We start from the raw sequence: 217,525 nt of genomic DNA, 5'->3' as shown, positions 1-217,525 counted from the left end.
AAATAAACCTGGAAATGCTTCATCAAGTGATCCTTAAATGTAACGTGTTGTTATTTGCGGCCCACGTGTAGCCTCGCAGGTAGCAGGTGCTGAAAAGGACTTGCTGATTTGGGGAGAGAGGTATTATTTTTTCCTGTGGCTGTAGGCATCGAAGTTTTGCAGAAGGGTTCCGCAGGCCGCGGAGGGGCGGGGCTCAGGCCAGAAGCCCTCCCGCTCCGGCCTTTCCCCGGAGGCGCCAGCCGGGCAAGGAGGAGGGGCGGGGAACCTGGGGGGGAGTAACTGTCAAACCTCCTCGCTTGGCGCCATTATTTAAATGGTACGTGCCCGTCTCGCAGCTGTACGTGCCCGGGGCGGGGCTGCGAGCCCCCGGAGCGGGGCGGAGGCCGGGGGCGGGCCGGGGAGGTGGAGGGGCGAGAGGGGACGGGCCGGGGCGGGGCCATGCTGGCTAGAGGGGCGGGTCTAGCGGCGGTCCCCGGCGATGTTCACTGCGCTTGCGCTGACAGACGCAAGATGGCGGACAGTGCGGAACTAAAGGTAAAGCGCAGCTCGAATTCACTTCTAATATTCGTCCACGGAGACTGTGCCGCTGGTACCAGGGGGGATGCGTCCGACCCTGGGGGGCCGCTCGGGCCTGACTCCAACCGGGCCTGGAGTTGTAGAGAGGAGCGGCGCGCCGGGCCCCAGCCGAGGGGGCCCGGTAGCGGCGGGCCGCGGGCCCCGGGTGCCTCGGGGGCGCTGACGGGTCGTCCCCAGCGTGTTATTGTTGTGGGCGCCTCTGGCGAGGGTGGCGGGGGAAGAGATCGGGAGTCGGGAGGTGGGGGCCGCGGCTGTCCCCGGGGCTCGGCTTCCTCACCTTCCAGGCAGCCTCCCTGCCCCCCGTGGGGAGCGGGGGCAGGGGCAGGGTGTTCATGTTGGGGGGATTGGGAAAGCTCCCCGCCGCCGCTTCCTCTTCCTCCTTTGCAGTCCCGGGCTCCTGTCAGGCACTCTCTTCAGACCCCCGGGAACTTGGCTCCTGCCGCCCCGCCCCTCCGGGGCTCCCTGCCGCCCCCGCCCCGGACTCGGTTCTCCCCGGCTGCCCGCCTGTCAGGAGGCGCCCGGGGTGCCCCGTTTGTGGGCAGCGCGATCCTGGGGCGTTGGGGTGGGGATGTGGGGGAGAAGCTCCAGTAAAGTTTAGTGAACCCCGGGCTGGCGTTGGGGTTCGACTGGGGGGTGACGGGGGAGTCTGTCTGGGCGGGACGGTACTCTCTCTCTGATTCTGGGCAACCGGGGGGAGAGACCCCTTCGAAGGGTGTGTATTTGGAAGCAGTGGGTGGTGGGAAGCAGCTACTCTCCCTTTTTCGTCTCTTCCTTTTGGCTGGTCGGGGGTCTCTGCACACACCATGATGGCGATGCTATAGCTGATGGAGGTGAATGGTTAGTGTTTATATCCCCCCGTTGCCTTTTGTTTGTAGGGACATCTTGCTGGCCATGTTGATTTGAACGAAATTCTCCCCTCATCCTACTTCAACCCCCAATAAATAGAACGTTCCTTCGTTTCTCTCAACTGTACCAATTACTCTCGCCTCGCGAAATTGGATGAAAGGGTGCCCCCTTTTCCCCGCTTTTTCTCCCACCCCAGTCTTTACCTGATGATGGCTTCTTTACCGAAGCAGATATGCCACTACACAAGCAGTTGGGGGAGGGGGGGTGGAACCCTTATGATTGGATTGTGACAAATGGGGCTCCGCTTGAATAATTTTGGTTCAGTAGCAAGCAGTTTTTAACTAACGCGTATTATTTCGAGGCTCTGAACGCGATATTCCCTTCTCTGTGGCTTCCTGTGTGTGAACCGAGTAGCTGGTTATCTTGACCCAGGGAACTGACATCTCTGTCAGAGTGGAGATTGGGATATATAGTTGTAAATCTTTGGGGAGAGTCGTCTTTTTATAATTAATGAAAATTATTTAAAGAATTATCTCGGTTATAATGAAACGACAACTCCTAGAACAAGCAAACGCCAGATTTGTTTCTGGAGAGTTTTTCAGTGGAAACCTTCGCTGAGAGATCGTTTTTCCCAATAATTTTTCAATGTTAACATTCCAAAATTTGTATATTTAGGCTCTGCCTTTGAGTGTCATTCTTTTTTAATTTACTTCTAATTGCAAATTAAGGGAGAGCAGATTTAGAATGGATGGTTTCGTTTTTTCCAGTTTCAAACTATTGACTGAAATGAAAAAGCCCCAGGAATTTGAATATTTGGAGGTAATTAACTCTTGAAATAAAAAAGTGTGCAACTTTAAGATACATGTTTTCTGTAGTTTTAAAATGTAGTCACTATGTTGCTGTGATCTTTGCCTTCTAATATTTATTTTGCTAGGAATCCTTTTGAATGATAGCTAATCAGTTCTGTTTTACGTGGACTACAGAGTAAAGCTGAAAAGCTTGTGCTGGCTATGTTGTCACTCTTGATGCTGTCCAAAGAAACTGGTATGGAAAGCACATGCTGGGAGATTTCCTCCTTTGTTCTTTCTCATTTTAAGAAAGTGCCTTTGGGGATAGATCAGATCCCTGGTGTGAGTCTTGTTAGGTAAAGTTTCTCTTCACAAAAATGAGCCTGCATCAGATGAACTCTAAACACTTGGGGGGAAACTTTATTTTTCTAAAATTGGTTTCCTGTTTTGCTCTCTCCAAAATCTACTTGAGTTTTTCCAAAGGAGTTTTTTTCTAATATTATGTTCTGTTGTACAGTTTTTTCCTCCAGATTATAATAACTGCTCTTGACATACTGATCTGTCATTGTGTGTGCCCAGTACTTTGAGGAGCTGTGATAAATTGCTTAGTTGGTAATAGCTGTGTTAAACATTATGTTTATATTTGATTGTGGTTACATTTGCTCTTTTTTTTTTTTTTGAAGGGGAGGAGATGATCTTAGGAACACCTACCATAGTTATTTAAGAATGTGTATATGTAATTTTCTGTGCAGTAAGCTTTGGAAGATACTCCTTTTGAAATTATATTTTCTGAGTGGTATTTTGTTTCTTTGTTTTTTGTGGTTTTTGGAGGTAAGTAGCACTTATTCCTAATAAGGAATGAAAGGTCAGAGTAAGAATTAAGAAAAACTCAGATTTTTCACAGTTTTAGGTGAAAACAACAGTATTCCAATGGATTTCCAACTGTGAGGCTTTGAGTAAATAGTGACTTTTGTTATCTTAATTTACAACCCACATTTCATTTTGCTGTGGATTGTATTCATAATTTTTTTCCTCGTGACCCATTTTAGTGAGTCCTTTTAAATGTATAACAGATCTGCAAGATCAGATGGGAAAAATGGATAGATCTGTACCCCCTGTAGAAATTGTGCAAGCTGCAACACTTAAAGATATTGCCAATAAAAATTAGATTGTGAGTCATACATATCAAAAAGTTCTCTGTACTTATTTGTTTATGAAAGGTTTAATTTTTCATTAGGGGAATACCCATAAATGACATTTGTAAGAATGTAGAGAGCATTTTATTGTCTTTAGGAACTTAAAAGCAGGAGGGTGTGATGGCCAGGTGATTTTGGAAGTTAATCTGACAGCTTCATGTAGCTCCTCTTAAAGTACTTTAAAAAAAAAATTACAAATGTTTTTTGCATTAAAAGTCAAATTGCGTTATATTGCCGTTTTTAACTCACCGGAGGAACAGTGGGAAGGAAGAAGTTCATTATCATTTTAGTGGAGTAAATAATGGAATTCAAGGGGAAGAGAAATCATACTTTAAAAACCATACCTTTAAAAGTAGTATCTGTATAAGCGTGTCAGTAAATTCTGTTGTCATATTCTGCCTCTCTGTTTTCAAGAACTAGTCACTTAATTTTGATCTTTGTGGTGTAATTTGTCTGCTTTTATTTCAGATAGAAGCAAGTATATCTGACAGTTTATTCATGGATTTGAATTGAATCTCCATAACTTGCTTTTCTCAAGTGCCACATTTAGATGGCTTTTTAAAGTCACCATTTTTATGAACAATATTTAAAAATTTGTAAAACACTTTAATATTTGAGTATTTCATATAATTGTTTTGAAATATCTCCTTTTCCTCCTCCATTTTCTCCTGGATGATTGTATTGTCTCTCTTCAAAGGGTCTCTTGTAATCCCTGTTGATTGCAGTAGTGCTTAGTGGTGAGTCCATAGCTGATTAACCTTGGGTTTCTCCTGGTGAACTCCATCAACATGCTGCTCCAGGGTTCTTGCTGAGGCTTTTGAGTTCAGTGTAATTAGCACCCTTTCTTGCTTGTAACTAGGGATAAGAAAAGAAAATGTCTTAGAGTTGTAGTAGGGACGGGAAGAATTATCTAAATTTCTGGAAAACTGCAGTGTTTATGATGAGACGTAGCCTTTAAAAACAAACAAAACCCCTGGTTCATTACTTCATAGAATTGATTGTAGTGTGTTCTGTAGAAGTATTCTGCTCTGGCATTAAGGACCTTTTTTTTTTTTTATGTTTGAATAATATCTTATATGGTACTTTGCAGTTCATAATGTATCACATTATCTCATTTGATTTTTCCATCAGTTCTTTAAGGTAGGAAAGGCAGGTAATATCTCCCTTTTACCAATAAAGTAAGCCCAGAAAAGGTAAGTGACTAGCCCAAGGTCATACAAATAAAAGTGGCAGGGACTTGAGCCTAGGTCTTGTGAGTTCAAAATCCTGTACTGTAGGCTGCATTAAAGGTGCCATGTCAGTCCTGGAGCCCTCTAGGGTGCCTCGCTCACAAAGAATTCTAGTTATGTTGTTGCTAATACTTTCCCTCTTGCTCTATGCCAGGGTATTTTTGGATATTCCTTGGGCTTTTTGCAAGGAAGATTTTTGAGTTTGTTAGTTGGAAACATAGACATTAATTCTTGCAAATATCATTTCACTTGAGAAAGTTTCAGCGAATACTGAAAAGTAAGCACAAAAATAAACAGCACCTGTAATCCCAGCACTTAGAAATATCATGGTTAACATCTGGGTATCCATTTAGACTTTCTGTCTGTGAGTAAATGCATATGTATATACATCACAAAAGAGATTGTACTACTCTTTATTTGTAATCTGCTATTTTCATGGCTATCTTTCCAGGTTAGTAAATATAGGTCTATATGATCATTTGAAAGGTAACGTATTTTATTCAGCTAGTCCCCTATCACTGGGCAATCAGATTACTTCCACTTTTTTTTTTCTTTTTTGCTATTTTAAACAGTCTTGACAAACAGCCTGGTAGTAAAGTTTGCAATTTAAAAAAAAATTTTATTTTATTTATTTATTTTTGGCTGTGTTGGGTCTTCGTTGCTGCAAGTGGGCTTTCTCTAGTTGTGGCGAGCAGGGGCTGCTACTCTTCGTTTCGGTGCGCGGGCTTCTCATTGCGGCGGCTTCTCTTGTTGCAGAGCACGGGCTCTAGGCTCACGGGGTTCAGTAGTTATGGCTTGAGGCCTCTATAGCGCAGGCTCAGTAGTTGTGCCGCATGGACTTAGTTGCTCCGCGGCATGTGGGATCTTCCCAGACCAGGGCTCAAACCTGAGTCCCCTGCATTGGCAGGCGGATTCTTAACCACTGTGCCACCAGGGAAGCCCCTGCAAATGTTTTATTCTAACTAAGTATATTCTACAGACTTTTTTTTTTTGTGCTTCAGGGAACAGTGCAAATAGGATTTTGATTAGATTAAGGGTTGAGTGAAAAGTAATTTTTGATTTGTTCGTTGTTTATACCTTTATTATATCTGTTCCTATAAATCTGTCAGTAAACATTATATAAATGATCTGAATCAGAACATTTGATAAAGTATGAAATAGATTACGAAAATAGAAATAGATTATGAGAATTTTTGCTTTACCCTTATTTTTAATCTCAAAGCAAAGTGTTGCTATAGTATAAGATTGGTAGGTAACATTGTTTTGGAGAGGCTGTTAGAGAAAGGAGGTTACACAGGCAATGAAAACATTTTTCTATCTTAAGAACCTTTATGGGTTAAATCAATTAATAAATGCATGTGTGAATTGAATTAAGAATATTATTTGTGCAACATCTGAAAAAGTACTGCACTGTAGGAGGAACAGCTGATGAAATTAAGGGTATGAAATTGATCATACTTTAAATTTGATATGTTAAATTTGGTCCTCACCTAAATCTTTAGCATTTATATAACAAATTGTATCATTAGGATTTTTCAGAAATAGGTGATAGAGATATTTAAAAATACTTAGTTGTCCTTTACTATCAATTTCAGAAATAGTACTAATTGTTATGCATTTTTTTTTTGCTATTCTTACTGCAAAATGTTTGAGTGCTACTTCCTCTTCCATGTTAAAAATTGTGCAACTCCCATTGCTTTTGATTCCCTCTACTCTTGGTTTCGTGGTAGCACGTGAATAAAAACTCCCTAAGCCCCTACTCCCCTCAGAATTTTCTGGTAAACGTTCATTCTTAGCCATGAACTTCTAAAATTCATCAAAATGAAGAAATCACCTTTTTTCCTTTTCTACTTCACATTAGATCAAGCAAACAAAACAAACATAAACCCTTTGAATATTAACTGTAACTTTGAAATATCAATAACTTTCACAGGACTGTTAATATATGTTCCTATTTTTAAAAGCTCCATCTCTTTCTTACCTTTCCTGCTATTCTTTTTTGCTTTCAGTTTCCCCCCTTTGGTTGCCAGGTCAGTTTTCCCCAAACACTCCTTTCATCCTGTCACTCCACTGGCTTTCCATTGAAAACAGGATAAAGTCTTAGCTCTCAGTTTGGTATTCAAGATTTTCTATAGTCTGACTCTAATACATTTCATGTGTCTGTTTTGTCTCCTCCACTGAATAGCAAAAGTTTTTAACTTAAAGCCAGAGCTGTTAGTTTGCTTTTTTGTTGTTGACTAGTGTTCTGCTTTGTACACCACTCCATTTTCCCTCATCCCTACCCTGTGGAGACAGTAGGTGCCTAAGATATATTCGTGAAATGAATTACATTCAAGATTTGTTTCTGTTAGTGAGGGGGCAGATGCACATGTTTATATGACAAGTCTAAATTGTGAATGTTCCGCGATAGGGTCATATCTTCATACTTTTTCTTGTGGCTGCTGCGTAGATGAACTTGAATAACATTAAATCCAGATAATTTATGAAAGACTGTTTTAGGTTTACCTTTTACATTTCTTTAAGTTATATAGATAATAAATGAATACATTTCTCATTGTAATGTTATAGCAGTAAGTAGAATAAAATTTTAAAGGCCTTCATTTTCACCCCACCCACTCCTTACCCCTTGCAACCTCTTTGGTACCTATTCTATTTTTTGAGAAGGAGAGAGCATAAGTTTTATTGAGGTATAATTCACATACCATGCATTTCATCCATTTAAGTGCATAATTAAATGGTATTTTAATATATTCACAAAGTTGTGTAACCATCACCGCAACCAGTTTCAGAATATTTTTCTTACCCACCCCCCCGCCCCCGCCAAAGAAATCTTGCACCCTTCAGCTATCACCCCATTGCCACAACACACCCCACCCTCAGGCAACCGCTATCTACTTTTTGTCCCTATAGATTTGCCTGTATTGAATATTTCGTGTAAATGGAATCCTATAATATGTAGTCTTTTGTGTCTGACCTACTCATTTTTCTTTGGACATTTAATTATGTATGTCTGTATAACATTTGTAATTTATTGTATGTGTGTATGTCTAGATTCAGAACAAATTAGGAACATACATGGAACTCAGTATGTAAATATTTATTAAATGAATGTACATGTATTACTATACATAATCATACTATATACAATATCCTTTGACTTTTTTCACTTAACGATATACTATATTGAAGCTCTTTCCATGACATGTCCCAAAATGAGATGGTCTCTTTCTTTTTTACAGTGCAAATATTTCATATGTATGTTTGTAGAAGTTTACCTCTTGAATTTATCAATGTATATGTCTAAAAGTTCTTAACTTGTTTTGATGGTTTTGCTATATTGTTTTTATAAAAAAAATAGTTGCCACATTTAATGTAACTCCTATAATATTAATATTGGAATTTCACTTAAAAATAGGAATGAAAACTGTAACAGATAAGGGTTGTTTGGCTTGAGGAGAAATGAATGTAGGCTCTTTATGGGGTGCTGGCAGTACACAGCCAAAGCAATTCATTTTGTATTTGGGTTTCTGAATGTGAGCAAGCCTGTTTTTAGCTTCATGGCATAGTGCTTAAAATAGAATTTAAACATGCTATCTTGTGCATTATGGTGAATTTTAAGACTTTTTCTTGTAGCCATGTAGGTCTAATCTTAAGATCTGAAAGATTTCAGGGTAAATATTTTTCTCATATATTAAAATCATCAGTCTGGTCTATGGGCTTCTGTGAGTTACCCAAGAAAGAGAACGTAGAGGCACCTAGCTCAGAGTCTAGCTTATAGTAGGTATTTGGTAAGTATTTGTTATTTATTCAGGAAGTATCATATTCTGTCGTTCATTATATGTTTGAGTTCCGACTGTATGTGAAATGCCTGATTATCAGTTGGTTTGAGCATATCACCATATAAATGTGTGTATTTATTTAAACACTCTTGTTATAGTGGGATATGTACTAAAAATATTTGTTTCTTAATCATCCAAGTAATGCACCACTTATTACAGTGGTTCTCAAAGTGTGTTTCCCAGACCTCTGGTAGTTCTTCAGACTCTTTCTGGGGATCCTGCAGGTCAAAACTATTTTCTCAATAGAAGTAAGACATTATTTGCTATACTGACATTTGCAAAATCAGTGGTGGGTAAAATTACATGAATTAAGGCAGTAACACTAAACTGTACTAGTTTACGACATCATGCACTTGGAATTAAGATGATGAAGCAATAAAACTTATTAATTTCATTATGTCTCAATTCTTGAATACGTTTTAAAATATATTTTGTGTGATGAAAAGTCCTGTAAACCACTTTTACTGAACACCAAATCTGATGATGGTTAATTCAAGAAAAAGAACTTGTGCAGTTATTTGAGTTGGCATGCTGAACTAGCTACTTTTTTAATGGGATACCATTTTTATTTGAAAGAATGGCTGACGAAGTATGGTTATAAAGACTTGGGTATTCGGCAGACGTTTTCTCAAAACTAAACCAAGTGAGCCTGTCACAGCAAGACAAACTGACAATATTTGTTGCTAATGATAAAATTTCAGCTTTCAAGTGAAAATAGAATTTTGGGAGACTTGTGTTTGCCACTTTGAGCTTGACAGTTTCCCAATACTTGACTTTTTTTTTTTTTTTTTTTTCGATAAGATCAGTGGTGGTGGTTTTTTTTTTAAAATTTAATTTATTTTTTGGCTGTGTTGGGTTTTCATTGCTGCACACAGGCTTTCTCTAGTTGCAGTGAGCAGGGGCTACTCTTCGTTGTGGTGCGCAGGCTTCTCATTGCAGTGGATTCTCTTGTTGTGGAGCACGGGCTCTATGTGTGCGGGCTTCAGTAGTTGTGGTGCACGGGCTCTAGAGTGCAGGCTCAGTAGTTGTGGCGCATGCGCTTAGTTGCTCCGCGGCATGTGGGATCTTCTGGACCAGGGATCAAACCCGTGTCCCCTGCACTGGCAGGCGGATTCCTAACCACTGCACCACCAGGGAAGTCTCCAGGGTGGTATTAATGAATGTTATATATTGAAGTTGTAAAGTGAAAAGGTCAACATTTGGAAGAACTGCATAACTCACTGAAGCAATACTTTCTAAATAATCAATGCATGGTATTGCAAAATGGTAAAAAGATCCATTGGAAATGTAAGACAGACCAATGGACTTGAGTATATCAGAGTAGGAAATGTTCATTGATATGGTTTCAGATTCCATATTGGAACAGCCTTTAAGAAACTGCCACTTGTTGAGTTTTGGTAGAGGACCAAAGAATATCCACAGTTATCTGAGAAAGCTATTGAAATACTCCATCTTTTTCCACTACGTATCTGCATAAGGCTGAATTTTCTTCATGTACTTCAATCAAAACAACCTAATGCAGATTGAATGTGAAAGTGGGTATGAAAATGAGGCTGTCTTTTTTAAACCAGGCATTAAAGAGATGTGCAAAAATGTAAAATAGTGACTATTTTTACAATTTTTTTTGTCTTGGAATAGTCTTTTTAATTTAATATTTTGATTTATGTTAAGTAATTTATTATTTTTTTAAATGACAAATCTTTAAAAATTTTGTTTTCTTTTTTCTTTAAAAGTTTTAAATTATAGTAATATATACATAACTTAAAATTTACCATCTTACCCACTTTTATTTTAAAAAATTAATTTATTTTTGGCTGCGTTGGGTCCTCGTTGCTCCACGGGCTTTCTCTGGTTGCAGCGAGCAGGGGCTACTCTTTGTTGTGGTGTGCAGGCTTCTCATTGCGGTGGCTTCTCTTGTTGCGGAGCACGGGCTCTAGGCATGCGGGCTTCAGTAGTTGTGGCATGCAGGCTCAGTAGTTGTGGCTCGCGGGCTCTAGAGCGCAGCCTCAGTAGTGGTGGTGCACGGGCTTAGTTGCTCCGCGGCACGTGGGATCTTCCCAGACCAGGGCTCAAACCCATTTCCCTTGCATTGGCAGACAGATTCTTAACCACTGTGCCACCAGGGAAGTCCCTGTGTTTAGTTTCAGAGTATTAGGGTGACCATATATAATTTATCAACCAAAGTGGGACACTTTTAAGAGTGGAAGGGGATGCTTTTAATAATGTTGCTAGAACAACAGATGTAAAATGGAAAACTTGAAGATCTTGTAATTTTTTCTAAAATACTTTTTTTGTGAAGTGCTAAGAAATGAGATGACAGAGATTAAAAAATGATAATAATAAAGAAGAGTTTTGTGGCCAAGTAAATTTGCAAAATGTTGGATGCAAAGTTAACATACTTCTTCTGCTGGACTTCTTAGGACCTTTAATGTGTGAATGTTGTTTGAGAAGGGAGGGCATGATGGGGAATTATAGACTCTTGAATTTCCTGGACCGGTTTTTTTTTTTTTTTTTTTTTGTCCTTATTTGAATTTGTTACGATATTGCTTCTGGTTGTTTGTTTTGGTTTTTTGTCCCCAAGAAATGTGGGATCTTAGCTCTCTGACCAGAGATCAAACCCTCACCCTGTGCATTGGAAGGCAAAGTCTTAACCACAGGACCACCAGGGAAGTCCCTCCTGGACCAGTTTTACCCCAGCACCCTATTACTCTGAATATCTATTAACCGTATGAACGTAGTTTGGAAAATGGTGACTTGGGGTATCCTGTCATTTAAATTGGAGCTTTTTAATGTGAAGCCCAATCAGATTGCTTCTCAGTTATAAGTTTTATTTGGGATTTTGTTTTGTCATATCTGGGCAGCTAACTTTATTACAATGAGTAAAATTTGAAGTTTAAAAAATATACCTCATAAACTAGTCACTATATGCAGATGACATACTATATATAGAAAACCCTGAAAACTCCACACAGAAACTACTAGAACTGAAAAATGAATTCAGCAAGGTAGCAGGATACAAGATTAACATACAGAAATCAGTTGCATTTCTTTAACAAATATCAGAAAGGGAATGTAAAAAACAATACCTTTTTAAAAATTGTATTTATTTTTTTAATATTTATTTGGTTGGAGTATAGTTGACTAACAACATTGTGTTTCAGGTGTACAGCAAAGTGATTCAGATATACATATACATGAATCTATTATTTTTCAAATTGTTTTCCCATTTAGGTTATTACAGAATATTGAGCAGAGTTCCCTGTGCTATACAGTAGGTCCCTGTTCGTTATCTATTTTAAATATAGCAATGTGTACATGTCAATCCCAAACTGCCAGTCTATCTCTCCCCCTCCACCCCTCCCACTGGTAACCATAAGTTCTCTAAGCCTATGAGTCTGTTTCTGTTTTGTAAATAAGTTCATTTGTATCTTTTTTAAAGATTCCCCATATAAGTGATATCATATATGTCTTTCTCTGTTTGACTTACTTAGTATGATAATCTCCAGGTCCATCCATGTTGCTGCAAATGGCATTATTTCATGCTTTTTAATGGCCGAGTAATATTCCACTGTATATATGTACCACATCTTCTTTATCCATTCATCTGTCAATGGACATTTAGATTGCTTTCACATCTTGGCTATTGTAAATAGTGCTGCAATGAACATTAGGGTTCATGTATCCTTTTGAACCACGTTTTTCTCTGGCTATATGCCCAGGGAGTGGGATTGCTGGATCACATGGTAGCTCTATTTTTAGTCTCCTAAGCAACCTCCATGCTGTTCTCCATAGTGGCTGTACCAATTTACATTCCCACCTATAGTGTAGGAGGGTTCCCTTTTCTCCACACTCTTGCCAGCATTTATTGTTTGTAGACTTTTTGATGATGGCCATTCTGACTTGTGTGAGGTGATATCTCATTGTAGTTTTGATTTGCATCTCTAATACTAAGCGATGTTGAGCATCTTTTCCTGTGCCTCTTGTTCATCTGTATGTCTTCTTTGGAGAAATGTCTATTTAAGTTTTCTGCCCATTTTTTGAATGGGTTGTTTAAAAAAACAATACCTTTTAAAATCACACCAAAAAAAAAAAATACTTAGGAATACACCTGACCAAGGAGGTGAAAGACTTATGTGATGAGAACTATAGAACGTTAACAAAGAAAATTGAAGATGAGTCAAAGAAATGGAAAGATATCCCATGCTCTTGGACTGGACGAATTAATATTGTTAAAATGACCATACTACCCAAAGCAATACACCGATTTATTGTGATCCCTATCAAATTATCAATGGTATTTTTTGTAGAAGTAGAACAAATAATCCTAAAATTTATATGGAACCATAAAAGACCCAGAATTGCAAAAGCAATCCTGAGGAAAAAGAATAAAGCAGGAGGCATAATCATCCCAGACTTCAGACAATACTACAAGGGTTTAATTTCCAAAATATACAAACAGCTCATACAACTCAATAACAACAACACAATCAAAAAATGGGCAGAAGACTTAAATAGACATTTCTCAAAAGAAGACATACAGATGGCCAATAGGCACCTGAAAAAGATGCTCAACATTGCTAATTATTAGAGAAATGCAAATCAGAACTACAGTGAGGTACCACCTCACACTGGTCAGAATGGCCATCATTAAAAAGTCTGCAAATAACAAATGCTGGAGAGGGTGTGGAGAAAAGGGAACCCTCCTACACAGTATGGCGGTTCCTCAAAAAACTAAAAATAGAGTTGCCATATGATCCAGCAATCCCACTCCTGGGTGTATTTCTGGACAAAACTATAATTCAAAAAGATGCATGGATGAATGGATAAAGATGGATAAATGGATAAAGAAGATGTGGTACATACATACAATGGAATATTACTCAGCCACAAAAAAATGAAATAATGCCATTTGTAGCAACTTGGATGGACCTAAAGATTATCATACTAAGTGAAGTAAGTCAGAAAGAGAAAGACATACTATATGATGCCACTTATATGTGGAATCTAAAATGTGACACAAATGAACCTATCTACAAAGGAGAAACAGACTCACAGACATAGAGAACAGACTTGTGGTTGCCAACGGGGAAGGAGAGGTGGGAGAGGAATTGACTGCGAGTTTGGGGTTAGTAGATGCAAACTATTACATATAGAATGGATGGACAACAAGGTCCTACTGTGTAGCACAGGGAACTATATTCAATATCCTGTAATAAACAATAATGGAAAAGAATTTTTTTAAATAAAATAAAATTAAAAACAGAACATTTGTGGGAATTTCCTGGAGGTCCAGTGGTTAGGACTCAGCGCTTTCACTGCAAGGGCCTGGGTTCAATCCCTGCTTGGGGAACTAAGATCCTGCAAGCCTTGTAGTGCGGCCAAAAAAAAAAAAAATTGTATATATCTTTTTCTAAGCTTGTTTTTCTCTGAAAGCTATAAATCAAGCATATGATAACCTTGTTTTTCTTGTGCACCCTGGACAGTGTTTATTGAATAATTACCTTAAGATTGGAGAATCTTGGGGAAAAATAATCATCTGAATCCTAAGTAGTTGAACGATCTTATTTGTAACCTTAAACTTTGTTATCTGGAGGGGAATTTCTTATCATGTGCCACTGGGCTCTATAGTCTTGACCCTGTTATATCCCAAGTTTTAAGGATGACCTGTATGAATATTTAAGAAGCAAAACTCTCAGATTTTGTAGGTGTCAGAAAACTGGGAAGAATGTTAGATGACAAAATCAAGAGGAATTAATTCCTTGATAATTAATTCCTTGATAATTAATTCATCATCATCATCATCATCTCCTGTGCACTTACTAGATGTCATCTACCATACTTAGCATAGGTGATATGGAGAAAAGTGTCCTTGAAAGTCTCAAAGTCTAGGGGAGGACATAGACTAGAAAATCAGCTGTTTACAACACTGTGTGATAAATGCTACAGCAGAGAGTGCAGGGTGCAGTTCTTCAACAGGGTTTTGAAAGGCTGGAATAATGAACTTGGAAAAAACAAAGTTTAACAGCGCTGTATATAAAGTTCTATTTTTAAATTTTAAAAATTGTATTAGAGGATGAGGAGGTTTAACCTAGTAGCATTTCATGTGAAAACAATTGAATAAAGGTTTTAGTTAACCTCAAGCTTAATGTGAGCGACAATGTGATGTGGACGTGACTCCCTGTCCCTGCTGAAAGAAAAGCATAACGTACAACATCCTTCCACTTGCCTAAATAAAACAGGCCAGTCAGTCTAAAATGCCTTATTAGGTTGCACTGGTAGAAATAGCTCTGTTCATAATAAGAGAGATAGTACTAAGAGTAGTCAGACTATCATCTGGATTATTTCTTTCACTCTGAGTACGATGGCCAGGGTGGGAAGGGGTCTATACCAACAGGATGAAATTTTAGAACCATTGGGTAGAAGTTTAAGGAAAATTTCAATTCATAGAGCTTTTCAGTAATGTAGGCTGTTTTAAGATTAGATTGTGAACTCATATAAGTGTTTCAGCAGAGGCTGGGAGACCATCAATTAAGGAGGTTACAGTAGAACTTCATATATTAGATGGAGAGTTGGACAAGATGATTGCTAAAGTTCTATTTTAAACTGACAACATTGTAAGTCAAGTATACGTCAAGAAAAATAAAGTCCTATTTTATGTTAAGATCCTATGATTCTACAGTTTTTAAAAACATCATTTCAAGGCTTCCCTGGTGGTGCAGTGGTTGGGAATCTCCCTGCCAATGCAGGGAACACAGGTTCGATCCCTGGTCTGGGAGGATCCCACATGCCGTGGAGCAACTAAGCCTGTGTGCCACAACTACTGAGCCTGTATGCCACAACTACTGAGCCCGTGCGCCTAGAGCCCATGCTGCGCAATGAGAGGCCGCCACGGTGAGAGGCCAGCGCACCGCAATGAAGAGTAGCCCCCACTCTCTGCAACTAGAGAAAAAAAAAAAAAAAACCCATGTGCAGCAACGAAGACCCAACGCAGCCAAAAATAAAAAATTAAAAAAACAAAAACTAAAAAAAGAAAAACATCATTTCATGGACTTCCTTGGTGGTCTGGTGGTTAAGACTCCGTGCTTCCATTGCAGGGGGTCCAGGTTCGATCCCTGGTCAGGGGAGTTCCGTATGGCGCATGGTGCGGCAAAAAAAAAAAAAAATCATTTCAAATTCCCTAATGATGTCTGTAATTGTCAGTACTCTGCAGCATTGTGTGGACTTTGGCATCTGACTTTTGAGTCTGAGCTCCGCTATTTACTAGCTCTAACTTTGATTGAATAGGTTACACTTGTTACTCTGAAATAGTTCTCTTGATACTTTCCCTCTAAGGTTCTTACTTAATCACTTTTCTGGGACCCAGATTGAAGGCTGTGATTTAAAGATTTTGTATAGTTACAGAATGCATTTTTTCTCACTTTTTGTTTTGTTAATATTTATCTATTCTTTTACACTTCTTAACTTTCTCTCAGATAGAGTATAATGTATCTTTCATTGCATCTTGTCTGAAACTTAAATTAGATGATATCTCCAGTTGTAAATGCAACATTTTGTTTGGTTTTGGTTGGAGGAGTTTGTGAAAAAATATTCATTCTTTTATAATTTGATAGACTTAAAATTTCTTAAAGCTTTATTTATTTTATTTTTTTATACATTTATTTATATATTTAAAATTTTTTGGCTGCGTTGGGTCTTCATTGCTGTGCGCAGGCTTTCTCTAGTTGTGGCGAGTGGGGGCTACACTTCGTTGTGGTGCGTGGGCTTCTCATTGTGGTGGCTTCTCTTGTTGAGGAGCACGGGCTCTAGGTGCGTGGGCTTTCAGTAGTTGTGGCTCATGGGCTCTAGAGCGCAGGCTCAGTAGTTGTGGTACACGGACTTAGTTGCTCCACGGCCTGTGGGATCTTCCCGGACCAGGGCTCGAACCCATGTCCCCTGCACTGGCAGGTGGATTCTTAACCGCTGTGCCAGCAGGGAAGTCCATAAAGCTTTATTATTTTTAAATTTTAGATTTTATTTGAAAAGTGAACGATTGTTCTCATGATCATGTATAGCACTGCTTTTTAAAAGGCACCTTATCTAGATTATTGAACGTTCTTGCAGATTTTCTTTGCAGTATTTCTTGGTCCTCTCTCCTCTATTTCCACTGTCACAGTTTCTTCTTACATGTAGATAAATAATTCTTGCTTGTTGCTATCTCTTTTAGCTAGAAGTCTTATTTCTTAGTCTCTTTCATCCATCCTATAGGTGGCTACTTGAATAACCTTAAACTATTTTTATCACTTGTTTACTGTCCCCAAATAAGCATTTATTCCACTGCTTGTTCACTCTGTAGAGTCTAATTTCTCTCACTGTCGTTTAGTGCCCCCATCCCAGTGTAACACATACTCTGTCCTGGCTAAGATTTGTGATAAGACACTTGTATTGGTTAGTGGTTATAAATTTGAGCTCTGGAGTCAGGTCAGGTTTGAGCCCTGTCTCCATCACTTATTTACTTATTTACTGTTTAGCATCAGTTCTCTTAACCATAAAATGGGAATAATATTGGTCTGTCTCTTGTGTCCATGTGAGGGTTAAGTAAGATACTCATGCTACTATAATTAATATGTAATTGGCATATTATAAGCATTTAATACATATTAGGTTTATCATTATTTTTACTGTATCAACTCATGTATGACACTTATATTTTTGATTGAGAACATTGCTCATGGAGAGATTTCACTGACCATACAGATTGTATTTCCTTAACCTGTGGAAGAGTAGAACGAAAAGAAAGATTTCACTTAATAGTTATAGCATTATAGAATTTTGAAATTGAGGAATCTTTGAGAAGCTCTAGTCAATCTGTCATTTTTTAAAGAGAGAAAATAGACCCTGAAAGATTGTGATTCAGTAAATTAGTGGCCGAGTTAGTATTAGAATCCAAATTCTATATATACTAGTACCATATTATGTTGTATTTGTACCTAGCACATTTGAGAATTGAATTAATATGATCATGAGTCTCTGTTTCTGAAGAATAGCTTATCTCTATGTGTTCATTGTTTGTTCCTATATTCCCTTTCTACAACTCATTTAGGGCTCATTCATGGATCCAAAAAGCGTTTATTGAACATCTGTGTGCAGAGCAGCTTTTTACTTAAAGTTATATTTGTCCTACCTCTGCATAAGAAGTTTGGCAATGTGTTAGAATTTTAAACTCTTAATTTTTAAATTAAAGTAAACTTTTTTTATTGTAAAAAATATTTAATCCAAATTTTAAACTGTTTTGATTTGGGTTTGTTATTTTTAGTATTCGAGTTATCATCTAGAAGGAGCTTTTGAAGGACATATCCGTGGGTTTCATGAAATGTGGTAGTACATAAATGGGGATGATATTTAAATTATCTATCAAAAATCAAAGCCATGATATGCCATTTCAACAGAGTGTTAGGTTTATACTTTGCTTGAAGGAGAATGGAATCTTCATGTTTTGTCATTATGTGGGAGCTAAATGCAACCCATGTGATGGAAGATACCAGAAGGGGAGAAAGATAATCAGCTAGAGGAGTAGGCACTACAGGTCATTTTTCAGTCATCTTATATTGAGAAATAAATAAAAGATGAGAAATCAGGTGGAACAAGATTATGGAGAAGTATGTAACCAGCCTGACTTGCTGCTTTAGTAGAAACTGTCTAACTAGGTTTTCTGGTTGAACTGGACATTGTTGACAAATTGCTAATCTAACAGCTGTTTATTAACTATTTCAAGTGGAGAGGATTAGAAGTGATCCTAAAGTCAGTTCCATTGAATGAAGAATCTGACTTTGAAAATAATGAATAAAATATTTTTGTAGTACCGTACAATCTTTATGCAGTTAGAGTATTTTTGATGATTGCTTTTGTGGATAGAAAGTAAAAGTATAAATGAAATATTATGACATTGTTAAATGCCTATTTTGACTGTCTTTAGAATTCATTTTGGTTTACAGTTGTTTACAAATTGATACCAGATAAAGATTCATAATATAGAGTCTGCTTTATGATTCATCCCCTAAAATACTGAAGTGGGATGTGTGAACGAGAGTAATTAGGTGGTTCAACAGGAAGTACCTAATTCTTATTCACAATTTAGGTATGACCTTTAATAACGTAGGGTCATAGCTAATGAGACAGTAACATTGGCCCTTTTTATTTAATCTCAAAAAGCTGTCTACAATACTTATTAATATTGCTTGACTATTTCTTGTATTTCTTTTTCTCAGAATATAGTCCCTGCCTCTGTAGTTGGAATGGTGTTCTTATACAGGCACACACACATAACTGTGTGTGTGTGTGTGTGTGTGTGTGTGTAAAATGTTACATATCTGAGAAGGAGATTAAGTTGAAATGTGTTCTTATATAATGGTGAGGACCTTCCCCTCCTTCCTCCCCATTCCCCTACTCTGCCCTGAGAACACTGGAAGTCAACCTTATACTGCCAAAGCAGGAGGTTGGAGGATTCCTCTGTGTCAAAAGTGATCAGATAAAAGGAAAAAATGGAATCCTCATGATAGCCAAGTTCCTGCCTTATCATCCTAGAGTGCAGTACTCCGGTCTGCTCACTCACACAGTTCATCTGATCATCTTTTTCGTGTCTTACTCTTAGATATAAATGTACAGCCAAAGGTTCCCTCTTACTTGAGGAAAACGTCAAGCATGAAAGGCAGAGACCAGAGAGAATAGCAAGAAAGAACTCAGATTACAGAGACAGTGCAGGCAGGTGAAGAAAGCAACAACATCAAACATCCTATTTATTTATATTCTCAAGAGAAAAGAAGATGCTGTAGTAAAAAATAAAATAAAATTAAAAAAAAGAGAGAAGATACTACACTACATTCATGTAAAATAAGAACAAGATGTAGAGGGAAAAGAAAAGAAAAAGAAAAATGCAGCAAACAGAAAAGAGCTCATAGGAATTAAAAAATTTTTTTTTAAATTTATTTATTTATTTTATTTTTTTTGGCTGTGTTGGGTCTTCGTTTCTATGTGAGGGCTTTCTCTAGTTGTGGCAAGTGGGGGCCACTCTTCATCGCGGTGTGCGGGCCTCTCACTGTCGCGGCCCCTCTTGTTGCGGGGCACAGGCTCCAGACGTGCAGGCTCAGCAGTTGTGGCTCACGGGCCTAGTTGCTCTGCGGCATGTGGGATCTTCCCAGACCAGGGCTCGAACCCGTGTCCCCTGCATTGGCAGGCAGCTTCTCAACCACTGCGCCACCAGGGAAGCCCTGGAATTAAAATTTTAATAGAAGAGTTAGAAGATGAAGTTGAGGAAATCTCCCAGAAAATAGAGCTAAAGACAAGAGATGTAAATGCAAGAGGAAAAAGAAAACAGAGCAAAAGAGAATTAGACAGTCTAGCAAGGCCAGTATCTAAATAATAGGCATGCAAGAAAGAGAACAGAAAAAAGTCAAAGGAAGATTACTGCAAGAAAACTTCCCAGGGACTTCCCTGGTGGCACAGTGGTTAAGAATCCACCTGCCAATGCAGGGGACACAGGTTCGATCCCTCGTCCGGGAAGATCCCACATGCCGCAGAGCAGCTAAGCACATGTGCCACAACTACTGAGGCTGTGCTCTAGAGCCCGCGAGCCACAACTACTGAGCCCGTGTGCCACAACTACTGAAGCCCACATGCCTAGAGCCCGTTCTCCGCAACAAGAGAAGCCACAGCAGTGAGAAGCCCACACACTGCCACGAAGAGTAGCCCCTGCTTGCCGCAACTAGAGAAAGCCCGCATGCAGCAATGAAGACCCAACATAGGCAAAAATAAATTTATTTAAAAAAAAAAAAAGAAAACTTCCCAGAACTGAAGGACATATATCTATAAATGTAAAAGACTTAGCAATTATCAGTTCATACAATAAAAAAAAAAAAAAACCTACTCCAAGATACAATATTGTAAAATTTCAGAACACATACAGAGAAGCTTCTGGAAGCTTCCTGAGGAGGATATATAGGTGACTGTGAAAGACTGTGGATCAGAATGGTGCCAGGCTTCTTAAGAGAAGATGATGAGGAAAGGCCTTCAAAATTCTGATGGAACATACTTTCCTGTCTGGAATTCTATACTGAGCCAAACTCAGTTACTAAGTATGAGTAAATGAAGATATTTTTAGACAATGCAAGGGATTTTTTAAAAAGTGTACTTCCCATGCCCCCTTCTCGGGAAGCTACTGGAGGAAATACCCCACTAAAAGGAGAAAATCAAGAAAGGAAGAAGTGAGATCAAGGAAACAGGGGGTCCAACACGAAGAGTGATAAGGGAATTCCCAGGATAAGTTAAAGGGAAATTCCATGACCATAGTTTTGTACCAGGTCTAGAGAGCAAGCAGTCTAAATTAGAACTTGATGGAGGATTGTATGAAGTATATTTTTAAGAAAGAAATTAAAGGACTTCTCTGGTGGCGCAGTGGTTAGGAATCTACCTGCCAATGCAGGGGACATGGGTTCGATCCCTGGTGTGCGAAGATCTCACATGCTGTGGAGCAACTAAGCCCGTGTGCCACAACTACTGAGCCTGTGCTCTAGAGCCCGTGAGCCACAACTACTGAGCCTGTGTGCCACAACTACTGAAGCCCATGCGCCTAGAGCCCATGCTCCGCAACAAGAGAAGCCACTGCAATAAGAAGTCCCACGCACCTCAACCAAGAGTAGCCCCTGCTCGCCGCAACTAGAGAAAGGCCACGCGCAGCAACGAAGACCCAATGCAGCCAAAAATAAAATTAACAAAAAAGAAATTAAAACAGAGATTTACCTGATATATTTGAATACATTGAGAGGAAAGTTAACACTAGCAATTTAAAGATGAATTAACCGTAGTTACACAGAAAATTAAGCAAATGCAAAAATGGTGCAGTTATTAACTAGAAGGAAAACAAGGTCATACAAAAAAAGAAACAGTAATCATGATGTACTTTTGGCTTGTCTGTGAATATTATTTATGGCCATAGTAATAATATAAACTCTAACAATTGATTCAACCAAAAATGATGATGGGAAGTTGTAACAGATCTAAAACATTATCTTTTAATAGGAAGTCAATTTTTTTCCTAAAGGGAAAAAATTTTAAATAACTAATAGACCTACTATATAGTAGAAATAGGGAAAAAAACGCCTGAAGAAATAGCTAAAAAGACTTGAAAGTAGTTGCCTTAGGGATGTGAAAAATGGGGACAGGGCAAGTGACATCTGTTTTTCTTGTACAACTGTTCGACTTTTAAAACGGTGTGCAGGTCTTTCTGATTAAAAAGATTCATTTTAAAAAGATGCTCCTCACAGAATGCTTTCTGTACAGAATATACACATTTCTCAGGCATTCTATCATTTGGGGTTGTAGAGTCAGCAGAATGCTATCCAAGGAGGTAATGATTTCTAGTAATAGCAGTGGTTGATGTTATCCTTAGTTATAAATATTCATTTTGTTGTAGTGCTAACAAATGGAGATTTTAAACACACGAAAGATTAAAATACATTGCATTTCAACATTTCACATTTAAGTGTTTAGTTTTCCTCTGTGTTGTCAACACTTTACATTGTGAATTGACTGCTCCATGCTTCTTTGAAGCTTTTTGGTTGAGAGATACTTCAGATGGTTGCGTTTCCTGCCCTCTTTTATTTGGTTTTTTAAACAGTGCATGCTTATTACAGTCCTTAAGATTATGCAGCAGCTGCTCCAATAATAGCAATAGATAGCACCTCATCTTTCACTGTACCTGATTACAAGGTGCAATGGTTAATTTGAATCCAGATGTTTTCTTTTATCTTAACCACCAATTTTTTTTAAAGCTAAAATGTTGAAGCTTGAAGTTGAGATTGAATGTTAAATAAATTGATCTTCTAGAAGTTTTTCTCTTTCCTAATTAAAAGGCATGTGGTTTGTTTTCGCTAAAAGACACTAACATAGTGTAAAGGTACAACATTTGGAGTAGAAGTAGTTTTGTAACATTCAACAAATTTCTTAACCTTCCTAGGCCTCAGTTTTCCCATCTGTAAATTGAGGACAATACCTACCTTATAATTGTGATGATTAATTATGCGTCCTGTGAAAATGAAAACAAAAATTATGCCTATGTCATTAACTTTTTTCTTTTGATCATCAAGCATGAGATTTTATTTTATGCGAGTTGTCAATGTATTCTTCCATAGAAATAGAACAATAATACATCTGTGCTGCATTTAAATAAATCCTTATACACATAGAGTTAGGACAAAAGCTGTCATAAGTTTATGGTAACCGCTGAGTTTCGGTTTTTGTGTTTGACTTAAGAGAATGGAGCTGAATTGAAATGGAAAGACATTCTTCTCTTTCTAAAAATTTATCGTGTTTTCTCTGTAAAACAAAATACATTTGGCCAATGCCAACTTAAATTTAGTTTTAACCTATAATCTTTGAAGCATAATTCATGTTATTTCTCTAAGAGCAGAAGCTTATTAATACAGTGCTTTTCTGTTGAAATCTCTGTTCCTTTTAAAATAAGTAAAAAAAAATCTTTAAAACTATTTTGTACTCTTAGGACAGTTTGGATAGTAGGGAGAAATTGATATCCTGCTGACATTATAGTAATTATTTAATCTCTGATAACAATCTAAAGAGAGAAACGTTATAGGATTTGGGCTAGAATTTGTTTTTTAAGGGCTACATTATATCTTTGAACATAAGAGCTTGGGAGTTCATTTGGATTTATATTATAGTTATATGTATAACTTATCACTGTAGAATCCACCCCCACCCTTCCTTCTGGTGTGATTTTCTTATTTTGTTCATCATTCATTCATTGTCCTGTCATTATTGTTGGGCCCTAGTGTTAGATGCTGAAGGTAACATGACCTTGTACCATAGAGCAGGGGTCCCCAACCACCTGGTCCATGGCCTGATAGGAACTTGGCTACACAGCAGGAGGTGAGCGGTGGGAGAGCAAGCAAAGCTTCATCTGTATTTACAGCTGCTCCCCATCATTACCACCTGAGCTCCACCTCTTGTCAGATCAGCGGTGACATTAGATTCTCATAGGAGCGTGAACCCTACTGTGAACTGCGCATGTGAGGGATCTAGGTCGCATGCTCCTTATGAGAATCTAATGCCCGATGATCTGAGGTGCAGCTGAGGTGGCGAGGCTAGTGCTGGGGAGCAGCTGCAAATACAGATTATCATGAGCAGAGAGGTTTGACTGCACAGAGACCATAATCAATCAATGTGCTTGAATCATCCCGAAACCATCATCCTCCCCTCCCTGACCCATGGAAAAATTGTCTTCCACGAAACTGGTCCCTGGTGTCAAAAAGGTTGGGGACTGTTGCCATAGAGGACCTCAGTCTGGTCATGGAATCATTTGTAAAAAAAAGAAAATTATAATACAGCAAGATAAGTGCTAAAATAAAGATATGAAAAATGGCCAGTAAGAGTAGTGAAAAGAGAGTCATTTAGTTCTGCCAGGCCTAAAGGGCAAGGCTGACAAAATCTGGGCTTTGAGGAAACAAAGCATTCTCCAGGCCAAGGAAGGTAGGGCAAGGGCTCATATTTCTTTGATTAACCCGCTATATTGCATTTAAAGCTCTTTATGCACTTGTTTTTCTCACTGTTTTATTTTTCTTAATTGTTTTGTAATCTGCAGATAACTTCTAGATGATTGGCTTGAGATGAATGTTATCCCAGGGAGTGGTGGTAAATTAGGGAAGGCAGCTTAGCTTTTGTGGTATTTGGAATGAGGTGAGGGGAGAAAACAGTTGTGCAAATAGAGAGTAAATGGTAACCTTACATGTGTCTTTCATCCTGACACCTCCCTGTCAGTGGTGGTAAAGTCAGAATTCTTCTGTTAATAGCTGTATGATCTTGTCTTCCCTTTGGATTTCATTTTCCTCAACTTTAAAATGAGAGAATTGGTGTGGGTATTTCCTGTTGGTAGTCTCTTAGTAGTTGGGGAAAAAGGAGAAATAAGTTTGGGAACGCAGAGTTAAAGTTAAATAGATTTCTTTACTACAGCCTTATGCATTATGGCATGTGGATTGAATTCCTGGACTTTTGCCGCGTGGCTTGTGGGATCTTAGTTCCCCGATGAGGGATCGAGCCTAGGCCCTCGGCAGTGAAAGCACAGAGTCCGAACCATTGGACTGCCAGGAAATTCCCAATTCCTGGACTTTTTAGCCTGGCTTTGCCAATAGAGTGTCAATAATATGTTTCCAGTGTCATCCTTTTCCTAATGGTTTAGTGGAAAGATCATGCATGGGCTTTAGAATTACACATAACTGGGTTTGAATCCTCATTGATACTTAGTAGCTATGTGGCCTCAGGTAAGTTGTTTAACCTTTCCTAACTAGTTTCTTCACATGTAAAGCAGGAAGGGTAACACCTTGTGGAGTTGTAAAGATTTAATGACAACCCATATGAAAATATCAAATGTATCTGGTATATAATGGGTCAAAAAAGGTATAGTTTAAGCCCTATAAATCCCAAAGTCAGTATAGAATGTAATATAATGTTATTTGTATCCTGCCTACATCTGGTGCTTGAGGTGGACTGTTTATATGTTTCACATATACTTATATAATTTTCCCCTAAGAAAACAAATGTTCTTGAGGGCTCATTATCTTTTGCCATCCACACAGCACTCAGTACTCTCCTGGAGACTTAGTAAGTGCTTGATAAATACCTGAAAATTTCATTATAACAATGGAATGAGGTGAGATGTGGTTCTACTTGGTGTATACTTATTTTACATCTTTCATAACCCTAGGTAGAAGTTAGTGAATTTATGAATATTAATTTTAAATTTCTTTGGTTATATCAAATGATTAGATTTTAAGTTTGAAATAACTGGAATTGACTGTAAATAAATTGGCCTTTGTAAACAAACCATAAGGATAAAGTGTTAAAGTATCGTTTAATGTTGTAAATTATATTATTGGAATACTAATGTTTTACATTTTGTTTTGTCTCTAAGCAAATGGTTATGAGCCTTAGAGTTTCTGAACTCCAAGTACTGTTGGGCTACGCTGGGAGAAACAAGCACGGACGAAAACACGAACTTCTCACAAAAGCCCTGCATTTGCTAAAGGCTGGCTGCAGTCCTGCTGTACAAATGAAAATTAAAGAACTCTATAGGCGGAGGTTCCCCCAGAAAATCATGACGCCTGCGGACTTGTCCATCCCCAACGTACATTCAAGTCCTATGCCAGCAACTTTGTCTCCATCTACCATTCCACAACTCACTTATGATGGTCACCCTGCATCATCACCGTTACTCCCTGTTTCTCTTCTGGGACCTAAACATGAACTGGAACTCCCACATCTTACATCAGCTCTTCATCCAGTCCATCCGGATATAAAACTTCAAAAATTACCATTTTATGATTTACTGGATGAACTGATAAAACCCACCAGTCTAGGTAAGATTATTCTGTAATGATTATTTGGTTACTTTTGGAGGATACATTTTCATTTTTGAGTTTGAATTTGACCCAGATTATTATTCATAATAAAATTTATATTTGGTGGTAGGATCTAGATGGTAAAAAGGATCTTTCAATTTTAGACAAATTCAAATATATAAAAGCTGTCTTTTAGACAGAAAAAAAGCATATTCACGTCTTCCGTGATGGTTGCTGACACAGTAAATGTTAAAAACTTTCCAAGAATATAAACGTTTTTAAAGTGTAATATTTTAGATTGTTGATTACTATTTTATAATAACCCTTACAAAATTAAAATTAAAACCCAGTAATTACTATCAGTCTCTGAATTCAGTTTTTAATTTTCAAGGGTTGATGACATCTAAATCAAATGACTATTTTTGATTATTTAAATGAGTAAATGGTTTAAATTTTTATAAAGGAGAGTTGAGCTTTGATGTGTAGTATTTTAATTTCAGTTGACTTTTTCAAGTGGATATGTGTACCTTTCATTTGCACACATGATTATGGTTATATAATCACTTGAAATTTCATGTACTATGTTTTCCCATCATTTGATAAATGCCTAGTCTATTAATAGAATTCGATGTATTAATCAACTTGAAATTTTAATTGCTATAATGCTACCTTACTTTATTTAAGGTAGAAGAAAATTGACCCTGTTGGGATCTCTGCTACCTTTGATGTAATATATTTAAAATATCAGACTTCCAGATGCTGGTTTGTTGTTATAAATCAGTGGTTGGCAAACTATGGCTGGCAAGGGAAATTCAGCCTGCAGCCTGTTTTGGTGAATCTGAGCTAAGAATTTTTTTTTTTTTTAATATTCCTAAAGAGTTGTAAAATAAAACAAAAACAGAAGAATATGCAACAGAGACCATGTATGTCTGCAAAACCTAAAATATTTACTGTCTGGCTTTTACAGAAAAAGTTTGCCAACCCCTGTTACAAATCAGTAAACATTTCAGTTTGGGGGATTGGTGAGTGTTGAATTTTGAGAACATTTACAGAAATTCTTTGAACTGGGAAATGTTTGTTTTAAATTATTTTTAGCAGAATAACTGAATAAATTAAGATTATAGGAGTCATTTTCAAACAACATGAATTTTTTCACATGACTTTATTTTTTAAATAGCCATTAATAAGAAAACACTTGCTGAGAACCTACTGTAAGCTTTTAAAACTTATACATGCTCATTATAAAAAATGAAAGTGCCAAAGTCCCTTCCTTGTTAGCAGTTCAGTATATATGCATATATAAGCAAGTTATGTTTCTTGTTTTTAAGAAGGAATCATATTGTATCAATACATAGTGTTCTGTGACTTGCCCCTACCCCCTTTTTTGCCTTACTAATATATTACAGACATTTCTCCTTGTCTGTCTTTCCCATTTTTAATTGAAGGCTATACATACACACACATATATATAGTGTCTTTGTGTACATGTGTGAGCATGTGTGTGTGTATATATATATATATATATATATATATATATATATATATGAGCTAATTTCTTATTAAAGACTGTATTATTTTATGTTCTAAATAAGTCCTCTATTAAAAGACGTATTTTCTAGTTTTTCGCTGCCAAAAACATGCTATAGTGAACGTCATCTGAAATTTGAAAGGAAAAGAATGTTGGTGGCTTTTATTTGATTTGATTCCCAGCTCTCAAATTTTCTTTGGGTCTTAACAATTAACATATCTTGTTTTCAGTTTCACTAATATAAATTTCAAGTACCAGTGTGAATAGGTGATGTTTACGTACGTATCTAAATTTTGTTATGAAAAGTAGAAATGCAAAGTGGACATACATTCTGGTTTTATTGGATAATATTTTAAATATTAATAAATAAAAATAGAGCATTTAAAATTATTTTTATTTTACTGAGGTACTTTGCTTAAATATATATGTTATGTGTTCATTTCTAGTTGTCTACACTGTCTTTTTATGCCTTTGCAGTTTAACTTAATATATCATAATTTATATCTTATTGTTTTAATACTTCAGGGTACTTTATCCTTATGAACTTTTTAGTGTGTAATAATAGTGGGCAAACATCTGGTTTTTCCCTAAAAAGATATGAGAAGCAGGTAGTTCATAAGAAATTGTGTTGTTAAAGCTGCAGATAGTTTTTGTTATCTTTCTATAGTATTTTCTCCCTAATGACTGTTTTTAAAGAATAGTCAATAAATTTTAAATAATTTTTCTGTCTTTACTCTTCATCTGAAAATTTATAGAATGCTTCAATGGGGTATTTTTGTGTAACAGTTTAAGAACAATGTCATAAAGTTTTGCCCATTCTTGATAACCATTAAGTAAACCTTTGCATTTACAAAATTGACTGGTTGAAGTACTAAAATATTTCCCATGATATTTATTTAATTGGACTTTCTTTGTATTGTCAAGCCTCATTATTTGCACATGCTAGTGGATGAATGCCTGCTATCTCAGTAAATCCAAAATCACTACTCACAACAGTTTCACAGCCATTTATAGACATGCACAGAGCTGCAAAGAATTTGAGTTGCCTCATGTGTGCTTTCCCACCTGTGGTTGAACTAGGTGGCTCTTGCTTTCATATTGTAAACAAATGTCCTCTTTGCATTCTACTTAATGCCACATTTTTTGCATTTCTGTGCTTTTTGTTGGTGATTGCATTGTTTAAAATGGCCCCCAAGCATAGTGCTGAAGTTTTGTCTAGTGTTCCTGTATGCACAAAGGCTGTGATGTGCATTATGGAGAAAATACATGTATTAGATCAGTTTTGTTCAGCCTTGAGTTACAGTGCTGTTGGCAATGAGCTTAGTGTGAATGAATCATCAATATATATCAAATAAGGTGTCTTTAAACAGAAGCACACATAAAACAAGGTTAGGTATTGATCAGTTGATGAAAATGTTGTGCTCAGAGGCTTGCAGGAATCTAACCCTGTATTTCTCCTAGGAGCAATGGTTCAGTATTCACTGACTCATTGTTTGTGGCAACTTTATAGAGCACCAGTTTTCATGAATAAATCCATTGTTTGTGATATAAACACAAAATGAATAGGTGGTATGGAATTGCTTGGTGGTATGTAAATAGATTTCTAATTTCTCATTGTTATCATAGAATTAAAATAAAAGCAAACATTTTGGTTATGCATAAAAAGATCACCAGAAAGTAATTTGTGGAAGCTTATTGATTCAGTAACTATTCAGGGGATGGAAATACTCAGAGAATTTGAAAAAAGATTCTGAGTAATCTGCAAGAGTTTAGGATGAACATATTTTAAGGCCCTGTCAAGTAAAAAAAAAAAAAAAATTGAAAAAAGGAATCTATAAGATTTTTAACATTGTTAAAAGACTATCTCTGTACTTCATTAAATGAAATGACTACTTCATCATGGAATTCAGTTTTCTAAGGGATTACTTTCGCCAGTAGATTGTTTGTTTTAAGTCTAGGAAAACAATATTCTCTGAAAAATTAAATGGCTTGAAGCATTTTCTTTCTTAGTATACATATTGAATACATTTAAAATCATTACAAACTCTTAAGAGTTTAGTTTTGACCTGTACTTAGCTGGTTCATCACATTTAATCACTTGAGTCCAGAATGTGATGGGTAAATTTAATTTTTCATTTTTTCCCCTTCCATTTTATCTGTAAGCACTAGATTTAAACAGAGTTTAAGGTGTTCTGGTGTAAGCTGAATGTTTGTATGCATGGTTCATGTTTCTAACTAAAATCAATAGTTTTGGTATTCCCCCATTTTATTAGATAATTCTTATCCATTTTTATAATCATCTTGTTATTATTTCTTTAACAATAAGTAATTTTAAGGTCTTTATCCATTTTGGAACACATATTAAAGAGAATTCTTTTCATTAATTGGGAGATGAAGTAAAGGTGGTTGTAAAGTAAAATGCTTGATTTACTGTGTATTTTTGTCTGTCAGTATTAAAATCCCGTTTGTTCTATGAGGTCCATTTCAAATGCTTTTAAAAACCTTTTCCATTAATCTTTCTAAGATGTCCCCCTCACATCTGTCTGTTCTTCCCCAATCCAAATCAATTTCACTTTCCTGCATGCTCTTAATAACATTTTGTTGTTGTTAGTTCCTCAAAATCAGCTCTGCTGCATTCATCTGTATATTCCCATAATATACAGAGCTATGAACCTCTTATGTGGAACCACAGTAAACAATTATTAGCTCTACAATTTATTTAAATACAATGAAGTCTGTTTTAATGTTTTTTGCAAAGTATTTGGATGCTACATACTGAAGAATCTGAAACACTGAGACATTATAATTGGTCATATGGATGTCATTCTTCAGTTTGTCATGAAACAAGTCACTTATTTCTTTGTCTTTCTCTTTTTTTAAGTCTTTTTTAAAATTAATTTTTATTGGAGTATAGTTGATTTAAAATGTTGTGTTAGTTTCTGCTTTACAGCAAAGTGAATCATTTGTACATATATCCACTCTTTTTTAGATCATTTTCCCGTATAGGTCATTACAGAGTATTGAGTAGAGTTTCCTGTGCTATACAGTAGGTTCTTATCTATTTTATATATAGTAATGTGTATATGTCAATCCCAGTCTCCCAATTTATCCCTCCCTCCCTCTTTTTTTACGTCTTGGAAGGTGGTTTCTATTTAAGTTTCAATGTTTGTCAAACAATCTTTTCCGTTAAACACCACAAATATCTCTGCTCTGGGTTACATATTTGATTTTCCTGAGTTCTGTTTTAAGTAGTTATAATTTAATTTGATGTGGGACGGTGTATTGGTATTTCCTAGGGATGTCCAACAACCTAGGTGTATAGGGTTTATAGTTTCAGTATTTTAGAAAGCTAGGTCAGTCTGTTGCCTTTTTAAAGTAGAACATTTGTATATAGAAAATTATAATTATTTTAGGCTTGGGAAGATGTATGAATAATTTATAGAAAAGATTTGAATTAATATATATATGTTTTATATTATGCACTTGGTTTTTTGCCTTAGGAAACAAGGCAGCAGATGCTTCAGCACTCCTAAATAGTTAAAACGATCCATCTTGTTTTGTGCAGTGCGAGTAAGGTTTCTGCTACATCTTAATAACATTGGTTACCAGTGTTTTCTGCCAAGGGCTCGACTGGCATTGGATTAGATTTCACAGTTTCTTTCTCTTCTCATTTTTTATAATTGAGTTTGCCTTCCTCCACATGCCTAATAGCCACTGCCTAAAGATCAGGTGATGCAAATTCAAGGACACAGACTCTGATAAGTATTGGGAAGGGCATTCAGAGGTTTTATGATTTACTCTACTCTGCTTTTAGAAAATTTGCCTTCTAACAATTCAACACAAGCTGTGCTCTTCTGTACTTGAATTTTAGGAAATCAAAAGCACTAATTTTTTCTGTAGGCAGGTTTCTTCCCTAGGAACTTTTCTTCCTAATTTGGCAGCACTGGTTTCTTTTCTTTTCTTTTTTAAGAGATGTAGAGAGAATTTATTTATTTATTTTAAACTTTGGCTAATTTGACTAATTTATTGCTTGTGCGTTTTAATTACATTTGTTGTTGTATACAACAGTATCACCATAAACTAGTGTCCATTAAGTATTATAAATTGCTATTTTATTTATCTTTATTTTTATTTTTTAAATTTTTATTCAAATATAGTTGATTTACAATGTTGTGTTAGTTTCAGGTACATAGTAAAGTGATTCAGTTATACACACATATATATAAATATATATATTCTTTTTTTATATTCTCTTCAATTATATGTTATTACAAGATACTGAGTATAGTTCCCTGTGCTATACAGTAGGTCTTTGTTAGTTATCTATTTTATGTATAGTAGTGTGTATATTTTAACCCCAAACTCCTAATTTATCCCTCTCCCCTCCTCCCCTTGGCAACCATTAGTTTGTTTTCTGTGTTTGAGAGTCCATTTCTGTTTTGTAGATAAGTTCATTTGTATCCTTTTTTTTAGATTCCTCATATAAGTGATATCATATGATATTTGTCTTCCTCTGTCTGGCTTACTTCACTTAATATGATAATCTCTAGGTCCATCCATGTTGTTGCAAATGGCATTATTTCATTCTTTTTTATAGCTGAGTAATATTCCATTGTGTATATGTACCACATCTTCTTTATCCATTCATCTCTTGATGGACAGTTAGGTTGCTAGCCATTCTTGGCTATTGTAAACAGTGCTGCAATGAACATTGGGGTGCATTTGTCTTTTCGAATTATGGTTTTCTCCAGATATATGCCCAGGAGTGGGATTGCTGGATAATATGGTAGCTCTATTATTAGTTTTTTAAGGAACCTCCTTGCTGTTCTCCATAGCGGCTATATCAATTTACATTCCCACCAACAGTGTAGGAAGGTTCCTTTTTCTCCACACCCTCTCCAGCATTTATTATTTGTAGATTTTTTTGATGATGGCCATTCTGACCAATGTGAGGTGATACCTCATTGTAGTTTTGATGTGCATTTCTCTAATAATTAGCGATATTGAGCAACTTTTCATATGCCTCTTGGCCATCTGTTTGTCTTTTTTGGAGAAATGTCTTAGGTCTTCTGCCCAGTTTTTGATTGGGTTGTTTGGTTTTTTTTTTTTGCTGTTGAGCTGTATGAGCTGTTTGTATATTTCGGAGATTAATCCCTTGTCAGTCGCATCGTTTGCAGATATCTTCTCCCATTCTGTAGATTGCCTTTTTTTAAAAATTCATTTATTTTATTTTTGGCTGCGTTGGGTCTTCATTGCTGCATGTGGGGTTTCTCTAGTTGCGGTGAGTGGGGGCTACTCTTCGTCGCATTGCACAGGCTTCTCAGTGGGATGGCTTCTCTTGTTGTGGAGCACAGGCTCCAGGTGCACAGGCTTCAGTAGTTGTGGCTTGTGGGTTCTAGAGTGCAGGCTCAGTAGTTGTGCACGGGCTTTGTTGCTCCGTGGCATGTGGGATTCCCCTGGACCAGGGCTCGAACCTGTGTCCCCTGCATTGGCAGGTGGATTCTCAACCACTGTGCCACCAGGGAAGCCTGTCTTTTTGTTTTGTTTATGGTTTCCTTCGCTGTGCAAAAGCTGGTAAGTTTGATTAGGTCCCATTTGTTTATTTTTGTTTTTATTTCCATTACTCTAGGAAATGGATCCAAAAAGATATTGCTGTAATTTATGTCAGAGAGTGTTCTGCCTATGTTTTCCTCTAGGGGTTTTATAGTATCAGGTCTTACATTTAGGTCTTTAATCCATTTTGAGTTTATTTTTGTGTATGGTGTTAGAGAATGTTGTAATTTCATTCTTTTACATGTAGCTGTCCAGTGTTTCCAGTACCACTTATTGAAGAGACTGTCTTTTCTGCATTGTATATTCTTGCCTCCTTTGTTGTGGATTAATTGACTGTGTGTGTGGATTTATTTCTGGGCTTTCTGTTCTGTTCCATTGATCTGTATTTCTGTTTCTGTGCCAGTACCATACTGTTTTGATTACTGCAGCTTTGTAGTATGGTGTGACATCAGGGAGCCTGATTCCTCCAGCTTCGTTTTTCTTTCTCAGGATGGCTTTTGCTATTCGGTTCTTTGTGTTTCCATACAAATTATAAAATTTTTTGTTCTAGTTATGTGAAAAATGCAATTGGTAATTTGATAGGAATTACATTGAATCTGTAGATTGCCTTGGGTAGTAATAGTCATTTTGACAGTATTGGTTCTTCCAGTCCAAGAACATGGTATATCTTTCCATTTGTGTCATTTTTGATGTCTTTCATCAGCATCTTATAGTTTTCGGAGTACAGGTCTTTTGCCTCCATAGGTAGGTTTATTACTAAGTATTTTATTCTTTTGATGCAATGGTAAATGGGATTGTTTCCTTAATTTCTCTTTCTGACCTTTCGTTCTTAGTGTATAGAAATGCAACAGATTTCTGTGTATTGATTTTGTAGCCTGCAGCTTCACCACATTCATTGATGAGCTCTAGTAGTTTTCTGGTAGCATCTTTAGGATTTTCTATGTATAGTATCATGTCATCTGTAAACAGTGATAGTTTTACTTCTTCTTTTCCACTTTGGATTCTTTTTATTTCTTTTTTTTCTTTGATTGCTGGGCTAGGACTTCCAAAATTATGTTGAATAAAAGTGGTGAGAGTGAACATCCTTGTCTTGTTCCTGATCTTAGAGGAAATGTTTTCAGCTTTTCCCCATTGAGTATGATGTTAGCTGTGGGTTTGTCATATATGGCCTTTAGTATGTTGAGGTATGTTCCCTCTGTGCCCAGTTTCTGGAGTGTGTTTATCATAAATGGATGTTGAATTTTATCAAAAGCTTTTTCTGCATCTATTGAGATGATCATATGGTTTTTATACTTCAGTTTGTTAATGTGGTGTATCACACTGATTGATTTGCAGATATTGAAAAATCCTTGCATCCCTGGGATAAATCCCACTTGATCATGGTGTATAATCCTTTTAATGTATTGCTGGATTCGTTTGCTAGTATTTTGTTGAGACTTTTTGCATCTGTGTCCATCAGTGATACTGGCCTGTAATTTTCTTTTTTTGTGGTATCTTTGTATGATTTTGGTATCAGGGTGATGGTGGCCTTATAGAATGAATTTGGAAGTGCTCCTTCCTCTGCAATTTTTTTTTGGAGAGCAGCACTGATTTCTGACTTTCAAAACAAAATCTAAAATTTACTTCTAAATCTACATCCCCTTGTAGATAATCTGTCTTTTTATCTGGTGAATTTAATTTAATATTTTTATTATAGTTTGTATAAGTGGCCCAGAAGCCTGAAGCCATCTATTGTGTTTTTTTTTTTTATTTTTTTAAAATTTTTTTGGGGGGTTAAAGTAGAAAAGTATAGCTTTATTACTTTGCCAGGCAAAGGGGGACACAGCAGACTCCTGTCTCGAAAAACTATATGTCCCAACCCAGTAGGATTTGATAAGGAGTTTTATAGCAGTGCTTCCCAAGGGTGGGGTTGCTGACAAGATTAGGGTGTGTGCAGGGCCTGCACTCCTCTAATCTGGTCTCAGGTAGTCTTCTTTTTTTTTTTTTTCACACGCACACACGTATTTTATTTTTACAAGAGATAAATAGACTGACACCAAGCATTGTACATGGATGACCACAGCAAAAGCAACAATGATTGCAATTACCAAACATGAAACACACTCATACTATGTCATAATATTGACCTTCAGTCCAGTAATCCTCCACTGTAACAGCTCCTTTACTTTGCAGTGAAAATTGATTTGTATATTCTTTGCCTCTGAGTCCTTGTGCGATTTTTTTTTTTTAATTCAAACAGAAAGTCACAAAAATTATACTCATCCTCATCAGTTCACTCAGTCCCATGTAATTAATCTTTTTTTTCATCTTGATCTTTTGTTAGCACTTTTATGAGTTCATCAGTTTTTCATTAGAGTTCTGAAAATGCTTATTCATTCAGTTCAGCAGTACAGTCAGTTACCAGAAACCTGTACTTGTCAGAGTCTTTTCCATGAATTCCTTGAAGATGAAACCCTTTTATAGGAACATAGTTGCAAAAGCATCAGAGTACACCCAGAACTGTCTGTGAATGACAAAAGACTTAAAAATGACCACGGTTAAAGATTTGATGAAAGTTCATAATAATGCAGTTGACAAGAAAATTAGTTATTTCTGAGATATACATTTTAAAGTAATAACTAGGATTATGACTTATAACATTATACCAGAACATATAAGATTTTTAGAAATTTCATGTAATGTCTGAAACATTTATATTAACGTACTTCCATACAAATAACCCAATGAAAGTTTAGTATTAGTTGTTTTGTTTGTTTTTTTATACTGCAGGTTCTTATTATTCATCAATTTTATACACATCAATGTATACATGTCAATCCCAATCGCCCAATTCAGCACACCACCATCCCCACCCCACCGCAGTTTTCCCCCCTTGGTGTCCATATGTCTGTTCTCTACATCTGTGTCTCAACTTCTGCCCTGCAAACCAGCTCATCTGTACCATTTTTCTAGATTCCACATACATGCGTTAATATACGATATTTGTTTTTCTCTTTCTGACTTACTTCACTCTGTATGACAGTCTCTAGATCCATCCACTTCTCAACAAATGACTCCATTTTGTTCCTTTTTATGGCTGAGTAATATTCCATTGTATATATGTACCACAACTTCTTTATCCATTCGTCTGTTGATGGGCATTTAGGTTGCTTCCATGACCTGGCTATTGTAAATAGTGCTGCAATGAACATTGGGGTGCATGTGTCTTTTTGAATTACGGTTTTCTCTGGGTATATGCCCAGTAGTGGGATTGCTGGGTCATATGGTAATTCTATTTTTAGTTTTTAAAGGAAACTCCATATTGTTCTCCATAATGGCTGTATCAATTTACATTCCCACCAACAGTGCAAGAGGGTTCCCTTTTCTCCACACCCTCTCCAGCATTTGTTGTTTGTAGATTTTCTGATGATGCCCATTCTAACTGGTGTGAGGTGATACCTCATTGTAGTTTTGATTTGCATTTCTCTAATAATTAGTGATGTTGAGCATCTTTTCATGTGCTTTGTGGCCGTCTGTATGTCTTCTTTGGAGAAATGTCTATTTAGATCTGCCCATTTTTGGATTGGGGTGTTTGTTTCTTTAATATTGAGCTGAATGAGCTGTTTATATATTTTGGAGATTAATCCTTTGTCCGTTGATTCGTTTGCAAATATTTTCTCCCATTCTGAGTGTTGTCTTTTCATCTTGTTTATGGTTTCCTTTGCTGTGCAAAAGCTTTGAAGTTTCATTAGGTCCCACTTGTTTATTTTTGTTTTTATTTCCATTACTCTAGGAGGTGGATCAAAAAAGATCTTGCTGTGATTTATGTCAAAGAGTGTTCTTCCTATGTTTTCCTCTAAGAGTTTTATAGTGTCCAGTCTTATATTTAGGTCTCTAATCCATTTTGAGTTTATTTTTGTGTATGGTGTTAGGGAGTATTCTAATTTCATTCTTTTACATGTAGCTGTCCAGTTTTCCCAGCACCACTTATTGAAGAGACTGTCTTTTCTCCATTGTATATCTTTGCCTCCTTTGTCATAGATTAGTTGACCATAGGTGCGTGGGTTTATCTCTGGGCTTTCTATCTTCTTCCATTGATCTGTGTTTCTGTTTTTGTGCCAGTACCATATTGTCTTGATTACTGTAGCTTTGTAGTATAGTCTGAAGTCAGGGAGTCTGATTCCTCCAGCTCCATTTTTTTCCCTCAAGACTGCTTTGGCTATTCGGGGTCTTTTGTTTCCCCATACAAATTTTAAGATGATTTGTTCTAGCTCCGTAAAAAATGCAATTGGTAATTTGAAAGGGATTGCATTGAATCTGTAGATTGCTTTGGGTAGTATAGTCACTTTCACAATGTTGATTCTTCCAATCCAAGAACATGGTATATCTCTCCATCTGTTGGTATCATCTTTAATTTCTTTCATCAGTGTCTTATAGTTTTCTGCATACAGGTCTTTTGTCTCCCTAGGTAGGTTTATTCCTAGGTATTTTATTCTTTTTGTTGCAATGGTAAATGGGAGTGTTTCCATAATTTCTCTTTCAGATTTTTCATCATTAGTGTATAGGAATGCAAGAGATTTCTGTGCATTAACTTTGTATCCTGCAACTTTACCATATTCATTAATTAGCTCTAGCAGTTTTCTGGTGGCAGTTTTAGGATTCTCTATGTATAGTATCATGTCATCTGCAAACAGTGACAGTTTTACTTCTTTTCCAACTTGTATTCCTTTTATTTCTTTTTCTTCTCTGATTGCCGTGGCTAGGACTTGCAGAACTATGTTGAATAATAGTGGTGAGAGTGGACATCCTTGTCTCATTCCTGATCTTAGAGGAAATGCTTTCAGTTTTTCACCGTTGAGAATGATGTTTGCTGTGGGTTTGTCATACATGGCCTTTATTATGTTGAGGTAGGTTCCCTCTATGCCCAGTTTCTGGAGAGTTTTTATCATAAATGGGTGTTGAATTTTGTCAAAAGCTTTTTCTGCATCTATTGAAATGATCATATGGTTTTTATTCTTCAATTTGTTAATATGGTGTATCACATTGATTGATTTGCATATATTGAAGAATCCTTGCATCCCTGGGATAAATCCCAGTTGATCGTGGCGCATGATTCTTTTAATGTGTTGTTGGATTCTGTTTGCTAGTATTTTGTTGAGGATTTTTGTATCTATATTCATCAGTGATATTGGTCTGTAATTTTCTTTTTTTGTAGTGTCTTTGTCTGGTTTTGGTATCAGGGTGATGGTGGCCTCATAGAATGAGTTTGGGAGTGTTCCTTCCTCTGCAATTTTTTGGAAGAGTTTGAGAAGGATAGGTGTTAGCTCTTCTCTAAATGTTTGATAGAATTCACCTGTGAAGCCATCTGGTCCTGGGCTTTTGTTTGTTGGGAGATTTTTAATCACAGTTTCAATTTCATTACTTGAGATCGGTCTGTTCATATTTTCTGTTTCTTCCTGGTTCAGTCTTGGAAGGTTATACCTTTCTAAGAATTTGTCCATTTCTTCCAGGTTGTCCATTTTATTGGCATAAAGTTGCTTGTAGTAGTCTCTTAGGATGCTTTGTATTTCTGCGGTGTCTGTTGTAACTTCTCCGTTTTCATTTCTGATTTTATTGATTTGAGTCCTCTCCCTCTTTTTCTTGATGAGTATGACTAATGGCTTATCAATTTTGTTTATCTTCTCAAAGAACCAGCTTTTAGTTTTATTGATCTTTGCTATTGTTTTCTTTGTTTCTATTTCATTTATTTCTGCTCTGATCTTTATGATTTCTTTCCTTCTGCTAACTTTGGGTTTTGTTTGTTCTTCTTTCTCTAGTTTCTTTAGGTGTAAGGTTAGATTGTTTACTTGAGATTTTTCTTGTTTCTTTAGGTAGGCTTGTATAGCTATAAACTTTCCTCTTAGAACTGCTTTTGCTGCATCCCATAGGTTTTGGGTCGTCGTGTTTTCATTGTCATTTTTCACTAGGTATTTTTTGATTTCTTCTTTGATTTCTTCAGTGATCTCTTGGTTATTTAGTAACGTATTGTTTAGCCTCCATGTGTTTGTGTTTTTTACGTTTTTTCCCCTGTAATTCATTTCTAATCTCATAGCGTTGTGGTCAGAAAAGATGCTTGATATGATTTCAATTTTCTTAAATTTACTGAGGCTTGATTTGTGACCCAAGATGTGATCTATCCTGGAGAATGTTCCGTGCGCACTTGAGAAGAATGTGTAATCTGCTGTTTTTGGATGGACTGTCCTATAAATATCAATTAAATCTATCTGGTCTATTGTGTCATTTAAAGCTTCTGTTTCCTTATTTATTTTCATTTTGGATGATCTGTCCATTGGTGTAAGTGAGGTCTTAAAGTCCCCCTATTATTGTGTTACTGTCAATTTCATCTTTTATAGCTGTTAGCAGTTGCCTTGTGTATTGAGGTGCTCCTATGTTGGGTGCATATATATTTATAATTGTTATATCTTCTTGGATTGATCCCTTGATCATTATGTAGTGTCCTTCCATGTCTCTTGTAACATTCTTTATTTTAAAGTCTCTTTTATCTGATATGAGTGTAGCTACTCCAGCTTTCTTTTGATTTCCATTTGCATGGAATATCTTTTTCCGTCCCCTCACTTCCAGTCTGTATGTGTCCCTAGGTCTGAAGTGGGTCTCTTGTAGACAGCATATATATGGGTCTTGTTTTTGTATCCATTCAGCAAGCCTGTGTCTTTTGGTTGGAGCATTTAATCCATTCACATTTAAGGTAATTATCGATATGTATGTTCCTATGACCATTTTCTTAATTGTTTTGGGTTTGTTTTTGTAGGTCCTTTTCTTCTCTTGTGTTTCCCACTTAGATAAGTTCCTTTAGCATTTGTTGTAGAGCTGGTTTGGTGGTGCTGAATTCTCTTAGCTTTTGCTTGTCTGTAAAGCTTTTGATTTCTCCATCAAATCTAAATGAGATCCTTGCCGGGTAGAGTAATCTTGGTTGTAGGTTCTTCCCTTTCATCACTTTAAGTATATCATGCCACTCCCTTCTGGCTTGTAGAGTTTCTGCTGAGAAATCAGCTGTTAACCTTATGGGAGTTCCCTTGTATGTTATTTGTCATTTTTCCCTTGTTGCTTTCAATAATTTTTCTTTGTCTTTAATTTTTGCCACTTTGATTACTATGTGTCTTGGCGTGTTTCTCCTTGGGTTTATCCTGTATGGGACTCTCTGCGCTTCCTGGACTTGAGTGGCTATTTCCTTTCCCATGTTAGGGAAATTTTCGACTATAATCTCTTCAAATATTTTCTCTGGTCCTTTCTCTCTCTCTTCTCCTTCTGGGACCCCTATAATGCGAATGTTGTTGCGTTTAATGTTGTCCCAGAGGTCTCTTAGGCTGTCTTCATTTCTTTTCATTCTTTTTTCTTTATTCTGTTCTGCAGCAGTGAATTCTACCATTCTGTCTTCCAAGTCACTTATCCGTTCTTCTGCCTCAGTTATTCTGCTATTGATTCCTTCTAGTGTAGTTTTCATTTCAGTGATTGTATTGTTCCTCTCTGTTTGTTTGTTCTTTAATTCTCCTAGGTCTTTGTTAATCATTTCTTGCATCTTCTCAATCTTTGCCTCCATTCTTATTCCGAGGTCCTGGATCATCTTCACTATCATTCTGAATTCTTTTTCTGGAAGGTTGCCTATCTCCACTTCATTTAGTTGTTTTTCTGGGGTTTTTTCTTGTTCCTTCATCTGGTATATAGCCCTCTGCCTTTTCATCTTGTCTGTCTTTATGTAAATGTGGTTTTTGTTCCACAGGCTGCAGGATTGTAGTTTTTCTTGCTTCTGCTGTCTGCCCTCTGATGGTTGAGGCTATCTAAGAGGCTTGATGGGAGGCTCTGGTGGTGGGTAGAGCTGACTGTTGCTGTGGCGGTCTGAGCTCCGTAAAACTTTAAGCCACTTGACTGTTGATAGGTGGGTCTGGGTTCCCTCCCTGTTGGTTGTTTTGCCCGAGGCAACCCAACACTGGAGCCTACCTGGGCTCTTTGGTGGGGCTAATGGCAGACTCTGGGAGGGCTCACGCCAAGGAGTACTTCCCAGAACCTCCGCTGCCAGTGTCCTTGTCCCCACGGTGAAACAGAGCCAGCCCCTGCCTCTGCAGGAGACCCTCCAACACTAGCAGGTAGGTCTGGTTCAGTCTCCCCCAGGGTCACTGCTCCTTCCCCCGGGTCCCGATGCGCACACTATTCCGTGTGCGCCCTCCAAGAGTGGGGTCTCTGTTTCCCCCAGTCCTGTCGAAGTCCTGTAATCAATTCCCACTAGGCTTCAAAGTCTGATTCTCTATGAATTCCTTTTCCCGTTGCCGGACCCCCAGGTTGGGAAGCCTGACGTGGGGCTCAGAACCTTCACTCCAGTGGGTGGACTTCTGTGGTATAAGTGTTCGCCAGTCTGTGAGTCACCCACCCAGCAGTTATGGGATTTGATTTTACTCTGATTGCGCCCCTCCTGCTGTCTCACTGTGGCTTCTCCTCTGTCCTTGGACATGGGGTATTCTCCTTGGTGAAGTCCAGTGTCTTCTTGTCGATGATTGTCCAGCAGCCGTTGTGATTCTGGTGCTCTCGCAGGCGGGAGTGAGAGCACGTCCTTCTACTCCGCCATCTTGGTTAATCGCCCTGTTGTGTTTTTAATAAATGAATCTTTGTGTTCTTGATTGTTATCTTGGGAACTAGAATGATGGACTTTGTTGTTGTTGGGAAGGAATCTTGATGATCAGAATCAGTAAAGAATCCTTGTGTATAATTGTAAATATGACATTAAAAATTTTACTTGTGAGATTAATGAGCCAGCCATTTAGGTTCAGAAGCAAGCAAGTATAGTTTTACAGAGAAATCCAACATATAAGACTTTATTGGGATGAAATTTAAAGATCAAACATGTAGTATATATAGTGCTTGAAATGTAGCATTTCAGAATTTGCCAATGAATCCTACACCACTTTGGTTCAGTCTTCCCAGCACAAGTTGAGTTACCATACAAGCTGCAGACCAGCCAGCTGGAGGACTTGGTTGTGGTAATGGTGGTACAGGTAGGATGGCACAACAAAGGGAGAACCCATTTTTGGCATTCTGTTTCTTTGCTTTTTTTAAAACAGAAGTTTTGTTGTTAGACATCTGGGTGATTGGAAGGTAATTTTAAGCCATTCCCTTTTCTCTCTCTCTTTTTTTTTTTTTGTGGCTGCCTTGTGGCATATGGGACCTTAGTTCCCTGACCAGGGATCGAACCCGTGCCCCCTGCAGTAGAATTGCAGAGTCCTAACCACTGGACTGTCATTCCCTTTCTTGAGCCTTACTATTTCGGTGTTGACAGTGCTTGCAGATGACCCCAATGGTTTTGAGTGGCAATTAGTCATTCTAGTTTTTTGGCACTACTCTTGCTAAACTTATTAACACTAAAATGTAAGTAAGCCTTAGATATGCCAAAGATGGGGATTTTGCAGTTTAAAAGAAGCTGGATGTTGAATGTATTGTTAGAATTAAATCACTTTAAGGTAGGTAAAAATAAAAAGGCTGAGTTATTTTAACAAAACAAATTCAATTTATCACCTCTACATGTTCTCTGCAGTTCTTAGAATTCTGTTTCATTGTTTATTTTGGTGCTGTAGTTTTGAATATTTTATTTCTACTCTTAAATTTTATTAATTTTAAAATTATTTTATTACATAAGATATGAATTAGAGGGGAAAATCACTTATCTGTAAGTACTCGTGGCATTTTGTGTTTCTTTTCACCACCTTTCCATGTAAAGTTTAAATGTAAAATTAGCAGTTTCAAAAGGAAATGATGGAGTTGATTACATATAAAGGTCAAACCCCTATGCATCAGTTTTTTTGTTTTTTTTTTTTTAAAGCCCAAGTGTCAAAGTAAATACCGAATAAAAATATTTGAATCAAATATAAGGCTGAAGGAGAGAACTCACAAATCAATATGGGGTAGGATACTAAGACTCTATTAGACAGTGTATGAAAATGTAAATTATTAAAGGGGAAGTGCAGCTAGGAAACATGAAAAGATACTGAATTTCACTAGTTCTTAACCAAAATTCAAAATAAGTCAATAATGAGGTTTTAAATCTTATCTATAGCTTACATTAAAATATATATGAATTTCTATACAGTATCCATGAGATGTGTTAAAATGTTGTGTTCATTGCTGGTAGCAATATAAACTATAATACAGCTCTTTGAGAGTACATTTTGGCAATATGCAGCAAGAGCTTAAAAATACTTTTTGATCTATTAGTTCCACCATTGGGAACTCAAAGCCTAAGTATATTCATTGCAACATTATTTCCAGTGTAAAAATTAGAAATAACTTAAATATCCAATTATAGAATAACATTTAATTAAACTGATATATTTACTATAGAGAATATTTTAAGGATCAGTTAAAATTATTATAAAGTCTTTAATACATGAGGAGAGAAATTAGATAGGTAACTAAATTAGAAATTAGATTAGGTAACTAAAAATTATTACCTACTCTGACAAGCATTAAGCTAGGAGTTTTATATCTGTTACCTCGTTTAAGCCTCCAAACAGCTTTGGAAGGTTAGACCAATAGCCTAAATTTTATGAAAGTGGTAGTAGCTGAGATCTGAAGAAGGTAATTCACAGAGATGAGGGGAAGGTGTCAGGATTTGAAAATAAGTAAGTTTGCTTCCAAAGCCAATGCTCCTGTATAACATAATATATTAAAAATAAATGAAAGTATTTTAAAAATTGTTCTTTAAAACAATTTTGCAATTTTATAACATCTTTTGCTCTCATTTTTATATAGTGAAGTCTTCTTGATTTTTTTTTTTTTCCCAGTAGAATTCATTGGATCTACAGGTGGGATCACTGTGTTGAAATTTACTGTATGGAGAACTACTCCATACAGTAAATTCATACAGTGAATTCATAAAGTAAATTCTTTTGTATTTCATACATACATTGAAAGAGGGTTTGACATTTTAATTTTACATGATAATTTTTACCAGTACATACTGTAAATGGAGTTTTATTTCAATAGATCAGTTTGGACCTGTGTGAAATTCACAGTACATGTGAGGAATTCTGATTTAGCACCTCTAGATCTTAGTTACTAGAATTTTTTTTTTAATAAATTTATTTACTTATTGGCCGCGTTGGGTCTTCCTTGCAGTGCGTGGGCTTTCTCTAGTTGCGGCGAGCAGGCTTCTCATTGCGGTGACTTCTCTTGTTGCGAAGCATGGCTTTAGGCACGCGGGCTTCAGTAGTTGTGGCTCGCGGGCTCTAGAGTGCAGGCTCAGTAGTTGTGGTGCATGGGCTTAGTTGCTCCGCAGCATGTGGGATCTTCCCGGACCAGGGCTTGAACCCGTGTCCCCTGCATTGGCAGGTGGATTCTTAACCACTGCACCACCAGGGAAGTTCTAGAATTTTTTTTTAAGGTGTTAAAATTATAGACCCTTCATAACTCAATACCTAAGTATCTTAAAGAGGAATTAAGTTTTTTTCAACCCAATGTAGATTTCAGGTGTTTGCTAAATTCATTCTGTTGAAATGACAAGTATGTGTAGTTAATCTCAAAATCTCCCTGATTTCCTGATATTTGTGGGGAGCAAAACCTTGTTTGCCTTAAAGAAAATAATTTATGGTATTTTATAAGATATAAAGAGACCTTAAAAATAAGATGAAGATTCTAAGACTCCTCAAAAACAATAGGGAAAAAATTATAAGTAAAAAGTTTAAAATTCTTCTAAAATTACATAAATAGAAGAGAAATATAAAATGAAGTTATAGAGGATTATTTTATTGGTTATTTTTTCTTTAGTTCTTTTTTTTTGTTCATTTTTATCCTTTCCATATGCATTAAGCCACTGTAAAACGTTCCAAAAGAACAAAGATCATAATAAAACATGTTTTCATTTTTATGTAAATACCCATGGTCATGAAAGTACAGTCTTCTCCATCCATTCCTCCCAATGTTTTAGACAACATAGATACAAAAATATAATATTTTTGATTTTTAAAAAATTTATTCATTTAACTAATATTTATTAAGTTCCTTTTTGTGCCAAGCATCATTCTGGTTTCTGAGAAAAAATAAGACATGGTTATTCAAGGAGTTCATGATCTAGTAGAGGAGTCAAACATATATAGTTCATCTTAGAAAACACAAGGGAAAGTAAACTAAAAGGCATAACCTAAGGATAAAAATTAAAGAGATTATATTTACCAGGGAGCATGAATTTAACATTTTTGTCTTGTGGAGTAGTTGAGTCAGAATTACTGAGGATGCTTATAAAAAATAGAGATTTTTTCCACACTCCAGATCTTCTGAATTGTATTTAACATCATAGTACATTATAAAAACTTTCTCACATAGATCATGTTTTCTTTGAACTCCTACAGAATGTATCATAGTATAGTCGTAAACTTAAGTTTTCTCCTTTCCATGAATGTATGGGTTGTTTCTATATTTTGCTCCTCTTCCAGCAAACATCCTTATATATGAGTATATATTTTTGTAATTATGTGAGTATTTTTTAAAATGTAAAATAATTTTGCTAGGTCAAAGGATATGCATACTTCTAATTTGCTATCAAATTTCATCCCCCACCCCCCAAAAAAGTTTACACTCCGACCAACAACATTGTTATGAAAGTGCCTGTTATCCACAGTTTTATCAATACTTTAAATAATTTTTATAAACTGATAAAATGAAAACCATCTTGTTTTAATTTATATATTTTGCTTACTGCTGAAGCCAAACATTTTAATGATTATTAACCATATGTCATCCATGAATTGCTTGTTTATATTCTTTGCTCATTTTTCTAGTCTCTATATTTCTTTTTTTATTGGTTTGTACCTTGTATGTATTGCATACTAGCCAGCCCTCTATTATATGTTGTAAATATTTTATCTTGGTCTGTTACAGATCTTATTATGTAATTTCTAATATCTTTCATTACACAGAAGTTGAAAACAGTTAAGCTGTCAACTCTGTTATTACTCTTATGGTGTTTGGATTTTCAAGTAACAGCTTCACCCTGTTAAAGCATACAATTCAATGGTTTTTAGGATATTCATGGAGTTGTGTACCCATCACTACTATTTAATTAAAAAAATTTCATCACCCCCAAAAGAAACACCATACTGATTAGCAGTCACTCCCATTTGCCCCTCCTCCCAGCCCCTGAAAACCATTAATTGTCTTTCTGTCTCTATGGATTTGCCTATTCTGGCTATTTCATATTAATGGAATCATATAATATATGGCCTTTTTGTGACTGGCTTTCACTTGCATAATGTTTTTAAGGTTCACCCATGTTACAGCATGCATCAGTACTTCATTCTTTTGCAGGTTGGTATATAATTATTTTTAGTGGGATATGTCTAATTTCCTTAAAAATGTTTTTAAATTGTAAAAATATTTCTCTTTTAACCATTTTTAAGTGTACATTTCAGTAGTGTTAAGTATATTCATATTGTGCAACAGACCTCTAGAACTTTTTTATCTTAAAGACGCAGACATAGAGAATGGGCTTGAGGACACAAGGAGGGGGAAGGGTAAGCTGGGACGAAGTGAGAGAGTGGCACGGACATATATACACTACCAAGTGTAAAATAGATAGCTAGTGGGAAGCAGCTGCATAGCACAGGGAGATCAGCTTGGTGCTTTGTGATCGCCTAGAGGGGTGGGATAGGGAGGGTGGGAGGGAGATGCCAGAGGGAGGAGATATGGGGATATATGTATATGTATAGCTGATTCACTTTGTTATAAAGCAGAAACTAACACACCATTGTAAAGCAATTATACTCCAATAAAGATGTTAAAAAAAAACAAAAAAACAAAAACCTGAAACTCTGTACCCAAAAAACAACTCCCCATTTCTCCTTCCCCCCAGCCCCTGGTAACCACCATTGCACTTTCATATCTAAGAATTTAACTACTTAAGTACTTCATATAAGTGGAATTATACAGTACTTATCTTTTTGTGACTGGCTTATTTCCTTTAACACAGTGCCCTTAAGTTTCATCTGTATTGTAGTGTGTGACAGAATTTCCTTCCTTTTTAAGGCTAATTAATATTCTGTTGTATGCATGTACCACATTTGGTTAACCATTCACCTGGATGGACATTTAGGTTGCTTCCACCTCTCGATTGTTGTGAATAATGCTGCTATGAACATGATTGTGCAAATAGCTGAGATCCTGTTTTCAGTTCATTTGGATTTATGTCCAAAAGTGAGAGTGTTGGATCATATGGTAGTTCTATTTTTAATTTTTTGAGGAACCACCATACATGGTACAGCCATGTTTTCCATAATGGCTATGCCATTTAACATTCCCACTAACAGTGTACAGGGGGTTCCAGATTCTCCACATTCTCTCCAACACTTATTTTCTGTTTTTGTTTTTTTTTAATGGTGGGTATCCTAATGGTTTTGAAGTAATATCTTGTTGTGCTTTTGATTTGCATTTCTCTGATGATTCATAATGTTGAGCATCTATTCATGTATTTGTTGTCCATTTGTATATCTTTGGAGAAATCTCTATTCAGGTCCTTTGCCCGTTTTTTTAATTGGGTTATTTGTTTTTCTGTTGTTGAGTTGTAGGTGTTTTTAATTTATTCTGAATATTAAACCCTGATCAGGACTTCCCTGGTGGCTCAGTGGTTAAGAATCCGCCTGCCAATGCAGGGGACATGGGTTCGAGCCCTGGTCCGGGAAAATTCCACATGCTGTGGAGCAACTAAGCCCGTGCACCACAACTACTGAGCCTGCGTGCCACAACTACTGAAGCCCCCACTCCTAGAGCCCATGCTCCACAACAAGAGAAGCCACTGCAATGAGAAGCCCGCACACCGCAACAAAGCGTAGCCCCCGCTTGCTGCAACTAGAGAAAGCCCGTGCGCAGGAACGAAGACCCAACACAGCCAAAAATAAATTAATTAAAACAAACAAACAAAAAGAACACCGATCAGATATGATTTCTAAATATTTTCTGCCATTTCACAGATTGCCTTTTCACTCTGTTGTTTCCATTTATGTGAATACGTTTTTTTTTTTCTAACATCTTTATTGGAGTATAATTGCTTTACAATGGTGTGTTTATGTGAATACGTTTTTAAGTTTGATGTACCCTCAAGTGTCTGTTTTTGCTTTTGTTGCCTGTGCTTTTGGTGTCATATCTAAGAAATCATTACCAAATGCAGTATCATGAAGTGTCTCCCCTATATTTTTTTCTAGAAATTTTACAGTTCCAGGTCTTTAATTCATTTTGAATTCATTTTTGTGTATGCTGTAAAGGAATGGTCCAACCTTGTTATTTTGTGTATGGATATACAGATTCTCTAACACAATTTGTTGAAGAGACTATTCTTTCCCCATTGTGTAGTCTTAGCACCCTTGCAAAGATCATTTGACCCTATGTACAAGGGTTTATTTCTGGGCTCTTTTCTGTTCCCTTGATCTATGTATCTTTATGTCGGTACCACATTGTTTTTTGTTTGTTTGTTTGTTTTTTGTACCATATTGTTTTGATTACAATAGCTTTGTTATGTGTTTTGATACCAGGAAATATGAGACCTCTGACTTTTTTTTTTTCAAGATTGTTTGGCTGCTCGGAGTCCCTTTCAATTCCAGATGAATTTTAAGATGATTTTTTTCGATTTCTGCAGAAAATGCTATTGGGATTTTGATATGGATTATATTGAATCTGCAGATCACTTTGGGTAATATGGACTTTTTTTTTAACAATATTAAGTCTTCCCATCCATGAGCACAGGAAGTGTTTCCATTTATTTGTGTTAGTTTCTTTCAGCAATGCTTTGTAATTTTCAGCATGTTAAGTCTTTTGCCTCTTTAGTTAAGTTTATTCCTAAGTATTTCATCCTTTTTGATGCTATAATAGAAAATCGGATTATTTTCTTAATTTCCTTTTCAGATTGATCATTGTTTGTGTATAGAAATGCAACTGATTTTTTGAGTGTTAATCTTGTGTTCTGCAACATTCCTGAATTTGTTTACTAGTTTTTTGTGGAATCTTTAAGGTTTTCTACATATATGTCATGTCGTCTGTGAACAGCGATAATTTTACTTCATTTTATTTCTTTTTCTTACCTAAGTGCTCTGGCTAGGACTTATAGTATGATGTGTTGAATAGAAAGTTACTTTGTTCCTGATCTCAGAGGAAAAGCTTTCAATCTTTTACCATTCAGTATGATATTAGCTGTGGGTTTTTCGTATATAGTCTTAATTATGTTGAGATAATTTCCTTCTAGTTTTAGTTTATTGAGTATTTTTATCATGAAAGGGTATTGAATTTTGTCAGGTGCATTTTCTGCATCAAATGAGATGGTCACGTGTTTTGATTTTTTTCCGTTCTTTTAATGTGGTATTTTACATTGATTAATTGTCATATTTTAACCCTAGCATTTCACGATAAACCCCACTAGGTCATGGTGTATAATCCTTTTCATGTGCTATTGAATTTGAAGAGTGGACATTCTTAATCTTGCTCTTTAGAGGGAAAGCATCTAGTCTTTTACCATTGAGTATGATGTTAGCTGTGGATTTTTTTTCATAGATATTCTTTTTGTTGAATTTTTAAAAATCATGGAAGTCTGTTGGAATTTGTTTAAATGCTTTTTCTCTGTTGAGATGTCTCTGGTTTTTGTTCTTTATTTATTATATTGATTGCTTTTCCTATATTAAACAGTGTGACTTACGGATTTTGTCTGATTTTTGATGACCTATCCTGTGTCTAGATGAGTAAATTGCAAGCGCCTACATTTTCTATTTGACATTTGTGGGGTTTTTTGCATCAGTTCTTGATTTTATTTTTATTTATATGAGAGTAAGGCTCTTATTTTCTCCAAAACTTTTTTTGAATGAATATTCTTCCAGACCTTATTCTGTTCTCCTGATCTGTTTATATATTCTGCACTAACATGTGATTATTATATTTAATTTTTATTGTAATTAAAATGCATTTTAATACATTTTTACTTAATACAAAAGTCAAAAGTTACAAGAGTTTATAGTGAAAAGGAAGTCCCTCTCCTACTTTTATTTCAACCAGAGGTGTTGTTTTCAGTTCCTTTTATGTAGTTCCAGAAAGTTCTCATTCTCATATTTGCCTCATTCTTTTTTTTACCATCTACTTAGTATGTAGTTGATTGGAGTGTGCTTTATTAAATATTCTCCTGTTGATTGACATTTAGATAGTTTCCTGCTATTAAAACTGAATTACAGAGATTGTCCTGTGATATATATCCCTATGCACATGTCTAAATATATCCAATGTTTTTATAAGATAAATTCCTAGAAGTAGAACGTGTGTTTAAAATTTTGATAGATGTTGCCAAATTTCCCTCCAGAGAAGGTTTGTGCAAATTCGTAATCCTAGCAGCTATGCTGAGAGTGTTTTTTTCCCTATGCCTCAGCAATGCTGTGTTATTAAACTTTTTGATCATTTCAAATTATTAGGTGAATATTTGTAACTCATTATAGTTTTTACTTGCACTTCTCTTAAGAGTGATGGTGAAGTTTGTTTGAGATGGTTGTATTTCTTTTTCTTTGAATTGTTTTGTTTGTGAACTTTGCCCATTTAAAAATTGGTTTATAGGACTTTTTTCTCTGTAGAATTAAGGAATTTAGCACTTTCATGATATAAATTGCAGCTGTTTTTTCTAGTGTGATATCTTTTGACTTTATTTATGATTGGTGTTGGAAATTTGCATTCCATTCCTTTTCATTGCTAAGTAGTATTTCATGGTATGCATGTGTCACAGTTTCTCTACCTTTTCACCTGTTGAAGGGTGTTTTAGTTTTTTCCAGTTTTTGTTTATCACAAATAATGTTGTTATAAGCACTCATGTGCAGGGGTTTTGTTTCTTTTTTTCTTTTTCATGTACAGGTTTTTGTATGGACATAAGTTTCCTTTTTTTCTGAATACATGCCCAATAGTGAGATTTCTGAGTCATAAGTGTAAGTGTGTGTTCAGTTTTTTGAGAAAATACCAAACGGTTTTCCAGAGTGTCTATGCCATTTTACATTTCTACTGGCAGTGTATGAGAGACCCAGTTTTTCTGCATCCTTGCAAGCATATTTGTTATTGTCACTTTTTATTTTAGATGTTTAAATAGGTATGTAGTGATATCTCCTTGTGTTCTAGTTTGCATTTCCCTAATGGCTAATGATGTTGGACATCTTTCCATGTGTGTTTTTGCGGTCTCTGTAGCCTCCCTGCTGAAATATCTGTGGATGTCTTTCACATTTTTAAATTGCAATGTTTGTTTTTATAGTGTTGAATTTTAAGAGTTGCCGTATATATTCTAGATACTAGTCCTTAGATACATGATTTGGAAATATTTTCTTCCAGGGTATAGCTTGTGTTTCTTTTTTAAAAAACATCTGATTTTTGAAATAATTATGGATTCATAGGGAGTTGCGAAGAAGTCTTCAGTAAGGATCATCCCATATACCCCTCCCCCAGCCTCCCCATTGTTAGCATTTTTTCTAACTATAGTGCAATATCATAACCAGAAAATTAACATTGGTACAATTCACAGGGCTTATTCAATTTATATCAGTTACTTATGCACTCTTTGTGTGTGTATACCTCTCTGCAATTTTATCACATGGTAGCTTCATGTAACCACCACCACAATCAAGATATTTACTAACTCCACAAGACCACCCCTTGCTACCCTTTCATAGCCTCACTTACCCTCCTGCCCTGTTCCTAGTCTCTGACAACCACTAATCAGTTCTCTATCTCTAAATTATTTCAGCAATGTTATATTAAAAAAAAAAATCATGCCTTGTATCCTCTGAAGATTGGCTTTTTTCACTCAGCATAATTTCTTTGAGGTTTATCCAAGTTGTTGTGTTTATCAGTAGTTCTTTTTTATTGCTGGGATGTATTCCATTGTATGATATACTGTTTAGCCATTTTATGCACTGAAGGACATTTAGATAGTTTTCAGTGTTTGACTGTTATGCATACAGTTGCTATGACCATTCATATACAAGTTTCTGTGTGGAAATAAGTTTTCCTTTCTCTGAGATAAATGCCCAAGCGTTCAATTGCTGAGCCATATGGTAAGTTCATTTTTAGTTTTAAAAGGAACTGCAAAATTATTTTCTACAATAACTATACCATTTTGCATTTCTGCTGGCCATGTATAAGTGATCCAATTTCTCTGCATCCTTGCCAGCATTTGGTATTATTATTATTTTTTATTTTAGCCATTCTGATAGATGTGCAGTGATATCTCATGGTTTTAATTTGCATTGCCTTAATGACTAATAATATTGAGCATCATTTTATTTGCTTATTTGGCATCTGAATATCTTCTTAGGTGAATTTCCTCTTCATAACTTTTGTCCATTTTCTAATTGGAGTATTTGGGTTTTTGTTTTTGTTATTTGTTTTGTTTTTTACTATTGAGCTTTCAGAGTTCTTTATGTATGCTAGATACTAGTCCTTTGTTGGGTATGTGGTTTGCAAATATTTTCTCCAATTTTGTAGATTTTTTTTTTAATTCTCTTAATGGGGTCTTCCACAAAGCAAAATTAAATATTTTTTTCTTTTATAGATTGTGCTTTTGATGTCAAGTCTAAGAACTCTTTGCCCAACCCTAGATCTGAAAGATTTTCTGCTATGTTTTTTTCTAAAAGGTTTATATTTTTATGTTTTACATTTAAATCTATGACCCATTTGTTGTTACCTTTTATATAAGGTGAGGTTTAGGTTCAGGTTCATTTATAGGTGTCTGACTACTGCAGTACCATTTGTTTAAAAAGGCTATCCTTCCTTCATTGAATTGCTTTTTCACCTTTGTCAAAAATTAGTTGTCCTTATTTGTATGGGTCTATTTCTGGGTCCTTTGTTCTGTTCCACTGATCTGTAGTCTGTCTCCCACTTATATCACAAGATGTTGGTTACTAACTATATAATGTCATAAAATTGGGTAGAGTAATTTCTCTAACTTTATTCTTTTGTTTAAAAACTATTTTAGGTATTCTAGTTTCTTTGCCTTTCCATACAAATTTTAACATTATCTTGTCTATCTCTACAAAAAAAACCTACTGAGATTTTGATAGGAATTGAATTAAACCTCCAAATCAATTTAGGAATAATTAATAGTTTTTCTAGCTCGGTGCTTTGTGACCACCTAGAGGGGTGGGATAGGGAGGGTGGGAGGGAGACGCAAGAGGAAAGAGATATGGGGATATATGTATATGTATAGCTGATTCACTTTGTTATAAAGCAGAAACTAACACACCACTGTAAAGCAATTATACTCCAATAAAAATGTTAAAAAAAAAGTTTTTCTATGTTGAGTCTTCCAATATATGAACATGGTATGTCTTTCCATTTATTTTTTCTTTTATTTTGTTCATCAGCATTTTGTAGTTTTCAGTGTGCAAGTCTTGCACATGTTTATTAGAGCTATACATAAGTATTTCACTCTCTTGAGTGATTACAGATGTTATTGTATTTAAAATTTTGATTTTCATGTGTTTGTTGTTAGTATGTACAGGGTACAGTTGATTTTTTTTGTTGTTGATTTTGTATCTTGTGACCTTGATGAACTCATTTCTTAGTTCTAGGAAGGCTTTAGTAAATTTTTTGGAATTTTCTACATAGATTACAATGTCATCTGGAAATAGGGACAGTTTTATTTCTTCTTTTACCATTTTCTATGCCATTATCTTATTTTTAACTGGTTGGGATTCCAACAGAGTGTTGAATACTGATGGTGAGAATTACCATCCTTTGTTTTTAATCTTAGGGTGAAAGTCTCAAGATAAACTGATTTTTATTTCCACCTGCTTTCAGACTTTTCCTCATAAAATTACCTTGTTTTGTGTTATTATTCTTTTTTAAGCTTCCTTATTGTTAGCATTTGCCTGGTAAAAGCTGTGTTCTTTGTTTTTTTCAACCTCTTGTGGCATTTTATTTTAGGATGTTCTCTGTGTTTTAAATAACAGCTTTATTGATATATAATTTACATACTATAAAATTTACTCTTTTAAAGTGTACAGTTCATTGGTTTTGGTATATTCATAGAGTCGTGCAGCCATCACCACTGTCAATGTTAGAACATTTTCATCACCCCGAAAAGAGACCCTGTACTCATTATCAGTCACTTTCCAGTCCCAGCTCCCCAGCCCCTGGAACTACTAATGCAGTTTCTGTCTTTATGGATTTGCCTATTTTGGATAATGTTTTCAAGGTTTATTCATGTTATAGCGTGTATCAGTACTTCATTCCTTTTTATGGCAAAATAATACTCCATTGTATGGGTATACCACATTTTTAAAGTCCATTCATCAGTTGATGAACATTTGGGTTTCCACTTTTTCGGTATTATGAATAATGCTTATGAATATTCATATACGTGTTTTTGTATGGATATGTATTTTCAGTTCTCTTGGTTATATACCTTGGAGCAGAATTGCTGGGTCTTATGGTGACTCTGTTTAAACTTTGAAGAACTGCCAGAGTGTTTTCCAAAGCAGTTGTACCATTTTACATTCTCACCAGTGATACGTGAGGGTTCCTGTTTCTCCACATCCTTGCTAGCACTTGTTATTCTCTTTTTGATTATAGAGAACCTAGTGGGTATGAAGTGGTATCTCACTGTGGCAGTTTTTGCTCTTATACATAGCAAGCATCTAGCTGGCTTTTAAAAAAACTCAATCTAAAAATGTAACATATTCTCATTTTTATATTGTCACTGTTATATTTGGTCTTTGTTCTGCCATCTTTGTTTCCTTAAGTAGTTACTAGTTAAAGTTTACCAAGCACGTTTAAACCTAAATTTTCTTACCAACATTGTTAATTTTTCAGTGTAATCAATGTGTCTTGCCTCTCCTTCCCCCTCGTTAATTTATTCATTGATTTATTTTATCAGAAATATGTTGATGGCTATTTCCTCAAAGTTTATATTAACAATTAAAGCTTACATGAGAGTCGTTGACAGAAGAAGCATTTTCCCTCATTGCATGATAAGAGTAGAAATCTTAATAGATTCAATAATTATGGTTATGAAAGAATTGTTGTCAAATGGAGAAACAGACATTCACTTTAGTGGTTTATTTCATATTATTTTGAGAGGTCTCTATAGAATCCAAAAGCTAACAAGCAGTCTTTCAAATCAAAGTAGGTAGAGTGGGGATTAGAAAATCTGATGAATACATTGTGAATTTAGTTAAAACTCAGCCAAAAGAGTGGAGTTATGACAATATTTAACATGTTAAATTGCAATTTTATCCATTAAGCAGATTAGGAAATTCATATTTTCATGTTCACCAAAGATGTGAATTGTTAACTTCCTTTTTAATAGAAATAATACATTATTCTTTAACAGATAGCCTTGATACTGTAACTTGTATTTCTACTTAAGGCTGAAATTTCTTTAGAATTCATCCCATGGTTACTTTTATTTATTTATTTTTATTTTTAAAAAATTTTTAAAATTATTTTTGGCTGTGTTGGGTCTTTGTTGCTGCGCGTGGGCTTTCTCTAGTTGTGGCAAGCAGGGGCTACTCTTCGTTGCGGTGCACGGGCTTCTTGTGCGGTGGCTTCTCTTGTTGTGGAGCACAGGCTCTAGGCGTGTGGGCTTCAGTAGTTGTGACATGTGGGCTCAGTAGTTGTGGCTCATGGGCTCTAGAGCACGGGCTCAGTAGTTGTGGCTCATGGGCTCTAGAGCACAGGCTCAGTAGTTGTGGCACACGAGCTTAGTTGCTCCACAGCATGTGGGATCTTCCCGGACCAGGGATCAAACCCGTGTCCCCTGCATTGGCAAGTGGATTCTTAACCACTGTGCCACAAGGGAAGTCCCCCATGGTTACTTTTAGATAAAGTAAATAAGGTCATATGTGTGTATTTATTGTTTATGTGTTTGTGTATAACTTGCTTATGCTTGTGTAGATTTTGGTGTGCTTTTGAGTCAGTTTAAAGCCAAAATTGTATTCATATATGTGATGATTTTTTTCATGTTAATTCTCACCTTCCCACCGTAAGATCTGGATTTGCTAAATCAGAAGACTGGAGAATGACATTTAACTTAGTGTGACTAGAATTAAAATGCTGGAGCTTTTACTACCTAATGAGTAATCTATATCAGTCTTTCTGTCTGCAGCTTACTTCTTTGCTCCCCAATCTAGCATTTCACCTCTACTTTTACCCCCATTATGCTTTTAAAGTAACTTCTGAAATGTGTTTGAACTTTTACAAAATGAAATTATAGTTCTTAATGATAGTAGTTTGTTATATCTCTTATTGTCCTACATATATTAGATTTTCTATTAATATATAAAATTAGAGGATAGACACTTAATTTTTTTTTTTGATACCTAAGAAACCACCTCACACAGTTAAACATTTTGCCCTTTAAAAAAATGATAATTACCAGTCTAATTCAGTTCTTCAACTGAAGGTCATTGCAAAGTATACTTTTTCTGCTATATGGCAAACTACAGTTTAGATACTGATTCAATTAAAGGTGATACTTATTTTTCCGTATGATTTTTTTTAAATACTCTAGTTTGCATATACATACATTTGCATACAAGAATATCTGTGTAAGAGACAGAGTGCATTCATTTGCACTCAGAGTTCAAAAGAATAGGAGAAAGAAATGAGAATGTGTACATTAGAGATATTAAAGTATTTGCACCCCCCCTTTCCCCCCATCAAGGCTAAAAATGATGGTTAAACACCTGTTTCTGTGCCCATGAGGAAAATAACCTTTGCTTCTAGGCCTTCTAGATTTTCTGAATGGAGCGTTTTGTGGTACAAGAAGGTGAACTTGAGGAGCAGGAAGAAACTATTCTCTTACTCGTGTGCAAAACTGGCCCAGGCCAAATTTCAGTGGAAAGTTGTCTTTGGCATCTTCCCATTTGTCTTTCTTCATGCTTCTCCCACCTCCTCCTGCCTTCTTCTTAGGTGTCTAGTGTCTTTAGCTCCTTACTGTGGCATTTTTTCCAGGCCTGCAGATGTACCTCTTAACCTCCACAAAACCCCTCCATTGTCTTTCTAATGTTGTCTGTGAAATAAGAAAACAATCTGATCTGTAGAGTGAAGGGAGTTGGTTCTAAAAGTCAGTGTATTAACCTGACTACTGAGAATTCCTGAAATTATCTTGTCAGTTATAATAGTGTACCATATTTAAATAGATATACAGCACAGTAAGCTTTCCTCCAGCATTGGGTCAGATTGCTGTTTCATTGGTTGAACACAGAGGAAGTTGGCTTATCTTTAGGGTCGTTGTATGAAAAATTATTAATGGATCTTTAAAAAACTAGAATCATAATGAGCATGGTGAGGTGCTCTTGTTAGGAGAGGTACATACATCTTGCTTGAGGATTCTTCTGGGTCAACTCCATTAAATTAACCTTGATACTCATGATATTTCTACTTTTGAACCTATAGGTTCTCTGCTTAGGGATGGGAGTCCAGGATTGTAGTAGCTATTTGTACATGTTTGCTTATTTGTAATTTAGGTATTTGTCAGGAATTATCCATTGACTTACAGCTGGTTTCCCTCTGATCACTGTTCACAGCAAATATGCTTGGGTATGGGCTCACTTGCCGCCACCTTCACCTCATGAGTCCTCTTAATCCTTATCAGAAGGAAATTCCATTTCTTCCTGCGGGAAAGTAAACATAATAGTTTGTAAGATTCAGTTCTCTTAAGCAGTATATTTCAAGAGTATAAATCAGTATTTACCCAAATGCCTGGAATTTCTAGTTCGTCTGTCGTAAATATAAAATTAGTTATGGGTAAATGTTATTAAATGCCTAATATTTACACTAGATAATTATAGTCTTTGGAGCCTTTTCTGAGTTCATGAATTTAGGTTGCTACTCAAATTTTAATATTTTACCCTTCTACTTAAGAAAGGATAGGGTAGAATGAATTTGAAAATGGCTGTTAAACTATATCTAAATGCAGTTATACAGCTAATAGTAATGTCTGATGACAAAATGGCCAACATTTATAAACAAGAAAAAAAGTCCATGATAAACATTTAATGCTTATACTTACTGGAGAAAATACACATTTAAGAAAAAACTAAGTGCACAGTCATGTGTTTCAGTTTGTACTACCAGGTGGTTACTGAAACATTATTTAAAGTAATTTCCCTTTCTAGTGAAGAGTAGTAGTGTAGCTAGAAACTTCTAGCTACTTTTATACAAGAACTCTTTTTTAATATAAATACAAGAAACTCTTCTACAAGAAAACTACTAGAAAATCAACTGTGAAGAGCTGTTAGAACTAATTGAGTTCAGCATGAGAGCTAATTAAGGTTATTGTGGGGGAAAAAATCAGTATTCTTTTTACTACAAATGATAGAAAAATCCACCTATAACTGGGCATAAATGTAAAAACTAATCCATTAGTGTATATAACCAAAGAATAAGAGGCTCAATGACATCACTTGATCCTTTTCTTATCCTTCTGCTCTTCTCCTGTGAACCTCTACCCCCATTGCTTTGCTCCTTATTGTGGCAAAATTCCATGAACAAGTCTTCTGTAGTCTCTGTCTCCAGTTCCTCACTTTCCATTCTCCTGTAAGTTCACTCCAGTCATGCTTTTGTTCCAGTCACTTCACTGAAACTTCCTTTGTCAGGAAGATCTTTGATGCCAAAGCCCATGGTCCCTTCTCAGTCCCCAGCTCACTTGATCTGTTAGCAGCATTTGACACAGTTAATCAGGTTCTCCTACTTGCAGCACTTTGTCACTGGACAAAGTATTGCAGGACACAACTCTCTCTCTCTTGGTTTTCCTTATATCTTGCTGGTCATTTCCTCTTACACTTCTTTTCTAAATAATTTTTTTTTATTTTAGTATAGTTGATTTACAGTGTTGTGTTAGTTTCCTCTGTACAGCAAAGTGAATCAGCCATACATACACATATATTCACTCTCTTCTAGACTCCATTCCCATATAGGTCATTACAGAGCACTGAATAGAGTTCCCTGTGCTGTACAGTAGGTTCTTATTAGTTATCTTTTATAGATAGTAGTGTGTATATGTCAGTCCCAATCTCCCAGTTTATCCCCCACCACTTTCCTCTTGGTAACCATTAGTTTGTTTTCTACATCTGTGACTCTGTTTGTTTTGTAAATAGGTTCATTTGTACCATTTTTTTTAGATTCCACATATAAGCGATATCATATTTGTCTTTCTCTGTCTGACTTACTTCACTTAGTATGATAACCTCTAGGTCCATCCATGTTGTTGCAAATGGCATTATTTCATTCTTTTTTATGGCTGAGTAGTATTCCACTGTATATATGTATCACATCTTCTTTATCCATTCATCTGTCAGTGGACATTTAGGTTGCTTCCATGTCTTGGCTACTGTAAATAATGCTGCAATGAACATTGGGGTGCATGTATCTTTTCAAAGTATGGTTTCCTGTGGATATATGCCCAGGAGTGGGATTGCTGGATCATATGGTAGTTCTATTTTTAGTTTTTTAAGGAACCTCCATGCTGTTCTCCATAGTGGCTGTACCAGTTTACATTCCCACGAACACTGTAGGAGGGTTCCCTTTTCTCCACATCCTCTCCAGCATTTATTCTTTGTAGATGTTTTGATGATGGCTATGCTAACCGGTGTGAGATGATACCTCATTGTAGTTTTGATTTGCATTTCTCTAGTAATTAGTGATTTTGAACATCTTTTCTTGTGCCCCTTGGCCATCTGTGTGTCTTCTACACTTCTTTTCTTGTTTCTCTTCTTCTCCCAGACCTCTTTGCTGTCCTTACTTCTTTGGTGATTTTATCTAGTCTCAAGGCTTTAAAATAGTAACTGAACATTAATGACATTTATAACATTTATATGACAAAATAACATTTATTTGACAAAATAACATTTATATCTTAGCCAAGTCCTCTCTGAGTTCCAGAGTCTCATCCAACTGCCCATATAAAATCACTATTCAGATGTCTATCCCAAACTTAATATGTCCAGCAGTGAATTTTTGTTCTTTCTTTTAAAACAAATTCTACCCCTAGTTGTCGTCTTGGTTAAGGGCATCTTCCATCTGCCTAGTTGCTCAGGCTAAAATCTTTAGAGTCATCCTGGATTCTTCTCTTTTATTATGCCCCAGTCAATTAGTTAAGAAATTATTTTGACTCTATCTTTAAAATATATCCCGAATCTGACCGCTTCTCATAACCTTCACTGCCACTACCCTGATCTGAGCCACCATCATCTCTTATCTGGATTATTACATTGGTTTCTTTTTTTTTTTTAAAACAACAACAACAAAAACTTTTGTGCTGCAAACAGTTCCATCTAAAATGTAAAAAGGCTATCCACAGAATTGGAGAAAGTATTTTCAAATCATATATGGGATAAGGAAACTTCTACCCAGAATACATAAAGAACCCTCATAATTCAATAATCAAACTCAATAACGAAAAAGAGAAATAGCCCAGTCTTAAAAATGGATAATAGGAAGATTTCACATTAAAAACGTAGATATTGGGCTTTTCTTAGAAAATCAAAAGATCTGGCCATATTACATTGATTTCTGCTGCTACATTTCCCTCCTTTACAATATTCTCAATTTAGCAGCCAGAGTGATTCCATTAAGTGACTCTTTTAATCACGTTACTTTTTTGTTTAAAACTCTCTGTTGGCTTCTCATGTGACTCAGAGTAAAATCCAAAATCCTATGATCTAGCCCTCTCTTCATTACCCGTCCAGTATTATTATTTACTAGTATTCTCTTTAACTTGGCTCTAACCACTGTGGCTTTCTTGCTGTTCCTCAGATACACTGTATGCTCTTATCTTGGGGCCTTGGCATGGGTGTTTTCTTTACCTGGAATGCTCTTCCCAGTATATTCACATGGCTATCTCCTTCACCTCCTTCAAGCCAAAATACTATTTTTTTTTAATAAGACGTACCCAGACTACCCTATTTAAAATTCCACCTCATTCTTTCTAATCCCTATTACCCTGTGCTATTTTTTCTGTAATGTTTATCACTTTCTAACATACTTTATTTATTATGATATCATTTATTATCTTTCTTTTCTTGTTAGAATATAAGTCCCATAAGGGCAGAGGTTTTGGTTTCTTCGTCATTGATTATCCCAAGCACCTAGAATAATGTCTTATACGTATTAGGTGCTGTTGGTCTTATTTTTTTTAGCCATTATGTAGTTCCCAGCAGGTCCTGGAATACTTCCAGATTCAAATCTAGCCCCAAAGAGAAAAAGTCTTTGTCCCAGTATCCCCAGGAAAAGGTCCTGAGGTTCACTATGATTGAACTACTTTAAATGCCATGTCCCGCCCTTGACCAATCAACCCTGCAGGGGAATGGGGTGCCCTTTTCAGCCTAGACTTTGGTCATATGCTCCATTCTGAGACTGGAAGTAAAGTCACAAATAAAAATGTCTGTTGTGGGAATAGAAGCTGCTGAATACAAGAAATGTCTACTAGCTTGTATACCACTGTTTTACAAAATGTGATCCTTGGATACTGGTTCCATGGGATGTCAGTAGGTATTTGACCATGTCCCATTAATTTTGGAAACTTAAGTTTAAAAAAGCTTGTTACTGCAGAATTTCTCAGGGTTTTAAATATAATAATGTACTCTATGAATCTCTAAGTGGGATATGTTTTATGCAACAAGTTCCCAAATTCTTTGAACATGGAAGCCTTTTCCCTTTAGAACATCTCATGGTATATTCTCATGGCCCACATAATGAGAAATATTGTTATGTTTGCTAAGAACTAGTTAGAAAATTGAAGAAAAATCTCATGCAACAGCAACAAAAGAAAAAATACAAAGGAATACTCTTCAAATTTACAGGATTTATTAGAAGAAAAAATGTTTGATTCCACAAAGACTTGAATATTTAGAAAGACACAGTCCTTTGAAAGATGTCTGTTCTCAATAAATTTAGTGTAGTTGTAATTAGAAATCCAATTTAATAGAGAGGGAGGTAAAGGGAAGAGAAAGAGAGCTTTATCAAATGACTTCCAAAGTTCCTTTGTGTTGTAGGTTTTTTTTTTTTTTTTAATTTTATTTTTTTTAAATTTTTATTGATTGATTGATTTTTGGCTGCACTGGGTCTTCGTTGCTGTGTGCAGGCTTTCTCCAGTTGCAGCCAGCAGGGGCCACACTTCGTTGCGGTGTGTGGGGTTCTTATTGCTGTGTCTTCTCTTGTTGCGGAGCACGGGTTCTAGGTGTGTGGACTTCAGTAGTTGCAGCACGTGGGCTCAGTAGTTGTGGCTCACGGGCTCTAGAGCGCAGGCTCAGTAGTTGTGGCACACAGGCCCAGCTGCTCCGCGGCATGCGGGATCCTCCCGGACCAGGGATCGAACCCATGTCCCCTGCATTGGCAGACAGACTCTCAACCACTGCACCACCAGGGAAGTCCCGTTATAGGTTTTTTTGATTGCAAGAAAGGGTAATACCTCAGGCCACCTAAGAAAGGTTTATTTTAAGGTTGTATAAGAATTAGAAAGTTATGATTATGTACTTTCTCTGTCTGGTTATATATATTCTCTCCCTCTCTGGCACCTCTATATCTTTCTAAGCATTTAGTTTGTTTGCCTCTGACTACAGAGAGCTCTTGGAGACCCTTTATGTTCCATACTCCAAATCCTGGAAGAAGCTAGTTTGAATTGATTTTAGTAAATATGTTGCTAATGGATGGATCCCTTCAGGCATAGTCATTTTATGGGTTACCCAGTGGATAGGCCACCCCTGGGAAAATTATGCTACTTGTTGCTATCAATGGCTGTCCAGTACAGAAAACAGCCTATAGCTGCTTTCCTGGTAGAAGGTGTGGGCTGGGAAGGTTCAACTAGGAGGGAAAGTTGGATGTGGTAGGTAGCATGACTAAAATAGCCAGTATAATTTAGAAGAAAAAATAAGAATAGAGGAATTCTGAAAAAGAGATGTATGGCATACCACATGTAAAATATACTGTCTATATGTATGACAAAGGTATAATATTGAAACTGTGGCACTGATGCCTGAATAAGCAGTTAGTGAAGTAGAAATATAATTTTAAAATAACGAAAGTGAAATTTCTAATTAGTGGCATGAATTAGACATTAAATTGTTCAGGAGTATCTAATTAACCATTAAAAAGTTAAATTCCTACCTTGCAACTTGTCAGAATTATATCAAAATATGGTTTAAAGATTTAAATGCTTGAAAATGAAACTATAGTGATGTCAGAGGGAAGTATAGGTTGCATTTAAATAGATGCATAAATAATGTATTACACTGCATAAAAATATTTAAATAATACTGGAGTTAGGAAGGAATTTTTCTTCAGGAAAAACATGAATTGTGAGGACTCAAAATTTTTTTATTACATTATATGGCAAAATAAATAAACCAAGGGAAAATATTTACAATATACGACCATATTACAAATCTTTAATATATGAAAGGCTGTTAGAAATAATTTGTGTGTGCACAGGAGTGCTTAATCTTACCCAGCCATCAGACAGTGTTACCCTGGTTCATACACTCTTTCCACTTCGCTGAATGACTATTTCATCTTATTCTGTCACAACACACTTTTTCTCACACACAGCTATTTTTCCACTCTCTTTGTTGATGACTGTGCTTGTTATTTCTTCTTCACCAGGAAAATGGAACCAGTCAAAAGTTAACTTCTTTTTTTTTTTTTAATTTTATTTTATTTTTGGCTGCGTTGGGTCTTCGTTGCTGTGTGCGGGCTTTCTCTAGTTGTGGTGAGCGGGGGCTACTCTTCGTTGCCGTGCGCGGGCTTCTCACTACGGTGGCTTCTCTTGTCGCGGAGCATGGGCCCTAGGCACGTGGGCTTCAGTAGTTGCAGCACGTGGGCTTCAGTAGTTGCAGCACGTGGGCTCAGTAGTTGTGGTGCACGGGCTTAGTTTCTCCACGGCATGTGGGATCTTCCCGCAGCAGGGATCAAACCCATGTCCCCTGCATTGGCAGGTGCCACCAGGGAAGTCCCCAAAAGTTAACTTCTAAAAGTTCCCACCCCATAAGTACTTTATCCACACCTACCTACGTCTCTGACCATATGCTATATATGTTTTTTCCGTGACTCCGGATGAATTCTTTGGTCTCTGGACTAAGGCCAATCCTTACACTTGTGTGTTAGATCCCATTCACTTGCTTATTCAAAGACATTGCTTATTAATTCTTCCTTCTCTCTCGTACGTCATCAGTTTTTTGCCTGTGTACTAGATCATTCCATTAATATACAATTTTGTGCTAACTTTCCCATCGTAAAAAACAAACTACTTTTCTCCTAATTTCCCTCCAGCTATACCCCTATTTTCTTTTCCTTCACCACAAAATTCCTTGCCAGGAGTGTTTCGATTCACTGTCTCTGATTTCTTTCCTGCCTTTTCTCTCATGAATCCTTTCCAAGTAGGTTTTCACTTAACCCATGCCAAAGAAACTTCTGTTATATAGGTCATCAGTGACCATTATGTCACTAAAAGCAAGTCATTGCTCAGTTTTGAAACATCAACAGAAAAAATTAAAATATGACTGGTACGATTAGAGTGGCTCACAACATAAAGCCAATAAGGGTATGAAAAGTAGTTAACTTATAGAGTAGCCAAAGAAATGCAAATTTAAGACAATAAGATGTTTTTCATCTAGTGCCCAGTGTTGGCAAGGAACTCTCATATACCACTTCCTTATGCAGATGAACAGCATTTCTGGAAGCAGTTTGGCAACTTGTACAAAAGCTTTAAAAATGTGTATATCTTTTGACCCACGCATTCCTTTTCTAAGAGTATGTCCTAAGGAAATAAAGATCACACAAATACAAACACACACCCCCAGGGGGAGAAGAAAGGATTCATCAAGGCATAGTTTATAAAAGGAAAATATTGAAAACAACCTAAATATCCAACAATAGGTGATTGGTTAAATTATGGCATATTTATATAATAGAATACCATGTAGCCACTTAAAATGATGACAGAGATAGGTTATTGACATGGAAAGATTTTTATTACACATTTTGAAGTGAGAAAAGTATTCAGAACAATTTTTGTAGGAAACATTGTGTATATTACACTCATGGATGTACGTATACACAGTGTGTATATATGGGAAAATACCTGGAAAAATGGATACCAAAATGTTTTTTAGCTGCTATAAGTGGCAGAATTTTAGGGTGTTTCTAACTTGGATTGGTTGTATTGCCAATGTCAGAAAAAGAAGAAAATCAAAAATGTTTACAAAAGAAAGAAAACTAACTTTCCAATTATAGTCTTGTTCCTTTTTCTATCTTTGCATTTAAACATTGATCATCAGACTTTGTTCATAGCTGGCTGGCTTGGTTTGACCCAGTCTTGTTTCTTAACCCCACTGGACTTAAAATAGCCTGATAGCCTGCCAGCTGTGAAAGAATAGATAGGCCAGATATAATATTTACCATACTGTTAGCTCTAAAGTTACTCAGGAGTCTGTATAGGCTCATAACGATTTAAGTCCTTCAGGAGACCAGCTGACTAACTCAGTAAACTATCTGAGAAATTATAAAGACACAAAATAAATAGGACAGGTAGAGTTAAATTCCAGAGGAGAAAGATGATGAAAAGCATAGTAAGCTTACTGAAAAGGAATTTATTAGGAACCTACAATTAGGGTGTGATAAAATGATATCAGAGGGTTTTATAGAGCTAGAGTCCAACAGAATTGCATGTTACAATGTTCTTTCCTGCTTCATGGAGAAATTCAAGTGTGGCTTTTGTTGTACCCCCAAAGAACTTTTGCCTTTAGCCAGGCAAATATTGTGGAATATTTGCCACCATGAGAATTCTTAAAATCTAGCAGTAGAACATCATAGCTGTGTGTTTAACGTGTATGTGTGATATTACATTGGTTTCTATTTAAGATATGTGAAACAAATTATTATAAAAGCAATACATACTCAATGTGAAAAAACTTTTAAGTTACAAAGAAACCGGTTTTTGCTGCTGCTTTGGATCTTTCAATGCGTATATACATCTATACACACATATATAAATAAATTTACTTAGGCTGTACATTTCAAGTTTATATCTTGCCTTTTTTGCCTTAATATTTCATGAGTGTGTTCTCAGGTCATTATATTTTGTTTGCTTAAAATACTTCCCATATTAAAGATAGATAGTCAAAAGCAGTGTAAGTTCGTTGATGATTCGGTATATGCCTTTTATTGGGGGAAACAAATTTTCTGCAACCTTCTTTTTTAATGGTAGTTAGCAGCCTAATGATGAAATTATGTAATTTCAGGTATATTTTAAAAAATTACCTTATTGTCCAGGTTTTTGTTTGTTTTTTTTGAATAAACCAAAATGTTCAATAAAGATTTTAAGACTGACATTTGTAGATAGGTACTTTAGTTTCACTTTCCCCAAGACAGCAAGAAATATTCTATAACAGAAAGATGACTATTTTTAACTTTTCTTTCTGCTGGTGAGGTGGAATAACAAATATTTTTAGAGCAGTTGAAAGTACAACCACTTAGATTAGCTTAGTGTTTCTATCATCAGAATCTCAATAACTTTGTTTATGTTATGTATCTAGGTTTTGCCTTCCAATATGTTTAGTTTATGTAAATTGCAACATGATTCCTCTTTCTCTTTTTAGTCTAGTTCATCTCTCTATGGAACAATGTTTAAAAAAAATAATGAAATTTCTAAAGCCTTAACTTTTTCTCTGCACATTTTATGTTTTGAATGATAATTATATTCTGGTTATTATGGGCAATGGTTTTCTTTATTACAGATGAAACATTGGTAATTAATACTTATGGGGGGAGGGCGGGTTGTTGAAAATCTTCTCCTATAAGTACAGTGAGCCCTTAATATTCACAGAGATATCCTCCACGACCTTTATAGGTATTCTTAATTACGAACTCCACTAGAACATTTCATCCTTTCTCTGAATTGGAGTATGGAAAAGGTGGAAATCTGAATGACTGTTTTTACCCTCAACGAGAGCTACTGACAAGTATGCAATTTAGGCCACATTGAGAGGCTGAGTTATTACCCGGGACACTCATCCTACATCGTCAAAACAGCTAATATTCAAAGTCCTATCTTAGCAAAATTTCAAATTGCATTATAGAACTTTGGAGACCTTCAAGATTGGCTGTAGTGATTCGAAACAGAACGGTAATTAATTCACAAATCTGAGATATTAATTTCCTATTGCAGATATGAAAACAAAGTTCTCATATTTAAGTATTAAAATCAATAACCATTCATACCTGAATCTGTTGCAATCTGACGTTTGCTCCACATTCCACTGAAACAGGTCCAGCCAAGATCACCTGTGTCTTGCTAGTTATTAAGTCTAGTTCTCAATTCTTATCCTGACTTCTGAGCATGTACCACTGCCGCTTTGAAATTCTCTCTTCCCTTGATGTCAAGGACGCCATTTCCTCCTGTTTTTCTTTCTGAATTTCTGGCTGTTTCTTCTTTGACTTGAGCCTTAAATGTGGTACAAGGGTTCTGTTCTGCTGTTCATTCCCCCTCACCACCTGCCGGTTTTTTTGTGTGTGGGTGTGTGTGTGCACCATTTTGCTTTAGTTACTACTTTTTTAAACAACTTTATCAAAATATCCTTGATATACCATAAACTTCACATACTTGAAATGTACAATTTAATACATTTTGACTATGTGAAATCACCATCATTATAAAAATAATGAACATATCCATCACTCCCCAAAGTTTCCTCATCCCATTAGTAATTCCTCCCAGCTGCCCCTTCCATTCCCAACCAGCCCCTAGATATGATGTGTTTTCTGTCACTATAGATCAGTTTGCATTTTCTAAAATTTTATATAATGGTATCATGGAATATATAATCTTTTATTTTTTTGGGGGGGTAGGGGGGTGAGGCTGACTTCTCTTACTCAACATTATATTCTAACGTTTACCCATGTTGTTGTATCGGTAGTTTGTTGCTTTTTATTGCTGAGTGGTATTTATTATATGGATATAACACTATTTATTCATTCACCCACTGATAGACATTTGAGTTTCCAGTTTTGGCTGTTGAGAACAAATCTGCTATGAAAATTTGGGTTCAAATCTTTGTATAATTATATGCTTATATTTTTCTTGGGTAAATTACTTAGGAATGGAGTAAGCGGGTCAGATGATAGATACAGGTTTAACTTTGTAAGCAGCTGCCAAACTTTTTTAAACCATTAGGCCATTTTACATTCTCTTCTGTAGCATATGAACTTTGCAGTTGCTCTCCATCCTTGTCAACACTTGGTGTTGTCATTTTAAGGATTTTAGACATTCTAATAGGTGTGTATCTCATTGTAGTTTTAATTTGCATTTCCCACAGACTAAGGATGTTGAACATCTTTTAATGTGCTTTTTTGTCATCCATATATTTATCTTCTTTGGTGAGGTGTCTGTTCAGATCTTTTGCACATTCAAATTTTGTTATGTTGTTTGCTTTCTTGTTAGTGACTTGTAACGGTTCTTTATAGATTCTGGCTACAAGTCCTTTAATGGATATGTGAGTTGTAAATATTTTCTCCCAGTCTGTGGCTTCTGTTTTCATTTTTTTTTTTTTAACAGTGTCTTTCCAAGAGCATAAGTTCTTAATTTTGATGAAGTCCAATTCATCAATTAAAAAAAAGATCATGCTTTGGGACTGTACCTAAAGAAATCTTTACTCCCAGTCCATCCCTGGAATAGATATTTGTTTATCTATTCTTCTCGTGATGGACACTTGAGTTTCTTTTACCTTTTGGCTATTGTGAATAAAGCTGTTATGGACATTGGCATTCAGGTATCTGTTTGAGTCCCTGCTTTCATTTCTTTGCATTAGTATATACCTAGGAGTGGAATTGCTGAGTCTTAATGATAATTCTATGTTTTACTCTTGGGGGAACTGCCAAATTGTTTTCCACAGCATCTGTACCATTTTAGTATTCCTATCATCAGTGTATGAGGGGTTCCAGTTTCTCCATATCCTCACCAACTCTTGTGATTTTGTTTTGTTTTTAATTGTAGCCATCCAAGTCAGTTTGAAGTGGTTCTGGTTTTGTGTACAGTAATTCCCCTACATACAAACCTTCAAGTTGCAAACATTCAGAGATGCAAATGCACATTTTCATGTCCAGTCATGTAAGATCACGTGTCTGGCGTACATTGTCACGTGCATGCATTCTCTACAAGTGGTTGTGCTTTTGTGTACTTTACTATACAGCAGTGGTCCCCGACTTTTTTGGCACCAGGGACTGGTTTCGTGGAAGACAATTTTTCCATGGACCGGGGTTGGGGGGGCATGGTTTCGGGATGATTCAAGCGTTGTGCACTTTATTTCTATTATTATTACATTGTAATATACAATGAAATAATTGTACAACTCACCATAATGCTGATAGCAGGCGAAGCTCAGGCGGTAATGTGAGTGATGGGAAGTGGCTGTAAATACAGATGAAGCTTTGCTCGCTCGCCTGCCGCTCACTTCCTGCTGTGCAGCCCAGTTCCTAACAGGCCACAGACTAGTACTGGTCTGGGGGTTGGGGACCCCGGCTGTACAGTACTGTATAGAGTACCGTAGTACAGTATCTTTAGTTCAAGCCCAGGATGTCTGGAAGCAAGCGTAAAAGTAGCGGTGGTGTAGCTGGTGCTGCTAAGAAGTGCCAAGTGATAACGATGGAAACAGAAGTGAAAATAATTGAGAGAGTGGAACAAGGCAAAAAGATGGTAGATATCGCTCATTCTTATAACATGAATCGTTCAACCGTTGGCATGATTCTAAAGAACAAGGACAAGATCATTCAACGTATAAAGTCTGCTGTGCTGATGAAGTGGACAATATCAATAATATCAAAGAAGCATGGAAAAGTGATAGAGGAGATGGAGAAACTTCTCAGTGTATGGATGCAGTATCAGCATCAAGTCCCACTCAGTTTAATGCTGATTCAAGAGAAAGCTAAAAGCCTTTATGAAGACTTGAAGAAACACGGTGAAGAATCAGATTGCGCATCTTTTAATGCCAGCCTTGGCTGGTTTCATCAGTTCAAGGCTAGAGCCAACCTTCACAATGTAAAAGTAAGTGTCAAGGCAGCAAGTGCAGATACAGTAGCTGCCTGGGAATTTCCTGAAACGCTTCGAGAAATTATTGATGAAGGCGAGTATTTACCTGAGCAGGTTTTTAATGTGGGTGAGACAGGACTGTACTGGAAGAGGATGCCAGACCAAAGTTACATCAGTAAGGAGGAAAAGTTGATGCCAGGCTATAAAGCAGCAAAGGATAAGCTAACTCTGTTGTTTGGTGGCAATGCTTCTGGTGATATGAAGCTGAAGCCTCTCTTAGCTTATCATTGAGAGAACGCAAGAGCCCTTAAAGACATAGCCAAGGGCTCTCTTCCTGTTGTGTGGAAGAGTAACCCCAAAGCCTGGGTTACACAGGCCATTTTCCAGGACTGGTTTTTCCACCACTTTATCCCAGAGGTAGAGAAATATTGCTTGGAGAAGGACATCCCATTCCAACATTCTTTTGCTGCTTGACAGTGCTCCGGGCCACCCGCCATTCATAGATGACTTTCATCCCAACATCAAAGTAGTACATCTGCCACCGAATACTACGTCGCTCGTCCAACCTATGGACCAGGGAGTTATAGCGACTTTCAAGATATATTATTTACATCACACTTTTCGTCAGGCAGTAAAGGTGAGTGACAAATCAGGAACAACCTTGCGACAATTTTGGAAGGACTATAACATCTACAAGGCCGTAAAAAACATTGACTTTGCTTGCCATGAGGTTACAGCCATCACCATGAATGGGGTTTGGAAGAACCTTTGCCCACAGTTTGTTCACAATTTTTGTGGATTCGAGGTGGATGAGGAGTCCAAAGAGGTCTTCAGCAACTTAGTGACCCTCAGTGAGAAGCTGGAGCTAGATCTGCAAGGGGACTATAGTGACTTTCCTTTACTACTTTTGCAAAGTCTGTATTCCTTGTGTGTGGTCTGTGAAGTTTCTCTTCCATTGTCTCTTCAGTCGGCCTGTGATCTGACAGAGATTTATCCAAACATCCAATCACCCCTCACCCTGCCCCCCCAAAAGTGTGTACATCTCTTTAAATCTTGTGATAGATGACAGGCTACAGTCCCTACAGCTACAGTGGGGCTGAGGAATAGGGGATAATTGCTAGATCACTCACAGCTCTCTCAACAGATTCAGCAGTCTCTTTCTTCATCAAGCATTCCCCTGGTTGCTGTGTGTCTGATCAGGTTCAGAGTTCTGAAATCATTGATTCTGATATTTTCCCCCCCAGCTTAATGGTTGTTTGGAAGGAGGAACTAACTCCTGGAGCTTTCTATTCTACCATTTTCTCTGATGTCACCTATGATCTACTTTGTGTTAATTTTTGCATATGGTGTACTATATGACTCAAAGCACTTTTCCCCCACTGCATATGGGTATCCAGTTGTTCTGGCACCATTCATTGAAAAGACTGTTCTTTTTCAACTAAATTGCCTTTGCACCTTTGTCAAAAATCAATTGTTCATATATATGTGGGTATGTTTCAAGATTTTCTATTCTGCTCCATAGATCTATTTTTTTAATCTAGACACCAGCATCACACTGTCTTAATTACTGTAGCTTTATAATAAGTTTCAAAATCAAGTGGTATTAGCCCTCTAGCTTTGTTCTTCTTTTTCAAAGTTGTTTTAGCTCTTCTAGGTCCTTTACATTTCCACATGAAGTTTAGAAGCACCTTATCAATTTCTTCAAAAAAAACACAAACTAGCTAGGATTTTTATTGGATTACATTGAATCTGTAGATCAGTTTGGAAACAACTGATATCTTAACTGCATTGAGTCATCTGATCCATGAACACTATCTAGCTCTTCATTTATTTGGGTCCTTAATTTCTCTGAGCAATATTTGGCATTTTTCAATGCACAGGTCTAGCTCCTCTTCTGTCAGTTTTATGCCTAAGTATTTCATTTTGAGGGGATGCTACTATAAATGTGTTGTTAAAATTTCAATTTCTTATTGTTTACTGCTATTTTATAGAAATAGCACAGATTTTTGTATATAATTGTTACCTTATTAAACTCACTTATTCTAATACCTTTTGGTAGATTCTATCAGATTTTCTACATAGATCATCATGTTGTCTGTGAATAGATGGTTTTAGTTATTTTTCAATCCTGATGTTTTTTCTTTCTTTTTCTTGCCTTATTGAACTGGCAAGAATCTCCAGTACATTGTTGAATAGAAATGATGAGTGGATGTCACTGTCTTGTTTCTAATTCTTTAGTCTCTCATCTTTAATTGTAATTTTTGTTGTTGTTTTTTGTTTTTATTGATTGATTGATTGATTGATTGATTGATTTCGGCACGTGGGATCTTCGTTGCAGCGTGTGGAACCCTTCGTTGTGGCGAGCGGGCTTCTCTAGTTTTGGTTCCAGAGTGCGTGGGCTCAGTGGTTGTGGAACATAGGCTTAGCGGCATGTGGGATCCTAGTTCTCTGACCAAGGATCAAACCCACATCTCCCGCATTGGAAGGCAGATTCTTAACCACTGGACCACCAGGGAAGTCCCTAAGTGTAATGTTGGCTGTAAATTTTTCATAGAAATCCTTTATTGGGTTGAGGAAGTTCACTTCTATTCCTGGTTTGCTGAGAGTTCTTTTAAAAATCAGGAATGGATGTTAAATTTTTGTCACATGCTTTTTCTGCATCTATTGAAATGACAGCATGTTTCTTCTTTAGTTTGTTAATCTAGTGACTTGAATGTTGAAACAACCATGCATTCTTGGGATAAATCTCTCTTGGTTATGATGTATTATCCTTTTTTTTATATGGTTGGATTTGATTTGTGAAAGTTCTGTTAAGAATGTTTGTATTTATGTTCATGAGAGGTAACAGTGGTGATTTTCTTTTAATGTCTTTGTCTTGTTTTGGTACTGGAGTAATACTCTCATAAAATGAGTTGCAAAATACTCTCTTTTTAATTTGGGGGCAAGTGTTTGTTTAGAATTTGTATTACTCTTTGCTTAAATGTTTGATAGAATTCTTCAGTTTTTTTAAACAATTTATGTAGAATTGGTACTATTTCTTTCTTAAATATTTGGTAGAATTCCACAGAGAAAACATCTGGGCCTAGACTTTTCTTTCAGGAAAGATATTTAACTACAAATTCAAACTTTAAACTAGATATGAGCTATTCAGGTTATCTATTTGGTAGTTTTTGTTTTTCAAGAAATTTGTTTTTTCTAAGTTGTCAATTTTTGGCCGAAAGGTGTTCATGATATTCGCCTATATACTTTTATTGTCTATAGAATCTGTAGTGATGTTACCTCTTATTCCTTATTCTTATTTTTCTTTTCTTCTTTTCCTTAGTAGTCTTGCTAGAGGTTTATCAGTTTTATTGATCTTCAAAAAGAAACTAGCTTCTGGTGTTGTTGATTTTTCTCTATTTTTTTGGTTATAGAGTATTCCATTATATGAATGTTTAGTCAGTCATTCTCCTATTGTTGATATTTTGCATAAGAATAATCTTAATGGGAACTGTGTGACTAATTTATATGATGAAAATGACAAAACCTTAAGAATATGAATAAATGGACACAGATACAGTACTCCAGGATGGGAAGATTAAAGATGTAAAGATATATAAAGATGTCAGCTCTCAAAATAATTTATGGGTTTATTGTAATTCTACTCAAAATACCATTGAGCTTTGAGAATCATGGCAAAAGGATTCAGAAGTTTATCTAGATGATAAAACTTTGAGTTGATGTTAAAGTTCTGAAAAAAGAAGAATGGATGGAGAGAAACCTGATAGAAGATATTAAAACATAATGAAACTATAACAATTAAAAAATAGAGTGCCAGCACCAGGATAAAAAAGACCAATGAGAAAATAGCCTGGAAATGGAACATGTTGGATATAAGGATTTAATATATGATAAAGGAAGCACACATATCCATAGAGAAGAAGGATTATTTAACAAATGGTGTTAGTATAACTAAGCAATTTGGAGAAACAAAAATTTAGATTTTTAAAAAATATCACATACTAAAATAAGTTCCAGATGGATTGATAATTACATAGAAACAACAAGCCAAAGAACTGAATTGTGTACTGATTGAACCTAAGAAGGGGAACAACACAAATTTACAAGGAGGTGGTTGACAGATTAGACTACATAAAACTTAACTTTTGTATCATCCCAAAATGTAGCCAAAATGAAAAAACATAACAGACTGGGGGAAATATTTGCAGCAGATTTCCAAAGGGTTAATATTTTTTATATATGAAACTTATGCAGGTGTAAAAATGGGCATAGGACAAGATTAGGCAATTAACTAAATAAGAAGTTAAAAACAAGAAAAAAATTCTTAATACAAATTAAACTACTAAGGAGTTGCCCAGATCCACCCATTAAATTAGCAGCAACTCCCGTGCAGGCCAGAGTAGGATGCATTTAGTAGATGCACAAATTGCTAATGGTCTTATAGTGTTACAAGCATTTGCAAACCACTCTTGTGATATGTCAAGATGCATTTTAAAAAATCTCCATACTTTTTGACCCAGAAAACCCACATCTGGGAATTGATCCAAAGAAAATAATAGCTACCCGCCCCCCGCCCCTGTTCCAAAAAACAAACGTATAAGCCCTGTATACAGTCATTTCAAATAATGAAAAATTAGAGAAACCTAAATGGTTTATCAAGGGAGCAATTAAAATTTTCATACACCCCACAGATAGAATACAATGCAATAATTAAAATATGGTAATAGAGATTGTAATTGAAAATGTGATAAGAGTAGTTTTTTTAAAGCGAGCTTTTAAATTGTATGTGTAATTTGATTGGAAAGAAATATGTAAAAATGACAAGCAGTTATGATGAGGGTATAGTGGGTAATTCTTTTCCTGTTTTCTTTTTCTTTTTTTTTTTTTTTAAAGAGCTCCTGACTTAGTTATTTTATTTTATTTTATTTTTGGCTGTGTTGGGTCTTCGTTTCTATGCAAGGGCTTTCTCTAGTCGTGGCAAGCAGGGGCCACTCTTCATCGCGGTGCGCGGGCCTTTCACTGTTGCGGCCTCTCTTGTTGCGGAGCACAGGCTCCAGACGCGCAGGCTCAGTAGTTGTGGCTCACGGGCCTAGTCGCTCCGCGGCATGTGGGATCTTCCCAGACCAGGGCTCGAACCCGTGTCCCCTGCATTGGCAGGCAGATTCTCAACCACTGCGCCACCAGGGAAGCCCTCTTTTCGTGTTTTCTATGATTCAGTATAATGCTAGGCTGCATTAATAGAAGTACAGCACACTTAGATCAGGGGAGCTAATAAACCTATGTTTTGAGAAGAGCATGGGCTTTGGAAATGTGTAGATCTGACTTCCAGTTCGGGTTCTACTTACCTAGTATGAGGCCTTGACAGTTGCATAACTACTTTGAACCTCAATTTCTAAATCTGAAAAAAGAGTAGATTTCTTTATGATTGTTGTATGGATTAACAGTAGTAGATGGTAGTTGTTGATAAAAATATTGTTCTTGTCATATCACATCTGAATAATAAGTCAGCTTACAAGCAATCATAAATTTCAATGGCAAACAACTAAGATTTATTTTTCACTTACGTTACTTATTAGCTGTGGATTGGTTGTGGCTGTGCTCTATGTTCTCTCCACTCTAGAATCAAGGCAGACTGGAAAGAAAGATGTTGAAACCCAAGGATAGTTCTTAAAGGTCTGCTCCACAGTGGTACACTTCTACTCATATTTCATTGACCAAGGCATCGGTGGCACTGGGTCATATTCCTCCTGTGGGGATGGGCCAGTACAGAGGGGCAGCAAATATTTTGGAGAAATAGTATGCTATGACAGAGTGTGTTCAATTCTGGCTGTCACTTTAAAAGTGTGATAGACTGGGATATGTCCAGAGGAGAAAGATCAGAATGGTGAGTAATTCTGAAGTCTTGCCTGAAGTACAGTGGCAAGAGTCGATGGAGAGAGAGGGGGCACATTAATGCTGTCTAAAATATTTGAAGAATGGCTATGACTGGATATGCTATATGACATCAGTGGGTGGGAGTTAAAGCATTATATATTTTGATTCAGTGTAAGGGCATAAGGAGGAAGGGAGACAGAAAAGGAAATTGGTGCTTGTTTTAAATACCTTACCTCATTTAAATTTAAAATAATCCTATGAGGGTTTTTGTGTTTGTGTATGTTTATGTTTAAATATTGAAGAAAACAGATTCAGAGTGGATAAGTACCTAAGGTCACATGGCAAATAAGTGGTAAAACCAGTTTGGAATCCAGGTGTATGTGATCTCATCTCTTTCCACTAAACTTTGCTACTCTGTTGGGCTGCAAGCTTTCTTACAATTACACTGTTTATCACCAGTCATCTTCTGCTTGACAAGGTGATAGCTTCTCTTCCCCCATCTCTAAAAGGGTTCAAACAAAGTATAAATGGAAGAATTGAAGGGAAGGTTGAACTCTATCTAGATCAATGGTCTGCAAGCTCATTTGATTATTTGTCCCTTTCAGCAAAATAATTTAGCATACACCATGTATATGTTATATACGTTAAACAATTATATTGATATTGTATATGCTATAAAACACACCAAAAATAGGAGTTAAAAAGTTAAGATTTGACATAAACTTTTAGATATTTTTGTGAATTAGATTTTATGGAAAATCTCAACTTTAGAAATTCTGTTTTACAGGTAGATATTTTTTCCTTTAACCCTGTGGATTGTCTTGTGTACCCACTGAGATGCATACCCCCAACATCAGAGGTCATTGTTTTGGATGATTTGTAAGACTCATTTTTCAGTATGAAGATTCCATGATTCTGTTTGGCCTGAACTTTTCTGAAAGGGATAATGATAGCTTAATTAACCTTTAGGAAAGTTTTTAAATAGTCTTACCTAAGACCAAAACTATAAATTCACTGGCATTCATAGCAAAATTAAACCTGAAAATCAAATAGTGTGAAAGATGCTTTTCCAGGTAAACAGTAGTAACCCCATGAGCATTTATATATAAGAGGATGTAAAAAGGGGTTACTATTAAGTAATAAACCTGATTTCTATGTGTGGCTCAAGAAACAGCCTTGTTATTTTAGTCATATCTTCTCTATCTAAATCTGCGTGTGTGTGTGTCCAAAACTTACTCTACTCATGTATTCTAAAATGAATCTGAAATTTTGCCCAGAGAATAATATTAATTTTGGTACTTGGGAAATTATTTTATCAATAGCACTGTTTTAGAATGGAGCCAGAAATCTAAATCAGGATAAGCCTACTGGACTAAAATCTTTATAGAGACATATCCTCTAAGAAGCAAAAGAAGTTACTTTCATTGCCTGACAGAGGAAACTTTGCTTTTCTACATTCTGGTCCTTGGTTATCTGCCTTTTGCCACGTTGATATTTCATGATTAAGATAACTTTCTGGTTAGTAACTGTTTCTTGGGGATAGAGGTTTTAAGAAAAAACCTTCCCAGATCACAGAAAGCAGAAAAGCAAATGTAGACTTTAAAAGATACTCCTATATTGACATGAAATTGTAGATCAACAGTGTTCTTTTGCATTTCTTTCTCATAGTGATACATTTGTAAGGCTTTTTGACATTTGTGTTTGGTGGTAATTTTGGAGGAAGTGTTGCTTGCAGGCAAATCATCCGAAACAATGATCTCCGATGTTGGGGGTATGCATCTCAGTGGGTACACGAGACAATCCATAGGGATAAAGGAAAAAATATCTACCTGTAAAATAGAAGTTTCTAAAGTTGAGATTTTCCATAAAATCTAATTCTATTTTTGGTGTGTTTTATAGCATATACAATATCAATATAATAGTTTAACATACATAACATATACATGGTATTTGCTAAATTATTTTGCTGAAAGGTACAAATAATCAAATGAGCTTGCAGACCATTGATCTAGATAGAGTTCAACCTTCCTTTCACTTCCTCCATTTATACTTTGTTTGAACCCTTTTAGAGATGGCTTCAGCTCCTTTTTCTGCACCAGTTTAAGTGGCCCACAGGCCAGGAGTTCCTTGGTAATAACTTTCAGTGATCCATTTGTTCTAGAAAATTATCCTGGAAAAAGACAGTTTAAATAATTAAGTTTGGTATTTCTTATTTTCAGTCTTTTGTTCGTTCAACAAACAGTCATTCAGTGCTTCTTTGTGCCAAGCACTGAGGAAATATTAGTGAACAAGAGGGGTATTGACCACTGATTTTAAAAATAGATATAACGTGTATTAAAAGCCAATAGAAATATTGTTGCTCACGGCAGCGCCCTGTAGGAATCCCTGGTCTTCACTGACCTGTGCCTTCCTGCCTGTTCTCTTGCTCTTTTCTCTCTCCCCACCTCCACTTCCCCCCCTTCCTTCTCTCTATTCTCTTCCTTCCCTTCTTGTAACTCCTTTCCTCCTTTGAGATAGTGACCACAGGCCCATTTTGACATCAATTCATCTAAGCATAGGAGAAACTATATATGATATTTATTGTATAAAACTTGGCATGGTATAGTTAGATGGGAGATGATAAAATTCTTAATTTGCCTTCAAGTCCAACTGTCATCTCACCTGTGCAGATCTCAAGGTGTATGTATATGTTTGTTACTTAACTCAGAAGCCATGTATCTTTAAATGGGTTTATATTATTTTAAATAAAATTAATATCAGCATGTTTTTATACAAGTGTGCTTTTTAGATGCAGACATCTATATGATTAGATATTTGGCACATATCTTATTTTTCAGTGTCTTAACTGAGTTGTTACCTAAACTCTAGAATCCGTCCTAGTTAATTAAAGGTGTGTGAATGGCTGGGTTTTTTTGTTTTGTTTTGTTTTGTTTGCTGATGTGTTCTATATTGATGAATTTGAAGGTAATTAAAAATATAATTCTTTTCTTCTTTAGCATCAGACAACAGTCAGCGCTTTCGAGAAACCTGTTTTGCATTTGCATTGACACCACAACAAGTGCAGCAAATCAGTAGTTCCATGTAAGTTGTCTTCGAGTGTAACTTGCAGCTTGACCTTTGAGTCCAGTTTTGTCTATAATAAGTGACTTTTTAAAACAGGGTATTGGATGAGTATTATTGTCATGCAAATATTAGTATTGAAAATATTATTATAGTGTTAGTTACCCTAATAACTGTTAATATTTCTGATAAATTTGAAATACTTTCTGGAGTAACAGTGTCTTTGAATCAGCTTTCCTCTGTATATCTTTAAAATAATTGTAGTTCTTACTCTGTCTTTTCTAGGGATATTTCTGGGACCAAATGTGACTTCACAGTGCAGGTCCAGTTAAGGTACAGTGTTGACTACAGTATATATCCAAAGTTTAAAAGTTAATATTTCTTAAAGATTTAAAAAATCTGCCTAATTTTCAGTAAGTATATTGAAAGTATTGGGTTTAGATGTTTGGGTGAGGGAAAACCTTTTCCTGTCATGATACATCCTAATTACTATCAAAGTTAGATTTTAATGTAGCAAGTGATGTGCCATATATTTAACCATATTTCTCTATTTTGGTTGCCCTTGGTTGGTTGAGAAGCTCCAGCTAATGATATGTTTAAATATGGTGGTCAGCTCTTTAGAAGTACCAAGTTTTATGAAAGCAAAGACCTTATCTGCATGAGTGGCAAACTACTGTAGATAAAGAACTAATACTTAGGTTAAGTCTACAGTGTCTCATGGACTAACAAGAACCAAAATAGTCTAATTTGTTTTGTCCTGTATTTTTAAACCATTAATTTAAATACTCTCTAATTTAGATTCCATGTGAGACATCTCTTGATAGATTTGTAAAGACGAAATTTTACAATTTGGAAAACGAAAATTTTCCAACATGCTACTGCCCATATTCAGTTTCTTTTCTTAGCCCATTTCTTCTAAGAATATCTAAGACATCTTTTATGTTAATATGTCTCTCTCTTGTTGCTTACATAAACCATCTTATGCTGTTCTTTTTACTCAGTGACTATCCTTGTGTAAACCTAAGTGTCCCACAATGTTCTTGTTGCAATAGGGATAGAAGAGGAAATTCAAGACAGTTGTTTTCCTCAACAAGCTGTTTTCCCTATAAAATGGGAAGGATAAGTCAAACAGATAGCCCAGTCTCAATAATCAGATACTAAGTTGTATGTACAGATTATAAATACACTAGGAGATCAGAAAAGAGATGAAAGTACCAGCTCAGTGCTTCATGGAATAATGTGAAAAACTCTGATCTAGGTTCAAAAATAGTGTGATGAAAACTGAGAAAGCAGAGGAGAGGTTGAGTTCTTGGTTTTGGAAGGCACTGACAAAGGTGTTTCTGTGTAAAAGGTACTTTTTCCTCTGTCAGGGGCAGACTATGATAATGACTGAATAAATTAAAGGACTAAAATATGGTGCCTTCATAATTAATTATATATTGCTGTAACATTTTTTACTTCCCTGCCTCAGTAGTTTACATTTTGTTCATACTGATATGTGACTTTGTCCTTTAAAACAGTGGTTTTCAGACTGTTGCTTGGAGCCACTGTTTGGGGGCTACCCTTTGGCTACCATTCCACCTTCTCTCCCCCAACCCCCCCAATTCCCCCACCTGACACACACATATACACACACTCTGAACCAAAGTAATGTGGCTTTGATCTGTTCTACATGTTTGACTTCTGGGTTAGTTTTCATTTGAGGAGAGTATCCTAAGACTAAAATAAAGTTTGAAAACCATAGCTCTAAAGCAAAATATCTAGTTACTATCCTTAGTATTAACGTACGCATGCATTGTTTAAAGCAGTAAAGAGGTATGGTTCACATTCCAAAGGAAGGTTTTCTTTCTAAGATCAATTCAGAGATTCTAAGGGAATCTTGACGGTTAAAAATGGCTTAGCCATCAAATTTATCTCCAGAATTTGATGAATAAAGAACCATTTTGTATTATATTTGGTAATTGTTAGGTGGTTCTTTGTATTTTACTAAATTGTTTTCATCCCCACCCTCCTCACCCACTACAGCAATCCCAGTGTTGTTAAGTTGGGAGCGTATACCTTCCACTATCCTAATTGTAAGTCTTTATCTAAAACATGAAAACAATTTGGTCAGAATTAGGATCAATATTTTCTCTATTAGATTCCTAATCTGTTTTCATTTATCTGTTTCCCCTCCCCACCCCCATGAACTCCTATATAGAAACTTTCTGCTCTTGTTCCCCATTTTTAAAATCTTTTTTTCTCTTTGGTTTGTAAGGGTGATTTAGATTTTCACTTTTTACTTAATTGAATAGGAGTCAACTTGTCATATAAATTATTGCTTTTCTGTAGCTTCAGGCAGCCAGGTTCACGTTTCTAATTTATCTCTGCATTGGAGTAATTGATTTAAAACTTTATGGCATCCTCTTACTGTTGCAAAGTAAAGAACTCGCCTGTAATAGAAGCTTCTGCTGGGGTTAGAGATGATCTTTTGGGCTTTGACATCTGTTTGCTAAGTATATTTTGAGAAAATCTTTGTAGATTAGTAATTCTCAAGCTTTATATGGATCTCTAACCCCTTTGAGAATCTAATGGAAGCTATAGATTGTCCCTGCTTAAAGATGACCATGTATTTATATGTCGTAAAATTTTACATAGAAAATTGTCCCATTTTGTGAACACTCCCTCGCACAGATTGCATGGCCGGCAGATCAAGATGTTGAGAGAAGATGTTTGTGCATGATGAATATTTCACAGAATTCAGAGATAGCGTTCTTCTTAACATGTAACTCAAAGGTGCTGTGAACACTCTGTAAAGTGGAATGAGCCTCAGCTCTATATTGGGAATAAGGAAGTATAATAATCAAGAATAGTTGTCTTAAATGGCAAATTAATAATTTATTTCTTGATCTATGTAAGAATGGAGTGAGAATGAACAAATTATGTAGTTGTCGTTGGTTTTCCCAAAAGATAACGCGTTTAATTTAGAAATAAATGTTTTCATGAGTTTCTAAAATAGTATTCTAAACACATGTGGGTATAATACAATTAATGTTATTATTCAGCATCTTCAGTTTTCAGGGAATAATGGAGTACCTGGGCTTAGTGGACAGAACTTGATCCCAGGGATGGACTTCTAGCATTTTCAGTATAGTCTGCTGAGAACAGACAAAAAAATGTTTCACAGACAAATAAATTTGGGAACTACTATATATTTATATTTCCCTCTTAAAAAGTTAGAGTTATTGTTAGCCTAGCTCTGAGAAGTTCTATATGGAGGAAACTTAATTTAATTTTTTGATTCAAAATTTCTTAAATTTATTCAACCACAGAGCACTTCCCCACCTCCTCCCCCCAAAAACATGCTTGAACAAATGACTGGAAATATTATGAAGACAACTACAGGTTGGTAGTTGTGACCACTGAAACTCTACATTGACAGAATTATTTATTTTGAACCTATTTCAGTACATTTATTCATGTATTTATTCAGGTTTAGTAGTTTTTTGCTGTTGTTATTAAGTTTGACCATCTTTTAGATTAACTATGGAACAAAAATATTAATGTGGTGTCATCCTTTAATAAAGGTAATTAAACTTGTCATTTATTGTTTAGGTTTTGTTTATCAGAAACCAGTTGTCCACAAGAAGATCACTTCCCACCCAATCTTTGTGTGAAAGTGAATACAAAACCTTGCAGCCTTCCAGTAAGTCCCAAAAGCTATTTTTTAAAAAGTGCATTGCCAGCATAGCTAGCAAATAAGTCATCACAGCTGTTGTTAATCATATTTTTTCATTAAGAAAACATCTTTATTTTGGATATATATTCATGTGACTGAGTGAAACACTTGCACCAACTATGTACAATTAACAGCTGTGACATTAGCTATGGAGACATAGTCTAGGAGTTGGGTGTGGTAGCTTTCGTGTTTTACTGAATTTTGGGAAGACGAGATTGTTTCAACAAAACCTCAGATGTATTCGTGTAAGTCTGGAAGCTTGTGGTACAATAGAGATTTGAAGAATGCTGTGCCTTTAACAGAGGAGTGGGGGCTGTTATTGTTCACCTTTAAAATAGTCCTTATATACTTATCCAAGCTCTTTATGAATTCAACCTGATTCTTAAAGTTTAGAGATTTTTAAGTTCTGCCACCAGTATTTTTCTCAGGCTTACTATGAGACTGTATGGTTGTTTAGAGAAACATACAGGAAACTCTTACAAATGTTTGCTTCTCTACTTTTAAATGAAAATTCTCATATTTTCTCATATGTAGTTTGTAGGGTTTTTTTTTAAGGAATGGAAGTTGAAATGATTGTGGAAGTAATAAGTAGAAATAAATTATATTTCATCCTTAGGGTTATCTTCCACCTACTAAAAATGGTGTGGAACCAAAGCGACCCAGCCGACCAATTAATATCACCTCACTTGTCCGATTGTCCACAACTGTACCAAACACCATTGTTGTTTCATGGACTGCAGAAATTGGAAGAGTAAGTAAATTTTTGTTTCTACCAGATTTTTGTATTATAAGGAATGGTTAATCTCCATGGCTACCTGAGCTTGTATGTAAATAAAATGAGTTGCAAAAGGATTTATTTTTGTCTCACAATGAATTTTCAACATGTTCCCATTTAAAAAATGTTTTAAACAGTGTTTTATAACCTGATAACTTTCACTGAGTAGTTTTCATAAACATCTTCCTATGTCATTTCATGTTCATCTGCATGATTTTAAATGGCTACATCATATTCCAGTATGATGTTCCCTGCTGTTGAACATTTATTTGGTTGATTCATTACTATTTCAAAGAACATTTTGAAGACCATCCTAGTAGCTCTAACTTTGCATACATACATGGTAATTTCCTTAGAGTAAATTCCCAGAAGTGGAATTGCTGAGTCAAAGAGCATCAGAATTTAAAGAAATTTTGTGTACATTGGCAGATTACCTTACCAAAAGATGTTGTACAAATTTATTCTCTAACTTTGTGTTTATTCACGTGCCTGTCGACGGATAACATTGAGTTTTATTTTCTTTAAGATCTCTACTAATTTTAATAGGTAAATAGTGGTACCACATTGTTTTAATTAGTACTCCTCTTATTGAGGTTGGACATATTTTATGTTTGTGATTATTCACATTTAAAAATCATATCAATATCTATTTCTCTATTGCTGTTTTTATTGTTTCTGAGTTCTTTATATATTGATTTAACCCTCTTTTACATGTGGCAAATGTTTGTTTCTAGTTTATTGCCCTTTATTTTTATTTAATGTGTAGAAGATTTAAATTATTACGGAGCCAAATCTTAACCAGTTTTGTTTTTCTTTTTTTTAATTTATTTTTTATTGAGTATAGTTGAATTACAGTGTTGTGTTAATTACTGCGGTACATAAAAGTGACTCAGTTATATACATATATATATATATACACACACACACATACATATATACACACACATTCTTTTTCATATTCTTTTCCATTATGGTTTATCACAGGATATTGAATATAGTTCCCTGTACGATACAGTAGGACCTTGTTCTTTATTCATCCTATATATACCACTTTGCATTTGCTAATTCCAAACTCCCACTCCTACCCTCTTCCATTGCCCTCCCCCTTGGCAACCACCAGTCTATTCTCTACGTACCTGATTCTGTTTCTGTTTCATAGATAGGTTCATTTGTGTCATATATTAGATTCTACCTATAAGTGATGTCATATGGCATTGGTCTTTCTCTTTCTTACTTCACTTAGTATGATAATCTCTAGTTGCACAGTTTTGTTTCTTTATAGTCTTTCCAGTCAGCCTCCATCAAGTTTAGTCTGTCTGCCCTTCCCAATCTTACATAAATATTTGTTTATATTTTTTTCTTGACTTTTGAGGTTTCTAGTTTTACCTTTAAATATTTAATCCATTGTGAATTTATGTGTAGTGTGAAATAAAAATTTAATTTTTTAAATAGCCAGTTCTAATACCATTAACTAAACAAATGCTAATTCTGAAGTCACCATTATTATATATTTGCTTTTATTTATCCTGTGTGTGTTCTGAACTTTTCTGTATGGTTTCTTAGCCTAGCATTCTTACCTCTTACTATTGCTGAAGCGTTAGTGAGAGAAATAGTATATTACTCTAGAGTGGTGGCACTGGGGATGGAGATAAATAGGTGGATCTGTAGGAATAAGTGATAGATTAGAAATAGGGGCTAAGAGAAAGGGAGAGGTCAAGGATGACTCCTTGGTTTCTGGCTTGAGTGACAAGGTAAATGAAAATATTACTGAGATAGAGGAAACACTGAAAAAGGACTGAATTTAGGTGCGTTTTGTTTTGCTTTGCTTTGCTTTGAAGGAAGGAGTATTGGAGGACTACATGGAGACAATCATGAGTTCAGTTTTGAAGCTTTTGAGTTTGAGATGCCTTTGAGACATGCTGAAGAGGCAGTTGGGCATATAGGCTCAGAGGACAAGTTTGGGCTAGAGAAAAAAATGAGTCATCTACATATTGGTGGTTACTAGAGCCATAAAAGCAGGCTGACATTGTTTAGGGGAAATGTAACAAGTAAAAAGAAGAGAGCGTTGAACACTTACCATTCTTGAAGAACTATAACTTTTAATACTGGATAGAAGAGAATGAACCTGCAGAGGACATGGGGAAATAGTACTAGAGATGTGGGGCAGAACCGGGGGTGGGTATGAGAAACCAAGGGAAGAGTTTCAAAAAAGAAGGACAGGGACTTCCCTGGTGGCGCAGTGGTTAAGAATTTACCTGCCAATGCAGGGAACACGGGTTTGAGCCCTGGTCCAGGAAGATCCCACATGCCATGGGGCAACTGGGCCCGTGCGCCACAACTACAGAGCCTGTGCTCTAGAGCCTGCGAGCCACAACTGCTGAGGCCCGTGTGCCTAGAGCCCGTGCCCCACAACAAGAGAAGCCACCGCAATGAGAAGCCCGTGTACCGCAATGAAGAGTAGCCCCCACTCAGCTAGAGAAAGCCTGCGTGTAGCAACGAAGACCCAATGCAGCCAAAAATAATAAGTAAATAAAATAAAATAAAATTTATTAAAAAAAAAAAAGGAGATGGTAAGCAGTATTGAACAGATGTTGAGAAGTCAAGCATGTTGAAATCTAAAAAAATACTTTTTGGATTAGAAACATAAAGTTGACTTTAGCATGAGCTGTTTTGGTGGATGGTGGGAGGAGAAGCCCGATTGTGACCAGGCAGAGGTAAGGCAGTGGAGATAGTGAGTTATAGAAGGGTAGCTTTGGAAATAGATACAGCTGAGCTGGAGGGAAAATTGAGATGAGAGTTATTTGTTTGCTTTAATGAGAGAGTGTTAAACAGGTATAAAGGATGATGGCAGGTATCTTCTTGGGAGGAAGAGATTAAATATACACGAGAAAAATAATCAATAGTGAATTTCATTAAGTAACTCATTGTAGCTAGGAGGGACAACTTCTTTATTTAGTGGAATAAAAGGATTGGATGCATGTATATGATTGGTACTGGAGAGATGGTAAGTTCTGATCTGATGAATTCTCTTAAGTCTGTGAGATAGGAAGTGAGAGAGGTCTGCTGAGAGTGAGAGAAGAAATCGGGGCCTTGAGGAGAGTGAAAATGTTGAAAAAGTAATTGCATGGAGTAAGACATATTCCCCTGCATTATTCCCCCAAATCTTTCTGGGAATAAATGAGCTTGCTTTAAAATGTGTATATTAACTTAGAGAGGATTAACTTATTTACAGTATTTAATGTCCTTATTTCAGGAACTGTATGTTTCTCCATTTATTCAAATCCTCTTTCATGTTCCTCAGTAATTTAATAGGTTTCTTCTTAGAAGTATTCCATATTTTTATTGATTTTTGTGTTGTTTATTATTATTACTGCTCTTGTAAATAGATCTTTTTTCTGTTGTATTTTCTAAAAAATGTACTTATTGTTGATTTATTTAAAAGCTAGTTATTGTTGAATATTTACTTAGTACATAAATTCACACATTGGTTCTGATAGCTTTTTAGTAGGTTTCTTGGTATTTCCAAATAGGCAGTTTTGAGTCTGAGATGTATCATTATATGAATAATGATAATCCTAATACTTATGCCATAATTTCTTATTCTTGTTCTCTTGTGCTGTCTAGAACCTTCAGAACAATGTTAAGTAATGTGAGTGCTAGTGGACATACTTGACTTGTTCCTTATGTTAATGAGAATACTAGTGTCACAACATTATTATAATGGCTATTAAGTTTTGATAGAACTTAATTATAGCAATAATATAATCCTATGGTCCTCTTTTTTACTGTATATCTTTGAGAGAAATGGACTTTTAATTTTATCAAAATCCTTTTTTGACATCCATCAAGGTTATATATTTTTTCTTTACCTAATCAATATGTCACTATTAGGTTTTTAAAATCCTTTTAAATGTTTTTTTCTAGTGTACCTTGGGCTCCCTGTTTTTGTCCCCCTTTTTGAAGAGGGTATTGCAGATGTTTTGGGTTTTGTCTGTGTGTGAAAAGTGTATAAACACCAGGGTGTTTACAGTGAACTATGAAAGAAGTCAAACTGGGGGAGAGGAGGGAAATGTAGTTGCTGATATATAGCACTAGAGGAGAGGGGGAAATATTCTTCCATGGGAAGCCTTCCACACCTCAGAAAGAAAACAGTAATCTTCAGTGATTTGAAGGTCTCCCAGGTTAAGATTTGCGTAGACCATGATCTACAAGTTGGAGACCTTCTTTTTGAAATAAAACATTGAAAGAAAATTATTCTTTTCTAAAGCCCAAAAGATAACTGATTAGATTGGTTTTTGATCCTAGTTTTATTCAGCTTGTGAAGATACTCTGAATAGTTCATGTAGGATCTCTTACTGTTTTGGGGATTAATTTCTGTATTATTAGTTGCCATTGAGAAATGTTAGCATTATGTCTTGAAAGGAAATAAATGGAAGAGCTAATGCTATGGTGGTAATCGTCTTACAATATATTATAACTCTATGCAGTCAACATGTACACCTTAAACTTACACAATATTATATGTCAATTATAGCTCAATTTAAAAAATTGTAATATAAGAGAAAAAGAAGAGCTAGTACAGTGCTTGAAGGAAATAAGTGAACTATGTTGTAACTTCCTATCCTACCTCAGAGTAATCACTGCATCTAGCATTTATTAAACTGTCATTGTTTGTAGAGAAGTTATTTAGATACTGGTGTAAAGGGCACTTAATGAGTAGATCATATCTTAATAGTGAAGAAAATGTCCTATAAACTTGATAGACAATTTTGAAGACTTTGAAAAAGCATTTGACAAAAACATGAGTGTAATGCAATATATTTCAGTAGTTGGAGTTAAGTAGTACTTTGAAGGGTTAGCAGGAACAATATATCATCTACCTAGGAGAGATATTATACCACTGTGAAGTTTTGGCGGGGGTTGCTGCTGAATCTCTTTCATGTGATATAAAATTTAATTCCATATTATCGGTACAAGTGGTGTTTGTTAATACCTGACCTTCTTTTTACTTCCTTTTTTTTTATTTCTTATCTGGTTACGTGTTTCAACTAGAGTGAACATACCTTTTCACTGAACTTGTAGTTTCTACTTGACCTCTCCTTAAAAATTTATATAAAGCCTTAGGGTGATTACTAGTTCTGAAGATTCAGGCTGTAAGTATATATAATTATTTCACAGTGTTAATTAGCATTTCTCCAGTTTCTATCATACTTGAACCATTAATCAAATAATAAAGGTGAATAAGGATTTTTTTTCTAAAAGGAACTTTTTAGTTTTATATTAGATTGGTATGTTGTATGTCTAAAATTTGGGTAAGTTTTAAGGTTATTTGTTCCTCATTAATAAATTATGGGATTTATTAATGAAAGTAAATTAGCTTTTAAAAAATGTTTAATTTTTATTTTATATTGGAGTATAGTTGATTTACAATGTTAGTTTCAGGTGTACAGCAAAGTGATTCAAGTTATACATGTACATATATCCATTCTTTTTAAGCTTATTTTCCCATTTAGGTTATTACAGAGTATTGAGCAGAGTTCCCTGTGCTATACAGTAGGTCCTTGTTGATTATCTATTTTATATATAGTAGTGTGCATATGTTAATCCCAGACTCCTAATTTATCCCTCCCAAATTAGCTTTTTTGATACTTCATTTTTTTCCTGGAAAATGTGTAGCATGTGAACATGGATAGGTTTCTGAACTCTAAATGAAAATTTGACCTTCCAGAGGGTATTGTACATATATTCTCTTCTTGCCAAAAGAGGGGGATGCATTTTCCAAAGTGCGAAAGTAACTGAAAGTTGGAATGTACATTGGAAGGTTAGGAGGGTCAAAGCAAATGGTATGTGAAATCAAGAACTATAGAGAACTACACTGGCCTTGGCCATTAGTCCATTGTCCTGACATCCCTACACTTTCCTCTTGATTTCTAGTGCCACCTTTGTCACCAAGCAGGTGCATGATCATGAGCAGATTACATATATTTTTTAAAATTTAAAATTAAAAGCATTTTTGTGTGCCTACATTTCATCAATCCTTTACTTAGAAAGATAGTTGCCCTACCTATCTCTTACAGGCCTTCTTTGAGGTTTAAATGAAGTGGAGAGTATATATTAAGAGTGCGTGTAAAACTGTATGTAGCTAATAAATAGAAGATGGCAATAATTATTTTTCCTTTTGCTTCTTTCCAAATCTCTTGACCTTCCTCTTGATTCCAACACCAAGTGGAAAGTGGACCTTCTCATTTAAATCTCTCTCTTACCCTTCATAAGCCTCAGCCCTCTTTTCTTCCTCTTATCCAGTCATGTACCCTTTACTTTGCCTTGGCTTGTTGATAAACTATTTTCTTTGTCCCCCTTCTCCTAGTACCATCTCTGTGTAGTCCCTCTGCTGGTAATGGATATTCATCTGTTCTTTTGCCAAACCATCAGCTTCTCTTTGAAAATATTTAATATTCCCTCTGCTTGTTGTGATAATAGCCCAAGTAGGGTCTTTTCAAAACTAGTTAAAGGCATAGAGAGAAATTAAATGGTATAAATTAGGATGCCAGTCTGATTTTTTAAATAGCTACTGTTACCTGCTAAATATGTTTTATGATGACTTTGACATCTTACTGGCCTTGGTTTATATTTATTTTTAACAATGTTCTTTACATAAGTGCCTAAATTGATTAACTTCAAGCATCGGTAGTCAGGTAATACAGAAGCATGACAGACCTGGCATTATCTCTTGAAAGTTGCAAAATTAGAACAAGTTCTTTTACTTTTCTACACTTCACTTTCCTCATCCATAAAAATAGGATTACCTCAGCAGCTTTTTGGTTAAGATTAAATGAATTACCATTCATGAAAACACCTAAGATAGTGCTTGGCACACAGTAGGTGTTTTAAACAGGTGTTAATTTTCTTTCCCTATCATTGTGGGATTAAAATAGATGTACCTATTTACTTACGTATGTTGTTTGCTTTCTACTTCTTTTTTTTTTTTTTTTTCCAGAACTATTCCATGGCAGTATATCTTGTAAAACAGTTGTCCTCAACAGTTCTTCTTCAGAGGTTACGAGCAAAGGGAATAAGGAATCCGGATCATTCTAGAGCTTTAAGTACGTATGATAACCTTATTTTATTTATGCAGCTGAACTATTTTGGTAAAGGTTAGAATAGTGTTTTCTCAACTCAAGAAATTTTAGGGTTTATTTTTTTAACTAGAGCTTGTCACAGTGGATTAAAACACTGAAAACTTTGTTTTGTGTAGTTTTAGGGACTTCCCTGGCAGTCCAGCGGTTAAGACTCTGCGCTTCCACTGTGGGGGGCACGGGTTCGATCCCTCATCAGGGAACTAAGAGGCCACACATTGTGTGGCGGGGCCAAAAAAAAAAAAAAAGAGTAGTTTTAATATCTTTGTCATGACGTATATTTTATAATTTATATTTTACTGATCTTAAAATTAACTTTGTAAAGTCAGTACATGAACACAGAAGAATATTTTACCAAAGCTTCGTAAAAATAAATAAATGTTCAGGAATTCTAGGAGATGGAAAGGAAATCTTGGCATATATTTTACAAGAATTATTTTATATTTAAGGTTTATCCAGGAAAAATGTCCAAGAACATGTGATGACAACATCCCTGCATTAACAAAGTAAAAAGAGAGTCAGTGGGGTGGTAGATATAATAATGAAGTAGGTTCTGCTTTTAACCAGTTATGTGACCTTGGAAAGTCAGTCTACTCGTAGTCTGAATCTCTTATTCTTCATCTGTAACAAGAAGTTTATACCACATGATATCTAAAGCTCCTTCAAAATCTAGGTTCTTAGGTAGGAATAGCTAGATGGTTCCTTTTGTCCAGTTGAACTTGAGAGGTAGTAAGGTGCACATTGACTCTTCTGGCCTCAGTGTTTGAGGGTTAAGGCCAGAGGTTGGTGGCCTTTCCAAAGAGGTGAACTAAGTTCTTCCTTTATTCTCTTCTTTGTGAGAGATAGATGGCTTGGGGGATGGGGATGGGCACTTGGAGAACAAAGCTTTTACAGATGGGGGTTCGGTAGCTACCCTTTAAGGATTCTTGATGTGAGTTGATTAATGAAACCCACTATCAGATTTGTAGTTAGGAACATTCTGGTAGAAAGAAACTAAGGTAGTAAGACCACCTTTCCTTTTGCTTCCCTTTGCGAATAGCTTTTATCTCTTTTTCTAACCTGTTTCTATGCCAGATTAAAAGATCCCATTACCTCTGAATATCAGTATACCCTCAAGAGTTCATTGAAGGATTTTTCTGTATTAAAAGCGTCCTTTTAAAATTGCAAATATTCTGAGTCAAGAGGAGCACACTAGTGGCTAATGCCTCTGTAGGCATTCCTTGATAGACAGTGGAGAGCTAGAGGTCTGGTTTGAGGTCTAGGGGAGTGGAAGCACCTTTTGGCAAGGACAAGGAGATGAGTGGGGGATCCTGAAAGAAGAGGAGGGACAGACACCTGCTTTGAAGGAGCACACAAGAGAAGAATTTTTCTTTTTTCACATTCCATTCTTGGTCATTCTCCTGAGAATCTTCATATTTGCCACATAGTGTTAGAATTTCATTTAGTCAGAAAGTATTATGGAATTGTGTGAGCCTGTGTAGAAAAGGTCATACCAAGAAATAAAGCTGAAAGCTGATGAAGCTGTTATGTTGCATAACAATAATAAGGCAAGCTGTCTTTGCTCAAGCTGTAAACTCTTCTCCGCTTGCAGCCGTGGCACCATCTGGAGGGAGAGTGGGAAGGTGAGCCTAGAGTTTTTTTATTTACTAGAACAAACCACTGTTAGCCACTGTTAAGCAGCAAAAGCTACTTAATTCAAAAGCTGTTTATTTCATCTCTAATACATCCTGGAGGTGGAGAGTAGTTGCAGATTGGGTTGGATTTTTGTGGCACTTTGTATCTTATCTTATTGGCTTGGGGAACCAACAAAACTTTAATTTGGATCCTACCAATAAAACATTTGTCATAATTGACTAAAGAACAGATTGTTTGCCTTTATGCTATCTCTAAAGAAATAACTTACCCAACAAATTAATTATGTAATTAAAAGATTGTGTGAAACAACTTGACAGAAGAAAATGTTGGTGGGTTTCTCAGATATTTTTGTAGAATTAAATTACCTACAAATGTGTTCATTGTAAGTCATTCTTAATCTTATCAATGAATTCTACTGGCAAAATTTTATTAGTCAAATCAGACGTTATTCTTGAAATAAAGTCAGAGGTATTTAGACTTTTCACAGAGAAATCCACGCTGATTCGTTTGATTTAGTAGATTTTTGTATTGCGGTTTCCGTCTTTGTGTAGAGTTGTCCCCTCACCACTATCACAAAACAGTCCTTTACTAATTCTTGGTCAAGTTCCTGTCTCCTCTTCTTTTTCCCTTTAGCAATCACTTTAAACCTTGGCCATACTTAAACAATATTCCCCCTCTTTCAACACTGTCAGTGCAAGAAAATTGGTGCTATAAGATGTGACTTCTCTAAATTGCCCATTTCTTCCTTAATGTCACATAACTACTTTTCAACTTATCTTCAGTTGTACCCATCTTTATTTATTCTCTTCAGTCTCAGGAGGAAATGTCCCGTTTCCTGCCCAAAGTTAATTTTTTTATTCATTTATTCTTCTCATTGAAGAAATTGTATTAAGAGTCTACTGTGTTCCAGGCACAGGAGACTGTAGCACTAAACAAAACACATACTGTCTCTGCATCCATCAGAAGTTTGCAGTCCAGTGGGAAAGACAGAATTAAATGATTGTACAGGCCATTAGTGAATTACAGTTGTGACATGTGTCTTAAAGAAGAAAGACGGGGAACTCTGGAGGTAACAGCAGGAGAACATAGTCCTCTCTGGTGCTGTGATGTTTAAGACAAGATTATAAGGATGAGGAGGAGTTAAGCCCCAAGATGGGAGGAGAATATGCCAAGAGACAAGGCCAGTAGAGTTGGAGTGGAGAGAACAAAGGAGGAAAGTGGCCAGAGAGATAGCCATGGGGTGAGTTCATATAGATGATACGAAGACAGATGATAAAAAACCCTTAAAGGATTTTTAAGCAGAGTGGTACGATCAGATATGGGCAATAAAATGTTCACTTAGAAGACTGAATTGAAGGGGAGCTAGGCTGATGTAGTGAGGCCAGTTAGGAACCTGTTGTGCAGATAAGAGATGATGATGTCTTGAACTAAAGTAATGATGATGGAAATAGAAGTTGATGGTTTGAGAGGTGTTAAAGGGGAGAAGTGGTGACTACGTGTGGGGAGTGAAGAAAAAGAAGTGAAGGAGGAGTTCTAGGTTCCTTACTTACTAGGCACCAGCTTACATGGTAGTACCATTTACTGAAATGGGAAACAGTGTTGAAAAGATCCGGTTGCAGGCGCAAGATCAGAGTGCACTCTTGGACTTTTGGTATTTGAGATGTCTATGAGACATACAGATGGAGATGCTCAGAAACAGTATTACGAGGCCTCTCTGCTCACTTATCTGCTCTCTGTCCTGTATTTTCAGTTCCTTCCTCCGCTCTATAGGCTCTTTCTGTCAACCTTCACTGTCGAGTCTTTTTCATCCTTTAGAAAATACAAAAGCAAGCTACTCTCTAGATAGAGATCTGTGTTCCTCCTGTTCTCATCCTAGTTTCTTCAAAGAGTCATCTACACTTTCCTTTCTACCTCCTCACTGCAACCCATTGTGAACATTTAACTCCCATCATTCCACTGAAACTGCTCTTGCAGGTGTCACAAGTGACAATCTGATTACCAGATTTAAAGTTTTATCTTTTCAGTTTATGTCTTAGATATTTTTGCTGCATTTCATACCAACAGCTTTCTCCTTGAAATTCTCATCTCTATTTCTTCTCAATCACTTGCCTTCAATGGATTCTCTTAAGGGTAGTATCCTAAATGTTTGTTTTCCCTGGGTTTTTGTCCTTGTTCTCTACAAGGACATACATACTTTCCCTAGAGATAATCACATTTACTCTTGTGGTTTAAATTAGCACCAACTCCCAAATACATATTTTCATTCCAGACCTTCCCCTGAATTTCAAATGTAGATACACATAGCTAACTGTCTTCACTGAAATATACCACTGGTTCCTCAGATTCAAGTAGTGAAAACTGAACTCACCAAGTTCTATCAGACATAAACCCTAAATATTTCTCAACTCTGTCGAGCTCTCTCTCTCCCTACCATCACTGACCTCATTTAAGCTCTCATATCCTGCCTTTATTTTAAAAACCTATTCTTGAATTATATATTCCTCTCCTTTCTTGGCCCCCCTTTTTATATCTCTCTTCTGGTAGCAATCTAAGTGATTAATACAGATCTAATCTTACCATTTCTTTGCAATCCATGGCTTCCTAACACCAATGGGATAAAAACTCCAACTTTTGTTAGCATGACTTAAACATATAGCTTTCCATGGTGTGGCACCTGCTTATTACTTTCCAGTGTCATCTGTATTCATTCTTCTTCTCATTCTTTTTACTCCAAAAATAATGAATTCTTTTCTTTTCTTCAGTGCTTTGCCCATATTGTTCTCTGTGCCTCACACTTCCCTGTTACCTACTTTGCCTAAATTCTAGTTATCCTTCATGTTTCACTTTTTCCAGGAGGCATCTCAGAACCCCCAGAGTTGATGCATTGACTTTCAGCTAGTTTCCATTACAGCACATTAGAGAAGTATCTTTGCTCTCTACTAGACTATGAGTTCCTTTGGGCAGGAACTTAATCTTATCTTTCTGTGAATTCCTAGTGCTTAGCTCAGGGCCTGGCACATAGTAGATCCTCAGACTTTTGTTAAGTAAACTGATGAAAAGAGATCTTGAGTAAAAGATCACATCTCTGTGCCTCTGTTTTCTTGCTTATAAAATGAAGTATTGGACTTAATATGTTCAATTGTTTCCAGCCTTAAAATTCTAAAAAGGATAGAAATTTTTTTGAAAACCTGGAACAGCACTAATAGAACACTCTGTGGTGATGGAAATGTTCTATATCTGCACTATCCCGTGTGATAGCCACTAGTACTATGTGTCTGTTGAGTACTTGAAATGTGGTAGTGCAACTGAGGAACTGAATTTTAAATTTAATTAAATTTAAATATAGCCACATGTGACTAGTGGCTAACTCTCATAGCACATGACAACAGGGATTTTCAAAGATTAATTTTAAGTGTGGCTAGCTGTATTGTAGGTCATATAGTGAAATACTGTTACGGCTGCAGCTCACAGTGACACAAGAAAACCTGAACTCCTGAAAGACTTACCTGGTGTTGGTTGATGCAGCAGGATGAATATTGATGTCTTATTTTTATTTTTCACTTTCTTATGAAATTTAACATAGTGATTCCACCCCCCACCTTTCTTCTTTTTTTAATTTTGGTTGTGTTTATTCAAGTATAGTTTACAAGCAGTAAAAATTCACCTGTTTAAGTGTACAGTTTGATGAGTTTGACAGGTGTATGCAATCATGAACTAAATGCCACAATCAAAATATGTAACATTCTTCACCCCAGAAAGTTCCCCTGTGGCCCTTTGCATTCTGCCTCATCTCCTTCTCCCAGTTCTTATAACCATTGATGTGATTTCTGTCTCAGTGGTTTTCTCTTTTCCAGAACTTGAAATCCCACAGCATGTAGCCTTTTGTTTCTGGCTTCTTTCACATAGTATAATGCTTTTAGGTTCATTCATGTAGTTTGCTCTTCTTTATTATTGAGTAGTGTTCCATTTATCTGTACTGTAATTTGGTTATCCATTTATCAGTTGATGGACGTTTAGATTGCCTCCAGTTTTTCGTTGTCATGAATAAAGCTGCTAAAACATTTGCAGTTTGCATATGAATATCAGTTTTGTGGACATACGTTTTCATTTCTCTTGGGTAAATACTCAGGACTAGGATTGCTGGGTCACACGATAAATGTATAGAAAAGAGGTTGGCAGTTTCTTATAAAGTGCATATTCCATTTTTGCATTCCCACCAACAAGATTTGAGATTTAGAGTTTTTTCCCCATTCTCTCTAGCAGTTGATATTGTCAGGCTGCTTTGATTTTAGCTATTCTGGTCACTGTGTAGGTGATATGTCATTGTGGTTTTAATATGAACTTTTCTAATGACTAATGATGTTAAGCATCTTTTCATGTGCTTATTTGCCATCCTTATAGCTTCTTTGATGAAATGTCTATTCAACTTTTCCCTCCATTTCTTCTATAGTTTGTGCTTTTTGCATACTATGAAATCTTTGTCCAGCCCAAGGTCACAAACATTTTACTTCTACAAGTTTTATTGTTTTATTCTTAGATTTAGGTCTACAATTTATTTTAAATGAATTTTTGTGTATGATGCAAAGTAAGCTTTAGAGGTTCATTTTCTCCCCATACAGATACCCAGTTCCATAACATTTGTCAAAAATACTAATTTTTCCTCCATTTAATTACCTTGACACCTTTGTCAAAAACCAATTGAGGGCTTCCCTGGTGGCGCAGTGGTTGAGGGTCTGCCTGCCAATGCAGGGGACATGGGTTCGAGCCCTGGTCTGGGAAGATCCCACATGCCACGGAGCAACTAGGCCCGTGAGCCACAATTGCTGAGCCTGCGCGTCTGGAGCTTGTGCTCCGCAACAAGAGAGGCCGCGATAGTGAGAGGCCCGCGCACCGCGATGAGGAGTGGCCCCCACTTGCCGCAACTGGAGAGGGCCCTCGCACAGAAGCAGGGACCCAGCACGGCCATAAATAAATAAATAAATAAAATAAATAAACCCAAAGTTAAAAACAAAAACCAAAACCTGTCATCTTTTAAAAAAAAAAACAAAAAACCAATTGACCATAGATGTATGAATTTATTTCTGGACTCCATTATCTTCCATTGACCTACTTATCTATCCTTATACCAATAACACAGTCTTCATTACTAAAGCTTGATAGTAATTCTTGAAATCAGGTAGTCCTCCAACTTTATTTTTCTTTTTCAGAATTGTTTTGACTAAATACAGTATATTAAAAGGTAATACATAGGGATCAAATAGAGTTTGTTCCAGGAATATTAGGTTCATACAACATTCAAAAATCTATCAATATAATACACCTTCTCATCTCAGCAAACTAAAAAAGAAAAAATCATGTGATCATTTCCATAGATTCAGAAAAAGCAGTTGGTCAAATTCAATATCCATTCATGATAAAACTCAGCAAAATAGAGAGAAGGGGGCTGCTTCAATGTAATAAAGGGTATTTACAAAAAGCCTTTAGCTAACATCATATTTAATGGTAAAAAACTTCATCCCTAAGACTGAGAATAAGGCAAGAATATCTTTCTTAATGCCTCTATTCAACATTGCTCTTAAGATCCTAGTCAGCACAATAAGGCAAGAAAAAAGAAGCATACAGATTAGAAATGAACAATAATTATTGTCTTTATTTGAAGATGACTTCATTGTATAGAAAACATCCCAAAAAATCTACAAAAAAGCTACTAAAGCCAATGTGTGAATTTAGCACGGTTGCAGAATACACGGTCAGTTTATAAAAATTGTATTTCTACTAGCTGTAAACAACTGGAAATTGAAATTCAAATAATAAGAATTTAAAAAATATGAAATACTTAGGAATATGTTACACAAAATATGTGCACGATTTGTATGCTGAAAAATATAAAACATTGGTGAGAGTAATTAAAATAAGACCTGAATAATGAAGAGGTACATCATGTTAATGGATCAGAACACTCAGTATTGTTATTGGAGAAATGTCAGTTCTCTCCAAGTTGATCTGTAGGTTAAATTCAATCAAGATCCTAAAGTATTAAAAAGTATCTTTACAGGAAAGAATTGATTGAGTCTATAATGGCAAAGGTGAAAAGCGAAGCTTTTTTTTTTTTAATAGAAATTTGATAAGCTAATTCTAAAATAATTTCAGAAAATTCTTTGACCTCTGAGAGAAAATAAACATACAAGTCACATTTTATTTTAAGTTGCGATAACTAATGTTTAGTATAATGTTAGGTTATTTTAAAGCATTTTATTTGTATTAACTCATTTAATCCTTAAAACAATGCCATGAGGTACTGTTATTATTCCCATTTACAAGATGAGGAAACTGAGGCACGGAAAAGTTAAATGACTAAGGCTGAATTACAGCCTAGGCTGGCTTTAGATCCTGTGCTCTGAACCACTACCTCAGGTTACCTTTCCTTTTTCATTTTTTTTTCAAAGTACTAACACTGAACTTTGTTTTGCATAAGGCTGATATTATCTATCATATTGCTTCATTTAACTCGAAGTTTAAATAGATTAAAGTCAGTTACTGTTCCCATTGCTGTGTGCATGGTGGGTGTTAGGGAGTGGTTGGTGAAGACATGCAGAATGGTTAGTAGTCACATTAGAATTCTATTTACATGTTTGTTTCGTATGGCAATTGTTTGTCACCTTTAAAAAGATACTGTTCGTTAAATGTATCTTTATAAGAAAGGTTGGAGTAAGATTGGGTCTATAATGGCAAAAGCATACTTTTCATAATTTACATATAATATTAATTAGCATAAATGATATGATAACTATATTTTCCAAACTAAAACTCACGGATTGTGTGCCTTTTTAGATGTGATAGACAGCCTATGAGTTATATAGACTGTAAAATTTTTGAATTTCCAGGCCATAAAATGACTTTTTAGTCTGTCATCAGAATCACATCTGGAGCTTTTTAAGAACTACTTATTAGTGTCCCTCTTCCCCATTTTGGTTCAGTGGGCAGTATAAGTTAGAAAGCTCTATAGGTAGTTCTGATGTGCATCTTAGTTGAGATCCACTAGTTTATGGAGGCAGTTGAATAGAATATCTAAGATTTGGACCATCTCAAAAAATTTCAGACTCTGTGATCATCAAATTTAATAAAGGCAGAATTCTTAATTCTGTTTTTTTGAATGCAGGGATTTTTTTTTCAATTTTTTTTTTTTAGTTCTTTTATTTATTTTTAATTTATTTATTTTATTTATTTTTGGCTGTGTTGGGTCTTCGTTGCTGCGCACGGGCTTTCTCTAGTTGCGGCGTGCGGGGACTACTCTTTGTTGTGGTGCGCGCCCTTCTCATTGCGGTGGCTTCTCTTGTTGTGAAGCACGGGCTCCAGGCGCGTGGGCTTCAGTAGTTGTGGCACACGGGCTCAGTAGTTGTGGCTCGCAGGCTCTAGAGCGCAGGCTCAGTAGTTGTGGCGCACGGGCTTAGTTGCTCTGCGGCATGTGGGATCTTCCCGGACCACGGCTTGAACCCGTGTCCCCTGCATTGGTAGGCAGATTCTTAACCACTGTGCCACTAGGGAAGCCCAGAATTCTTAGTTCTTATAAATAGTTACCAGTTCAACAGACATCTGGAATTATTCTTCCTTATCCAAGTACTTTTCCCCTTTCCATTTTCTTGTATCTTTCTTTCCTTCCTCCCTCCCTCCCTCCCTCTCTCCCTTCCTTCCTGTCACCTTCAATTGTGCCTCAGCTCTGAAATTCTATGATTGACTCCACAACTACTCCACTTGTGCCCCCTTACACATATAGACTTTAAAGTTATTGTGGAACAGCTTCTAAAATTATTGAAATATTACATTTAGGCATTTCCAGTCTCACTTCTGTGCTGAAGTTTAATTAAAGTTCTGAGGTTTTCAGAAGTAACAGATGTCTCAGGTTTTCAGATGAGAAGTATAAAGGTCCTTGTTATGTTAGACTGACTGAGAGTAACAGAACAGCTTTAAAAGTAAAATTACCAGTGCCTCCTCTCTTAAGAACCATAGGAAATTTGAACTGAGAAGATGTAGAGATTATCTAGTGTAGGTTGTTATCTTCCAAGAAGTAAAATTAAGCTCAGAGAGGAGGACTGACTTGCCCAAGGTAGCATAATTAATTAGGTTATGGATAAATAAATATAAAACTCAAATAATCATATGGTAAAAAAATCAATTGAACTTTTTTCTTTTTATAATTTGAAATTAGAATTAATGTGTTTACAATAAATGTTTGCATTATGTGAGCATTGTAAAAACTTATACATGTTAGTTTTATAGTTGTTTTTTATTAGTTTCTTTTAAAATAATATTGTCATAGTTTAAAAGAAAGAAAATCTTTATCCAGTATCTTAGAGTTATAAAAGGACGATGGTCTGCCATCAGCTGAATATATTAACCTGCTATATAAATTTCCTTTGTGTTAGTGCAATGCAGTTTTTGTTTTGTGGGTGAGAAATAGGAGACTTACAGGAAATGTAATCAGTCTATAGATATACAATTGTTTTCCTTCCTTTGCTTATTGTAGAGATTATGAACCTTATAATTGTTTTTATCTTTTCTTTCAATTGATTGGAAAATAATTGAGCAGATTATTTTTTTGTTCTTTTTTTTTTAAGTTCCTCATTCTTTTTCTTATGTTGCATCAGTGATGTATCTTTAATAAACTTCTTCTGTTTGTTTGTTTTCTCTTTGATGAATGTCAGTTAAAGAGAAATTGACTGCGGATCCAGACAGTGAAATAGCTACAACCAGCCTGAGGGTTTCTCTACTATGTCCAGTAAGTGTTAACTAATATTTGCTCTCCAGGAGGCTTAATATACATTTTCTTTGGTTATTAAGTATTTCCAGTCTTTAACAAGTTCTGTTAAATTGAAACATGCCCACTTGTTTGTTAGAGTTTATGAAAAGTAAAAGACATCATGTAGTCTTAGGATTTGAAATCTAAACAAATTTATGTCTATAAAAATTTTCTACTCTTAGTAAGTTATATTTAAATATTGCTTGTGGTTATTAAATGACTTTCTCTCAGACTTAAGTGTAAAATCTCCACATAATGCATTTTATTGTCTTAGTATATTTATTAAAATTTCATTTTTTAAAATAGTATACTTTTGAATAAAAATCTGGCCATGATTATTCACACATTCAATTTAACCATTTTGCCAACAATGACTATAACAATTAAAAACTATTCTGTTTAGCCTGAAAAGTTGAATTGGTTATGCATATAAAAATCAACTAGAAATATTTTTAAACCAGAAAATGAGATCAATTTCAGTCATTTCTACAAAATAAATATAAGGCTCAAGACATACCAAAGGATTAAACTGGTAGTGAAAAAGTTTCCAAAAATGTGTTAAGGTTTATTTCTTAACTAGTTTGATGTCAGGTCCACCAATAGTAGGAATGGTAGTTGAATGATGCTTTCATACAAAAATATGTGAAAAACTGAGAGTAAATTACTTTGATATTTTGATTGCCTTTTGTTCTGTAATTAATCAAATTAATCATATTTAAATTGGGGGAGAAAGTATGGAAAATAAGAGGACTCAGCTCTTTCCTGATTTGCCAGGATTGTTCAGGCAAGCCTGATATTGAAAGCTTTTAATATTGAAATCCTACTAATCTGAGATGAAGTTATTTATTCTTAAACAAAAAATTTAAATAAAAATTAAGTGTTATTTGTCTTATATCTTAGTCTTCTATAATTTATAAAACCTCAAACAATATGAAAAAGTCATTAGCTCATGAATTAGTTTATAATAGAGTACTTTGCATAGCTCTTTTAAAAAAAAACTTTTTTGTTTTATAATTGCTAAGAGAACTCCTGTTCACTATTAAACATCTATAAAGTACAGAAAAAAATACAGTGAAGTTAATAAAAACCACCAAATGTATAATTTTGTATATATCCTTCTATCTTTTTATTCCTTACTATAGCCAGTCATTTTTATAGGGAAAGTATTTTGACTCCAGGCTTTTTATATTATTACTTTAAATTTTTAAATTCTTTCCCAAATATATAATGCAGTCATTGACAGAACTAAAGGGAGAAATAGACAGCAACATAATAATAGTAGTAGACTTCCATACCCCACATTTGGTTATGGATAGAACAGCCAGACAGACGGTCAATAAGGAAGCAAAGGACTTAAACAACACTGTATGCCAATTGGACCTAACAGATATATACAGAATACTGCACCCAACAAAGCAGAATACACATTCTTCTCAGAACACACAGAACATTCTCCAAGACAGAGCACATGTTAGGCTACAAAACAAGTCTTAATTTAAGATTAAAATCATTATAAAGTATCTTCTCTGATCACAATGTGATGAAACTAGAAATCAGTAACAGGAGGAAAACAGGAAAATCCACAAACATGTGGAAATTAAACAATACATTCTTAAACAACCAATGAGTCAAAGAAGAAATCACAAGGGAATTTAGAAAATATCTGAAGACAAATGAAAATAAAAACACAATATACCAAAACTTACAGGATGCAGCAGAAGAGGGAAGTTTATAGGAGTAAATGCTTACATTAAAAAAGAAGAAAGATCTCAGATCAACAACCTAATCTTATACCTCAAGAAACTAAAAAAAGAAAAACAAACTAAACCCAAAGTCAGCAGAAGGAAGGAAATAAAGATTAGAGCAGAGATAAATGAAATAGAAAATAGAAAAACAGTCCAAAAAAATCACGAGACCAGGGATTCCCTGGTGGCACAGTGGTTGAGAGTCTGCCTGCTACTGCAGGGGACACGGGTTTGAGCCCTGGTCTGGGAAGATCCCACATGCCGTGGAGCAACTAGGCCCGTGAGCCACAACTACTGAGCCTGCGCGTCTGGAGCTTGTGCTCCGCAACAAGAGAGGCCACGATAGTGAGAGGCCCGCGCACCGCGATGAAGAGTGGCCCCTGCTTGCCGCAACTAGAGAGAGCCCTAGCACAGAAACGAAGACCCAACATAGCAATCAATCAATCAATCAATCAATAAAATCTTTAAAAAAAAAAATCACAAGACCAAGAGTTGGTTTTTTGAAAAGATCAACAAAGTTGACAAATCCTTAGCTAGACTAAGAAAAAAAGAGGGAAGACTCAAATAGCTAAAATTAGAAATGAAAGAGGAGACATTATAACTGATGTCACAGAAATTAAAAAGATTATAAGACACTACTGTGCCAACAAATTGGATAACGTAGACGTGGATAAATCCTTAGAAACACATAACCTACCAAGACTGAATCATGGAGAAATAAGAAATCTGAACAGACTTATAACTAGTGAGGAGATTGAAGTGGCAATGAAAAATGTCCCAACAAAGAAAAGCCTAGGACCCTATGGCTTCACTGGAGAATCCTACCAAACATTTAAAGAAGAATTAACACCAATCCTTTTCAAACTCTTACAAAGAATTGAAGAAAGAATATTCCTAAACTCATTCTGTAAGGCTAGCATTACTGATCCCAAAACTACACAAGGACACAATAAGACAAGACAAAATGAAACAAAAAAACCCCAGAAAACTGCATACCAGTATTCCTGATGAATATTGATGCAAAAACCCTAAACAAAATACTAGCAAACTGAATTCACCAGCACGTTAGAATGATCATACACCAGACCAAGTGGGATTCATAGCTGGAATGTAAGGCTGGTTCAGCATACAAAAGTAAATCATTGTAATATACCACATTAACAAAATGAAGGACAAAAACCACATAATCATCTCAATCGATGCAGAAAAAACTTGACAAAAACATTTGACAAAATTCAACACCATTTCATGATAAAAACACTCAGCAAACTAGGAATAAAAGAAAGCTTCCTCAACATAATAAAAGCCATATATGAAAAGCCCACAGTGAACATCATACTCAATGTGGAAAGACTTGAAAGCTCTTCCTGTAAGGTCAAGAACAAGGCAAGGATGCCCACTGTCACCACTGCTGTTCAGCATAGTACTGGAAGTTCTAGGCAGAGCAATTAGACAAGGAGGAAAAAAAGATTGGAGAGGAAGAAGTAAAATAATCTCTGTTTGCAGATGACATGATCTTTTACGTAGAAAACACTAAAGATTCCACCAAAAAACCCAAAATATACCTGTTCGAACTGAATTCAACAAAGTTGCAGGATACAAAATCAACAGTCAAAAATTAGTTGCATTTCTATACACTAACAGTGACCAAACTGAGAAGGAAACTATGAAAACAGTCCCATTTACTATAGCATCAAAAAGGATAAAATATTTAGGAATAAGCTCAACCAAGGAGATTGAAAAATATAAAACATGACAAAAAAGAATTCAGAGAAGATAGAAATAAATGGAGAGATATCCCATAATTACAGATTGGAAGACTTAATATTGTTAAAATGCGCATACTACTCAAAGTGATCTGCAGATTCAGTGTAGTTCCTATCAAATCCCAATGGCATTTTTTGCAGAAATAAAAAAAAAAAAATCCTTAAATTTCTGTGGAATGTTAAGGGGCTCTTGAGTAGCCAAAACAATCTTAACGAGAACAAAGTTCGAGCCCTCACACTCCCTGATTTCAAAACATCCTACAAAGCAGTAGTAATTAAGATGGTGTGGTACTGACAGAAAGGTAGATAATATAGACCAATGGAACAAAATAGAGAGCCCAGAAACAATATGGTCAAATGCCTTTCTACAGGAGTGCCAAGACTACATAATGGGAAAAAGATGGTCTCTTTAAACAAATGGCATTGGGAAAACTGAATATTCACATGCAAAATAATGAACTTGGACCCTTACTTTACACCGTATATAAAAATTAACTCAAAATGGATTAAAGATCAAAACCATAAGACCTTAAACTGTTACGCTCCTAGAAGAAACATGGGGGAAAGGCTTCAGTTGAATCTGGCAGTGACTTCTTGGATATGACACCAAAAGCAGAGGCGACAAAAGCAAGGACAGACCAATGGGAATACACCCATTGGTCTTAAAAACTTAAACTTAAAAACTTAAAACCTTTTCTTGCCAAAGGAAACAGTTAACAGAGTGAAAAGACAGCCTAGGGAATGGGAGAAAATAATTGAGAATTTTATACCTGGTAAGGGGTTAATATCCAGAATATATAAGGAACTTCTACACCCCAACAACAACAACAAAACAAACAACCTGATTAAACATAGGCAAAGGACTTGAATAGACATTTCTCCAAAGAAGGTATACAGATGGCTGACAAGCACATGAAAAGATGTTCAACATCACTAATCATTAAGGAAATGCGTATCAGAATCACATGAGACATCACTTCACACCCATCAGGATGGCGCCTAGCAAAAAAATCAGAAGATGACAAGTTTCAGTGAGGATGCCACAGACACTGGAACCCTTGTGGACTGTTGGTGGGAATGTAAAATGCTGCAGCCATTATGGAAAAACAGTATGGAGGTTCCTCAAAAAGTTAAAAATAGAATTAACATATGATCTGTCGATTCTTCTGGGTATGTATCTAAAAGAATTCAAAGCAAGATCTTGAAGAAATAATTTGCATACCCACGTTCGTCACATTATTCACAATAGCCAAAGGGTGGAAGCAACCCAAATGTCCATCAAGAGATGAACAAATATGGTATATATACATACAATAGAATATAATGTATGGAACATGAAAAAAGAAGGAAATCCTGTCATATGCCATGTGGATAAACCTTGAGAACATTACAATAAGCAAAATAAGCCAGTCACAAAAGCATAAATACCGTATGATTCCACTCATGAAGTATATAAAGTAGTCAAAACCATGGAAGCAGAAAGTAGAAAGATGGATCCAAGGGCTGGGGAGGGCAAATTAGTGGGTGTAGAGTTTCAGTGTTGCTAGATGAAAACGTTCTAGAGATCTGTTGTACAACAGTGTGAATATACTTAGCATTACTGAATTGTACACTTTAAGATGGTTAAGGTGGTAGGTTTAATGTTAATGTTTAGTGTTTTTACCACAATAAAAAATATTGGCCAGGGGAACATGGGGTGGATTCTTAAGTAATCAGATGTTATAACAGACTATGGTGTAAAGGAATGTGGTATTTTTTAACATTTAGAAAAATGGTTCACAGACCAGCTAAGTGGAGGGTGGGAAGAAGACAAAGTTTTTTTTAAAGGTATATACCTATCATACCCTCTTTCCTCCAAACACCTATTTATCTACCCTCCCCCTTGACATGATTCCTTGCCGCCCCATTCCATTATAAAACACCAGTTCAGAGAACATGAGAAATTTAGGAACGTGCATAAGCTTCATTTTCCATTCAAATCACTGGAAGGAGTCTTGTTTTTCTGCAGTCTCATTTTAAACGTGTTTACAGTTGTGCTAATATATATGATGTTTATATTATTTAACATTTATATGAAGCATTTATTCATATAAATAAGGACTACAATATAAATCTTGATGTTCTTATTTGTATAACTAGTTTTGAATTTCATAGTTCAGGTGATCTTTATATTATTAGAAAATGTTAATCATGTTTTGCTTGTTGCACCTCTTAATTTACTCGGCGAGCTTTAAATTTTTCTTTCCATATCCCCCTGCTCCTCCCTTTTTAGTTTCAGCAGTTACAGCAGTTCATTTTAAATTGACTTATGCTTTCAAAATTCAGATTATAGGAAAAACAACTATATATATAACCCATAATTATAATACTTTTATGGATTTCTATTTGGCCAAAGGGACAATCCCTTTACAATTATTCTGGAACAGTAAGGCAATATATTTTAGGTATGTTTTTACTCTAAAAAGTAAAACTTCGTAATGGCAACTCATCTATATATCAAATTTATAGAATAATAAAAGAGATTTGTTCCCTTTGAAATATGTAAATATGATGTCTGACTGTGCATTTGAATTACCCTTGTTGTGATATACACAGCTCAAAATAAATGAGTTTCTGTTTTTTGTGTGCTGTTTAGCTAAAGGCAATGAAAATAATTAAAGATGTTTTTGCTCTTTGGGAATTTTTCAGTTCTAATTTATTAAAAATAGAGCTGGAAGAATGTTTGTGAACCTGCTTTGTGAGATACTCCCTAGACCTGTAAACTCGAATGCAAATCACTTGGAGTTGGTAGAAGAAAAAAAAATAAACTCCTTGGAAATTTATTCATGAAATACTTATCATAATGATGATGATGAAGAAGTTATAAAATTCTCAATATCACACTACTTTCTTTTTATAAGGAAAAAGTACATCTATTATTGATGTTTTGGGGGTCCTTTGGTATAAGCTGGTTTGAACTTATATCTAAGTAGGGTATTTTCTCTTGAAGTATCATCAGTTACTATTATGTTATAGTAAGGTTAATGGCATTAGAAAGCTTATTTGGGAGTTGTTTTCAAAGTGTTTATTTGCAAATGATGCAAATATCCACCCCATCCTATAAAGGGAAAAGGGGAATTTGTAATTACCAGATGAAGATGTTCAAAGCTCAGCTTCTTTTCTGAAGTTAGAGAATTCAGTGTCCATTCATAGATAAGTATTTAGAATTTAGTGATTGTTTTTAAAAATCAGGAGTATGAGGGTCATATAACAATTACTTTGTAATTCTTTGAAGCAAGACATTTGTGTGATGGCTAATAAACTGCATTTGAAATTGAACTTCTCCTTTCGTATACCTATTTGTAAACGTCCTTCCTGTGGCATTCATGTAGCAGTGTTCCTTAAAAATTCTGTAGGTAAACTTGTCAGTGTGGCTGATCATATAAGGGCTTGAGAGTTGCTCTCCCAACGAAAAGATGAACTGACAGCAACTACAGGGCTAAAGTTATGTGAGGTGATGGTCTTTGGAGAATAACTGCTTTTCATAGTATAAGTTCTACAGCCTATGGCTTGGATTCTGAAACAATCGTTGTTTCTTATCTTCTTATCCATTGTCTTCATAAACTATCAGAAGTAGCCTACTAGTTCTGCAGTTACATGAACCTTGTCTACAATGACTGTATTTATCTAGGATTTCTCTACTTAGTATTAAGGCAGTAGCAAATATACCTACTCAGTAGGAATTTGCACTTCACAGATAAGTTAAGGTGTGACTTAAGACATAAAAATGTAATTTAGCACCACCACCTATATCGTTATTTGGAAGATGTTTCTAGACTAACGCAGCATGTCTTGGCTAATGGTAAATAGATGATATTTCTGTTATAAGAGCTAGTTTGTTCTTTTTGTGTGTGTGCCTTTTTCATCAGGTACTTAGGTAAATCAAATCATAAAACCTGAATAGAAGTGTAGAAAGGGAGTAATGGAGTTGTTTAATACTGTGTGAGCATAGAAGAGAAGACTGACTGGGCTGAGGTTTGAGTGGGTCTCCTACTAGCTTGCAGAGTGATTTGAAGCAGATATGTTTCTGTACTTTAATTAATAATGGGGGACATATATTGAGTACTTGCTCTGTGTCAGGCCCTGTGCAGTAAATATAATTTAGACCCTACAGTCATATGGTATAGATGCTATTTTTATCCCCATTTTCTAAAACTAAGGCTCAGAGAGACTAAATAACTTCCAGGATTCATACCCTCAATGAATGGTGCCTCCTAGAACTACCCAGCATGCATAGCTGAAGCCTGATCAGTACACAGGACCATCTTCTTGCTGTATGTGTAGCAGGTACCTTTCCCAGTGCCAAGGATAAGGAGATGAGCCCAATGTGTTTCTAGTAGGAGGAGAAACACATAAATAAATAGTGTAATCATATGCAGTGTAGAGTTGGGAGCACAGAGAAGGGAGCTGTCAGTTTTCTCTGCATCCCTCCTGTCCATACTTCTGATACTGTAAACTGGCATTACTCCCTTCTCAAGTTGATGACACATTCTGGGTCCTTTTTTATTCTTCATCACTACATCCTGTTGAAATAAGGAGGAAACCATGTTACTTCAGAGATAGAAAAAGAGCCCAGCAAGGTTAAGTGCCTTTCCTAGAGGCACAGTAAATCACTGGTGTGAGAACAATAATTTAGGGCCCCAAATGACAGTTAATTTCCTTGGTAGACTAGGAAATTGCACATTTCCGTGAAATTCTCGTAAGCCAAGAATCTTTTCCTCTTTTTTTCCTCATTTAACTCATATCCTTTCCAAGGCCTTATGTTTTTCAAGCTCACAAACATGTGGAAAATCTTTTCCTGATATTTAGCAAAAAATATGGTTACTGAAAGTAGGTGACTTCTATACTATACGGCCATTGTGACCTACGGGGACCCCACAGTGGTTATCCAGCTGTACTGTACGAAGTGTCTTCCATGCAAGGAGGTCATGATATGGTAGCTCCCTGGGCAGATCTCTGGACAGCTTCTCTACTTTGGTCCAAAGCTGGCAGTTCAGGGACCAGATGAAGCAGATTTCATTGTTCGTAGGACAGACTCAACCTATGTCAGCATAAGCACTATTTGCAGGGCAAGAAGAGCAAGTCTCATAACATGCTAGAGGTCCGGAGGTGTTTGCTGAATTGCCTGTGATGGTGCCCAGTGAGGGAAGAGAGTGCACACACCTGGGTTTCTTCTCAGAGCTGCTGTTTGGCAATTATGCCAAGCATTGTGGGAAATGCTTATTCTGTTCTGACCTCTGAATTACAATCAACCTGATATCTTAATGAGAGTAAGTATCTGTATCTTGAGCATTTAATAAGGCATTCCTTTTTCCTTTCCCAATACCTAGTAAAGTGGTTCTTAACTTTTTTGGATTAGGGACTACTCTAAGAATTTGGTGAAAGCACTTTCTCCGGAAAAATGCACACACTTACAAGATTTTGCATGTAATTTCAAGGGGTTCATAGTTCTTCCCCCTAGAAGTGGATCTGTAAGCTGTGGATTGAGGGTAAATAACCTCTGCTGTAACTTTCCATAGTCTCTCTATTTTAATATCCAAAGAAATATTGTAATTTTTAGCCGGTAGATGTTTCACAGAAAATGTGTTAGAAGTAAACAGAATACGCTTTAAATTGGAATACATATACTTTGTGTTTCAGGAAAAATGTTGTATAACAGTTGTCTAATATTTACTTTTGTCTCCCTTTTTCAAAGCTTGGTAAAATGCGTTTGACAATTCCATGTCGGGCCCTTACATGTTCTCATCTGCAGTGTTTTGATGCAACTCTTTATATTCAGATGAATGAGAAAAAACCAACTTGGGTTTGTCCTGTCTGTGATAAGAAGGCTCCGTATGAACACCTTATTATTGATGGGTATGTCAATTTAAAGTTTTTCCTTGTACTTCAAAGTAACCATCTATTATTGGTTTTGTTTTCCATCATGTTTGGGATTAAAATTCTATAGGTAGTGTTTTCTGAGCTATGTATTTTTAGGATTTTCATGACTGTAGAAGTCAGTAGTTTTCTAAGTAATTAATATTGTGAACATTTTCCTTTTTAACTTTATGTCCCCTTGTTTTGAAAATGTGTGCCTTACTGTCAGTGCCTCCTGACATTTACCATTTTAAAGCACCAGTGGTTCTAAGTAGGGTGTACTTACACCTTTTCCTAACATGAATCCATCTATCCCTAGACATGCAGACCATTTTGGAGAGAGAATGAAAGAATTGTGAAACTCTGGTTAACCTAACTGACCAGAAATTGGTCTGTTTTTGGAGATTTCCTGGTGCTTCAGTTGTGGGCCAGCATCCCTACTCCCTACCATACGGGCTCCTCAAACTGATCAACACACTGAATAGCAGCTCTTTGTTTTTCTGTTTTCTCTAAAATACTTGTCTTTGTCTTTCTTCTCCACCTATAGCATCACAACAGTCGATTTTTTTTTAACACTCTGGTGTTTTATCTGTCCTTCCAAACATCTTCGAATATCCCTTTCCGTTTTCTCCTATTCTCTAGCCTCCTTTTTTTCCTTTTTGCCGCTGAACAAAGATAAATTGTGAAAAGAAGGATCTTCTTGAGATTTCCTGTACTCTTTAGAAAAATGCTTAATGCAACTTACCTATAATATTTGAGAAAACATAGAAGCCTGAAGGTATAACATAAGGAATGGAATACATTTAGCAATAGAAGTGTAATCCAGAGCTTGAAAGATGTCAGACCAGTCATATGGGGAGAAGTAAACATGTAACTTAAATGTTTTATGTTTGATTTTTCAGAGATGTCAGTGATCACTAATAAATCAGAATTGAATAATACTTTACCAACTCTGTATATTATGTAACTTTAGATGCCTGCATCAATTGGGATTATTCTTTCTTACTATAAAAGCCACACATACACACACACCCCTAAAGAAAAATTGGAAACATACGAAAATAAAAAGCTGTTATGTTATTTTCTGATTTTTTTCCCCATATTTGTGATTATACAGTATTAGTATTTTTTATCCTTTGGTTTCATTTAATATTACAACCTGAGAATTTGATCATTAATTTTACACGTTTTTGAAAATCTCATTTTTTAATATCCACATGGTAATTATCAAGGAGCTTTAACTTTCAATACATATTTTTGCATGTATTTCTTCAGTTATCAAATAAGATGTGCTTATTGTAGGCAATTTGGATTATGTTGAAAAGTATAAAGAAAAAGAATAAATATCCACAATGTCACCACTGAGAGATAAGCACTATTTATATACCACTCACACACAGAATTTTATTTTTAAAATATAGAGTTTTCTTTTCTTGGCCTCTTCACACTTTCTGTGAACATATATTTCCCCCCATATTATTAAAAAAATCTTTGGAAACCTCATTTTTCATGGTTACATAATATTTTCTTGCATACAGGTACCATAATTTAAGTAACTATTCTCCTATTTAGCCCTAGATTTTGAGAACAAATACACCTTGTCGGTTACACTTTCTCATTTATACTTGTACAAAACATAGAAGGTCTGAATGTTTTTTGAATAGTAATAATTCTAATTGGTCTTACTTTAGAATGTGATATTCAAGGGACAAATTGTTTTTTATAGCTTGTTCATGGAAATCCTAAAGTACTGTACAGATTGTGATGAAATACAGTTTAAGGAGGATGGCTCTTGGGCACCTATGAGATCAAAAAAGGAAGTACAGGAAGTTTCTACCTCTTACAATGGAGTTGATGGTGAGTGTTAGTTTTCCAAAAGGGTGGGGCAGTCTCCCTGTTGTTGTGAAGCCTTGGTTTTCAATATTAAAACACATAAAATTTTTAAGAATACTCAGCAGTTTATGGATAGCTCAATAACTTATTAAATTATTGATTAAATGTTCAGAAGTAGTGAAACTCTAAATTCACTTTCTGCCAGCTTTTAAAATTTTGTGGTATAAGATTTCAGAATAACATAATCTAATAAGTTATTTGTAAAGTCATGCTTTTGAAATGGTATCCTTTTAAATCTTTTACAGACTTGGTACAGGTTAGTGAATGTTCTTTTTTCATTTACATTTTTTTCCTGGCTTTTTTAGTACGTTTTTGCTGGAAGGAAACTATGACTTTTTAAAAATGTTACTATAACGTCTCTCTGTATATCAGGTATTGTACAGGTAAACATGTGTAATATATAGTGTTTGCCCTCAGACTACTTTTATTCTGAGGTGGACATATATTTTGATTGTTTGCCCTAATTCAGAATTGTTTTTCAAAACAATCCTTTAACAACCGATAATAAATAATAGTTTTAAGCTTAGGGGAACAGAGCCACTGTTGCTTTTGTATTCTTGGACCCTAGCAATATACTGTAACTGATAAAGTCTAAACTACAACTGATAATCTAATCCATAGGCTGAGAAAAAGAGATGTTACAGGTCTTTTTTGCCTTGTGTTTCAATCATTCCCACACAGGATGCTTGAGCTCCACATTAGAGCATCAAGTGGCTTCTCATCACCAGTCCTCAAATAAAAGTAAGAAAGTAGAGGTGATTGACCTAACCATAGACAGTTCATCCGATGAAGAGGAGGAAGAGCCATCTGCCAAGAGAACCTGCCCTTCTCTCTCTCCCACATCACCACTAAGTAATAAAGGGTAAGTGCTGAGATCTTAAAAAAAAAAAAAACTCATTGTGAAAGTTAATTTTGCAAATAGGGTTAAAAGATCTGCTAAATAAAATGATTGTAAAACTTAGTAATGATTGTAAAACTTAACTTAGTGATCAGAGAATAGGTTGAATTTTTCTCAGGTGTGTTTCTTAAGGGGTTGGGATAATGCATTAAAGGGGTCACTTGGATATGATCTTCATCATACCAAAAGATGATTCTAGTACAGTGGTTCTCAAACTTGGGTATACATCAGTATCACCTGAAGGACTTACTAAAACACATTGCTTCCCTAGCCCCCATGTCTGATTCAGGAATAGGAACTGAGAAAATGTGTATTTCTAATAAGTTCCCAGGTGATCCTAATGCTGGTCGTAGGATTTAAAATACTTACTCAAACTGGAAAATGTGTGCTGTAAAATTAACCCTAAGTTGAGTGTTTCAAGCAGAAAGCAGAGGAAGTCCAGTTGAATGCTTTAAACCTGCCTCAGAATGTGTAAGACTGGCAATGAAAGAAGTGTAGGACTTAAGTTGCAGTACACAATGCTTTATGTTTTGCAGACTCATTTCCCATACTTCCCATTAGTCTCATATCGGTAATAATGTACCTTGGTTATGCTTCATGTCACTTCATGAAACACTGTTACCTACTTTATGTAAAACACGCTGTGCTAAACATGGGTGATAATAAAGTAAGTAAGTACAGTCCCAACCTTAAAGAGTTTGACATTTTGTAGAGGATGGTAAAACAAGTAGCTGACTCTAGCTGTACTCTTAAACAGACTGTTAGTCTTATGAGACACTTCGGGGATCCTCAGCAAAAGACTTCATGTTTTGCTGAGGCACAGCTGTAGCACACCAAAGGTAAATCTAGAAATCCATGTGTGACCCCTTTTAGGTATAGATCAGGAGAGTTATGTGGCCTTATGTAATTGAATAGAAGCTATTCAGAAAATCTTCCAGCAAACTGTAGTGCCTGAAGGAAGAATGTAAGTGAGGAAGGGAAAGTCTGCAGAAGGCATTGTTACAGATTTCAAGGTTAAAGAGGGAAAGTAAACACCAGACCAAGAGCAGGCACTTCTGTGCTTGGAGTCAAATTATTTTCAGGCTTGATACTGTTTGATGAGATAAAAAGATCTTCTATTTGAGTATATTTGTAGTTACTTGAAAAATGAAGTTGCAACAGTAAAAGAGCACAATTGTGATAAATGTGGCTCCTCTCTCATTAGAGGACTTTGGCTATTTCAGGAATCTTTATAGTACAACCAGACATATGACGCAGGTTGATATTTTCACTCTAGAGTAGCTTATTTTATCATAGAGACAAATAAAAGACATTAAAAGCAGTATCATTATTCTAAACAAAATGAATATTTAAACACTAATTCTGCTTTACATCCTGCTTTATGAACATTCACCTCTGAGGAAAGCCTACGTTGATGGCTGTTATCCAACAAACCTGACCGTATATTATACCAGCTTCTTTCTTAAATCTGAGTTGTGGGGGGGGGGGGCAGGGAGGGAAGAAGAGTCAAATTAGCAAAAGCTGGTGTAGTTAGAGCAAATATCTGTAGAATTTTGACTCTAAGATATTTTATGTTTTATATATATTTTTAAATGGTATATTTAACATAGCATGACCAAAACATATCATCATTTTATTACTTTAAATGCCATAAAACAGCACCTTAAAATATATTTCATCAATCTGGGTATATAAATACTTCATGCATTAAATGCATCATTATATATATGTTAGTTCTGCTCTTTAGTATATTGATAGTAGTCATACATATGTAAACACTTTTCCTGAAAGGAAACTTTCTGAGTGTTTAGAAATCTAATTTTTCTTCTTTGAATATTTGCTTTGCTGTTTCTCCAGAAATAGTTTGTTTATTATGTTTGGGAAATTACATTAGATGCATTAACTACTTCCTGAGCTTCCCAGTGACTAATTGAACCCAGATAGAGTATTTGCTAACGCCAGACCTTTCTCTCTTGATTTTCAGATAAAAACAAGCAACCTGAAAGTTTATAACATTTTTAGAAGAATAACACCATATTCAGTACCAGTGACCATTTTTCAGTAATGACTAGCCAATAAATAGAAACCTAAACCCAGCATATTGTATTTGTTATTGTGCAGTGTGAAGGTGGAAATGCATTTTAGAATATTATCATAAAATTGAAAGAGAAGGAGCCAGCCAGGAATCAGAAAGAGGCAAAGATTAGTAAATGTAAAACATTTTGCTGTCTTCAGCTGCTGAGTGTTCATCCAGAAATTACCTTTGCTGTTTGGTATACCAAGATGTTTTCAAAGACTAGCATTTCAACTCCTTTTGTCTCTCTTGTAATCCCTTAGGTATTGTCAGAGGAGATAGCTAATGGAAAATGGTACTTTCTATAGATGTAAGAGGTTTAGTTAAGTTTCCATTAGACAAAACATTTTTATGAGGTGGATGAGAGTATATTTTATGCTTCATATCCCATTCATAAAAATATGGTAGAAGGTCATAACTAGAACTCTATTCCTGGAAATCCATCCTTGGCATCTTTTGAAATATTCTTTACCATTGAAATTGCATCTCCATACCCTGAGGACTTTACGTGAAGTTTTAAAAGCAAAAGACAGCCTGTTTCTACCTTCTTTTCTCTTTATTTTCTATAACTTATATGTCTATTAGCCTCTGTATGGTTGGGATAGCATATGGCCCTTATGTTTTCACTCAGGACTATTAGAATTCTTTCTCTTTTCGAAATCATTTTAATTCTTCCTTTTCTTTTTCCTTTATTTCTCCCTCTCTTTTGCTTTTCCTTGATTTTTGGTAAAGAAAAAAAGATTTAACTACTCAGCTACTTAAACATTTCACTCTGTTCTTCCAGAATCCCTGTCTTTGTTCTTTTTTTCTTTTTCCATTTATACTATTTATACTATTCTCCCTTTAAAAACGCTGTACCACCTGTTCATTATGGAGCATCTTTACTCCTTGTCTTGCTGCCTTCGTTCATTCAGAAGGCCTTTTATGTAAATAGCGTGCTAATGACTGTGCCGGGCATTGAATATACCAAGATAAACAGTACCTAGTTTTTATTCTCATAAATCTTACAAGTCTGAGGGCCACTGTTAACTCCTCACTGCTCAGACTGCTGCATTCCCCTAGTCTTGTTATATGTGTTTTCTTTGCAAGGATTTACCTAAACTTTTTACTAGCCAGCACTCTAGTGCTTATTTTTTAAAGGTTTCAGAATTTTGTCTGCTGTAGATACTTTTCACTCATATTCCATTGAAGTGGCTCAGCCGTGCCTTCCCCCTGCATTCTGAAAGTGTAGATGACGTTGTTCCAAAGACAACATGTGATTTATGAATGTTGGATGCCATTGCGTCCATCTCTTTTTCCCTGTAGCCTCTGAAAGATGCTATTAAGTATACAAATTATTTCCTAATAATTATGGTAGTCTAAATTATATATTGCTTTACTTGTCTTTTGTTTTTATTTCCAGCACAAAAACTAGGACTCATTGTGAGATGCAACCCTTTTTAAAAGTTCAACTGACTCATGAAAATTTTGCAAACCTTTTCTTCTTCTAGCATATTAAGTCTTCCACATCAAGCATCTCCAGTGTCCCGCACCCCAAGCCTCCCTGCTGTAGACACAAGCTATATTAACACATCCCTCATCCAAGACTACAGACATCCTTTCCACATGACACCCATGCCTTATGACTTGCAAGGTGAGTCACCCATTCTTCTGTGTCATCACATAGCATTGTGAATGCCTTTTATCTGTATAGTCTTCTTCTGGGCAAGTCTAAGAAAGGTCGAAAGATTAGGAAAAGAGGAGGTTGGATCTAGGAAACTGAGAGAAATATACACTGTGGTCATAAATAAATACAGACTCAGTTCCTTGTTAGTACCTTCATCAGTAGCCAGTGTTTTACTACCAGTGGTAAAAACAGTTCAATGATCTTTAGGTTTTGTGCGCTTCAAAGTAGTCTGCAGATTGTTTTTGAATGACTTCCAATATGTTGCTTTAAATTTTGATATTTATGACAATTATTTTTTGTTCCCTGAATCCAGTTATAATGCATCAGGCATTGTGGGTAGCTATGTCATATTGTATTTTAGATAATGCAGAACTGAAACATTGGAAAGCTTTAATTTTTATTCCGGTGAACTTGATTCTTCTTTTTGAAAGTAATTTGAAATGTCAGTATACTCATTTCTACGATGTATTTTGAGTTCATAATAATCATTTACATTATCAAAAAGAATTACTAGTTGTTCTCATTATCTTTGTAATTTAATAATTTGTATATTAGCCATATAATCTAAGAACATTTTTTAAATTACAAAAAGCCATATATGCTCATTGTAGAAAATATAATACAAAAGCACAAAGTGCCCTCCACCCATTTCCTACAGTAAAATTCAGGGTCACTGGCAAGGATCTTGGGAGCTCAGATAGTTGAGTGGATTCCTAGTGATTGTTATGAAAATCCTATGTCAGCTCTGTCCAATAGAACTTTCTGCAATTAGGGAGATGTAATCTGACCAGTACAGTAGCCACTAGCCACATGTGGTTATGGAGCATTTAAAATGTGGCTAGTATGACTAAAGAACTGAATTTTTCATTTTATTTAACGTTAGTAAATTTAAATAGCCACATCAGGTGGTTAGCAGCTACTCTGTTAGACAGTGTACGCCCGTTTCTCACTGCCTGTTAGCCCACTGCCAAACTCACTATCAAGAACCACAGTACTGGGACTTCCCTGGCGGTCTAGTGGTTAAGACTTCACGCTTCCAGTGCAGGGGATGCAGGTTCGATCCCCAGTTGGGGACCTAAGATCCCACATGCCTTGCGGCATGGCCAAAACAAACAAACAAAAAACACAGTACTATACATTTTGCAGGATCCTCATGTTATAATCTGCTCTAGTGTAGACAGTGGATGGATCCCCAAAGTGTTGGTGTTGTTGTCATATTTTTATCTACACCTGCTTGTTGTACTTTTCTCCAAGTTTAGATACCATAATGAGGCATTTTATTCATGTTGGTTTACTTGCTCTTCGTCGCATTACACATTGGGCAATATGGACAAGAATGTGACTTGGAAGGGGCTGGCTTACAATGACTTGCTGGCAGCCAGGGATGAGAGCTGGTCCTTCTGTAATAGCCTCCACGCCAGCAGTCAGACACCCCCTCAGATCTCTTCCCCTCTCATGTCACTCAGGAGTCTCTGAGTTACAATCTGGAACAGATAGTGGGAAGTGAAGGAATTTGAGAAAGAAAATCTGTCTTATAACTTGCTTAATGTAAAAACGTCCTTATCCACAAAATGAGACCAGAGTAATTACATACCTCATGAGGTGCTTGTGAGGAGTAAATTCGAGTAGATTGAAAGGTGACTTTAGGGGAGTCGATGAGAGCATCTGGTGAAAAGTGCTCTGTCAATATAAGGGATCAGTGTTGGACTTAACAGGGCAGCAGTGGCCCAAGTCCCACAAATGGAGTCACCGGGAGTGCAAATCATTGCTAAAGCTTGAACTCTAGGCTTTGTAATCTAGAGATGGGAGAAATGTAAAACCTTCAGCTCAACTCTTCATGTTTAAATAAAATTCTAAATGAATTTAGAATTAGCTTTTTAAGATATTGTATTTGTTTTTGTAGTATTGGGACATTTGGAAGGCTTTTTCTTTCTTTCTTTTTTTTTTTTAAACTAAAATAATTTTTTCTCCCACAGGATTAGATTTCTTTCCTTTCTTATCAGGAGACAATCAGGTATGTTATATGAAAAAAATACTGTTATTTTAATTCTAAGTTAAAATACTTAAAAGTATAATATGTAGCCAAGAGAAAGAAAATAAATTTCCTTAGGAAATTCAGAGTAAGTTATACCCATTACTGTTAAGGTTTTAAAAATTTAAATAAAAGTACCTTTGTTTCAGCTGGGCCTGAATATATGGTAACTACAGTGTCTATTTGTTGGTTCCCAGTACTGTTTTATAAAAAACAGGGCAGTGAGTCATACTGACTGATAAATTTCTTGGCCATATATCTCCTGAAGAGAAAGAAAGTGGACTCTCCTGTTTCCTGCTGCTTCTGAGTATATGCCTCTTTGGAAATAGCATTATGAAAATTGCTTGCAATACAAATTAAAACCAAAAAATAATATTTTTATTCCCTCCCACAACCCCCCCCAGTCTCAACTACAAAAATGTCTCTTAAGATCAGTGATGTGCCAATAAAAATTAAAATTTAAAAAAAAGGTCAATGATGTGATCATTACATAAGACCATTTGATTTTGCAAAATGTTTTACTAAATATTTCAGAAACACCAGGTACTCAGAATATATTAAATTTAGGACTTTGTTCTGCTGAGAAGAAAGTTTATTAATTTATAAGTATAATTAACTTCATTTTCTGTCTTTTGTTTCCCCTCCCTAGCATTATAACACCTCCCTGCTTGCCGCTGCAGCAGCAGCGGTTTCAGATGATCAAGACCTCTTACACTCGTCTCGGTTTTTTCCATATACCTCCTCACAGATGTTTCTCGATCAGTTAAGTGCAGGAGGCAGTACTTCTCTGCCAACCACCAATGGAAGCAGCAGTGGCAGTAACAGCAGCCTCGTATCCTCCAACAGCCTAAGGGAGAGCCATAGCCACGCCGTCGCAAATAGGAGCAGCGCGGACACAGCATCCATCTTCGGCATCATCCCAGACATCATTTCACTGGACTGATTCCCTTGCCCCTGCTGCTCCCATCCCTACCCCAGATTAAATGAACTTGGTAGAAAGAAGAGAACTTTGTGCTATGTTTTACCTTATTCTGTTTAGAAAAGTACACAAGCGTGTTTTTTTTCCTTTTTTTTAGGGAAAAAATTAAAAGAAATGTACAGAGAACAAAACTATATTTTCAGTTTTACTTTTGTATATAAATCTAAGACTGCCTGTCTGAAAAAACACTTGTAAAAAACAAAAAAAAGGAAAGAAAAGAAAAAAAAAAGAAAAAAAACAAGTACCCACAAACCACCTTCAGTTCATTCTTTCTGGATTCTGAAGATTTTTTTTCCATCATTTGTCCTATTTGGTTTTATTTTACTTCAATGGCATTATTTTATTTGCAATAACAGAAAAGGAATTGCATGTATGAAGTTTTAAATTGTGGGCTTTTCTTTGTTGTGGGGAGGGGCTGGGGGGGATAGTTTTAATTTCCATTTTCTAAAAATGACAGACTTGGATTCTGTTTGTGTGTGTGCATATTTTATCCAGCCTTAAGTTATAAATCTCATCTGTCCCTCTGCATTCCCTATGTATTTTCAGGACATAGCTTGTGGGTGTGTGTGTGTGTCTGTGTGTATTTTTCTGTCGTTACTGTTCCTTCTCCCGAGTTTGCATTCAGTTGATAAATCAGTTGCCTGCTTCTTTCAAAGTGCTTTGAAGGTCTTGAACTCTCATATGAGCATCTTTATCGACTATCCCAATTGCATGTTCTCCATCACATATTGTCTCTTATTTGCTAGATACCCCCTGAGAATATGTTTCAGAGATTGGAGTAGAGCTATCTGGGTAAGGAGTAGGCTTAGCCGACCTGTGAGTAATACACTTTAGTCTAGTTCTTTATTTTAAATTTGGATTGCCAGTATTATGTATTTAAACCAAGTCTGTGAACACCTGCCTTTTTGGCCACAGGGTAACAAGTTTTCATGTAAGATCTTCATACCAAGGTAGGAAGTAAAAATAGCTTAGAAAAGCCCTGTTGGATGTCTTGTGCAGCTGACAGAGGTAAGGCTACATCACCTCAAAAAAGAAAGACAGACAGTCAATTATCCTTAAAAGTAAATTCTCTTTGGAAAATACAATGCCCCACACATGTCAGTCCGTAGAAATCTATCATCTGATAAACAGTTGAAATTCAAAATGGGCTTGATCCTTAGTCATTTTCACTCTCTGGTTCTGAGTGTACTTATTTTTTTAGCCTAGTTATCTTGTTTGTTTTATATTTTTCTTCACCTTTTAAAGACAAGCATGACATAGGAAAGTTAAATCTTTTTAAGAATTCATGGATCAGTCTGATCTACTCTTATTAATAATGGAAATGTAAATATATTGAAAACTGTTTTTCAGGAAATGAGTGAGGGTTGGAGGGAAGGAAAAAGTGGTTCTACTTGTGTTCCAAAATCCTCGTCAGAGAAGGTCCGTTTTTCAGGTAATATCTGAAGGTGTTGAAAATATTGTTTATCTGATTGAAAGGTTTAGCAGGTTTAACAGAAAAGATAAGGAAGGGGCATAACGATTACCAATTTTCCAGACTGGATTTTTATATCACAACTGTTAATGTTCTCAGAGTTGTTCTCAGAGTTGATGAAGGACCACCTTTGTGTATAAAATTGTCATTTTAAACCTGGCGGTGGTAACAAATTGACCTACTTTAATCCAGTTAGAGTTCAAGATGTCTGTATCTTCAGTTGTCTGTTGAAATTAATGGTTCACATGACTGTGTGGCATTTTAAAATACCTGTTTTTACAGGATCTCTCTGCCACCAAATTGTTGACTTGAAGTTTGAAAAACAAGTTGGTATTGATATGTATATGTGTGTGTGTATATATGTATTTATAGACAAGTGTGTGTGAGTGACAACTGAGTTATATAGTCTTCCCTACGCATGTGTATTCCACACATTCATGGCTGAGTTATAGTCACTAAACAATTTGCAATTAAAAAAAATTCATTGTCAGTTAAAACAGGAAATAGTTAAGTTTTTAAATGAATCTGGTGTTATGTGAGTACACACTTTAGAACTCTCATTGCCATGTTAACTTAGGCTAATATCTAATAGTATTATAATTTGTGTCTAAATTCAGATTGGGATAGAAATTACTTAAATTGTAGGGAGTTGCTTCTTATTTCACATTGTAATAGGAAACGTTTCTGTTAATTCAGCTAAGATAAAATGAATAGTTTTGTTTTTCTTTGTTGTTGTTAGTGGTCTCAGAATTCTGATCAATAACTTTGTGTATGATGCTGAATAACAAACTCTTTGAATGATCCAGTTGAAAAACCGTCCCTCTACTTTCTTCAGCCCAGTTTTGGAAAGGGTTATTTTCCCTCAGGGTCCTGCGTTATACCAACCGAAGGGAAGAACAGGTAACAGGGAGAAATAAATGTCTGTCTAGTAGCTTTGGTCGTGTCTACACGGGCGAAACTAACCATTCAGTTTGTCTTTTTTAGTTCATTCCACTCTTAAGGAGTTTGTTCCCTTCAGTTGTTAACTTTCTAAAATGTTGCAGTAGTAGTAGCTATTACTCTGTTGGTCTCATGGCCGCTATTAGTCAATCAGACTTTTTATGGTCCATAGTAATTATTAGTGGAGTCATGCACTGCATCTTTATCTTCTAAGTGTTTTTTTTTTTTAAGCACAGTTATTTCTTTTTTCCCCAGCCCACCGTCACTCCCCCACCCAAGCTAATATTGACATGCTGTCTGTGGATAAATAATGATTCTCAGAATCTTTAGTCAAGTTACCACCATCCCCCTTGCCTTGGTCACTCATAATAGGTGAGCATATGTTTGTGTGTCTGTACAGTACTGTGGGTGGGTGTGTGTGTGTATGTGCACACACACACATCTTTAGTATAATAGCTGTTTGACTAGCAGGGTTGAAGTGGCTTTTAATTATTTTGTGGGCATTATTGAACACATGTTTTTAAAAGTATCTGGACCTTAACCATGCCACGCTTGGTTGACTAATTTATTTTGAGCATTAAAAATTTTCTACTTCTATTAATGTAGACATTATCACAATTCTCTAGTATTACTGACTTAGAAAAGATACACTTAAGCTTCTGAGAAATGTGATTTCTTGGCAGATTTTCCTTTGAGTCAAATGTCTGAAACTGAATGAAAATACATCCCAATTTTAAATTACTAATTGTGGAAAGAACATTGTTTTTAAACAGCTCCAATTTTAAACACATAAAAACACTTCAAGATCTTTAGGACTTTAAAGCATATTTGAAATTATTTTAGTAAGAGTTTTGTTTTATCAATACATGTTGAATTCTGTTTTTTAATTAAAAGAAAACACAAAGCTTAGATTTCAGAAAGAGGGAGGGAGAATAGCTGGTGGTCCCAGAGTGTGCTGCTGTTAATTGTTTAATTAACAAAGGGGAAAAATGTATATAAACAGATATAAAAGTTACCATAAATTCCATGAACTTAAATCTGTGATTCATTGCCTTAAAACTTTCTCTCTTAGAATTTCCATACCGCATGCCAAACCAGTAAAATGGCTTTTAAAAATGTATAGTAGACCAATGTCAGTTTGTATAAAAGTACCAAGTGAAAATATTTATTACATGCATTGGAAAAAAAAATTGTTTACCTATTGAATGTTACCTGTTTATGTAGAGCTCTTTAGATGTAATAAAAGAAAAGCCTTCAGTTAATTTGTCTTCTGTAAAATACACTGCTGCGTATACAAGGGGACAATCCCTATGAGAAAAAGTGACAATGCTTTGTGCTTCCAGAGCCCCTTTGATACAGAGATTTCAAAGCATGACAGGTAACTCATTCTCTTGCAACATGCTTTGAGGTAAGTAATGAATATACAGCTATCATTCCCCTTTCTTACTGAAATATGGCTAGCTTTGTAATGAACCACAGCATCTGTTTAGTTTTAAATCTGTTTAATCTGCAATTTGATTGTTAAGAGCACTGTGGCCTTTTTTTGCAAACAATAGTTGGTGCTAGGTAAACCAACAGGAATTTCAGGAATGAGCACGAAACCCAGACATGGGGTAGTGTCAGAGCCTTTCCTGGGGTAGACGTTTAAATCAGAGCACATCCCAGGATCTTGGAATCCTACCCACTGAACACCCTTAATGAGGAACACCAAGTCAGTGGACACGAGCCCCAGGTTCTCAAGGCCATTACACACCACTTGTGTGTTTTTGGCAAGGTCTACTTCAGATTCCTGTTTGTTAGGCAAATGAGATTCATAAAACTTGCTTTGAAACCATACGGGTACCATTCAGTGGCATATAAAGACAAAGCTTTGAGGGAACGTACCCTCGTTTATTGTTATAGCCCAGAACTTCCTTTTCCTGTCCCATCTAAATCACAGGTATCTACTGTCTAATCCTTGGTATTCCAGAGTGGCTGTGCAGGACTAACTTCCTCATGTCCATGATGAGTTAAAAAGAAATGTGGCGCACTAGGACCCTTGAGCCTTGCCTGAAAGTGACATATAGCAGTTCTGCATGGGGTGCCAACATCGAACCAGCCCTCAGATGGATTTACCATGAAGGTAATGAAGTTTAAGCACCAGGGCCCCTCACTTGCTCTGGTCTCTTCCAGGGTCCCAGGAGCAGCCCTAGTAATTCTATATTTCTACTGTAATATTTTTGAAGAAGGCTGCCGAATCGTATAACCCTCAGACCCCACAAAACCCCCTGTACCGTGTGAGCCTAAGATCCCCAGCCTGACGATCACAAGGTCACCTACTTGGTGTTTTGGGGCCCATATACTGCCTGCCCCCACAGAAGCCTCCTCTACAGCTCCTAGGAATTCCTACTCACTCCATTGGCAGTTACACTGTTGGGGAAATGAAAGCGGCTCTCCTTTCTCAGGACCTCCATTTGGTCTGAGGCCGTGCAGCATCTTGAGATAGCTGCACTAAGACTCTGTTTTGTCCCCTGAAGTTTCCCTTGTTCCTGGCCCTTAGATTTGTGTTCTGTGTAAACCTCCCCAGAGACGCACCTCCTTCTTAATTTGGTTTTCTTTTGCTTTAGCCACTAAGGCACAATTAGAAAAAGCCACAGCCCAGAGAGCCCAGTTTTGATACATATAAGGATGAAAATCTCTCTCTGGACTTAGAGTTCTGCCCTGCCCCCGCCTCAGCATGCTGGTGTGTGACTCCAGCCCGTTTTAGGGCTGTGCTGGCGCTAGCAATGGATCCACAACTTTGATGAGTGCACAGGCAGCACCAGCCTGGCACCTCCTGGCTACGTAACTAACTTAAAAAGCCACTTGAGCTGGAAAAGCTCCCGGCAGGACCAGTACCCCTACTATTGTTTTCCAGGGCTCTCGCTGGGTCATGGCTGTGGCCTGTTCCATCCCCTTATTACTTTCCATTAGTCCCGAGGAAATGGCTTGAAGCCATTATCAATTTGGCCCACTTGAGCAGACCATCCTAGTCCCATGAACCTCTCTGATAATGGGTCAGGGAGGAGCTCAAAATTCTGACAGAAGCATCATAACAGGTCTGCTCAAGCTCTGCAAGGCCTCAGTGAATGCAGCTCGTCACATCTGGTTTCCTTTGGTTTGGGGTGTAGTCAGATCACTCTTCCCAGGGTTTAGCTGATGCTGCCTTGTTTTTGTTTTTTTTTTTTTAATTTATTTTTCTTTTCTTTATTTTTTCTTTATTTATTTTTGGCTACGTTGGGTCTTCGTTGCTGAACACGAGATTTCTCTAGTTGCGGTGAGCGGGGGCTACTCTTCGTTGCGGTGCGCAGGCTTCTCATTGCGGTGGCTTCTCTTGTTGTGGAGCACAGGCTCTAGGTGTGCAGGCTCAGTAGTTGTGGCTGATGGGCTGTAGAGCGCAGGCTCAGTAGTTGTGGCATGCGGGCTCTAGAGCGAAGGCTCAGTAGTTGTGGCGCACAGGCTTAGTTGCTCCGCGGCATGTGGGATCTTCCGGGACCAGGGCTCGAACCCGCGTCCCCTGCATTGGCAGGCAGATCCTTAACCACTGCGCCACCAGGGAAGCCCTGCTGCCTTGTTTTAAACCTGCTTTTTATCCTGTTTATGAATGAATATCCTGAACTACATTAGTATGCACTGGGAATGAGAATTTGTATGTGACCCTGTGGTGCTGCAAGAACTGTTGCCATAGTTTGAGCCCTCTGCTTGTCGCTGTTTCGCAGCTAGCTTTATCTTTGAAATGCGGAAGATGATTCTAGCACCCAAATACAGAATATTAGTCTTTCAGTAAATTTACCTTTTTAGGAGAAGCACGACCATGGCAACCCAGGATTACACAGTGCTCTACAATTTGCAAAGGCCTTTTGAAGCCCATTCTCAACAGGCTCCATGAGGTAAGAAGTAGGAATCCAACCTCAGTGAGGATCCTAAGGCTTTGAGGGGTGAAATGATTTGCCCAAAATCACCTGACTCGGAAGTGGCAGAGTCAGGGCTGGAACCCTGGCCCAACCATAGGCTCGTTCCATGATGTAAAGAGCTAGACTCATGGTAGTTAGTTATTAAAATCAGTAAAAATCTTTTATTAAAGACATGCTAATACTGTAGCTGAAATAGTTTCGTTTCCTTGCTAAGTTAGTTACCCTCTGCTGTGGTCAGGTATGTCATCTTGCTGTGTTTGCCATCTCCCGCAAGTGAAAGGAACACTTTTCTTTTTAAAAATTCATCAGTCTGAGTTTTCCAGCCCAGGGGAGGCTCTCTTGCCTTCTCCTCATTCAGTAGTCCTGCACAGGAATGGTGATCTTGTGGATAAATTCGTCATACTTCACTTTGCCATTAGGTTCAATATCTGCTTCCCTGAAAAGATCATCCACTGCAATAAATCACATTAATTTTTCAGTTTGGCTTTAGTGTTACGTTATAGGACATCCAGTTGGGGGTTGGGACTCCCTGGAGGTCTTCCCTGAGCGTCTAATTGACTGTTCCCGTAGATGAGGAAATAAACCAGTGGAGGGAACAGGACAACCCACCCCCTCCCCCTTGGAGACCATGTATCCAATTTTGAGTTCATCAGGCTTTCTGCAGGGGCCAGGGTAGGGGTGTACTGGTAAGGATTCAATCACTGAAACCACCTTGTGCTTTTTTTTTCTCCCCTTCAGAAAATGTCTGACCCCTGTGCCAGTATTTCCAGAAAGCTTGGGCATGACTTTTACCTTCTACAGCCCACCCTCTCAGCCCCCTGCACAACAGACACCCTCTGCAGCTCCATCCTGGGCCCCCCAGCCCAGTCTTTGGCCTGCCCCTGACCTGCCAGTCTGCCTTCCAACTTGACACCCCCCCACCCCAAGGGGGCTCGGTGACAAGTGGTAACTGCCACCATCACCTCTTTTAAAAAGTGTGCGTTTCGGGGGTGGGGTAGTGTAAGAGAAAATATATTCAACTGTGTCTAAGCTCAAAGCCTACAAAAAACTGCCATTGTTCTCTAATGTTGCTCAAAAAAGAAAAAACAAAAACAAAAACCCTACATTTACGGGTTCTGGATCCCTGGGACAAAATACTAGCTTGTCCCAGGAGTTGACAGCAAGAGCCATTTCAGCTTACAATTTTCCACAGTGGCTTCTCAGGACCATCCTCACCCTCTTACAAAGCTATCTCACTGCTCTGTGTTAACTTCCCCGGCCCCAGGCGTCCCCAACATAATCCTGGGTAGTTGTTAGAAAATATCCTGTGACTTCCTGCTTAACCATCCTCCTCCAAAAATGTAATTACTGTGCTCTGTGCTTAAGCTGATAGTAGTTCTGAGTATTTTCAGAATGTTGAGACTGTAATTTATCTTATTTCATAGAGATGCGTCTACCCATCAACCACTTGGTTAAAACCGTCCCAATGGACAGGTCTAACACCAACCACTGCAGCCTCCAACTGTCCAGAAGAGGGGCAGCTGGAGTCTGATGATGCCTTCTGGGTAGAACAGCGGTTCCCTGTGAACCCACAAAGAACCAGGTCGCAAAGGAGGCCTCCCTCCCAGCCATCTCAGCAGCTCCAAGGATGCTTCTGTAGTAAAACTGAAGCTTTTCTTTCAATCACTGAGGGTAAAGGAGTCTTACTTCTAGTACCATCTTTCCTTCTCCCACAGCCAGAGGAAGGGACATCATTCTCTGTCTGGAAGACATTGTCAGTTTCTTTGAAATGTTTCTTTACTGGTTAAACAAATGAGAGATAATGTTTGAGTTTGGGGGCCATGGTATTGCTTTAGACAGAGATCATTAACCGTAAGAATTAAGGCCCCTGCTGGCCCTCTGCTAACACTCCACTTGGTACATAAAAGGCCAAGCAGTGTCCTCAGAGCCGGGGAGGGAAGGAGAGCCCGTGTTTCCCTGTTCACATTAAAACAGCCACAATGAAAGACGAGATCGTGATAGCTGCTGGCCTGAAAAAGCGGGGGAAGCTCCATCTGCCTTCTGTAGAGCTATTTTTACATGCTTTGCGCTGTGCCTTTGTGACTGCAGATAAAAATCTCAGCAGACTGCTTTATAGAATGTTAGCTCTTGGAGGGACCTGAGGGATTGTCTATTGTAACCTCATTTCCCAACGAGGAAAGTGAGGAGGGTGAGAGAGGTTAAGAAACTCACCTGAGTTCCCCCAGAATGAGGGGGAGCCAGGATTCAAGTCTGTTTGTTGTGATTTAACCAAAGGCTAAAGGCCCATCACTATTGAAGCCTTTTTCCTCCTGCCTTAATCATAGGCAGTGGCCCAGCGGCTTAACTAGAAATCCCAGCCTCTGGGGTTGGTGGGTGTGGACTCTGGCGGTGACCTGGCATGGCTGCCGTGGCTGGACCGAGGGGCCCGCCAGGCAGGCTGGGAGAACACCTGCAAAGGGCCCGACATTGGGGTCACCCTTACCATCGACATTGGGCTTTCCTAGAAGACCCAAGCCTCTCATCCTCTCTGAGGTGAGAAGGTAGGAGTCAAAAACCACCACGGACACCCCTTCTGGAAAAGCTCTTAGAGCTGGCTGAGTCGTGAGGAAAGGGAGCAAAGTAACATCTCAATTTAGAAACTTGGCAGCAGTAGCAGCTTCAGAAGACAGACAGCTGTGGTGAGAGAAAAGAGCCTGAGAGGGGCTGGGGGGCGGGGGTCCGAGTGTCTAATAGACCTGCATGTAGCTCCCAGCTCTGTTACTCACAAGCCACTCACTGCACCTGTTTAATCAGTATGAGGGGGGCACTAGTGCTCCCAGAGATGTCATAATCACTAAATGAAGGCCCACAGTGAAAGTTTAGAACACAGTGCGATGCCCAAGTAGATCATAACTGGGTTTCCCCAAGCTGTCCCTTCGCCCTGGCTAACTTCTCCTGCCACCCAAAGGGTCCCTAGTTCTTTTCTGGGATCCAATCCAGAGTTCACCAAGCTCAACATCTAGTCACAACCTTCTGGGGCATCCATCAAATGCAGTGCCTACATAACCCAGGTGGCATGGATTGGGCTTTGGTGTCCTTCCCCTCACCCCTTAATCACCTCCTGCTGTTGGGAAAGAGGGACCCAGGCCATTACCTTCTTTGTGGGTGAGCTTCTCTCCCAGTTTCATGAGTTTTGACCGCAGTTCAGACGCCATGATGTAGCCTTTCTTCTCCTTGTCCGCCATCAACATGGCCAAAAGAATTTCCTTCTCTGGGTCCTCTTGTTTTATTTGCATGTGCATAATGGTCAGGAAAGTAGAGAAATCCAGCTCTCCATTTCTGTCTAGGAGCCCCCCGAACACAGCAGAGTGAGCAGGGAGGGAAAGGCTTCTCTGGAGGAAGGCAGCTGGCTTCCTGCCTTCATGGCCAGCTCAAGGGCCACCTAACTCAGGAAGCACCGTGCTGGAGGCAGTGGTCATGAGGAGGAGGATGCAGCCTGTCCTGCTGCGTTCCCACCATGGATGTGCCTCATTTAATCCTCCCAACAGCCTCTTAGTGACGGGTTATCATCGCATTTTGCCCACTAAGGAGACAGAAGCTCAGAGCGTAGAGTCACCTCAGAGCAGTGGCAGGACCAGGATGAAGCACTGCCTCCTCTACTCCCTTCTGGATGCTTCTCTCCTATCCTGAACCGGAGGGAAGTGCACCAACATGTCTGTCTCCCCTTTTGGCAGCCACTGTAACACATCTACAAAGATGGACAGATGAGCCGCACCTGGGGCCTCAAGCCTCTGTCCCACCCAGGCTGTTCACCTCACTGCAGCCTCCACCCCAGTCCCCCCAGCCCACACCCCTCCTCCAGGCATGCCTGGGGACCTCCGCCCAGGCCCTGGCTGGGCTACAACTGCAGGAAGTCAGAACTGCCCCTGACCACAGCTTCCTGTTTGCAGGAGACAGAAACCAGAGGAAACCACCACCCCTTCGGAGATGGAAGCAGTGGATCTCAGTGGCTGAGCGCCCCATCACCGGGCTTGAGGCCTTCAGAGGCCCAACCCCCAGGCCCAGGCTGTCCTCAGGACGGGCTCCCAGTGCTACTTCAGGCACCCTCGGATGGGACCTCAGGATAATGCTAGCAGATGGTGGGAACCCATCTGAGAGATGAGGAAACTGAGGTCCAGATGGGCTCTTGATCAAGTGTTCTTTCCAGGCCACCCTTCTCTTTCCTTCCTGAGTGTCCAGCCACCAATGCAAACAGCCATCCTGGCCTCTGACATCCCTCCCTCTTTTTCTTTAAAAAATAAAAACCCACCACGAGCAACAACAACAGAACTTGTTTTTGGTTATGAAAAGTCCCGTATGTTTCCATTGTCATAAACAGAGGAAACAAGGAATGAAAATCACCCATAATCGCATCACCAGAGAACCACTTGGAGATCAGAATTGGGTTCCAAGCCTGATTCCACCATTGGCGTAAGCACTTGGGGAAGTTACCTAATGGGCTCTGAATCTTGATCTTTGTCTGTAAAACCCAGATTAGGATAGTGCCTCCTTCACTGGATTGTTGAACTAATAAGCACATGACAAATAGTAAAGGGACATCGTTCTAGCAAAACAACGTTGGGATCACTTAGCACCGTCTGGACTGCAGGTGTGTGATAACCTTGTTGGAATGCCTAGATCCTTGGTCCTCTGGGATGGGGGTGTCACCGGTTGCTGGGAGGATTCAAGGAAGCCCGAGTGATACACAGCACACCTGGCCAGGTGCCTCCACAGCACCCAGCCGGTGAGCTCCAGCTACAACCTACCCCTCAAACTTCTGAGCTGTTTACAGCCCGATCATCTGCACCTGCCTGCCGGGCCCTCCCCAGGACCACAGCTGTGGGGCTCAGAGCCCACCCTCAGCCCAGACGACTCCTTCCCTGGCAACTGGCCCAGCCCAGTCCACTCACCTATCCTTTGAGTCTGCAGGTGCCGCTGCACCTCCCCCGGCGTCGGGCTGGCCCCCAGGCACCTCATCACCATCAGGAGGTCAGTGGCTTTAATCTTCCCCCGCTGCTGCTTGTCGTACAGGGAGAAGCATTCCTTGTACTCTGCCAAAGCCCAGAAGGGAGAATCAGGAGCTCTCTTTCACCCTCCACCCCGCTTCTCCGTCCTCTCCCCCTCTTTCTGCCCCTCCCCTTCCTTTTGCCTGCTCCCCTCTCCTCTTCCCCTCCTAGAGTGGCCAGACAGCAAAGAAAAGTCCAGGGCTGCCAGGGTAAACCGAATTTCAGATATTCTAAAAAATGTATTCATTGTTCAAGTCGATCCCAAGTTTTGCGTGGGATATACTTATAAAGGTATTTGTTATTTATCTGAAATTTACATTTAACTAGGTGTCCTGTTTCATCTGCCAAACCCTCTCCCCTCCCCCTCCTGACTTCCCTTCTGCCTCCTCCCTCTCAGCCTCCCCGCTCCCTTCCTCAGTCGACTAAAACCAGGCGAAAGCGCTCTCACCCCCCAGGGCCAGCCCAGGGAGACCAGGAGCCCGCCGCAGGGCACCAGACGCCCAGGGGACCTTGGCAAAGACAGCTTATGTGGGAGACAGGGACAATAATGCCTCAGGGCTACTGGTCCTCCTTTTTGGGAAGGACCAGAAATCCCCTCTGGGCAGGCCTGGCAGAGAGGCTCTCACATGTGATGACAATAATCACAACTGTGGGCACCTCTGAGTCTACTGCTCCAGCCGCCGGCCTCCAGACTGCTGAACTCTCAAGCTGCTCTCTGACACAGGTCCTGGCCCCCTTCAAGAGGCGCTGCCAGGAAGTCCTCCCAGGCTCTGCTGAGATCCTGCTTGCTGCTCTCCCCAAACCCTCTCCCCTGCTGGGGGCGAAGTATCCTCCAGATCCACAGCCCCCCAGGCCCAGCAGAACCGACCCCCACCTGCATCCCCCAGACCCCCAGCCCTGGAGGCACAGTGAGGCCAGCCGTGAGCTTGGGAAGGTCAGGGGCCCCTCACAGAGGTTCTGACCACAGCCCGGGGGTAGGGCTCTCATCAGAATTGGTCAAGACTCCCCTCTCGCCCAGTCCCTGGGGCCCATGGGGTAGAGCTCCTGCTTGAGCCCTGCTTGGGAACATGCAGGGCCCTGTGCTGTCCTCAGCACCCTGCTCTCCCGCTTCCCACACCCAGCTGGTTCCTCAGAGGCCTAGACCAGTGGCTCCTGAGCTGATGATAACAAAACCAGCAACCGCCGCTCCCACTACTAGCACTTGCCCCCCAGGCCCTTGTGTAATCCTCACTGTGACCCTGTGGGGTGGTACCTTTGTTGTTCCCATGGTGCAGATGGGGCAAGGAAGGCTGGAGCAGCAGAGGACTCGCAGTGGGCAGCCTGCTCTGCCCCTGAGGCCACACTGGATCTCCACTCCCGGGCAGAAGCCACCAGAGGGCAGCAGAGCGGCAGAGACGGCAAAAGGAAGCCCGGGCCTAGGGCCCTTTCATGGTCCCTCCTTAAGGCCTCTCCTGGCAGCAGAGGATTTCAGGGAGGCTGCTAATCAAAGGCAGGCCAGGCAGTGGGGTTTAGAGACAATTAGCTGCTTTTGTGCCTGTGGAGAGGTTGAATGGGAACCTTCCACCCTTTCAGAACTTTCCAGAGCCTGAGCTTCGGAGGGGCAGACCAGCAACAGGACCTGGTGGCAGGGGCTGGAGTGGCCCAGGGGAAGCAGGGCCAGAGCCTGGCCTAACCCCACTTTTGGTTCCTGCAAAACCTAATTCCCTCCAAGAAGGCCCAGTGCCAGTGGGGATGGGGGCAGAGAGAGAGGGCCACCATGTGTGCAGGGCCTAAACTCAGCTCTCCCCCTCCCCCTCCTGGGAACTGCTCTTGGCCACCTCACCTTGTCTTCTGTCTGGTTTGCCTCTGCACAAGGGGTGGGCGCGCTGCCTTCCTGAGACTTCATTCTATGACAGTTGACCATCTTCCAACAGTGGCCAGGTGGGGACATCACATTCTTGGGGCCTGGAATCCACCAGGCTCTACAGGGGGGCACATTGCCCCCCGCCCCCTGCACCACGGGGGCCCATGGTCCCTGATACCAGCAGGGCTAAGGTCAAATGGAGGCCCATCTCCTCAGTTACATAAAATGTGTTCTGTCTTCCTGCCTTTTAGATACTTGGGAGTCTGGCTCTGAACTTGGAGTCTTGTGCTGGAACAACAGGGCTCTTCTCCTTCCACCCCCTGCCCCGCCCCCCGAGACCTCCACACCTCCTTCCTCTCCCTGCCTGGCTCTCCTTCTGATAGGCCAGCCGGCCATCCAACATCCTGTTTATTTTACTACTTTCCTTTGTTGTCCCCCCCATCCCTGCAAGGTGAACCCTGTGAGCACAGGTATTTAGGGCTATTACATGCACTGCTATATTTTTTTATGCCTAGAACTGGGCTGGCACAAAGAAAGGACTCATAACTGTTGAATGAAAGAACAAATTGGGTTAAATAAATTGAATTAAAAATCCCCTTTAGGTTTTCCCTTTGAAAATACAAATACCCCAAGGCAAGAAAGAATCCTCCCCAGGGCCTAGGATGACACCAGTTGTATGCTCGGAATGTAACAACTGGCTCTGATGATATATGTACATAGTTTAAGTTTTATAGACTTAAGGATGTGCAGCACACAATTTACAAATCATAAAATATACTCTTGATTATAAATTCCATCTAGCCAATTGATTATCACAGTGAGTTTTGACAGCTCTTGTAGCCATTGCCAACCTACAGTTTTGATTTAACCATAAGTGAGGTAGGCTGCATGCCAATGAATGCCACTCTTTTCCCAATGACTATACTATCATTACCTCTGATAAGTGATCTACTATTAAACTATTTCTCGCCTTTGTACAAATTATATTCATTCAACTGAAATCTCTTTCAAATCTTCAGCACTATTGACTGCAAGAGATTTTTTTATATATATATATATATATAAATTTATTTTGGGCTGCATTGGGTCTTTGTTGCTGCACGCGGGCTTTCTCTAGTTGCGGCGAGCGGGGGCTACTGTTTGTTGCGGTGCACAGGCCTCTCATTAAGGTGGCTTCTCTTGTTATGGAGCACGGGCTCTGGGCGCGCGGGCTCAGTAGCTGTGGCTCACAGGCTCTAGAGCGCAGGCTCAGTAGTTGTGGCGCACGGGCTTAGTTGCTCCGCGGCATGTGGGATCTTCCCGGACCAGGGTCCGAACCCATGTCCCTTGCATTGGCAGGCAGATTCTTAACCACTGCGCCACCAGGGAAGCCCCAAGAGATATCTTTTAAAAATGTTTATACAGATGGAGGGATTGGAGCATTCTTTCATCTTCCATTGTTTAATAATGGCTGATTTTAACAACCAGCTCACAAATTTCTTAAAACCGTACCGTCCGGCTCACGATAGCAAGAGCAAGCTGGCCCCAGTGTCGGTCTGGGTGACACCCAGGCCCAGTGTCAGGCACGTGGCTGACATCTGCTGTCTCCCTCACTCACAGCAGCCTGGTGAGGCAGTGTCATTAGCCCCACTTCACAGATGAGACAACTGAGGCTCAGAGGTGACTGGACCCCAGGTCCACTGCCTCCAAGGTCCCTGGTCTTCCTACTCCAGTCTTTCATTCATTAACGTTTGTGGTCACTTTCTTTGTGTCAGACATTAGGATACAAAGGGGAACTTACCTTCTTCCCTTCTGGGAGGTTCAGAGGCCCCAGAGGGAGGGTCAATGAGCCTCAGAGCCAGGTGTTGGTGGGGAGAGGCTGAGGCTGACAGCTGGACTCCAGCCCCGAGACTCCTCAAGTCTTGCCTCGAGACCTGGGCAAGAGAGGCCCCTGCCCTGGGCCTTGTGTTTTAAGAGTCCCTGCTCTGTTCCCCCTCGTAGGGTAAGGATATCAAGGGGTCTGTGGGGAGGTGCCTACAACCCACCCACCCACTCTCCCTTATAGACCAAGCTCCTGGTACCCAGAACTCTGGAATCCCTGCCCAGGTAACCCCCAGTTCATCTCCCTGCTTGAGCTCCGATGGGCCTCCCCAGCCAGGTCTGGGCCCCTGAGTTCTGTGTAACCCAACTCTGTTGGCTTGGCCTTGTGGAAAGAGAACCATGCACTGCGGGAAACTGAAGCCTGCTTGGGGACCAGCAGGTCAGGGGACTCCGGGAACAAAGTGCTCCAAACACCAAAACCAGGCTTGCTGTCAGGACAGAAGGGACCTCAGAGACCACCTAAGCTGACCTTCCCCCCTTTACAGATGGGGAGACTGAGGCCCAGAGGGTAGAAGCATCCTGCCTGAGAGTGCAAACCTGGGCTCTTTTCTCTTTCTCAGCCAGTTACAAAGCCCCCTCCTTTGGTCGGGTCCTCAGCCACAGCCAGTTGCCGGTGTCTCTCTGTCCATCCCCTTTCCCTCTCCTTCCCCAAATCCAACTATCAAGTTCTGGAGGAAAACCCAGTGAGCTCCCTCTCCTATCACTCCCCCTCCTGTAAATCACACTGACAAGTGTCACACCAACATCTCTTACCTCCAAGCTTTGCCCCCCACCTGCACCTTCAACCCAGCCCTTCCCTGCGGCGGCTGGCCCCTTGCCTGTGGGTGGGCCCAGCTCTCCCACCAACCTCCTTCCCTCCCACTAACAAAAAATGAGCAGAGCAAATTGCCTAATGAGACCCATATTTTGCTGTGAGTTGCTAATGAAAGAACAAACCAAACCTACCATTAATTTGGTCCTGGGAAAGAAACTTGGCCTGCAGCAGAGAGAGGAGAACAGTCAGGGAGGGACTCCACAAAAGCCCCCCGGCCACCCGGCCCAGGACAGCCTGACAGGGCCACACAGACCCTCACTCACCATCGCGGGGCCTCCGGCTGCCACCCGTGCGCTCGCTGCTCCCAGAACCGCCTTCCTGTTCCCCTTCCTCCCGGCTTCAAGTCGAAAGTCCGCCAAGCTGGGTGGAGGCCCCGGTTATAAATCCACGGCTGCCATGGAGACCAGGCCCAACGCCAGGGGTCAGATTCCAGCTTCCCGTGCACTGCTGATGCCGGGCCTGCCTAGGCTAGTGGCAGGTTGGGTTTTGAGAGACCCGGGCTGCACGAGGGCTTCCCCAGCACTCGATCCTGCATCAGGAGGCTGATTCTCTGTAGCCAGAGGACAAACGCTGCTGTTCCTTCCTGGGAGCCCTCAGTGGACACTAAGAAGGGGTCAGTGACACACAGAAAGGGGGTCCCTGGCCCTGCCTCCGGGGGTCTTTCCTCTCTCTCTCCAGGGACTAAGCTGGGGGCTGACAGGCTCCTCCTAGGTGTCGGGCACTTTGCACACCGCCTTACTTAAGGCTCATCACACACCACCTTGTAGGTAGAAGGAAACACCACTGTGACGGCACAGCCGCCTCCACTGCCAGAGCCTTGGGATGCCGTATGCAGAAGGGACACAGCCACTGTTGCTCTAAGGCCCCTCTGCTGAGTGACTTCGGCGTGTCACTTCACTGCTCTGTGCCTCAGTGTCCTGGCCGGGCCTCATCGCAGGGCTGTTGATGGTCAAATGGCTGGTGCACCGTCAGTTCTCAGCATGTGTGTCAGTTCTCTTCCCTCCTTCCGGTTGGGGGGGGGGCGGTTTGGGGTGGGGGGGCGGTTTGGGGTGGGGGGGGCGGTTTGGGGTGGGGGGGCGGTTTGGGGTGGGGGGGCGGTTTGGGGTGGGGGGGCGGTTTGGGGTGGGGATGCAGTAGGTGCCTGCATTCTGGTCTGCGGCCCCACCACAGGCTGCCCAGGGGGCTCAGAGAGAGGCCTCTTAAGTGACTTTCCCGGCTGGGAAGTCTCCCCCTTTTCTTCCTTTCCCTCCTCTCCCCACCGCAGCCCCCACCCCTTCCAGCAGAAGCTGCTGACTCTCCCCATTTCTCAGTGGTTTGTGCTGCCCCCCCACCCATCCCCACACCCACCGAGGAAGTGAGGGGGGTGGTTCCCTGGAGCTACAGCGCTGGGCACAGCTGGGTTCTCCCCGTTCTTCTCCCAGAAACCTGTTATATCCCTTGTCCACGGCTGGCGGCTGTCCTGCCTGTGGGCTCCGACTCCAGGGTCCACCCACTTTGTCAGGACCAGCACGTATGGCCGCACATGTGCACTGCACAGAGCTCCCGAACCAGGGACAAGTGGGTCCTAGAAAGGGGCTGCATGTGCGCAGAGGGATGTGTTGGTAATTGGCACATGGACAGCTGGGGCCCTCCTTTGTCCCTTGACCACCTCCATGTGGAAGGTTCTCTTTTCCTCCACTTCGTGTCTCCCGAGTCACCTGTTCACACCCGTTTCTAGACCCACAGAATCTCAGCTGGAGGATTCTCACTCTTCCCGGTTGGGCTGAGTAGAGGAGAGACTGGAGGGAGGCAGGAGACGGGAACTTCTCGCTAACAGCCTTACGGGAAAAGAGGAGACGGGACGTCAGATGGGGCCTTGGAAGGGCGGAGAGCACAGAGCAGAGGCCTTGGGGGGAAGGCCGGCAGGGCCGGGCAAAGTGCTTACTGGGAATCACCCTGTGTTTGGAAAGGGTCTCTTGGAGGAGACATGACTGTTGAGCCTTGTAGTAGCCCAGCCCCGAGACCGAAGAGCCCAGAGGCAGCGACAGAGATGACAATTCGTTGGATAGGGGATCTTACGTGTCCTAAAAAACATCCTGGAGCGACTCCCCACTGTGGATGGAAGATACGACGTAGGACACGGCAGCAGTTTTCGCTACTCCAAGGGAGAAGGAGGCTACCAGTTATAGGGGGAATTGACTTCAGGTGGGCTCATCAGTTACTAGGGACTAGTTAAGCCCTACAATTACGAGGATTGGATGGTCATGGGAGTGTAGCAGGGCCTGGTCGAACTGGGGATGTACAGAGAGTAAGAGAACAGCGATCTTGAGCAGCCTGACCATACGCTCCACCCCACACACCCTATATGACCCTTACAATCTTGGTCCGACCCTCTTCCGCCATATCCCAGGGGTCATGTATGCAGAGGGCGCTGCAACCAAATACCACAAATGCAACAGAGGCAACAGCTGCTAAGGAGTATCAAGAGTCCAAGAGGTGGGAACACTTTGGAGCCAGGCGCTTATTGGGCCAACTTTCCATGCAAGTCCAGAGGAGGATGACCACCGCATCTCGCTGTAGACCCAGCAGTCAGACTCACCCATGGCGAGGCCACCATTGTTGTCCAGGTCCCAGACAGATTCCCTCTGCTCAGGCTAGGGACGAAATAGAGAGACGTTTTACAGGCACAAGATGGGGGGAAGATCATGACCCTGAAGCCAAACACAAGCAGTAACAGCATTCTGAGATCACACCACCCCTACCTGTGGTCTGCGTCCCAGCCTGCAGTCCCACACCGTCTGTCCTCCCTCAGTCCCCACGGCCAGTGCCAAACACCGGAGAGGGCGTAAAACACACCATAGGGTTTATATAATGGTGCTTTCTCCAATAGGGGCCTGGATTAATTACCTTAGTGGTCTTAGGCAGGGCCAAGCGGAGGACAGGTGAAGCCTGTAAGTCCCTTTCTAATCCCATTCCCCATGAAGCCGCAAACCCAAACCGCCGGGGACCTACCTGCCAGTCCCAGGCCATTTTGTCCTGGGTTCCCCTAGGAACAGGTCTGGTGGCCAGGGTGAAAACAAGTTATTGTCCTGATCAGTACTGGTCCTTCGGTGGTCAACAGCTGAACTTGGATGGTGCTGACTCGTTGCTTCTGGGTTAACGTGCTGCAGGCACTGGGTCGACTGCTCCTGGTACGTTCAGTCGTAGCTCGGAGGGGCTGAGTTAGCGTCCTGGTGCACATGTCAAGAGAGCGGCTTTCCAGTCTCGCTGCTTAAGTGGTCCATTCATCCCTCTGCTCAGCCCGGCAGCAGGGGCATTGTAGCGCAGGGGAAATGCCAGTGTCTGTCATTTTCATCGGCCCATGCCTCAATTTCGTGGCCCATAAAGTGGGCTCCTTGGTGGCTCTCGGGGTCCCTTCCCCATAGGGTCGCCCCGCCACCACCCACTCCTGGGCTACCCACTGTACCCATCCAGATGCTGTCCGTTGCAGGCCTGCTGTCCACTGCTGCCCACCTGCACTGAGTACCCCAGGCCAACCCATCAGTGTGCGAAACCTCCCAAGGGATGGAGCCTGTGCCTTCTTCCACTAAAGGTGCTATCTCAGGAGGACCAGCTGTCTCCCTCAGGCCAGTGGGGTCCTCCATGGTGTAGGTCACCAGGCCTCAGATAGCGTGTAACTCTGCACTCAGTGGGCCAGTAGGTCAAGGGCTACGTTGACTTCAACAGACATGCCACTTAGTTATGGTTTGGACTTGTGCATGCCCGGACTTGGGCTTCTGGAAGGTATCCTTTAGCCACTCAGCTATGGGATCTTGAGTACGTACAGTCACTGGGGTGCCTTCTGGGAGGTCTTTCACCTGTTGTGAAGCACTGTAGATTGCACAGAGCTGTCGTTCCATCACACGGCATCGTTATTGCGCCCCCTTCCACGGGTGGGACCAGAAGCCCAAGGGCACTCTTGTGATTACGCTGTTACCACAGGCCCCAACCAAACCCTTGCGGCTAACTGGCCACGTCCAACTCACAAGCCTGTCCCTGAGTTCATATCCCTAAAGCCCTGGATCTGTTAACAGCCACCTTGGCTTGGGTGAAGGCCTCTTCCTCCCCCGGGTCCTCTCCCACTGAGCTCCCTCCTTTACAGGCTTGAACAAGGGTCAAAACGTGTGGGCCAGATGCGGGGTGGAAGGCCTCCAATAGCCCAGCAGCCCTAGCCAGGTCTCTCATTGTTTCGGGGTGATGGCTCACAGGTGCGCTTGCATTTTGCCAGTAACTGCTGAGGGTACCACTTTTGGCTTACCTGACCAGATAACACCCAAGTAGTTGACAGGTCATCCAGGTCTTTGCCTTCTGTCTGCATTCTCCAGCCATCCGTCTGCTGTCAAATGAGCTCCAAGCGTGGGGGCTGCTACTGTGAAACGGGAAACAGACCCTGAGCTTAACAGAATATCACCATCATGATGGGAGAGAGAGGCATCCCTCCTGATGGTCAGCTGCCTCCGCTCTGGGGGAGAAAAGAGCTCTTCATCTGTGCCTGGGGGACAGGGAGCTCCATGACCTCGTCCCAATCTTCTTCCTCTTCATCAGTGCTCTCGGTAGGGTCCCACGCCTTGGGGTTCCCATTTGGACGGGCCCCAACCATCTGGACTCCCTGTCGGGGAAGCTGCCTTCCCTTCAGCCACGCGGCATGGCGGGTTAAGTGTCTGCTTCCCATCTTGTTCCCTCAATCTGGCCATTAACGTTCCAGCAGTTTTGGTTTGGGCCAGCCTGGCATCCCAGCTGTAGGCCCCGAGCCTGAGCCTCGGGCAGTTGCTCAGTGTCTGTGGCCTTTCTCAGCCTCCAAAGCAGCAGCCAGCCCACAGTCACGGCTACCCCTTCCACCGTCTAGCTTCATTTTTCCCCACACTAATGGCAGTGACAGCTCTGCGACACCCGCGGGGTGCTCTATGGATTCGCCCGGCTCTTGGCGGCCCCCATTCATCAAGGACAGACGCCACAGGGCCCCGCACACGAGTGGATGGCCACCCCCGGATGCCTCACAACTTTCCATTTCCCGTCCTTCTTCCCTGACATCTCGGTGCTCCCGGGAGTTTCCTTGGCTTCTCAGCTGGCTCGCCAATTGTTGGGCTGCACTCCCACAGGCCTGCATGCCTTGTAGTGGCCCAGCCTTGAGACCAAAGGAACAGCCCAGAGACAGTGACAGAGACATCAGTGATTTGCTGGATAGGGGATCTTACACATTCGAAGCAACATCCTGGAGCAGCACCCCGCCGTGGGCAGCAAACAGGACTCGGCAGCCGCCTTTGCTGCTCCTGCGGGGGAAGGAGGCTACCAGTTATAGGGGGAATTGACTTCAGGTGGGCTCATCCGTTACTAGGGACTAGTTAAGCCCTACAATTACGAGGATTGGATGGTCATGGGAGTGAAGCAGGGCCTGGTCGAGCTGGGGATGTACAGAGAGCAAGAGAACAGCCATCTTGAGCGGCCTGACCATACGCTCCACCCCACACACCCTATATGACCCTTACAATCTTGGTCCGACCCTCTTCTGCCATATCCCGGGGATCATGTATGCAGAGGGCGCTACAACCAAATACCACAAATGCAACAGAGGCAACAGCTGCTAAGGAGTATCAAGAGTCCAAGAGGTGGGCAGACTTTGGAGCCACCTCCAAAGGCGCTTATTGGGCCAACTTTCCATGGAAGTCCAGAGGAGAATGACCACCACATGTCGCTGTAGACCCAGCAGTCAGACTCACCCATGGCGAGGCCACCATTGTTGGCCGGGTCCCAGACAGATTCCCTCTGCTCAGGCTAGGGACGAAATAGAGAGACGTTTTACAGGCACAAGACGGGGGGAAGATCATGACCCTGAGGCCAAACACAAGCAGTAACAGCATTCTGAGATCACACCACCCCTACCTGTGGTCTGCGTCCCAGCCTGCAGTCCCACACCGTCTGTCCTCCCTCAGTCCCCACGGCCAGTGCCAAACACCGGAGAGGGCGTTAAACATACCATAGGGTTTATATAATGGTGCTTTCTCCAATAGGGGCCTGGATTAATTACCTTAGTGGTCTTAGGCAGGGCCAAGCGGAGGACAGGTGAAGCCTGTAGTCCCTTTCTAATCCCATTCCCCATGAAGCCGCAAACCCAAACCGCCGGGGACCTACCTGCCAGTCCCAGGCCATTTTGTCCAGGGTTCCCCTAGGAACAGGTCTGGGGGCCAGGGTGAAAACAAGTTACTGTCCTGATCAGTACTGGTCCTTCGGTGGTCAACAGCTGAACTTGGATGGTGCTGACTCGTTGCTTCTGGGTTAACGTGCTGCAGGCACTGGGTCGACTGCTCCTGGTACGTTCAGTCGTAGCTCGGAGGGGCTGAGTTAGCGTCCTGGTGCACATGTCAAGAGAGCGGCTTTCCAGTCTCGCTGCTTAAGTGGTCCATTCATCCCTCTGCTCAGCCCGGCAGCAGGGGCATTGTAGCGCAGGGGAAATGCCAGTGTCTGTCATTTTCATCGGCCCATGCCTCAATTTCGTGGCCCATAAAGTGGGCTCCTTGGTGGCTCTCGGGGTCCCTTCCCCATAGGGTCGCCCCACCACCACCCACTCCTGGGCTACCCACTGTACCCATCCAGATGCTGTCCGTTGCAGGCCTGCTGTCCACTGCTGCCCACCTGCACTGAGTACCCCAGGCCAACCCATCAGTGTGCGAAACCTCCCAAGGGATGGAGCCTGAGCCTTCTTCCACTAAAGGTGCTATCTCAGGAGGACCAGCTGTCTCCCTCAGGCCAGTGGGGTCCTCCATGGTGTAGGTCACCAGGCCTCAGATAGCGTGTAACTCTGCACTCAGTGGGCCAGTAGGTCAAGGGCTACGTTGACTTCAACAGACATGCCACTTAGTTATGGTTTGGACTTGTGCATGCCCGGACTTGGGCTTCTGGAAGGTATCCGTTAGCCACTCAGCTATGGGATCTTGAGTACGTACAGTCACTGGGGTGCCTTCTGGGAGGTCTTTCACCTGTTGTGAAGCACCGTAGATTGCACAGAGCTGTCGTTCCATCACACGGCATCGTTATTGCGCCCCCTTCCACGGGTGGGACCAGAAGCCCAAGGGCACTCTTGTGATTACGCTGTTACCACAGGCCCCAACCAAACCCTTGCGGCTAACTGGCCACGTCCAACTCACAAGCCTGTCCCTGAGTTCATATCCCTAAAGCCCTGGATCTGTTTAACAGCCACCTTGGCTTGGGTGAAGGCCTCTTCCTCCCCCGGGTCCTCTCCCACTGAGCTCCCTCCTTTACAGGCTTGAACAAGGGTCAAAACGTTTGGGCCAGATGCGGGGTGGAAGGCCTCCAATAGCCCAGCAGCCCTAGCCAGGTCTCTCATTGTTTCGGGGTGATGGCTCACAGGTGCGCTTGCATTTTGCCAGTAACTGCTGAGGGTACCACTTTTGGCTTACCTGACCAGATAACACCCAAGTAGTTGACAGGTCATCTAGGTCTTTGCCTTCTGTCTGCATTCTCCAGCCATCCGTCTGCTGTCAAATGAGCTCCAAGCGTGGCGGCTGCTACTGTGAAACGGGAAACAGACCCTGAGGTTAACAGAATATCACCATCATGATGGGAGAGAGAGGCATCCCTCCTGATGGTCAGCTGCCTCTGCTCTGGGGGAGAAAAGAGCTCTTCATCTGTGCCTGGGGGACAGGGAGCTCGATGACCTCGTCCCAATCTTCTTCCTCTTCATCAGTGCTCTCGGTAGGGTCCCACGCCTTGGGGTTCCCATTTGGACGGGCCCCAACCATCTGGACTCCCTGTCGGGGAAGCTGCCTTCCCTTCAGCCACGCGGCATGCCGGGTTAAGTGTCTGCTTCCCATCTTGTATCCCTCAATGTGGCCATTAACGTTCCAGCAGTTTTGGTTTGGGCCAGCCTGGCATCCCAGCTGTAGGCCCCGAGCCTGAGCCTCGGGCAGTTGCTCAGTGTCTGTGGCCTTTCTCAGCCTCCAAAGCAGCAGCCAGCCCACAGTCACGGCTACCCCTTCCACCGTCTAGCTTCATTTTTCCCCACAGTAATGGCAGCGACAGCTCTGCGACACCCTCGGGGTGCTCTATGGATTCACCCGGCTCTTGGCGGCCCCCATTCATCAAGGACAGACGCCACAGGGCCCCGCACACGAGTGGATGGCCACCCCCGGATGCCTCACAACTTTCCATTTCCCGTCCTTCTTCCCTGACATCTCGGTGCTCCCGGGAGTTTCCTTGGCTTCTCAGCTGGCTCGCCAATTGTTGGGCTGCACTCCCGCAGGCCTGCATGCCTTGTAGTGGCCCAGCCTTGAGACCAAAGGAAGAGCCCAGAGACAGTGACAGAGACATCAGTGATTTGCTGGATAGGGGATCTTGCACATTCGAAGCAACATCCTGGAGCAGCACCCCGCCGTGGGCAGCAAACAGGACTCGGCAGCCGCCTTTGCTGCTCCTGCGGGGAAGGAGGCTACCAGTTATAGGGGGAATTGACTTCAGGTGGGCTCATCCGTTACTAGGGACTAGTTAAGCCCTACAATTACGAGGATTGGATGGTCATGGGAGTGAAGCAGGGCCTGGTCGAGCTGGGGATGTACAGAGAGAAATAGAACAGCTATCTTGAATGACCTGACCATACACGTGACATTTCCTTGAGTTTAGGTCAGTGTGTGCTAGAGTTTGGGGCTGCGTGTACCCCAAGGCACACCAACTGAGACACCCTGGCCAACTCCTTTTTTACGTGTTTTTAGGTGTCTCTACGGGGTGTTTCTAATGTTGAAAACACCTGCATAGGGTGGTGTTTACCTGAGGGTTCACTATACAAAAATTCTCAAGGTGTATGCTTTACCTTGTTGTGTGTAGGCTACACTTCAACTCAGGATGCAAAACAGAAACCCCCTCCAATGCCAGTTGGGGGCTGAGATTTTGTTCACCTGAAGGGCCCTATCAACAGAATTTCTGATTTAGCAGGTGAAAGGGGGAAAGAATCTGCATTTTCTTCTGCCCGACCCATGTTGCCAGTCAGGGCCATACTTTGAAAACCATTGGCCTAGAGTTTTCTAGGTGGAGGGAAGCCAGGTTGCAATTAAGAAGTATTTCTAGGGCAATATTTTCAGTAAACTGCTCAAAGAGATCTTGGTCAAGAGGGACGTGACTCTCCAAGGCTCCAATAACTTGCTGTGATTTCTTTTCCATTCTGAATACTCATTTTCATACCGAATTTTTTACCTTTTTTTTGTTTGTTTTTTTTTTTACTGTTTTCTTATCAAGCACCCCCAAAATTGTATAAGCTTCAGACCCCACATAACCAGGCCTATGCCTGCTCAGAAGATATCCATTAAGTCCTTCTATGGAGAACAGGCTTGGAGCAGGCTTTGGAGTTAACAGTGGCCTTGAGGTAGGGAAGGAGTCAAACAAGGTTGCTGGGCAGGTGGGGGCCCTTGTGTGCTGAAAGGCCGCAGCTGGCTTATGAATTAAGAATGTGCAGACTTGTGACCTGCTGAGTCAGGGGGCACAAGCCACCCACGCAGGGGCGGCAGGCATCTCCCTCAGCATCCAGCTCCCACTCTGGGGAAATGAAACCCACGGGGTCCTTTTGACTGAAGGCAGTTTCAATACATCCACACGAAGGAAGCAGAGCCACAAGATTTATTATTTCAGATCCCAGAGGCCAGGGGGCGCAATGAGCCAGGGGAAGGACCATCCCCCGTCCCAGGTCCTGAGGGAGAAGAGAGCAGGGTACCAAGCACCTATCATACAGTGGTAGGGGCGGAGGTCACCAGCTTTTTATGGGTTTAAACGCTGAGTGGTTATTTTAAAAGGTGCCTGGGAAAAGCAAAGTGGGAATCCTAAACTCCAGTCTTTGTGTCCACACTCCGGGTGTGAGGAGGGTTACCGTACTGTAACATGCCTCAGCAGCAAGGCTGAAAAACAAAGCTGCTTTCCTCAGAAGGTGTTTTTCTCATCACAACACGGCCTTCAATGATGCGGCTCCTGTTCAGCGTGGCCCTCCCCTGTGTTTTCTAGTAACAGTAGCCCACAAAGCCCCTGGTGGCTGTGTGGTGAGGCTGAGACCCTCAAAGATCAAGAGCTGAGGACCCGGGGGATTAAACAGCTTGCCCAAGGCTACGTGCCAACCTCCCACAAACCAGGCTCGCCACCTTCCCCCACAGGGCAGCCTCTCTGCTTCAGCCTCTGGAACGGGCTGCAGCACAGCTGGGAGGCTCAGGGGGACATCTTTGAGGGGCAGGTCTGGAGATGCCCTATGCTGGTCCCCACCCCTGTGACCCCCCCCCCCCAGACTCCTCTGAAGCGAGCTGGGACCTAGAGGAGGCCCTTCTTGCTGGTGCCCCCCAGCCGCAGGATCCTACTAAGTGGCACAGAGGGCCAGGGGACAGTGGCAGCACCTGCTCTCAGCCACACGGGGCTGAGTGGGTCCTTGGGGTCAGCCCAGGGCTCCTGCCTGGGCCCCAGACCAGCCACTCCCTCCCCTGCTCCAGGGACCACCCTCCTCCTGCCTCCCAGATTCACTCCCCAAGTAGGAAGCAGCAGCAACCAGCCAGGCTGGGCTCCACACCGCCTTTAGTCACACTTCTCACCCCTGATGCTGCCAGCAGACGGGGACTGACGGGGGCTGGGGGACCACTGCATGAAGGGTGAAAGGAGGCCCTGAGGCACAGGGCTCCCTGAGAGCACAGGAGAGGAGGCGGGGCCGGGGGAGGCGAGGCAGGCCCCCGAGACCCCTGCGCACACGCAGGCCGGCACTGCTGGGAAATTAGGCCGTGGGCCTGCAGCCGTGGGAGGAGACCGGGCCCCAGTGCCTCGGGGGAGGCGGCGGGGGGGCGTCCCATGGGGAACGAGGGCCCCTTTCCTGGGAGCAGGCCTGCTGGCGGCAGGCAGAGACTGAGGCTGAGACAAGGCTGTCTGAAGAGCCTTATGACGTGCCCACCCCTAGTGAGCGGCTCAGGGAACAGTGCAAGTGCCTGAGAACTCTGCCTTCGGCGGCCACTCAGAAACCTGCAGTCAGCCTCACACGAAGTGGGGCCACGATCCTGGAGCGGGGAGGGAGAGAGAGCTTCTGGCAGAGGGAGATCAGAGACCACTGCCAGACCCTGAGATCAGGCCAGTGGGTGGCGGGGAGGGCTGGCCTCTGGCTCCCCACGGTCGGGTGGCTCAACACCCCGTGCAGCCTGAGGTTGGGTGAGGATCTGGGGTGCACGTACCCCTCCCGGGGTCAGAGAGGGCAGGGGCGGGGTAGAACCACTCACCCCTCCTAAGGGTGCCCCAAGAGGAGACTGCAACCCGCCCACCAACCCGCTTTGGGACCGTGGGCCCAACTCTTGCAAATGAGGCCCAGGGAAGGGTTGTGCTTTGCTCATTAATACACAGCGAGTTCATGTAACCCGTGTAATCTAGCCTCCAGGGTCTGGGCGGGCCTGAGGAGTGAACCAGGTAGTAGGTGAAAGACCAAGTCCCCTCCCAACCTCTGCCCCACCCAGGCCTCTCTGGCAGCTACCAGAAGACAGCCCAGGAAGAAGAGATAGCCCTGAGCAGTGGAAGTGAGAGGGCCCGATTCCATCAGATGCACAGGAAGGCAGGCCCCAGCTCTTGGCCTGGACACACTGCCTCAAACTACATCCCATCCTGAAGAGGCAAACCGAATGGAAACTTGACCAAAACAATTCAGTCTCACAGTGATGCACTCTGCATGTGTGTGCATGTGCACACAAACATACACACACACAACTAACCACACGCACGATGCATACTCTCACCCATGCTCTAAGCCATGGGTTGCACACACGTGGGTGGACACACACACACACACACACACACACACACACACTCCCTATGCTCAGATGCCCTCAATGGCCCATCTCCCACCCGGCAGAGCACCAGTGGCCAGTGCCCCGGACTCAGTGTCGGCTGCTGATGTGGAGGGTGTAGAAGGCCCAGGGCTCAGGGACGTAGATGACGCCGGGGTACTTCTTCCTGAGTACGGGGTCATTCCATAGCCAGGCGACCCAGAGCGCCACGAGCAGGAGGGTGAGGGCAAAGGAGGAGAAGAGGAAGAGGCCGTTGCTGTCCAGGAAGAGGCGCTTGCGCTTCTGGTGCAGGACAAGGGCCAGCATGGCGAAGAAGGTGAAGATGAAGAGGATGAAGATCTGGCCCTCAGTGACCAGGTACCTAAGGAGGCCAGTGGGTGAGGGGAGGTGGGTGCCGTGACAGCAAATCCTGCCCGGCATCCCTCCCTCTACCGAAGTACCAGGCTGCCCACCCAGTCGGTCAGAATAGCGCGTCAAGTGAGGGGCTCAGGCAACCACTTCACTCTGAGCCATGGCCCATACGCAGCATATTGATTTGGCTTGTAGAGTTACTATTTTTTAAAACGTTGAGTTTGTTGCCAATATGTAAATAGCAGATTACCTGCCAATGTGGAGTTCTGGTTTCCCTGCTCACGTTAGGCTTGTATTCCCACATGACAATAACTGATGAGGAGAAAGCAGCTGCTGCCTTTAGAGAGAGCATTGTTCTGCAGCTTGCCACAGTCCCCACCACTCCCTACTGCCTCACTTGATGCCTGCTTCATGCATTTCTGTTACCAGCTTGGTTCCTAAAGGCGTCTGAGTTTGGGAATGCAGTTTCAGCTGATGGAAGTTGTCATTACTGTCTCCTTGAAGGCTGGGATAGTCTCATCTCCCAGGGTTCTCTCCAGCTCTTAAGGCAGTACCTAGCATGTGGCCAGGAACTCAGTAACACCGGCTAGAGGGCTTCTGAGAGGTTATCTCGTCCACTCCCCTGCCTATAGAGAGAACCGCAATGCTGAGCCATCCCACTCAAGGAACTACATCGCTCTGCAACTTAGTGGCTGTGTCACCTTGGGGAATTTACATGACATCTTGGAGCCTCTGTTTTCTTGCTCATAAAGGGGGCATAAATGGCCCTATCTCTCAAGAACTACATACTTGGAAAAGCATATTGTTCAATAAACGGCCTCCTGTAGCTATCACTCTGGTAGTGCTGTGGGTAAGAACGGGCCGAAGCTCCTTCCCACGTCTCACCTCTTTCCCTCCAGCCGTAGTTACCACCCATTCCTGTTAATCCTGCCCTCAGCGGGTATGCGGATTCGCTCTGGTGGACCCCCACAGCTGGCCAGGGGCAGCCCCTGGAGGTGGGCCGGAGCTGGCCCCAGGAGAGGAGGCCCTTTTCATTTGGCTGGAGGCTTCCCACCAGAGAAGGGCTAGTTGTTTCCAGGACACCCACAATCCCCAGGGGAGCCTTTCTCCAGAGCGGAAGCGACAGAGGAGGGGTAGGAGCCCGGCTGAGGCCTGGATCCTCTGGAACGGGAAGAGAGAGCTGGAGGGAAAAGGAAACCAGGCAGGGAGCCCCTGAGGCCACGGAATTCCCCACATATCTGTCCTTGTCATCTCCATGATGCTTCATAGTTTACAAAGCCCCCTTCTCTCCCCCTGGATTCTCACCATGTCCTAAGAGGGAGACAGGCGGGTATTATCCCCATTTCACAGAGGAGTAAATTGAGGTCGCAAGGCCTTTACAGGGCCTGGTGTCGGAGATGGATTCTATTGGCCCCGAGGTTGCACTGTGAATGTGAAGAGGTCACACTCAGGCCTGGCTTCCTGGTCACAGAGCGGCCACCATTAGGCAGTCACAGTCCCCACTGAAAGAGCAGGAAGCAGGGACCTCAACAGGGAGAGTCTCACCTGGGGTCACACAGCAGCCCTGCGGTCAAGAGCACATTTTCACTACCTGGCTCACTAAGGGCCCCCACCCTCCCCGCACCCCAGGTCCAGCGTCCACTCACCAGTAGTACAGGCCACTGGGCACCACCAGGAGCAGGGCTGCCCCTGGCATTGAGCTCTCAGCTTTGGTGGGAGTGAAGCAGCCGCTGAAGTACATGAAGAGGATGAGGAAGAAGGGGATGTACCTGCAGCAGGGAAGACAGTGCTGAGCCGCCCAGCTGCCCCGCCCAGCTGCCCCCACCCAGGGCCTCTTCCCCCGCCCGTCCTTGTACTGGTTCCCTGCACCATCCTATGCAGTCTCACTTCATGGCTTACAAAAATGCCTGGTTCGGGTGGCACTCTTCCCTGGCAGCCTTTCCCGAGCAGGGGGCCCAGGAGGGAAGCAGGAAGATGAGGTCTGCTCCCTGAGCACATGCCGATCACAGCCCCGCAGGCTGGGGGGTGAGGGGAGGGGCAGCTCTCTCCCACGCGGCGCTGGCCACCCCACTCACTCGTGTGTGTGTGTGTGTGTGTGTGTGTGTGTGTGTGTGTGTGTGTGTGTGTGTGTGTGTGTGTGTGTGTGTGTCTGCCTCGTGTACGCACCCAAATACCAGCAGTCCCAGCCTCTCACTGCCCTGGAAAGGGGTGTACCCAGCAGGGTCGAGGAGGGAGAGGCCCGAGGTCCCAGTTTAAAATAAGGTGGGGGGGACAGCACCTGCCAGGGGCCTCCAAAGAGCTCTGTGAAGCCCCTTCACCCACACTCAGCCCACAGCCTCACCCCCTTTCCACACACACACCATCTCACCCCAAAGGTACCGCCCTCTCTCCTCTCCACACACAGGCTGCTTTCCCCACGCAGCTGTGCCATCACACACACCCCCTTTCTCTTCCCACGCACCATCTTGTCTCCTTCCCCACCTTCCCCTCTTCCCCCCTCATGTGGCCCCCGCACCCTCCCAGTCCTCTCCTGCTCCTTCGTTTCTCCAAGCCTCTCTTCCTCTCTCCTCCTCCTGTCCCCAGCCTTCCATGGGAAGGGTCTTCTGGCACAAGCCAGGGAGAACTGGCAAGAGGCCTGCCTGTCCAGGAAGCCCCTGACCTTCCAGGCCCCCAAACAGAACCTAGAAACACAGCATAGGGCAAGTGCGACAAGAGTAAGCCCACCTCGCTCGGGAGTGGGGCCACCCAGGCCCAGGGCTGGCTCTGTCACTAGCTGTCAACCCATGGCCAAACCCCCTCCCACTGGCCCCAGCTTATCCTGTGTAAGGTGTGGGCCTGGAACAGATGACTGCCCCCAGCTGGGGCCCTGCATCTCCTGTGGCTGAGCCCGCATTCGTGAGGTTTCCTCCACTGTGGGTGAAGGGGTGGGAGGCGCCCCCCTGGGAGTTCGGAGGAGTGGGGGCACAGGCAGCACCCCTGCCCCCGCCCCACCCCTGACCTAGTCCAGCCGGACCTACTCATCTTCCTCTCCGCCTCCATGCCCAAGACCGAAGCCCAACACGGCGGGGTCCCCATCCCCAAGGTGGGGGAGATGTTTATCAGCACTGCAGCCTCGGCCCAGGGAGGACAGCCACTCGCTGCCCTCTAGTGGCCGCCGCGGGCACCGCGGGCTGGCGGGAGCGGAAGGCGGCGCGGCGGGAGCCAGAGCTGAGTGACAGCGCCCCCGCCGGGCAAGAGCACGCCGTTCCAGCCGCTGCGCTCGACACCTGGAGACCCCAGGCCCTTGTTCAGTGTCACCAAGGCCGGCGGCAGAGCTGGCTGAGGCCACGGGCCCCATTACTCACCACATGGAGTGGCCCAGGTACTCGTCGTAGTAGTAGAGCAGCTCAAAGGAGTCGATCTGGGGGTGGCAGAGGCGAGGCAGGGGCAGAGGGGGAAGGGCTTCGGGGAGGGGCTTCAGGGAGGGTGCGGGACCCACGCAACCCGGCGGACCCCTCCCCCCAATGCCCAGGCCTCCCCCAGCTGCCCTCAGTCCCTCCCTACCCGGAGGAGGGGGCCCTGGTGGGAGCCTATGTGCCACTTCCTAGCAACACAGGAGCATCCTAGCGTGGCGGGGCGGCCTGCCCTCATCTAGGGCACCGTGATAGGTCGGGCAGCCTCTTTGGCCCCCTGGACAGACCGCAGGGCCGGGGTGGAGGCTCACCAGCGTCTCCGGCTTGAGATTCTTGATGATGGGGTTCTCACGGACTGACAGGTGGTTCTGGTAGCCGCTGAAGATCAGGCGGTGGTTTACAGAGTCACCCACCAGGTGGATGCTGGCGCCCATGATGAAGGTGATGATGCTGACGTAGATCATGGAGCGCGGCAGGGTGCGTGGGGACCGCTCGATGAGCTGAGGTCAGAGGGAGGCCCGACAGCATGACCCCCGCCTCCACCATGATAGGAGACACCCTCTGCTCCCCTCCCTCACACCCAGAGTGGGAGGGATGCCACCAGCTGGAACGTCACTCTCAAATTGGTGGGTCCCTTTAGTGGGGCCCGTCCAGCCTCCAGAGTCCCACAAGATCCCTGTGAACCCAGCAGGGGCCAGGGATCAGCACCCTCTTGTGCTGGAGGGGAAACACATTCAGCAGGGCCAGCTCTGCCCAAGGTCACACACACCCACGGGCTGTGCTGGAGGTGACACAGGCATCCAGGCTCCAGGCCCCGCCCTCCCACCACCCCCAGTACTGCTCCTGGGTCACTGGGCTGGCCTGTTGAGGAGACCCTCCCATTTCTGAGCAAATGAGCAATCCAAGCAAACAAAAATGAAAATGACAGGGATGCAGCAGGTGCTTCTGAAACTAAATTATTTTACTAAAGACCCTCTGAATTCTGAGATTACACCTTCCCTATTTTTTGGAGATCTGAAATGTCTCTCTAAAAACAAAATGATGGGGACAGTAAACAGCGATAGTTTTAAGAGCCCTTATGTGGCAAAATGCAAAGCCAGCATTGCCGAGAGCTACCTTGGAGATAGCCATCACCCAGATGTCTATCTCCTGCAGCTATCTAGGAGATAGCTCTGTGTTCCCAGTGGTATCTCAAAGTCAGGGATCTCCAGGCCAGAGGAGAGAGCTCACCCTCCTTTGCTGCCCTTCCTGCCACCTGGCCCCCACCTGCCTTCCCAACTGGTCCCTGACCTCACCCTGGGCGATCCAGCCACTCCTTCCACCTCAGCCTCCCCAGATGTATTATGGCTCCTCCAGCACGGCCTTGTCTTCAGGTGCTCCTGCCTGAAGGTCTCTCCCAGTTCATCCCCAAGCACACCAGGCGGAGGCCCAAATCAAACACCCCTCCTTGGGGAGGCCTTCTCCATGCCTCCCGGCCAGAGGCAGTCTCGCCTCTCCTGGGGCTTGACATGTCCCTCTATCACAGCCTTTGTCCCCCAGAGTCAGGCAGGGGACAGCCTGATTCAGGGCACTCCCTGGGCTCGGCACCAGCTTCCTGCCAGGTGCAGGAAGAAATGAGGGTGGGAAGGGAGGGCAGGGAGCCTTGGACTGTACCTTGAGCAGGAGAAAGGGCGTGATGATGTTGTAGGCCATGTGGAAGTAGTCCCCCACGCTGGGCTTGTTGAGCGGAAACCACTCGAGAGGAAACACCAGCTGGGGAGCAAGGGGAGGAATGGTTTTTACTAGGCACAGCCCCGTGAGGCCCTCAGTACCTCTTCTGCACACACTTCATTCTTTCTGTGATCTCTTGGGATCCTCTCAGCAGCACTGAAGTGAAGGTGTTTTCAGACAGACAAACTGAGTCCCAGAGAAGGTAAGCACACAGCAGACACAAATCCAGGGCCTGACCGTGTGTCCCTCTCCCTGTGGGTACTAAATAAAGGTCCCTGGGTACCGGCCTGAGAGTTGGAGGCTCCTTTGGGACTCAGTTGTGCACCAACTTTCTGGGTGACCCTGGGCAAGTTCTTCCCCTCTTCAGGCCTCAGTTCCCCCATCTGTAACACGAAATGTGGCCCAGGTGATCTACATGGACCCTTAAGGATCTGGCACTCCAGGTCCTAGGATGATGACAAGATCTCCTGGCCACCCAGGTATGGAAAAACACTCTGTCCACTGAGCAGATGGACCACTTCCGAATCAGGTCGAAACTACAGCTTATGAAACAAAGGAGAAAATAAGTGAGTTCTACAAAGTAGATTCAGTTCTTCCTTTTCTACCTTCCCTGAGAGAGGCAGGCAGGCCAGGGCCATTCCTCTGTCTAGAATGCCCTTGTTCCTCCTACTGCTCTACCCAGTGAGACCCAGCCTTGTCGGTGTCAGTGGGAAAACCCCTATTCGAGGTCCAAACACTTCACAACCTCCGCCCTGCCACACCGTACGCCCGCTATCTGTTGATTGAGAACACGTGTAATGACCATAAATTTCGATCAAAAATTCACCCTGCAGAAATAAAACTCTCAGGATACAAGAATCTCAATCTCTTTCTCTTTCTTATTTGCTGTGTGCATGTATCTCTGTATCTTTATCTATAGCAAGATATATATGTTGGCTGAAACACTCTTTGTGATAGCAAAATACCAGAAATAGGCTGACTACTTGAATACACTACAGTACATCTTTTCTATAGAAGGTTAAGTAGCCATTAACAGAAATGACACCTCATATGTACTGACATGGAGAGATAGCCATGATATATTCTCAAGTAAAACAAGCAAGTTGTAAAATAAAGTATAAAGTAAAATCTCATTTTGGTTAGAGAAAAAAAAAAAAAGGATGTATACATACGTTTGCATGAGTAGAGAAAGGAGTGGAAGGATGAGCCTCAAACTGTCAGAGGTGGAACTGGAAAGGGAGAGTCTCACACTTCTTTTTACCCCTGGGTATGAAGTGACTTGTTATAACTATGACATATTACTTTTATAACTTGTAAAAGGTCTTATTTTGTACTTATTACAAATTTGGGACTATCATGGGTACATGTGAAAAGCTCCAGTGTATACACGAGTTTTTCAAATGTATACTCCTGGTGAGCCCACGTAGGGTTATAGTGGCCACAGCAACTCTGAGCAGGATGGGGGAAGTGAGTTGCCCTGCAGGAGACCCCTATTAGACCTGATGAGGCTGAGTCCTAGTGAATGAGGAGAGCCATGAGCCTGCCCCTGGCCTCATCTCCCCTCTCCCTGTAACACCAGTCTGATGGGCAGCTCCTTTGTCCCCCAGTATGTGGAACCTTCATGCTGCACGGGGGCTCAGGGCACCTAGTCCGACCAGTCATCTTACAGATGACAGAACCAAAGCCCAGATGACACTGACTTGCCCAAAGTCACTTATAAACCTGACTGGGTGCCCTGACTCCTGGCTCAGTCCCTTTACTCTCACCTACACTTAAAAACCATGTAAACCTATGGCAAGCCTGCAGAAAGAAGAATCAGCAGCCACGATACCTCCTCCCCGACACCATCGCCAGGAAGCTTTTCTTCATCCCCTTCAAGTCTTTGATCCCATGTACACACGACTGTTAGGGCCGTTACTAATTGGCAGGCAGTCAATATGCATGCCGCTTAGGCATGTTTTTTCTCCTTAAACATTCCAGGTTGCCCTAGAGTATTCATAATTCCTGTTTAAGGCCCAGGTAGCATCCTCTAGACTGCATACAGCAAAGCTGATTTACCCAGTCCCTACTGCTAGACACTCAAGTCCCTTCCAAGTTTTGGCTATTATAAGCAACACTGCAATGAACACCTTTGGTACAGAGGCTGTCTTCTTGCTGATTACATCTTCAGGGCAGATTCTTGGGCGGGGTCGTACTGAGTCAGGAGGGATGAACGTATTAGGGTTCTGGATAAAATCATGATGGAAGGGGGTGGGCTCTGGGGCCAGAGTGCCTGGGGGCAGGTGCTGGCTCCTCCACTTGCTGGTTGGGTGATCTTGAGCCAGTTATTTACCCTCTCTATCCTCGAGTCTTCTCATCTATAAAATTGAGATTAATGGTAGCATTGATGGGAGAACTAAATAAGTTTAAACATATAAAGAGCTTAGAACAGAGTAAGCGCTCAATGTATGTTAACCGCTATTTCTAGCTTAGTGTTATTATTCATTCAGTACAAGTATACTGAGCACATATCTTGCTAGGCACTATTCTAGGTACTAGTTATCGCCTTGACAAACTGCTTTCCCAAAGGGCTTTGTTAATTTGCATCAGCACTAGCATGTATGAGGTGTCAGTTTCAGTGTTGGATATTGTTATTTTTACCACCCACATGCAAAAATGAACACCTTAGTTCTTGGTGGGAACTCACTCAATTTTTTTCACCTTCTGTTACCTGTCTATCTATCTATCTATCTATCTATCTATCTATCTATCTATCTATCTTATTCGTGACAAGTGAGGGGGTCTGGTGCTCTTCCAGTATTAATCTCCGTAGAGGCCACCACTGTACACTGATGCATGAAATCGCCTTGGAGGGAAGGGGACAGTTTCACCAGATGACACTAAAAATTACCCAAGGCTCAAGTCATACATGATATGCAAATTCAGCCTATACTCTTCACCTCCAGAAAAACAATACTATCCCAAGGCTGTGGGGACAGCTGGTGGGATCCTTTCTCATACCCCACCGTCTGAATTGGTGCTCTGGTTAAACCTGGGTGTGAGATACGGGCGGGCGCGGTACGACTCGTCAGGCCCGTCCGGATCCCCCACTCACTGGCAGCTGCCGCACTGGTCACAGGCGTAGAACTAAAGGACATGAAAGCCTCCAGACCTATTCTCACAGTGCACTGGTACAGGCAATGACTTGTCTGAGGTCACTCTGACAACTCAAGTCACCCTGTCTCCTCACTGCTGGTCAGGGCTCTGTCCACAGCTTCACACTCACCATGGCAATGGGGCGGCCAAAGTCTAGAACCCAGTTCTGCAGGGTGAAGTAGAACCAGAGATCAAGGTGGAAGGGAGCCGTGCTGGCAGCCTCGTCAGCCTTGACGGAGCTGTGCCTGGGGAAGGGGCAGACAAAAGGGGTCAGCTCTTCTCTCCTCCCAGGCGAAGCTTCCCCACGAAGATGAGCCACAGAGATTTGGGAGCAGGAGGAAGCACACATGATTAAGTTCTAGGAAAAGGTTTTGCTGGAAATACTGTGGTCCATGGGAAGGTATCCTGGGAGTGGACTCCGTCTGCCCTGACCTTTGCTTCTCTATGATTCAGGCAGGAAAATGCCCAAAGGGTATAATAACTGTTGGGTTTTCTTACCTATTGAATGACGGGGAAATCAGATGGGGCAAAGGATGCAAATGTGGCTGAAAAGCATGAAACATGGTGATGGATGATGATAGCTAACCTTTGTTGAACACTTTCTATATTCCAGGCACTACTATAGCTGTTTGCATGTACCATCTCATTTAACTCTCTTAATTCTCACAGAAACCATCTGAGGTTAGAATATTACCCCCATTACACAAGTGAAAAAACTGAGGCCCAAGATGTTAAGCAACTTGCCCAAAGTTACGTAGCTAAATATTTGAACCTAAATGATTAGGTTCCAGAGCTTATATTTTTAACCTCTAACCCATCATTGTATCCACAGTGATTGGTCCACGGGATGGGCATGTGACCTGAGCTGGATCAATTAGAGCCCTCTGGTGAGATGTGCCTTACAGACTATAGACTGGGATGAACAGGGGATCTCCCTTTCCCTTGGTTTCTGAACCATGAGGAGGTAGGAACAGGGCTGCAGGTGTCCTTCTTCTCACCAATCCACAGTGAAACCTAAGAAGGAAGGCAGCAGGGACAAGGTGATGTGAGAGACGTGGCAAGAAGAGGAGAACCATCTGACAACACACCTTTGGATGCCTGTCTCTCCTGCAAAGCAGTCAGCCATCTGCTCTTCACACATGAGCTGAAGCTAAAGGGCCAGTGCATGTGCCACCTCCTCCAAGAAGGCTTCCCTGATGAAGCTTTTCCCAAAGCCCACTACAGGGAGTGCATCATCCCTAACTCCCACTCAGGCCATGACATCACTGGGCTGGAGTTTTGCTCGTATCTAGACCCTCAAGAAGAAGGGTGATTTTAAGGTTCTCTCAACTCACCAACCTCCCCATCAGAGTACAAATCCTCTTTATAGTGTCCCCGCCACTACTTGCATACCTCCAGTGACAAGCAGCCCACTCCTCCTAAGATGACTGAGATGTAAGTTGTACTGCCCAACTAGTGCCATGACCAGGAGCTGTGTGATGTTGAGTCCATATTCTCCAGAGTTTTCAGCTCAGTACCTGAGTTAAGCTCAGTGATTACTGGCTGATATAAAACAATCTCAGTTACCAGTTACTCATTTGTTTTAGTGGCAAACAATAGCTCTGTCAACACTGCTATTGCTTCCACAACCCTGGGATCATTTTTAGCCAATTCCAAGTATGGTCCACACTGGGCTCCTAGAGCAACCCAGACACAGAGAGGCAAGCTCTTGGGGGATCTCATCATCCTCTTGCGGCAAGCAAGGCGGGTGGAGTGGGCCTTTCCTAGGTCAACTAAGTCTTCCTGTCCCCTCTACCCAGTGCCCACCACTTACTGAGTGCCGACTGTGTGCTGTGCTAGAAGCTTCACCAGCACCATCTCATCTAATCCCCACAGCCATACCAGGAGGCTGTTACCCTCCCATTTTACAGATAAGGATACTGAGGCTTAACCAAGGTTACCCCCACTAGTAAGAAGCTGCATCAACTATTCCTTTTGTCAGCTTTCCTACTCCCTCCTTCTTCTGGTGAGAGATGATGTATCCTGAGCCACAGGGAGGGCCAGTGACCCAGGCCGGCGCAGTGGGACTTTTCTAACTAGAGTTGAAAAGAGCATCTTCCTTTCGGGTGCTGGGACGCTAAAGATGAGAGCACGGGGCTGCCTGTGGCCAAGGTTCCAGCCTCAAGGGACAGCCAGGTGAGAATGAAGTAGCCCTGCAGAAAGGAGCAGGGAAAAAGAGGAGAAGAAGGCCTGAGAGGGTTCACATTCCCAGTTCCAGGCGTCCCCAAGGCAATGGTTTGGCCACAAGAGCCAATACATTCCCTTTTGCTAAGGGTGCTGTAGTTCACACTGGCTTTCTGACACTCGCAATCCAGGAGTCCTGAAAGGCAGAGAATTCAAACCTGGGTCTACATGGATTCAAGACCTGTGCTCTAAGTATCTTGCTATTTTGTTGGTGATTATTATAAGCTTTGTGGCATATCAGGAGATCAAGATAGAGAGGGATTGGCGTAGCCTGAAGCAGTATGCAAAACCTGCAGGAAGAAAGGGAGCCTGGAAGCATGGTTGGGTGGATTCAAGTAGGCAGAAAAGCAGCAGGAGAGCAGGATCAAAGGCCTGGAGGTGGAAGTGAGAAAGGTGCTGCAGGGAGCTCAGATGCCTGGCTTACTGGTGGAAGGAAGAGGAGGGGCTGCTGGGCCTTCGGACCGAGGCAGATATTCAGTCACTGTCTTAGGCAAGTGACTGGTATAGAGGGCCCACCATGCCCCTTCCCCTTTGTGACCATCAGGGCAAGGCCTCAAAAAGCAGATGGTGGCAACCTCCGGGCCTGAAGAACTTTGATGGGGAAGGAGAATAACAGTCCTCAGTGTTTTATTCTGGAAACCTTCAAACTGGGCAAAGAGCAGGATGTTTGGTACAGGAAATAAAGGCGTTTTGAAAGCCTGGGAAGCACTTAAGTGTGGGTCTCTGGAAGCTGTGGATACCAAGCACACACTAGGGGCTCAGTGACTATTTCCTCTTCCACCTCAGGAGGCACTCAGTCAATGGGGATCCCTGTCATGAGTCCAGCCTGGCTGAGCAGAGCAGGAAGAAGAAGGGCAGGTGCAGGGCAGACACCTAACTTGGGAATCAAGATTGGTGAGCATCTGACTGGTTTTCTCCTGCTGAGAACAACAGTGAAAGCACAATGGCAGGTAACCCAAGACAAGGATGGCCTTTAATCTCCTCCACAGCTTTACAAGTCTACCATCTGGGAAAACTGATACCACGACAGTTGGGGAGCGCATACCATACAGCAGTGGTCCCCAACCTTTCTGGCACCAGGGACCAGTTTTGTGGAAGACAATTTTTCCATGGACGGGGTGCGGTGGGGGGGGGGGCGGAGATGGGGGATGGCTCAGGCAGTAATGCGAGCAATGGGGGGGATGGTTCAGGTGGTGATGGGGAGTGATGGGGAGTGGCAGATGAAGGTTCGCTCACTTGCTCACCTCCTGCTGTGCAGCCCAGTCCCTAACAGGCTGTGGACTGGTACCGGGGATTGGGGACCCCTGCCATAAAGCACATAACATATAGATGAAATATTCAAAGCGGTCAGCAGTCTCAGCCATGGTGGAGTCAAGCAGGGACCTATGAATGGGGACTATAGAGGGACTGATTTTGGTTCTATATACACAATGGTGAAATACCTGACATGATGACAAGTTTGAACAAAAAATGAGAAAATGAAGGCAAAAAAATAAGAGAAAAAAAGGAAAGGCAATTAGAAACTCCAGGAAAAACAAAAGCAATATACGAAAGCAAATGTAACTGTTAAACTCACTGGACTCTGTAGGGAACAATATTTACATGGCTTAACTAATAAAAACATTGTATACTGATTTTCAAAGTTCAGAATCAATCCACAAACAAAACATGGAAGGCAATTATGGTTAAAAAACAGCAAGTAAAAACTACTGTTAACCTTGACAACTTGAAAGTAAAACTATAGATGACAAGAGTTGGGGAAAGGGTAAAGAATGCTAAAGATTAGGGTAGGAGACTAATATTCTTTTAAAAAGGAATCAAGAGATACTGCCCTTATTGTAAATCAACTATACTTCAATAAATAAATAAATAAGTAAACTTTGGGGAAAAAAAGATATTACTTTACAGTTGACCAAAAAAGAAATAATGGTATATACACATTCCTTAAGGCTACAAAGGTAACAAAGAGCAAAACTAAAAATGGTGATACAAAACCATCTTGTGAAGATAGGAGAGGCATAAGTGAACCAAATCATAACAGGAAATTAGTAGGTAAACATTAGCTTAGAGGCTAATAGCAACTGATAAACCAAGAAATAGCAGTGGAGCATAGCTTTTGAGTGTGGACTTTGGAGACTGCCTGGGTTCATATCCCAGCTCTACCACTAACCAAATCTTGAGCAAGTTACCTCCTGGGCCTCAATGTTCTCATCTATAAAATGGGGGATAATAGCAGATCTTACGTCAAGAGTTGTGGCTGAATAAATTATGCAAAAACTTTTTTTTTTTAAATGCAAAAACTTAAGAGCAGGGCTTGGCCCACAGAAAGTGGTATGTACGTAGTATTTGTTATTATTATTTAGAAATATGAATTTAATTCTGGTAGAAACAGTTAAAAGAAGCTAACATGGTTGTCTCTGGTACTAGGGAGAGGTGGAAAAAGGGCCACTGCTTTTTACTCTAAGCCTGTCTGTGCAATTTTATTTAATCATGGGCATATATTACTTTGATTACAATACAAAAAACTGTCAACAGAGCAGGTGGAAGCTGGAATAGGGTACCTTGAAAGGTAGTGAGCACCTTGTCATTAGAGGTATGTAAGCAAAGCATGAATGTAGCAGAGGAAATCCAAGCATCCTAGGAGTTAGACAGGATGATTCTGTCTACTGTCTTGTGCAGCAATGATATTGAGAACCGGCCTACAGGCACCCAATGAGGGGCAGCAGAGACACCCTGGAAGAGAGCCAGCCTCTCATGCCATCCCCACGAGCAACCTGGATGGTGGGGAGCTCATGTAGGAGTAAAGAGGAATAGCCGTAGTGGAGTAGTAAGAACAGAAAACAGAAATCAGAAACCCTGGGTTTAGGCCCTGGTTCTTGCCGGCAAATGATGTAAACCTCCTTAGACCTCAGTTTCCACACACACAAAATACAAAAAGACTGAGTAAGATGCTGCATGTGGAAACCCCGCATGACCATATCTGCTACTCACACGCTGTTCTAATTGGACTACCACAGTTCAGGCAGTCAAAGACTCCCAACTTACAGGTGATCCAGAACAGACACGTCCTTTAGTAGCACGAAAAAGAGCTACTCTCACCCAAATCTCTCAGACTTCTTCCCTCGTCCCAAATCATACCACAAACTTCCTAAAACTGAGCACACTAGTGCTCAAAAACCTTCCATGGCTCCCCTGTGCCCTACAGAACAAAAGCTGCATACTTAACCTGCCATTTAGGGCAGGAACTAGGGTGAGGCAAGTGAGGCACACAGGGCCCAACATTTAAGTAGGCATAGGGGAGCCATGGAAGGTTTTTGAACACTAGTGCCCCGAGAGCGTCTCCTTAATTTTTGCACTCAAGGCTCTCACTCTGGTCCCAGCTCTGCTGCCATTCAAGGCCCTTCACAATCAGTCTGCATCCTCCTGCCACTGTACACAAAGAAAGCTCCAGCACCACTCCTTGCCTTTCCCAAGCTTTCCCCTGGCTGGAACAGCTTTTCTTCCCCTGTCACCTACTGAGTTCTTTGAGATGCAGCTCAAGCTCCACTTCCTCCAGGCAGCCCTCCACGACGACCTCTCAGCCCCTGGACTGTTCCTTCCAGGCCCGCCCTACCGGACTGTGGGACCCTCCCAGCTTCACCTTCCCCACCGCTTTAGTGCCTGGCACAGCGCTGGACACAACAGAGATGCTTAATGAATGCCTGCTCCATGCAATGAATGTCTATAATTTGTAAAATGGTATGAAAGTCGAGTGGAGGGTAAGATTAAAAGGTGGCTTCTGTACATTTTCCTCTGCCCCAAGCACCTGGTCTCAGCTACATAAACCAATAACTTCCCCTTACTGAGAGAAGGGAACAGCAACCGTGTGGGAAAAGCCCTTCCTAATTCTTTCTCTGGAGGGGAGCTTCCACATTTCGCTGTCTCTTCCATTTACATTCCCACATTCTTTGGTTCCTCGGGGCAAGGAATGAGCCTCCTGTTAACATCAGAACCCAAGTCAAGTTTAAAGGCACCCCCAGAACTCGGGTTGGCGCCCGGGGCTTGCAGGCGCGTTGGGGACCCTAGTGAGCAGAGATGTCCTCTGGGCCCGCCGCCGCCATCCCCACCCCGAGTTTCCTGGACCCCAGCTGAGCGACTGTCCTAGAGCCGGCCGGGCCGCTGGGCCGTTGAACCCCGCCGCTGAGCCTCCCTGGGCACGGGGCTCCTCCAGGAAGAGAAAGGAGAGCGGAGGCGGGGCTCAGGCGAGTGGGCGAGAAGCAGCTGCAGGGATAGCGCGGGGACGACCCACCCGAGCTCCGTGGCCCCGGTCCCCCGCCCTCCCCGTCACGTGGCGGGGCTGCGGTTCCGCTCCGCCCGCCGGCGCGCACCCACCTGGCCTGCAGGAAGGAGGCGCCCGGCTGCGCGCTCGGGCCACCCGCCGCTCCCGGGTGCTGCCGCCTTCGCGCCGCCGCCTCCATGGCTGCCCCACCGGCCGGGCCCTCTGCCCTGCTGCCCGGAGCTGGAGACGGGCTCGGCTGGCCTGACTGCCGCGAAAGCAAATACCCAAAGCTGGTGCAGACCGGCGGGAGAGCGCTCGGCCCCAGAGGCGCGGGCCGAAGGAGGGGCCGGCGGGGGGCGGGACCAGAGACGCGCCGCGGGAGCGCGGGAGCGCGGGAGGCGGGGCCGGCTCCGCGCGGGGAAGGAGGGGCCCGATGACTGTGGCGTCCCAGGCAGTGGGTGGGGACGGAGGCTGGAGGGTACAACGTGTAGCCTAATGGGGCTGGGATCTGCTGGGGTGCCCTGCGTGGCCGGGGGCGGGAAGCTTTGCCTAGGCTGCCCGAGACTTGGATATTAGTCTAGGGTGGGCTAGGGACGTGGGGAAAGACTAATTCGACCCAAATGCTCCCCTGGGGAGGAGACGAGACTGGATTTCCCTTGTCCTTGGGGACGGGAAGGCTTGGGGGGACGGGTTCAATGTCCTTCCCCACTGTGCTATGCACTTTCCTTCCTCAGATGGAAGATAGCACTCCTTAAAATGTCAACTCTATGGCCCTTGACGCTGGGAATCAAAAATCGGTGGGATAGGAGGGTAGGATGCAAAGAAGAGCGAATTCTTCCCAGGTTGGGGAGGAAGGTGATGCAGATTCCAGTTCCGTCTTTGTCACTCTCTTGGACTCTGTGGCTTTGTAAAAGTTACTTCCCTTCTCTTCCATTCAAACACGTATTAACTCCTGAGCAGAGCCCCATCCCATACGAGAATGGATGAGCCCTACCCTAGTAGGCTTACATGGGGTGTTAGGGGTGTGGATTGGTAAGTGGTGTGCTGGGGAAAGTACTGAGTATTGTGAGGGTGGAGACTTGGAGGGGGTGGGGTCAGACAAGGCTTCTGGAGGAGGCCTTAGGGAACTGAACTCCGTTTGCAAATGTGGAGCAAAGCCAATTTACTGACAATGAGTTGTGGTTGTCGGCTGAAAAAAAAATGCACAACCTAAAAGTTGAGAATTATGTTTTATTCGGGGACATTACTGAGAACTGTAGGCCAGATAGCTCAGATAGCTCTTAGGAACTGTTCCAAAGAGGTAAGGGAGGAGCCAGGATACACAGGAGTTTTTGCTGGAAAAAAAAAATGTAGTCGAACATCAAAAGATTACCGCTAATCACAGAAAACAGACATCTCAAGTTAATGATTTTAGTGTATGGGAAGATGCAAGAGTCTGGGCTTACTGACCTTTGATCTGCATCTTAACTATCTACAGCCAGAATCCTGTTTTTCTCCATCCTGAATTCCCCTCGGGGTGTGCCATGGGGGGCAGCTGCAGTGGCTGATGGCTTGATGGTGGACGACGTTATTTTTTTTTTGTCCACTTGGTAAAGGAAAGTACAGCGTTTATTGCAGGGTGCCAAGCAAGGGAGTGGGAGACAAACCTCAAATCCACTCACAACTTAGTCTTTGAGTTAGGGGTTTTTTTTTAAGGGGAAGAATAAAGAGGCTGGGATTAATCATCGTCTTGTGACATTTGTTAATTGTTGTTTCAGGAGTCCGGATATCTCTGGTTATGATTCTCCAACCAGATGGTCCATGGCTGGGGGGTCTGTTAGCTCATCTTGCCCTGGAGAAACAACCTGGGTTTGTATGTTAATGATGACATCTATAGTAGCAATTTTAGTACATTAATGACGTTAACAACAACAGTTTTAGTCATCTGACTCTGGCTGATTAGTGTTCAGTTAGCACGGGATTGAGGTCAGAGGGGACAAGAAAGGGAATAAAGTTTTGGATAGAGAGATTAATCATGAACTCAGTTTAGGGGGACTTGGCTTCAGATGGACATCCTAGCTGTGACTTTGGACTTCTGAGTTGACAATGAAGTCTGAGCAGAAGTCCACCAAACACATGAGGAGTGGGGAAGAGTGTTCCAGCCAGAGGGGACAGCCAGCCAGGGGGCTTGGCATCCAGAGAGACCCTGATGTTTGGAGGAACAGAAAGAAGTTCAGTGAGAGCAGCAGAGGGCAGGGAGGAAGAGCAACAGGAGTTGACCTGGGGAAGGAACCAGCGCAAACGAGGAGAGCCTTTATCCAGAGAACAATGGGAAGCAGTTCAAGGCTGTTGGGCAGGGGAGTGGCACCAACATATTTGCATTTTAGACCCTTCCCTCCACAGCATGGGGGGTCGGGGAGGTGGATGAGAGGAGGCAGGACTAGAGACTGGGGCCCAGTTCTTCTAGTGAGGGTCCTGGACTGGGTACAGTGACAGTGGAAAGGAGAGAATTGATGACATCAAGAGTTGTGTGGGGGGGCTTCCCTGGTGGCGCAGTGGTTGAGAATCTGCCTGCTAATGCAGGGGACACGGGTTCGAGCCCTGGTCTGCGAAGATCCCACATGCCACGGAGCAACTAGGCCCGTGAGCCACAATTACTGAGCCTGCGCATCTGGAGCCTGTGCTCCACAACAAGAGAGGCCGCGATAGTGAGAGGCCGGCGCACTGCGATGAGGAGTGGCCCCCGCTTGCCGCAACTAGAGAAAACCCTCGCACAGAAACGAAGACCCAACACAGCCAAAAATAAATAAATAAATAAATAAGAAAACCTTTAAAAAAAAAAAAAAAAGAGTTGTGTGGGAGGTACCAAGGCTGTGACTTGGATGTCAGGGGTGAGGAGAGAAGAGTTCAGGCAGTGGCCAGTTTCTGCAGCTGGGTGGATGGTGGAGGTACCCCTTGGGAAGTGGGTTGGAGCAGGTTTAGGCTAAATGAGAATTCATCCTTGGACACATTAAGCTTGAGGTGGGTCAGGAAGGCTGATGGACCCATGGATCTGACACTTAGGCCAGACTTGGGAGTTGGGCAGACAGACTTGTGAGTCACAGGAATATAGATGACAATTAGAACCTTAGAGGCTACCTGGGGAGACAGCTTCCCTGTGAGAAAAGAGAACAATGGGCAAAGCCTGAGAACAAACAACACAGTCCTACTGTATAGCACAGGGAACTATATTAACTATAATGGAAAAGAATATAAAATATAAAAGAATAAGCATCCTGTAATAAACCATAATGGAAAAGAATATATATATATACCTGAATCACTTTGCTGTACACCAGAAACTAACACAACATTGTAAATCATCTATACTTCAATTAAAAAAAAAAAAAAAGCCAGAGAACAATCTGCAAGGCAGACTGCCTGGATTTCAATCCTGATACCATTGCTAACTAGCTGTGACACTTGGGTAAATTGCTCAACCCCTCTCAGCCTCAGTTTACTCATCTGTAACAAGGAGAAGCTTGTTGCATCTACTGCATTGGGGTTGTGATGATTCAGTGAAATAATGCACGTGAAGCGCTTAGCACAGAGCCTGGCACTGGTGGGTTTGTTATTTACAACAGTCTGTCCTTGGACCTGAGGTTTCCCTCCATGATGTGAGGGGTTTGAGCTATGCCTACTTCCATTCTATTTTCTTTCCTGTCTTTTCTCTTGAGAGACTTTTATTGGGTTTATTCCTTCTCCTTTTGATCAGAGCCCGCATGTCCCATCTTGACTGTGGCTGGTGCCTGTATCAGGACCATTTTCCATCAGTCCCATCCTGGGCTCCAGCAGCCCACAGGTCACACCCCCAACGCCCACCCCAGCCCCACTAAAGGGCACGTATGCTTTATAGCTTGCTTTCTCTCATTTGTTCCTCACCATGTCATAAGCAAGCAGGGGATGTCCCTGTTTTGCATCAGGGAAAGCCAATGTCCTGAGCTGAAGTAGTGTACCCAAGGTCAGCCAAAGACAACGCTCAGACTGGATCCCAGATTTAATTTTGGTGAGTCTGATCTTCCATCTACAGATTGATCTATGCATACACCAGAGAAGAAGGATTGAGGCTTCCCACTCTGACCCTAATCTCTCATTCTCTGCTGGCTTTGCAAGCCTGCTGGGCTCCAAAGGTAGGGGTATGCAGTGCCCGTGATGTAATCATCGATTTAATAATACCAAGGAGTGAGCTTCCAGCCATTAGAGGATGAGGCTGTGCAGTGGGGGCCTCTCTGGCTCACTTAATCCTCCAATCCCTTAAATACCATCAAATCTGCCTCCTGTCTGGAGCCGACAGCTGCTCCTGAGTGCAGGGGAATCCAGGCTGGCAGGGAGGCTGGGACTTTCGGAATGAACAAGATGAAAACTCCCCCAGCCTGGTGGGATTATCAGCCCCCCGTCTTTCCTGTCCCATCAGGACTCTTTAAAAATACCATCTGTGTTAGGTCTCAAATTGCATGGAAATTGAGGGGAGCAGGGCCAGGGGTGGGGGATAGAGCAAAGTTGGCACCAACCCTTGGGCACTGAGGGATACACATTTCCAGGAATCTTGCTTCCAACTCTCTGGGGACATGGTTCCTGCCCACCAGAAAGGCAAATGGTCTCAGCTGCAATTTCAGTGAACAGCGTCAAGGAACTTTGCAGCTGGGAAGGTCCTTTGGGATTACACAGACCAGTGGTTTCAACTTTTATTTTAGCAGAAGTTCTCACTCTTTTCCAACTAGAGCTGTATGAGCTCCTTTTTAATGCCCGCCTAAGATCCTCTCAGCTACACCTGTCTTCCAGGTCTTGCCACTTGTTTCACCAGCACAAACCAATGGCACCCCCCGATCCCCCAAATTTCTGGCCTGAGAGTGCAGGAGTGTCAGACACTCCATGGGGTGAACCTTTGACCAGTAAGAGACAGGGGTTGGCAGATAAATTCCTTTCTCTTCCTCTTTCTGGGTGGACTGTCCTAAGCTTCATACGGCCTCATTAAAGAAGGTCCCACAAGATTTAGCAACAGGGGAGGTGTATAGCAGCCAGCTCAGCAAAGTCCTCTGTGCCCTCTCCCTCCTTTTCTCTCCCTCACCCTGCTTTTTCCCACCTCAGCTGCCCCAGCATCGCACTCCATCATAAAGTGTTAGCACATACACTCCTGCCTCAAGATCTGCTTCTTCGGAAACCTGGGATAAGATAACATCTGAGAAGGAGGCTCAGTGTATAAAACAGATACAAGCGGGGCTACTCTGAGTGAAGAGAAACAGGGGCCCAGGTGCCATCTCTCTTTCCCCCCTACCGTTTCCAAGGTGATGACCAAGGCCTCCTTACAAGGCTCCCAAAAGCCTTTGATCTCATTCAGTTCTGCCATTCTGCTGCTGAGAAAACTGAAGCCTGAAGTCACACAGTGAGTGAGAAGCAAAGCCAGGACTAGACTCCAATCTCCTCACTCCTAATCCGGTGAGACGAATCCTCATCTTTCTATCAAGTTTACATAAGAACTTTTGAAAACTTTTCTTTTCCCAAAACATCTTCCCATGCTGGTCTGCCCCGGGAAGGCTTTCCCCCACCCCCAGTTTTGTTGAGAAATAACTGACATACATCACTGCACAAGTTTAAGGCATACGGCATCATGGTTTGATTTACGTATATTATGAAATGATTACAATAGGTTCAGCTAATATCCAACATCTCTCTGGAAGGCTTTGAAGTCCCCTGTTAGGCTGTAGCCACCACCTGGGAGGCATGACACACAGCCCTCTGAACTCAGAAGCTGGGACTAAGGAGGGCAGACAAAGAAGAAATGGGACAGGGAAGGGGCAGTTATGCTGGGAGAAAGGCAGTCAGGAAAGGCCTGATTTAGGGACCTCTGCTTGTGAGAAACAGGGGTTACACACGGTCAGACCCCAGGGAAGAGAGGATAGGCCTGGGGGAAGAGGGAGGGACCATAGAAGGACATGGAGAATGGCTTCCCCTGTCAGCTGGTGTTGCCTGTAGGACACCCTCCTCCAGGCTGAGGTCATCCTTAAGGAAGCTGGGAGGGTGACCACACTGTGGGGGAAAGAGACAGAAGGAGGTGTTTGCCTCAAACTGCTTTCATTAAGAGTCTTGTAGGGGCTTCCCTGGTGGCGCAGTGGTTAAGAATCCGCCTGCCAATGCAGGGGACACAGGTTCGAGCCCTGGCCCAGGAAGATCCCACATGCCGCGGAACAACTAAGCCCATGCGCCACAACTACCGAGCCTGCTCTCTACAGCCCATGTGCCACAACTACTGAGCCCGTGCTCTAGAGCCCATGCTCTGCAACAAGAGAAGCCACCGCAATGAGAAGCCTGCGCACTGCAACAAAGAGTAGCCCCCGCTCACTGCAACTAGAGAAAGCCCATGCCCAGCAACGAAAATGCAACGCAGCCAAAAATAAATAAATAAATGTATTAAAAAAAAAAAAAGAGTCTTGTGGTTGTGACTGCTAGAAACAGCTGGGGCCAGGTTAATGGCAAAAAGTGATTTTAAAGGAATCTAAGTACGAGGATGCAGCTGGGCCTTGGGGAACAGATGAGAAGCAGGGCCTGGACTTAGAGAAACCCGAAAGCCACCTCCCTCCCACTCTGCTTCTGTTCCATCCTTCTCTCTCTCTGAAACTGGCTTGCCCTGTGTCCTAGGGAGCATTGGCAGCCAATGGCCTCAGCTGGCAGCTTCCAAGTTTACCTCGCTTTCATCCAGGAGTTAAGCAGAATGAGCCTGGACTCTTCTGGGCCCAATTCTAAGTTCTCATGGGGGGATTATGATTGGCTCAACTTGAGGCAGGTGCCCACCCTGGGCCAGTCAGTGAGGCCAGATGCTGTACAGTCACAGCTGCTCCCTCTCTGGCCAGATAGGCCAGGGAAGAAGGGGACGGTTCACTACCCTGGGCTTCAACAAAAGCCCTAAGATAGGAGATTCTGTGCTCTTTCCCCATGCCTTAATGGAAGAGATCACTCTTTTCTACATGTGTTATAAACCTTGTCTGGAAGTCTGCCTCCCGCATTGAATTGTTCTCAGCTAGCCCCCTCCCCTTCCCATCTGCTGCTAACAGGGTCCCAGGGCCTGCCGCTGCCCTGATGCCACATCCCTAGCTCTTACGTGAACATTAGTGAAGTTTACTTAAGTTTAATCTTAGACTCATTTTTTAAGAAAGGTCAGTGGGCCTCAAAATTACTGCTTCAAATGAATTTCTAAGCACCTGCTCCTGAGCCTGTGGTGGAAAAGGCTGATGTGAGCTTCTAAAATCAGAACTTACGTGGTGTTTCCTGCTTTGGGAGTCCATGGGTTCAAAGCCCAGAAAGGAATTCAGGGTCCTTTTCTTTCACTTTTATTAAAAAATTAATTAATTTATTTGGCTGCATTGGGTCTTAGTTGCAGCATGCGGGCTCTCTAGTTGTGGCATGCGGGCTCCAGAGTGTGTGGGTTCAGTAGTTGCGGCATGTGGGCTCTCTAGCTGTGGCGCGTGGGCTCTAGAGCATGCAGGCTCAGTAGTTGTGGCTCATGGGCTTAGTTGCCCCACGGCATGTGGCATCTTAGTTCCCCGACCAGGGATCGAACCTGCGTCCCCTGCATTGGAAGGTGGATTCTTAACCACTAGACCACCAGGGAAGTCCCCCCTTTTCTTTCACTCTTAACAGCTAACATTTATTGTACAATTGCTATGTGCTAGGGCCTGGTCTCAGTGCTTTATGTGTCTGCCCTCATTTAATTCTCACAATAGCCCTTAGGGGTAGGGATAAATTTTGCCTTGCTTACAGATGAGGAAACTCAGGCACAGAGAGGCTGAGTCACCTGCCCAAGATCCCACAGCCTGTTCTGTCAGTGGTGTGGCCGTCAATGAACTGGGCAGCCTGCCTCTGGGGCCTGTACTCTTCAGAAACCACCACACAAGCTGCCTGACCAGACAGGCCATGCAGACTTGAGGGAGGTTTCTCCATGGCCATGGCGAGCAAGGAGTAATAATCTGCTTTTAAAAACTATTTAAGAATTGTTAAGCCTGAACTCTGTGTGACTGGACTTTGAAATTAATCATCTATTCAAGAGACCCAGAGCTGTTAGTGTTAGAAAATCTAGGCTTTTCCCAGGGGCATCTTCATAGGCCTGATCTTTAAAAAGTAGAAAAGTCATTCATGTGAGTGGACAGCCATGCTGCAGAAAGCGAGGGCTTTAAAAAGATAAGGCTTAGATAGGATCTGGCCCCACTGAGGTTGACTCAGGGCTGTGTGCTCTGGGAAAAGCCACCCAAGCTCTCTGCTCTTGGTTTCTTTACCTGTAAAATGGGATTGAGGTAGGAGATAGATGGGCCCCAGGTTAGACATTTACAACTAGCCTCCTGTTTACACTTTGAAAATAAAGATAATAACAGGAACATGATAAGCAACTGGACTTTGTCTCCTGTGGACACTTCAAGATAATGGGAATGACAAAAACAAATAGGGGCTAAGCCCTGCTTAGATAAAATATAAGGAGGTCACATATTTCTCATTCTTGAGGTCAAGGAGACCCCCTCAAGCTACACATGGACAGACAAGATCCTCAGGGGAGGGGGCACTAGAGTATAATATGTTCTGCTAACCTCCTAGAGACCCTCGTGCTGGAATCCACCTTGCGTAAAAGATGCGCTCGCACAGAGGGGAGGGCCCTGAGCCAGACCAAACATGGACTCAAAGACAGACAAAGCAAGAGGATTGGCCAGAGGAAACCTGGAAGAACTGCCCCCATATAAGTGATTTAAACCACCCCAAAAGTGTGGTTCTCTCTCTCTATCTCAGCCCACCCATGCTTTCTCTGAACATATCTTCTCTCCTAATAAACACTTTACTTGCCTCGCTACTTTTCATCTCTTTGATGAATTCTTTCTTCAAAGCAGACAAGAGCCAGGGTCCTGCTCCTAGCCACTAACCCCTGGTGGTCTAATGGTTAGGATTCAGTGCTTTCACTGCTACGGCCTGGGTTCAATCCCTGGCCAGGGAACTGAGGTCTCGCTTTAAGCTGCCACACACTGCAGCCACCACACGGCCACCCAAGATCAGGATGATCATAACAGCCCCCTTCCAAGGTTATTGGGAAGCTCTAAGAAGGTGGTAGAAGCCTGAAAACTCATGGTCATTGTCCTGGTGGCAAGAATGTGTTTTCCTGGGTAGGAAGCTCGGGGAAGGCAATGCTCAATCCAGAGGAAGCACCAGAAGTTCAGCACCAACGTGGGGGCCATCTGAGGGAGAACTTTCTGGATCCCCTCGAATCTCACCAGGTAGTCTGTACCCTGCTCCACATTGTAAGGGTGCCCCTGAATTCCTTTCTGGGCTTTGAACCCATGGGCTCCCAAAGCAGAAAACATCACGTAACTTCTGGCTTTAGAAGCCTGTATCAGCCTTTCCCACCACCAGCTCAGGAGTCCTTAGGAATTTTTCTGAGGCCCACTGACCTGCCTGGAAAATAAGTCTAAGGTCAAACTTAAGCAAACTTTGCTAGTTTCAGGTTTAACTGAGAGATAAACATGATAGTTTTAAGTCACGGTTTTAAAAAAATTAGCTCTATTGCGGTATAACTTACACACAAGAAAATTCTTTAATTTTAAGTATAAGTCAATGAATTTTGACAAATGTATATTCTCATGTAACCACCACCACAGTCATGATACAGAATAATTCCATCACTTCCAAAAATTCCCTCATGTCCCTTTGCAGTGCCTCCCTTCTACCATCGCCAACCCTTGACAACCACTGATTTTCTTTATGTCGTTATAGTTTTGTCTTTTCTTAAATTTCATATAAATGGAATCATCTAGCTTTTTCCATCTGGATTTTTCCACTTAGTATGATGCTTTTGAGATTCATTCGTATTTTTGTACATTTCAAGAGTTCAGTTCTTTTTATTACCGAGTAGAATTCTATTGTCTGGATGTACCACAGTTTGTTAATCCATTTGAAGGATATCTGAGTTGTTTCCAGTTTGATAAAGTTGCTAGGAACATTCATGTACAAGTCTTTGTGTGGACAGATGTCTTATTTCTCTTAGGTAAACACCTGGGAATGGGATTGCTGGCTTCTATGGTAACTATACATTTAACTTTATAAGAAACTGCAAACTATTTTCCAAAGTAGCAATACCATTTCAAGTGATCTTTAATCTTAAAAACTTCAGATGCTCTGCCTTGCAAAAAAGATTACCTTCTGGATGACAGCAGAGGTAACCATGGCAGTATCACCCTGATGACAAATCAAGTTGTACATTTCACTCCCATGGCCTGGAGATTCCTCACCCCTGCGACGTGAAAGGGGAGTTCTAAACTGGGTCATTCACCACCATCCTATGTCTCATCCTCCCCTGCCTTTCCATGATCTTCCTGTGTGGGGCTCTGGCCTGAGTGCCAAGCGCAGAGGCAGGTATAGGCAGTCTATACATAATGTATGTATTATCTGGGAATTAAGTTTCCACCCAAAGCCAAAAGCCCTCGTTGCCTGACTTTAACTATTCATTTGTTTGGCTACAGGATCCCCCATCGAACAATGGGCAAGTCATAACTCTGAACAGACCCAGCAGGCAAAGCGGGATCCCTTTTCCTAGTTAGACAACTAGCCAGAGCCAGTTCCCAGTTACCTAGTCAGTCAATAAGCATTTGTTGAGCTGCACCAGGATAGCACACATGGAACCAATATTTCTCGTAACCTTACTGTCCTTGCCCACCCACTCCGTGGTATTGTCATTGCTCCTTGACAGATGATTAAACAGAAACTTGGAGATGTGAGGCCAAGTTTACCCAGCAGAAGCCAGGATGGACTCCCACGTCTTCCTGCTCTGCAGTCCCTTCCCTGGGGAAACATGTAAGGTATCCGGGTTTGGGGTGGGGTGGAGGACAAGGCTAAAATACCCAAAACAAGACAATCTAGTTTTTTCCCCAGGGCGTTCTTGAATTGACCATTGCATAAAACTGTGTTTTCCCCATAAGAACATTGTTTGAGTTGGGAGTTTGTTCCTGATTTGACATAAATTAAATGATGAAAATGTCTTACAAGTAAAGTTATTACAAACAAACCCTTATAATAACTTGTTAGTAAAGCCATGCTCAGTCCTTATGAAACAGGCATGGAGTCATTGTAGACATTAATTACACAAGGGGCCGCTTCCACTGCAAATTTTTTAATGAAACACGAAAAACTTTACTATGTCTTTAATATGATTTAAAACTAATATGCTAGAAACAGTAAACATTGAACATTTAATTAGAAATGCTTTTAGTAATGTTTAGAAAAGCATTGTGAGAAAAATACCAACTGCTTTGGGCTCTTTATAAAAGCTGGACTGACATTTTGTACGTGACCTGATTTCTCTTTTGTCAAGCTTTTACTTTCCGTGGACAGGGTCCACAGATGGGCGTCAGGGGACTTCGGACCACCTGGAATTGTATGCAACATGTTTTGAGGATATATGTATATCTTGCGGAACCTCTAGCTCTCATCAGATCCCCACAGGCCTCTGTGATACAGCCACAAATTTGAATCACTTATTTCTTATGTTTTTTTCTGTTGTGAGCAGTGGCATTAAAATTATTCCACTGACTTTAGAGCCTTGCTGAGTTGGAATCATTCTTTTAAAAAGTAGCCTGGATCTTCTGCACTTGGTGGTGTGATGGACTAGATTCCCAGAAGGGCTCCCTCCCTGTAAAACAACTGGGTCCTGGAAAAAAATAATTTTAATGCATTGCTGGGTATGCAGATAGTAGGGGAAATCACCAAGGTTCCTCACCACTAAAATTAAACAAACAAACAAAAATCACGGACCTGAGACTGGATGAAGAAGCACTGACAGGGAAAGCAAAGAAAAGGTTGGGCGGCCCTGAGGGCAAATGCCCATTTTAGGTACTCCTGGGAAGCCTGCCCTTGGGCCAGTGGCAACGTAGGGGATCTGCCTCAGGACTCCACCTTAGCTCAGGTCTCTAAGGGATTGTGTATTGTCACTGGCTCCCCTTCTGAGGTCTCCGCTCTATCGCTGAGGAGAAGCAGAAACTACATTTCCCAGAATCCTCTGCCCCATGGGGTTCCAGTAGAGGCTGCAAACGAGAGGCTGTTGGGAGAGATTCGGAAGGCGGGTGAAAGGGGTGAAAGGGAGAGGGCACGGTTCTCCAGAGGGGTTGCAGACTCACAAGCAGACAGGAGTTCACAGTAGCTTCTGGATGTGCTTCTTGAGGATCACCTACAACGGGCTGCTGCCTGAGAGGGTGGGTGGGCGCTTCCCAGAGGCTCTTGAGATTAGAGTGGCCTCGGGGCAAACCTGAGAATCACCCACGTGGGTGCTACAGACTGAAGCTGCAGTTGAAGGTTCCCTTACCTTTGCTCCCCCAACACTTCCAAAGGTTGTATAGACCTCTATTTCCCTGGAGCCGAAACTGAGATGCTTGGCATGCCAACTATCAATTTATTGCCTCTTGTTCCAAATTCACTTTTCAATACCTGTTCTGTGATTATGGGCAAAATTCCTTTAAACATACCTTCTTACTATGAGCTTACTGATGGTAAGTTTTTTCGGTAGACGGCACTGGAAAGACACTGGGGGAGGAAGCGTTTCTCCTGCTGGTCCTGGCGCTGTACCTTTGGAGAGTGGTATGGGCAGGAGCAGTTCCGGTGGTGGTCTGTCCCAGCCACACACCCAGATCACACAATCTCTCAGTGACCTCACAGCCCCTGCTTGGCCTGGTGATCACCTCCCATGGTGCTCACAGACGGTGGATTCCAGGCCTCCCTCTTGCAGTGATGCCAGATTCCCTCTGTGCACCTGCACGCCTGACCACCTGCCCCCTGGGCACAGCTCACCTGTGCTCCAGTGGGTTGCTTCCTGTCTTTCCAGACACTGAGGACAGGCTCTGGCCCAGGCCACCTTGCGAACTTCTCTGCCATACAGTGGTCTGCAACCACATTTTCTCCAGTGAGGTGTGAACCCCACCTTTGGGGAGGGAGACCCCTCCCCTTCAAAGTTTGTCCTTCCTTGGGTACTTTCTCTCAGCACTATAGTTCTTTTTATATCTTATAGTTATTCTTTTATTATAGCTTAATAATTGTTTATATTAAACATCCCCTGTTTAAATCACTGTGTGGTTTGTTTCCTGATTGGACACAGGTGGATACACTTGGAATACATAGAGTGTATGGCTTCTGTTTTCCCCAAGGAGACTGTGACTGATAGAGGCTAAATAGCCATAGGTTTATAGGCATCTTGGCACTAAGCAGAAGCAAATGCACATCTTCTCTGGGGTTTCCTTTCCTGCTTAGGTCCTTAGGACTCATTTGTTCATTCAACAACAATTTGTTGAGCACCTGTTACATATCAGTCACTGTTCTAGATGATGGGGATGTAGCAATGAGCACACGAAAAACCCTACCTTATATTTTCACAGAAATATATCATCAAATACAGAAGGAAATGAACTACCATGAAGAGAAGACAAAATGTAACACATTTAGATCCCTATGGTTTTTAGTTATTGCAATTATCAGATAGAAGAAGATGTAAAATAACTAGATAGGAAATGTTTAAAGAAATAAAAGATGGGATCACAGGAATAAGCAAGGGATCAAAAAAGACAAACAATAACAAGTGTTGGGGAAGACGTGGAGAAATTGGAACCCTTATACATTGCTAGTGGGATTGTAAAATGGTGCATCCCCTTTGGAAAACCTTCTGCCAATTCCTCAAACTGTTAAATACTGAGTTATCACATAACCTAGATATACAGGTATATGACCAAGAGAAAAGAAAATATACATCCACACACAAAAAAGTACATGACTATTTACAGTAGCCAGGTCATGGAAGCAACCAAAGTATCCATCTACAGATGAATGGATAAAGAAGATGTGGCACATATATACAATGGAACATTACTCAGCCATAAAAAGGAACGAAATTGGGTCATTTGTAGAGACGTGGATGGACCTAGAGACTGTCATACAGAATGAAGTAAGTCAGAAAGAGAAAAACAAATATCATATATTAATGCATATGTGTGGAATCTAGAAAAATGGTACAGATGAACCGGTTTGCAAGGCAGAAATAGAGACACAGGTGTAGAGGACAAACATATGGACACCAAGGGGGGAAAGTGGCAGTGGGGTGGGGTGGTGGTGTGATGAATTGGGAGATTGGGATTGACATGTATACACTAATATGTACAAAATAGATAACGAATAAGAACCTGCTGTATAAAAAATAAATAAATTAAATTAAATTTAAAAAAAAAACAACTAGTACATGAATGTTCGTGGCAGCATTATTCATAATAGCCCCAAAGTAAGAACAACCCAAATGTCCATCAACTGGTAAATAAATAAATAAAATATGGTAGACCCATACAATGGAATTTTATTCAGCCATAAGAAGGAACAAAGTACTGATATTTCCTACAATATGGATGAATCTTGGAAATATTTTGCTAGATGAAAGAAGCCAGTTACAGAAGGCCATATATTGTATGACTCCATTCTTATGAATTGTCCAGAATAGGCAAATCCATAGAGACAGAAAATAGATTAGTGGTTTTTGGGAGACAGAGGTAGAAGGGAATTTGTAGTGACTGCTAACGAGTATAGAGTTTCTTTTGAGGGTGACAGAATTGTTCTAGAATTCATGATAATTGTTTCACAACTTCTGTGAATATGCTAAAAACCAATGAATTGTACACTTTCAAAGGGTGAATCTTATTATTTGCAAATTATATCTCAATAGAGCTGTTATTTTTAAAAAATAAGCAAGGTGGGCTTCCCTGGTGGCGCAGTGGTTGGGAATCTGCCTGCCAATGCAGGGGACACGGGTTTGAGCCCTGGTCTGGGAAGATCCCACGTGCCGCAGAGCAGCTAGGCCCGTGAGCCACAACTACTGAGCCTGCGTGTCTAGAGCCTGTGCCCCGCAACAAGAGAGGCCACGACAGTGAAAGGCTCGCGCACCGCGATGAAGAGTGGCCCCCACTTGCCACAACTAGAGAAAGCCCTCGCACAGAAACAAAGACCCAACACAGCCAAAAATAAATATAAATAAATAAATAAATTTATAAAAAAAAAAAAAATAAGCAAGGCAAAGAGACAACTGCAAATGACCAGACACATCTGAAAAGGAAGCAAATAGAATTTAACAATTTAACCCTTGAGATTAAAAACTCAATGGGGACTTCCCTGGTGGTGCAATGGTTAAGAATCCGCCTGCCAATGCAGGAGACACGGGTTCGAGCCCTGGTCTGGGAAGATCCCACACGCTGCGGAGCAACTAAGCCCGTGCACCACAACTACTGAGCCTGCACTCTAGAGCCCGTGTGCCACAACTACTGAGCCCACATGCCACAACTACTGAAGCCTGCACGCCTAGAGCCCATGCTCTGAAACAAAGAGAAGCCTCTGCAATGAGAAGCCCGCGCACCACAATGAAGAGTAGCCCCCGTTTGCCACAACTAGAGAAAGGCCGCACGCAGCAATGAAGACTCAACACAGCCAAAAAAAAAAAAAAAAAGAGTAGCCCCCACTTGCTTCAACTAGAGAAAGCCCGCGGGCAGCAATGAAGACCCAACACAGAAAAATAAATAAATAAAATAAATAAATTTATTTAAAAAAAAAACCTCAATGGACAGGCTAAACAACAGATTAAACACAACTGGATAGGGAATTAGTGAACAGGAGATAGATCTGAGAAAACTACCCAGAATGAGGCACAGGGAGTCAAGGAGATGAGAAATATGACTGAGAGGTTAAGAGAAGGGAAGATGGAATGAGGTCTAAAAAATATCCAGTCAGACTCCCAGAAGCAGAGAATAGAGAGAATAAAGGAGAAGCAATATTTGAAAAGCTAACAGCTAAAAATTTCCAGATCTGATAAAAGACACCAACCCATGGATAGGAGAAACAGAACATGCATCAAGCAGGTTAAAAAAGACATACACCTGGACATATTGTAGGGAAACCACAGAGCACTAAAGGCAAGCATGTTAATAGCAGCTAGATAGAAAAGAAAGATTGTCTACAGAGAAACAATTGGACAGTGACAGCAACAGTGAATCTATACATTCTTTTTTTATATATTTTTTCCATTATGGTTTATCACAGGATATTGAATATAGTCCCCACAACAGTGAATCTAAAAGATAGAAAAATATCTTCAAAGTACTAAGAGAAAATAACTGTTAACCCAGAATTGTGTACCCAGCAAAACTATCTTTCAAGAATAAGTGTAAGATAGAAACATGAAGGTGAAATAGGGACATTTTTAGAAAAAAAAAACAGAGATTTTACCACTAACAGACCTTCACTAAAACAAATTCTAGAAGATGAACTTCAGGAAGAAGGAAAATGAGACCAGAAGGAAGGTCTGGAATGCAAGAAGAAATGGTGAGCAAAGAAATCAGTAAATATGTAGATAATTCCAAACACAGTGTCTGCAAAAAACAACTAATGAAAGATGGTGATGGCATGTAATTTGTGGGGTTGAAAAACGACAGGCACAAATACTGGACAATAATAATTTATAGGTGGGGGAAGGAGAGTGAGGCTGGTGAGAGGAGGTAGAGTGCTCTGAGTTCTTCTTGAGAAGGTTCAAGTACTGTTGACTTTAGACTTTGTTAAATGTGCCTGGTAAAATTTCAAGGGTAATTACTAAAAACACAGAAAGTATAACTTCCACACCAGTAGAGCAGAAAAATAGAGTAAGAAAACTAAAACAAAAAGTCAGTTTAGAAAAAAAAAAGTTGAAAGAAGTTTAGAAAAGAGAACAAATAGAAAATAAAAATTAAGACGTAGAAATATTATCAGTAATCACAATAAGTATAAATGGGATAAACAAAAGACAGATTCTCAGACCTAGATTAAGAAAAACCCCTAAAAACTAGACAAACCTAAAATAAAAGGACACAGAAAAGATGAAAGTAAAATGATGAACAAAAGTAAAATGCTAATTAAAAGAAAGCTGGTGCAATATATTGGTATTAGACAAAATAGACTATAAGGCAAAATGTATTATTAGGGCCTTTCATCATTTTCATGATAAAAGGTTTGATCCACCAGATATAATAGTACAAAAGTTGTGGGTACCTACTAAAATAGTATCCAAATACATAAAATGAAATGTATAGAACTATGGATAGAAATTGACTAATCTGGGACTTCCCTGGTGGTCCAGTGGTTAAGAATCCGCCTTCCAATGCATGGGATGCAGGTTCGATCCCTGGTTGGGGAACTAAGATCCCACATGCCACGGGGTAACTAAGCCTGCGTGCTGCAACTACTGAGCCCACACACTCTGGAGCCTGTGCACCACAACTACTGACCCCACACGCCACAACTAGAGAGCCTGCATGCCACAACTACAGAGCCCACACACTCTGGAGCCCGCGCATCACAACTAAAGAGCCCACGTGTTCTGGAGCATGCATGCCACAACTACTGAGCCCATGCATCACAACTAGAGAGCCCACGCACTGCAACTACTGAGCCCACACGCCCTGGAGCCCGCGCCCACAACTAGAGAGAAGCCCACACACCTCAATGAAGAGCCCACATGCTGCAATGAAAAGAAAAGATCCCGCGTGCTGCGACTAAGACCCAATGCAAGGACTCCCCTGGTGGTGCAGTGGTTAAGTGCGGTTAAGACTCCGCACTCCCAATGCAGGGGGCCCGGGTTTGATCCCTGCTCAGGGAACTAGATCCCACATGCATGCTGCAACTAAGAGTTTGCATGCCACAGCTAAGGAGCCCACGTGCTGCAACTAAGGAGCCTGCCTCCCACAACTAAGGAGCCCACTGGCCACAACTAAGACCTGGTTCAACCAAAAAAAAAAAGACCCAACTCAGCCAAAACTAACTAAATAAATAAATATTAAAAAAAAAAGAAATTGATAACCCACTAACATAGTGGGAGATTTCAATACAATGATCTCAATTATTAATGGGTCAAAAAAGATTTGAATAACACAATTAACCAGCTTGATTTAGTGGATATTTATAAATCACTCTATATCCAACAATCAAGGAATAGACATTCTTTCCAAGTGCACATGGAACACTTCCAAAAATTGACCATATAAAAGGCCTTATAGCCAGTTTCAACAAATTCCAAAGAATCTGATTCACATAAATCACATTTTATGACCTACGATCATAGTTATAACTAATGCAATTAAATTAAGTCTTTAACAGAAAGATAAATGACATCCCCTCCTGAGTTTTGAAAATTAGAAAGTACATTTCTTTTTTTAAAATTAATTAATTAATTAATTAATTAATTTTTGGCTGCACTGGGTCTTCATTGCTACGTGCGGGCTTTCTCTAGTTGCGGCGAGCGGGGGCTACTCTTCATTGCGGCGTGCGGGCTCCTCATTGCAGTGGCTTCTCTTGTTGCGGAGCATGGGCTCTAGGTGTGCGGGCTTCAGTAGTTGTGGCACGCAAGCCCTAGAGCCCGTGGGCTTCAGGAGTTGTGGCACCCAGGCTTAGTTGCCCCGCAGCATGTGGGATCTTCCCGGACCAGGGATCGAACCCGGATGCCCTGCGTTGGCAGGCGGATTCTTAACCACTGCGCCACCAGGGAAGTCCCAGAAAGTACATTTCTATATAATTTAGGAGTCAAGTAAGATATCATAATAGAAATTGAAAGTTGTATAGAAACAACTATATGATATGTGATGAAAATTGTACATATCAAAACTGGTGGATGCAGCAAAAATGGTAATTACAGGGAAATTTATAGCTTTAGATGCTTACATTAAAAAAGAAAAAAGGCTGAAAATTAATGAGCTAGCTTTCGCTCTAAGAGGAAAAATAACCCCAGTAGAATAAACACAAGGAAAGTTTAAGAAAAGATATAAAGATAAGAGTAAAAATTAATTAAATGAAACGAATATACAATAGAGATGATCAACAAGCCAAGGCCAGACAAAACAGACAAACTTTTGGTAAGATTCATTAAATAAGAGGGTAGTAGGTAGCATGCATAAACAAGCAATAATAGGAATGGAGAACAGAAGAAAGCTGAAAATACAGAAGAGATTAAAAAGATAAGATGAGCATGCCATAAAGAATATTACATCAATGAATTAAAAAACTTATTAGAAAGGGAAACATTTCTAGAAACATATAACTTATCGAAGCTGTAACAGGAAAGCTTGAGTTCCCAACAGTATTAAAGAAATTGAATCAGTGGCTTAAAAAAAAATCAAGCCTTGCTGGTTTTCAGACAATTTCTAGCAGATTTTCATGGAACAAATGATTCTAATTTCACACAAACAAAGACTATCCAAAGAAGCAATGCTCCTCAACTCATATGAGGTTAGTATAACCTTGAAATAAAATCAGTCAAGTATGAGAAAGTATGAGAAAGAAAATAACAGACCAGAATCCCTCATGAACATATTAAATGGAAATACTATAAACAAAATACTAGCAAATCAAATCCAACAGCATATATTAAAGGCAATTCATCATGACTAAGCTGGATTTATCCCTAGAATATTTGGATCATTTAACATAAAAGCCCATGACTTTAATTCATCACATTAATGGGTTAAAGGAGAAGTTGTGTGATTATCTAAATAGATCTAGTAAAGGCAGTCAGTAAAAGTCAACATTCATGCCTGGTAAAAACTCTTAGTAAAGCAGGAATAAAAAAAACTTCCTAGCATTAAGAGGTAATCTTTTTTAAAAAGCCTACAGTAGTCATCATTCTTAATGATGAATCACTGAAAGCATTGTTCCTTTAAGAGCAGAACGAGGCAAAGGAGTCTGCCATCACCTCTTCTGCTCCACAAGGCAAGGATAAGACAGATATAAGGAGAGAGAAGGAAACAATACTATCATTATTTGTAGCTAATATAATTGTTTACATAGAAAACCCCAAAAGAATCTACAGACAAATTATTAGAATTAATGAGAGAGTTTACCAAGGTTGCTAAATACAAAACAATTCACCAAGGTTGCTAAATACAGAAACTGATATATATCTCCCTAGATTAAGATCTTAATCTTAAAATTACAAAGAGATAAACCAGTTAAAAATGGGCAAAAGACATAAATAGACACTTTACAAAAAAGGAAACAAATCTCCAATAAAAATTAAAATACGCTGGACCTCATTGATGGCCAGGGAAATATTATACAAGTCAATGCCACAATAAGATCCTGTTTTCCAACTCCATTGGCAACAACTAAGAAATTTAGTCACACCGAGTGCTGATGGAGATGAAGATCACTGGGACTTTTTATATACCACAAATGGAGTGTAAACTGGTACAACTTTGAAAGACACTTTGGCTATATGTATTTTGTAAAATTGAACTAGATATGTTATAAAGAGGTTCTTGCACATGCATAAGAATATTCATTGCCATACTGTTAAAAAATGGCAAAAAATTGGAGGCTACCAAATGTCCATTGACAGGAGAATGGATAAATAAATAGCTATCTATTCCCACAGGGAATCAACTCCAGCTACACACATAACATGGTCAAATATAATGTATGAAAAAGGCAAGTTGCAGAAAATGGCATAAAATCATGACAGCACTTTTATAAAGCTCAGATGAGTAAATTAAACAATATTTCATTTAGGGATGCATATACAAATGATAAAACAACCTATTTTTAAAAATCAAGAAAATGGTCAACATAAAATTCAAGCCAGTATTATCTCTAATGAGGAGGCAGGATAAGATAAGAAAAAGGCATACAGGTGGATGCATTAATAGGTAATGTTCTAGTTCTTAAGATGGATGGTGCACTTCCAGATGTTTATTTTATATTGCATTTATTATTTTGATGTTTCAAATACTATGCATAAAATGCTTAAAAAGTGGCCTGTAGTTTCCCGTTTTCACCACTACATGGCAGGCTAGTCCGCCAGTAAAGTGACTCCTGAATGGGAAAGGCTAGTGAAAATGAAACTGTACCTAATGACAGTGTTCTAGTAAGCACTCAATTTCCCCTGTAGGAACACATGCAAAATGTAAAACAGGGCTTTTTGTTCTGAGTGTTTACATGCACAACCAGGGCAGCTCAGGTGCACATTACTCTGACCTGGATCTTGCAGCTCTGTTGTCAGGTTTTGTTTTTTCCTTTCTTTTTGCCTTATGTAACCATTTTTGAAAACTTAAAAGTGTATCTGCTTAAATGTTGATTTTTATTTTTCAGAACTTTCCAGTATTTCCCAAGGTTTCATTTCTAAATTAACAACATGGAGCATAACGTTGGTTACTTGGTTTCCCTCTTGGCAATTGACACATCTAACTTCCCCTTCTAATGTTTATTGATTAGGGGCGGTTTTGTAGCATTAGCATTAGAACCACTGCTTTAATGAATGTCTGGATGACACTGTTACATACAGGAATATTTAAAAATCAGTAACAGTGTTAAAATAGCAGCACAATATTCACAATAGTCATCAAAATTACTCATAGGAATTCTGGTGCCAAATTGCACCAGTCACAGGAAGTGACTGACAAACGTTGGTAGGTATTTCTGTTTTAGCAGCCAATATTATGCCACCAAGTGGCAAGAGCACAAACGGTCCTCCAGCCACCCACTTCCTTTTTCATGCTCTACACCTGCCCTGTCCACTTGATCAGCCACTAGCCCCATGTGGCAATTGAGGTCTTGGAACGAGATGTGACCTAAGTGTAAAATACCCACTGGATTTTGAGGATTTAGTATGTATGAAAAAAAAAAAAAAGTAAAATGTCTCAGTAATTTTTAATCTCACCTTTTTAATTAGACACTAGAACATTTAAAATTACATACGTGGCTCGCCTGTGGGGCTCACATTTTATTTCTATTGGACAGCACAGCTCTAGATGTTATCACCAAGACTTGCGATCCCTACCTACCAGGGCTGGCTGCATGGGTGTGTGGCCGGTGCAGTCGTACAGGGGGTCCCCTGTTCTGAAGTGCTGTTACTGCCTCGAAATCCTTAATTGTATCTTTGAATTTGCGTTTCAGAAGGAAGTCTCCTAGAACAATGGAGCATGCGCCAGGGGCTGGAAGCCTTGGTTCATGCGCCATCCCGCCTCCTTCCGCCTCCCGGTGTCCCTGGCCGTGCCCGGCGACTGCTGCTCTCTTCCGTCCCCGGCAGAGTTCTGGGCGCGGCCATGGGAAGGGTCAGGGGTGTGATGGTGCCCATCCCTTCCCCGGGCTGGCTGCGCAGGGTCTCTCGCCCACCTCAATCCAGGGGCGAGAGTTTCACCGGCGCCGAGGTCTCAGTACCGTTGGGAGTCGCCTGTCTGCCCCGGTTTGGGCAGGGGGCCCTGGGGCAGGAGAGACACCTGGCCTGACCTCTCCAGACTCCTCCAGGCTAGGGCGGTCATCTGCTGGCAGGAGCCGGACACAGCAGCACGCAGGCCTGCGCTCGCTGCAACCCTGCAGGAGGGATGCGCCCTGGGGGGACCGCTCTCGCTAGAGAGTGTCCACGCGTTCCGGAAGCGCGCCCTACTCTGGCTCCGAGCTTGGGGGAGGATTGGGAGGGCTCTTTTCCTCCTAACGACCTTCCTCCGTCTTTCTTGTGTTTGTCTGTTATGGACAGCTCAAGGCACCCCTGGGGACAAACCGTAACTCACAAATTGTGTAATTTCTGTATTGTGTGATTCCGTGTGTGAGTGAAATACTATGATAGGTGCATTTAAAACTGGCATTGCACAATAGAAAGATGAATGGTAAAATTCATGTTAGTAATTACAGTTTTAATTTTAATTTACTTTATATATTTGAATTAAAAAAATTAATTGTGGCAAAATACACAACATAAAATTTACCATCTTAATTAATCATTTTAATTGTACAGCTCAGTACCATCAAGTATTTACATTGTTGTGCAACCAACACCTCCATGTTGCAGTACATGTCAGAATTTCTTTCCTTGTTAAGACTGAATAATATTCCATTGTATGTATATACCACATTTTATCCATTCATCCAGCCATGGGCATTTGGGTTGCTTCCACTTTTTGGCTATTGTGTATAATGCTGCTATAAACGTGTGTGTATAAATATCTCTTTCCATTTATTTTGCTAAAATAAACAAGACTGCAGTTAATACCTTTGTACATACATCACTTTGCGTGCTTGTAAGTCCATTTCTAGGATAAATTCCTAAAAGTAAAATTGTTGGGTCAAAGGAAATGTGCATTTTATAATTTGTTAAATATTGCCAAATTGCTGTCCATAGATGTTGAACCATTTTACACAGCCACCCCAGCGCTGTATGTTTTCAAACTTTTTGATCTTTGACAATATGCTAGATTAAAAATGGTATTTACGGGCTTCCCTGGTGGCGCAGTGGTTGCGAATCTGCCTGCCAGTGCAAGGGACACGGGTTCAAGCCCTGGTCTGGGAAGATCCCACGTGCCGCGGAGCAGCTGGGCCCGTGAGCCACAACTACTGAGCCTGCGCGTCTGGAGCCTGTGCTCCGCAACAAGAGAGGCTGCGATAGTGAGAGGCCCGCGCACCGCGATGAAGAGTGGCCCCCGCTTGCCGCAACTAGAGAAAGCCCTCGCACGGAAACGAAGACCCAACACAGCCATAAATAAATAAATAAATAATTTTTAAAAAAATGGTATTTACGTCAATAAGAATGAACAGAAACATGTGAAATACGTTTAAGTCCATGAGTTTGTAGTAATACAGTAAACTTCCCCAGCAATCTGTAATGTTCATTTTTGGAGGATGTTAGGGAAACAATTCATTATTTTGAAACAAACAAACAAAAACAAAAGGAAAGAATCAAGTATGACCTGCCTTTTCTATGTAAACTGTATGTCAGCATAGCTAAATAGTTAACAAGAGGAAGTTTCTCTTTATAAAAGTATTCTCATTATTAAATAAAGAAGAAATAATGCAACCACTAAGGAAATGATGGATGTAGGCAATGATCATCAATGGTTGCAAAGAGAGACCAAGATAAAGCGAGAAAGAGATGAGTAGACATCCATCCTATGCTTCGTAATAGGAGACCACTGTGCTACCTCTCAACTATTCTTGCCTAAACATTCAAACTGAATCTGAGAGTCACCAGGTCTAACTGCCAACAAGTTACAGAAAATATAGGGATGAGAAGAACATGTTAAACAACAAATCAAGGGGATGCAATCAGCAAAATTCAGACCGTAGCAAATCTACAGGACAAGTGACCTAGTTTCTTCAATAAATGAATTTAAAAAGAAGAAGAAAAAAAAGGGGGGGGAGGGATAGGGAATCTCTAAATTAAATTTAAGGTACATAGCATCCAAATGCAATATATGGGTCTTATTTAGATCCTGATTCAAATGAAAAAACATGTGCTATCATTTATGAGACATTTAGGAATGTGAACCCTGATTGGATATTTAACGATATTAAGGAATTAATTGTTGATTTGAAGATATTATGGTATTATGCTATTTTATAATATTATATTTTAGATAATATGGTACTATTTTTCAGATTTATGATATTATGGTTAGGTTAAAAAATCTTATCTTTTAAAGATATATACTAAAATAATTATTGATAAAATGTCTGAGATTTGCTTCGAAATAATACAATGGGAATGTGTGCGGGATGGGGTATGGATGAACCATGACTGACTATGAGCTTATGATTATTGAATCCAGGTGATTCGTACTCTACAATTCTCTCTACTTTTGTTTATGTTTGTAATTTTCCAAATAAAGAAGTTTATTTCAAAAAAAAAAAAAGACAATGAAAGGGTAATCAGAAACAATGAGTACAGATGGCTCTTTTTTGGAATTTTGATGCAAAAAGGAAAAAAAAAGCAACAGCTATCAGGGTCAACAGAAGGGTATTACAAAAAAAAAAACCACCTTAATTATTCAAGTATTACATATGTATGGAAAAGTGTACTGCACAAGGAATCCTCACCAAATAAATACCCCCATATATTAAAAAAGGTCTTTTACTGGGTCTTTTGGGTAAACATATATAGAAAACAAATGAACCCCACATCTAGGAGTATAACATTTAGCCCACACACACGGTGAACTCACAGTATGGAAAGGACAGAGCAAAAACAGGCAAAAAAAGGCAGGCTTCCACTTTTGTGAGAAAGGGGATTTCAAGCTAAGAAGTTGGTCTTGTTAAATAAGAACTGAGACCACCCATGTCAACATGACACAACTGCTCTAGGAAATTCTAGTCCAGGAGGATAAATAGATTAATTGTTTGCTTCAAGAAATTAATTTATCTGGGCAAATAGTTTGCTCATCTGGGACAGGACAGATGACTCTCAGGACCACAGACTGCTCACATAGGCAAAGAGCTCACATATATGACCAAGTTTATTTAACGAGACTTGCTTCAAGACCCCTGCTTTTCTGTGTCTACGGATTTTAAACTGTCTTAAATGTCACAAACTGTGCCCACTCCCCATCAATTTCTTGCTTTGAAAAACCACCTTAAACCACTGGAGCCCAGGCCTCCAAATCCTATAAACACCCTTTCTTGAAATCTTCCTTCTTAGAAACTACACCAAGTCTCTTTCAAGGTGTTATTCTCCCTTTCTGCAGTAAATACTGAATTAACTTAGACTTACTTTGCTTGATCAACAGGTTTTTCTGGTCTTCTTTTGAGGAGTTGGCAGTAGCCAAGGGTTCTCCTAAAATCTGTGAACTTGAATGAGAAAAAACTGCCATTTATTTTCAGAAACCTTTAACTGAAAGTGAGCATTTCCTTCAACTATGAATGTGCACAACAAACCACAGTGACTTTTGCACAAGTAAAAATTACAGGTATTTTCAGTCTGCATTATAGCTGTTGCATACATCTCAAAATATCATTTACGCTTAACACTACTTTGAAATGAATGATAGGGTCAGAACTGTGAAGGCGCTGAGATTTTACCCTCCCTGCAAGCTAACAAGTCAGCTTGCCACAGTTTCCTGGATAAGGACAGAAGACACAAAACTCCTGGATCCCAAATGTAAGACTTTATTACTCACAGCAAAAGGGGTAGCTAGAGTGTCAGTGTATTTGTGCTGTTTCCCTGAGCTCTAATTCCCGCTGGGCAGTGTGGAGGGCCAGGTGACTGGAGCACATGTAGTAGATTATGTTACATAAGAAGAATTTAGAGCCGAGGGCCCAGCACTTGTTTGAGTAAGCAGCAAATAAGCTAGTCTGTTGCCTAAGTGACTACCTACTGAAACCGCTCAATATCACAAGGGTAAACTCAGCAAGGATGTCCAGGACCCCTGGTGGACTGCCTCTCCTACATGTAGTACTAGATCTTGTCATTAATGCATTTATAAAGGAGCAGATGTATTACTCTATCATCATTTTGTTTTTATATTTTAATATAATTCATTTCCTTTATAATCCTATGTGTTTTATTGTATGCATACAAATACATTACTCTGAGATGGGGTTGGTAAGCTTAACCAGGCTGCCAAAGGGGCCCATGGCACAAATAAGGTCAAGAAACTGAAGATTTTCAAAAATATTTTCACCAATAAGTGTGGATATAAAAGTAAAATTTTATACAACTCCATTACTCAGGGAAACCTTTGCAGAGCTCTTCTTGTCTAGAAGGCAGAGTGGGAAGGGCCCTGGCACCAAATCCAGGGCACTGGAGTTTGACTTTTAGTTGTATGAACCCCAATTTTCCTTATCTGTAACATGAGATGCTTGTTACCTAACTCACTGGCTCAAAACGTAGAGAGGTACATTGTCACACGTTGCTGGTGGGAGTGTAAATTGAATACCTTTTCTGGAGAGTAATTCGGCTATATGTACTCAAAAATATTCAAATCCTTCGAGCTAGTAGTTCCATTACTAGAAATTTACTATTAGGACATAATCAGATATATAGACAGAAATGTAAGTAAAAAGATGTTCACGGCAGTATTATTTATAGGTAAACACTTCTGTAAATATCTGGAATGTCCAACAATTAGGGCATGGCTACAGAAATTGTGGCACTTCTATACTGATAAATGCAGTCATTATCGATTTTTATAGCTGAATGTTTGGCACCATTAGAAAATGCCTAAGATTTTATGTTAAATGGAAAAAAAAAATCTAAAACTCTTTATGTAGTATGCCTCCAATTTTGTTTAAGTGACCTATATATGTATATAGGCTCAGAAAAAAAGCCTAGTTAGAAATTTACTGAAAACGTTACTGCTAGTGGTATAATATATACATATTTGACATTTTAAAATTTACATTTAAAAACATTTCCCAGTATTCCTCAATAAGCATGTGATGCGTTGTAATAAGAGAAGCCAATTATTTTCAAAAGCAGCTCAAAATTGAGCTTATTTATGTGCAATGCTATGGAAATCATACTGTGCTACACAACTGTGAAATGTTATTAGTGTTTTTCTGGGGCTTTAGAAGCATGGTTGGATTCATGTTGAAATCAATAAATTTGACTGCAATGAAGATACATTGGTCAGTGGGCGGCCCAGTTTTGTGCAGCTCCTCCAGCAGGCGGACTCCCTCTGCTCGCTCCTGCCCCCTCCCCCTGCAGCCCAGCAGCTGAGAGACTCGCCCTGCTCTAACCTCTGTTTTTCTTCTCCCCCTCCATCCACCACCAAGCCCTCCTTCCTCCGGTACTAGTCTGTCTGGTCTTGTCTCCTGGGCTGAATCATGCCTCAGAAATGGAAAAAGCCTCAAGGCCAGGGCCTGTCTGTGTTAAACAGCTGGGGCCCAGCTTTGAGTGTGCCATCAATGTGCATAATGAGGGTTTTGCTGCAGATTCCAGGTTAGAGGCCTGTGTGGGTGGTGCCATGTTTCTGGGCTTCTGGGCCTGAGCCCTGATGGAACGCTAAAACCATATGGCCAGACAAAGGTGAGGAAAGAGCCACTTCTGTGGCATGATTTGAGGGCATCCTTGCCCCAGAGGTCTCTGGTGCCAACTCACTCTCCTCCACTCTTGAGATCGCCACCATAGGAGAAGGCTCCTGTTAAAGTATACATGGATCGCCTGGGGCAGCAACATATCCTAATACTAAGACAGGCGCTGGGGCTTCCCTGGTGGCACAGTGGTTAAGAATCCGCCTGCCAATGCAGGGGACACAGGTTCAAGCCCTCGTCCGGGAAGATCCCACATGCCGTGGAGCAACTAAGCCCGTGTGCCACAACTACTGAGCCTGCACTGTAGAGCCCGTGAGCCACAACTACTGAGCCTGCGTGCCACAACTACTGGAGCCCGGTCGCCTAGAGCCCGTGCTCTGCAACAAGAGAAGCCACCGCAATGAGAAGCCCGTGCACCGCAATGAAGAGTAGCCCCTGCTCGCCGCAACTAGAGAAAGCCCGCATGCAGCAGCAAAGACCCAACGCAGCCAAAACTAAATTAATTAATTAAAAAAAAAAGACTGAGGCTCTGGAATCAGACAGACTCAGTTAGATTTGGATCCCAGCTCCACTACTGCTTGGGGATGTCACTTGATGTCTCTGAGCCTGGGTCTCCTCATTTGTAAACGATGACAAAATGCACTTACATACACCAAGCATATGCCAAGCACAAATCTATGTGCCTTTCTTATATTAACTCATCTGATCTATGCAACAACCTTATTTAGGCACATGCTGTTATCATCGTGTTCATCTTACAGATGAGGAAACTGAGGCCCAGGTGGTTAATTAACTTACTCAAAGTCTCACAGGATCAGCACTAAGATGAACCCCGGCAGTATGGTTCTAGAGTCCATGTTTTTAAGGACCATGTTTGGGAGGCTCACTGTAAGATGGAACAATAGTAACTATGATTTATTAGGAGCTTACTTAGTACCAGGCACTGTGCTAAAGGCTATATAGGAATTTCTCGTTAGTTCCTCCCACTGCCTGGATGAGGGAGGGACTATTGTTACATGCTAACCCTGACCTGGCAGGACAGTCTGCTATATACAAGGCCCTCTATTAAGGACTGGGCCTTCAGGGGTTGCTACAGCATAGAAGAACTAAGATGTGTCCATAAATAACCGTGATTCATGGTAGAATCAGAGCTTGATAGAGCTGGCAGAGAGCTTAGAGATTATCTGGTTTAAACTTGTGTTTACTGATGACAAGAACTGACTTGCTTTGCTTTTTCCCACAGGGTTTGGGGATTCAATGATATAATGATAACAACAGCCAACACTTAATGAGTTGCTTGCTGTGTGTGTATGTGTGCTGTTGTGTGTGTGTTTTTGTGTGTCTCTGTGTGTGTTTATCTCATTTAGCCCTCACAATGACCAGATAGAAGCACTGTTATTATCCCATTTCATAGATAAGAAAACTGAGTGAAGAAGCTAAATAAGCAACTTGTCCAGTGTCACTCAGTTAGCAAATGGTGGAGCTGGGATGCTGGCAGAGTAGATTCCAGACCTTGGGTGCTGAACCACCATGCTCTCTGTCACCCCAGTTACAGAAGGTGGTTAAGAAGCCTAGGAGGCGGGGGCTGGATTGGGTGGATGGGAAAGTGTTGTAGACCATAAAGTGCTATACAGACATGAGTTATTATTAGAAAGAGGTAAGGGACTCCCCTGGTGGTCCAATGGCTAAGACTCTGCGCTCCCAATGCAGGGGGCCCAGGTTTGATCCCTGGTCAGGGAACTAGATCCCACATGCTACAACTAAGAGTTCGCAGGCCGCAACTAAAGATCCAGCAGGCCGCAAAGAAGATTCCGCATACGGCAACAAAGATCCTGTGTGCTGTAACTAAGACCCAGCGCAGCCAAATAAATAAACAAATATTAAAAAAAAAAGAAAGAGGTAAGGGTTCCAAGAGAGGTATAAAGTGGTACAGAGCTCAGGGCAAAACAAGGAAGATCTCTAGGATGAGATAGCATTTGCTTTGGATTTGGACCTGTGTCCCTGGGTAGGAATGAAGAATGTCCAGGGTGTGTGTGGGATTGCCAGGTGGGGAAGAGTTTCCTCTAGCCCTCTCCCATTAACAAAGGATGGATGATCAGATTAGCTAACTAGCACCTAAGCCCAGGAGAAGTGATCAGGACCATAGAAAGCCTTGGGGACCTCCAGCCGAGATCCTAGCTGCAGAGAGCAGGCTGGGTGGGGGCCACTCAGAGGGGGATAAAGAGGGAACAGAAAGCTGGTAGCAGGGTCAGGGCATGGGGGTCAGACAGCCAGCATCCAAATCCTGACATTCTAGCACACTCTGGTTATGAGGTCATGAGCAAGTTACACATTTCTTTCTTTCTTTTTTTTTTTTAAATCTTTCCCTGCTCTCCAGTGCATTTTCTTTTTTTTTTGTTTGTTTTTTTTGTATGTTCTTTGTGCTATTTTTTTTTCTTATTAGTCATCAATTTAATACACGTCAGTGAATACATGTCAATTCCAATCTCCCAATTCATCACACCACCACCCCCACCCGCCGCCGCTTTCCCCCCTTGGTGTCCATAAGTTTGATCTCTACATCTGGTTACACAACATTTCTATCTCAGTTTCTTCATCTGAAGAATGGGAATGATAATAATGGCATGTCCCTCAGAGGCTTGCCCAAATTTAACGTGCTAATCTGTATACAGTGTTTACTATGATGCCTGGCACACGGTAAGCACTCAATATGAGCTCGCTATTGTTATTTCTGTTACTGTAATCCCAGGGTACCTGACTGGTACCATGATTCAGGGAGGAATGGGGTCAGAAGAAAGAAGGCACATGTCGACTTCAGTCTACTTTCCTTGTAAACCTAAACCTGGCAGGGGTGAACTGGCTTGGGAAATAACACAGACCAGCTGCCCCCTCTCCTCCACCTTAGGTTTTGTCTTTGACAATTATTACATCTGCTTTTCAGGGGAAGTCTAGGAGAGAGAGGAGGAGGAGACAAAGGCTAGTGGGCTGCCAATCCTCTGAAACTGGGCTAATAGAGACTGGTCATCAGTCTGATTTTTGACATCTTCCTTCGGCGGTTCTGTTGGAATTTCCCAGCTCTTGTCAATTAACCTCCCCAGCCCCTTGCATACTATGGATTTACTTTCCATATGTGTCCAGAGGCAGACACATCCTGCAGGGAGAATGCAGATGGGGTGGGAAGTCCTTTCTTGAACAGGTTAATGGCACAATAGAAGTATGACTGGGGTGGGAGCTAGGGAGAAGGGAAACTAATGTGTAGTGACAGGCACTCCTTCGCAGGACGAGGCTGGGTGAAGGAGCTTGCCTGTCACCATCACACCAGCCCTGCAAGGAAAGTATTTATTACCCCCATTGTACAGATGAAGAAACTTGCCCAAGGCCACAGCTAACCCACAGAGAAGGGAGTCCAACCCAGATCTATTCAACACCGAAAGTCATCCTCTTCCATTAGTGTATGTGGGAGGCTTACAGGCCTAAAACAAGTATATTTACTGGTGCTTGAAAAATGACATTTTGAATACATTTTATACAAAATCTGAGAAACTCCTTTGATTCAGAGCTGTAGGCTGGGCTGACCTGGCTTGGAAAAAGGAATATTCTATGGAAGGTACAGCTAATTCTGCTCATAGGTCACCTCCAATCCCCAGAAAACAAAGTGCTGGATGTTGGTCCTGTCTTTTGTCCAGGTAGAAGGTTGCAGTTTGCTGTCATCAGCAAATCAATCTCCATCCGGATACAACTATTTTCAGTTACATTTTACTACTGATCATTTGCTCAGTGGCTTTCTGTCAAAGGGGAAGGGAATAGGTCAGAAGCACAAGGAGCTATTTGTGAGCTCTGGCCTTTGAGAAAGCAGCCTTGTCCTGTTTATACATCCTCTCTCTAATTTGCCCAGCCTGACCACAGAAACATCATCCTCCAAGCCCAGGTAAATATAGGCTACCAAACACTCTCCAGTCAATGGCTATTGAGCAACACAAGGAGCCCAGAACCCTATACTAGGCAACTGTGATAAATAAAGAAGTTTCCTGAACTTGGGCTGCTGGAGCAGAAGTATATTCCCATCTGGGGGAGGAGTTCCCAAAGTGCAAGTTCCGAGACCCTCTCTGGCATGACTCTTGGTTTAGTCACCCTTTCTAGCACTCATCCAGTTACACAACCAAATTGAGGTGTCAGCACCAGGATGAACCCTAGTTCATCTCAAAAGGGCAAGAGGAGGAAGAAGAAAGTTTCTTTTTTTTGATGTGGACCGTTTTTAAAGTCTTTATTGAATTTGTTATAATATTGCTTCTGTTTTATGTTTTGGTTTTTTGGCCCAGAGGCACGTGGGATCTAAGCTCCCCTACCAGGGACCAAACCTGCACCCTCTGCATTGGAAGGTGAAGTCTTAACCACTGGACCACCAGGAAAGTCCCAGAAGAAAGTTTCTTACTCAGCACTGAATAGCTGGATGAATCAGGTCTCTTTCAGAAAATGAAACCAAAGGGAAGAAGGGGCCTGTGTCTGGATCACCTTCAAAAGCTGGATGTGAAAGGGGCCTGTGTCTGGATCACCTTCGAAAAGTTGGGTGTGAAAAGAATGATGCAGGGCAAAGGGCTGCAAGGAGAGGGAGGAAGGGAGGGAGAGGGAGAGAGAGAGGGAGAGAGGGGCAGAGAATAGGAGGAGCCTAGTTGCTCTATAGAGCCGAGGAATGAAATCAGTTGGAAGGGAGCCCCCAGGTCCCACATCCGAATGTGTCACTGCCAAGTGCCCAGAGTCCAAAAAGCCTGGCTCAGTCTGTCAAGAACTGGAATTTTTTCCAACCCTGAAGCCCCAGAATGAGAACAACCAGCTTCCCCTTCTTTTCCACCAGTTATTTCAGAGACTCTACTGGTAGAACCCCACCTTCAGCTCTGATTTCCAATGTTGTTTTTGTTTAACATGGGTGAAAAAGTGTAGAGATCTGGAAATAGGTAAAGTTGTACTGTAGAGTGGAAGAGAAAAATCTGAGAAGTGGCCCAAACCCTCACCAATAGCTCTGCAACTAAGACGAGGCCTTCACCAACTAGGATTGGAATGGTGGGGTTCAAATGAAATAATTTATGTGAACTCATTGAGCCCAGCCTGGTCCTTTGGGACCAAATAAATGTATTTGTTCTTTCTCTGTGGTAGATATTGTCCTTTGTGTGTGTATGGAGGGAGTGACCTCCATATTGAACTTATATTTTCTGTGACTGCCCCATGAGATTCATCACCTCCACTCCTACCATCCTAGTCCCAAAACTTTCCTCCTAAATGGCCTTCCTGCTTTGACTCCTGCCTACTACAGTTTATTCTTTACATAGTAGCTAGAGTGATCTTTTAAAAAATATAAATTGTATCTTGTCACTTTTCTGTTTAAAACTCTTCAAATGCGCCCACTACACTTGAGTAGAAATTAAACACTTTACCATGGGTAACTGGGCCCTAACATGACCTACACCCTGCTGATTTCATCTCCTATCACTCTTCCTATGGCCCACTTTGCTGCAGCCATCCTGACCTTTGTTTCTGAACTCACCAAGACTGTTCCCTCCTCAGGGCTTTTGTACTAGCTATTCCCTCTGCCCAGAATACCACCTGTTCTCTTTACCTGTCATGGAGGTCTTGTCTGACCGCCCAAACTAAATTAGCTCCGCCTCCCACCCCCCATCACTCTATTTCATTTGCTTCATAGCAAATGGTAATGATACTAACTCAGCCAGTCTTGTCTATCATTTGTTTACTTGTTTATTGTCTGTTTTCCCCGCAACAACACAGTCCCTGAAGGGGCACTGTGTCTATCTGGCCTATCACTGAATCCCTAGGGCCAAGCAGAGCCTGGCACATAGTAGATCTCTAATATTCGTTGGATGAATGATCTTTTCAAATCCTAACAATATGGTGAGGTCTGTGAGAAAACCGAAGGTCCCGTCAGATTCAGGATTAGAGTCCTGGTCTGTCCGAACACAGACTTCGTCTTCCTTCCCAGGGTACCTCGCCCCTTTCCACAGTTCCCCATCTCTCCCGACCTTTCTCACACACTTAATCCTCCTCTCCAGGGAGGGCAGGCCGGACTTCCAGTTCCTTCTCAGAGCCTCGTGCAGACCCTCAAAGTCCTCCCACATTTCGGGGGCTCAGAGACGCCGCCCTGTTCTCAAAACGGACCCCGCCGGGTGCGCGCACCCCCCTCCCCGGGCCCCCAAACAGGGGCTGAGAAGAGCCACGCAATGTCTACGGTAAAACGGGGCGGGCCCCAAAACCCACCGGCAGTAACGGTTCAGCGCCTTCACTCTGTCCCACTCCCTGGCTAGGGACCCCCAGGGCCTAGTGGGGGCGAGTTGGAAGCTCCAGGCATCAAGGGCAATGAGGACATCCCGAGCCGAATTGGGGATGGGCCGCCGTCGCGCAGCAGAACCTTTCTTCATCGGGCCTGGTTCGCCGGCCGGTCTGCTTTGGAAGAGACACCCCACTTAACCGTCCCCCGCTCGCACCCTCCCCGTCGCAGCCCTGCCTGCAGAGGCCCGCCTTCCTCCCCGTCCAGAGCCCAGGGGTTGCTGTGGCCGCAGCGTTCAGCCTCTCTCTGGGGGCCTCCCCAGGCGTGGACCTCTGAAGCTATCGGCAGCGTCTGGCTCTTCTGAGCTCCAGTGGGCGAGGGCCTGCAGGTTTCCTCCAGCTGGGGAGGACGCAGAGCGGAGGCGGAGGCAGAAGCAGTTTCAGGCCCTAGGCCCGGCGGGCTGGGTCGGGTGAAGCGCGGCCATCATTCGCCATCCAGGGCGCGCGCGGCCCTCTTGGGACTTCGCCGGCGACCCGTAGCTCGGGCACGCGCCTGTCGCAGCCCGCAGGAAGGAGGGGTCCAGCCTGAGGCCAGGCCACCATGGAGATCCCCTCGGCCCAGGGCCGGCGTCTGGGGCCTTGGGGGCGGCCCTGACCGCCCTCCTCCCTGCCCGGCCTGGATCGCTGATCTGCCCCCCGCGGCATTCGGCCACCTCTGCGTCTCCGCCCTCCCCTGGCCGCGCTGCTGCCTGGGCGCGGCGGCGGCGGCGGCGGCGCCCTGTTGAATGGGCTGTGAGGGCCCAGGTTTGAAGCGCTGGCGAACGCGGCCTCCAGGGGCGCAAGGCAGCAGCAGCGGTGGCGACCAAACGGGTGTTGGAGTTGGCAGCGGCCATGGAGGGCCTGGCTGGCTATGTATACAAGGCGGCCAGCGAGGGCAAGGTGCTGACTCTGGCCGCCTTGCTTCTCAACCGGTCTGAAAGCGACATCCGCTATCTGCTTGGCTATGTCAGCCAGCAGGGAGGGCAGCGCTCCACACCCCTCATCATCGCAGCCCGCAATGGGCACGCCAAGGTGGTGCGCTTGCTGTTAGAACATTACCGGGTGCAGACTCAGCAGACTGGCACTGTCCGCTTCGACGGGTAGGTACATCCCAACTCCAGCCTCCTCTCTAACGCGCGCGGACCCACCACTTTATGGGTCTTCCCCTCCCTCTCTCTCGCTTCATGGAGGTATCACTTCTCCCATTTTGTACCTCCTGACTTGCCTCATTAATGCCCACTTCATCTTCTGGGGCGAATACTCCATCCCATGTTTTGCTGCTCATCCTCATTGGCCCCCACCCCTTATTCCCTCTATAGGTAAATAGCCACATCCTCTGTCTTGATACCTAATAGGTATTCTGTATTCTTTACTAGATAGTTTGTGAAGAAGCAGTATGGAGGAGGTAGCCGCCTTTTCAGGCTTTCCCTTTATCAGTACTGGGGTTGTAACCGAGATCAGAAATTAACGAGGTCAGCAATTAACGTTGAAGACCTCTGTTTGGTGAGTTATTTGGCCACCCATTTTTTACCCCTTCACGTGAGTGTCCGATAAAGCCCCTTAGTGGGTTGTGGGACCTTAATGTCAAAATAAGCCCCTAGAACCAGCAGCAGTTGCAGCCTCTTGAGGGGTTGTCAGGCAGCCAGGCTTCCCAAGACATGATTCTGACTCTTACACATTGCTGGGGGTAGATATGTTGGCTGCGAAGATGGCACCGGACCTGGTGTAGGACGAGATGATGCCATTGTTAAATTACATGTTACTCTGTGATGTTGTGGGGAAGCTTGATGATATACTGTTATTCCAGGTGGGGAGTTCAAAAATGCATATTGTCAGAGTTAAAACTGGCCCTTTAGGTTTAATTGTACATATTTTTGGGTATGATAGAGTTGAATGCAGAATTGTCAGGTTTGACGTTATCTTTTCTGTGCTGGATGGTTATAACCTGTTTTACAGATTACAACTGCATGAAGATGCATTAATTGTTTTTGTTTTTGTTGACTTGTGCCAGTACATAAGCTATTCTAGCATTTTCTTCTTTTGAGATAGATGTGGTCCTAGCATAAAGATACGTATCTTTAGTTTTGGTGATTGAAAACTCCTTGGTTAAAACCTGATGGAAAAAACAATTCCTCTTGAAGATGACTAGGGCATTGTTGAGTTTTGGTTGATTCTTTTTGTAGGTTGAAATAATAAGAGCTTTTTCTTCTGTTTTAGATGAGAGGAAAATATTTCAAGGTATTACATTTTACTGAAATGATAGCCCACGGGTGGTGGCTAACCTCTGGTACCACCTCTCTAGACGTTAAGGAGATGGTCTTTTTCATATTAACCAAATATGGCAACCTGGTTCTTGTTCGTTTTCTTTTACTAGCTTCTGTGTCCTTTCTGTAACTCCCTGCATTCCCACAGCCTTTCCTATACGCAGAGGAGGAGTGAAGTAGGATGACCCCCGAACTTCCAGCACCATTCCAGTTGTATAGGCACAAGCATCCATTGAGATATGAATCTCTGCAGTAACAGCTACTGGTTACACTGCTGCTAAGGAGCTTGCTGAGGCCTGTTTTGATTAGGAGAGAATAGTGGCGAGAAAATCTAGTTTTCTAAAGCATTTGGAAAGGCTTTGCTTATCTTTCTTAACCATCAAAGAGAAAGGTGTTTTGAGGTGGCAATTAAGAGAACCTGAAATAGCTAGGAATGTAGCACATTGAGCCTGTGTAGTGGCTTACCTTGCCCAGTATTTTGCACTGGCCAGTGAAATTAAGGGGTTCAATAAGCAAACATATTTTGAACACCTACTGTGTGCCAGGCTCTGTAGTAGGGATTGGGTTTGCAGAGATGAATGACATACTGTTCCCACTGCAGAGGAAGACAGTCTGGTGCCCTGGGCGGGGGCTGGAGGTGGTGCGTGGTGTATGGCAGAGGTGAGAAATTGATGAAAATGAGTAATTGTCGATGCCATGCCATTTAGGGTTATAGAAATCTTTTGGACTACTGAGGGAACACAGGGAGAGGAAGGGCTCAGCCTTGCCTGGGAGAATCAGGGACGACTTCACAGCCGAGGTGATATTTGAGCTCAGTCTTAAAGGATAGTAGAAAGTGAAGAAGAGGGATGGCAGCATGGTGCTCTTGCAATGACAAGTGTTTCAGTGCAGTTTCAGGAAGGGGTTCAAGCCTGGGAAATTAAGAAAGAGATTGTGGGAGACTAGAGTGAGGTGGAGGCCAGATTTTGATGATCCTTGTGTAAAATATCAAGAGTCAGACTGGTGAGACTGGAATTGCAAAGATTTCTGTCATTTGAGATTTTGTGTGAGCCTTCTTCAATCTTTTTTTGTTTATGGATTATTACAGTTATGGATTTATTAGCTGCTCTGTCAAAGTGTTTAGTTTTTTAACTTATTAAATGCCTATGATGGGCCTAGCCCTGTGCCACACAGCTAATGTGGAAGATGTAGAAGAAAATGTAAAGTTTCTACTTTCGAGGAGCTTACAGATTAACAAAAGAGAAGAATTGAAATTCATGGCCACCTTTCTGCCCACTCACACCACTCTGTGAGATTATTTTGCAGTTTGTTCCAGTCATTTAGGCATTTCAGAAATAGATGAAGAGAGTGTTACTTGCAAATGTCATGATTTCACTTTACATTCATTCCAGACAGTGTGAAAATGCTCGTCTGAGTGAGGTGTTAATAATATGAAGCTCACTCACCCCTCAGGGACTGGCTTTTGAGAAGTACTCAGCCAACCCCCCTTCTTTAGATTCCATTGGTACTTAAGACCCATGGCCAGATAGGGACAAACAGGGTCTTTGTGGGCTGAAGTAGATTAGTGTTTCCTAATTTTCAGTAATTTATGTACCATCTTCACAATTTTTTGCCAAATCATTCACCACCTATCCTGTTATTTGCCTAATATTAAAAAAAAAGTCTCACTTCTTAGCTTCATCCTAAGCAACAGTATCTGTGTAATTATGGGGTTTGATATGGTACTCTGCGCGTGCATGTGTGTGTGTGAGAGAGAGAGAAAGAGAGAGAGGGATAGAGAGACACACACACACACATAGACATTAAAATAACTTATTTTAAAAAGCCTATACTCTGCCTAAAAACATCTATAATACCTTAGAAAACTAAAGTAGATTCATAATAGAGCCTCAAAAGGGGGACGGTGCCACCCACCTAGATGAAGCCCGACGCTGATATTTGAGTCCTTGTACTTATTTTTAGGAGTAACATTTGAGATTATTTTATTTATGGCTTACTGTGTAACGACCAAAATTGACATAGATGAGTGGATAAGAAGAAAAATTGGGACTTCCCTGGTGACGCAGTGGTTAAGAACCCGCCTGCCAATGTAGGGGACACAGGTTCAATCCCTGATCCGGAAAGATCCCACATGCCGCGCAGCAACTAAGACCGTGCGCCACAACTACTGAGCCTGCGCTCTAGAGCCCTCGAGCCACAACTACTGAAGCCCGCGCACCTAAAGCCCGTGCTCCGCAACAAGAGAAGCCACCGCAATGAGAAGCCCACGCACCGCAACAAGAGTAGCCCCCGCTGACCACAACTAGAGGAAGCCTGCGCGCAGCAGCGAAGACCCAACGCAGCCAAAAATAATAATAAATAAATAAATGTAAAAAAAAAAAGAAAAATTACATGAATGGGAATGAAAGAAGAACCTTTAGTTGGAGTATGGGAAGCTGTTAAGAATGTTATAGAAATGGAACAGAACAAAGGGGAGGTGTCATGTGACCTTGGAGTACTGTGCTTGTTTGAGTTCTGAGGGCCTGACTGCTGTGTGCCAGAGTTTGTGGGAAACTCTTGTCCTAGAAGAAGTTTGCTGACATGGATGGAAAGGAGAACAGGACCTCTGGGAATTCTGAGGCTTTTTGTTGAGTGCTCTTTTAAAGTCAGTGCTAGTACTAATACTTCTAATAAATGTCCAGGTAGAGGAAAGGCGTAAGGGGCACAGCGTCATTTGGCTTCATTTAGAAAGTCATTTCCACTGTATATTTCAAGGAACTACATATGATCTAATAAGTGATTTTAAGGACTTTGGTTAAAATAAAGTGCTGATCATTTACATTTAATGAATTTTTATTTCTATTTCAAATGCTTGAACCAGACATTTTTATTTCAGATTGAACCAGGAAATACATGAGTTTAGTTTTGTGATCAGAAATGTTATCTTTTATTGTGAAATGTTTCCATCATCTGATGCATACATTTTGTTTAAAAGGTGAATATCAGATTAAAGTTTCTTTTTTTTTTTTTTTTTAATTTTTTTTATTTATTTATTTATGGCTGTGTTGGGTCCTCGTTTCTGTGTGAGGGCTTTCTCTAGTTGTGGCAAGTGGGGGCCACTCTTCATCGCGGTGCACGGGCCTCTCACCACCGCAGCCTCACTTGTTGCGGAGCACAGGCTCCAGACGTGCAGGCTCAGTAACTGTGGCTTACGGGCCCAGCTGCTCTGCGGCATGTGGGATCTTCCCAGACCAGGGCTCGAACCCGTGTCCCCTGCATTGGCAGGCAGACTCTCAACCACTGCGCCACCAGGGAAGCCCAGATTAAAGTTTCTTGATTTTTTTTTTTTTTTTTTTTTGGCTGCATTGAGTCTTTGTTGCTGTGCGCGGGCTTTCTCTAGTTGCGGTGAGCCCGGGCTACTCTTCGTTGTGGTGTGTGTGCTTCTCATTGCGGTGGCTTCTTGTTGCAGAGCATGAGCTCTAGGTGCGCAGGCTTCAGTAGTTGCAGCACATGGGCTCCGTAGTTGTGGCTTGCAGGCTCTAGAGCGCAGGCTCAGTAGTTGTGGCGCACGGGCTTAGTTGCTCTGCGGCATGTGGGATCTTCTCCGGACCAGGGATCGAACTGGTGCCCCCTGCGTTGGCGGGCGGATTCTTACCCACTGCGGTACAAGGGAAGTCCCAAGTTTCTTGATTTTTAATATGAAATACATAATAGATAGTTTGCATTGCAATTTTAGACTCAATCTAGAAAGATCATTGTTTTATAGTGCTTCTCCCATAGGCATTAAGTAAATATTGCATTAATTTGATTATATTTTTATTTATTTTCTGTTCATTTTGTTATAAATGTGTTTGGCATTTTGTTTTGAGGCAGTATATGGCTATAATTTTAGCTGTATTTTATGGACAAAAAATGTCATAGATGTTAGGATTATAATTCCCTTTAATATGTTTAATGTTTTTATTTAGATGTAGAAATTTAAAAATCACTAAGGCTAATGTTTCTGAAGGATTAGTCATTCTGTAACACATTCTACAGTGAATATGTTTTGTCATAAACTATTTAAAAAATTTTAATTGTCTCAATAAAAATAGATAATTGAAACTTTTTTTAGGCTCCTGTCACATCACCATAGGGAAAATGGAAATTATTAGATTACACCAGGAAAAGTATTAAACGATTATAAAAACCAAGTGAAGTATATACTTGTAATTTAATTTTTACTCATGTCATTAGTTCTGGGAAATTTGAGGCCAGAAAAAAATTTTATTAACTTTTGTCTCTTTTTTTTCCATCTTTAAAATGGGGGTCCTATTTATCTTGTATGGTTATTGCAAGAGTTAAAGATAATGTATGTGAATGCCTATTTTAATGTAACATTCCTTGAGTTTTTACTTAGTTTATGTTCATGTTCCTGGCATATAACAATTTAATATTTTTAAGGCGTGCAAGGAAACTTTGTAACTATGTAAATATAACTATATGTTAACTATGTATTGATTTTTTGGATAGATTATATTAAGTTTTAAAAAAAAAGCTTTTTAAATTGAAACATGTTTGAACAATGACATGTATTATGTTTCCTTACATTTGATGCATTATATAGTTTCCAAAGTACTTTTGTACTTTTAATCTCATGTAAGCCTTTTAGTTATATGTCTTTAAAATGGGTGTAATAATATTATCTACCTTATAGGATTATTGGGAGAAGGTTATTATGAGAATTAAATAAGATATACTGTATATTAAGCACTTAATACAGTGCTTGGCACATGGAAATTATTTATTAGCTATTTGTGTTTAAACTTTTTCTTTAAATTGATTTAGAAGTTAAATTATAGTAGTAATGTAGTGCCTCTTTTTTGTTTTTGTTTTTTAATTATATCTATTTTTAGTTAAGATATAACATCAAGTAAGGTGCATAAATCTTAAGCGTACAATGTTATAAAATTTTAATTTTTTTACATCCATATAATCACCTTCTAGATCAATATGCAGAACATTGATGTCACTCTAAAAGTTTCCCTTGTGCCCTTTCTCAGTCAATTCCCCTCCTTTCCCCTCCCAGAAGTTACGATTATTGTGACTTCTATCACCATAGATTAGTTCTGTCTATACTTGAACTTCCTATAAATGGAGTCATACAGTGTACTCTTTTCTGTCTGACTTCTTTTTGCTTAACACAATATCTGTGAGATTCATCCATGGAGTTGCATGTATCAGTAGTTTTTTTATTTTTTAAATGCTTTGTAGTATTCCATTATATGAATATATGGCAGTTTATCCTGTTGACAGATATTTTGATTGTTTCTAGCGTTTGACTACTATGAATAAAGCCGCTATGAACATTTTTGTGTATGCCTTCTGGTGGACATTTGCGTTCATTTCTCTTCAGTATACACCAAGGGGTGGAACTGCTGGGTCACAGGTTGGTGTATGTTTAACTTTAATAGTTATTGTCAGCCAACCACCAAAGTGGTTGAACCAAATTATTGTACATTCCCACTAGCAATTTCCATCAGCAATGAGAGTTTGAGTTGTTTCACATCCTGGCAGATACTTAGTATTGTCATGTCAGTATTATTTATTTCAGCTATTTTGGTGAGTGTGTATTGGTAACTCCTGGTTTTAATTTGCATTTCCCTGGTGAGAGTAATTATCTTGAACATCTTTTCATATGTTTAGTGGTTATCTGAATATATACTTTTGAAGTGTACTTGTTCAATCTTTTCACCCATTTTTTAAATTGACTTGTTTGCCTTTTTAGTGATTTGTCATATAAATCGATTGCAAATGTCTTCTGCCAGTGAGTGGATTGCCTGTTCACTTTCTTCACAGTGTCTGTTGATGAAAAGAAGTTTTTAATTTTACTGAAGTCTAATCAATTTTTTTCTTTTATGGTTAGTGCTTTTTTTGAATTATGTTTAAGAAATCATCATCAACTCCAAGGTCATGAAGATAGTCTATTTTTTTTAGAAGCATTTATTGTTTTGCTTTGCATATTATAGGTCTACACCACTTCTCAAATTTTTGTGCGTACAGTCAAGGTTAATTTTTTTCCAAACAGACATCTAGTAGCTGCTTATTCACTATTTATTAAAAAGAACATACTTTCTACCTGAATTTCATTGGAGCTTTTGTCATTAATCTCTGATCCTGTATGTGTGAATCTATTTCTGGAGGGTTTTTTTTTTTTTTTTCTTTTTGGGTTGTTGTTGTTTTCTATCGATATATTTATCTATCCTTGTGCCACTGACACACTATCCTAATTACTATATTTTGTCCTCCAACTTTATTTTTCTTTCAAGGTTATCTTGGTTGTTCTAGGTCCTTTGCATTTTTTAAAAAAATTAATTTATGTTTGGCTGTGTTGGGTCTTCGTTGCTGCGTGTGGGCTTTCTCTAGTTGCGGCGAGCAGGGGCTACTCTTGGTTGCGGCATGCGGGCTTCTTATTGCAGTGGCTTCTCTTGTTGCGGAGCACAGGCTCTAGGCACACAGGCTTCAGTTCAGTAGTTGTGGCGTGTAGGCTCAGCAGTTGTGGCTCGCAGGCTGTAGAGCGCAGGCTCAGTAGTTGTGGTGCACGGCCTTAGTTGCTCCGCGGCATGTGGGATCTTCCCGGACCAGGGCTCGAACCCGTGTCCCCTGCATTGGCGGGCGGATTCTTAACCACTGCGCCACCAGGGAAGCCCCCCTTTGCATTTCTATATACATTTTAGAATTGGCTTGTCAATATCTACACATATGTGGATGCATGCACACATTTGTGCATGTGCGCACACACACATCCCTGCTGGGATTTTGATTTGGATTGCATTGAACCTGTAGATTATTTTGGGGGAGAACTGGCATCTTAACATTATTGAATCTCCTAAACAATAAACATGGACTATCTCTCCATTTCTTTAGGTCTTTATCTCAGGAATGTTTTGTAATTTTCAATGTAGAAGTCTTGTACATTTTTTATTAGATTTACTATCAGATATTGGTATTTTCTGATGCTGTTGTAAATTGTATTTTTTTGACAGTGAAAGAAAACTTTTTTTGAACTTTGTGTTTATAATCATGACAATAAAAATGTAATAAGTGAGTTTTAATTAAACTGAATTGTTTGCAAAAGGTACAGTTGGCAACCACTAAAACATTTCAACTGATGTAATGTCTTATTTTCCTGATTCATTCTTTAGTTTAAAAAATCAGTTAACAATTAAATGACATTAAAAAAATGAAATTTTAAAAAGAAACTTCAGAAGTCTTCAAATTTATTTTGAGGTACGTCTTTCATACAGTAAAATGTACAAATCTGTCATGTACAGTTTGATGAGTTTTTTCCCCTAAATGTCCACCCATGTAGCTACTACCCAGATCAAAATATAGGACATTTCTAGTAGCTTTAAGCCTCATCTGAGTCAATCCTACACCCTCCCCCATAGGTAACCCCATAGGTAGCTGTTACTGGGAATGCTTTTGCTTATAAACATTTTGCGTCATTATTTGAAACTGAAGAAGTAATTGCTTGCATGTTTATAAAGTGCGTCTTTTATTTTCAGAAGTGATAGATGGTGTTGATAATTGCGGTTAAACTATGATATTTATATTATACCAGGCGGATTTTACTCTTTTTCACTTCAAGGGAGATAGAATTTGACCTGTGTTACAAGGTTGTACCATTCATGTTGGGGCAGTAATTGTTTCTTTCTCATTGCTGTAGTAGAGTATAATACTTATTAGCTTAGATAATCTTAGGGAAAAATTATCTGCTTAAATACTTTTCTTCCTAAAGCAGTTTCTAACACAATGTTAATGCAGAGATTGGGGTGGCTTTCTCACTGATGCACTGAATGAAACTGTGGTACCTAGGGGGTGCTGGGAGGGAGGAACATGCTGTGCTCCTGAGAGCCAGTGAATCAGCTTGGCGGTCAAGAAGTTACAAAACTCCATACATTTCCTCTTTGTTTTCTGAAATTTATTTACTTTTGCTAGTAGCAAGTCAGTGATTCATTTTTTTTTCTTTTTTTAGGTTTTTATGCTTTGGTAATAACAACAGTCGCTAACATTTATTGAGCTCATACTAGGTACAAGCACTATGCAAAGTGCTTTACTTAAATTACCTGATTTTATTTTCAGCCAAACTAATGTTTTACTAACGCTCTGCAGATTGAGGTTTTGGGTCAGTGTAAATGAATACATCCTTTAAATTTACGTTAGGGCAGGTAACCTCCATTTTCTAACTGTTCGTTCTTTTCATGAATAGGTATGTCATTGATGGTGCCACCGCTCTTTGGTGTGCAGCAGGGGCAGGACATTTTGAAGTTGTTAAGCTTCTAGTCAGTCATGGAGCCAACGTGAACCATACCACAGTAACTAACTCAACCCCCCTACGGGCAGCATGCTTTGATGGCAGATTGGACATTGTGAAATACTTGGTTGAAAATAATGCCAACATCAGCATTGCCAACAAGTATGACAACACCTGCCTAATGATTGCAGCATATAAAGGACACACTGATGTGGTGAGATACCTTTTAGAACAACGTGCTGATCCAAATGCTAAAGCACATTGTGGAGCCACAGCATTGCACTTTGCAGCTGAGGCTGGGCACATAGATATTGTGAAGGAGCTGATAAAATGGCGTGCTGCTATAGTAGTGAACGGCCATGGGATGACGCCATTAAAAGTAGCTGCTGAAAGCTGTAAAGCTGATGTTGTCGAACTGTTGCTCTCTCATGCTGATTGTGACCGAAGAAGTCGGATTGAAGCTTTGGAGCTCTTGGGTGCCTCCTTTGCAAATGACCGTGAGAACTATGACATCATGAAGACATACCACTATTTATATTTAGCTATGTTGGAGAGGTTTCAAGATGGCGATAACATTCTTGAGAAAGAGGTTCTCCCACCAATCCATGCCTATGGGAATAGAACTGAATGTAGAAATCCTCAGGAACTGGAATCCATTCGGCAAGACAGAGATGCTCTTCATATGGAAGGCCTTATAGTTCGGGAACGGATTTTAGGTGCCGACAACATTGATGTTTCCCATCCCATCATTTACAGGGGAGCTGTTTATGCAGATAACATGGAATTCGAACAGTGTATCAAGTTGTGGCTTCATGCCCTGCACCTCAGACAGAAAGGTAACAGGAATACCCATAAGGATCTTCTTCGATTTGCCCAAGTTTTTTCACAGATGATACATTTGAATGAAACTGTGAAGGCCCCAGACATAGAATGTGTTTTGAGATGCAGTGTTTTGGAAATAGAACAAAGTATGAACAGAGTAAAAAATATTCCAGATGCTGACGTCCACAGTGCTATGGACAATTATGAATGTAATCTCTATACTTTTCTGTATTTAGTGTGCATTTCCACCAAAACACAGTGCAGTGAAGAAGATCAGTGCAAAATTAACAAGCAGATCTACAACCTGATTCACCTTGATCCCAGAACTCGTGAAGGTTTCACCTTGCTGCATCTAGCTGTCAACTCAAATACCCCGGTTGATGATTTCCACACCAATGATGTCTGCAGCTTTCCAAACGCGCTTGTCACAAAGCTCCTGCTGGACTGTGGCGCCGAGGTGAATGCTGTGGACAATGAAGGGAACAGTGCCCTTCACATTATCGTTCAGTACAACAGGCCCATCAGTGATTTTTTGACCTTGCACTCTATCATCATTAGCCTAGTTGAAGCTGGCGCTCACACCGACATGACAAATAAACAGAATAAGACTCCGCTAGACAAAAGTACAACTGGGGTATCAGAAATACTACTTAAAACTCAAATGAAGATGAGTCTCAAGTGCCTGGCCGCCCGGGCAGTTCGGGCTAATGACATTAACTACCAAGACCAGATCCCCAGAACTCTTGAAGAGTTTGTTGGATTTCATTAAGTGACTGGATATATGTAAAATCATTTAATGTGGTGCTAAAAAGTAAAGGACTTTAATCACAGACAATAGAATTATGTGTTCATAAAATCTGCTTTTCTTTTCACTACCCTTCCTCCCTACTCATCCTTCCTTAGTTTTGTATTTGGTCTTCTTGCCTCATATGGTTACTGATTTCAAATACACTTTAAACAAAACCACATTGTTCAGGTGTAACTATAATCTAAGGTGTTTGGATATTGGTCACTTAACTATTTTTCTTTTTTTTAAGGAATGAATATAAAATATTTTGTTTATATAACAAGGGCCCTTATGATTTGAAGTTGATAATGTTTAAAAAAAACTGCCTAGAAAAGTATTTCTGTTAAGCCTGTGTCAGCATGTTATTCTCTGCAGCAGTTCTGAGGATCTCATGAAGAAAAACAACGAAAAGGAACATTAAAAGTGATGGAATATCTAGATGTTCTGCACATGCCAAACTGCTATAGGTAGTTTTCACTCTTCCATTATTTATGTGAAGAGATCAACGCATTATAACATCAGGAGGATTTTTAAAAATATAACTGCAGATTAATCTGAAAAATGTGCTAACTTAATAATAGTTACAAATTTATGAAGTTAAATCCACTGAAATTGTTGAATTATGCTGGGTGGTACATACACAGTAGTAATCTTAAAGCAACTTTTCAGAGAATATTGATGGACTGTTTGCCTTTGGGCTTGGATTCTAAAATGTGTGGAAGTCTCTGTTTTAATGTAATTAATCTAAATTGCAGCAGTCTGCATTTGACTCAGCTCACAGACATGTAAAAATTATGAATGCTGTGTCTCTCTTAGGAAACAAATTGTCACAATATAGTTATATGTTCTTCTTTTGTCCCCTTCTCCCTTTCCTCTTGTGCGGTATCTTTTAAAATTGGAAACTACTTTTCCAGAGGGCATTATTTGTGCCTCCCTAAGAAGGTTTTTATGACAGATGAAAAGGAACTGGGATATTTTTAATTTTTTCACTTTATTCAGTCTGTGACAAGTAGAAAAATCACTAGTGTGGTATAGGAAATTCAGTGTTTTTGATAATAAAAATAATTCTCAATGCCATTTGGAAAGATATTTCTGCCTGAGGGCAGCAAATTTTGGAACCACAAAATGTCGCTTATTCCGACAGGCTGTACAGAGGTCTTTATGGGTTTTGTTTGTTTGTTTGTTTTGTTTTAATGGCAACATTGTAAACTGTCAAATTAAAAGAATATTCTGTGATTATCTGTTAAGCATCACAGAAATTCAAGTAAAGGGTACACACCTATTTCTTTCAATGTTAAAAATGATAAAGAAAATAAAATTAGCTATATCTGTATTTTTCTCTCTAGTGCCAAATGAATGCCTTAGCTATCATAGTGCATGGTACTGTAAGTGAAGACCTGCAGCTTTTTTTCTGTAATGAAAAGCATTATAATGATGCAGCAACATCAGATATAAACTGAAAAAAACAACAAAAACCACTGGTAAGGTTTCAGTTAACATTTTATGTATGGATATTGCTTTGTGAAGTGTAAGAAAAAGGTTGCAGCCGGATCAGTATAAAACATAATGACTAAGCCAAAATCAGCACCTAGGGCCTTAAATAAAATAGATACCCCATGAAATGAAACACTCTGGAGGATAGGAGGGAATGGATGGGGGTACTTTAAAAACTTCTTCCCCCAAGAACACAAGATAATTTTACTGTGCTGTAGTTATACCTCACATGTCTTCTTGCTTCAGTTAGGAATGTTTTGATGGTAAATTCTGTCATAGTAATATATTTCTGTTTTCCTAACCTGAGATTTTTACAAGGAAGGTTTTTTAGGATGGTCTAAAGGGAGGTATTTGAATGAGCCCTAATCTGAAAATTACTGGCCTTGATCTTCCTGGTGTGAATCAGGGAACTACTATACCTTGCTCTTGGCAACTCTCATGGCCTGAAAGAGAAAATGCTCATCCTCCAGGTGAGTGAATCACGCCTTTTTCACAGCTCAGATCAGACCCTGTATTTTTCAGACTTCAAGGCCTGCTTATTTGACAGTCTGAGGAATAGCTATGATACTTGGTATTTACTTGGTTCCATTATTAATGCATATGATTTTTAAACATCAAAACTTAAAATATCAGATAATGTTGCATGTTTTAAAAACCATTTCATCCCATTAGCTACCCAGGACGAGAACTATTTTAGATATTACTTACTTATGAAATGAGGATAATGATTACCTGTACATATTCAGACATCAAAATTTAATGACACTCAGTGTTTTTGAGAAGGGAGGACTAGAATGCTGGAGAGAGTAAAACTGCTGACTGAAATGCTGACAAGCTGGAGAAAGAATTTGAAGACAGAGGAATGGACTAAACTTTGCTAATGGTAACCGAGATTTTTTTTTTTTAAACTATAGTATAGCAGTACATTGTGCACTGTATTGCTAAGGATCTAATTCTGTCTTGTAAAACGAATCCAAATACGTATTGTGAAACACCTGTATAAAACCATTCTTGAAACAAGGGATTACATGCCTGGTTTTTTTTTTTTTTTTTTTGGTAGAATTATTTTAAAATCTGTTTAGCCAAACCCTTCCCAAACTTAAGTTTCGTTCTGTTTTTTTAAGAAAATAAATAAGTAAGAAAGGTGATAGTTCTGTATCTCAGCTCTCTGAGAACTCTGGGCTGTTGCCATTTTTTAGCCACTTTTGTCATTTTGTGTTTATTATTCGTAGAATTATGCTTTAGATTGTACGTCTTCCTTGATAACATTACAAATTCAATCAAAACTTCTTGGTCTTGCTCAGTAATTGTCATATACATTTAGTTAACTAGAGGCCCAAGTGGATGAATGCCTGGGCAAACCATGTGAAACCTTGGGTGGGTTTTGCACTTAAGAGTTGGTAAAATTGAACTCTTGAGTTTAGGTAACTATTTAAGTCAAGGAATGGGCAGCAAATCCATCCTTCAACTGATCAGAAAGGAAATTTTTGACATAAGAACTCTGACACAACATTGTTTTCAGTCTACCCTGGATTGCTCTCTAGTAGGCCACAGTCCAGCTACCTTAAGGTTCTTTGCTGTGGGCACTTCAAACAAACCAACCAAAAAGCAAACTTTGGTCTTGCTTGTTTCTGGGAAGGGTTTTATTGCATTACGCTGATCATTGATTAATAACTGTAATCATGAGAAACTTAGGCATGATAGGACTGTTTGAAGTAAAATGTGATGTGGGGGCAGCAGCTCCGTGAGTGTCAGCTCTGCATTTGGCAAGTGGTTTTGAAAATCAGAATCCCAAGGGAACAGTACCCTGTCACTAGTCTCCATCTCAGTTGAGGCAGCTACTTGAGGAATAAGGCCACTTTAGATTATTCAAGCAGAAGCATTTCTTTCTGGGGGACTGGGGCAGGGTGAGGAATGAGTTGCTGGACCTTGGATTAGTTTGCTGGTTTTAGAAGCAGCCAGTGATGGAACTAGAGAGTAGATGGATAAAAGTATAAAGGACTTGCTTTTATGGTAGGTTTTCTGTAAAAACCTTAAATGTTCCTTTTCAGGCTAGCCAGATATATCAGTGTACAGACGACTATTCCATTCTCCTCACTGACTATCCTATAACATTAAAATGGGTTAAAGAAAACAAACCTCTGCCTTTTGCTCTATGAAAAGTTATTAGTCCATAAGATTTTAAGCTGTGTGTTGACTCCGACTCTGAAAATGCACAGCCCTGCTCTGGATACCTTCTGTGGAAAGTAGAGAGCTCCTAATGTGTATGGCACATTGCCGAGCTTTCTCATACGTTCCTGGCAGACTTGCCCAAATCTTCAGATGGGCTGGGTTGTACAGTACCTTCTCCAAATATGGGATCTGAAATAAATACTACATGGATAGTGGTGATATATTAATTTTTAAAACTGTAAAGTAAATGTGGTCTCTAGTCCTAGGTTTGTGGTGTGTTCATTTGTGTTAACATATAGGAAAGGGACACTGACTTGATGGTTATGGGTTATCTTGATGCGTGTGCAGGGGTGAGAAGTGCTAAATTGTTAACAGCTTTTCATTTAGGGGCGAGTCATGTGGTGAGTGGCCTAATCAGAAAAATGAAGGAGCAAAGATGTAAGCTTCATCCAAGCAATGCACAAGGTTTTGTAACTTTTTTTATCAGGTGTTGTAAAATTTGTGCATGGCCTTTTTTTGTTGTTGTTGCTTAGTAATTGGTAGAGGAGAAAAGATGAGGGAAAAAAACCTCCGCTTTGCTAACCAATCAAGTCTATAGCTGGGGAGTAAACTCTGACTGGCTTAACGTGTTGAAAGATCCTATCCTTTATAATATTCACCCCATCCTGCAATCTTCCACGTAGAGGAATTACATTGTTGTATTCTAGTAATTCACTGTGATTTATAACAAACCAGTGATGTCATTCTATTGTGCACTTTTGTCAAACCATTTACATGACATTAATAAACATAGTGAACTTGCTGACTGCACCAGAGGCCTGTTAGTGATTTATATATTGCATGACATTTTCTATTTGAGTTTGACATGTAGAATCATTTTTAATTTCGTGGTAACTGACAGTCCTAATAGCCCAGCTAATTTGAAACTAACAATATTGCTGTGTAATAGGAAAAAATGGTGTTTGTGTTCAGTAAATGTTTGAAAAAAAAAAAACTGCCTTGAAGTGTGTGTCTTTATTGTTCAGTGTTGAGATGATCTTTTGTTGAATTCATTTTTAAAAAGTTGTGAAAGTTACATACATGTGCATGGGGAAAAAAATTCAGATAGTTATGAAAAATTCAAATAGTAAAAAAAAAAACTTTACTTTTTCATCTCTCTCTGCCTGCCATTTGGACTCTTCAGAGGGTACTCACTAGTTTTTTGAGTAGCTTCCCAGAATTTTATGTGTATATATGTGTATTTTCTCCTTTTTGTTTTTTTTCTTTGATGCCAATGGACTTTTAACTTTCCTTTGCTATTCTGCATCTTGTTTTCATTCAATATATCTTGGACATTTTTTCATTTTGGTATGTATAGATTTTTTAAAAAACAATTTTATAGCATTTAATCCTATGGATGGACTTAAAATTTATTTAACCAGGCCTTACTGTTGGATTTTTAGGTTTTCAGTTTATTGATATTCCAAATACTGCTTCAGTGAACATCCTTATATACTGTATTCATAGAACAAATTCATTTCTAGCTCTGGAACTTCTGGTTTAGTGACTGAGTGTTTAAAATCTTGACAGAGGTGATCCAGTTGCCTTCCATCTCCCTACATCCTTATTGACATCAAATATTATCTAATCATTTAGTTTTTGCCAAGATGATGGAAATGGAAAATATTATTTCATGGTTCTGATTTGTGTTCCTTTATTATGAATGAGGTTGACATATATTTACTGACCTTTTTTGTTTCTTTTGTTTGCTTTTGGGTTGTGGTCTTTTTCTTGCTACGTGTTAGAAATTCCTTGGAAATTTAAGGAAATTTTCTGTCATGTGTCACAGTTTGTAGTTTGTTTTTTGACTTTTAGTAGTTTTTATATCTACTGAATTTTGTGTCTTGCTTGTAAAGTTGTCTCCATTCCAAGTTGATACATCTTTTTTACCCATGTTCTCTTCTAGTGCTTTTATGGCTTTTCCCTCCCACTTCTCTCTCCCCATTCCCACCACCCCTCTCTTTTTTTTTCTCTTCCTTCTCCTCCACATCCTTTCCTTCTCGCCATCTTTGGTTTAAATCTTTTATCTACCTGGAATTTATTTTGATTAAGGATCCAGCTGGCCAAGAACTCTCTTAATTATTTTCCACTGATATGAATCATAAACTAAATTCCCATAAAGTAATTGGATCTGTTTCTGGGTTCTCTCTTCTATTCTGTTGGCCTGGCAGTCTGGTGGAACCCTGAGGAATACTGTCTGGGTTCTTTCCATCACTTACTAGCTCTGTGACCTCGATCCAAGTCTCAGTTTCTGTACATTGGGACAATAATATTATCTAAGTTGTGATGAGCAAGTGAGAGAATTAAAACACTTAATGTAGTGCTTAAAACAGTGAAGTGCCTGCTAAATGTTAAGTATTAATATAAGTGGGGCTGATGTTTCTTCATTTGTTTTTTTTCTCTAACCAGAAAGTTTATTTTTAATGAAGGTCTTGCAAATATCTTCCTTTTTTTAATCATTAGTTAGTTTGTTTATATTGTAGATAGGAGCCTTTCTTCCACTGTATATACTTCTAAATGTTAATGTTTTGATATAGGCATTTTAATGGATTTCCCTTTTTTTTAAAAAAATTTTTTTCAGTGGCTTCATTTGGATGTCCCAGATACACTAATCATCATTTACAGGTAATGATGATTTTGCCTTCTCATTTCCAGTATTCATACCTCATATTTCTTTCTTTTACCTAATTACAATAGTTAAGATTACCAGAAGGGTATTAAAGGGTGGTACTGGAGCACATCCTCCGCACATGTTTGCATTCAAATTTCGATTTAGGGAGTCCCTTTGTAGAGATCTGAAAAAATCATTTAGGGCAACTCTGTCACTTCACAGTTGAGGATACAGGCTCACAAAGAAGTGACTTGTCCATCTAAGGTCGCACAAGGACCAAGTGTCAGAGCCTGAGGTAGGCTCTGAGTTTACTGACCCGCTGAACAGTGCTCTTTCACTGTAAGACTCTCACACCAGTACCAGAGAAGCTCATCTTAGGATTTCTGCCAGATCTGTGCCTGGCAAAAATATCTGACTGGACTACAGAAATCATCCAAATTCTAAATCATCTTTTTTTTTTTTTTTCTTTTTCTGTATTTCAAGTAATGTCTGCTGTATTAAAGTAACAGATGTCCAGACAAAAGAAAATGCTGGCAGTAATATATTTCATCAGATACCTGATCTAGGAAATTTCAGTATGAGATGCAAATTTCAGGTAGCTCACAAAATCTTAGCTTTTTGGCAAGCTTAGACAAAATTATATATTCTAATTTGCCTGTGATTTGTAAATTTGGTTTGCTCAGTTTATCCGGAGAACAGAACTGGGGTTTGCTCTGGCCTCAACCAGTAGGAAGAAACAGTTGGAAATTCCTGTGTATCGAGCACCTACTGTGTGTCGGGCACCGTATCAGGGATGTGAATACAAAAAATAAGAATCACGGTCCTTGTCCTTGATAAGCTTGTTGTCCAGCTAGATGTCTCTCTTTGAAATCTGATTTTCTATTTTTCCTCAAATTTTAATTCTGAAAGTTTAAGACGTTACTTTTGAACTCTGGCTTGGGCCATCTTATGAAAACGTTTCAGAAAACTTTACCATCATCATTTTTAATATAGTACCAGGGAGACAGGAACAAAGAACATGCACAACTGATTAGAAAGGATGAGTCCTTAAGGAATGGTGCCCCCATCTGCGTCAAAAAAATATTTTTCTGCTCATACCCTACTTTGAGCCTTGTGAGTTTGCTAGGTACATTTTAGCCTATATCTTATTGAAAAGTTTCAGAGGCCAGGTGCCAGGCTTGTAACCCTCCCTTCAAGCTACACCAGCAAAGCTCCTATGTTCCGGTTTCAGTTTTTGTTTGGAACATGCTGTCCTACTTTAGTGTGATGTCAAAGCTAATGGAATAGACAGTGACACAAAAGCACTCTGCAGATTTAATGTGGTCGATTAAGCTTGACTGTCCTTTGAGAGGGATCTAGTTGACATTAATAGTAATACAAGGATAATTTGGGGGGATTTTTTTTTTTTAAAGGTAAGAAGTAGTGCAGAATAAAGGGCAACGTGACATTAGCTAAAGGTAAAAACAAAGGCCAGTGTGGTGAAGACAGGACCATTCACTACTAATGGCTGTATTAAGTCAATCACCCAAGGCGTATCTGGTGGAGAAACCTGGCCACTTCATGTTTGGGGTGAGGTGTGGTTGCAGTGAGTTATATGCCAGAAAAGAAGCATGATTAAGCCAGCTGCTTCGATTAGAGGCTGCCTGGCATCTTGGGGCTTAAAGCCAAGAGTCTAGTGTCTTATTTTGGGAGAGTATGGATGCTAAAAGCTCTTGAATACTGATGGAGACAGCAACTTGTCTTTTATAGACCTCTAGGAAAGGTCTCAGAGAAGTTCTCCCACATTTCCTGGTAAAGAGTCATTCTCCTCCCTCTCTCTGTTGTGTTTGTATTAGCCCCCTTCACCTGATACCCATCTTGTTAAGAAGTACCACCTTTCTTAACAAAAGGAAGACCCAGAAACTCCACTGTTGGCACTGGAACCCCTTGGGGGTTTTTACCGATGACTGCTGCCACCAAGATAGGCTAAAGGGCAGCTGAGAAAGGCCATGCTGTAAGAAACTGACATTGAAGTCTAGAGAATAACAAAATCTTACGGCTCTAGATTTCTGGTCCTATCATTTTAATGTGCTTAAAATTACCTCACAGGAACTGGATGTGTGAGGTCTGGGGTAGAACGTCATCTGTGGTTCTGATTTAGCTGGCCCCAGGACCCCACTTTGAGAAGCTCAGCTCTGGATAGATACTCTGCTTTAAGAGGCACACCCTGCCCTCCGAGCTTACATGCCCACACCATCTGACACCAGAAAGAAG

The 217,525-nt window shown here is 40.6% G+C and overlaps 4 protein-coding genes across 18 annotated transcripts; 2 read left to right on the top strand and 2 right to left on the bottom strand.

The window, feature by feature from the left end:
- Positions 1–487: 487 nt before the first annotated feature.
- On the top strand, positions 488–123,587 carry PIAS1 (protein inhibitor of activated STAT 1). Of its 4 annotated transcripts, none has more exons than XM_036841919.1 (14): positions 488–534; positions 25,429–25,873; positions 78,843–78,927; positions 79,192–79,239; positions 82,501–82,591; positions 83,241–83,375; positions 90,397–90,502; positions 100,873–100,946; positions 110,213–110,373; positions 112,100–112,230; positions 112,948–113,128; positions 116,729–116,871; positions 118,881–118,918; positions 119,586–123,587. In XM_036841919.1, the coding sequence occupies exons 1-14, from the start codon at positions 511–513 to the stop codon at positions 119,877–119,879; spliced, it is 1,956 nt and encodes a 651-aa protein (XP_036697814.1). In that variant the 5' UTR covers positions 488–510; the 3' UTR covers positions 119,880–123,587. The 4 variants fall into 4 exon arrangements, 3 of the variants coding, with proteins under 3 accessions (XP_036697814.1, XP_036697815.1, XP_036697817.1); XM_036841920.1 differs by having other exon boundaries at positions 493–534; positions 119,685–123,587; XM_036841922.1 differs by lacking the exon at positions 118,881–118,918 and having other exon boundaries at positions 493–534; positions 119,586–119,676.
- Positions 123,588–126,390: 2,803 nt separating this feature from the next.
- Positions 126,391–143,613, bottom strand: CALML4 (calmodulin like 4). Of its 7 annotated transcripts, none has more exons than XM_036841923.1 (12): positions 141,946–142,361; positions 141,534–141,588; positions 140,075–141,086; positions 138,790–139,007; positions 138,377–138,431; positions 137,496–137,615; positions 136,062–136,348; positions 135,930–135,960; positions 131,186–131,326; positions 129,391–129,579; positions 127,944–128,036; positions 126,391–126,709 (listed from the first exon to the last, which is right to left on the bottom strand). In XM_036841923.1, the coding sequence occupies exons 7-12, from the start codon at positions 136,062–136,064 to the stop codon at positions 126,612–126,614; spliced, it is 555 nt and encodes a 184-aa protein (XP_036697818.1). In that variant the 5' UTR covers positions 136,065–136,348; positions 137,496–137,615; positions 138,377–138,431; positions 138,790–139,007; positions 140,075–141,086; positions 141,534–141,588; positions 141,946–142,361; the 3' UTR covers positions 126,391–126,611. The 7 variants fall into 7 exon arrangements, 5 of the variants coding, with proteins under 5 accessions (XP_036697818.1, XP_036697819.1, XP_036697821.1 ...); XM_036841924.1 differs by lacking the exon at positions 138,790–139,007 and having other exon boundaries at positions 140,075–140,185; positions 141,012–141,086; XM_036841926.1 differs by lacking the exon at positions 127,944–128,036 and having other exon boundaries at positions 126,395–126,709; positions 138,790–139,647; positions 141,946–142,360.
- A 57-nt stretch (positions 143,614–143,670) lies between these two features.
- On the bottom strand, positions 143,671–163,038 carry CLN6 (CLN6 transmembrane ER protein). Of its 6 annotated transcripts, XM_036844791.1 has the most exons (8): positions 162,797–163,038; positions 156,333–156,447; positions 153,011–153,109; positions 151,669–151,857; positions 151,310–151,365; positions 149,612–149,734; positions 148,851–149,145; positions 147,861–147,975 (listed from the first exon to the last, which is right to left on the bottom strand). In XM_036844791.1, exons 1-7 carry the CDS (start codon positions 162,880–162,882, stop codon positions 148,899–148,901), a joined length of 915 nt encoding a protein of 304 aa, XP_036700686.1. In that variant the 5' UTR covers positions 162,883–163,038; the 3' UTR covers positions 147,861–147,975; positions 148,851–148,898. The 6 variants fall into 6 exon arrangements, with proteins under 6 accessions (XP_036700683.1, XP_036700684.1, XP_036700687.1 ...); XM_036844788.1 differs by lacking the exons at positions 147,861–147,975; positions 148,851–149,145 and adding an exon at positions 143,671–144,244; XM_036844789.1 differs by lacking the exons at positions 147,861–147,975; positions 148,851–149,145 and adding an exon at positions 143,671–144,244 and having other exon boundaries at positions 149,612–149,695.
- Positions 163,039–197,011: 33,973 nt separating this feature from the next.
- FEM1B (fem-1 homolog B) lies at positions 197,012–211,474 on the top strand. Its single transcript, XM_036842089.1, has 2 exons — positions 197,012–197,908; positions 207,303–211,474. The coding sequence occupies exons 1-2, from the start codon at positions 197,661–197,663 to the stop codon at positions 208,936–208,938; spliced, it is 1,884 nt and encodes a 627-aa protein (XP_036697984.1). The 5' UTR covers positions 197,012–197,660; the 3' UTR covers positions 208,939–211,474.
- The last annotated feature ends 6,051 nt before the right edge of the window (positions 211,475–217,525 follow it).

This window comes from Balaenoptera musculus, chromosome 2 (genome assembly GCF_009873245.2).
Source record: "Balaenoptera musculus isolate JJ_BM4_2016_0621 chromosome 2, mBalMus1.pri.v3, whole genome shotgun sequence".
In the NCBI taxonomy this organism is placed as follows: Eukaryota; Metazoa; Chordata; class Mammalia; order Artiodactyla; family Balaenopteridae; genus Balaenoptera; species Balaenoptera musculus.
This window is presented reverse-complemented; position numbering and strand designations above follow the sequence as displayed.

What these genes read in the sequence shown, in the direction of transcription:
- PIAS1 (XM_036841919.1), top strand. Translation starts at nt 511, where the DNA reads ATGGCGGACAGTGCGGAACTAAAG. An exon ending in CAGCAAATCAGTAGTTCCAT is followed by an intron (nt 78,928 to 79,191) that starts GTAAGTTGTCTT and finishes TGTCTTTTCTAG; the next exon opens with GGATATTTCTGGGACCAAAT. An exon ending in CATGCCTTATGACTTGCAAG is followed by an intron (nt 116,872 to 118,880) that starts GTGAGTCACCCA and finishes TTTCTCCCACAG; the next exon opens with GATTAGATTTCTTTCCTTTC.
- FEM1B (XM_036842089.1), top strand. Translation starts at nt 197,661, where the DNA reads ATGGAGGGCCTGGCTGGCTATGTATACAAGGCGGCCAGCGAGGGCAAG. An exon ending in GGCACTGTCCGCTTCGACGG is followed by an intron (nt 197,909 to 207,302) that starts GTAGGTACATCC and finishes TTTCATGAATAG; the next exon opens with GTATGTCATTGATGGTGCCA.
- CLN6 (XM_036844788.1), bottom strand. Translation starts at nt 162,882, where the DNA reads ATGGAGGCGGCGGCGCGAAGGCGGCAGCACCCGGGAGCGGCGGGTGGC. An exon ending in TTGGCCGCCCCATTGCCATG is followed by an intron (nt 153,110 to 156,332) that starts GTGAGTGTGAAG and finishes CTTGCTCCCCAG; the next exon opens with CTGGTGTTTCCTCTCGAGTG. An exon ending in TACCTGGGCCACTCCATGTG is followed by an intron (nt 149,735 to 151,309) that starts GTGAGTAATGGG and finishes TCCCTGCTGCAG; the next exon opens with GTACATCCCCTTCTTCCTCA.
- CALML4 (XM_036841923.1), bottom strand. An exon ending in GAAGCTCACCCACAAAGAAG is followed by an intron (nt 128,037 to 129,390) that starts GTAATGGCCTGG and finishes TTGTTTAACCAG; the next exon opens with TAAAGAAACATTTCAAAGAA. An exon ending in AAGGAAAGATGGTACTAGAA is followed by an intron (nt 126,710 to 127,943) that starts GTAAGACTCCTT and finishes GATTTATTGCAG; the next exon opens with TGGATGATCTTTTCAGGGAA.